The following is a 221,197-nucleotide window of genomic DNA, read 5'->3' on the forward strand; positions in this document are numbered from 1 at the left end:
ACCAAAGAAATAATAGCAATTTTATACAAATTTTTCTAGAAAGAAGAAGGAATACTTTCCAACTCATTTTATGAGGCCACCCAGCATTACCTGATACCAAAGCCAGAGAAGACATTATAAGAAGAGAAAACTACAGGCCAATATCTTTCATGTATATAGACACAAAAACTCTAAACAAAATATTAACGAATGGAACAGTACATAAAAAAGATAATACATCACGATCTTACCAGGTTTATGCCAAGAATGCAAGCTTGGATTAACATTGATGATCAATCAATGTAATTTCCCATATTAAAAGCTGTGTGTGTGTGTGTGTGTGTGTGTACACACACACATGATTATTTCATTAAATGAAAAAATAATTGGAAAAAATAGAATTTTCATTTATGATAAAAAATTTTAAGAATATTGGGAACAGAACTTCCTCAACCCAACAAAGGACATCTAAAAAAAACCCTTTGCCTAACATCATAAACAATGGTGAAAGACTGAAAGTATTACCCCTTAGATGAAGAAAAAGGCAAGGATGTCAGGTCTTACCATTTTATACATTCACTTATGAATATGTATGTAGCTTGATTCTTTGCAACCAAAGATGGAGAAGCTCTATATAGTCAGCAAAAACAAGACCAGGGGCTGACTGTGGCTCAGATCATGAACTCCTTATTGCCAAATTCAGACTTAAATTGAAGAAAGTAGAGAAAACCACATTTAGGTATGATCTAAATCAAATCCCTTATAATTACACAGTGGAAGTGACATATTCAAGGTATTAGATCTGATAGACAGAGTGCCTGAAGAACTATGGATGGAGGTTCGTGACATTGTACAGGAGGCAGTTATCAAGACCATCACCAAGAAAAAGAAATGCAAAAAGGCAAAATGGTTGTCTGAGGAGGCGTTAAAAATAGCTATGAAAAGAAAAGAAGTGAAAGGCAAAGGAGAAAAGGAAAGATATACCCATTTGAATGCAGAGTTCCGAAGAATATCAAGGAGACATAAGAAAGCCTTCGTTAGCGATCAATGCAAAGAAATAGAGGAAAACAACAGAATGGGAAAGACTAGAGATCTCTTCAAGAAAATTAGAGATACCGAGGGAAATTTTCACGCAAAGATGGGCATGAAAGGACAGAAACTGTATGGACCAAATAGAAGCAGACGATATTAAGAAGAGGTGGCAAGAATACACAGAAGAACTCTACAAAAAAGATCTTCATGACCCAGATAATCATGATGGTGTGATCACTCACCTACAGCCAGACATCCTGGAATGTGAAGTCAAGTGGGCCTTAGGAAGCATCACTAAAAGTTAGTGGAGGTGATGGAATTCCAGTTGAGCTATTTCAAATCCTAAAAGATGATGCTGTGAAAGTGCTGCAGTCAATATGTCAGCAAATTTGGAAAACTCAGCAGTGGCCACAGGACTGGAAAAGGTCAGTTTTCATTCCAACCCCAAAGAAAGGCAATGCCAAAGAATGCTCAAACCACTGCACAATTGCACTCATCTCACACACTAGCAAAGTAATGCTCAAAATTCTCCAAGCCAGGATTCAGCAATACATGAACCATGAACTTCCATATGTTCAAGCTGGATTTAGAAAAGGCAGAGGAACCAGAGATCAAATTGCCAACATCCAGTGGATCCTCGAAAAAGCAAGAGAGTTCCAGAAAAACATCTATTTCTGCTTTATCGACTATGCCAAAGCCTTGACTGTGTGGATCACAACAAACTGTGGAACATTCTTAAAGAGATGGGGATACCAGACCACCTGACCTACCTCCTAAGAAATCTGTATACAGGTCAAGAAGCAACAATTAGAACTGAACATGGAGCAACAGACTGGTTCCAAATAGGAAAAGGAGTATGTCAAAGCTGTCTATTGTCACCCTGCTTATTTAACTTATATGCAGAGTACATCATGAGAAACGCTGGGCTGGAAGAAGCACAAAGTGGAATCAAGATTTCCAGGAGAAATATCAATAACTTGAGATATGCAGATGACACCACACTTATGACAGAAAGTGAACAAGAACTAGCCTCTTGATGAAAGTGAAAGAGGAGAGCGAAAAAGTTGGCTTAAAGCTCAACATTCAGAAAACTAAGATCATGGCATCTGGTCCCTTCACTTCATGGCAAATAGATGGGGAAACAGTGATAGACTTTATTTTGGGGGGCTCCAAAATCACTGCAGATGGTGACTGCAGCCATGAAATTAAAAGACGCTTACTCCTTCGAAGGAAAGTTATGACCTAGACAGCATATTAAAAAGCAGAGACATTACTTTGTCGACAAAGGTCAAAGCAATGGCTTTTCCAGTAGTCATGTATGGATGCGAGAGTTGAACTATAAAGAAAGCTGAGTGCTAAACAACTGATGTTTTTGAACTGTGGTGTTGGAGAAAACACTTGAGAGTCCCTTGGACTGCAGGAAGATCCAACTAGTCAATCCTAAAGGAAATCAGTCCTTAACATTCATTGGAAGGACTGATGTTGAAGCTGAAACTCCAATACTTAGGTCACCTGATACGAAGAACTGACTCTTTGGAGAAGACCCTGATGCTGGGACAATTTGAAGATGGGAGGAGAAGGGGATGACAGAGGATGAGATGGTTGGATGGCATCACCGACTTGATGGACATGAGTTTGACTAAACTCCAGGAGTTGGTGATGGACAGGGAGGCCTGGCGTGCTGCAGTCCATGGGGTTGCAAAGAGTCAGACATGGCTGAGAGACTGAACTGAACTGATGTAGCTTGAATACCTCTTCACAGGTTTATTGGTCATTTGTATTTCTTCTTATTGCCCAATTTTCTCTGTTGCTACTCTTACCAAATAACACCTCCTTATTAGGGCTATTAAACCATTCTCATGTATATTACATTATTTTTCTTAATTCATCATAGTATTTTTAGTCATTTGCATTTTAATTTTGTTTTTTTATTTTCTATAGAAATTAGCATTTTTCTGAAGTATAAATATTATCAGTCTGTTTATTGCCTTTTAACTTTTGAAATTAAGCTATGGCCTTCACAGAAGATTTCACTGTAGCTACCAGTCCACAGACACAGGAGCCTGGTAAGCTACAGTCCATGGGATTGCAAAAAGTTGGACATGACTGACTGACTGAATGCATGAACTTATTCACAGCAGTCAATCAGATCTTCATCCCAGGAATCTTTATTTTTTAAATCTTCTCTGTAAAGATGGAGAAAAAAAAGAGCTTACTCCAGTGAAGATACAGATAACCTTGTATAAGAAGGTCAAGATATTGAATTTTCATGACAAATGTCAATTTTGTCATTTTTTTTCGTGAACACTTAATACATATGAATCACTTTCCAATAACAAATCTAGGGCTTACCCATTTTTCCAGATTGAGTATTTCCAAAGTCATTAGAGTCAAATTAACTGCTCTACAACCCCTGCCAAATGCTGCTGTTTGAGAGAAGTGGTATATTTCCACTTCAGGTGGTTCTGAAGATCACCCATGCCTTTTTATCTTTGCATCTGTAGACTTAATATTGTACTTGTTGAATGAATTAACGTTCCAATTAGAATAACTGGAATGAAATGTCTAGAAACTATTATAGGTACAAACATCCCCTGACTTATAAACACTTGACTCAGTAGTACACTGAATGACCACTCCCAGAAGTCCTCTCCTATCACCGATATCCTCTTCTCCAAGAACCTTCCCTTGCTGCTGGTACCTAATTCATGAAGCCCTTTCTATCTGCTGTTATGGAGACCAGTTAGGAGCCCCTGTCTGAGACCTCTCCAGCCAGTGGCACCTCCATCCATTCTTCCCATAGACAAAATCACCAAGGATTCGGTGTCTCAAGACTCTCAGGGCTTAGAATTGAGAGTGTGAGGTGGTGGTCAGGTCTCTCTTTCTGGGAATACTAAGAACTGCACCCAGGAATATTTTATCCCTGTGATGGAGTAAATAAGATTTGGTGAGTTTGGCTAAGAATGTAGCCACCATTTATAATCTTAGGCTTAACAAATACTTTTTGGGTTATATACCTCTCATAAGTTGGGGTTACCTGTAGGATGAACATTAAAAGTTGTAGTAATTGGATTTTTTCTTTTCACTTGATAAAATATTAAATCAAATGCACATTTTGTCTTTAATATTAAAGCCCCATCCAACTGTAAAGATAAAAAAGGAAGTGTTCCTTTCTGGACATGCCTGCAGCTAACTCAAGGGATCTGCCAGCCATAAAGGCAAGCAGAATTTCTTTCCCCTTAAGCACGTGGCTTGGCAATTCCCTTCTACATTTGCTTGTTTGTCAAAACCCTAAATTTCTTAGGGGGCATGATCTGTGCTTGTGAAACAATATATATATTGTTCCCCAAGTCAAAAAATAACTGAATTGCAGAGAAGAAACATCCAGCCTTCTCCACTTCTGAATTTCTTCAAAAATCTCTTCAGGGTTTGCTAAAACAGAATATTTTGGGGAAAAACCTGGGCGCCCAATGTTAGAACTGGGCGCTGTCACTGTCCTAGTCTGGGTTCAGTCTGTGATGGGGGAACTAATATCCCACAAGCTTCATGCCATGGCCACAAAAAAAAGGGAAAAAAATTTGTGCAGTATAAATATCCAAATGTGACAAGGCAGATCATAGTGGAGCTCTAGAGAAGATCTCTGCAGAGTTTTACTACTGAAAAGGCAATTTTGTGTCTTTCTACTTCTAGGACCAAAAGGTTCTTCTCTTAAACAGCAGGCCCAGGATAAGGGTTCTTCACTTTTAGCCTCTATCATACCCTTCCAGCCAGACAGCTCCACCAGTTACGATCTCTGTGTGTCCTGGACTCCTAGACTCTAAGCCATACCCTGCAGAGCTGTAGTCAAGGAGTAGCATATTCCTCCCCAAGTTCCCGCAGATCAGGTGTGACTGGTTAATTCTAAATCTCTTTTCCAGTTCCCCTGACTTCTATACCCAGCCATAGATGAGACCATTTGAGATTAGAGAGGTGAAGTTCTTTTTCTTTGGTTCTTAAATTTCAGTTCAGTTTTAGTGAAAGTCGCTCAGTCGTGTCCAACTCTTTGAGACCCCATGGACTATATAGTCCATGGAATTCTCCCAGCCAGAATGCTGGAGTGGGTTGCCATTCACTTTTCCAGGGGTTCTTCCCAACCCGGGGATTGAACCCAGGTCTCCTGCATTGCAGGCAGATTCTTTACCATCTGAGCCACCAGGGACACCCTGCTTCTTAAATCCACTTCTAAATCCCAAGAGAAAATTACTTCTCTTCCAACCACTAAATTATTGACTTGGCAAGTCTCTCAGAGCTTGTAACAACATGCAATCCTTTGTCTAAAAGTATACCTACTTCCAAAAAAGATTTGAAATAGTTCATTTGTTCCCCTAGTAGATGGACAAAGTTTAAATATAAGCCAGAGCACTGAATAGAAACATAAAGTTAGATGTTTCCAGACACCTGGAGTAATGTAAGTATAATCTTTCACTCAAACATTCATGTATTTTTATTGAATATCAACTATGTGCCAGGCATCAAAGTAGGCGCTGGCATTCAGCAGTGAGCAAAACAGGCATGATTACTTCCTTCTTGGCTCTTAAACTACTTGCACTTGGAAGAGATGGCTGAGCTGGAGCATGATAAGCACAGCAATAGTGTCAAAAGCTCGGAGAGTGGGCGTGAGAGCCTGTGAAAGGAGAGGAGAAATAGGAGAGGCAGCAAAGAGGGAGGGAGAGAGAGACATACAGAGAGACAGGGAGAACCGTGAGAAAGAGAAAGCTAGGACTGCGGTGCGAAGTTACTCTAATGAGAACCACTAAACGAAATGGAAGTACAGTGAGAAAGTACAATTAGAATAACAGAAAGACAAAGGAAAGGGGGGTTCACAGAATCCAACAGAAGAGTGTGTTTGAAGGAAAAAGTAGTCAATGATATCAAATAAAGAGATGAAATAAAATGGAGGGCTTGCGTAAAGAATTTAAAGAAGAGACTTGGCAGGACGGGCAGGGTGGAAACCAGCCCTGAAACCAACCACTTAGCAGAGGCGTCCTTGGGAGAAGCAGAACACGAGGAACCTGGAACCCTCACTCTTCTCTATGGTCACGTGGTTCTCTTCTACTCACGTTCAGGTCAAAGCTTAGATGGCGCTGCTTGCAGGAAGGATCCCAACCCTCAGCCTTGTTAGGTGTCCCTCCTATATGCTTTTTTAAAAAAATATTTTATTATTTATTCATTTGGCTGAGCTAAGTCTCAGCTGTGGTACAATAGGATCTTGGATCTTCATTGCGGCATGCAGGATCTAGTTCCCTGACCAGGAATCAAACCCAGCGCCCCCTCATTGGGACCGTGGAGTCTTAGCCACTGGACCAGCAGGAAAGTCCCCCTTCTATATGCTTCTATAAGCCCTGTCTACTTTCTCTCATGTCAATGACCATATTTCTTCGACTGTCAACAGAAACAGCTCTGATAAGCCAAAAGACAGTTTCTTGAAAGGATATTTAGTAGTTCACAGAATTTTCATGGAAGAGCTGCAGAATGAAGCTTAGGAAAATGGGAAAAAATCTAAAGGACACCCAGCAATGTGGGATGGTGTCAAGGACAAGTCTCCAGGGATGGGGCAGGTTAGCCAGCCACCCCCTACCTGGTTCCATCACCACTATCACCACCTGCTGCTGGGTGCCTCTGCCATCATATCACTGCAGGAATGAATTGCAAACTATCCCCTGTCACCTCACTTTATTAAGTTGTGGGAGAGGGGGAACTTACATATAAAAGAAGGAATATAGCATGTATAGTTCAAAGAATAATAGAGTGAACTACTTGTGTAGCTATTGCTGAGTCATGATTTTGAAGCCTCTTGAGCACTCTTTTGATAATTTAACCATCATTTCCTAGAGTTGGAGAAGTCTTGATTTCTTGGAAGGCATGTCACCTGCTTATTTCTTCCTCCTCAACAGTGGTTTAGCTCCTCTTGACCTTTGCTTTTTCAAATGAATTTTATTTTATTATTTTTTATCTATAATTTTTTATAGTCACCCAGTCGTGTCCAACTCTTTGTAACCCTCACAAATTCCCTTTAGCTTCTTGTTTATAAACTTTTTCTTTTTTAAATTTTCACCCATTTCTCCCACCCCGCCCCCATCCTCTGCCCCTGGCCACCACCATCTGTTCCCTGTATTTATGAGCTTGGTGTTTTTTGCTTTGGGGGGTTTTTTTAGATTGCACATACAAATGAATGAGATCATATTTCATTTGCCTTTTTCTGTATGACTTATTTTACTTACTATAATGCCCTTGAGGTCTGTCCATAATGTCACAGATGGCAATCACACAAGATTTGTTCTTTTTTTAATGACTGAATAAAATTCTATTGTGTATATACACCACATCTTCTTTATCCATTCACCCATTGGTGGATACTTAGGATGTTTCCATATTTTGCCTATTTTAAATAATGGTGCAATAAACATGGGGTTCATATATCTTTTTGAGTTAGTGTTTTCGTTTTCTTCAGATAACTACCAACAAGTGGAATCGCTAGATTGTATGGTAGTTCTATTTTAAAATTTTTGTTGAACTTCTGTGCTGTTCCCCACAGTGGCTGCACCAATTTACATTCCCACCAACAATATCCAAGTATACCCTTTTTTCTACATCCTCATCAGTACTTGTTAGTTCTTATCTTTTTAATAACAGTCATTCTAGCAGGTGTAAGGTTATATCTCTTTGTGGTTTTGATTTGCATTTTCCTGATGATCAGTGATGTTGAGCATCTTTTCATGTATCTATTGGCCATCTGTATGTCTTCTTTGGAAAAATGTTTATTCAGGTCCTCTGCCAGTTTTCTAAATGAATTTTTTTTTTTTTGGCAGTTGAGTAGTATGAACTTTTCTACATTTTCAATATAAACCCCTTAACAGATACATAATTTGCAAATATTTCCTTCCATTCAGTAGGCTGCCCTTTCATTCTGTTGATAGTTTCCTTTTCTGGGAAGAAGCCTTTTAGTTTGGTATAGTCCCAGTTGTTTATTTTTGCTTTTGAAAATGCTTTTGCTTTTGGTGTCAGATTCAAAAAATCAGTGTCAAGATCTACATTAAGGAGTGTATGGCCTATATTTTCTTCTAGGGGCTTTATGGCTTCAGGTCTCATGTTCAAATCTTTCATTCATTTCTAGTTAATTTTTGGGTATGATATAAGATAGTGGTCCAGTTTCATTCTTTTATATGTCATTGTTCAGTTTTTTTCAACAGCATGTACTGAAGAGACAATTCTTTCCCCATTGTGTATTCTTCACCATATTACATTCTATATTCAAAGTTATAGTAATTAAAACAGTATGGTATTGGCATAAAACTAGACACATAGATCAGTGAAATACAGTAAAGAGCCCAGAAATAAGCCCACCCATATGTGTCAATTAACTTGTGACAAAAGGGCCAAATGAATTTTAAATTCATTCTTTTCTGCTCCAAGAAAACACCTGTTGGGAATTTCATTAGAATTGCTTATTATCCAACATTTTATCTTCTTTATAGGAAATGAGGTATGTCTCTTCATTTTCTTGGATCCCCTTAAAATTCTTCAATAAAGACTTTGAGTATTCTGAACAAAGGCTTGCACACATTTTCTTATATTTATTCCTAGCTGCTTTATATTAATTTATGCTACTAATTTTGGTGGTTTTTTTTTTTTTTTTTTGCTGGAAAGTAGAAATCCAAATTGTCTTTTTATATTAATACTACATCTAGAAACCTTGCTAAACCCTTATTAATTCTGAACATTTATCTGTAGGTTCTTCTAAAGTTTCCTCGTATGTAACTGTATCATCTATACATAATGACTATTTCATTTATTCTTTTTCTAATTCTTGCACTTTTTTCATTGTGCTGCCTGAGATCTTTAGTCAGTGTACAGTTGAACAGAAGTTGTAAGTGGAGCATTCTTGTCTCCAGACTATGTCCCTTCCTTCTTCCTGGTGCTTGCTTCAGAATCAGAATCTCAAATGGACACATTGATGAGGAATAATAAATGCTTCATAATATGAGGTAGGTTTCTTTCTCTAACCTTCTGAGGAATTTGCAATACATCATGATGCTGAAGAATAGCAATATAGACTCTCCCCTGCACTGTTGGTGGAAGTAAACATCCATATTCCTTGAACATGTTCTGGCAATAAGTTGGCAGGCCCTTTAACTGTGTATGCTTTTTGACTCAGCACGTCCACCTTTAGGATTTTACTTTAGGAAGGTATGTGCGGAAGTAGGGAGGTAGTGTAGTAACTAAGTGTTCATTGAAGTCTTCTTTATAATAGTAAAAACTGGAACCAACAATATAGATGAGTCAAATAACAGAAATGATAAAAGTGAAAGTGAAGTTGCTCAGTCGTGTCCGATTCTTTCTGACCCCATGGACTGTAGCCTACTAGAGTCCTCTATCCATGGAATTTTCCAGGCAAGAATACTGGAGTGGGTTGCCATTTCCTTCTCCAGGGATCTTCCCAACCCAGGGATCGAACCCAGGTCTCCCACATTGCAGGCAGACACTTTACCATCTGAACCAATAAATGATAGGCAGCCATTAAAAAGGAAGACGTGCCTGTGACAGAACATTGAGTAAAAAGAAACAGAATGTTTAAGAAGGTGTATAATGTTACCTCTTTTGCATAAAGCTACATCAATATTTGGAATTCCCATGGGTCTCAGTGGTAAAGAATCCACCTGCCAATGCAGAAAACACAGGTTTGATCCCTGAGTTGGGAAGATCCCCTGGGGCAGGGCATGGCAACCCACTCCAGTATTCTTGCCTGGAGAATCCCATGGACAGAGGAAACTGGCAGGCTACAGTCCACAGGGTCACAAAAATCAGACACAACTGAAGTGACTTATAACACATGCACACACATCAATATTTGCACCTACATATACACATCACGACCCAGATAATCACAATGGTGTGATCACTCACCTAGAGCCAGACATCCTGGAATGTGAAGTCAAGTGGGCCTTAGACAGCATCACTATGAACAAAGTTAGTGGAGGTGATGGAATTCCCGTTGCACTATTTCAAATCCTGAAAGATGATGCTGTGAAAGTGCACGCCAGCAAATTTGGAAAACTCAGCAGTGGCCACAGGACTGGAAAAGGTCAGTTTTCATTTCAATCCCAAAGAAAGGCAATGCCAAAGAATGCTCAAACTGCTGCACAATTGCACTCATCTCACACACTAGTAAAGTAATGCTCATAATTCACCAAGCCAGGCTTCAGCAATACACGAACCGAGAACTTTCAGATGTTCAGGCTGGTTTTAGAAAAGGCAGAGGAACCAGAGATCAAATTGCCAACATCTGCTGGATCATCGAAAAGGCAAGAGAGTTCCAGAAAAACATCTATTTCTGCTTTATTGACTATGCCAAAGTCTTTGACTGTGTGAATCACAATAAACTGTGGAACATTCTGAAAGAGATGGGAATACCAGACCACTTGACCTGCCTCTTGAGAAACCTATATGCAGGTCGGGAAGCAACAGTTAGAACTGGACATGGAACAGACTGGTTCCAAATAGGAAAAGGAGTACGTCAAGGCTGTATATATTGTCAGCCTGCTTATTTAACTTATATGCAGAGTACATCATGAGAAATGCTGGGCTGGAGGAAGCACAAGCTGGAATCAAGATTGCTGGGAGAAATATCAATAACCTCAGATTGAGGATGACACCATCCTTATGGTAGAAAGTGAAGAGGAACTAAAAAGCCTCTTGATGAAAGTGAAAAAAGAGAGTGAAAAAGTTGCCTTAAAGCTCAACATTCAGAAAACTAAGATCATGGCATCTGGTCCCATCACTTCATGGGAAATAGACGGGGAAACAGTGGAAACAGTGTCAGACTTTATTTTTCTGGGCTCCAAAATCACTGCAGATGGTGATTGCAGCCATGAAATTAAAAGACACTTACTCCTTGGAAGGAAAGTTATGACCAACCTAGATAGCATATTAAAAGCAGAGACATTACTTTGCCAACAAAGGTCCATCTGGTCAAGGCTATGGTTTTTCCAGTGGTCACATATGGATGTGAAAGTTGGACTGAGAAGAAAACTGAGCGCTGAAAAATTGATGCTTTTGAACTATGGTGTTGGAGAAGACTCTTGAGACTCCCTTGGACTGCAAGGAGATCCAACCGGTCCATCCTAGAGGAGAGCAGTCCTGGGTGTTCATTGGAAGGACTGATGCTGAAGCTGAAACTCCAGTACTTTGGCCACCAGAAGAGTTGACTCATTGCAAAGAGTTGACTCATTGGAAAAGACCCTGATGCTGGGAGGGATTTGGGGCAGGAGGAGAACGGGACGACAGAGGATGAGATGGCTGGATGGCATCACCGATTCGATGGACATGAGTTTAAGTGGACTCCGGGAGTTTGTGATGGACAGGGAGGCCTGGCGTGCTGCGATTCATGGGGTCGCAAAGAGTCGGACACAACTGAGCGACTGAACTGACTGACTGATACACATCTAAACACACAGATTTATCACAACTATGAAAATAGTGTTCATTAAAATTTTATTAATGAGCTGGTTTCAAGCTTTTGGGGTTTATTTACTTTATTGTTTATAATTTTATGTGTAATTTTGCATAGTCATTCACTCAGTTGTGTCCAACTCTTTTCAACCCCATGAGCTATAGACTGCCAGGGTCCCCTGTCCATGGAATTTTTCAGGCAAGACTATTAGAACAGGTTGCCATTTCCTCCTCCAAAGGATCTTCCCAACCCAGGAATTGAACCTGCATATCCTGCATTAGCAGGCGGATTCTTTACCATGGCGCCACGTGGGAAGCCCTCTACTCAATAGTGGATTGTGAAATCAATTACCGTTTCATCAGATTATATTCTTTTCAGAAATGAAGTCATGTGTAACTTTCAATATCAGAATGCCATGTGTATATATATTTTAAGTGTTGCTGTCCACATTGCGGCAAATACTGAGCTGAGTGACAGCTGGCGGAGGAGATGTAATGACTATACACGCTGACTCTGAGCCAACCGGCCATGCTCACTTCTGTTCATCGGTATCTGGTTTGATTTTCTGGATTTGACCATAATTCTATCAGGAAGCCAATGTTTTTTAGTTTGATGTGTGTCAGTGTAACTTACAGTTACAGTTAATCATGAAGCTTAGAAGAATTTATCCATTATTGGTCAGGACAACAAGACTTTCCATCAAGTTTAGGTTATGTGTTTTTTGAATTAGGTGTAATTGTTAGGCATTTTTTGGCTTTGCAATAACTGTACATTTTAATCAAACTTGTACATGTATGTGTGTGCTCAGTCGTGTCTGATTCTTTGCAACCACATGGACTGTAGCCCATCAGGCTCCTCTGTCCATGGAATTTTCCAGGCAAGAATACTGGAGTGGGTTGCCATTTCCTTCTCTACAAACTCATATAAGTTATCTTCAAATAGTTTTTTATTAGAAGAAATGAGAATGACAATGTAAAAAGCACAGAAGCATGTTCTGACTGAACTGCCAGATCTAGACCTATAAATAGTGACAACATTGGGAAAAACATTTCTTTTAATCAATAAATTTTAAAATTTGAGCTAGTCTAAAAAAATTCAAGCCTTTTAAATAAAGATTAAGTATAGTTTGTCAAATACTCAAAACCATTGAAAATTTATTATTTGCAATATTTTTGCAAATGAAAGCTAAAAATTGTACACATACACAAACTTATAAACACAAACTTGTTTGTAAGATCCTCAAATATTTTCAAAGAAAGAAAAAAAGACATAAATTCATCAGCTCTAGTTCAGGTCAGTTAATGAAAAAGTGTTAGTATCATATTTAGTTACACATGTGTGGCGGGAGAAAATTATTCGCAAAGTTTCTGAAAAATCTATTCCTGGCATAAATAGGTTACGCCTCTTTAGAGAAATGGATAAATAATTTATGATGTATGTATTCATAAAGCAGCAAAGTATATAGCCTTTAAGAATAATGTGGAAGAAAAAAAAGAATAATTAGAGAGGAATACTGAATGACTTGAAAAGCAGTTTTTACTGTATAGAAATAGAAGGCTGTAAAATGCTATGTACTTCTTTGCACTAAATGAGCCCAGTTTTATTATTTAAATATTTGATATAGATGCATGTATAAGTTTTAAAATACATACATACATATATAAATGGAAAATAAACAAACTACTAAGTCTTTTTCTCTGATGGTGTTATAGGTGAGTTTATTTTTTCCTTGAACATTTTTTTTATGACTACAAATTATTTTTTAAGTGGTGAGAAAATGAAATAAAAGTAGAATAGATTCTTGATGATAAATCAGCTGAGAAATTAAAAATACACTTCTCCGTGATAACACATTCTCTTAAACACACTTGTGGTTCTAGGAGTCACTCAGTCGTGTCCAACTCTTTGTGACCCCAAGGACAGCAGCCCGCCAGGCTCCTCTGCCCATGGGATTCTCCGGGCAAGAATGCTGGAGTGGGTTACCATTTTCTTCTCCATGTGGTTCTATAGAACACACAGAATACTTATTAGGCAGATGTGAGCAGACACAGGTTCTGTGATTCTACTTAATGAGAGCACTAAAATTTCTATTTTAACAATAGCTATTGTTTTAGAAGCAACACATTTGTTTCAGTTTTTTAATCTAGCTATTCACATACCTATATGTCTACTGGGTGGATGCAAAGGACGTTTTCTAGTGTGAGCTGACATTTTTTAAAAAAGGGTCTTTTAACTATTCTACTCTTACTTCCTTCACAGACAACATTTTGAGTGGATTGTTTAGACATATGTTTCTACCTGCTCTTAATCCGCTACAACCAGGCCTCCCCCATGATTCCTCTGGGGCAAGTCTCCTGACTAAACTCCCACATCCATCTAATCCTTGGTTGTGTTTATCTTGTTGCTTGGATTCTTTTATTTCATTTTCCCACCACTTAAAAAATAATTTGTAATCATAAAAATAAAAGTGTTCAAGGAAAAAATACACTCACCTATAACCCCATCAGAGATAAACACTGTTAGTAGTTTATGTTTATTTTCCATTTATATATGTATGTATGTATTTTAAAACTTATACATGCATCAAATATTTCAATAATAAAACTGGGCTCATTTAGTGCAAAGAAGTACATAGCATTTTAGAACCTTCTATTTCTATACAGTAAAAACTGCTTTTCAAGTCATTCAGTATTCCTCTCTCAAATTATTTTTTTTCTTCCATATTATTCTTAAAGGCTATGTACTTTTTGCTGCTTTATGACTGCATACATCATAAATTATTTATCCATTTCTCTATGTTTAGTTTTCAGTTTTTAAAAGTAACTGAATGACACACCAAAATCCTTTTTTAAACAAACAAACAAAAAACCTTTATTCACTTCCCTAATCACTTGCTTAGGATGAATTCCTAAAAGTGGGATTTCTGGGCTGGAGCCATCTCTCTGCTCTATCCAGAACCCCTCCAGGGATGGGTACCAATGCCCCTTCCACCAGCACCCATAACATGAGAGGACCTCATTGGCCAGCTCCTTACTAACACTAGGCAATTGTATGTAAAATCTCTCAGCTAATTTTATTAAAACAAAATTACCTTTTATTTAAAGGTCGGTGCTCGCTTGAATTGTAAGTCATTTGTATTTATTCCTCTGTGAACTGACTTCATATTATCACCTATTGTTTTAAAGTGTGCATCTGTTGTTTTTAATACTTTGTAAAAGCTTTTATTGTTGTTGTTGTTTAGTCACTGTCGAGTCTGACTCTTTTGCAACTCCATGGATTGTAGCCTGCCAGGTTCCTCTGTCCATGGGATTTCCCAGGCAAGAATACTACAGGGGGTTCCATTTCCTTTTGTAGGGGATCTTCCCCACCCACTTCTCATGTGTCTCCTGCACTGGCAGGCAGATTCTTTACCATTGAGATCACCTGGGAAGCCCCAAAAGCTTTTATACAAAGGTATTTTAAATCATTTTATCTCTGAAATATTATTTTCCTAGTGTATAATTGAGTTTGTTTTTAATTATAAAAATAGTGAATAATCTTTAAAAAAGTAAAAAACATAACCACATAAAATTAAAAGATGTTACTCTCTTTTCTCTTCAGTCTGCGCCTCAGAGTGTCATTTGCTTTTTATTCTTTGTGTGGACCTTTTAACATAAAGCTTCTACATATCGAAATAATCAAATCTGTTTACCTTTCCCTTTTGACAGTTTCTTCCTTAGCTGCTCTATTAAAAATAATTTGAATGCATTAAGATAAGTATATTCACTTACATTTTCTTCTAAACCTTTTATGGATCAGTTCTTAAACTTAACTCCTTAACACATTTGTAATCTACTTTTCTATATGGTATAAAACTGTGATATATGCACATATGTGTGTGTATAGTATATATATACTATTTCCAAATAGTTAAAAATATAGTCTTACATAATTATATTGACTACAATGTTTTTTAATTTTTTCTTAGCACTGGAAACCTTTCTTCAAATAATGACATTATGAGGTGAGTGGATGAGTGGAGAGTCCCTAGGGGTCTAGGACTTCGCAAGTTTTGACTCCTCACTACCAAATGGACTTAAGGAGCAGTCTGAACACCTCCCTCCCATCTGTTGGACACCCTCCCATGACACTCCGTTTCCTTGCTGCCCTCCTGAACCACAGGTTTCTAATTATGCCTTTTCAGTCTCCTCTGTGGGCACATGCGCCTCTGTCCATCATCTGAGAGTAAGAGGTCCCCCAGCTCCCTTCTGGCATTGTGCTCTTTCCATTTTACCTACTCCCTCCCAGTAACCTTTGTCAAACCCGAGGCATCAGCAATTCTCCCTACTTGGTGGCTTCAAATCCTCTTTTCTATCACAGAGTCCTATCCTTAGTTCCTACCCATAAGTAAAACTCCCTATGAGTGAATGAAAGTCACTCAGTCATGTCTGACTCTTTGTGATTCCATGGACTATACATGGAATTCTCCAGGCCAGAATACTGGAGTGGGTAGCCTTTCCCTTCTCCAGGGGGAACTTCCCAACTCAGGGATGGAACCCAGGTCTCCCGCATTGCAGGTGGATTCTTTATCAGCTGAGCCACAAGGGAGGCCCCAAACACCCTATGGATATCCTAATTGCCATTTCAAACTGAACTTGTTCATAACTGAACTCATACTGCCTGGATTCCAAACCTTTCTCTTCCTTTCTCCTTTAACTTACAGGATGGGACCATTACCCTCCCATTTTCCCAAGTAAGAAACCTGGAAGTCATCCCTTATATTACCATCCCAGTCAGTCAGTAAATCCTACTGCTTCAATTCAAAGAATCTCTTGCTATATTTTCCTCTATTCCTTTCCATCTACCCTTGGCTTAACTTATTTCTAGATCACTGAAGAATCTTCTGACTTTTTCCCCAGCTGCCAGTCTACTCCTCTGCAATTTAACTTCCTCAGTACCACTACAGCCGAATTTCTAAAGAAAAACAAAAACGCCCAGAATCCTGAGTTCCCAATCACAGCTTTCACAAGGGTGGGAGGCGGGGGAGACTCCAAATAAGACTCCTGCTTTCCCCTCCCTTTTTCCTCCAACATCCATCCTAGGGCCTCCATCAGTAAAGGTCTTGAAGTGACTGAAGCACTCTCCTAAGGTCTGAGACTCTGCCTCAGGCTGCCTTTCCCCATCCGGCAGCCCTTGTCGGCTCCCGAGTTCTGCCCGAAGGTTCTTCACCGCCAAAGCTTTCTCTGCCCACCCTCTCCCACCCCCACACCTAAGTTGGCTAGCTCTCTGCTGCGTGGTCCCCGTGCACCACCACCCCACCCTTTTTATTTTCTTCAAAGGATAACAATTCAGGTCAACAGAGGGTTGGAAAGGGAAGGAAGAGACATTTTTAAAAAGGGTTTTGGATTCAAGAGTCCAAATTCTGTTGGTTTGGGAAGTACCTTAAACCTCTCTGGGCCTGGTTCCCTCCTGTTATAACGGGATGTTAATCCTTCCATCACACACACACACACACAGAGCCCTGGTTCACACCTGGCTTCCTCCTGTGTATAATGGGGATGTTAATCCTATTATCACACACACGCACACGTGAGATGGTGTGGAATACACGGTTGGGCAGAATCACAGTCTGTTCACAGGTAGCGCCCGAGCCTGGCTCCGAGGGCGGCCCGGCACTAGTGAGCCTGGACCGCGGGATGCCGCGGGCGGCGCGACACCACCGGGCGCCGGAGGTGGGGGGGCTCCTGGAGCCGGAGCCGGAGCCGAGCAGCCCCAACTCCGCCCGCCCGGGACGGCGGGGCGGGGGCAACGACGAGGCTCCTCCCCGCCCGCTGCCCGCCGCCGCCAGACGCTCCCTCGGGCCGAGCCCGGCCAACGCCCGGCCGGCGAGCCAGCCCAGGACGTCTGCCACCGGCTTTCCGCGAGCCTCCGTGCCCCGGGGGCCGCCCCGGGTCTCGGCCTACGCCCCGCAGCCCGCCGTCTCCGTCGCGGCGCGCCGGGCGCTCCTGACCCGCGGGCGGGGCGGCGGGCGGGGCTCCGGGCCTGACGCGGCGGCGGCATGGAGCGGGCGTGATTCATCAGCCGCCGCGCCGGGCCGGAGCGGGGCGAGCGCAGCGGCCGCCCAGGCGCCCAGGGCCGGGCTGCGGTGGCGGCGGCGTCCCCGCCGGGCCTCGCGCGCGCGCTCCCCTAGCTGTCGGCGGCTGGCCCGCGGCAGAGGTCAAGATGGAAGAGATCCTAAGGAAGCTGCAGAAGGAGGCGTCCGGGAGCAAGTACAAAGCCATCAAAGAGAGCTGCACCTGGGCCCTGGGTAAGCGCGCCGAGCGGGGCGCCCGGCACCTGCCGGCGGGGCCGGTTCGCCGCCGCCGGAGGGCCGCGCCGGGGAGGGCTGTGATAGCCCCTCTGCGGGGTGGTGAGGGGGGAGCTGAGCAGCTATGACCGATGCTTTTTCGCGCAATTGCGAGAGTTGCCTCGGAGAATTGATGGGTGATGTGCGAATTTGGATTCGGGCGTGTACATCCATCCGCCTACCTTCTGGTCTCTTTATCTTCTCCTAAACCTTAATGGGGAACCGCCGTGTCCCCTCCTGACGGCCCCTTTCTTCAAGTCCCCTGCACGGCGGACGACGGTCACCCATCTCCGAGTTCGGATCACAAGCCGGTCGGAAAACACCGGCCTGATTCCAAAACGCCTGTGGGCTAGAGGGAAGTTGAACCGTCAGCCGCGGTCTCAAGTACCTTGGCCAGTGTAACCAGGAAGGAACAGCTTGTTTGATTTTCCTGATAGAGGCCAGCTTGTTAAGTATTAGCTTTCATGGTTATTGTAAATGAAAAATAACACACAGGTGGGATGGTGTTACCTCTGCAATTCTATTGTTGTCTGCCCTTCAGACAGATTTGATTTTAGATTTGTGAACTCTGCAAGCACTGAAATAAGTTCCAGGTAGCAAATTTGTGTTTCTTCTCAGACTCGGATTGTCGAACTCAACCTTGGAGAAAACGGCAAGACATTCCAATTAGGCAAGAATGTGGGCAATCAGAATTGTCTGGATGGGAATTCAGGGGGTTCAGGAGCATACTTGGGGTAATAGTGATGCTTGAGGAGGGAGAAAAGGAAAGGCCAAGAAGAAACCAGGGCAGCTCTGTGGGCCCCTGGCCTTCCCCAAGCCTGCATGTGATTCCTCAGTTGCCAACCAGTCAGAACAGAAAATTGAATCCCTTTCTCCATAAACCAAAAAGCCATCAGTGTTTGTCATGACACTCTGCTGTGGCACAGCCTGGGAAGGGCCGTTAGCAGGTTTTCTACTAAATGGAGAATTCTGTTGGTGCTCTACGTATCTCGGTTAATAGTTAGAAGATCTGAATTCACATATGTTTGAGTGTGTGTGCACAGACCATCGCTCTTTTTTTTTTTTAACCTGTCTGTCATCACAAAATTTTCTAGAATGTTGTCTAGGAAGTTTATCTTGTAGGCAGAATCAGAACTTGACCATTTGTTTACTGTTAGAGGGGGGAAGAAAATGGACCAGATACATAAGTGAGCAGCAAGGCTCTTAAAGCCACAGTACTGTTTTTGCATTGCCATTGTCATTCAGTCAGGTGATGGGATAGATTCTCAAAGGCTTCAAATGAAGGGTCCCAGATGTCCGGGTAACATAATCCTAGCAGGTCCTGACTGCACTCTAGACAGGTTCTTACCTATACTTGTTATTATTTTGCTGTAAGTTAAGCAGATTTAGATAACATGGGGGAGGAGAGGAATGTAGCATCTTTAATATTTGGATTTTGATACTCTGCATCTTGTTAAGTTAAAGTGCAATGTTACCTAGTTTAGGTCCTTGAAGAAAAAGCCCGGAGCTGAGGCAGCTAGATAATGTGAGCAGAGCCTGGAGTTCAGCCTGATGGGAAGAGTAAATGGGATTCTTTTCCCAGGGGCCATTCTCAGCAAGAGATGGGAGTGCATGAAACAGTTAACTAACAGTGGTTGGAAGGAGTAAACCAGGAAAACCGATGAAAGAAGAGGGAGTGAATGTGGGGTCAGGGGTGGGGGGTAGGGGGACTGGTATGAGTTGGTGGGCTTTTGAAGTCAATTGGACTTGAAGAATGGGTAAGCCGTGGGTTTCTGCTTTTCTTTGCTTGTGTAGCAATGATTTATTAAGACCTCCTCTGTACTGAGCGGTGGGGAGAGAAAAATGAATAAAATGCTTCCTCCCTGTAATTAGCTTGTTAGGAGGGTATGTTGGAGGGAGAATGCTGCAGAAACAGACATGAAGGTATGGCTTCCTGTTCTTCTTTCCCACTCCAGTCCATTTTCCACTGTTCCATCTTTTTGGTTTTTTTTTTGGCTATAAAATACTTTTCACTCCTCAATCCCCATACTGTTTTTTTAAAGTGTGAATTCCTTAGAATGCTCTTTGGAATCCAGCCCCAGCCTTCTTTCCTGGCGCCCTCACAGCAGGGGTTCATCGGTCCCCAGTAAGCCATATACTTTCTTGTACACGCTGTGTGCTGCATGTTCCTCTGCCTGGGCAAATGCTAGTCCTTCTGCCACGGCTTACCTTCCCAGACTCCCAAGGCTCAGCTCACATACAAAGGCTGCCCTGAGCTCTGCAAGTGAATAGGTTGCTCCTCTGGGCTCTTAGCTCTGCGTTTAGGATCCTCTTAGAGCACCTGCTCTTGGGGATTATAGTTGGTTATGCCCGCAGCTACTCTTTTGGGGGCAGGATGATTGAGAAATATATTGGATTCAGGAGACAAAAAGAAAAAATTCAAGCAGACTTAAAGCAAAATAGAATGTTTTCACTCTATGAACTAAACAGCCCTTGGAAGGCTAGCTGTGGGTTGAGTTTGGTTCAGGGTTTAGGTACTGTTAAAAGGATCTTGCTCTGCTCTTTTGGGATGACAAACACACTCAACATGAGTCTCCAAAGCTTTGAGTTCATCAGTCAGCACACTTAGACCATCTCAGGAAAGAGGGCTCGTCCCCCACTTAGACCGCCATGGGAGAAAGGGGTTGTTTACGTACTTAGAGCATCTCAAGAGAAAGTAGTCATCTTACACTTGGGCCATTATAAGCGAGAGGGATCACCATGACATTTAGACCACCCCAGGAGAGAGTCATTCTTATGAAAGCTACCGTGGGAGAGGGGGTCATCTTCACGCTTAGTCCATATCAGAAGAAAGAGGTCATCTCCCGCTTGGACTGCTATAGGAGGACATTTAGATCATACCAGGGGAGAGGAGTCATCTCCCACTAAAACTCTCTAGGAGAGAGAGAGCGCATCTCCACATTTAGGCCATTACAGGAGAAGAGGGTCGCTTCCCACTTGGCCAATCATGGGCTCATCCGAAGGGAGTGGAGCTCTGGCAGTCACTCCTGCCCAGTCCTTGGCGTTGATGGGTTGAGTGTGTATCCCTGAACCAGTCCTCTAGCTAAGGAATGAAACAGGCTAGCTGCCTACAAGGCCCACTGAAATCCCAGAGTCAGCCAAAGATGGCTTCCTCAAAACAAAATTAGAGTTTGCAGCTTGAGAGGCAGGTGAGTGGATGGTGATCGGCCAAAGCAACACATGTCCGCAGTGTAGACGTGAGCTTCCTTAGCATAGGGACTATCACTTAGCCTTGTTTGTGGCTTCTGCACCTACAATATGAGAGACACATGTTCAATACGTAAATAAATCAACATGTAACTGACTTGTTTAGGTTTTAAGTGATCTTAATCTTGTTTTCTAGTTACAAAAGTTATATATGCTCATTTTAGAATACTGAAAAATAGTCAAACACTATAAAGAAAATAATCTCATCACCCATATGATCACTAATCATATTTTGGAGTATTTCCCTCCTGCAAAGAGTTTTTTGTTTTGTTTTTTTTTTTTTTTTACCACATATAGTGGATTGTTAGTTATTTTTTATTTTAACTTTAGTATTTTCTGAAAATTGGTTTCTGAAAATCAGTTTTCTTAATGGCTGCATAATAACTGGCAAGGAATATGTATGTGTTTTTTCTCTATTTTGAGCTATCCAGGTTATATACTTTTCTTGTCAGTGAGGAAGTGGTCTGACGAAGGAATAGAAAAAGAAAAATGGACTGGGCCACTGTGTGGAGGGCCTGAGAGAAGATTCTCCTTCAAGGACTGGCAGTCCTGGAGGTGTGGGAGCTGGGAATGGCAGGATGGAATAGAAGGGCAGATCATTAGAACTGGATCATGCGTCTTTTAGAAACTTTGATTGTTTTACATATACCAGGGGCTCCTGTTGAATTGATTTAGAAAATGGAGAAGAGAAAGAAAATCAGAAGTTGGAACACCAAGTTAAGGAAGAAGGATGGTCTGTGTAACCATCCTCCTTTTGTCTCTTTCCATCCACTTTTCCTTCCAACCTCAGGTTCTGCTACCTTCACAGCCAAATGACTTAAAATGTGGGTGTAGTGCTTGTGTCCACATCCTCACTTCCTGCTCACTCTTCAGCTCACTCCAGTCTTTCTCTTCTGTCCTTCCACCTATTGAAGATTAAGGTACTCAGACCTCAGAGTGTAGCAGACCGTTCTCACATCCCTCTTACAGGTTCTCTTGGCCACTCTGGGCATCTACTTGACCTTGGCCTCATGCCCTCACCCCGCCGGTTTTGATCCTGCCTCTTGAGTTTTTCTGTCTCCTTTGCGGTTTCAGCTCCCATAGTGGGTGCCTGCTTAGTCATGTCCAACTCTTTGCAACCCCATGGACTGTAGCTTGCCAGGCTCCTCTATCCATGGAACTTCCCAGGCAAGAATACTGGAGTGGGTTGCCGTTTCCTTCTCCAGAGGATCTTCCCAACCCAGGGATTGAACCCACGTCTCCTGTGGCTTCTGCATTGGCGGGCAGATTCTTTATCACCAAGCCCCTGGGGAGCTTCAGCTCCTCCCCCACCTAAAAGATTGTGTTTCACAAGAATTAGCCATGAACCCTCTTCTCTTAATTCCCAGCCCGCCTGGAGTTGAACACTTTCAGAGCCGCAGCTTCAGTTCAGTTTCTGAGAATGTGATACCCATATTTAGATCCCTGGGCTTCCCCTTGCTCTGCCACCAGCCCCCTTCTTCCTCCAATGCAACTTCCTACCCGCTTCTCTTCTGCAACGGGGTGGGCTCATTATGGCTGCTCTGTGACTTTCTCTTTTCCCTTTCCTCTGACTCTCTGTTGGCACTTGCAGGGTTGGGCACTGTTGCACAGCTTGAGTTAAATATAAACTCCTCTGTCTGATGAGGAAAACTGCAGTAGTTTGGTCGTTTGCTGTCAGACCCTCTTCTTGGGAAGCAGCATCAAGTTATCCTGGATATTGGCTGTGCCCTGCCGACTGCTGGGCCAGACTCACCTGCCTGGCCTTAGAGCCACCCCCATACCTGCATCTCAGGGCTTTGTTTTATGATCCTGTCTCACCTCAGGAACTGACCTCAGTCCTTCTACTTCCTACCTTGTCTTGTGGCCCCTGCACCACTGACTCGTCCAACCATCTTTCTATTTTACTCGCTTCCTCAAACCTGCTGCTGTGCCCCATGGACCACAACAGTCCAAGATCCTATCATCATGGTTTCTCTTCTTACTCCAGAGTCTCAGGGATACATTTGGTGCCCACTGTTCCCTCTGATCTCTTAGCTGTGTGGAAAGAGATGTTTCTCCTTCCCCAGTAAAAGTAATTTAGACTGACAGGGCTTGTTGACTCTAAGACAGTGAAGAGAGGAGGCAAGAGTTTGAACAGAAAAACTGGAGACAAGTTGGAGCATGTGATGTTGTGATTTATGATAAGAAATATACATTTGGTCTTGGTCCCTGTTTCTGGCTCAGAGCTTCTAAAATCCTTGGAATTTCCCAAAAGGAAGAGAGCTAAAAATGTCATTCTTTATGTTAATGAAGTAATTTTGGACCACATCTAAGGATGGGGGCTGGTTGCCAAAACCATCCTCTTCAGTCCTACTCCCCCTGACCTCCACGGAGGGGAGAGGAGCTGAAGATCAAACATCAGGGGCTGATGAGTTGTACCTGTATAATGAAGCCTCCATAAAACCTAAAGGGATGGAGTTTGGTGAGCTTCCTGGTTCACACCCAGAAAGCATGGAATCTCTTTGCCCTTTCCCATACCTTGCCATGTGTATCTCTTCCACTGGGCTATTCCTGAATTATATCCTTCTGTAACATACCAGTAATCTAGTAAGTAGAAGTTCCTGTGAATTCTGTGAGTCATTCTAGCAAGTTAATTAAACCCAAGGAGGGGGTTTTTGGAAACTTTAATTCATAGCCAGTCGGTCAGAAGCGCAGGTGACAACCAGTACTTGAGGTTGGCATCTGAAGGTGGGGAGGTGGCGGGGTGGGAAGGTTGGGGGGGAGTGGGTGTTACAGGCTTGTAGGACTGAGCCCAGCCTGTGGGGTCTTATGTTCTCTCCAGGTAGATATTGTCAGAATTAAGTTAGATTGTATGACACTCAGCTGGTGTCAGAGAATTGCTTATTGATGGACCCTTCTTCCCTACCACCCTTCAATCCCACAAACACACATTGGAATTGGGTGCAGGATTGTTAAATCTATTGAACTCGAACAGCTTTTATTTTGAAACAGAATAGTGAATGTTTCATTATCACTATAATTGGAGACAGCAAGAGTGTGAATAGCCATAGCAGTGGTTAAGTGTTGACCATTCAGGTGAGGTTAATGAGATGTGAGCCTTCCAATCAGTATTCTTCAGTACTGTGTGATTTTTGAAAAGTTTCACCTGCTGTGTCATAAATGTGAGATGAGCTGTTACATAAAGTGCTTTGTGAACATGAAAGTCTCTCAAGTATAAGTTATTATTTAAAGGTATTAAAACAGTATTTTCAAGGAAATAGCTCTCCTTTCTCTATTGTTATTGCAAGAATATAGCATTTTTAGTCAGTTGTAAGTAGATTACATTGGCATTCTGTTTCAGGTTAGGAATTGACTCTGTCTCTAAGGGAAATGCGTCCTAATTTTTAAGCTCTGAGAGGAAGTCTTGTGAGCTAGAAAAGGCAAAGGATTTTTAAGTGTGGATGATTTGTATGCAGATAGTTGAGAATTGACTAATTTATAATTATAGGAATTTCCCGGGGCGGGGGGGAGGGTGGAGAAACTAATAGTGAGATTTATGTACAGTTTAGATTCCTAGTCCTCACATACTTATTTTTAACTTTGTAATTTTCCTTTTGCAGAAACCCTCGATGGTGTGGATACCATTGTCAAGATCCCTCCACACTTGCTGAGGTAAGGAGACTGGAGTTGTAGAATACCGCAGAAGTAAAAATGGCCCACCATGTTTTCCTGAAGGGTCCAGATAACCTCTTTGGCTAACAGGATTTTAGTTGCTGACTGTTGACCTTTCTGCATCTGTGAACTGAGTATTTCATGAGTGTCTTAGTGTCAGTGAAATCTGTATTCCAAAGGAACCAGCTGTGGAAGTCTTGGATGAAAGGATACAATTGGTCACGGAGAGAAATGACCAAAACCTAAGTGAGGATGTGGACTGTGGATGTGGAGACTGTGGATTAGCCTCCCACCGTGAGTTAGGAAATGGCGCCCACTTTGGGCTTCTCTAGTGGCTCAGCTGGTGAAGAATCCTCCTGCCTTACGGGAGGCCTGGGTTTGATCCCTGGGTTGGGAAGATGCGCAGGAGAAGGGAACGGCTACTAACTCCAGTATTCTGGCCTGGAGAATTTTGTGGACTGTATAGTCCATGGGGTCACAGAGAATCAGACACGACGGAACACCTTTCACTTTGGGGGGAAGCAGTCCTGCCCCGCGTGGGGTGGATTTAAGCTCTCACTGGCCCCTCAGGTGGACACCATCTCACAAACTCTGTGGCCACCTGCAGTAGCCCTGAGACCGTAAGTCTATTTCCCCAGTTCCTCAACTCTTCCCGCGCCCCCATCTCCATCATTGTGAGAGAAATACATGCCTTTTGTGGAAATTTGGAAAGAGCATACGAAAGTTGCCCGTAATTACACCAACCTAGAATAACCACTGAAAGCAGTTTAACAGATTTTCTTAACAGACGTCCCCCCAACACACATACATATTTTTACAAATTAATATGAGGCTTTATTTACAGGTTTGTTTCCTGCTTGGTTTTTTTGGTCAACACTATAGAAGAACGTTTTCTAATGTCCATATATGTTCTTGAAATATTGCATTTTCTTTTACTATATGGCTATTGCAACATAAAATTATTTAGTAATTTTATTTTATTATTATTTAATAATTTTATTATTTATTAAACATTTGGATTGTTTCTAGATTTTTCTTTGCAATTATTAAAAACTAAGTCTTTTGAGTATAGTTTCTATATTGTCAGGACACTTACGATTTATTACGTATTTTCTCTCTTTTCAAGTAGATTGAAAAAAGAATTATGCTTCTGTCTATTTATAAAATGTATTACTTCTACTGTAGTGCCTGCTACAGGTTGATACGTTCGTGTGTTAGTCAATTCATGTATAAGGGAATTCATGCGTTAATCAAACCAAGTATACTTTTCTTCTAAATAGATAGAATGTCTGGCAGCAACATTCTTACCCAGAGGAGGGGTATTCCAGCTGGGGTATGCATGCACACAAAGGAATGTAAAAAATCTCCAGGAGGTACAAAAGCATAGATGGTTGAAGGGAGATGATTTCCTGGTTCCCAGTTTCTATAGTTAACCTGTCTTAAAATTATTTGCTTCAGAATTGATTTTGCTGTGTCTCTTTTTCCATTTCACCTCTTACAGTCACCCTTCTCCCTCTTCACAAAGGACAGCAGAGCTGTCTCCCACCCCATCCTGACTCTGACCCTAGTGTATTGTCCTGGGATGCAAAACCCTCTTCCCACCAACAGAGAACTATGAAAATATTAATGTCTGTGTTGGTAAAGGGGATGAATATAATGACCAAGGCACACATCTTTTTGCAGGTTAGCTTTCATTTCTTGGCTTTCAGTGAAATTGGAAGAGGACCTAATCTGGTTATAACAAAGAAAAAAGATTTTTTTGATGATGAATCTCCTTCATTCCTCTCTTACTTATATAAACAAGGTTTCTTAGTGCTTGCATCTTTAAAAGTGGGAAAGAAAGGTATGGAATTTATATTATATTATTATTATAATAATTCAGTTTCATTGTATTATAACAGTAGATAGTATTCACTCATCAGTATATGAACTAGTTGAGAAGAAAGAGACAAATCCTGTACATTTCTTTAGGGATACATTTCCAATAAATTTTTAATTTCCATGTTAACTATATTAACATTCTTATAAGTAATTATTAATGTTGTTTGGATCAGTTGTGTGCATTAGTAATGATAGCTCAAAGAAGAAAATGGAACACTTTTAAGCCTTACAGCCAGAGGAAATTTTTAAGAATCACTTTATATACATTTTTGTTGCAGGGAAATATAATAGGAAAATTCATAAAATCAAGTGTTAAATAGATTGAGAGAAAATTCTGTGTGGGGAGTAAAATGGAAATACAAGTTCAAGGAGATAACAGTGCAGCCTTTTTGCAAAGAGGAGTTTGTTCATATATTTTTTGATAGGTGAAGATGGTTTGCAAATTGGTATGGTATTTGGATTTTATTGGATACCTTTAAGTGAGTGATATGTTTTAATTAAAATTATACTAATTCCAATATGCCAGAATTACAGCCTTTGCACTGAATTAAAATTATGGTTGAGAAATTTAAATGTCAACTTAAAATGTGTGAAAAATAGTATTTAAAATTTGCAAAAATGTTTGATGGCACTGCTGTAAAGGTTGTTTCTCTATCCAAGGGGCTATTGAAGCTACAGTGCAACTTTCTATGGTTATGGATCTGTGATAAAAGGTTTGCTTGCCTTCAGTGTTAGAAGGAAGAAAGTGACAGTGATACCAGAAGAGGCTCCTGGTACAGTGGGCATCAAAAGACAACTGGCATTTTGTACCTCTTGGTGTGTGTGGAACCAAATGAGCTGGAGAAAATACAGTGTTAATGGGCTGTGTTTGGTCCCCTGCTTAGCCACTGAGCACTACACTTGTCCATGATATTGAGCCCAGGGCCAGCTGGCCATCTTGTATGACCACAGGTTGTTGCTCAGTTGCTAAGTCATTTAAAATCCCCCAGGATTTGCTCAGATTCATGTCCATTGAGTTGGTGATGCCATCCAACCATCTCATCCTCTGTCACCCCCTTCTCCTCCTGCCCTCAATCTTTCCCAGCATCAGGGTCTTTTCCAGTGAGTCAAATCTTCAGATCAAGTAGCCAAAGTATTGGAGCTTCAGTTTCAGCATCAATCCTTCCAAAGAATATTCAGGGTTGACTTCCAGAAAGAAAAAAAAAATCATCAACAGGCACATCCACAACTGAGTGTTGTTTCCAGCTTTGGCCCAGCTTCTTTATTCTTTCTGGAACTGTTTCTCCACTGTTCCCAAGTAGCATATTGAACACTCACTGACCTGGGGGACTCATCTTCCGATGTCATATTTTTTTGCCTTTTCATACTGTTCATGGGGTTCTCGCAGCAAGAGTGGTGCTGGAGTGGTGAGCCATTCCCTTCCCCAGTGGACCACGTTTTGTCAGAACCCTACACTGTGACCTGTCTGCCCTGTGTGGACCTGCACATCATGACTTCGAGCTTCACTGAGTTACACAAGGCTGTGATCCATGTGATCATTTTGGTTAGCTTTCTGTGATTGTTGTTTTCTTTCTGGAATCTGTGGGATTGTAGTTCTTGCTTCTTCTGTCTGCCCTCTGATGAATGAGGATACGACTGTAGGAGGTAGTCACAAAATTGATGGGAAGGATGCCAGATGAGGAACCGTAGATGAATACATATATATGTGTGTGTGTGTTTACCTGTCTTCACCAATATTAGAATATAACTCAGAGTGTTCGTCTGAATGATAGAGAGCTGGTGATATCATACTATATACAGAGGAATGTGTTTGTGCATTCCAGATGTGCAGCAAAGTCTATCAAGCATCCTCGTACAGAGAACTGAGCTGTGTGAATGAGACAGAGCAAGTGCAAGCATTGCTCTCAGAGGTTTTATGTTCTCCAAGAGGAGACTGAAAACAAATGTAGCTGGGGAAAAAACACTTGTGAGGCAGCAAGTATAAATTGATTATGGAATTTTATGCCTATCAGAAGGTTTCAGTTTGACTATCACTCGTAATAGTTGGGAGCCTTTCAAAGCCTGTTTTAGCCTATGTGAATAAGCCATAATCAAACGAAAACAAGCTATTGAATTAATGAATCTGCTTGAGCCTTTGATAATAGGGAAATAAACACCATAATGGACTTTCCCCCTCTGTGGTAAATCAGTTTTCCTTTAATCCTTTGATTCTTCTTCCAGGCATTTTTAAACCCACAGTGCACTTACTCTGTCCAGTACTGTGTTTAACATGGTATCTCTCTATTGCTTGAGCATAATAAATTTAAAAAAATTTTTTTAATTTAGGTGCTGTAATTTCTTGTCTGCTTATAAGTAAGAATTTAGATTTGTTATTTTTTCTTCAGTTATACTTCTATTTTAATGATTTTTTTCTTCAGTTAATTAGTATATGAGAAAGAAACCAGATTCATAAACTATTTCTTGGCATTCTTCTGGTTTTGTATTCAGATTCAGTTTCCATTTCTGTTATGTAATCACCTAGGAATGATTGTTTGCAAAAATGTTTTGTTGTTTCAGGTTTTGGAATGAGCCATCAAGACTAAATTAAGTATCAAATACTTCTGCCATGCTTTTTTTCTTATTTTTTCTTTTGCCATTGATTGTCTTTCAAGTTAAATATGTTAGCATTCTGATAGATAGTTACTAATACTGTTCTGATCAATTGTGTACATTAGTAATGGTAATTCAAACCAGAAGAAAATTGAAACCTTGAAAGAACTAAGGTTGTATTATCTTTTTTTTTTTTAATTTTTTTTTTCTTTTACCATTGATTGCTCTTGAGTACTTCTTGTGCAAATGGAAGTCCACAAGTCACGTGAATGATTTTAGTGACTCTGGTGACTGGATTTGGTCATGCGTAGGGCACGGTATGGGAGAAACCTGTGAAAAAAGACTTTAGATGGAATGGAGTGGCCAGAGGCTTTGCTTCTTTCTGCCCCGGGCTCGTTCACTGAACAAAGGCCCAGTCTTATTGTTGATACAGTGAACAGCCTTAGCAACCAAGATGGGGATTCACGTGGGGAACGCAGTGAGGTTCAGCGTCAGGGATGGGGGAAGGGCCAGGGAACTCGCCCTGTAGAGTAGCTCCTGAATTCGTTAGTCGATAGTCACGCGAACATCTTTCCACCTTCCTGCCCATAGTCTTGCTTTTTGATCTTGGGGGTGAGATTTAAGCATCCTTATCTTCCTCCTCGAGGAGCCTGAACCCTCACTCCTTTTTTTTTTTTTAAAGTTTTTTTTTGTTGTTGTTGCCCAGGCTTTTTGTTGTGGCTTGAGGTTGATTAGTTGTGGTGAGTGAGCTATAGAGAAAGTGGGCTTAGTTGCCACGTGGCAGGTGGGATCTCAGTTTCCCGACCAGGGATTCAACCCACATCCCCTACATTGAAGATTGGATTCTTAACCACCATGGGAGTCCTCTTTTCTCTCTGATTAAACCTGGGCCTTACATGTCTTTGCAGGGTTGAATAAAACCTGTGAATCGGTGGGCAGTGACGGTGTGCCCGTGCTCAAGGAAGAAGCCTTCCTCAGGCTGGGGTTACCTTCTCCTCAGCCTTCTTGTTTTTCTGGCAAAAGGCAGCTCAGGGTGTTCCCTCAGAGTTGACAGACTTGATAAAATATCTCTGCCCAAGTCAAGTGACGTCCAGTAGTTACTGACTCCATCGTTGTTAGTTGCTGGTTTTTCAGCCAAGTAAGAAATGGGACTTGGAAGCTATTGATCAAGAACTATTAGTAGGGAGGTGGGAGGGGGGATCGGGATGGGGAATACATGTAAATCCATGGCTGATTCATGTCAATGTATGGCAAAACCCACTACAATATTGTAATTAGCCTCCAACTAATAAAAATAAATGAAAAAAAAAAGAACTATTAATAGTTAACAATATTAAACGTTTTCTCTTCCCTTTTTTCTACTTTCTCTCACCCCCCGCATCGTTTGCTTTTCCCGCCATGGTTTGGGAATCAAGTAATATAACCAAAGTAACTTGATCAGTTATGGAATTTTCAGGGCTGCTCTGGTTTTTGTTATGAATATTCAGGGCTGGTGTATGTGTTTTGTGAGGCTATCATCAGCCACCTGGAGGGGCCACAACTTCTGTGATGTTTAACTTGTTGCAAGTTGATATATTGGTCTTTCCCTTTCCTGCTCACTGTCTTTGTGATGGCTTGGTTATGATGATACCTAGATCTGTCTGATGTTTTTTTCTTAGAAATATTGAAGAACTTATATTTTTTCTAACCCTATGTGTTAAAAGGAAAAGGGCTTATGCCATTTCTGTGGACCATTCAGTACCATTGTTATTTGCAGTCAGTGGCTCTTCTAGATCCTTCTTGACCTGCTGGCAAGTTCCTGAGGAACATTCCTCCCTTTCCAATGGACTCCTTTAGTGTCCTTCTGCTTCTGAGTCTTGGCTGGAAGTGGTCAGTCCCTCTGCTGGCATCTGACCGTCAGAGAAACAAGCTCTTCCTGTGACCAAGATTAGTCACGTACACATGCAAGATGGTGTAAAACTCGGGTTTTACTGAGGGCATTTCCCAGTCTCTGCCCCACCTCCTCTGGGAGCTATCTCATATACTGAAATAGAGCGTGCTTGTTACGAGTCCTCTTCCTTTTGCATGCCAGGACGAAGACAGCAGGTCTAGAGGTCTATGGTTAGCAATCTAATACTCCCCTTTATATGGGACACTGAAACACTAGAGACGTGTTTTCTGAGCTGCTTTTTTTTTCATCAAAATTGTTCACTGTGTGTCTTATGCAGTATTCCTCACTTCTTCTTACTACTTAGCCTTGAAGACTGAGCTATGGTGAGTGAAAGTGATCCTTCTTTCCTTTGTGCCTTCACTGTTTCTGTCGTGAATTTGTCATGGCATTTATCAGTCAGGTTGGTAATTGTTTAGGGGATCTGTTTGAGACCCTTTTTTCAAGGAGTTCTTATACATAAATTTTTCATCATTTTACCTCCTAGTTCAGTGCCCTTTAAATGTTCAGAGGATGAAAATGCCTCTCCAGACTCTGCATTGTGCATCTCAGTGAACCTATGTCCTCATCTCCTAGGTTCTTGGACAACATGGTATTTGGAAGAATCTGTGCCATCGTATTTGGAAGAATCTGTACTTCGGCAGTAGAATCTCAAATATCTCATTGGCTGAAAGGGTGGGTCCCAAAGAGTAGACCAGAAATCCAACACCCTCTCCATTGACCTCAGCTAGTATAGTCTTAAACCCCTTACTCTCTTCTCAATCAAAGCCCTGGCTAGTCTAATGTTTCTTATTTGATTGAGGTTGAGGGTTTGTGGTAGTTATTAATACATGACCCTGATTAATGGTCTGTATCAAAGGTCACTGAATATTCAAGGGGTTCAGCACTCATTAGGTTCCCATGAAGAGTCCTTGGCCCACCTGGATGAGGCACTCTGCCTGCCTGAACTCAACCACCCCCAGTGTGAATTTGACTTGGAGTCAAATTTCTGTTCTAAAGAAATAAAGAGTCTTCACCTGCATCCCTCTCCAATCCAGAATTTTCCCTTTCTCTGAGCCCAGGTAACTTACAGCAGGACTGGTCCTAAAACTATCAAGGGAATCCTGGAGCAATCTCGTTAAAAGGCAGCCATTGGCAGCAAACCTCCTATTGGCATTTCTCAGTGCCTTTTGGGAACAATCCCAGACATCACTCCAGCCATGACCCAGCTACCATTTTGCTTACCTTTTCCATGATTCTTCAGAGCCAACCTCAGCCTAATTGCTTTTCTCCTGCCAGTTGCAGTTCCCAGAAAGACTCTTTAACAGTCCTACTTCCCATTTGTCCTTATATGTGTCCCCCACTCCCTCCCATCCGCACCCTGCTGAGCCTCTGCCCAGCCCTGGAGAGCAGTGGCCCCCAGCCTTTTCGGCACCAGGAGCCAGTTTCATGAAAGACAGTTTTTCCATGGATGGGGAGGGGGGAAGGTTTCAGGATGATTCAACTGCATTACATTTATTGTGCACTTTATTCCATTATTACTGCATCAGCTGCACCTCAAATCATCAGGCATTAGATCCCAGAGGTGGGGGACCCCTGCTCTAGAGGCTTCATTTGCCTGCCTGGTCCAGGCACTTCTTTCAGCCCAGGTGCTGACAGGTTCCTCCTTGTTTTGATTTAGAGACCTACTGATCTTTCATGGAGGGTGGGAACACGCTCATTAGCATTCTTGTTTGGAAAGAACCGTCTGTAATAGCTTCTTATTCTTTGCAAGGCTTTAATTGCTTTTCTGTTGCTTTTATCTATTTTAGGGCTTTAGATCTGTGCTTTGAACCCTTCAGCAACTTCTACAGGTTGTGCAAGTTTTTTGTTTGTTTTTTAATTGAAGAAATTAATGTCTCCATATCAACTGGGAAGGACTGTGTGTGATTTCAAATGGATCAGTGGGTTTTGGCAGGCAGTTTCAATCTCATCATTGTTTCTGCCTTTCTGAGGACATGGAGAAGTGCTGGGCTCCCCTTGCTACCTCCCACTGTCAAGAGGAGGAATCAGGAGCTGCCAGTGTAGGATTTCCAGGTCCTGTCTTCAGCTCATGCTAATTGAACGGAGGATGTTCGCATAAATGCAGGACATGTGCTTCTGATGAGGCCTCTGCGTTAGTCCAGGTAAATTGTAAGTATCTGTGCTTCTTCTGGATTTGAATTCATCTTGAGGTCTCCTCTTGGTGATTTCTGGTTTTCCTCCATACTATGGCTGACTTCTCTTTGCAGAGGCACACACGTGTAAGTTTTGACTCTCCTGATTTTTTGCTGGTTCGGCACCAGAAAAAAAAAAGAATAGGATGCTTAAGACACTTTAGTTATTCTAAGCCTGGCTCACTTTCAGTCTCAGCGAAGTCTTTATCCCTCCCAGCCATGAAAGGATATATGGAGGGAGCCATCAGTCTTGCCTTGGGTCAGTGGGAATCATTTAAGTGAAAAAGGACTTGCCATGGAGTCAACCTGAACTGTTCCAGCTCCCTGGGATCCAGCTTCCTCTAAACAGGTGAGCAGAATGACATTTCTGTGTTGGCCACAAAAACCAGTTGGCAGAGAGAAAGTAGCATGTGGAATAGCCAATAATTAGCCTGTAAGTCAGTGCTTGTGAGTGCTGGGGATGCTGAAATCCATATTAGAAATCAAGGTGCCCCAAAGATCTAGTCTTTTTTCTCCTTTTATTCCTTTCCCTACTGTTATGGAAACAAAGAGTATTCTCATCACCTTTTAACATAGTCTAAATGACAATACTATATACTGTTCCTAACTTATGAGCACCTCCTTCTGTGTATATGCCAGCCTATAAAGTCAATTGTAATGATTTTCATGTTCTTTGATAAGGAAGACCTACGATTAACTTTTAATTACAAAGCTTCTTCTTGTTAATAGCCCTGGACCTCAAAGCACTTTAAATGATGTGGTCAGTTAGAGAAGTGCATAACCTACCCAAGCTGGGATGGTAGGGGTTGTTGGGCTTGAGTGATATTTTGAGATGTGAGCAAAACCAGCCATGGCCACTCATCCTTCCATTATAACAGGTGGTTGATGCCTTTATTTTATGGCGCTTGGCTCTAAAGGGAAGTGTTAGAAGGAAACAAAGAAAACGTGTGACAGTCCAACCATAAATTTTTCTTTCTTCAGTTTTCATTCCTTTTGAGTGGAATGAAGGTAGGATTTTTGCTGTGTGGGTTGTTCTGTGCTTGCTTTTTCATAATTGTGTCTTACAGGCAATTTCGGTCCAAATTTCCTGCTTTAACTTCAGAGTATGCTGTTGAGAAATTGTTTGTACTGATGAGTTAAAAAAAAAATGGATTCTGAGAGATCAGTAGGGCCTGGAGCTTGTTGATTCAGTGACGTAAATGGCTCGTGAGGTGTTTGTATATCTCACTCTCCAAAACCTTTCTACTGGGAATGGTGCGAAGACTAGAATCCTGTTTAGTTTCTTTGGATATCTTTATTAAATATTTCCTATTTGTATTGTACCACCTATTTGTGTGTAGTTGGACTTAACTCAGTAGGGTCATGTAATTACACAGTGCCCTGATACATGTTTTTCCAGTCTAATAAATTTCACACAGGAGATCTCCCATTACTGATTTTATAACTCAGTACTCTGTTAATATGATGCCTCTTGGCATGCTTAATTGCTTGTGATTCACACGTTCTCAACTAAATTTGGGATGCTAGAACCTATGTTGACATTTTTCAACCTTTATTATGTGCCCAGGTCTCTTAGGTATTAAGCATGCTGGTCTCCATCCTGCCTTTTCTCTTGTGAGATAGGGGAAGTCCTGAGACTTGGAAAGACTCCTTGAGCCAGGCTGGGACAGAGTCAGAGTTGTTAGAGTCAAAGTGCACATTCTTACATTACAGAGTATTACCTCTCCCATCATGGATAACACAGAAGTTCATGTTTTCTGATTTGTAATTTACATGAAATGCTGAGATATATAAAACTAAATTTCATGCAATAAGTTATTTGATGAGGCACCATGATTGAAAAGAACTCTTGGGAAATGGGCTATAGTTAGCTACTGCTCTTCCCATGAATGGGGCTTCCCAGGTGGCGCTAGTGGTAAAGAACTTGCCTGCCAATGCAGGAGACAGGAGAGAAGTGGGTTCAATCCCTGGGTCGGGACAATTCCCTGGAGGCAGGCATGGCAATCCACTCTAGTATTCCTGCCTGGAGAATCCCAGGGACAGAGGAGCCTGGTGGGCTATAGTCCGTGGGGGGGGGGTCACAAAGAGTAGGACACAGCTGAAGCGACTTAGCATGCACACACATCCGTGAATACAACTTACTAATGTAGGGATATCAATGAGGTCACTTTATATTGAAAACAACTTTAAGTGCAATTTCCAAGGAGCTGGAGCTTTTAAAGAGGGAGTATCTTGTATAGAGACTGAGGGGTGAGCCATAAATTATTAGAGCTTTTGAGATAAATGTGTAGATGTGACTTTGCCAGGAAATGATCGAAATTGACTTTTCCTCTCTGTAAGGCAAAAAGAGAGTTAAGATGAAAGAGACACTAGTCTGGGATTGATGTGAATACCCACTGGGAAGCCTGGGTAATTATGTGATTAAAAAATGAACCCTCACATCTCCAAGTTTTGGCTCATGTGACAGAGGGAAGAGTCTAGCAACTAAGATGCCTTCTTTTTTTTTTTAATTTTTTTAAAATTATTTTTTATTTATTTATTTTTTAAGATGCTTTCTGTAGGGATGGTTAAGATGAATAAGATGAGCAAGGGCTTCTCTGGCGGCCGATGCAGGAGATGAGGGTTCCATCCCTGGGTTGGGAAGATCCCCTGGAGGAGGGCATGGCATCCCACTCCAGTATTCTTGCCTGGAGAATCCCATAGACAGAGGAGACTGGTGGGCTATATAGTTCATAGGGTCACAAAGAGTCTGAGAGACATGACTCGCAGAGAGACATTACTGAAGCGACTTAGCACGTGTACACAAGAGGAGCAAACCTGCAGAATTGCCAAGGGAAGAGTTATGGTAGGGCTCAATGTAAGGCCTAAACTAAAGGAATATTTCTAGAACAGGTTGTATTTAGAGTGGGAGCAGACCTCGGCTCATTTTTAAGTTAATGATATCCAGAGAACTGTTGCATCTCAAAGATTTTAAAAATTTGGTCCGTTGCTTCCTTTGCTCTGTAAGCCCCTTGTCCTTTTTCTGTATTTACCAGCTGGGAGGAAAGTCCTTTGAAAACAAAAGGGGTTTTGTGTGCTCATTTCAGAAAGGTTGATAGAGAAGCTGAGAAACTGGCCCAAGGGTCATGGGAGAGCAGGCAGAGGGAGGGGCCTGAGCACAGAGGCCGCCCAGTTGGGCCGTGGAGGGCTGACCCTATTAGACTTTCACTCCATCTCGTCTCTGAAATAAAGCTGGAGGTGGATGATAAGGACAATAACGTGACATTTGCTTAAAAGGGGGAGGAGAGCATTCGTGTGTTTCAGAGGTGGTAAAAATACAGCTGTAATTAAAGTCAATAGGATATCTGATTAAGAAAGAAAGCGATTGTTAGTTTAAGGTGTGTGTGCAGGAGTGTTCGGTACAATGGACGCCTTTATAAATATTTGTTCCCACTGATTGCCTTTCATCTCCGGGTCTTGAATGTCCACGCCTCTATTGGTGGCACCAGGAACCCTGATTGGTAGTAGGAAGAGTTCAAGGGAGATCTTGGCTCTGGGGAGAGGCCGTGGGTTAGGGGAGGATGGGTACCCTGGGTTTGGAGCCAGGGCCAAGCAAGCAACATTCTGTGTGCTGGGAACACAATGGGAAATAAAACAGGAACTCTCCTCTAAGAGCCCGCCGCCTGTTGAGGGGAAGGAAGCATCATGGTACATTAGGTCCTGGGTGCGAGTCCTGGTTCTCCCACGTAGGACCGCTGGGACCCTGAGCTAGTCATTGTGCCTGTGCTTGTAGAGTGGAGGAGGTTATGGAAGGATGGACCTGAGGGGAAGGGCCTGAGCACAGAGGCCGCCCAAGTTGGGCCGTGGAGGGCTGACCCTATTAGACTTTAACTCCATCTCATCTCTGAAATAAAGCTGGAGGTGGATGATAAGGACAATAACATGCCATTTACTTAAAAGGGGGAGGAGAGCATTCGTGTGTTTCAGAGATGGTAAAAATACAGCTGTAATTAAAGTCAATAGGATATCTGATTAAGAGAGAAAGCGATTGTTAGTCTCTGATTGCCCCCGTGATCATGGACTGAGCTGTAGATGTGGAGGACAGAGATCTGGGGAGACCCCATCGCAGGCCACAGGTGTGGGCTGGGTTTCCCCAGCAAGGGCCCAGCACACCTGCCTCCCGCCTCCTTGCAGGGAAGAGCCTCTGTTTTACCGCCTTCATCTTTCATATCTCCTCAGCATCCTAGCAGGAGAGCAGCTGCGCCCATGGGGCTTGTCTCAGAACCCTCTGTATCACACACACACACACATATATCAACTTTATTGAGATAAAATGTTATGTGAATTTAAGGTATACAATGTGTATGATGATTTAAGCACATATTGTGAGATGATTACCACAGTAACGTTGGTTAACATATTCATCAGCTCACATCGTTTGTGTGTGCGTGGTGAGAACTCTCCTAGCAATTTTCAGCTATAGAATACATTATTGTTAAACAGTCACCATTTTGTACATTAGATGACCGGAACTTATTCATCTTCTAACTGGAATTTTGTACCCTTTGACCTCTTTCGTCCATCCCCACACCCTGTATCTGTGGTAACCACCAACCACCACTCCATTTTTATGTGTTCAGTTGTTTTACATTCCATGTGTAGGTAAGTTCATGCATCTTCTCCTGACTTCTTTCACTTAGCATAATGTCCTCAAGGCTCATTCACGCTATTGGAAGTGGCAGGATTTCCTTTTTTTTTTTTTTTTGTAGCTGACTAATTTTTCATTGTGTCTGTATATGCAAATCACTGTGATTTTGTGATTTATATATTATATATATGCACACACACACATAGTTGGCTCTTGAACAATATAAGTTTGAACTGCGAGGCTCCTCTATTTTTTAAAGATTTATTTATTTGTGCATGCACTGGGTCTTCATTGCTGCGCACGGGCTTTCTCTAGTTGCAGCAATCAGGGGCTACTCTTCGTTCTGTTGCACAGGCTTCTCATTGTGGTGGCCTCTCTTAGCGGAGCACAGGCTCAAGGCGTGCTGGCGCAGTAGTTGGTTCATGGGCTTGGTTGCTTCTCAGCATGTGGGTTCTTCCCGGACCAGGGATAGGATCCTTGTTCCCTGCATTGGCAGGCGGACTCTCAACCACTAGACCACCAGGGAAGCTCCGAGGCTCCTCTTACACACAGACTTTTTTCACTTCATGCGTACTACAGGAGCACATGAGGTTGGCTGAATCCACGGATTCAGAACCAGGACTGCAGAAACCGCCTGTAGAGTTATGCTTGGATTTTCTGCTGTACGGGTGGTTGCCACCCCTAGTCCCTAAAGTGTTCAAGGTCAACGGTATTTGTTCTTCATCCCATTCTGGCGCCAGAGTGCCTAAAACTCTTGGAATTTCCTGACAAGAGCCATACAGGTGATTTTGTTCTGTTAATGAGGTTAATGAGTGCCTTTTGTATAAATGCGTTAGTATACTATATTGGTGTTTATCTTTCTGGCTTACTTCACTCTGTATAATGGGCTCCAGTTTCATCCATCTCATTAGAACTGATTCAAATGTATTCTTTTTAATGGCTGAGTAATATTCCATTGTATATATGTACCATAGCTTTCTTATCCATTCGTCTGCTGATGGGCATCTAGGTTGCTTCCATGTCCTGGCTATTATAAACAGTGCTGTGATGAACATTGGGGTACACGTGTCTCTTTCAGTTCTGGTTTCCTCGGTGTGTATGCCCAGGCGTGGGATTGCTGGGTCATATGGCAGTTCTATTTCCAGTTGTTTAAGGAATCTCCACACTGTTCTCCACAGTGACTGTACTAGTTTGCATTCCCACCAACAGTGTAAGAGGGTTCCCTTTTCTCCACACCTTCTCTAGCATTTATTGCTTGTAGACTTTTGGATAGCAGCCATAATGCATATATATGGAATTTAGAAAGATGGTAACGATAACCCTATATGCAAGACAGAAAAAGAGACACAGATGTATAGAACAGACTTTTGGACTCTATGGGAGAAGGCGAGGGTGGGATGATCTGAGAGAATAGCATGAAAACATGTATATTATCAAGTGTGAAACAGATCGCCAGCCCAGGTTGGATGCATGAGACAAGTGCTCAGGGCTGGTGCACTGGGATGACCCAGAGGGATGGGGTGGGGAGGGAGGTGGGAGGGGAGATCAGGATGGGGAACACATGTAAATCTATGGCTGATTCATGTCAATGTATGGCAAAAACCACTACAATATTGTGAAGTAATTAGCCTCCAACTAATAAAAATAAATGAAAACAAAACAAAAAAGCACCTCAGGGGAGGGCTGGGTGCCCGTGGAGTGAGTATTGAGGCTCTCAGCCCCCACTTCCAACCTCTGCGGAGGGGAGAGAGGTTGGAGATTCCATTCAGTAGCCTAGGGCCAGTGATTTAATTGCTCATGCCTGCATCAGGAAGCTTCCAGAATTCAGAGAGCCTCCTCATGGAGGTTTTGCAGACAGTGGAGCACATTGGAGAGAGCAGGGAAGCTCCTTCCCACACACCTTGCCCTCTGCGTTTCTTCCGTCTGGCTGTTCCCGAGTTATCTCCTTATATAATAAACCAGTAATCTAGTGAGTAAGATGTTTCTCTGAGTTCTCAGAGCTGCCCTAGCAAATTAATCCAACCTAAAGCGGGTGTGCTTGAAATGTCCAATTTGTGCCAGGTCCAATAGAAGCACAAGTGACAACCTAGACTGGTGATTGCCATCTGAAGCTGGTGTAGAGGAGTGAGTCCTGTGGGATTGACTGTGGAATTTGATGCTGTCTCTGGGTAGACAGTGTTTGGAGTTGAACTGTAGGACCCCTCGCTGATGTCAGAGAGTTGCTCCACGGTGGTGGGGACTCTCCCATTGGAATTGGGTGCAGACCCCGCTAATCACATTTTCTTTATTCTGCTGAAAACGCTGCCTCTGTGTGCTGGTGCTGACTCAAATCTGGGAGACAGAATTTTGGGTGAAGTGTTGATAGAAAAGCATAGTTTTATGGCTTTGCCAAGCAAAGGGAGAGACAGTGGGCTTGTGCCCTTCAAAAACTACATCCCAACCTGGGAGGATTTGGTGAGGAATTTTATAGCAGTGGTTCGAGGGTGGGGTTGCTGATAATGTCAGTGTATCTGCAGGGTCTGTACTCCTTTAATCACGTCTCAAATGGTCTCCTCCTCATCAGCTTCTCTGGTTCCTCTGATCTGGCCTTGGTGGTCTCTCGGTTACCTTCTCCAGGTTCCTTTACTCTGGCTTCAGGCGGTCTTCTCTGGCAAGAACGCTAACCCCTTTCATTTGCTGACTTTTAGTTCTGTGGAGAGCGCAAACATCATGTTAGGTGTATCCCTTGAGGGGAACCAGGACCCTGCCCCAAGGCTGCATTATTGTATCTTGGCTATAGCTCCCCTGTCTCTGCCTCCCTTCCCTTCCCAGATTAGCAATTGAGTCTGCCCTTTGGAACTCCTGGAAGGCTGCGGAGGCTGGAGTCTGTTCCCTACAAACCAGAAATGAGGGGCAGGGAGGCATCCGTGCTGAGGAGCCCCACAGAGTCCTGCTTGATTTCAGTTGGTGTGTTACTTTAATGCAGCCGTTCTCAGACATTTTGGTCTCAAGACCTTTGACACTTTTTTTTTTGCATAAAACATAGCATGATTATATTTTAATACACAACCAAAATACAAAACACCACAGAAAATTGACAGCAATAAAATATGGTATTTCATTTGCACTACGCTAAGACATTGATATAGCAAGGAAAATGAAAGAAGAAAAAAAAAAACCAGAGCAAAATGAAATAATGCAAGAGATTGGTAAGGACTAAGCAAATATGAGATGACAGAACTTAACAGAAGAAAAGGCCAATTTCTTTCTAACATCATCTTGCCAAAGAATAAAAATGTAACATTTATACAGTTTTAGGAAATATATCCACATAAACACTTGTAGATAAGATTGATGAAATCCTGTCTACGTAATAGAGGAAAATCTATTTTACTTTGGACTCGAAACTATAAATGTTGGGTATCCTTAGTCTTCACAGTTTCACTGGAATTACCTTTGACACTTTTAAAAACTGAGGACCCTAGAGAACTTCTTTGGATTACCACGTGAAATGTGAAGTGTTAGTCACTCAGTCATCTATTTACCATATTAGACATTAAAATAGAAATTTAAAAATATTTACTTCATTAAAAATAAGCCCATTGCATGTCCCCTGTAAAGACTTTTTTCCCCTTAGTGAAAAGTAGTTGTTGTTGCTTAGTTGCTAAGTCATGTCCGACTCTTGTGTGACCCCATGGACTGTAGCCCACCAGGCTCCTCTGTCCATGGGATTTCCCAGGCAAGAATACTGGAGTAGGTTGCCATTTCCTACCCCAGAGGATCTTCCCAACCCAGGCATCAAACCAGAGTCCTTAGTCTCCTGCATTTACCCCTGAGCCACCAGGGAAGGCCTTCATGAAAAATAACTGCTCTCAAAACAAATGTAGGAGAGCTTTGCATTTTTGCCCATCTCTTTACTGTCTGGTTTAATAGAAAACAGCTGGATTCTCAGCTCTGCTTCTCCATTCAATTTGTTACAGTCTGTTGCTTTGGTTGCAGTAGATAAAGCAAATCTAGCCTATAGGGGTAAGTGTTTTAAAACAGGAGGGGGATTTTAATCACTTTTTTGAATAATTGTGCATTATTCTTTTTTGATAAACTCTACTCTATACTCCTAAGAGATTGAGAGTGAAAAGTTTTGACCTTATGGACCTTTGACAAGGTCTCAGGAGTCTAGGCTATATTTTGAGAACCATTTCTCTGCATGTTCGAAGCCAGAATCTTAAATCATTGAGTCTCTGGAATCAACCAATTTTTCCTCTTTTCTGAGAACAGGAGTTGCTCTCAACCCTGCCTTCTCAGGGCCTTGCCTTGGCCCCCGGAGCCAGCACAGCAACATGCGACTAAGCTTTGGCGGGAGGTGGCTCTTTGTTATCCTGCCTCACAGGCCTGTGAAACTATGACTGGGAATTTTTAGAACCACTAGCCATGGAAATTGCCCCATCATAATCCTGTGAACAATGTCCTCCTTACTGGCGTCTTCTAAAGTTTCCATGAGATATCAAATAAGACAGTATTTTGCAGAATGGACAACAAATCATAAGTGAAACTTCCCTTTGGTAAAATAGGCTGATGGTGTTTTGGTAGCATGATTGAGAGTTGTTTTATTTCTGGTGCTGAGTTTCAAAGTGTGATTGTTAGATTGGAGAACCAAGCTCTGGGAACAAAGAAGCAGATAAGAATCTGGACTTAATTAAGTGTTACTTCCAATTTCCAAGAATACAAAGAGGCCTAATTGATCTTTGGGAATTATAAACAAAGCCTGAATTGGCAAGATCTGGAAAATGTCACTGTGGCCCTTACAAATTCTTTAAAGTAAATTCTGGCATTTGGAATAGGGAACCAGAACCATTATTTTTCTGTGGAACAGAAACCTTTGTTTGCCTAACCATCCCCTACCCCGAACAGGTCTAATTGGGGATCAGGAACTGCCTTTTTTAACTTTTTAAGAAAAGATTTCTCTTTGGTTGTGCTGGATCTTTGTTTTGTGCGTGGGCTTTCTCTAGCTGCGGGGAGCCAGGGCTACTTTCTCCTTATGGTGCTCAGGCTTCTCCTTGCCGTGGCTTCTCTAGGCCCTCGGGCTCAGTAGTTTGGGTGCACAGGGTCAGCCACCCACTGCCTGTGGGACCTTCCCGGACCAGGGATCGAACCCGTGTCGCCTGCATCGGGAGGTGGATTCTCATCCATGTTGTGTTCTGCTGTGCTCAGTCACTTCCGTTGTGTCCGACTCTTTGCGACCCCATGGACTGTAGCCCTCCAGGCTCCTCTGTCCATGGAATTGTCCAGGCCAGAATACAGGAGTGGGTTGTCATGCCCTCCTCCAAGGAATCTTCCCAACTCAAGGATGGAACCCGTGTATTCTGCATCTCCTGCATTGCAGGCAAATTCTTTACCATGAAATACCCGGGGAAGCCCCCTCATCCACTATACCACCAGAGAAATCCCCAGAACTTGCCCTTATCATCAAGGGCAGGTTGATAACAAGTAGCCCCAAGCCATGTGCTTCAGAGGAGGCTTCCCCCTTACGGCCTGGACTGGCTTGTCTGGCCATGGGCTTGCCCTGTACCCCATGTGTCAAAATGGAGTATGAGAGATGCTCTTTCAGTCCTGTGAAGGTTGAAGTTGTCTTCCTCTGAAACTTGTCACATTTGTGTGTTGCTTGTAGCAACTACAGCTGCTTTGCCTCTATGAGGGGAGCCAGCCAGGGGATAAGGCTGACACATCGAGGGTGGATTAGCAGGAAGATGGAAAGAACCTGGGCTCTTGGTTGTGCCATAAGAGCTTGGACTTATCTCATCCTGGAGCCAGCCTGCCTTCTTGTTTAAGCTTCTTAGGGAAGTTGGATCTCCTGTCACTTGCACCTGAAAGCACCGTCCCCAGTATACTCTCCTAAAGGAATCCCTCTAACCCTTAGGGACCCCAGGGTAGAAGGATAGCCCAGGTGAACATGACAGTTGTTAACAAACCTAAAGATCTATTAGTGGGATCTTTTCCCTCTTTTCTGGCTGCTGTTTGGCCATTTTCTTGTCCTTTTTATTTCTTCTGCAGGTCAAGTTGAAATCTAAATTGAGTGTTTGGTAACTGGTGGAATAGGAGAGCTGAAACAACTTTGGGGTTTAAAGATGTGGGTACTGGGAGATCTCTCCTACACCGTGGGTACACAGGTAGATATCATAGCCTTGTTCTACCAGCAGAAATAACTGATTTACTTGTGTGTTTCACAAGCTAGACCCTAAATTCCATTGTCTTTATACTCAGGGGTCCTGGTATATATATAATGTGCTTGCCCCTACAATACTGAAGGCTACCAATTTTGGAGCCTTAATCTATGCTGAGAATTGTACTAGTGACTTTATGCATTGTCTTTATTAAATTTTATAATAAATATAATAGGTTCTAATATAACCTATATTTTAATGATAAAACAGATTGGAGTGATAAAAACCATTTGCTTGAAGTTATATAGCTAATATGGGCTTCCCTGGTGGCTCAGTTGGTAGAGAACCCGCCTGAAATGCAGGAGACCTGGGTTCGATCCCTGGGTTGGGAAGATCCCTTGGAGAAGGGAATGGCAACCTGCTTCAGTATTCTTGCCTGGAGAATCCCATGGACAGAGGAGCCTGGTAGGCTACAGTCCATGGGGTCACAAAGAGTTGGACACAACTGTACAACTTTCACACGCACATAGCTATATACAGTAGCAGTTCAAATACAGATCTGACTTGAAAATTGTTCTTTTAACTAGTCTATTCTATATCTTTGCATATTTGCTGAATACCTGTCATTTAGATGTGTTAGGATAGGAATGAATTGTCCCTATCTATCCCTTCATTTCCCCTTTCACCTTTGGTCAATGTGTTAAGGCAGAAGGCACATATGAGATTACTTAAATATTGGCTCTTCTCCAGGGATAAGTTTTATCAGAGTGTATGGTTTATAAGTGCATTCAGTGATAAATAATGGAAAGCCTAACAGTGATTTAAATGAGATAGGGCTCATTTTCCTCATATAATACCCAGTCTAGAGATAGGCCTTTGGCACTGGTATAGCCAAGATTCTGTTAGCCTTTCATTATAGTTAGTTGGCTCTTCACACCACAGAAAGGATGTTGCAGTTCCAGTCATCACATTCTCATCCAAAATAGCAGGCAGGCAAGAAGACTGAAGGCAGAAGGGCACTGCCAGCTAAACAGGTTTAGTCCTTTATATCGGGAAAGCAAAAGGTTTTTCAGAGCCACAGGGGAGGCTGAAAAAGTAGGAAACAGGATTCTTGGGAAAAGTTTAGACTAATCTTAATCTGCCATTTGGGGCTGACCATACTATCAGCCACTATCAGGAGTAGAATAGATGCTTTTGAACTGTGGTGTTGGAGAAGACTCTTGAGAGTCCCTTGGACTGCATGGAGATCAAACCAGTCAATCCTGAAGGGAATCAGTCCTGAATATTCATTGGAAGAACTGATGCTGAAGCTGAAGCTCCAATACTTTGGCCACCTGATGCAAATAACTCATTGGAAAAGACCCTGATGCTGGGAAAGATTGAAGGCAAGAGGAGAAGGGGGCAACAGAGGATGAGATGGTTGGATGGCATCACCGACTCGATAGACGTGAGTTTGAGCAAGCTCTGGGAGTTGATAATGGACAGGGAAGCCTGATGTGCTGCAGCCCATGGGGTCTCAAAGAGTCAGACACAACTGACTGACTGAACTGCCTGACACTATCAGCCAAAGCAAATTTGGAATCTAGTTGCTGAGGAGAAGGCTGCCTACACAGCTAACCACACATTTCAAAGTAGAGGCTGTTAGAATTTGAAGAGGTGATAGAGATATCCCTACCGTGTAGATAAAACAGTTGCGACTTAAAAAGAACTCAGGTGTCTGCATCAGGACTAAAGAAGTTTTCTTCAAGTGTACTGCTCTTTAACACTACACCTCTTTAATACTTCTATAAAGTGTTTGATTTAAAACCCTTTCAGGGACTTCCCTGGTGGTCCAGTGGTTAGGACTCTGTGCTTGCTTCCACTGCAGGGGGCACAGGTTTGATACCTGGTCAGGGAATTAAGATCCCTCATGGTACAGGGAAGCGGGGGCAAAGAAAGGCCTTTTCATATCTTCTCAGTTCATCTGTCTCATCGAGAAGGCTGGGAAGGGCAGAACCTCCCTGGTGTCTTGGGAATCGAAGCCATGTTTCCCAGAGAGCTCAGCAACATGGCCAGGATTATACCCTATGTTTGTTGGCCAAAATGAAATCCTAAACCTCCAGGTTGCGCCAGAGTTCTTTTACCAGACTCCATTATCTGCCACAGTTCTGTGATCTTCGCTATGACCTTCTCTCTTCCACCAGAGCAGGGGGGCTCCCTCCTCGGAATCCTGAACTTTCAGCTGGGCAGGTCTGGCTGCCTGGACACTCCAGCAAAAAATGGTTCTGGGGATGACTGAGTGGAGCTCAGCCCACATAGGGACATCTGGTTCTTCTTTGTCCCCAAGGAGAGAGGACAGCTACCCACTGTGAGTGTGGCAATGAGTAAGGGCCCATAAACTTGAGCCTGAAAATGTATTTCCTGAGTTAACTTGACCCTGTCTTTCAGCACCGGGGTTTCTGGTCATTTTGTTCCTGTCCAGCATGTTCCTACCTCCTCAGGCAGGGACTTAGAGAGCTGTGGTGCCTTCCAGTAGGCTGGGGAAAAAAACATCATGATGTGGGCAGTGGGCCAAAGTCACCCTTAGTAACAGGGCATCTTGTGCAGCCGGAAGAGTGTTTACACGGTCAAGTCAGTTACTATCAGTTTTCTGAGTGGGGTTCCTTTCGTTACCTTGGAAAAGGAGAGATTCTTTTCTTTAGCTAGAAGAGTCTATAGAATGTGATTTTACGGGTAAAAATAGCAATTATAGCAGAATCATAATTGCAGTGTTTAAAATATGTGAATACTTGATAAATTCATTGAAAAATTTCCTTTTCTGCCATATGAACATCTTTGTCAGCCTTGAGGACCTCCGCTTGTCTTCAAGCTGGTTTTGTGGCATGCATATTTTTTGCAAACTCACTAAATCTATAGTTGAATTTAGGGCATTTACAGCCAAGCCTGTTGGGAATGACTGTGTTGCGTTTGTTCTTTGTGACCTCTGTTGGATATGCCTGCCAAGAATAGTAACACCAGGAAGACTTGTGTTAACGCCCACGAGCAGGATCTGGACAGTCCTTCTGGTTTTTTCATGGCTCAGTTCTCTGCAGTCCCATCCCCAGGCCGAGGACCGGGATTGTTGTCAGGCAGCCCTTACTGACTTGGTTTACTGTCTTTTGGTTTTTAAGATACCATGAAGACAGTCTGCGACTGTTTCTTCCCTTCAGTGTGGAAACAAATACTGGGCATTTCTTTTTCTTCCAGTGCATGTTGCATTTAGTAAGGTCATGCAGTCACAGAGTAAATTTGATATTACCTTGAGTAGAATAAAGCAGCCCGTGGCTCGTGTAAATACAGCTGCCTATAGAGTAATCGGGATTAAAGAAGTTTGAAACAGGTTGAAAGGTAACTTCCCAAAATTTGAAAACTGAAACTTTCAAATTGGCACTGTAATGCCCATCACAAGCTCATCCTTTAAAAATAAACTTATTCGCAAGGAACAATCTGGTTTTCACATCAGGTGGGGCAGATTAATGTAGGTCTTATTCAGCCAACTGTACAGGCTTGGAGAGGGGAAGGATAGAGTGCATAATGTGCTTAAAGCAGGCAGCTAGTAAGGAACCAAACTAACCTTTTTGGCTTTCACCCAAGAGCTATTTTTAGAAAGTGCTTGCAGTGCAGAATCTATTGGGATATTCAGTCTTCAAAATACCACAAATATATTACTGCAGGAAGAAGTTGCTGTTTATGGGAAAATAAAATTTAACATCACTGTTCTCTGTCTGACTGAATTGTTTAAAGGGAGTTCTCTCTGTATGTGGAAGACTGAAAGTGACTTTCGGTGCCTGTGGAGAAAACTGCAGAGTTTTTAACAGGGCACAGAGACTGTAACATCAAGCTATAAAAATATGTCATTTCCCTTTCAGCTTTGTCGAGGTGTAATTGACAAGTAAGATTGTATATATTTAAGGTGTATTGATTTGATATATGTATACATTGTGAAATGATTACCATCATCAAGTTAATTAACACATCTAACACCTCACATAGTTTGTGTGCGTATGTGGTGAGAATTAGGATCTTCTTTCTAAGCAAAATTCATGTATACAGATTTCAGATATATAGTACAGTATTACTGACTGTAGTCACCAAGTTGTTCATTGGCTCCCCAGAACTAATCCATCTCATAATTGAAAATTTGTACTCTTTAACCAACGTTTCCTTATTTCCCTACTGTCCAGCCTCTGGCAACTACCTTTTTAACTCTCTCTTTCTATAAGTTTGACTTTTTTAGATTACACATATAAGTGAGGTAATGCAGTATTTGTCTTTTCCCCTCTGGCTTATTTCATTTAGCACAGTGTTCTGTAGGTTCATCCATGTTGTAGCAGATGGCAGGATTTCTCCCTTTTTATGGCTGAATAATATTTCATTGTGTGTGGTTCTATGTGTAGTTAGTTAGATATCACCTTTTTTGTATCTGTTCATTTGTTGATGAATACTTAGGTTGTTTCCATAACTTTGCTATTGTGACTAATGCAGCAATCCACATGTGAATGTGGATATTTCTTTTAGATACTGATTTTATTAGATACTGATTTCATTTGAATATGTACCCAGACATAGAATTTCTGGACCATATGGTAATTCTATATTTAATTTTTTGAGGAAACTCCCTACTGTTTTCCATCATGGCCACACCAATTATTTATTACCACCAACAGTGCAGAGGGTTCCCTTTTCTCCACATCCTTGCCAAAACTCATCTCTGTTCAGACAGAAACAATTCTTAATTGTACTTGTCCTGAGAGAAGTGGTTTTTATTGCCCTGGCTTTCATGTGCCAGGTTGTTTTAGGGGAGAATACAAGAAAGCTAGGTGATTAATATTTTTTATTACTTTGTTAATTTCCAGGAATGTCTGTGTTTGCTTCCATGTTGTAGATGCCTTTCCCCTTTTAGTTCCTGTTCCCTAATGATGGAGAAGCAACATGTTGCTATGGAAGGAGTATAGGTTTTTGTGTCAATAGTCCTTACATTTGAGTCTGGACTTATTCATTTACCAGCTCTGTTCATGGATACTTGACTCTGGGAGCCTCCAAGTCTTGAACTATAAAATGGACTTGATAATGTCCACTGCCCCATTTCTCATGAGGGTTAAACAAGGTAACATAATGAACAAGTTCCTAGTTCACAGCCAATGGATGGGCTCATCACTTCTCTTCCATACCTTCTTCTCCACAGCAGTGAACAAAGTGTTCTAGTTTTTTTCCTAAGTTTTACCAGTAGAGTTAAGCTTCTAACAGCACCTAATATTTGTAATAGTTAGGTGGCATGGGACAGTTTACTTACTGTCTCTGAGCCTGTTAGCTCATTGATGATATGGAAATAATTGTCTATCACAGTACTTACACATTCAGTTATAAGTACTGAATTAAATGAGATCATGCATATATGCCAAGCCATAATACCTGGCACAGAGTGGACACTCAGGGACTGCTGGATGTCAGCGTTGTATGGACATTTCTTGAAGGACAGTCTTCTTCCTGTCATCTTCTTGACCTTGACAGCCTCCTTTGACTTTGCCTTTGCTGGCATCATTTTTTTCTCTCCACAAACTGACTGGAAAGATTTTTCTCAGCTCTGTCCTTCTGTTTTACATCTTTAACTTTTCCTTGGAAGTTTCACCCATTTCCAAGGTTTCAACCCCTTTTAGATGGCTCATGTCTAAATTTTTCCTGAGCTCCAGATGAGTACATCCAGTTTTCTCTTTGTTAGTACGTGAATGCCCAAAGGAATCTTGAACTCAGAACATATATACAAAACTGTGGTTATTATCCTTCCCACTTCCTTCCTCAAATCCCTTCTTCTAGTAGGGCCTCTCTACTCCTCTCCCGTGCCACCTCGAGGTTCTGTTTCTTCCTGTCCATTTTTGAACACAGGCTGAACTGCATTGTATTTTCAGCTCTAGGGCCACAGTAGAGTATAGTTCCTTCTCCCAGGCCTTCCTGCTGCCAGTAAATAATGACAACTAAAGTATGACAATAGTAAAAGCACCATGACAACAACCATTTGATGAGTGTACAACAGGCCAGGCATATCTTACCACCCTAAGCCCTGGGTGAGGTGGGACCCTGCTCTGAGCTCATGTTTTAGAGGCCCCGTTCTCCTCCTCCTCAGGCCTAAGGGAGTCTTCCCACCCAGAGCCCACCCTGCACCCTCAGCTCTTGCTCTGGGTACTGAAGACTTCAGAGTCCCCTACTTTGATTATGCTGAGCTTCCTTCCAAAAACGGCATGTGGGCCCTTTCGCCAGCTCTGTCTTGGACAAGGCACCCACAAGAATGTGCATCTCTGGGCTTGAGGCTGGCCACAGGGTAGCTGTTTGTGGTCTGAGATTTGCCTGCAGCCTGGGATGTCCATACCTGTGCCCATGAGACCTCTCCTGGGGCAGGACAGAGCCCAGGGTGGAAGAGAAGGGGGTTGGGCCAGGGGCCTTGAGAAGTGCTGAGAAGGTTAGGCTGGCCCTGGGCAATCAGGAATGTTTCTAATGTATTAATAGCTTCTTCTCTAATCATCATAATTCTCAATGTACGTTATATTACTTCCGTATTTCTAGATGAATAAAATGAAAATTGAAGAGGTTAAATACTTAGTGCACAGGTTGTAGTTGACAGAGCCTGAATCTGACCCAGATTAGTTTGCCTCCAAAATTTTTATTCTATGATGTTTGTACTTTTTACCCATTTTCTACATTGTAGCCAGTTCCATTTGTATGGAAAATGTCTAATATCACATTATTCTCTTGATTAAAAATCTTTTATTACTCTCATTTTCAGTTGGCCAAGACCAGTCTCTCTGGTGTTGCATGCAAGATCCTTTAACACCTAGCTCAAATCTACTTTGTCAAACTCATTTCTCACCGGTCTTCCCGCCATGACTCCTTGGGTCATAATTGTACTTGGGCTGTTCCATAAATCCACTCTGCCTTTGTACTCACAGTCTCAGCTGGGTATGTCCTTTTCCTCACTTGGCTGACCAAGTCCCATACTGTCCCCTCCATTTCAGGACCAAATGAGTATCACCTTGTCCGTGAAGACACTTGAATTTTTCTGGGTAGGATCTCTCCTGGCCTATTGTACTTCTGTAATTGTGTATACCTTAATACAAGTGCATGTTGCCTTGTACCTGTGTTAGCTCTCCGTGAGAGTTCTTGGTTCAGTAAGAGTTCATTAGCAGGAACTCTCAGTCATCATTACACGCCTAACACTTCATACAGAACCTGGATGCCTATAGGCTACATAAATATTAAAATCTTTTTATTACTAAAAAATCTTACTTCCCAAAAATTATTAGCCAGTGAGGAATACAAATTTTAGTTCTGGCAGTTGTGTTGATTTGCTGATAGACTGGTTTTACAGGCATTTTGACATCATAACTGGAAATTTCTATCTCACAGAAAAATATAACTTTACATTTAATCCCACCATTTTGCTGTCACAACATTTACATGTTGGGAGGTTATTATAATAAATGTATACATGTATTATTTGTGAGCTTTAATAGGCTAGTAAGTTCTGAATAGAAGCTAGAGAGAGCACAGTTCTGTCTCAAAGTGATTAGTTTTGTTTTTTAAGTTACCTTTTTAAAAAAATATATATGTTTCTGAATGATGTTTATGCCACAAGCTTACTGTTTTTCAAGAGGTAATTACACATTTGCATAAATTATCAGCTCATAATGACAATATGGTATGTCTTGTCTAGCTCATTTTCTCTTCTTCCCTAAGATTTGCGTGTTCAGGTTAGAAATCTTGCTTGTTATGGTGGTTTCTCCCTACTTGCCCCTCGATGATGGAGATTCTGGGCAGAGTCTTGCCTATGGATTGCCTGTCAGAGCGTTTTCATCTTGAAAAAAAAGAATCATTAAATAATGAAATACACATGGTTCCATGTAACAGGGCAGCTCAGAGCAATTCCCCTAGGGTATGTTTCATTCTGTTAGCATATTTACACTGTAAGCTTGATTATAAGAAAACATGCCACAGAAAGAAGCAAGATTAATTTAAGCAGACTGAGTTTAGATCCATGTGACTATGGTAACTATGCTTTAGGGTCATAAGCAAGCCTATTTTCAGTCCAAAAGATTTGGGGGGAAAGAAGGAATTCAGTAAGTGTTTGAAAGATGCTAAGGAAATGTCTTCGGGGAAAGGGGAACTATTCCAGGAATATTGTCTGCTTTTGATAAAATGGGAAGAGTAGTGACTTAATAGAAGAGATGCAATTAGCCCAGAGGAAGGTCAGGAAGGATTGGATCAAAACTGTTTCTGGAAACGTGGCCTTCCAGGATTCTAGGGCAAAGCTTTGAAGAGAAGGGAGCGAGCATTTATGCACGGGTAGAAGAGAGCTAGCTTCACTTCCTCTCTATTTCTAAAGGTAGTTTATTTTATTATTGAAAGATTTTTAAAATGTTGAAACATATAAATAATAAAGCCAAAACCATCCATGTTCCCAAAAGACAGAGTCAAATTCTAGAGAAGTTTTGAGCAATTTCTTCCCAGCCTCTCTCCTCCACTCACTTGTATGTGTGTATGTTTTAATTCAAGTGTAGGACCATGGTATGATATATTTTCTCCATTGTATTTTCATTTTTAACTTCTTTGACATTTTCAAAGCATCTTCCTGGGTTAAGAAAAACTTTTCAAGATATTTTAAGTTACTCCATTTCAGAGATATACCAGAATTTATTTAGGCTTATTTACTTTATAAATAAAACTACAGATAAATCTTTGCACCTGAGTTTTTGCTAGATCTCTGATTTCTTTACAAAAGGTTAATAGAAATAGAAAATCCTAGGTCAAAGCATGATAATATATTTTTTAATGTGTTTTTTTAATCGGAGGATAATTGCTTTACAATACAGTGTTAGTTTCTGCTATACAACATCGTAAATCAGCCGTGGGTATACATACATCTCTTCCCTCTTGAGCCTGCTTCCCACCATCCCCTTCTCCAAGCTCTAGAGGCCCTCACAGAGCTCTAAGCTGAGGTCCCTGTGCCATTCAGCGGCTTCCCATTAGCTCTCTATTTTACACATGGTTGGAGAAGGAAATGGCAACCCACTCCAGTATTCTTGCCTGGAGAATTCCACGGACAGAGGAGCCTGGCGGGCTGCAGTCCTCGGGGTTGCAAAGAGTCGGACATGACTGAACGATTTTCACTCACTTCACTTACACATGGTAGGGTATATATGTCAATGTTCCTGTCCCAATTCGTCCCACCCTCTCATCCCCCTAAAGCATACTACTATTTTTAAATTCTTGAGATACTTTTAACAGATTGCTTTAGATGTTAGAATAAAGAGTAAAATCTTTTCCATGGTGCCACAGACAGTGATTATATGAGGAACTGAGAAGTGTATTGATGGAGGTGAGGAAGGATTTATAAGTGGAAAGATGTAAAATTTCACGTGTGAATGATCGATGCGGGAGAGAATGTGAGGAAGTATAAGGATGGATTGACCATGGACAGAAGGAAGGGAGTTTCCTTGAGAAGGATGCTTCACAGTCTTGCCATGTGTGAAATGCGCAAGGTTTGAGAGTTAGATGGTGACCATTCACCTCACATGCTGCCAAAGAGTTTGAGGGCAGGGGTCCGTTGCTGCTGTAGTCCTCGTTCAAGAGTGAGAGTTCCTCTCTCCCCTCCACCTCCCTCATCAGTAAATGTCGATAATGTTCATTTCTCCTCATTGGGTTGGTGAGCGGCTTAAATGAGATTGTGTGCCTGAGTCCTGAGCCTGGCGTTTGGCACAATTCTGACATTCACTGCCACCCTCCCTTATATTAGTTGGGAATCCTATAGTTGAAAGTGACAGAACACTCAATTCAAAGAAAAAAAGCCAGTATGCTGTGTCTAGCACAAAGTCTTGTATCCAGTGGAATGGGAATTCCACTTGATTTTTTTTTTTTTTTTTTTTTTACTGGATGAATGAATAAACAAATAAATAAATGGAAAATGCCTAAGAAGTGTTAACAATAAGTCCATTTAAAGACTGGTTGAGCTTATAAAGATAAACAAGTCCAGTTAGGAAAAAAAAAAAGACCAAATCAAGTGGTATTCCCATTCCATTGGATACAAGACTTTGTGCTGGACATCTCATACACTTCAGTGTTTCCCCTCTTGATTGCACAGAACTTGTATCTTTTGGTAGAAGATTGCAGGTGAAAATACCTATCCACATTTAATTTTTTTCAAAAATAAGCTGTGGGGATATACTGTACAGCATGGTGACTGTAACAATACTGTATAATGTATTTGAAGGTTACTAAGAGAATAGATCTTCAAGGAAGGAAGAATTTTAACTATGTGAGGTGATTCTTGTTAACTAAACTTATTGTGGTAGTTATTTTATGACATATACATGTATCAAATCATTTTGTTGTAGGCATTAAACTGACACAGTGTTATATATAACATATGTCTTTAAGTCATATGGAAATTTTTTTTCAAAATGAAAAATTTACATCTTGACCTATTGTGTTTTATATTTTTAAAATATTGCAAGAATATTAGATGAAGACTTTAAAATGAAAAAGGTAAACCCACTTCCCTATCACAATAGTATTACAAAATGTTTTTGTCTTTATGTTGCTTTCTATTCCTTTTCAGCTTATTTTTTAAATTAGACATCAAATAGCAAGTATAAACATCTAGATGGTATTTAAAATTTTTCAGGTGATTGATAACCTACTTCACCGCCTGCAGTTGTCCTCTCATTACAAAAGCAAACCTATTAGCATAGTAATGCCCATCAGGTAAATGGAGTTTTGCTTCATGAACAAGAGCAGTAGGTGTAATTGCTAAAAAGAACATTTGGACTGTAGATATAAGTGCCAGGAAGGAAATGAGTTCCATATTTAATATTTTCTCTGTGTATGTGCAAATTCACTCACCTTTTTGAGCTGAACAGGAGAAGGAAATACTGTGATATCCATTTGTGTGAGGAGCTTAGTGACTTTGTGGCTTTGTAAATATTTTCTTCAGATTTATTGATGACCGTTCTGACTAGTGTGAGGTAATACCTCATTGTAGTTTTGAATTTCTCCAGTAGTTAATGATGTTGAGTATCTTTTCATGTGCCTCTTAACCATCTGTATGTCTTCTTTAGAGAAATGTCTATTTAGGTCTTCCATCCAATTTTTTATTGGATTGTTTTTTTGATGTTGAGCTGCATGAGACTATTTGTATATTTTGGAGATTAAGCCCTGGTCAGCTGCTTCTTTTGCAAATATTTTCTCTAGTTCTGAGGGTTGTCTTTTCGTCTCGTTTATGATTTCCTTTGCTGTGCAAAAGCTTTTAAGTAAGGGTAGAGTAAATCGGGGGCTTCCCTGAAGGCTCAGATGATAAAGAATCTGCCTGCAATGCAGTAGGCCCAGGTTCGATCCCAGGGTTGGGAAGATCCCTGGAGGAGGGCATGGGAACCCTCTCTAATATTCATGTCTGGAGGATTTTATGGACAGAGGAGCCTGGTGGGCTACAGTCCATGCGGTCACACAGAGTCAGACACGACTGACACTACTCAGCAGCAGCAGCAGGATGAATTGGGAGATTGGGACCGACATATATACAATACTGTGTATAAAATAGATAAATAACGAGAACCTACTGTAGCACAGGGAACGCTGTGCTCTGACGTGACCTAAATGGGAAGGAAATCCAAAAAAGGGGGATGTATGTATGCATGTATCTGATTCACTTTGCTGTATATCAGAATTAACACAGCACTGTAAAGCAATTATACTTCAATAAAATTTTTAAAAACATTTTCTTCGGATTATATCCATCTACTCTACAGTTATTATATTAAAATTAACACAAAGAAAATGAAAGCTCCTCCATGCCACTGTCTGGACATACAGTCCAGCTCTTTCTTAGGTAGCACCCTAATTGATTTTCACAGCTGTGTCTCTCTGGATTGTTTGGATTTTGTAATGTACTTGTAGGCCTATTGTAATGAAATATAATAAAGGTATATTTGGGGAGAAAGTAGGGGCACAACCGTGGGCTTCCCAGGTGGCACAGTGGTAAAGAATCTGCCTGCCAGTGCAGGAGAGGAAGATCCTCTGGAGGGGGAATGACAACCCACTCTAGCATTCATGCCTGGAAAATTCTGTGGATGGAGGAGCCTGGCGGGCTACAGTCCACAGGGTCACGAAGTGTCAGAGACGACTGAGCAACTGAGCACAAAGACATGAACATAACTGTATTATTTAGGATTTTCTAAAAAGTTTTATTGAAATATAGTTAATTTACAATGTTGTATTAGTTTCAAGTGAACAGCAAAATGATTCAGGTATACATATATATATTCTTTTTCAGATGCTTTTCCCTTTTAGGTTATTACAAGATATTGAGTTCCCTGTGCTATACAATAGAACCTTGTTGATGATCTATTTAGGATTCTTTTTAACAGTGTATCATGTAAAATTATGCATAGTCAACCCTTCACAACATACAGAAAATAGCAGTTTCCTATGTTCTACTTAATAATTGCAGTAGGCTTGCCAAGGCATCTCAAAATCCTGCAGAAGTGGAATTTTATGTTGTTCGCAGTTGTATCCCTCAGATCTAGAGCAGTTCCTGAAGGAGGAGTCTAATCTTTGTTGTTCAATATAGAGGTTACTGGTGAAGATAATTTCATTAAACTAAGAGTGAAAATAGAAATAAAAGAGAAACAATTTAACTGCACTGCAGAAAAAAAATCAAGGAATCAGTTCAGTTCCAATTGGCTCCATGAATTGGCTCTGGCAAAAGCTTAGTCAATGAAAATTCATCAATGTTGATGCAAACTGTTGAAAGCACCAGTATTCATAAACACAAATAATAACATCTCGAATGTCACAACAGGGGGCTGAAAACCTTCTGTACTCAAACTAGGAAGAGTGCTGGCTGTCATTGAACCCAGCAGCTAGATCCAAAACCGTTCATCCAAACTGTGTGTACCTTTTCATAACTGCATTCCAACCATCAAATGTAACGCATTGTTCCATGAACGACCTGCACAGTAAGATAATTTATTTATTCAATACCTGTCCCCATTCTGGTGGGCATCTGGATCACTCTTTGTAGAGTCGTGTGGCATACACCACAGGCGATGGGGAGTTGTCTGCTGGCAGAGGCCAAAGAACAGGGGTTTTGAAGACAGATGGTCTAAATTTAAATCACAGCTCTAATAAGTCAGAGAAGAAGAAATAGCGTATGGTATCCCTTATATGTGGAACCTAATAAGGAATGATTCAAATGAACTTATAAAACAAAGAGACTCACAGTCTTAGAGAACAAACTTATGGTTGCTGGTGAGAAGGGATGAGAGGAAGGGATGTTAGGGAGTTGGATGGACATGTACACTCTGTTGTATTTAAAATGGATGACCAAAAAGAACCTACTTATAGCACAGGGAATTCTGTTCAATGTCATGTGCAGCCTGGATGTGAAGGGAGTTTAGGGGAGAATGGATACATGTGTGTGTACGGCTGAGTCCCTTTGCTGTCCCCCTGAAACCATCACAACACTCTTAATTAGTTATACCCCCGATACAAAATAAAAAGTTGAAGAAAAAAACCTGTTTAAAAAATATTTAAATCACAGCCCTGTCATTTACAAACATGTGACCTTGGACAGGTAATCTAACCTCCCTTAGTTTGTTTTGTTGACAATTAAATCTCTTCATAATAAAATAGTCAGTATGATCATATGAACAGGTACTTGGGATTTACAGGTCACTGACGTTCCATCAGGGCTGTGGTTATATGTGAAGGAATCCAGACAGTTATTGAATAAATGGCTTTGATCGTAGAATCCTAGAATTATAGAGCCTCAGCAGACGTCAGAAATCTAAGGTATCTTTTTGCTCCATCGCTGGCAGTGCATCAAAAAAGAGTCAACCTAAAATTCACACATGCATTTGGTGTTACATGAAGTTCATTTTTGTGCTTATATTAAAAGGTAATATTTGATAAATCTAACTTTCCCGCATTCACCTATTTTAATTTCCCTTTGTCCTTTGTTATCTTGGCCCACTAAAGCTGGTCTGTGAACCATGACAACACAGTTAAAGAAATAGGCTTAGTTTCCTGGCCACGACCAGACATTGTCACAGGATGATGTCTTCCTTGTGCGTGTGCAGAGCTGTTAATTATTCTTCTTCAAGAAATAATGACATGCCAGGGCATGAAACCTGGGGCCACTGTCTTTATTCAATTAGGCAAGAGTGAACTTGCACGTGCCCATGCATAAAGAATAATCACTTCGTGTAACTGAATGTTGGTTTTGGTGTGCCTGTTCCCCAATGAGGCAGCATCTAGAAGGATCAAAAGGCGATTTATTCCAAAACAGTCTGTGCAAAGGGGCCCAGGTGTGTGCCACATTGCATCTTCATTTTACATTTCATCCTGAGACTCAATTAACAAGCCTGTTATTCTTTTATTAAAATCACTTTAAAAAATTAAGGCAGAAGGATTTTTATGATACCAGAGAGCAAGCCATGTAATCAACTGTGCCCCACGTGTGTTTGTTCCCTGTTATAGTCCTGATCTGAGGCTCATGATACTAATCTAGGGGATTGCTGGGGCTAAGAGGCCATGAATCCTGAGGAAATTTGTTAACCCCCTCAGCACACACCCATCCACCAACACACACACCAACATACCCACCCACATCCACCCACACCCATACCGACACACACCCCCCCCACACCCCCACCCCCACCCTCTCTGTTTCAGGGCTGAGTGTAACATCACTTCAAAGCTTTTCATCCTGCTGGACCTGAGCCCAGCCAGGGAACCCGGCCTCTCCTCTGACACACAGAAGTTTCTGCCTTGTTGGGAAGGTCCTTTGTCCTGAAAGCTGAAACTCTTAACTTGGGATCAACATGGAGTTAGAGTTTGGGGGGACCTGTATATGTGCCGTCACTTCAGTCATGTCCGACTCTTTGTGACCCTATGTAAGGACTATAGTCCACCAGGCTCCTCTGTCCATGGTATTCCCCAGGCAAGAATACTAGAGTGGGTTGCCATGTCCTTTTCCAGGGGATCTTCCTGACCAGGGATCTAACTCTTACCTCCTGCATTGCAGGTGGATTCTTTACCACTGAGCCACCAGCAAAGCCCAGGGGAGGGGGGAGAACTATGAATCCCCTGAAATGATTCGTATACTTTTCTAGGAAGAGGATCTTTTTGTGTTCATGACTGGGAAAAGATCAAGAAACAGAACTATTCTAGCTTTGCTCTCATCTTTTGACACCCAAGGATGTTGGAAGAAACTTGGTCTTGGGAGTGAGATGGATTTCTATTTGGATTGTTTCCAATAGATTTAGCTGTGTAACCTTGGGCAGGCTATGAAATCTCTCTGAAACTCTGTTTTCTCAAATATAAAGCAAGGATAAGAATGCCCATTTTAAGGTTGAAGTGACTGGTAGATTTAATAACAGTAAGTAATTTTTATTCTTCTTCCTTCTATGAATAAAATGAAAGCAAGTATCTGTTCTATCTTGTTCCTTGTCGTGTCTTTTCATGACAGTGCCTTGCACATAGCAGACTCTCAAGTGTTGGTTGGATGGATAACTGGATGGATGGAGTGCCTTGGTTTGATACCCAGATGAACTTGGTCTACTTCCTTAAAGCACTGATTTTCTTTTTTTTTTTCCCCCCAATTATTTTTATTAGTTGGAGGTTAATTACATGATTTTCTAAGAGAAATCTTGGTGCTGGAATTGGCCTTGCTTAGACCCTTCCAAGACCCATGCTCCATGTCCTATGCAAAAGTCTTGTAGTATCCATATTCTGGATACTACAAGATTGGATCTCATTATCCCATGCTTTAAATCATGGTCTCTGCTGGGCCTTTGTCTATATCAGGGCTGGGCAAACTAGCCAGCAGACCAAATCTGGTCTGTTGCCTGTTTTTGGAATGTAGCCGTGCTCATTTTTCAACATGTTGTCTATGACAGATTTGGGCTATAGCAGAGTTGAGTACCTAGCACAGAGGTCATACGGTCTTCGATGCTTGATGTAATTTTTATCAGCCTCTTTTTCCCTAAAAAGTTCTCCAACCCCTGATAGACATTTCCTGTACTTTTTAACCCTGCAGGGTTGGTCTTAAGATGCTTTTTCTATGGATTGTGAAGCTAAGATTAACAGTTAAGTGTCTTGACTGAGATTGCACAACTTTAGAATTGTTAAGGTTTCAGTCCAGATCTGTGTGATTCCACAGCCCATAGTTTTTCCACTAAATGATGATATGTCGCAATAAGGCCAAATCCTAGCCGAACCAGTTACATCTCCCAGTTCTTCCTGGTGCCCGTGACTGGCTTGGGGAGCACTTCAGTGGTTCCTGGGAATCGTGGTGGGACCTGGCAGTGCTGGCGTTTATCAGTAGTCCAGTTCCAATTTGCAGTATAAATTGTGTGAGTTTACGAGTAGGTAAGGGAGTGTGATGAGATTTCAAGGACTAATACTGTTGATGGCAGAGCAGGATGGGCATGCTGCAGTTTATCTGCAAACACACTACTGCTCCCCAGAGCGCAAGGGTTTCAGCATTCTAGGAAGATCCTTGTTACTGCTGAATGTGGCATCCACTCTTGTTTGATCCCTTGGTGAGAAATATGTAATATTTGTGCATTTTCAGCACACAGCCACTCAACAGAGACTGTCCCTGCTCCAGACTATGAGACTATAGGAGTTTCGGGCCTCCTTGTCTGCCCACAGCTACCATGCCCTCATTGGCAGATCTGACTGCAAAAATTTGAGACAAAATTCTTTCACAGTCAGTTAATCCTGGTGGAAATTTGATTGTTTCAAGGATTTACAGATGAACTTCTATAGTTCTTCTGTTGATACTCAATCAGCCCATTATTCGGGGCTTCCCAGATGGCACAGTGGTGAAGAATCTGCCTGCTAGTGCAGGAAACACGAGAGACATGGGTTCAATCCCTGTGGCGCGAAGATCCCCTGCAGTAGGAAATGGCAACCCACTCCAGTATTCTTGCCTGGGAAATCCCACAGAGAAGCCTGGGATGCTACAATCCATGGGGTTGCAAAGAGTTGGACATGATTGAGCACGAGCACAGTGAGCCCATTATTACTAATTCTCACTTGATTTCCACACTTCCAATTAATTTTTCCAAGCTTATAAACTGGTTATGATTAAACAACAGAAATAAAATTGGGAAAATTAGCTATTCTTGCTTTCGCTTGACTGCATAGCAATGCTTGCCTTATAAGCGAGACAAGCTGAAGATCATGATAACAGTGAGAAAATTATAGCCACCCAACTGGAAGTGACCCCGTTGGGTAATTTATCCACCTGTCAAAGGATGTACTAATGAAAAATGGTTATACTGTGAATCAATTGTCATATGAAATGGGGTACTGTCACTTTGGGTTAGTAAGGGGACAGTGAGAAGGATCAGGAAGGCAAAATGTTCTTTCTGATAGCCTGGTATTGTTCTTTGTGGCCAGCATTAGGGGGAGTGTCTGGGTCTGTCTCCATCTGTCATGGAGCTGCTGATGGAGGATTCCACGGAAAAACTGCAGGGTGGACAGGAAGGAATCGGAGCTATGATTAACTTTCTGTTTCACCGTGTTCTACGTCAGTGACGCTTTTTCCCCTAAAGACAAAATCGTGTAATCTTACCCTGTGGCTTTCACAGTCTCTAAAGTCAATGAATTTTTCAGTTTATGCTGAAAATATAAAAGAGACAAAATGAGGCTGCTCTGATTTAAGTGAAGGTGGAGGAGCCTGGTAAAATTAAGTAACATTTCATTTGTTGTGCCAGCGTAACTCTGTGGGGAAATAATGGGTTGATTAAAATTCGTGGTCTGTTGTTTAATTATTTAGAGTGAATGCTTCTTACAGAAAAATGTTTCTCTTTGTAGTCCTCTTGGTTTATTCCTGATATATTTTAGTGCCCACTTATTTTTTTTCTTAAACTTCAAAATATGCAAGTAGCTCTCAACCTTTTTTTCTTTTTGTCTTTCACTTGATGTCAGGTACTTCTCATGGGTCCAAGCTGTTGATGGTTTGATTGTATTTCTGCCTTGGAAGCATGTTTATTAAGCCCCATCACAAAATTTAGGTCACCCTGATGGAGACTAAAGAACTAATTCAAAAATTATAGGTAGGGCTTCCCTGATGGTTCATTGGTAAAGAATCTGCCTGCCAGTGTCGATGTGGGTTTGATCCCTGGTCCAGGAGGATCCCACATACCGTAGGACAACAAGGCCTATGCTCCACAACTGTTGAGCCGTGCTCTGGAGCCTGGGAGCTGCGACTACGGAGCCCACGTACCGCAACTACTGAAGCCCACTCACCTAGAGCCTGTCCTTTGCAACAGGAGAAGCCACCGCAGTGAGAAGCCTGCACACCACAGCTAGAGGGTAGCCTCCACTTGCTTCAACAAGAGAAAAGCCCGTGCAGCAATGAAGACCCAGCACAGACAGAAATAAATACATAAAAATTTTAAAAAGCTTTAGCTGATTAAAGAACACTGTGAATTGGGGAGAAATTGACAAGTGTATCAAATTTCAATTTATATTGATGAGGCAGACTAGTCCAGGTGATGATGCCCTCACTTGCTAGGTCGGGGAGAGGTCTGAGCAAAGGCATAGAAATCTGTATAAACAGTGCTCTCTAGGGTTACACACCCCAGGTGTACTGAATACAGTTAATTATATTACTTTGGGAAAGAGCAAGGCATGTTCATGGCCTGGTAAGGGACTTATCATATGATGACTAGTTCACCAAAACAATTGTTTGAGAGTCCTTGTGTGTGTTCTCTCTATAGCTATCTGAAGAAGGCGAGCTGCTGGTACGCTATGGTTTCTGCACGGCATTTTTGCTGTTTTTTTCACTCCAGGTGCAGTTTGATTACTGGTCACAGTTCGGTGTATATGTGTGGTGGCGTTTGGGGGTGGGTGTACGTAGGCTTGCATCCTTTGGCTGCCAGCCTTGCTGAGCTCACATATGGTCCGTTTTTATGTGTTGCCAGGGAGAAATGCTTGCTGCCCCTCCAGTTGGCTTTGGAATCCAAGAATGTGAAACTGGCTCAACATGCCTTGGCAGGGATACAGGTACCGTATACAATACATCCTGTTCTTACCCCAACAGGATGAGAGAAATGGACAGACCACCGTGGCATTGAAAGAGGAAATAGTTACCATTCTAAATTGTAGCTGTTTCAAGGCCCTGACAGAAATTGATTGAACTGTGTAATAACCATAGAGGATAACGATTTTCTTTTCTTTACCAGCAATTCTCTGTGCGCAGCGTTATCTTGCTGAGCATATATGGTCAGACTCTTGGAGACTCAGCTAAGCCCACATAGCGATGAAATATTTTTTATGACACCTAACTTTTAGGAGAGTAAGGGACTCCAAGAGAGACACCTCAAGTTCTGTACCAGCTCAAATCTTATATGCATCCAACATCTCTGGTTCTGTGTCATGAGCAGTGATGGTAAGCTGGAAAGATTCTGGTTTGTTTTCTAGTCTATGGTTAAGTTGGCGAATGTTTTGTTTCCAGAATGAGATTGGGAAGAGAAAAGAAATTTGGTCTAATCAGAAAAGTCAAATTGTGCAAATATGCTTCCTTCCCTGGACATTTGTTCATTCTGTTTTGCACTGTATGTAATAGGTCTAATTCCAAAGGTGCAAAGTTGTTGGCTGCATAAATACACGGACTTTTTTAAAAGGATTTTAAAAATTAGAATACATTGCTTTATATGTTGTGTTAGTTTCTGCTTACAACGAAGTAAATCAGTCATAGGTATACATATATCCCCTCCCTCTTGGACCACCCTCCACCCCACCCCCTCATTCCACCCCTCTGGGTCATCACAGAGCACTGAGCTGAGCTTCCTGGGCGTCACAGCAGCTTCCCACTGGCTCTTTTACACATGGATAAGGATGTGGTTCATACACAATAGTATTATTCAGCTACTAAAAGGAACAAAATGGGATCATTCATAGAGATGTGGATGAACCGAGAGTCTGTCATACAGAGTGAAGTCAGTCAGAAAGAGAAAAGCAAACATCATATATCAATGCATATATGTAGAATCTAGAGAAAATGGTACAGATAAACCCTGACTTCTTAAGTGGTTTGGTGGCTGAGTGACAAGCACCGTGGAGTTCAAGCCTGCCGGGGGTTCTTCCAACATGGCCATGGATTGGTAGCATTGTTGGGTGTCTTTTCACATTACTGTTTCATAGTTTGCTCTTTAAGTTTAGAGAGGTCTCTAATACGTTTTCAGTGTCAATAAATATGAAAGAATAAGAAAATTATGACTGTTTTTCCCTTAGTGGATTAGAGAATATATATTTCAATATGCAGTGACATTAGGAGTTTTTAAACATTAAAAAAATTAAACAGTTATTAAAAACTCTTTGCTTTTCTCCAAAGTGACTGTAAAAATGAATAGAAGTTTGTTTCAACCTGCCACTTATGTTCTCTTTTCTCTAGTATTACATAGATTTTCCATTTAGGTTTTTTATTTTTTAACCCTCAAACTCTGTAAGTCACAGTCTCATGTTTTCATGGGAACTTCACTGACATGGGGAGCTGGGCATCTTCCTCTCAGCATCCCTTGTGACCTCCCATTAACAAGTGAAATTCGCTCAGTTGTGTCTGACTCTTTGCCACCCCGTGGACTATACAGTCTATTGAATTCTCCGAGCCAGAATACTGGAGTGGGTAGCCTTTCCCTTCTCCAAGGGATCTTCCCAACCCAGGGATCTAACCCAGGTCTCTCACACTGTAGGCAGATTTTTTACTAGCTGACCCACAAGGGAAGCCCAAGAATACTGGAGTGGGTACCCTATCCCTTCTCCAGTGGATCTTTCTGACCCAGGAATCGAACTGGGGTCTCCTGCATTGCAGGTGGATTTTTTTTACCAACTGAGCTATCAGGGAAGCCCTCCCGTTAACTTCTAAGGCTTTTTTAAAAGAGTTTTCTAGTCTTTATTACTTTAAGTAAAAACAGGGTTTTGTATATGAACTAACTCTGGGCTGCCCTGCATAGTCAAAAAATTCTTTTGAGTGGACACTTCAGAGATATTGTGGGTTCAGTCCCCAATCACCGTAATAAAGCAGATATTACAGTAGACTGAGCCACATGGATTTTGCATTTTCCCAGTGCATATAAAAGTTATGTTTATGCCATACTGTAGTCTCTTAAATGTGCAGTAGCATTATGTCTAAAAAAAGTACATACCTTAACTAAAAAATACTTTCTTGATAAAAGAAAATGCTAACATCATCTGAGCCTTCAGCCAGCTATAGTAGTAACATCAAAGAACACTGATTGCAAATCATTGTAACAAATAGAGTAAAAATAAAAAAGTTTGAAATATTGCAAGAATTACCAAAATGAGACACTATGTGACTAAATACTATTGGGAAAATGGTGCCAATAGACTTAACTGACACACAGTTGCCACAACCCTTCAATTTGTAAAGAAACATGATACTTGTGAAGGGCAATAAAGCTAAGTGCAATAAGATGAGGTATAGCTGTAGAGATGAATTCAAGGAGTCATAAGAAGGTTTGAAATATGTGTTTTCTGGATCTTCAGTGGCATTCAGCTACAAGAGGGAGTCATTACGCTGGATGAATCAGAATTCCAAAAATTCTTCACGGTTGCAACCCCATGCTGCATCCGACAAGGGCAAATTTAACAGGGATAAATATAAAATCCATCCTACTCTGGGGTCTCAAAAATCAATTGCCCCAGGACAGATTGGGGAAGAACAGCTTAATTGCAGCCCTTGAGAATGAGGTTTCTGAGTGAGTCAGCGTAAAATGTGCTGTGACTTACAACTAAGCTAATTTGATCTGAGAGTGTGATTAAGCTTCTGTATTACTGTTTTTTGTTTGTTTGTTTTTTGGTTTGATTTTAAGCAGTAAACACATTTAATTGTCTCATACAACTAGAATTCTAGAGGTAAACAATTCCAGGTTTGAAATAGGAGAGCAATGGCCACCAAAGACTGCATTTCTTTCCCTCTTGCCATCTTTTTTATTGTTATTATTTTTAAAAGGCTATTTTAGAGCAGTGTTAGATTGACAGTAAAATTGAAAGGAGGGTGCAGAGATTTCCCACATACTCCCTCCCCCTACACATGCATAGCCTCACCCATCATCACTCCCGGAACGATACTTAAAAAAAAAAAAACAAAGATAAGGCTACATTGATACGTCCTCATCACCCAGGGTCCATATGTTTACCTTAGCATGCCCTTTTGGGTGCTCCTGCTCATTGCTATCAGACCACCCTTGAAGTGTTGCATTCACTGGAGGCCAGTTGAGGAGGAAAGTGTCTGAAACCATGTTATGTGGAGAATGTTTGATGGCACCCAAGGAGGTTTAGTGTGGAGAAGAAGAGATTTAGGTGGAGTTCATCGCTGATCGGGTATTTTAGAAACTTAATCTGTGTGGCTGCAGGTATAACTAGGGCATACAAATTGTAGGCAAGGAGGGTTTGGTTCAATTCATAAAGGATTTTATGAAAAATGAGTTGTTTTCAAGTAGAGGAGAGCTGTCCTGTGAGATGTAATGCCTTCTGGGAAACCTCATGAAAATGACTGTCTTCTTGTTTCTGTTTTTGTGGGATTGATTTTCTGATGAAAATATATTAAGATTTGTAGATTCGTGAATAATTCCTGGGTAAATGATAGCTCACATTAGGAAGTACAAATGTGACCGATCAACCTGTGTATAAAACCTCCTTTCCTGTGACAAAGCTTCATTCAGAAAGGGTGTGTGCAAACGTGCCTGTTGTGAGAAGCTGGATTCCCCTTGGCGCATTCATCTTCCTTCCCCACCCACCAAACGACTTATTTGGCCACCACATTAGAATTTCACTTCATAAAATTTACAGTAAATTATCTAATAGCAGGATAAAGCCTTTGCCAAAAACCATTTTCCAAAGGCATGATGCATTTTTCTTTTTAATGGCACAGAGCGGAAACTCCTTCCTAATAGCCTCCAGCTACATGCCTCCCAAGTAAGAAACGTTATCCGTAGGACATACTAGGCTACAGCAGAATAAGGCAGCGGGGGAAAGCCTGCCTGTGATCACTGTCTGGTGCCTCTTTACAGAAGCTCCTGGCGGAAGAGAGGTTTGTATCCATGGAAACGGACTCTGATGAGAAGCAGCTGCTCAATCAGATCCTGAATGCTGTGAAAGTGACGCCTTCCCTCCACGAAGATCTGCAGGTGGAAGTGATGAAGGTGGGTTTGACGCACTCTCAGCTTGCGTCACTGTGGTGGAAACGAATTGCTGACCCTCATTGTTATCTTAAAGATGCCTCTATGTGGTGGTCACTTGACCACCACTTGTGGACTATATGATTATTATCCTTGCTTGTGGTCCCCCAGAATAACCTTGATTGTGGAACAGAAATGACAACTAAGTAAAAAGCTTTACTTGGTTTATAGATTTCAATAAATCTGTAAGATTTTTGGCCTGGTCCTGCATATCAAATATTGTTAAATAGATTTATGACCTTTTGAGAAAATGTACAGGAGTAGTTCCAGCTTGGGGTAGACCTGATCATTCTGGGCATTCTCTCTGCCTCTATATGTTAAAGCAAAGACCTAATGACATATATTAATGCTAAGTACAATAGTCAATTTAAGGAAAGGAAGCTCATCCTTTGAAGCCATATAAGAATCACATCTTTATTTGCATCCTCACATTCTGTGAACCTTATCTCCCTCATTCTAATTACCGTCTCCCTTTGGGGGGTGGCATCTCTCTCTCCCCTTTTCCCTTTTTCCCCTCCTTTGAGAGCCACCATAATTGGGAGCCTCTTATATAGACTCAGGGGTGTGTTGTATCCCATAAGTGAACAGTGAGTTGGGCAGAAAAGGATGGAAATCTCTAGCCTAGAATAGCACCTTGGTCAGAGTAGTACGGCTGGAACCCATGAGCTGGACACAACATCTGTCCATTTCCTCCCTAGAGGAGTGTGCCCTATTGGTGGTTAATTTAGTATAGTGATTAAGAGTTCAGACTTTGAAGCCAGCCTGTCTGGGCATTCTAGTTGGACTTCCTTGAACAGATTCCTGAACCACTCTGTGCTTTGGTCTCCTCATATGGAGAATGAGGTAAATAGTTTAACTCAGTCATTCAGTCGTGTCCGACTCTGCAACCCCTAGGACTACAGCACGCCAGGCTTCCCTGTCCATCACCAACTCCTGGAACTTCTCAAACTCATGTCTATTGAGTCGGTGATGCCATCCAATCATCTCATCCTCTGTCGTCCCCTTCTCTTCCCGCCTTCAATTTTTCCCAGCATCAGGGTCTTTTCTAATGAGTCAGTTCTTTGCATCAGGTGGCCAAAGTATTGGAGTTTCAGCTTCAGCACCAGTCTTTCCAATGAATGTTCAGGACTGATTTCCTTGAGGATTGACTGGTTGGATCTCCTTGCAGTCCAAGGGACTCTCAAGAGTCTTCTCCAAAACCACAGTTCAAAAGCATCAATTCTTCTTTATAGTTCAACTCTCAACTGAGCTTTCTTTATAGTTCAACTCTCACATCCATACATGGCTACTGGAACAACTATAGGTTTGACTAGATGGACCTTTGTCAGCAAAATAATGTCTCTGCTTTTTAACATGCTGTCTAGGTTGGTCATAGCTTTTTTTCCAAGGAGCAAGCGTCTTTTAATTTCATGGCTGCAGTCACCATCTGCAGTGATTTTGGAGTCCCCCAAAATAAAGTCTATCACTGTTTCCCCATCTATTTGCCATGAAGTGCTAGGACCAGTTGCCATGATCTTCGTTTTTTGAATGTTGAGTTTTAAGCCATCTTTTTCACTTTCCTCTTTCACTTTCATCAAGAGGCTCTTTAGTTCCTCTTCACTTTCTTCTATAAGGGTGGTGTCATCTCCGTATCTGAGGTTACTGATATTTCTCCCGGCAGTCTTGATTCCAGCTTCTGTTTCATGCAGCCCAGCATTTCGCATGATATACTCTTCATAGAAGTTAAATAAGCAGGGTGACAATATACAGCCTTGACGTACTCCTTTCCCGATTTGGAACCAGTCTGTTTTTCCATGTCCAGTTCTAACCATTGCTTCTTGACCTGCGTACAGATTTCTCAGGAGGCAGGTTAGGTGGTCGGGTATTCCCATCACTTGAAGAATTTTCCACAGTTTGTTGTGATCCACACAGTCAAAGGCTTTGGCATAATCAGTAAAGCAGAAGTAGATGTTTTTCTGGAACTCTCTTGCTTTTTCGATGATTCAGCGGATGTTGGCAATTTGATCTCTGGTTCCTCTGACTTTTCTAAATCCAGCTTGAAGTTCATGGTTCACATACTGTTGAAGCGTGGTTTGGAGAATTTTGAGCATTGCTTCAGTAGCGTGTGAGATGAGTGCAATTGTGTGGTAGTTTGAGCATTCTTTGGCATTGCCTTTCTTCGGGATTGGAATGAAAACTGACCTTTTCCAGTCCTGTGGCCACTGCTGAATTTTCCAAATTTGCTGGCATATTGAGTGCAGCACTTTCACAGCATCATCTTTTAGGATTTGAAATAGCTCAACTGGAATTCCATCACCTTCACCTCCACATCACCTCCATCAGGGGGAAATAGTAGCCCCTACCTAATAGGACCATTGTGAGGATTAAATAAGTGATAGTTGTTAGTGATAAGGAACTTAGCATAGTATCTGGCCCAAAGCAAGTTCTTTAGACGTGCTCTTTGTTACTTCTTCTTTTCCTGCTACTTCTGCCACCACTACCTACTGCTGCCGAGTCATCATCTCAGTGGGTGGGTCTAGGAATATTCTTATATGCAGTAAACCTTGAGAATGTCTGAGCTACCTAATCTTTAAGATCTCTTTGTCTTTAACTCTCTTTGATTCTGGAATGTCTGGTTTTGCCTTATCCTTTGACATACGTCGGGCCGCTGTGCTTTCCTAGGAGCCCAAGAGTAACCATCTCTAGATTTGCTTGACTTCTCTGCTACCTCTGTGCCACCACAAGGTCAGCAGCCACGTCCATCACTTTTACAACTTTCAAGTTAAGTCTCTTTATCCTTCTTCCACTAAAAGATCTCCAAATACTGAAGGTTGAGCGTTGATGTCACACTAAGAGACACACCTCGCAGATTTCTTATTACTCTGGAAATTCTCCCAGGAGTACAGCTTTTCATGGAATATAGGAATTTGCGTTAAAAATCAAAATGAGAAAGTACCTATTCTTCTAGGAACTATGGAGGAGCAGAATGTTTAATGGTTATGTCAACAGAAACACCTGTTTTGAAAACATACTTGCTTTCTAATTCCAGCCCAGTGGTACCTTCTGCCAGCCTTGCTGAAGACAGGAGTTGACACATGTTAGCTCTGCTGGAAACCCTGGAAAGCCAGTCTTTATGGACTTTCTAATGACACCATGCTAGACAGTGGTGCTTGTAGTAATGTCTGGAAATAGATCAGACATTGTCAGAAAAGAGGAAAACAATCATCTGGGTTGCGATTCTTCACAATTAGGTTTCCGAAACTTTTAAAAGAAGAGGGCCTTTGGTACATGCTTTTGTTTTTAGAAACTTTGTGAAAGTTGCTCAGCTGTGTTCAACTCTTTGCGACCCCATGGACTGCAGCCTGCCAGGCTCCTCTGTCCATGGAATTCTCCAGGCCAGAATACTGGCGTGGGTAGCGTTCCCTTCTTCAGGGGATCTTCCCAACCCAGGAACTGAACTCCAGTCTCCCACACTGCAGGCGGATTCTTTACCAGCTGAGCCACCAGAGAAACCCAAAAATACTGGAGTGGGTAGCCTATCCCTTCTCCAGGGGATCTTCCTGACCCAGGGATCGAACTGGGGTCTCCTGAATTGCAGATGTATTCTTTGCCAGCTGAGCTAATGTTTTAAAAACTTAAACATTAGAGTTGGGAAAAATATTTCAAGCTAATTTTTTAGCATCAAATGAAACTTTGGAGAAGGTGGTCTGACTTTGAGAGCCCACAGGTGAGGGTTCCATGACCATTTCTGATTCCTGAGATTTGAATTACTTGTTTGAGTATAAAGACATATACAAACAATAGCATTTGGGGCTTAGAAATAAGTTTTATACCCTTTCTCCATGCATGAGGAATTTCTATACCAACTTCAGTCATCCTTAGATGTGAGCACCCTTCTCTTGTAATTCTGTAATGCTTGTCATGACCAAAGTAAAAACTTTAACACAAGGACTTGTTTTGCTAATATCATTACCACATGAAAATGCTTTTACCACTTTTTCTTCCCAAAGTAGAGACAGAAATAGAGAGAAATATGAATTGGATGAGTCCTCAGAGGGAATGACTGAATTCCATTACATATGGAGGATATATTAACTTATTCTTGGTGTTTCTGCATAACTCATTCTGACAGTCAATGATCTAAACTAGATATTTCTTATAAAAATTCTCTAGTCATATTACAGAAATATATTGTAGGACAATCTTTTAAAATGTGATATGGTAGACCTTTTCAAATAATGGTCTGAGCATACCATTCAGGACAGATAAAGCCGCACCATGCAGTTTTTCTTTCTTTCCAAACATGGCACAGTACATTTTTATGACAAATCGTAAATCCTGTTTTTCAGGAAACTGTATCATACATTTTACTCACATATTGCTATCTGCTAGTGTTTATAAACATGAGAAATTGAATCATGTCACATTCTTAGAAGTGTGCAGCAATTGTATTAAATTCCTGGGGAGAAAATAATATGGTTCCCTCTTTTAGAAACTTCCGTGAGATAAAACAGGAAGCAGCTAATAATGAAACCCAAGATTATGATGGTAATGTTCTCATTAAGAAAGAAGGCTCTAGACTTTCAGTTGGAGGATTCAGAAATATCAATGATGCTTGCTTCTGACAAATTTAATAGGGATGACGTTAGATCACTTGGTTTAGGAACTGTTCTATTGAATACATGGTTATACTATCTAACAGGAGGGGGAGAAAAGACAACGTTTATTTATTGAAATGGCCATGGAATCCAAATAAAAATTTTATCACTGAGCACATAGAGTGTCAGACCTGCAGATAATCAGGAAGAGGGTTTCTCTGAAGATACATTACCTTTGAAGTGGATTAGTAGATGGCAGGGAGCCAGTTAACATTTAGGTTAAATACTTGTTTGCCTTGGTAACATTTTTCCTGTGGTGTGTGCTATTTCCATAAATGCCATGCAGACTTCATAGGAGCCAGGTACATAACTAATGACATCTCTGACTAGAGCAATTAGGACTTCCCCCCTACTTTCTGATGGATAATCTTTAGTGAGGTTATTAACTGACACAGCTGGCTGAGTCTTCAGTGACTGGAGGGAACTGTGACCGGCCTTCTGTGTCTCTCAGCATGTTAGAGATGCGAGCTGCCTATCTGGGGAGGGCAGGCCGGCTTTGTCGGTAAGAAAGGATGTGAGGCTGGATACTGAGCAAGCATTGGATGAACATTCTGTCATTAGATGTCTTACGTGCATCTTTAGATAATATAATTGAATATTGCTGAAATGCTTTACATTTTCAAAGGAGAAATGACAGGGGCCAATTTGTTAACATTTATTATGCATTAAACACTCTGATGAATACATTCACACTAGGATCACACATCTAGTGAAATGGCAGGACCGATATTCAAATTATAATTCAGCGTGGAGCCAAACGTGGGCTCTTGAACAGTGAGTTACCTTGTCTTCTGAGTTTATCCTGAAAGACAGGTGATTCCCAGTACTGTTCCCATTTTATAGATGATTGAACAGAAAAGGTAAATTACAGGCTAGTAAGGGGCAGAGCTCAGAGCGGCTCGAAGTCCCGTGTTTTCTGTATCCTTCCATGATCATGTATTCCCTCACTAGTTCTTTGAGTTAGATTCAAATACAAAGGAAGAATCAAAGTCTCTTTCCCATCAAATTAGCTCATGACTCTGTATGTGTGGTCATAGAGTTGGGGGAATGGAGAGAGAGTATCATTTATCATTGAGATATTATATTTTATAACAAAACCCAACCAGACCTCTACAGAAAATGTAAAGGTGAGTGACTTGTGGAGGAGGCCCTCACTTTCTGTAGGGCTGGTGGACATGCGTCAGGATCTCCATTTAGAACTCTGGTCTTACTGGGTAGCACCATGGCACTGAGCACCTAGGTTTGAGAGTAAGAAAGAGGCCAAATAGAAGGACCATTTCTAAATCTCCTCTCAATAATACTTTAATAACAGAGGCTTGTATTTGGGCTGTTTACCCAAATGGTTAGTTTTGATAGCCCTAATTCTGGGCATTTGGTCTTCTAGAGTGCTTTATGGAAGGAGTGATCATTAGTAAAGTTTGAGAGTGAAATGGTTGAATTGTCCTGACTTCTCATAAGCGAGGAGAAATTCCTTCTTAATCTAAAATTACCAAGACACTTTAGAAGATCTGCATCAGTTTCTAGGATGAATAAAAAAATCTGGTGTTTGGTATGTTTAGAATGTACCATTACTGGAGGTTAGCTATAGACTTACATAGTATTTCTGCACTTAATGCAAGAAAGTGTTTAAAACATGTGATTCTGTGAACTAAATGTTCTCAAGTAGCCCTCTCTCTTCCTGCTGCTAAAATCAAATGTTGGTACTCTCTTGCCTTTGTACGTGTATAGAGAAAACTGTTTTCCTCCCATGCTTCCTTACCCTTTGACATGACTACATTAAACAGGCAATAAAAATATGTGAAAAAGTCAGAAGCAAACATTGAAAATATGTGTGATTTTCCATTAAATACTTTATGCATTATTTGTTTAGATGGAGATATTTTCACTTTATCTATGAATCTCTCTTTTTTTTTTAAAGCAGGCACCACCATTTTCAAGTGCCATGCCCTTCGAGTTTGAGAGTCGCTCTGCTAAGTATTTATAAAGTTTTCCCCGTGATTTTTGGTAAAGCAGGTGTAAATGCAGAGACTTGCAGTCTTTACTGTGGATTTTCTAGAATAGGCAGTGAGGACCTCCCCCACATTTTCAGCCATTTTTTCCACAGATGCCTCCTGTCAGGCATTTGGCTGCCTGATAACTCAGTTGGTAAAGAATTTGCCTGCAATGCAGGAGACCCCGGTTGGTTTCTGGGTCAGGAAGACCCCCTGGAGAAGGGATAGGCTACCCACTCCAGTATTTTTGGGCTTCCCTTGTGGCTCAGCTGGTAAAGAATCCACCTGCAATGTGGGAGACCTGAGTTCGATCCCTGGGTTGGGAAGATCACCTGGAGAAGGGAACAGCTACCCACTCCAGTATTCTGGCCTGGAGAATTCCATGGACTGTATAGTCCATGGGGTCGCAAAGAGTCGGACATGACTGAGCGACTTTCATTTTCACTGTCGGGCGCTTGCCAGGCATGGAAGATCCCATGGTAAAGAAACAAAGAATCTTTATGTGAATGCTGGTGATGGAGATAGAAACCAAAGAAATAGATAAATACACATAAATTGTGATAAATATAAGGAAAGACAAATTTAGAAAAGTGTATTTATTGTAAGGCCTGCTGGAATGCAAGTGAAGAGGACAGAGAAGGTGGTCATTAAGAAATGACATTTAAGGGACTTCCCTGGCAGTCCGCTGGTTAAGAATCTGCCTCGCAATGCAGGCAATGCAGATTCGATCCCTTGTCAGAGAACTAAGATTCTACATGCCTTGGAGCATCTAAGTTCTGGAAGCAAAAGATGACACAGTGAAGATACCACATGCTATAGCTAAGACCTGACAGAACCAAATAAATAAGTAAATAAATAAATACTTTTTTTTAAAAAAAATGACATTTCAAACAAGTAAGATCTAAAGCATAAGATCAGGTAGGTGAGACGGATAGGGTTGGAAAAAGGGAAGGAACAAAGGAAGACTATTTGTTAGGATTCATTTCAGCTGAAACAAGGCAGGGATTTATTTTTCTTTTGCATTAGCTTAGGTCAGTATTGGCTGAACCCCATTTTCAGAGATTCTTGTATCTTGGATTATGTGTCTCCAGCCTGTGGTCCACAAGGGCTCCCCATTTCCGGCCAGAATGTCCACGCTCCAGACAACCGGCAGGAGGAAGGTGATGCCGGTCACCTCTGCTTCTGGCCAGGACTTGGTCATACGGCAGCAGTTGTAAGAAGCCTGGAGAGTGTAGTCTTTATTTTGGGCAGCCATGTGCCCAGAATGCTATTCTTGAAAAACATGGGGATCGTGTTGAGAGAGAACTGGCAGTCCGCTACCATCACTTATCACGTGAGAATCATTCTGGCTTCTCTCCCCCAGTTAGAGGCAGCTGGTGCATCCTCCCGTCCACCACCTCCTGCTTTCTTCATCACACTTTCCTCAGAGGGAGGGAGCGATGATGCATTCAGAGAGGTGTGAGGTTAGCTAAGGCTGAGGACTACCTGTCATGGGGTATTCAGGGAAACTGTGTTGTGATTTCTCCAACTAGTTAGTCCTAAACTCTTGATTCAGGCATAGTGGAAACTCACTAGTTAGTAAGTAAAAACGAATTACATACTGTTAGTATTGTTTTTATCACTTTGGTGCCTCACAGAGCATCTGGCACGCGGCTTACTAATTGCTTGCTGATTTAGTTATTGACTAATGGAGAGAGGGGAACACATGTGGTAGTTTTCAGTGGCCCATCGGGATAAATGACAAAGAAGCTAAAGCTGTGATAAATAATAATCTGAGTTCAAAGGTAAGAACGATCAACATGGATTCACACTTTAGAATCAAAGCTTCTCTTATGGCTCTGCAGGTAAAGAATGCACCTGCAGTGTGGGAGACCTGGGTTCAATCCCTGGGTTGGAAAGATCCTCTGGAGAAGGGAAAGGCTACCCACTCCAGTACTCTGGCCTGGAGAATTCCATGGACTGTATAGTATAGTCCATAGGGTTGCAAAGAGTCAGACATGACTGAGCCACTTTCACTTTCAACCTCATACATCATCAGATCCTTCTTTTTATAGGTAAATTGAAGCTGGAGTGTTCAGTTACTTGTCTGGGCTTAAACAGTTGTTGGTAGCAGGCTTGCTTTTTCAACCATTTGTGTTTTTCTGGAAAGGCTTTGTAACAAGGCTGGGAGTTGATCTGGCTTTTGGATGTCTAGTTTTGAATAGGTGAAGAACAAAACTTTGCAACCTGTGCTTAGTTGCAAGGCCAGTGTGAGTAATATGACTTCTGAAAAAGAGTGAAATATAATGAGATTAGAAATCTCTTAGAGTAACTAGGAATTCACTGAGGAATCTGTAAGTGGTCAGGTGTGTCTGAGAGAGTGACAGAATGGCCTGGTGTAACTGTCCTATGAAACGATCATTGGACGCTATTGTTTTTAAACTTCTTGTTACCTCTTTTCAAAATACCTGGTAGCAGAGTTGTAAGAGCATAGCTTCTTGAGCTTGAATGCCTGGTGACCTTGAGTGGGCAATTTATCTGTGCCTCAATTTTCTGATCTATAAAATGCACATAATAGCAGTGTATTGAACATGATGATGATGATGTTATAGTGAGTCTTAAATGAGTTAATATAAAAGAAGTTCCTGGAATACCCAGTGCATGGCATAGGGTCAGTTACTGGAAAAGAATGTGTGTAGCATGATAAGATGAACACCTCTGAATTCACTCAAATTCTGAACCAAAACTTTAGAAATAGCATTGCTTTATACATTTATTCTTATCTCTGTTCTTCCTCTTAGCCCCCTCCTATATAGCCTATAGTAGAGTAATTTTCTTCTATAGTAAAGGAAAAGAAGAGAATAAAGGAAAGGAACCATATATATTTTTGATTCCTAAAAGAGAACTTTATCATATTTACTATTGTTGAACTGGAACTTCTTACTTAAAATAATTTTGTAAATTACTATACATCAGTTATCTATCTAGATATATTTAGGGTCCTAACCAGTAACCCTGACCCCACAGTCTATAGGAAACACCCCACCATTTATCTGTGACAATGAGTTCTTGCTTTGTGCTCCAAGGCAGAGTTCATATGCTTGTTTCATCTTAGTAGGCAGAGTTTATATGATTTGGATATTCTAGAAGGATTTTATAAATTATTCAACATTTAACATATAGAGAATCAAGTAATCTTTAGCCCTTTATAAACTCTGTCTTGGGGCTTGATTGGTTTTGTCTGTAAGCCTTGAATATAAAATTATCTAACACCTCATGTGTATATGGGCAGATGATCTGAGACGAGGCACCCTTTCTGTGGAGACTCCTAGAGGAAAAGAGAAAAGGAGGTGTAAATGTGTTATCTGAAACACAGTCATGAAGTTCACTTCTTAAAAATCTAGCTTTGGAATTAGGTCAAAATAAATTTGTTACAGTTAAACTAGAAAAAATAGTTCATTGGATTTTTTAATTTATTTCACTGTGAATATATTTTCATTACCAACAGTATATAAAACCTTATAGAATTAAGAGCAAAACCAAGACAAGAATTTATAAATCTAATTTAAAAAAAAGATAAAGATGTACACAGTTGCCATAATTCAAGATAGCTATGTGTGTTATATCGGCTCCCCTTTTGGCTCAGACAGTAAAGAATCTGCCTGCAGTGTGGGAGACCCAGGTTTGATCCCTGGGTCGGGAAGAGCCCCTGGAGTAGGAAATGGCAACCCACTCCACTATTCTTGCCTGGAGAATTCCATGTGTGTGTTACAGCAGAAGAAAAGTTCAACAGGAAAATTCAGAATGAGAACCCATATTCAGCTGAACAGATCAGCATTTCAAGGAAGGGATACTCCTTGATTTGGACTTTGAAAGGTGCTTGGAATTCCTATCAGTTATATTAGGAGAGTAGGCATTCTTGAAAAGAAAGTCATGGAGATGGAAAAACACAGGGTGGAAACGGATTAGTGAGGAATAGCGGTGGATGAGTTTGAAAAGGAGGTGGAAGCAGATTCTAGAAGGTCTGGTTAGAGTAAGCGGCTGATCGTCCATAGAGATGGGAGAGTATTCAGAGTAAGCAGGAGATTGACATGTTCAGAGGTGTTAGATATTGAAGGTGGGGGGAACAGGAAGGGGTTTTGCAGGATGCTCAGAGAAGAGGCAGAGCCAAGTCAGAGGTGACGATCAGTGGTATAGCTGGTGAGTTGGTGAAAAGGGGAAAATTCAATGATTACAACCAGGAGCCAAGTTTCTGGTCAAATGATAGGTTTTAAGGAGTTAACTTAGGAAAGAGATGGTGAGTTCATATTGTCAGATATCAAAGAATTGTAATATTTTAAAAGAATAAATACAAGGAGTTTCACCTTACAGGCTTTCCAAAATAGAAAACATTCAATGTAGATCTCATCACTGTGACTAACTTTCGTATATTCACTTCTAATCATATCTATTTATATGTTTACAGTTATATTCATTGTGTATGTAGGATTTTATTTCTTGCTTTTCACTCTAGATTATAAGCATTTCCCACATGGTTATATTTATCCCCTCACAGATAATTTTAATGGTTGCATAATTAAGAATTTCAAAGCAGGAAGAAGTGTTAGCTGTTTACCATATTAGAGGCTTAGTGTGCTTGATGTGATTTTCATGAAATTGCATATATTCATTGCTGATGTTTACAAGCTGAAGTTAAGGTTTGAAACTTGGGAGAATCTTGGCTCTAAAAATACATTTGTGAGACTTCTGTTATTGTTCAGTTGCTAAGTTGTGTCTGACTCTTTGCAACCCAGGGCACTCCAGGCTTCCCTGTCCTTAACTATCTCCCGGAGTTTGCTCAAATTCATGTCCTTTGAGTCAGTGATACTGTCTACCTATCTCATCCTCTGCTGCCCTCTACTTCTTTTGTCTTCAGTCTTTCCCAGCCTCAGGGTCTTTTCCAGTGAGTCAGCTCTTTGCAACAGGTAGTCAAAGTATTGAAGGTCAGCAGCTATCCTTCCAGTGAATATTCAGAGTTGATCTCCTTTAGCATTGACTGCTTTGATCTCTCCTTGCTGACGAAAGGACTCTCAAGAATCTTCTCCAGCAACAGTTTGAAAGCATAAATTCTTTCATGCTCAGCTTTGTTTATGGTCCAACTCTCACATCCATACATGACTACTGGAAAAACCATAACTTTGACTATTTGGATCTTTGACATCAAAGTGATGTCTCTGCTTTTTAATACACTGTCTAGGTTTGTCATAGCTTTCCTTCCAAGGAGTAAGCTAAGAGTTATGTGTTTGCCAAGGAAGAGAGTTTAGAAGAGAAGATAAGAATAAGAATGGTTTGATTATTTGTTCAAGCAAATTAGCTAAGTTCATCATAATTTAATATTTACATGTGGATATCACTGGTATAGTATGTCCTAGAATTAGGTGCAAAGGGCCCATCTGATGTATATAATGAATAATAAACTTGTGGCAACAAATAAAGACCAAAATGAACTCAAGACTGATCATAAACCAATTAGTAATTTGCAGTGTTTTCCAAACTGGGAAGTCATGAGCTCTAGAAAAATCCGTTGACTAAAAAAAGACAAAAACTCTTAGAATAGCTGTTTGCCAGAATTGGGGTAAATTGAGCCAGAAAGTGATTTCTGTAATTACTTGCCACCTCAGCCTAAAGGGTTGGCCAAAATGTTCATTCAGGATTTTCCATAAGATGGTGCAGAAAAACCCAAATGAACTTTTTGGCCAGCCCAAAAAATCAATTTAAGTTGTAAGTGGTAGAATTTCCATACACTAAAATAATTTGATTCATTGTCTTTGGATCAAAATAAAGATTGGGGTTGCTGTGCCCCTGAAGCATTGTAAGTCAACCACACTTCAATTAAAAAAAAAAAAAAAAAATATATATATATATATATATAAAGATAAAACCCTTAGAAAAGTGGGGAAAAAAAAGACTGGGGTCATGGCTCAGCTCCTCCATTGTTCTCTTCAATCCAGGATCTCTGAAGCCCAGTGAAGGCTTAGTGGCTCACCCTAGGTCCTCTCTGAAAGCTCTGCATTCTAGATCTGAGGCTTTTGGAGCAGAGTGATGTAGGAATTCTCAGTTGCATCCACAAGGCATGGGTATCAGTGACCTAAGAGTGGTTCCCAACAGGGGAACATTTTGTCTCCTAGGGGATATTTGACCATGTCTGGAGACATTTTTGGTGTCACAATTAGGGAAGAGAGAGTCACTGCCATCTGGAGAGTGAGGGCCAGTGATGCTGCTAAACAGCCACAGGACAGTCCCAAAATGTCAATAGTGCTGAGGCTGAGCAACTTTGATCAAGATACGAAAAGAAAATGTGTATCTTTGGCATCCACATTTTAAATTTAGGTGATAAGAAGATGTCCTCTAAAATTATCTGTTGACTTTCGTGGCACCTGACCCCGCTCACTCTAAAGATGTGTATTCTGCCTTCTGCTGTCTGCAGAAGACTGAGCCTGCTTTGTTGTTTGTACGTGGACTGTGAGGGAAAGAATCTGTTTCTATTCATGGCTGGGGTACACTTCTAAGCAGTTCATACTCATCAGGCTATGTTCCTAGGAGGTGGACAAGCCCTGCACCCAAGAGAAAGGCATTTGATGTCAGTATTCCTGTCCTTGTCACTGAATTTTCCACCTTTGTTTTTGCTGAATTTGACAGAGTAAAAAAAAAAAAAAGAACTGGGCTGTTTCTCAAGAAAAGGAATTATGCAAATATGTTTAAGTGTATGAATTTTCAAGCCAATATACATGATAGTCCAGAAGGCAATGTACATTAAGTAACACAGCTAAATTTTTAGCCAGAACCAGAGCTGGGGTTTGAAATGTGCCTGGCATCAAGGGTTTCCAGAGTTCTCTCCAAGCGAGGGAAGGATAAGGCCTCTGTGGGCTGCACTCAAATTCTGAGTTACTTTTTTGAGCTACAGTAGGTTACTTGGTTTGACTTATAAATAACATCTGATATTTGGAAAAGTGAAACTACCATCACCTTAAAGTATATATGTATAAATTAAGCACTTATGTGTATTTTAATGGCTTAAGAAAAAGGGAAAGAAGATCCCTTGTTCACTCAGCATGCCTCCCTGTTCTGGTGTGCCTTAGTAGGTTGACTCTCCCAAACAAACTCACTTCTCAGTGGTCTCCTTGTCTTCCTCCCTGTTTTTCATTCCTTAATTATATGCATTGTTGTTGTTCAATTGCTAAGTCATGTCCGATTCTTTGCAACCTCATGGACTGCGGGATGCCAGGCTTACCTGTCCTTTACTGTCCCCTGGAGTTTGCTCAAACCCATGTCCATTGAGTCGATGATGCTATCCAACCAACCATCTCATCCTCTGTTGCTTTCTTGTCCTTTTGCCCTCAATCTTTCCCAGCATCAGAGTCCTTTCCAATGAGTCAGCTCTTCATATCAGGTGACCAAAGTACTGGAGCTTCAGCATCAGTCCTTCCAATGAATATTCAGGACTGATCTCTTTTAGGATGGACTGGTTGGGTCTCCTTACTGTCCAAGGGACTCTCAAGAGTCTTCTCCAACATCACAGTTCATAAGCATCAGTTCTTCAGTGCTCAGCCTTCTTTATGGTCCAGTTCTCACAACCATACATGACTACTGGAAAAACTATAGTTTTGACTATTCTGACCTTTGACAGCAAAGTGATGTCTCTGCTTTTTAATATATTGTCTAGATTTGTCATAGCTTTTCTTCCAAGGAGCAAGTGTCTTTTAATTCCATGGCTGCAGTCACTGTCAGCAGTGATTTTGGAGCCCAAGAAAATAAAATCTGCCACTATTTCCATTTGCTTCCCATCTGTTTGCCATGAAGTGATGGGACTGGAGGCCATGATCTTAGTTTTTCAGTGTTGAGTTTTAAGCCAGCTTTTTCACTATCCTCTTTCTTCTTCTTCAAGAGGCTCTTTAGTTTCTCTTCGCTTTCTGCCATTAGGGTGGTATCTTCTGCGTATCTGAGGTTGTTGATTACAACATGTTAAATTTAGAGTTCCATTAAAGATGAGTATAGCATTACAAGTGTACTATATTGTTAGACCCTGATAATGCTTTTCACAATACAGTGTATTTTCCCAGTTATAACAACTCCTCACAATTTATTGTAATCCCTTATTTTGTTACTGTCTTCAGAACCAGATGTTAGCTTTATGGAGCTCAGGGATCATGAAGATATCTTTTTTAAATTTACTCCTATGCACCCAACACCTAATGCTGTCTCTAACCATTCATCAACCTCAGTGAGTATTTATGTGATGAAAGAATGGCAGCCCAAGGTAGAGGTGAAGTGGCATGCAGTTGCTATCCAGTAACTTTAAGAATCATTTCTTTACTTCTGCATCCCCTGGAAATGGTCCTGTAGAGTACTCATATACAGCTTTAACAGCAATGAGCTCTTGGACCCAGAAATGGTACATATTACCCATTACTATATTGAATGCAAAAAAAAAAAAAAAATCATTTCTCAGAGCAGAGAGTGACAGGTGTTCTATAAGTCTCATCAGAGATGCCCTCTAGTTTGCAGAGGTGATTTTCTCCCTGTCCTGCCTGGGGTCCTGCCAAATAGCTGGACATCCTGAATGGGGGCTCCCTAAATTCTCATTGCCCTAACCAGGTCATCTGAGACTCTAATATTATTAGCTATGTGGTTGCACAAGCTGTCACAGTCACACCGCCTGGATTTTGCCAGTCATACCACCTGGATCTGACGTTTGGATTCTCAGAACAATTTCCTTCTGTGCCGCCAAGCTGTCTTATCACACTCTCGACACATTTTACAGTAATGGGTAGGCACACAGATGCAAGTCCCGCTGAAACTCCATGAGGCTGGTTACTCCTGTGGACAATGCGCAGGAGGGATTGAGCGTAGACTGGAACTCCCCACACCTCCCAGAGCCCTACATGGTGCTATAAACATGGTGGGCATCAGAAAGTCAGACCTCACTACTAAGGAGCTTGTATTAGTGGGAGATGCAGAAGGCATGCAGATTTTAAGTGGTGTATCTAAACTTCTCCAGATAAATGCTATGGAATAAGCCTTTTGTGCTTTCTACCCATTCTGGGATGATCATACCTGTAATGTTTCATGTGATGGATTCTTGAACAAGGTTTATCTTCTCTAAAGCATGTTACTTCATTAGTATATAAAGCTTTATGAAATATAGGGGAATATGAGAGATTTCAACCAGCTTGACTAGAATCAGAAGAGAGTCAGTGGGCAGAACAGTGGTTGGATGGCACCCAGATTGTCATGTATGAGTGACCATTGCCTTCTTTTTGTGAATTCCCTGCATTCCTTCATCAAATGCACTCCAGTCAATTCATTGCCATTGGAATGACTAGGATCTGTCTTTAATTCATCTGTGTCATATTGTTTGCTTTATCACCCCAATTTCCAGTTTCCCTCAGTACATCTAGTTTTAGTTGTGATTTGTTGTCCTGACCAGCACTAAAATAATATGTGCAAAACACTTAAAAGGGGCATTTAAGTTGATGTGTAGTAAGGTTCCTGCTAACCTTTTAGCATCATCTCCAGCCTCTGTCTTCACATCTCATTCCTTTATTCTCACCATTTCCTTTGCTTGGTACATCTGTCCCTCCCTTTTCTCTCCTGCATCAGTGCTTTGCTCACAGTATCTCATCTGTGATTCTGTTCTCCAAAGCTGAGATGTCTTCTAACCTTCAAAACTATTACATACCTCATGGTTGCAGTAGCACTTAATAAGTCAGCCATTAAGTATAGTTGTACAAGCATTCATTTGCCCAGTAGGTTGTGAGTTTTTTTTTTTATGGTAAAAATGGTGCTTTCTTTGTATTGTGACCCCACAGTAATTAGAACCTTGGCGAATATTCCTTGAATTGATTTGGGACCTGAAAGAAAACACTAAGGAGAGAGGAAGTGGAGCTGGATCACACAATGAGGGCTTTGGACTGTAGGAATGGGGGCAGTGATATATAGTAGGAAAGATTTATGATTTTGAATGTGGATGATCGATTTTTTTTTTTTTTTTTTTTACTTAAAATGTATGTAATTTACATTGAAATGGCTGCCATGAGTTCCATCAGATGGAGACTTGTTTATTAATCTCTATGAGAAAACATCCTGGAGATACATATATTGAATGTACTCTTTAAAAAAAAAAGTCAATTAATTTTTTCTTCTAAATATTCTTATGAGGTAGGATGGAAATTTTAAAGATAAAGAGCTAGAGGACATAGGCAAAGTCACAGCAATTAAATATTAAATCACATGCCACAATCATGTTACTAAGACACTTATGTTTTAACCCTAACATCCCAGCCCCTGCTCTGTTATGATTACAATCACAAGGCAGTATGAGCCTGATGGAAAAACTTTAATCTTGATGATAAGGTGCCCTTGGGAGAGAATTAATCCAGGGTTTTCCTGATCAGAGGCACATACCTGTGATCTTGTTCTACCAGTCCACTTCTCTCTCTGTTCCTCACGTGGCTACATTTCCAGATTCTTATCACTCGTGCCCAGGGCTTGCAGTAAATCAGCTTCTCATTCTCCTTTCCAGTCTAGTCTTTTTTCTCCAGTGTTTCTATGCACGTTTTTATTTGAAGAATTGTTTCTTGTACATAGTAGCCATTCAATTATTGTTTTTTAATTATTGGGATTTTTATTAGCCTTTGTAAGGATCTTTCCCTTTTTATGGAAGGTTTTCCCTCTGCCTGCTTTCCACATCCCCTTGGCTTCTTTATGGAGGCAGTACCAGCAAGCTAGATTGCAAGACACCGCCTATCACTCAAGTTCCTGCTGTTCAGTGATAATGTAGTCAATATGCTTTAATGACCCTGTGAGGGATGTATTTTTAACGGAATTGCCCTCAATATTTAGGTGCTCCTGTTTGCCTTGAGGCCAACGTGCTCAGAATATGAATCTAAACTACTTACCCTTTCATTATGCAGTGGAAGGCAGACAATTTAAATTAATTTGCTGTTGCCCTAAATTTCCTACACCCGGTCTGTGTTTGAATCCAGTGAATTAGTGCTTGCAGGCATTGGGTTTCTCCACGTATCATTTTCAACAAGTCACTTCTGTCTGCTGCCTCATCCTTGCTAGACACTGGAACTCTACATATCTTGTCTCTATGTCATGGGGGTCAGGGGCACCATCAGTCCTGGAGTTAAAACCTGCTCTGCTTCCAGCAAAGCAGGCTGCATGAGCTTAAGGAGCCAGCTTCATTAACGTGCTTCACTTTCATTATTTTTCTTGTTTTTAGTTTTTGCATAGAATTCAGTGAGTCTTTGGTTTTTAGTGGCCAGACATTAGGTGTGAAGAGCCTTTTTCCAAAGATCTTTTGAACAGGATCAGCCTTGACTGGGTGCAGGGGTCCTCAGCTTCCTTCAGACTGTTTCAAAGGGCCTCCCTCTACACTTGCTGGCTTCTCTGTGGCAGAGAGAGTCAAGTCTCCTTGTTCACCTGATCAGCTTGATTAGCAAATATGCCAACTCAGTGAACTTCCTGAAGACCTAACCATAGACTCTGCTCCCCCTTCCTCCAGCCACTGTTGTAAAAAGCAGCTCCTGCTCACAAAAAACTGGCTTGATTTTTGAAGACTTCTTTCCAGATCTACCCTTGTGCACCTTGTCTGAATGCACAGAGCAATGGAAGGCAGGAAGTTGATTGTTGGTCCTGTGAATAACATTATTTTTTGTTTCTTAATTAATTTTTTTATTGGAGTATAGTGATTTACAGTGTTGTACCGCACAGTGAGCCAGTTATACATCCGCATTCACTATTTTTTAGATTCTGTTCCCATATAAGTCATTACAGGATATTGAATAGAGTTCCCTGTGCTATTTGGTTGGTCCTTATTAAATAAATTATCTATTCTATATATAGTAGTGTGTATATATATATGTCAGTCCCGGTCTCCCAATATATCCCTCCCCCCTCTCTCCCCTCAGTAACCACAAATTTATTTTCAACATCTGTGATTCAGCTTCTGTTTTGTAAATAGATTCATTTCTACCATTTCTTTAGATTCTACATATAAGTGATGTCATATAATATTTATCTTTCTCTGACTTACTTCACTCAATATGACGGTCTGTAGGTTCATCCATGTTGCAGATGTCCTTATTTCATTCTTTTTATGTCTAAGTAATATTCCATTGTAAATAGTTAAAAAGCCAAGAGCCCAGATGGGCCAATTTACCTCCCCATACCACCACTTCCACCAGGCACTCTCTCATACCCCCTACTTACCCGCCATGAAACATGGCATAGAAAAAAGAAATATCTCGAGAAAGAGAAGCCATTCAAGGCAGCAAGAAATCATAGTAAGAAAGCCTCATATGAGAAAGCTTTGAGGACCTTTCAGATACCCAGTGGATGTTAGAGTCTGATGGAAAGATTATAACCAGTAATTTATGAAACTCGTGCTTGCTCTGAAGCAAGTGAAACAAGGAGGTGCGTGAGAGGCCATTGCAGAGAGTGTGTTCGGGGGGGGCCACATGCCTGAGGGGGTGACATTTGAGCAGAGACTGCAAAGAAGCCACCAGATGACCCACGTGAGGAACAAGCATGGGAGGAGTGGAGGACAGGAGGGCGTCAGGCAGAGGTACCGTCACGTACAGAGACACTAAAAGACATGGCCTCTCCCCGGGCCAAATTAGGACCTCATGGCATTGCTGTCCTCAGCTTTCATCCCCTCTTGCATACCAGACCCCGACCCCCAAAAGATGGTCATCACACAAAAGAAAGCCTTTTCCCATGAGGCCACGGGGTAGTATTTCCCACAATGCCTCTTTCTCAGCCAGTGTGGCTTTCAGATGCTTTTTATCTGGAGTTGACTCTCAGCTATCAGGTGCCTTAAGGAGCAAAAGATGGAGGAGCAGACCCACAGTGAAGTTATCCAAGCTTGTGACTAAAATTGGCAAGAATTCCCTTTTTCCTTCTTTAATTATATACCTATTTGCTTTCTTTCAAGGTGTGACTGTTCCTGGGGCTGGCCTGGCTAGTAACTAAGACTGAGAGATTAGGAGAGGTTCTTTGTTCCATGGGACAGTTGTGCTTCTTGATGTGCTGACGAGCAGTGTGTCCTGATCTAGGCAAATATGCCAGGCTTCGTTGCTCTTTCATGAGTTAGGGAGAACCAGATGAGAAACCTCCTCTGAGGCTGCCACTGACTAGCCAAGCTGCAGACCACACATGGCTGTAGGGTTTGGGGATAGAGGAGCAGACACCAGCAGTTTCTTGTCTGGGACCACCTGCGAGATAATGTGTACCATCAGAAGCCAAATGGACAGGGGAGGGGCTAGCCTCTTATCTACAAAATTAGAAGCAGTTCTTAAAATGCCCTGAGCTTTTATTGATCTAGTCCCTAATAGCTCTACAAGTAGAAAGTGGAATTTTTAATGGTCCTTAAAGATCTTGTAAATGTCATCAACTCATTGTCTGTGTAACTTGGAGAATAGGGGAACTAATAAATAAGCCCCAGGTAGTGTTCTGAGGGAGGCAAAGCAAGAAAGAAGAAAGTGCCCATAGAAGACTGTCTAATCCCATGTGGATCTGAGAAGGTGATGGGAACAGAAAAATATAGTGACGCTTGAGTCTAGAAAGATATAGAGACAGTATTACATAGTCGGGCAGGGCACGCAGTCAGATTCAGCTCTACAGCTGGTGCCTATGTGACTTTGGGCAGCTTATTTAATGCTTCTGAGCTTCAGTTTCCTTACCAGTAAAATGAGGACAATAGTAATGACACTAGAAAATCAATTTAGGGAATTCATGTTCAGGACCTAGCACTGAGCCTGATTTTCTTTATTACTAGACAGACCTCCTGGAGTTGATGAGGAAAGCCATCTCTGGCCAGTCAGAACAGTTATTTCCTTGGGGAGAAGTTTTCAGCCTTTACTTTATTAGTCTCTATTTTATTGGGCAATGTGTGACCACTAATTAGAGAGCAGTGAGTGGGATAGAAACAAACATATGAAATAAAACAAAGAGCGAAAAAGTCATAAAACAAGACTGCATACGTGGCATGTGAAATGGAAGTTTAGAATTCTAACCCCTTATCTTTTTCTTCCTCCCCTCCTTCGCGGCTGTTAAAGGTTTTACTCTGCATCACCTACACTCCAACCTTTGACCTGAATGGTAGTGCAGTGCTGAAGATCGCGGAGGTAAGAACTCGCTCCCCTTGACCCTCGAGGTGCTTGTTTGTGCTGTCTGCTCCCAGCTGCTTTACCCCCACCCGGGAGAAATGCGGGGGTGGAGCTGAGCTGCAGCAGTGGGGTGAGCCCTTCTCTGATTGATCATTACTGTGGGGAATTTTCACTAAGGAGTTGATCTGTGGGAAGCAGGCTATGTGGGCCACTCCGTCAGTGCTCTGCATGCTCTGGTTTGCTTGACTTGAGGCTTTAACCGTGGAAATAACAGTACTGGTTCTCCTGACGCTGCTATACCTAGGTATTACACTCACTATTTCTCCTAAGATTAATTGAAGAGGATTTGATCTTTTTAAAAAATCGGTTTTAAAAAAACGAGCATGAGATTTAGGGATGGTGTTTATTGATTCAACTGCATCCCTGTCTCCTAAACTCTGATGAACGCATTTTATAACGATCGTTGGGGAACCTTCTCTTTTCTATCTGTATGCAGCCTAGAGTAATGTGTACCTTCAGCACTCCCAAGACCAAGAGTATGTCCAACAGAGAGCTTGGCTTCCTGAATGTCTGGCTCATGACTTTGGCTTTTGGACATGGCATCATACCAAAGGCGTGCTTAAAATAAATTTCCTTCCACCTCTTGAAAAGGATATCTTCAGGATTTATATGTTTTGACAAGAGTACACATGCAGACGTCAATGAGCCAATGATATTCTGAATTCTGAAATTATCCAGAAAAAGAAAACCTAGCTCTCAGTAGTCATGGTTATTTTTTTAAACTGTAATGATTACCATTTACTGAGTGTACCAGGTAGACGCTTAGCACTTTGGACATGTTTTCTTTTTTTCCTCTTTTTCTCATCATTGAGGTATAATCTGCAAAATGTTCAATGTTTCTATATGCATATACATTGTGGAATAATTGCCACAATCATGCTAATTAATATAGCCCTCCTCATACATGGTGAACATTATCATGAGTAGGATTTATGACTGATACATGATCTTTAGTGGTATTGTGTGGCATTGACTGAAATTGAGAAAATTATTTTTGAGCAGGTAGAACATTTTACATGTCAGTCAAAAGAAAAGTAGAGAGCTGACCCCTCACAATAATATAAATCAGTTCTCAAATGTGTATTTAGGTGGGTAGAAAGAATATTTTTCATTAGCATATTTGTATGTTTCACTGTATATAACTAAATAAATAGAATACCTGTCAGTATTTTTAGTTGAATTTTAAGATATACCCAGGGAGTGATCTTATCATTTGTAGGTTTGGGTTTTTTTTTTTAAAAATAGCTGTGGTAAGAACGGTTAACATGAGATCTTAACACACTTTGAGGTGTACAACTCAATAACATTAACCACAGTGCAGTGTTGTATGGCAGAGTCTAGAACTTGCTCATCGTGCATAACTGAGACTTTATACACATTGAGGAGTAACTGTCCATCTCCCCTTCCCCCTGTCCCCCCAGCAATCGCCGTTCTCCTCTCTGTTTCTAGGAGTGTAACTATTTTAGATACCCCACGCTGGTTTGCTTTTAAAATGACAAATGTAGTGTTTGGTCAGAGCAAGAACCAGGATTGGCGTGTGGGATGCTTGTTGGTTCTTTGCTGTATGAAGGACAAGACAGGAAATGCAGTGTGTTACTCACTGCCTAGCCCTTCCGCTGCCGAGGAGGGAGGTGGGGAAGGAAGACAGGCTGTTGCAGGACCCTCAGGATTGGGCAGGCCACCAGGGGTTCCCAGGCTCACTTTGAGAGGGAGGGTGCCTTTATCACCCTCACAGGGTTTTTGAATGAGAATCTGAAGGGATTTGTTATGTTTCTCGTTGTGGTCAAAAAGCTCATTGGGGTTTCCGTAAAAATAAAGGACACAGTTTTTATGTTCAGCAAGAACTTTATTGAACAACGGATTCACTGACCAAATTAACTTTTTGGCCAGCCCAACAATTCCCAAACAGCAGACTCACACTGCTATGGGCCACCCACGTCAAGGGTGTTCTCAGTGGGGATCCAGAAGCCAGAGTAGAGACTCAGCAGGCCTTTCTAGATAGAATGAAACATCAAAACACAGTGGTCTGAAGCACACACATACACACAGGGTGGTCTCTATAAGAACCTGTAAAGAAAAAATAATTTAAAAATCTCAACCCAAGAGCAATATACAGATAAAGGCATTGAGCATGGTGGTGAGCGCGTGGGCTCCAGAGACTGACTATGTTTGGGTATAAATCCTGGCTCTCCTGCCTCCCAGCAGGGTTGCCTTGGATACCTCCCTGAGTTTGTGTGTGTTCTCTGTGTAAAAGCAACGCTAAGGGCACCTGTCTCGCTATCTCAGTGTGTGGTTGTGCCAGTTAGACAAGAAAACTAGAACCCATGTAAAAAGCTTTCAGTGCAGGCGTAGTAAACACTGGGTTAAGGTTAGCTCCTGCTTTTCTGGAACAGCAGATTGATGACATCCAGCCTTCCGCTAAATAATGGTGATCCAGCCACGACCCTAAAGGGATGGGTCATCGACGGGGCTAGCTGCCTGAGACCCCGGTAGCAAGCTGACTTCCTCCACCTTCTTCTCCTACCTGCAGCCTACTGAGATCCCCCAGTTGGAAGAGTTTCCAGCAGAACATCAGCTTGAAGGTTCCAAAGCAGGGGTCAGACCTTCACAGAAAAATGCCTTACTTCCAGTGCTAGCTTTGACTTCTAGTTCAGGATGGGGGCTTGGGACTGTATTTCTCTGAAGGAAGGACTTGGTACGGAATCGTAAAAAGAACCTTTTCATCCGGTATTTGATAGTGGGGGCCCTCCCTTGACAGCATGCAGGATTCCAGAGGATGCTTTTAGGCTGTGCCTCAGCTACAGACCCGCCAGAAGGTCCTACTGCCTCCCTGCCCATGGTGAACCTTAACAGCTGAGACTGCAGGTTCTCCCAGGCCTAGCTTTGACGCCCAACTCCTGTCTGGTGACTGGACACAGGGCAGATGGTCCAGCATCAGCAGGGGGATGGAGAGTGCTTTGTAAGGACCATAGTCATCACCACTTCAAAGTGCTTTTGATAAATGGCAGTGTGCAGAATAGCTCCTCTGCGTTAGCCTGGACCCGGCATGGACACCCAGTTCAGGGGAGTAAGACTCCAGCTCTTGCAGCTGGCCAGCCCCTGGGGGAGGACGTCTGCACGCCGGTCTGCGAGAGAGGCAGTCATCCAGGAGCATCTCGAGCAGGCAGGTGCCAGTGCCAGGGCCTCACTTAATCCGGCAGCCCCGATCAAAAGCCCGTAATGGAAACACCCTGGAAACTGTTCTCCTGCCGAGAACAGTGGATCTTTTATCCACCAGACTTGGCTGCGACTCAGTATACTTCCCTCAGGTATTAGCTAAGAGTTCTGGGTTCACTGCTTGCTGTGGCCATTCCCTCTCAGAACTGATCATTCTGAGGAGGCTTGAAAACATAACATCGCTTGTAGTGACAAGAGATAACTACAGGGGGCTTCCCTGGTGGCTCAGGAGTAAAGAATCCGCCTGCCAGTGCAGGAGACACAGGTTCGATCCCAGGTCCAGGAAGATCCCATACAGAGCAGTTAAGCCCACAACTATTGAGCCTCTGCTCTAGAGCCTGAGAGCCGCAACCATGGAGCCCACATGCCACAGCTACTGAATCCTGAATGCCCTAGAGCATGCTCTGCAACAAGAGAAGAAGCCAGTGCAATGAGAAAGCCCGTGCACTGCAACTACGGGGTAACCCCCGCTTGCCGCAACTAGAGAAAGCCCAGACAGCAGTGAAGACCCAGCATAGCCAAAGATAAAGAGAGACAAGTGCTTATGCTCAAAGTGTCACATGGCTGCCTTTAATACATATTTAGTGCTTACTCTCTGCGAGGCACCATTGTAAGAATTTTCTCTGTATTAAATCATATCAACTGCACAACAGTACTGTGAAGCAGGAGCTATTGATTATCCATGTTTTACAGATAAGGCAGCTGGCACAGAGAGAGATCCACTGACTTTCCAAGCCACACAGCTAGGAAGTGATAGGACCAGGAAGCAAGACTGAGCTTTCAGTCTCTACACTCTACACTCTGTACACACACACACACACACACACCCTTTATACAGTCTGGTCATGGAAGAGCCACTTACAGGGACCCTTAACGCTTGCCTCATGGAAATTGGTGGTAATCCTCCAAGGGGCTGCCTCTCCCTTCATCCAGACCATTCCTGGGGTGAGCACCCTGCAGACACAGCATTGATCTTGCCTTTTATCTTTAAAACAGATCTTTTTATGAAGGGAATACTGTGCCTAAGTTCACTACAAACGATGACTGAACATCAGAACAAGAGACAGGCTTCCACAAGGTTGCATAGGTTCCTAAATAAGACTGGTTATTTTCAGTAGTTACTTGATTAAATTTTGACTTCTCTTTACCCTCCCAAAATGAATTCTCTTATGTATGGGCTACTTACAGTTACATAACATTGGAGGCCCTACTTTTATGTTGGTGGTTTTCCTCAAAGCCTGCATATTTGAATCACCTGGGAAGTATTAGTGAAAATAAGATGCCTAGGGTCACCTTAGGAATTCTGAGTGTTTTGATCTTGAAGGGACCTGGGTGTACAAATTTTGTGAAGCCCCTGGTTGATCCCTGGGAAGGGAATGGCAACCCACTCCACTATTCTTGCCTGGAGAATCCCATGGACAGAGGAGCCTGGCAGGCTCCATGGGGTTGCAAAGAGTCAGAAATGACTGAGTGACTAACATTTGCACTTATCACTTTCACTGGCTGATTCTACTGTAGAAGTCCAGTTGAGAATCACTGCTCTGATAGTTACTGTTCTCTCCAACAAGCCGTGATGTAAAACCATATTGAAAGGAGTTGTGAGGCTCTGCAACCTCAAGTGTGATCAACTTGGCAGATGCCTGGGAGCTTATTAGAAATGCAGATCCTTGAACCCCAACCCAGACCTCTGAATAAGAATCTGCCTTGTAATAAGATATCCCATGTGATTCATAAGCGTATTAAACTTTGAGAATCACTGCCATAAGTGAATATTGGTATAGTCTCATTAAAATGAGATCTAAAGATAGTGTCCTGCTGAGACCTAGGTGAGAGCTGTCATACCTCTCTGCCATGGAGAATCGAGCCACCCCCATGAAGTAGGGACTCCCACCAGCGATAACATCCTCTTAATGGTGGCCACCTTGTAAGTGCAGGATTTTGATTCTTCTAATTTCCCTTGTCTTTCTTCATGTTCTGCTAAACCCTGTCTCCCTCCCATTTGTCATTACTTGATATACTTCAAGCATATTTCTTAAATGCTTTTAATGATTTAATCTGCCACTGTTCCTTCTGAGTGTATGTTTTCACCAATAAGGCCCACTGTTAACTTGTAAAAATATGCCTCCTACCCCAATCCATACTTATATAATCTGGCATAAGACAAATATGGAATAGATCTATTTATATGAAAAGCCTAAGAACAACTTATAAATATAAGCTTGTTGAAAAAAAAATGTGCACAATGTGAGAGTTGGGAGTTAAGTATTATTTGGGGCAAAATGAGGACTGTAGCCTGGGACACAAAATCTCAGATAGCTCTGGGAAATTGCTCTGAGGAGGTGAGGGGAGGGGCTCAGATATATAGGAGTTTGCAACAAAGGGCAGGTAGTCGGGAACATCAAAAGATTGTTGTTAATTTAAAGAAACCAGATATGTCAAGTTAAGGAATTTAGAGCTCTTCTAGGTATGTGAAGATGCTGGAGTCTAGGCTCACTGAATTCATTTGTTTGATAAGTGCCTCACCTATCTGGGGCCAGTATCCTGTGTTTCCACATCCTGAGTTTCCTTAGGGCTCACCGTGGGGAGTGGCTGCAGTTTGACGGCTGTGAAATGGCAGGTGTTCGAGAGAATACCCCAGGGTTCACCAGGGCATCATCCGTGGTGGCTGCAGTTGCCAGTCACTGTGACATCCTTGTTCCCTGATGGCAGGAAATATTCCATTTCTCAAGTTTATGGATCAGTAGTTACAGATTGTAGATTATTAAGTGAATGATGCTTGTGTAATTTAAGAAAGGATAGTAGTAGAGTTATTTGAAATCATTATTTACTTCAGATACACCTGATAGGAATAAGTATTTTTCTTACTTTGCCTTTGTTGTGTATTTCCTCAAATTGGCAAAATAGCTTACAGCCCTTTGTTGTTTCACCATGGAAATGCTTAAGAAATAATTTTTCATCTACAAGAAGAATGAACTACAAAGGAGACTGCCCCAAAAATAATGGTATTCTGTAGACATAGTGAGGCCCAGTGATTTTGTGGGTTCTCACATGCTTTCCACCTGCTAATTTAGCCTTTGAAAAATCTGCATCTCTATTTTTAAAGCAGGACATTTCAGCCTAAAACTGCCACTTAGCTCTTGGAAACTTTCTTGATTGTAGTTGAATTTCTTATAAAAATAAGTTTTTCACTTAAAAAAATCTTTTCTCCTATTGTCACTTTAGATATAGCTAGGGAAACAATTTATAAAAACACCTTAAAATAAATCATTTAAATCACCTCTGGAAATATTGGGGGAAGAATTCACACATTCTTTTTTCTTACTCTGGTCTGCACTGACTATTTACTCAGGAACATTGCTTACCCTGGAACCTGTTGATCAGGAAGTGAAATGTGTACTTAAGTATGAAAAATGATGCTATTTTTCTAAGGTACTGCTGAAACTATAAAAGGATCATTAAGCTCTGAAAATGTAAATAAGAGGGCAGCCTTCATTTGTGTGTCTAACTTTAACTTGCTTAATTAAATGGCAGTGATGACAGTTTTTCAGAATAGGGTGTTCTGTGATGCAGGAGAAATAAGAAATATGAAACGAATTTAGAATTGGACAGCTATGAAACAGCCAACATGTTTTCTGTTTAATTTCATGAATGATCATTACTAAAACTCCATATGGATACAAAATTCTTTTATTGGATGAAAACGAGACCCTTATTATTTCTCTTACTATTATGTTCAAGTTAGCAGACGTGTTGAGTGTTCTGATTAAGTTACCTTAATATAGGAAAAACTGTCAGAGTAAAAATCGCCAGGGCCTTAGGGTTAAGGGAAGAGGTGATGCCATAGCCTGAAGCTCTGTGAAGCTGAATTGAAGATGGTTAATGAGATTATTGTTTCATTGGTAAGATTAGGGCATATTCTCATGCCTGGTAAAGGCTGCTCTGTGGGATTTTTCTACATGAGAAAGCCTCATTTATAAATATTTATTTGCTGGTTTGATCTTAGTCATGGAAAACTCCTAGTCTTTGATCCTATAGCATATTATCAAGCTCAAGCAAAGTCTTTCTCAAAGACCTTTTCTTTTTTTTTTTCTCTCTTTAAGATTTTACTTTCAGGAATCTCCCATTTTCATTCCATCCATCCTCCATCCCTTAATTCCAAAACAGTAGTTAATAATGGTAACTACTGATGGTTGCGTTCCTAGGGCATGTCAATAAGTAGTATTTCCCACACATCCTCTTTTGATCTTTACCATAACCCAACTATATAAAGAATCCCAAAGAAAGGGAGGTCAGTTTGCTTGCCCAGTGACTTTAGGTCAGGAAGACCCTAAGGTGGGTGGGAGGAAGGGGTCTCTGGGCTGAAGTCTGATTGTTGCACCCACTCCACTGTCGACATGCTTTCTTTGTAAGCAGGTCAGCAGCACAGCTCCTTCCACAGCCATCTGGACTTGTTTTATGTTGATTTGTTCATAAATAGAAAACAGTATTGAAAAAAATTTAGATATTCAAATTCAGACTTTTATATTTCAAATATGTGCCATTAATCACTATGCTATATTGCCTCCAAGATACCCTCAGTCTTAGAAATGTTAGTGAAATCTTGCCATATTAGTGTAGGAACCAACTGAAATTCTTGAGATTCTTATCTGCTTTACCAAGGCATTTAGAGAATGACTGTATGGTGGTTTTACATGTGAAGCAGAAGTACTGATGCATTTTACATTTTTTGTGACCATAGATTAAAGTGATCATTAGGCATATGCCACTTGTTTGGGTATCTTTACACATTGATACTCAGTTTATCTTTTCTGAGCATTTGATTACCGTCAGGAAGTTTAACACAGTTTCACTTGTTACCCCCAGGGAACTTAAAAAACACTGAAAATCAAGACCTGCTGCCAAAGGTTCTGATATAATGGTTCTAGGTATCACTAAAGAATTTTTTTAATTGGGCTGACTTCCCATTAAATATTCAGTGATTCTAGTGATTCTTTTCTTTTAACTCTGCCCAGTGATAGCATTATTTCTGAGCCATACCTTGAATAAGATATTTTACAATTTAGGAGCTGAAGGTCTCCAGATATAATCCAGGAAAATGGACCAGGTCACCTGTGTACTTTTTATCTTGGAAGCATCTTATTTGTCATGTTCCCTTTAGGACTGGGAGGGGTAGCCCTACCTCTTGGCAAAATAATCAGCCAAGGGAGCTGGCCCATTGCTTTAAACCAGCTGAGGCTACTGGAGTGAGGAAACCCCATTCTAAGGAGCTTCTCCACTTTTCCTTCCAGAAATTCCTTCCTTCCTCATAGGCCAGTCTCTCTGCTGACTCTGGTTTGACTCCTGTGGGGTGTCTGTTCTTTGGTTACTTACTGCCAGAGATGGGCATTGAGCAAACTAGTCCTTTGCAAGAAATTCAGCACTTTCTTTAACCTCTGACTTGCGTGGCTCTTGAACAACTTATCCAGAGCTAGAAGACACATGGACCAATGCAGGGGTCCCCTCTGCTTCATTTTGGGTTGGTTCACTGGACAGAGGTTCGAGTTTGGTAGACCTTCTGTAGATGAAGCAGAAGGCTCTGCCCAAAAAGGGGCAGGAATTGATGGGTTACGGTGTCCTAAGCTATTTTAATGTGCCAGCTGAAACCAAGAAAAACACGAAGGAGGAAAAACAAAGTCATAGTCAGTTTTTTTAATAACCCTGGGCACTTTAAGAATTTCCTTGTAAGTTGAGATCCAAAAGGAAAACCAGCAACTTTCCCTACCTAAGCATGAGACTAGATTTACTTACATAGCTATTTCTTAATGATAATAAAGCAACTCCAGTTTGCTCTGTCTGTGTGTATGTATGTGCGTATGCCTGTGTGCTTGCATTTGATGAGGTGCCTCCTGTCACATACCCACCTGTTACTGCTATTTACTTGGAAACAGCAGAGCTACTGCTGTTACCATGATGCAATGTAGAGTTTAGACTTATAGTAATAATCAAAATTTCTGTTGATCCTACTGTGATCAGCAAACATTCACGTAAGAGACATTTGTGCTTTTTTGTAGCTTAATTTCTGATCCTATCTCTTATTTACCATAAATTGTCATCTCCATAAAAATTTTCCAATCAGAAACATACCAGCTCTGCTCTTGACTAACAGTCAGTACCATGCACTGTTTTAACAAAGCTATGCTGCTAACCCCATTCAGATAGGAAAGAGAAGGTAAAAGCACAGTTCAATAAAGTGAAGATCATATGCACTTTGTAAAGCTAAGCAAACTTCTACTGTGGCAGCTTCTTTACATGTATCATCCCTTTGGTGAATGTGTAGTGACTATCTGGTACATTCCACCATGCTGCTTCATGTTTAATAATAGTGATTCCACCGTGGCTGTAACCTAGTACTGTTATTTATCAGTCTACTGACTTGATAATCAAAATTTGCATTGCTTATGTATGGCTTGCAGACTTGTGTTTCCTTGTTCTTTTTCCTTCTGCTTTGGGGTCTGTTTTGCATCATTAACGATGTGTGTTTTCCCCCTCAGTTGTGTTTCGCATGCCATAAAGCTGGATGTCCACAAATGCATGAAATGATCAAAATGTCCCTTACGACACTCCTCACTGCCCTGTGTCTTCGCGCCTTCCCTGACAGTCCAGGGCCGGTGGCTTCTCCCAAGGTATTTGACTTGCCCTTTGAGCCTCTGGTCGAGGTGCAGAACTGAGGCTTCTGAAGTGTCAGTTCTGCACCACAAAAGCAAAGGGCTTGGGGAGATAGAACTGATATTGGAGATATGAAAAGAAATTGACGTGTCCCTTCCCAGAAACTCAGCCTGATTTTGGACATGGTGTTCTCTGAGCTTCTCTGATTCAATGTGCTCATCTTAGCCCTGTCCTGAGGTAGGGGAAGAAAGACATTCACAAAATGAAAAATCACTGGCCTTGAATTACAGTGTTCAGGTTTATTATGGAAAACCTAATTCTGCAGACCTTACTGATTTACCAATTTATTATTAATACAACAAGTTTAAGAAACTTTTCTTTAAAGGATGTCAAGATAGCTGATAAAGCATCTCTTTCTGAGTACCTGAAGAAAGTGATATTATCAGTTACATGATCATTTTTAAGTTTAAAAGGATACCCTTTGTCATATTCAGTATTTATATTCACAACGTTAGTAGAATGAGCTCCTTAGATTAATCTTTTTTCAAAGCAGATTAAACATGCCTACCTTTCCCTTTATAAAATGCCTCTTGTAGTAAGTCATGTCCCATTTTGTATGTGTAATAACAACACCTAAACATTAAAAATGGTGGTAACATTAAAAAGTCATAGAAATATATTTATGAAATTCATTGACAGCACTGTTTGTGTTTCTTCAGATCCCATTCTTCATGCATGTGTTCTTTCTTGAGTCTAAACGGACTGATAGTTTTTTAAAGCAGGCTATAAATGGCTCTCCATATTCAGGAAAATCATGTTTATATTAAGTGCGTAGTTCAGCTCTCCAGATAGTTAATCTCATCTTTAATGCTTCTAAGCTTAAAATTCCCCCTTAAATTTATAATGTCAAAGCTTAGAGAGCTTAAAGATCAACAGTTATAAAGACTTCTTGGGAGAGTATAAGATTTAAAGAAAACTGTTAGATCTTAAGGTATAAATAATATGAGTGTGCCTAATTACACTGTGGAGAATTTGGTTTCATCATAGTGAAATATCACACTCAGATGTATTTTCACAATTTTTAAACTATTTCATCACATGCAAAAGTAAAAGTCTTTCAAGATTAAAACACTTTTTTTCTAAGTACATATAAATTCTACTTTCAGGTACATTATAATCCATGATTGTTTGAGAAAAAGACCTTAAAACTAATATACCCTAAAATGGTAACTTGACAAATATATATTTTGGAACTTGCTCTTATTTTTTAACTTAATCTAAGCCAACTTCCAAATACATTTTTGAGTTTTCACGGCTCATTTGGAATATTAAGCATTCAATAGAAGGTAAATTAAACTGCTAGGAAATATGTACTCTTACCTAGTTAATTTTACAAAAAGATTGTTAATAATGAGGCCTAACAGAAAGGTCCAGCTTAAGCAGTAGCAGCAGCAAAGGTTCACATTGAGTTTCTCTCCCATCTCAGCTATCAGTCATCAAATTAAACTTGCCATCCCTGGAGGAGGAAATGGCAACCCACTCTAGTATTCTTGCCTGGAGAATCCCATGGACAGAGGAGCCTGGTAGGCTGTAGTCCATGGGGTCGCCAAGAGTCGGACACAGCTGAGCAAGTTCACTTTTACTTTGGGTGAGAACCCTGTTATTTTCATTGTAGACTTGAAGTTACTCCTAGAAAAATAATCGAGGTATATTAAATCCCTACCCCCTTTTTTTCTTTTTTTTAAACTTTATTTTTGGCTGTGCTGCGGCTCAGGCTTTTCTCTAGTTGTGGTGCACAGGCTTCTCACTGCAGTGGTTTCTGTTGTTATGGAGCCTGGGCTCTAGGGTGCTCTGGCTTCATTAGTTGCAGGTCCCAGGCTCTAGAGCACTGGCTTAATAGTTTTGGTACACAGGCGTAGCTGCTCTGCAGCATGTGGGATCTTCCCAGATGAGGAATTGAACCCATGTCTCCTGCATTGGCAGAAAGATTCTTTATCACTGAGCCACCAGGGAAGCCCCCCCCCCCCCCCCGCCCTTTTCCTTTTTGTGGGACTAAATATGCTTGGGAAATGAAAAGGATGACATACGTTATGGAGAGGAAAAAGTGGGAAAATTTTTAAAGCATGCATTTATTGTCAATGCCCATTCCTATAGCTTCTAAAAGAATTAGAGGCAATAAAATCTGAAAAGCTGTGCCATTTAACATCGTTACCATCAAATGAGGGGTTTTTTCCCCCCCAAATTGGGACTTCTCCATGCTGCAGCCTTCAGGGAGTTGTCTAATGTTCAACTAGACATTCAGACTTGCAAGGCCCTAGTGGATCACAACTGGCTTTATGTTCGCTTAGCAGAATCTAGGACAGGGAACAGAGACAGGGCACCGGCAGGCATTTATCTTTCACAGGAGTCCTTGCTGCGGTCCAGAGGCCAGTCTGTGGCTCTCAAATGTCAGCTTAGGAGCAAAAAGATAAGAGCCGTCTCTGTGGGTGCAGGGTCACCTTGGCTTTGGAGCCCCAGGTTTCAACTGTGTAGGAACCAATATTCTGTAACAGCTCCATGAGCTGAGCTGGCAGAGTTCCCTCAGTGGGTATACAGAATCAGTGACAAGAGCTTCCCAAGGAAACTTCTCACCAGGTTTTTATAGTTTGTTCACAGTTTTCTAAATTCAGATGCAGCTTAGTAATCGGGAAAACATTTTTACCCTAAGTCATACTGCCTAGTAACACAGCTGATGTGTCCCACCTTTATCAGATTTCCAAAAGAGCACAGAAAGTTAATCCAAGGTCAGCCTTGTCCATAGAGGAGAAAGGGATTCATTAACCCTTTTCCCCAACTCAGGAGTTAATGAATTCTGTTCCTATTTTGCCATGGAGAGAACTTTTCCTGACTAATTTCCAGCCACCTGAGTTTGTTTTGGATAGAACTGTTTGGCATATCTAAAAATTACTCATTTGCATTCTTCTGTGATGCTCAGAATGGGAAGCTTCGAAGAGTGATTGTCTTTAGGGAAAGATTACTTTTCCACTATGATTAAAAACAAATTCCCAGGGACTTAAAATATTTAACAGTACTCATTGATAACTAGCCCTATATCAGGCTGACTTTCTACGTAAGAGGGAATTTAACATCCCCTCCGATTACTTCCAGAGCATGTTGGTGAAGAACTGGTATCTACAGAGTGTGTATGTTGCTGTCTTCTTTCCTCACCAGGTGTGCATTGAAACATACATATGTAGCTGTCACCAGCGTAGCATAAACACCGCGGTGCGGGCAACTCTCAGCCAAATGCTGAGTGACCTGACTTTACAGCTACGGCAAAGGCAGGAGAACACGGTGAGCCTCTCGGATCCCACACGTGCACCCGGTCTTGCCAGTGACTCTGTGTCATCGCGTGACGAGTGTCCCACATCCTCTGTGCTTGCCCCTCCCCCACCAGGGCTGCTTCCTACTCAAACATTAGGAAGGGCTGGCTTGGTCCACTTGAACTTTTATTTATATAAATTAAACTCTTTAAATATGTTTTTGCCTGTTTCCCTCCAAAGTTTAAAGAGAGGTTTTTTTTTTTCCTTGTGTTTAGGTCATCGTGTTAAGTCATTATTTTAAACCTCACTTTTCTTTTAAAATCGTGTTCTAAACATCGCAGGTTGAACAATTTTATATAAAAATATTGTGATGTATTAACAAGCACTGAAGTAAATTCAAAATTAAGAAAAATTACTGGCAGTTAATTACGCACCTTGAGACTTGGGGTACATGTTTCTCTTTGTGAAATAAAAGACTGTGGCAGTGAAGAAGCTGAATTTATCTTCTCTCTGTCATCAGAGCCCACTTGAGCTTTTTGCTCTTAACTTGAGCAGATTGTTTAAAATGAGCATTCCTGGGAAAAAATGTAAATGTAATCGGCTTCTTGTATATATTATCTTCTGCGAATGTTAATGAGGAGATGATTCCTCTTCAAAACTGGTGGTTGTTTTTTTTTTTTTTTTAGAAAAAGTCTGTCTCTAATAATTGAGATTAAAATTTTTTAAAATCTGCAAAAAGTATTCTGAATGAACACTTGTTATTATTTTAGAATAGGATATCTCCAGCGGCAATCCAGAATATCTCAGAAATTAATTTTATAGAAATGAAGAGTTCATGTTTAACTTTAACTATTTCTGACTTTTAACTTCAGTTATTTTCTAATTTTTAGAAAATTATGGAGTTGAGTGAAACAGTAGAGATTATCTGGTCAAATTATTTTATTCCTCAGAAAAACAAGTGGGGAAGATGAAGCCCAGAGAGGTGAAATTGAAATCTAGAGTTAATGAGCTTATCAGTGAAAGAGCCAGAACAAATGCCCTGGTCTCCTTCCTGAGTCCAGTCCAAGTTATTAACATGTGATCTGGCAGCCAGTGTTTAAAAAAATAAAACACTAATCTGAAAAAAAAAAACTGATTTTTTTGTTTGCTATATCTAAAGCCTAAATTTCTATTAAAAATTGTTTAAACTTGAGATATTTTTATTACATTAGCTTTTTTTGTTAAAAACTATTGTTTAAACTATTTTGTTTATACTAGGGTTTTGAATATGATGCTGTAGAAATATTAGTTTAAAAGAAATTCAAGTCTGTAAGTAGAAAGTATTAAAAGAAAAAAGTATTTTTAATGGAAACAAACCTAAAATGTTGAGAGTCCTTATATTAGTATCCAATCACGTTCCATCCTTGCTAGATGGCAATGTGATGTGAAATACTATAACAATGTTGTTTTAAGATGAAGCATTAAAATGACACTTTGTCATCTCAAAGTGATTTCAATTATATTAGTTTATTTAATCATACTTTGAAATTTTTAAGTAGAAGAATTTTAGGTTTTAAGTAAAAAGACCGATTTCTAGCTCATCTTGCTCTTCTGTTAGAGTGACAGGTAAGATGACAGGTATAGTTGCAGAGGTCTGATAAAACTGGAAGGCTGTGTGCCTGTATCCTGTGTATGATGTAGCTAATCAGCCTTCTGGGCCTGCTTGTCACTGACCATCTGGACTCACCCTATCCGGGGGCAAGATCCCAAATTAGATAGAAAATTAGTGTTTCCTGTTAATTTCCTTTCTATTACTCAGTAGGTCCCTGGAGATGTTTTTGTGTCCCAGAAAAACATGATTCTCAGGATGCTAACATTTGAAGTACATTTGAAGTCTAGTAGAGGGAGACATAAGTTTTACTACCTAAGAATGGTTATTGAAAAAAGCTATTACAGGGGAATGGTCCGTAGGAATGGTGAGGCTGCGTGTCCTCCCATGGGACACTAGCATTACTTGGAGAAGATGTGTATAGTGCTTAGCATGACCCATCACTGGAAACACATCACAAGCCATCTCAGAATTAGAAAGACTTAAAGACAGTGGAAAGAAAATAAATCTAGAATGCCAAAAGCTTAGCATGAAGTGTGTCATCAACTTAATGTCTAGCCCCTCCCCATCCCTATGCCCAGGGCAGATTACTCAGTTTAATTTTGTTTTGTATCCTTAGAAACCCTGAGTTTACTATCAAGCGTTATTACTGAATTATTTCAATGACAAAAGCCATTGTTAAATTATTGTTAAGCATTTTAAAAAGAAAAAATGCCATATGTAAATATCTGGGGAGTAGGAGATAATAGTTCTCCCCTCCATAAAAGTGATTCAGATTGATTTCCTACAAAAAATGTTGTTCTGGCCTTAATATTTAGCCATGTGATGAGCTATCGGCATTAACATTGCACTTCCCCAAAATTCTGTGGAAGCTGCTGAGCTTCCAAATTTATGAACAGAGACTAGTAGAAATATGTGCCTGTAACAAGCTTTAAAAAGATCAGCACTGTAGCAATAATTTATATCTGGTAGTTAACTAGCATGAAAATGCCTTCTTATTATCTCCCAGTGCTAAGATGTAGGGAGACTGAAGGGCCGCCTTCTTGCTCTCAACTCAATAGTCACTGGATTATCCCTACAATGGGAAGTAAGTCTTACTACTAGTAAATATCTTTTCCTTCCTCTTCTCCCTTCCCTCAAGGTTCTGCCTCTATCCTGATACTCCCAGATCTACCTAGTGGTGACCTGGAGTGGTCTGTCTGGTCAGACAACTGAAAGTTAATACCCTCCCCCCTCAAATAGGAACCTGGTGCTTCTGACCAGCAGCCATCGTGGACCTGTACATCAAAGTCCAGGAACCTGATCCTCCTTATGACTAAGAATCTGTATTCACTAGGTGCCACTCAGAGTGCTTGTTTGTGACTTTGGGACAAATTGTTCTTTGTGCAAAGAGAACTCACGTGTTTAGGCAGGTACTGCCCACAGTCATAGCTCTACAACAGTCTAGAATGATCCAGTGCACCGTAGGGCTTAAACTTCCAGGGAGTTGTGGACTCTTGGCTGAGTTACTTTTGAAGCTGATAATCACTCAGTCCCAGACATCATAGCCTTTTCATAAGTGCCATGAGTAGTGAGATGCTATTGAGAGCTGGATACCAGCTAGCTGGTGCACCTAGGTGAGTTAGCAGAACCCAGAACACTCAGATGACATTTTGTTTCCTAGACCTTTCCATCATGGAACAGTCAGGATTTTTCTTGCCTGAATCTCCTAACTGTCCTGTGTGTGTCTCCCTTACTAGATAATTGAAAACCCGGATGTCCCCCAGGAATTCAGGAGTCAAGGTATGGGATTTGATTTTTGCACATTCAGTTGAAAAAGTGGGTATAAGAACACCTACTGTGTGCTCAGTATGCGGAGGTAACGCTGAGGAAAAGCTCTTGGGTTAGCCTCCCCTTCTCCTTGGCTCTGCTTACCTTTAATCAGCCGTCGTTTCCTTCTGCTCCTACATCCTCTGCCAGCCATACCTGTTCCTGCTCCAACTGTGCCAGGGAAATTAGCTCTTCACACACCTTCCTCTTGGAGGCTGGTTTCTGTAGTTACTTTATTCTTCATGAAGTCAGGTTCATTACCTCTTAAAATGAGAACTGGAATATAAAATGGCAGAAACTTGACTGGCATCAAGTGCTATTACACCTGGAGGATGTTTATGAAGTTTTGTTACGAAAAATAAGTCATCTCACAGGGAAGGACAGCCAGCCAGGTTTAAGTAGCAAATGAAATCAAGGTAAGGAACTTTCATTCTGACTCATAGGAAAGGAAAAAATGTCCACTATAATAGACAAGCACTTTGCTTCCTTGAAAATTTTTGATGGTAATGTTTTCTGTAAAAGAGATGAAGAATTCAAATCATCTGATTGAAAAACCAAAATATCAGTTTCATCTAGGGTTTTATTCAGTAATTTTTAAAATGTTGAGGGTACTTCCAGAGTGGTCCAGTAGCTAAGACCCTACAGTCCCAATACAGGGGGCCTGGGTTCAGTCCCTGTCAGGGAACTAGATCCCACAAGCCACAGAGTTCACATACTGCACTGAAGATCCCAAGGGCCACATCTAAGACCTGGTGCAGTCAAATAAATATTTTTTTAATGCTAAAAAAAAAATTTTACTTTGATGTTTTTGCCAGTTAATAATGGGAAGGAAGGGGTAGGGTAGAGAGAAAAGGAAAGAGAGAGAATGTAAGGAAGAGAAAGAAGTAGCTAAACAGCCACAATTAGAAGAAAAAGAAGAAATGAAAGAAAATGACTGCTTTAGGTCATTTTCTAGAGCATTGCTTGAGTGTGTTTTTGTCACATTTCCTTGTATTCTTGGGCTACAAGTGCTGCAGCATCTTTTCACCTTTTGAAGCTCTCAGTGGTATGAGCCACGATTTTTCATCTCTTGATTATTGCAGTTCCCACAATGTTTTCACTTTAATGTAGGATGATTTTATAAACGAAAAAAGAAATCAAAGTTCTCTTGGTTAAGGATGCATATTTAAATATTGTATCAGTAAAAAATTGATGGACTCATTTGAAATTTACCTAAAATTAAATTTCGAGTTTCTTTATGGGTTTCATTTATTTTAAACTGTCTTTTATCATTGCACTTTATCATCTCTCAATATTTTTTTTTTTTTTGCATTTAAGTTCCTAAATTCTGAGGATCAGCCGTTTCTCATTTCCCTGCCATCTTTCAATTTTATTTTTATTTTTCTTCTTACACTTCTGGCATTTTTTTCTCCCTTTTCTTGGACCTCATGGTCATTCATTCATGCATTTATACATTCCTCAAATACTTGGCCACATTTGTATAGATCTCCACAGGTTTTTATTTTAAAAAAGCAGATGCTTCCACTTGTCCCTTGGCCTAGCAGTTCTGAGACTGTTATTATTTAACCCTGCTTGCCAAATACCAAACTTAAGCTTAATTGAAGCAAAACTGAAGCTTATCCGAGCTCATGCAGTCAACAAGCTGTGGACCAGTACTTGCACAGATTCTGAATTTCAACCTTTTTCTAGTACAGTTCTGTGGGATTTTTGTTGCTAGATTCTGGACATGAATGTGTCTGGAGGGAAAATTATTTTTTCTGACACTGACTGTTGCTCCTTTAACAACAAAGGCCGATTACCCTGAGGATGCTGGACAAATAGCTGAAATAGGTGGAGATGGTGACTAACTTATTTTGCCCCTTTCCCTAGTTTCTGAGTTTGAAAAGCCCATCTTTCCTTCATGCCACTGTAGTTTATCTCTCTGGGATAGAACTCAAGTCTGCTCAGAAGACCCAGAAATTCAAGATACCAGAATAAGGGATACATGTATAGTCTGCTGGCTAAAATATTGAGAAAATTGTTATCAGTTGTGTTGTTTCTTAAATTAACCAAATCTTTTTTCATTAAGTGTGAATGAACCTTACTTATAATTAATAGTCTCGTATTTCCTTCCTGGATTATCTTTTGAGTGTCTTGAGGAATGATGATATTTAATTCTTCTCTCCGATACTTTTGGGGGCCTGAGAAAGGCTCAGCATCTGAAAATCATCTTTTCAGTCCTGAAAGTATCAAAAGCAGAGGATGGGAAGGAGTGTTGAGGAAGCCTGTAGTGCTCTGCCGCTGATGTCTGATGCCTGTCACCTCCTCTGTTTGAAGGGTCAACAGTAGAGTCCCTCTGTGATGACCTCGTCTCCGTGCTCACCGTTCTGTGTGAGAAGCTCCAAGCCGCCATCAAGTAAGTGCCTTCAACACTGGTGCTCTGGTCTGCTCAGGGCCTATTTCTGAAGGACCTTTTGCCCACAGCATCACTTAGAGTTGCAGGGTATAGGGACAGTGGTTCCCCTCTGCCCCACCCCCACCATTGGTAAATTCACTGTAATTCCTGAGAAGTGTATTCAGTGATCATGGGCAAGCCCACCTGGTCAAACATTACTGAAGGATGCAATTTTCTAATGGAGGTTAGTGGAAAGAATGTTGGCTAAGAGCTAGTTGATGTGAGGGCTAGTCCTAACCTGGCTTGTCCCAGGTGTAAGACTTTAAATGAGCTTTCTTATCAAACTACTGTGCCTTTCTCCTCTGCTAAATGGCAGGATTGGCCTGGGTGGTCATTTTCTACTTTTTTCTGACATCTCCTGAGCCTGTGAGCTCACGCACTTATCTTTTAAAAGACTGTGTTATTCTGACTTTTATATACTTGTCACTTATTTGCATGCCAGTTTAATCAGTGGTATTAGGTTATCTGTGATGTTCATTGCCCCAGCTCTCCAGGCAGTAAGTTGATAACTTATGCATCTGTAGTAAAGCCAAGTCATAAAAAGGCCAGATTTGCCAAGGTGAAATGAAGACCTCTACCAGATACACATATAATTAACTGCAACACAGTAGGATTCTGAAGTGCCCTTTGAAATGGAAAAGACACATTATTGTTTAATGAAAACTAGACATTTGATAATTCAGAATGTTTTACTGTAGAATTTTATGTATTGTCATGAACTGGGAGAAACAGTCCCATTATAGAGACTCTTGAGAGTCCCCTGGACTGCAAGGAGATCCAACCAATCAATTCTAAAGGAAATCAACCTGAATATTCATTGGAAGGACTGATGCTGAAGCTCCAACACTTTGGCCACCTGATGCGAGGAACTGACTCATTGGAAAAGACCCTGATGCTGGGAAAGATTGAAGGCAGGAGAAGGGAGTAACAGAGGATGAGATGGTTGGATAGCATCACCTACTCAATGAACAGGAGTTTGAGCAAACTCCAGGAGATAGTGAAGGACAGGGAAACCAGACGTGCTGCAGTCCATGGGGTTGCAAAGAGTCTGACACAACTGAGTGACTAATACTATGATAAATCACAGTTTATTTACTATTGGTTCAATAGTATTACTATTTACTATTGGTTCAACTGCATTATTTTTGTTGGATTGTGTGTTAGTCACTCAGTCGTGTTCGACTCTGTGACTCCATGGACTGCAGCCCACCAGGCTCCTCTGTCCATGGAATTTTCCAGGCAAGAACACTGGAGTGGGTTGCCATTTCCTTCTCCGGTTTTGTTGGATTACTGGAGTTAAAAACCCATGTTTTGCCCCTTACTAGCTCTTGACTTTGATCAAAGATCTCAACCACCCTAAGCTTATATATCCTATAATTAGTTATCATATTATTTTATATTAATAATATGCCTAATAATAATATTGAAGTATACCATAATATTAGTAATATAATTTTAATATTAATATACTTAATGATTATAACATGGTTCAATATATTGTTAATTTGCATTATAATCATAATAGTAATATGTAATATTAGTAATAGAAAATATTCTAGGGTTTTTGTATGGATTAAGCTAGAAAATTAACCTAAAAGATTGTCAGTGCCCACCAAGATCAGAATAAACAGAATTAGGTTTATTAACTTGCTATAGCAAGGGAGCCTGTACACTATGAGGAATGATAGGGCATCCAGTAAAAGGGTGGGTGTTAGGAATTGTTATAGGATTTGTACCTGAGTTGGGTAATATCAGATGGATTAAAGGACTTGGATGTTCTATTCAAGAATTGGGTACTGTCAGAAAGTGAGGGGCAATTCTAGCATTGAACATCCTATTGAGTTGACCAAAAAGCTCCCTTGGGTTTTTCCATAAAATCTTACAGGAAAACCCATATGAACTTTCTGGCCAACCCAGTTGTCGTCATCTACACAAGAGGGCTAGATGGGAGCTAGAGTTGTCACTGGAAAATCAGCAAGGGTCGCTTACAGGGGAGGGTGATATTTGATCATTTTTGTAATTGTACAGATTTTTTTAAAATTTCTGTTCAGATGTGATTATAGATTGCTTTCATCTTGTTCCATCACCATCTTAGAGAGTCCTCATCTGATATTAACATTCTGTGCAAATGTTGATGTTTCCCAGGGGAACACACAGCTGGCTATTGCTAGCTGTCAAGGCTTCTCAGCCCACCCCCGCTCAGGTCTTAGCATTGTCAGAAAATAAACCAAAGACCACCAAAACTTTGAAAATATAAAAGCTATGTTCATTACTGAGCTGCCAAGGGAAAACAAAGAAGTTAAACTTTTTTCCCTGAGTAGTTTGCTAAGGGAAAAATCTAAGAATTTTAAGTGCTACGTTCAAGGTAATTATGCCATTAATAAATTTAAAAATCGTCATCAAGATAAGTGAGAATGAATCTATCAGTCTATAAATGATACCATTGTTTGTTGGTCCGGAATGAGCTTCTAGCAAAGCCCAGTAAGGATCTGCCTGGCATATGGGGTTCAGTTCATGTTCTTTAAAACCTGAATGGCTCTAATGTCACCTACAGGGACCCCTCCCTGTAAGACAACCATATGACCTAGTTTACCTTAAACAGTCCTAAGTAATGCTTATTGTGTAATTATTATTAAAGATATTCAGATCGCTATCTTCTAGGAAGTACTAGTATAAGTGGAATATTTTTTGCTGCACAGCACGTAATAAATATTTGATAAACATTAGCTCTAAAAAGCTTGTTTGCTTTCAGAATTATCAGTGCTAATTCTAGTTTACAGTGGATTTAGGAGTTTCTTACATTAGAAATTTGGACTGTAGATTATTAGAAAAATATATTGCACAAACATCACCAATGTTCACATACGTGTATTAGAAACTAAAGGTCATACATTTCTATCAGTCACTGAAAAATGGAAACATGTCTGAATCAGGTAACTAAATGATAGGCTTTCAATGGAAGAAAATAACTCATGTGACGCACATATGGTTTTCTGGGATTTCTTATTGAATATTGGATCAAAGGTGGCTTTAGGCATATTGTTATAGAGCTTAATGATTTTTTTTTTAATAGGATTCTCATAGTCTTGCTTGGTTCTTCAAAGCAATTTCCTTATTATAATTCTGCCTCTAGAGACTTGTTTGGTTACGGTCTTTCCCATCGTGATTGCACTGCCCTGCGACAGGGGTTCTGTTGCTATAGAAGCTGAGGTGTAGCAGGTTTACTGCGGCTTCACTGGGAGACCTTTAGACCACATGATCAGATGACACCATGCCCTTGGCTGCTGCACTCTGGTGGTTCTATTCATTTTCTTAGTTAGGTTTTCACATCTGTGTAGTTTCTTCTGATTTTATTGCTTTAAGTCCTTTTATTTTCTATTGGCTAATCTTGACACCTCTTCTAACTTCTAAATAGGTTCTTCGTCTGAAATCACGCTGTGGTCATTCAGTTCAGTTCAGTCACTCAGTCGTGTCTGACTCTTTGCAACCCCATGGACTGCAGTACGCCAGGCTTCTGTCCATCACCAACTCCTGGAGCTTACTCAAACTCATGTCCATCGAGTCAGTGATGCCATCCAACCATCTCATCCTCTGTCGTCCCCTTCTCCCCCTGCCTTCAATCCTTCCCAACATCAGGGTCTTTTCCAATGAGTCAGTTCTTCGCATGAGGTGGCCAAAGTACTGGAGTTTCAGCTTCAGCTTCTATGGTCATTCCATTCAGTTCAGTTCAGTTGCTCAGTCGTGTCTGACTCTTTGCGACCCCATGAATCGCAGCACCCCAGGCCTCCCTGTCCATCACAAACTCCTGGAGTCCACTCAGACCCATGTCCATTGAGTCAGGGATGCCATCCAACCATCTCATCCTCTGTCATCCCCTTCTCCTGCTGCCCTCAATCTTTCCCAGCATCAGGGTTTTTTCAAATGAGTCAGCTCTTCGCATCAGGTGGCCAAAGTATTGGAGTTTCAACTTCAACATCAGTCCTTCCAATGAACTCCCAGGATTAATCTCCTTTAGGATGGACTGGTTGGATCTCCTTGCAGTCCAAGGGACTCTCAAGAGTCTTCTCCAACACCACAGTTCAAAAGCATCAGTTCTTCGGCACTCAGCTTTCTTTATAGTCCAACTCTCACATCCATACATGACCACTGGAAAAATCGTAGCCTTGACTAAATGGACCTTTGTTGACAAAGTAATGTCTCTGCTTTTTAATATGCTGTCTAGGTTGGTCATAACTTTCCTTCCAAGGAGTAAGTGTCTTTTAATTTCATGGCTGCAGTCACCTTCTGCAGCGATTTTGGAGCCCAGAAACACAGTCAGCCACTGTTTCCACTGTTTCCCCATCTATTTCCGATGAAGTGATGAGACTGGATGCCATGATCTTAGTTTTCGGAATGTGGAGCTTTAAGCCAACTTTTTCACTCTCCTCTTTCACTTTCATCAAGAGGCTCTTTAGTTCTTCTTCACTTTCTGTGATAAGGGTGGTCATCTGCATATCTGAGGTTATTGATATTTCTCCCGGCAGTCTTGATTCCAGCTTGTGCTTCCTCCGCCCAACATTTCTTATGATGTACTCTGCATATAAGTTAAATAAGCCAGGTGACAATATACAGCCTTGACGTACTCCTTTTCCTATTTGGAACCAGTCTGTTATTCCATGTCCAGTTCTAACTGTTGCTTCCAGACCTGCATACAGGTTTCTCAAGAGGCAGGTCATTACTTCCTCTCTCAATATCCATTTCCAAAATCAGTGCTTGTATACTTCCTGGGGCTTTAGCTCTATAGGGGCATATACTCATGATATGTTCAGTCTCCTGGGAGTATTCAGAAAATGCTTTCAGGCACACAGGTTAACTCACATGCCTTGGAGATGCAGTATTAATAGAGCACTCTTATGCAGGTTGAGTTAGACAGTGCTGTTTAAATCCAAGACTTTGGGGGAGAATCACTGGGCTTAGGAATATATTTCTTCACTCTATGCTTGTTGGTCTCCCACACCTTCTCCCACTTCCCTGTCTTCTCAGAACAGAATGTCAGAGAGGAATCAGTGAGGCAAGGGTGACCTTCATATTGCACATTCTAATTCCATTCCACTCCTGTGCAATTAACTCTCCCCCTTCCTTTTTCTAACTAAATTTGAATCTGTTCCTAAGGGAGGAAAAGTCAAAACAAAACCAATTTTAAGAATTCCAGAGACTGAGGCTGTGGTGCCAGGTGGCCTTCACAGTAACCTTGCCAGGCCCGCCCTGCTGCTTCTTCATGGACCCCTGTCACCTGCAAGAGCTGTTCTCTGTGGATCTTGAGCCTGGAGGAAATCCAGAGACAAGCAAGGAGTGAGACCAGTAGATACTCAACCTGCTCCAACGAAAGGCCAGGCAGGGTGACTCACAGGCCTCCTGAGCGGGCACGTGTTCCCTGTTGTGTGTTGACAGTCTTGGCTGGTTTCCAGGCTTCTTTCTGCCCTGTGAATTCCACAGATTCACCCACTGTCAGACAAATATGAAATGTCCACCCTGTGCACGCACATCTGTGTAGCTAGTGAAGGGCCTGCGTGGAAGATGTGCCTCTAATGACGTGACTCATGCCAGGCCACGAGTACTTCTTGTGCCAGACTGCAGCAGCCACAGAGAAGCTGCCGCCTTCAGTCTCCAAGGAGATTCCGGGCCAGTTTCCTTGGCAATGAGCTCTCTCTCTCGTCGAGTCCGATGCCTTGGGGTTGCTGTTTTGCTGCAGCACGCTTTGCTGATAGGTACTTTTAGGAAACTTGACTGCTTGTAACTTCTCTCTGGCTTTATTTCCAGTGATTTCAGAAGTTGAGACTTTTTATTATCTATAGTTATTTTAGTTTTGTGATGATCAACTGACGGTTTGAAAGATAAGACTTGTTTTAATAGGGCATTTAATTATTTTTCTTAATAATCAGTCAAATGATTGGTCAGAAAGACAACCCACTTGGATTTTAACTTTCTAGTGGATTAGGCAGAAAATTTAGTCCAGATATAAAAGTGTGCATCTTGTAAAGTTATATGCTTTTTAAAAATTTCTGGTTCTAATGAAGAACTCTATAGTAATAACTATGAGAAAAATAATTTGTCCATTGAAAAACACTGGTGCTTTCAAAAAAAAATAAAGAAGAAAAGCCAAATGCAAGTTAGTAAAGTATTAGTCATCTAAAAGATATCATGGTACATAGTGTCTTGAAGAATTTAGACAATTAAATGTATTAAAATTTAGTATTTCTGGAGTAAACAGTAGATGTAAGTCAATATATCAGTATTTGTTCTTTAATGGTAACTGTTAATTTGTTCTTTAATGGTAGGATGTTACTAATAGGATAAACCACATACGAGGTGGGTAAAATATGGTCACGTTCCATACGATGCTACATTTTTATATAAATCAAAACGTCTAAAAAGTCAAGTTTATTACAGAAAAATCATCCTAATTGGTTTGCTGGGGCTGCCAAAACAAAGTATCACGAACTGTGTATTGCGAAAAAGTGGCTTTAATAACAGAAACGCATTGTCTCATGGTTCTGGAGGCTGGAGATCAGAATGTCAGCAAGATTGGTTTCTTCTCAGCACTGGGAAGCTTCATTCCTCATCTACTCCCCTTGTCTCTTCACATTGTCTTCCCTCCATATGTATTTCTGTGTCTGAATTTCCCTATTTTAAGAAGATGGTTGTTTAGTTCCTCAGTCATGTCCAACTCTTCAAGACCCCATGAACTGCAGCACGCCAGGCTTCCCTGTCCCTCACCATCTCCCACAGTTTGTTCAAACTCATGTCCATTGAGTCAGTGATGCCATCCAACCATCTGATCATCTGTCGTCCCCTTCTCCTCCTGCCATCAATCTTTCCCAGCATCAGGGTCTTTCCCAGTGAATTGGCTCTTTGCATCAGGTGGCCAAAGAATTAGAGCTTCAACATCAGTCCTTCCAATGAATAGTCAGGGTTGATTTCCTTTAGGGTTGAGTAGTTTGATCTTGCTGTCCAAGGGATTCTGAAGAGTCTTCTCCAGCACCACAGTTTGAAAGGATCAATTCTTTGGCACTCAGCCTTCTTTCTACTTCCCTGGCGCCTCAGTCGGTAAAGAGTCTGCCTGCAATGCAGGAGACCCAGGTTTGATACCTGGATGGGAAGGATCCCCTGGAGAAGGAAATGGCCACCCACTCCAGTATTCCTGCTTGGAGAATCCCATGGACAGAAGAACTGGTGGGCTACAGTCCATGGGGTCACAGAGAGTCAAACACGGTTGAGTGACTTACACTTTCAGCCTTCTTTATGGTCCAGCTCTCACATCCATACATGACTACTGGAAAAACCATAGGATACCAATCCTATTGAGTTAGGATCTACCCTAATGGCCTTGCTTTAACTTGGTTGCCTGTGTAAAGACCCCACCTCCAAATAAGACCATGTTTGAGGTACCAGGGATTAGGACCTCAAAGTGTGAAATGGAAGTGGGGGGAGCAGAAGGCAACCCATGGCATTACCAACCTCCCCCCCCAAATTAACAGTCTGTGGTGCCTAACATTTTCCCAAGTGTTTCCCACACGTCACCTCTTTAATCTCCCCTCTGCTTCGGATGTGCTTGTGTGTTGGTTCTGCTCCCCCGCAGCGACAGCCAGCAGCTGCAGCTGCTCTACCTGGAGTGCATCCTGTCTGTGCTCAGCAGCTCCTCCTCCTCCATGCAGCTGCACCGCGGCTTCACAGACCTCATCTGGTGAGTACCCGTCTGCATGCCCACCCTGGCTCTGCGCTCGGCCCGGGGGCTCGCTCCGTCCAGCTGGGTCTGTGGGTCTCTTCCCATGGCATCTGTGCCTCTCTTGTTGTTCCATTTCTGTGTAAATGTATTAGAGGGAAAGTATGGAAGCCGCTTTGCTTATATGCACCAGACCAAGCTACAGAGAGTAAGGGATAATTATTTTAACCAACTGTGCCTCCCAAGGCCCACCTTCTATTTTATTTACATCATAGGGTCATGAAAGCCTATGTTCTAAGTCGTATAAAGTCACCAGTGAATTGCATAGGGGAGATAGTTCACCTTCACCATAACTGAACCTTCTTCTCAACCCCACCCTGGTACTCGCTCCATCTCAACCTGCACACTAGGCTCTAAATCACAGTCAGAGAGTCACACAAATGACAGGGCCCTCAGGCAGCCAGCAAGTTGCTCCCGGTTTCTAGGCTAATCTGACAGGGAGAAAGTCGACTGCTGTGTATCAGTGTGATATGTGTCAGAATTTTAAATTAACTTCTCAAATGAGAAATATAAGTAATTTCATTTTTTATAGTAAAATGAAACTTGATCACTAAGCCATTGAGCACTTTGAGTCCATTTTCTTCATAGAAGATGCTTTCTGATACTTCTCATGATAGTTTATATAGTTAACCCCAGCTTGAATTATGAAGAAAAGTATTCTGTTGCTGTCCCCAGGAGTGATGGAGAGACAGGACATGCTGGGCCAGCAGGAGGTAGCCAGAAAGGGGAGCAGTAAAGAGCCCAGCTCTTACTTGTCATTTTTGGGGCACCTGGTACTTACCTTCAGGATCGTGTTCATGTTTTATCATCTGGCTTGAAAGGAAACTAATCTTTCCTCTTGTGTCCTCTCAGGAAGAACCTTTGCCCAGCTCTCATCGTGATCCTGGGGAATCCGATTCACGATAAAACCATCACCTCTGCACACAGCAGCAGCATGAGTACCAGCATCGAGGCAGACTCTGCGTCTCCTGGGGTTTCCGACCACGGCCGGGGCTCGGGCTGCTCCTCCACGGCGCCCGCGCTGAGCGGGCCGGTGGCCCGCACCATCTACTACATCGCGGCTGAGCTGGTGCGGCTGGTGGGGCCGGTGGACTCCATGAAGCCTGTGCTGCAGTCCCTCTACCACCGCGTGCTGCTCTACCCGCCTCCCCAGCACCGCGTGGAGGCCATCAAGATCATGAAGGAGGTAGGGAGGCCGGGAAGGAGGCCCCCAGCCTTGTTGTGGGGGCTGAGCACCATGTCTTGCACAGAGGAAGTACTTAGCAAGTGTTTGCCAATCATCTGCTGGAGCTTAGTTGCTTCTACGCAATATCCAGTAATAGCTGGTTTAGCACTGGGGCTGGGTGGGCGTGTGCCAGGAGTTGGGCTAAGGGGGCGTTGATAAATGCTCACTGCAGCAAAGCCATTGGATAATTGGAGCCACATGCATCTGACTGGAACCCAGGCTGAACTTTGAGTTTGCTCCCTCAGGTACTGTCTGTGCAGATGTATGTGTTTTTTCACTTTTGCCAAAATTAGATTTCAAAATTATTTTATACTCAGGTTGTACATTGTCCAAAAATGAGCTTTACTGATTTCTTATTTCTAAAAGGGACTCTGTTCCCCCCTCCTTCTTATACCCTATTTCTCCCACATGTCATGAGACAAAGGATGTCCAGCTTAGGATATATGTCCCAGTGAGCCACTTCATGATTTTGAGGAGGGATTGGAGTTACTTTGATGATACTTCAAGAATTCCTCTGCTTCTCAACCAAAAAGAAAGTGATCAACTTTTTTGTACCTGTAAACTTGTCCATGAAGGTTTAATCACACTGGGTTTTGGTACCTGACACCAGAAAAATCAGTGTAACGAAATTACCTTGAGCAGTATTGGCTACTCACCAGTTTTTAAAAAGCTTAATTTGAACAGCTTGCTGATGTTGTTTTCATGAGATTTGACTGTAATCAATAATGGAAATTCTGACCCAGTGTTTCCAGAAATGAAGGAGCAATCCACGTTTAATTGCTAATTAAGAAAATTTATGGACCCACAGTAGTAATGACCATTTTTTCTTTATGCCAATATTTAACATATATTATCCTTAATATTCATAATAACTTTGTGAGGTTATATACCAGTGAAGAATGTTTTCCCTGACAGAGCCTCAGGCAAGGGAGATCCAAGGGTCAGCTTTGATATCCAATCACCACTCGGGTGATGAACACAATACAGCTTTGGAGGCCAGTGAGACTGGAAGCATTTGGTAGTTTAGTCACTAAGTCGTGTCCAACTCTTGTGACCCCTTGGGCTATAGCTGTCCATGGGATTCTCCAGGCAAGAATACTAGAGTGGGTAGCCATTTCCTTCTCCAAGCGATCTTCCCAACCCAAGGATTGAACCCAGGTCTCCTGCATTGCAGGCGGATTCTTTACGGACTGAGCTACCAGGGGCCACCACCCAAACAACCGTCCCCTAGGCACCTGCCCCCGGCCCTGTGAAGCTTGTCGTCTGGAGGAACAGGGTGGACTTTCTTTGAATTGGCCGATCTCCAGGAAGAGGAGAGTGGAAGGGGCCACCACGCATGCCCATCTCTTTCTCCTGACTTCACCAGTCAGAGCAACCACTCCCCCTCCACTGGGAAGAATGTCATTCCACTGGGTGTTCCTGCCCATAGAAACATGAAGCCAGGAAAAAGGAATTTTCCCTCCCACAAAGAAACTACTTCAAGGGGTCACATGATTTGCCCAGGGTCAAAAGAAAGAGAAAAGGTGGGCACTTCCCTGGTGGTCCAGACTCTGACTTCCAGTAAGGGGATGGGGGTTCTATCGCTGGTTGGGGAACTAAGATCCCACATCCCAAGGGGCAATGATGAGCCCACATGCTGCAACTAAGACCCTATGCAACCAAATAAACAAATAAAAATAAAATTAACTTTTTTAAAAAAGAGAAAGGGGACAAATCTCCATCTGAACCCAAGCCCCTGGTCTTTCCCTACACACACTTATCACTGGACTGGACTTTCATATTACAATGCAGATGATTCCAGCAGCTCTTTTCCTGGCACTGGTTCAGCTACCCCTTCCATGAACGTGGGTCTGAGTCAAGGTTTGAATCCCTTCTCTGCCACTCATCAGCTAGATACCATAGCTAAATCATTTAACTCTGAACCTAGCAGTTTATTATCTGTACATAGTGACAGTATTCCAAAGGTTGCCAGTTCACAATGCCATGAAGTTTGTATAAGTACTTTGTGAGTATTTAAAGTGATAAACAAATATGTGTGCACTTGTGAGCTTCCCTCATTGCTCAGATGGTAAAGAATCTGCCTGCACTGCAGGAGACCCGGGTTCGATCCCTAGATCAGGAAGATCCCCTGGAGAAAGGCGTGGCAACCAACTCTAGAATTCTTGCCTGGAAAATTCCATGGACAGGGGAGCCTGGAGGGCTTCAGTCCGTGGGGTCGCAACGAATCAGACACAACTTAGCAACTGAACAACGGCATAAGGATGAGAAAAACATACAGAGAGCTAAAAATAGCAGGTCCTCATCACCTCCTGCCTGAAGCAGTGAATCGTTCAAGTTGGTCTCCTTGCCTCCTGCCTGTGTTTTTTCTCCCTTTTATTTTCCTGGATGGGCTTCCCAGGTGACTCAGATGGTAAAGAATCTACCTGCAATGCAGGAGACTCTGGTTTGATCCCTGGGTCAGGAAGATTCCCTGGAGAAGGTAGGGAATCCAGTATTCTTGCCTGGAGAATTCCATGGACAGAGGAGCCCGGCAGAGTACCATCCATGGGGTCGCAAAGAGCTAGACATGACTGAGTGACTAGCACATTTCACTATATTCGTAAATGGCCACTGTTAATTTTTCCACTCTCCGGTGGCGCATGTTGCCTCTCCCATCAAGTCTAAAATACTCTGCCCTTTCGAGACCCTTCCATCATCATTCGTATTTCCCATCACTTGCCAGGATGCACCCTCATTTCCATCCCGCTTTGTTCAGTTCCTACTTCCCTGCTTCTATTCCAGCTCCCCCTGCCCTATGCCCACTGGCCACTTTCACTTAACACAGTAAAGTGGTGGATCCCAATAAGCTAGACAGACACTGCTGGGCACTTCACATTAGCTTATTTACAGACTTCTTTAGGGAGATAATTTTGCACCTGTTTTCCAGATAGGGATACTGAGGCTTCATGAGAAGAGGTTTACTTGCTTAAAGTCCTTGTGAGCAATATAACTAAAACGTAAACCCAGATGTTCTAATTACAATTGCCTCTCTGTCAAAATCCTTCTCCTTCATGGCTCTGCTTCCTCAGACCAGTAATTTCGCTCTTCTCTAAATCCTGTTCCCCCATTTAGCAATTGCTTGTAATGTCTGATCACTCTGACTGCTTCACAATACAATGTGGAACAAGCGTCTTGTCTCCCTAAACATGGTTTTGTATACATTGTTTTTGTGTGTTTCCTCCGGTATCTAACACTACAGTCCTTGAAGAAGAAAAAGTGTTCAATACATTTTGGTATTTAAGTGTTCGATATTCTGACCTGAAGACAGAATATCTGCAGAGGGTGTTTTGAAGCCACAGCATCCTTTCTTTCCCCCTCAGAACTTCCCAGGTGATGTGAGCAATAAACAATCTGCCTGCCAATGCGGGAGATGCAAGAGACGAGGGTTAGATCCCTTAGGTTGGGAAGATCCCCTGGAGAAGAAAATGGCAACCCACACCAGTATTCTCGCCTATAAAATCCTATGGACAGAGGAGCCTGGTGGGCTCCCGTCCATGGGGTGGCAAAGAGTCAGACATGACTCAGTGACCGAGCATGCAAAAAGCAGGTACACAGAGATGACAGTCACTGGAGTTACTGACACTTGACAACTGAATGCTAAGTAAACACTTTGCCTACGAGGTGTGTAGGTCTCAATGCACTTTCTATAACAGCAAAGGAAATTAGTCCTGTGTTCCCCTCTGCATGGATTTGCTAGCTCCCCACGGTCACTTTGCTAAGTGAGGCTGGAATTGACACCAGGGTAGCGTGTCCAGGCCGTGCCGCCCCGCAGAGCACGACACACTCACGTGGGCCAGGTTGTTCTCACGAGCATCGCCTCCACTTACTGTGGCAACACCAGTAATTTGGGAAGGCTGGTAACCTAGATACCAAAATGTGCAGGGCTCGCCCGTACAAAGGAAGCCACTGGGCACCCAGGATGTTTGCTTACTCTTTGGATCGTGAACGCCTGGCATGTTATTTGCCGTTCTCTCTCTAATTTGTCTTCCTGCCGTATGTGCTCTGTGCTTATTAATGAAAGGCATACAGGACATTTTGTTTTTCAAAAGACATTTTCTTTTTTTGCTTCTACTCCCCCCCGCCCAAAACATTTCATAACCGAAAAGAACACCTTGCTTCCTTTTCTCTCTCCCACGTTTCAGCTTTAGAAGGAAGCGCTAGTCTTTATCAGACCTGTGACACCCTAGCCACTGACACCAATTCCTCATTCCCACCAGAGGAAGCTGAAATTAAACAAGTCTCGCTTTTCTTTAAGTATTTGTTGAGAGTTCTCCAAAACTCTATTTCCCTTCCCTGCAGACTCTGAAGCACCTGAGAAATAAACACAAGATTAATGTGAGAATTCAAATATGTCATCTGATTTATTCCTGGTAAAGTTGGATTAGAACTGTAATGGGATCCCAAGAGAGAGTCAGATTTCCCACTCTTGTGCCCCTGAAAGGCACTTATGCTTCTAACAAGAGATAGGACAGCTAGAGGCTCGCTCAGAGGCATAGCCACTTCACTTGGCTGCAGGTCTGGCAGGCAGACAGATGGAGAGAGAGAAAGAGAAACTCCCTTGATCTCTGGTAATATTGCTCCTTTCTTAATGTCAGAAAAAAGTAGAAGCTTCATGTTTGTGCCTCCAAGAGACAAGTTCCCAATTTCTGGCAGAAGAAAGGAATTTTGAAGAAGAAAAACATGTAAATTTTTCTACTTAATATACTTTATCTTGCAAATATAAGTCATTTTGAAAATAATGAAAATAATAGTAGGATGTCTGCTTCAATGTACTTGATTAATCAATCTTTATTAGCCTCAAATTGAAATTTTCTGTACAGATGTCTACCATATAGAAACAAAACTTAGTTTGAACCAAAAAATTATGAAAATCCTATGCATGAGAACTTGTGAGATATAGCCAAAACAGTGCGTGAAAGGATATTTATGGCTTCAATGACTTACCTCAGAAAATAGAAAGTCTAAAATTAATGTTCTAATTCTCCAACTTAGGTAGTTTGGAAAAGAAGAGCTTAAATTTTTTAAAAAGTCAAAAGGAAGACAAGGATTGTTGTTCAGTTGCTAAGTCCTGTCCAACTCTTTGCCATCCCAAGAACTGCAGTACATATATCCTTCACTATCTTACAGTTTGCTCAAATGCATGTCCATTGAGTCGATGATCCTATCCAATCATCTCACCTTTCTGTTGTCCCCTTCTCCTCTTGCCCTAAATCTTTCCCAGCATCAGAGTCTTTTCCAATGAGTTGGCTCTTTGCATCAGATGGACAAAGTATTGGAGCTTCAGCATCAGTCCTTCTAATGAATATTCAGGGTTGATTGCCTTTAGGATTGACTGGTTTGACCTCCTTGCTGTCCACGGGACTCCCAAAAGTCTTCTCCAACACCACAGTTTGAAAGCATCAATTCTTCAGCACTCAGCCTTCTTTATGGTCCAACTCTCACATCTGTATATGACCACTGGGAAAACTATAGCTTTGACTATATGGACCTTTGCCAGCAAAGTGATGTCTCTGCTTTTTAATATGCTGTCTAGGTTTGACATGGCTTTTCTTCCAAGGAGCAAGCATCCTTTAATTTCATGGCTACAGTCACTGTCCACAGTGATTTTGGAGCCCAAGAAAATAAAATCTGTTACTGTTTCCACTTTTTCCCTATTTGCCATGAAGTGATGGGACTACATGCCATGATCTTAGTTTTTTGAGTGTTGAGTTTTAAGCCAGCTTTTTCAGTCTCCTCTTTCACCTTGATCAAGAGGTTCTTTAATTCCTCTTCACTTTCTGCCATTAGAGTGGTTTTATCTGCATATCTGAGGTTGTTGATATTTCTCCTGGCAGTCTTGATTCCAGCTTGTGATTCATCCAGCCCAGGATTTTGCATTGTGTACTCTGCATATAAGTTAAATAAGCAGGATGATAATATACAGTGTTGACATACTCCTTTCCCAATTTTGAACCAGTCTGTTGTTCCATGTCTGGTTCTAACTACTGCTTCTTGACCTGCATACAGGTTTCTCAAGAGACAGGTAAGCTGGTTTGTTATTCCCATCTCTCTAAGAATTTTCCAGTTTGTTGTGATCCACACAGTCAAAGGCTTTAGCATGGTCAATGAAACAACAGTAGATGTTTTTCTGGAATTCCCTTGTTTTTTCTGTGATCCAGTGGATGTTGGCTATTTGATCTTTGGTTCCTCTGCCTTTTCTAAATCCAGCTTGTACATCTGGAATTTCTCAATTCACATACCATTGAAGCCTAGCTTGAAGGATTTTGAGCATGACATTGCTAGCATGTGAAATGAGCACAATTGTATGGTAGTTTGAACATTCTTTCACATTGCCTTTCTTTGGGATTGTAATGAAAACTGACCTTTTTCCAGTCCTGTGGCCACTGCTGAGTTTTCCAAATTTTAGCATACTGAGTGCAGCACTTTCATAGCTCAGGATTTTAGGAACCATAGCTTTTAGGATTTTAAATAGCTCAGCTGGAATTCCATCACCTCCACTAGCTTTGTTCATAGTAATGCTTCATAAGGCCCACTTGACTTCACATTCCAGGATGTCTGGCTCTAGATGAGTGACCACATCATTGTGGTTATTCAGGTCATTAAGACATTTTTGTAGAGTTCTTCTGTGTATTCTTGCCACCTCTTCCTAATCTTTTCTGCTTCTGTTAGGTCTCTGCCATTTCTGTCCTTTATTGTGACCATCTTGCATGAAATGTTCCCTTGGTGTCTCCAGTTTTCTTGAAGAGATCGCTAGTCTTCCCCATTCTATTGTTTTCCTCTATTTCTTTGCATTATTCACTTAAGAAGCCTTTCTTGTCTCTCCTTGCTATTCTCTGGAATTCTGCAGTTGGTTGGGTATATCTTTCCCTTTCTCCTTTACTTTTCATTTTTCTTCTTTTCTCAGCTATTTGTAAGGCCTCCTCAGATAACCACTTTGCCCTTTTGCATTAAGTAATGTGATTAAAAGCAAACACAGTATAGTGAACCAATAAAGGAAAACATGCCAGGACTCTGAAAAGACTAACAAAATCAAATAACTTGCAAAAAGAATTCAAAATTCTAAAATAGGTAAAAACAGAAATAAGAATTTTTAAAAGGGCATATGACCATAGATGTTACAAACGTTAAAGAAATTAACAAAGGTATTAAGGCAACTCTTGGCCATTAAATTTGAAAACTTAGATAAAATAGATAAGTCCGTAGGAAATAATGCAACTTTTAAAAAAAATTGATTGAAAGAGAAATTGAGGACCTAAGTAGTCTTACCATCTTTAAAGAAATTGAATCAGTAGTTAAAATGTTTCCATTCAGAAGAAATTAGTGGCCCCACACAGCTTGAGAAACAAGTTATACCAACATTGAAAGAACAGGTAGTTCTAATAATATATGAACTTTCCCAGGTAATAGAAAGGTATATTTCTTAATTCAGTTTTTGAAGCTAGTCAGTTTAATAGCAAAATAAGGCAGGGAGAGGATAGAAAAGTTAAATTATAGGCCGGTCTTACTAAAGAACACAGGCATAGGTGCTTTCTAGTTCTGTGATAAAAAACTTTGAAGCACTCCCTCAAGGGATATTCTTTGTCTAAGCTGGTCCTGAACTGGGGAGCTGGGGACCCAGTGGGTATTCCAAGTCAAGGAGAACACTAAAGTCAGATTTATTAAGAGTTGAATTTCAAATTGTGTTTTCTCCTTAGACCATATCACTCAAGAGAGAATGTGTATGTTTATTTGATCTCACAGTTCTTGTGCTTTTTTATGATATTCACTTTCCTGTTATTTTTTTCCCCTTATGCTTAAAGCTACTCGGGAGCCCAAAGCGTCTCTGTGATTTGGCAGGACCCAGCTCCACTGAACCCGAATTGAGAAAAAGATCAATTTCAAAAAGAAAGTCTCATCTGGATCTTCTCAAACTGTATGATACATTCTCCTTTTGGATCTTTATTGCTTGGTGAAAACTGCTTCTCTGAATATTCTTAACGTTGTTTCTAAGTTCCTGAAATTATATGAATCTATTATATGAGATATGACTATGTGGTAATGTACCTGCAAGCCAGAGGAGAAGTCTTATCTCAGTTTATTGTACTCATATAACTTTCCATATTTTCATATTGACTTAGAGAAAAGCCAGTGTACAAATTGTACAGAAATTCTTCATTGGGCTTATTTTGGGGAAAAACTTTTTGACAGTGTGTTACAGCTATATGATTCCTTTCCATAGAGTCCCTCTTGGAAATGGAATATTATCTGATTTGTAATAGTTGTAGTCACATGCATCTCTTCAGAAATACATTTCTTGAATAAAGGAAGGTCCATACTATCCTAGAGGCATTATAAATGTTTTCTGTTTGGAAACTAAACATGTTACAAAAGTGAGATTATTCTATGCCTGTCCTTGTGAAGATTATAAATTTGCATCAAAATCTTTATTTGTACCACTCTTTAGGCAGCCTAAAGAGTGTGGTTCAAAGTGGGCCACTTTCCAGCCTGAGCCCATTTGTTTCCTTTATTGTTCATTTTATTCTTTTTGCCCAGATCATTTGATTTCATGTGAATCAAGAGTATCTCTTTTGAATACCTAAGTGTTCACTTGTCTAACAATTCTTGCTCATTTTGTAGCATTTTTCCGTGTTTCCTGTACTGACGCCCTCTGCTCCTTTGAACACTTTCAGCATCATGGACGGCATGACCGAGGCGTGCGTCAAGGGCGGCATCGAGGCCTGCTACGCCGCCGTGTCCTGCGTCTGCACCTTGCTGGGGGCCTTGGAAGAGCTCAGCCAGGGCAGGGGCTTGAGCGAAAGTCAGGTCCAGCTGCTGCTGCTGCGCCTGGAGGAGCTGAAGGACGGGGCCGAGTCCAGCCGCGACTCCATGGAGATCAATGAGGCCGACTTCCGCTGGCAGCGACGCGTCCTGTCCTCGGAACACACACCCTGGGAGTTGGGGAATGAGCGGAGCCCTGACATCAGCATCAGCGTTACCACGGACACGGGCCAGACCACCTTGGAGGCAGAGTTGGGTCAGACCACACCCGAGGACCACTCGGAAAACCCCAAGAATGGCCTCAAGTCGCCAGCCGTCCAGGAGGGCAAGGAGACTCTGAGTAAAGTGTCAGAACCGGAAGCCGTGGACCAGCCAGATGTGGTTCAAAGGAGCCACACGGTTGCCTACCCCGATATAACCAACTTCCTGTCGGTCGACTGCAGAATGAGGTCCTACGGATCCAGATACAGTGAGAGCAACTTCAGCGTGGACGACCAAGACCTCTCTCGGACAGAGTTCGACTCCTGCGACCAGTACTCCATGGCAGCTGAAAAGGACTCCGGGAGGTCGGACGTGTCGGACATTGGATCCGACAACTGTTCTCTAGCTGATGAGGAGCAGACCCCCCGGGACTGCCTGGGCCACAGGTCCCTGCGGACCGCGGCTCTGTCCCTCAAGCTGCTGAAGAACCAGGAGGCGGACCAGCACAGCGCCCGGCTGTTCGTGCAGTCGCTGGAGGGTCTCCTGCCACGCCTCCTGGCCCTGCCCAGCGTGGAAGAGGTGGACTCAGCCCTCCAGAACTTTGTCTCTACCTTCTGCTCAGGTTTGTAATTCATTTTTTGCTATGCAGTCCACTAGAATATTCAGAGTATTTTGTTTAACGGGCAGTTACCAGCATGCATGGAGTTTGAAGTGCTCAGAGCATCTTGATGAATCTTTGGGTTTCTTAGAGAGAGCCAAGGACTGACCGGTGGTGGTTTGTTCCACTTGTGCAGCAGCCGATGGCTGGAATACACTGAGAGGGGCATAAATGTGTGTGTGCAGAGGGTAAGAGGTAGGTGCCTGCTAGAAAGCTGCTGCTGATGGAAACAAATGGCAGTCTGTGATTCTCAGAACACTGAATTTTTCCTGTGCTTCTACACTTTGATATCTTAAAATCATAGAGGGTTGCACTTCTGGTTTGTTGACATGTAAATTATTTCAGATGAGGTCTTGGAGCAGATGCAGGCTGTCCTATGACTACATCCTGAATTCCCCTGAACTCCCCACGGTGTGGGATGCTCCAGTGTTCTGTGGCAGCGTCACATTCTCCAATCTCAGCCCCTTCTGTCTGCTGAATGTCAACTTTGTGACCCAGACTGTGTTCAAACAGGAGTGTCGTGGGCTGTCTTGGCCAGTATACCAGAGAGTTATACTAGTTTTGCTGAAGGGCTGGAAATCATCACCTAGGATTTTGGTGGAGAAAGGAGGTAAAGAATACAGGGAAGCAGCATTTAACACAGGGAATAATCAATTTAGATCATTTTCTTGAAAGGTATTTGTAGAGGGAGCATACAGCTTTTTCCTTCACATGTAGAGAAAAACCCAGTTCTTCCTACAGTGCTTCTGCCCTCTTTTACGAGTCACACAGCACTGTACTTCTGACTGTTGGTCACCAAATGTGTGAAAGTTTTCCTCTCAAACAACAAGCAAACCTCAGACAGCAGCTGGGTTTCTTACAATATAACTCAGTTCTGGTGCTACCTACCCCCCACTACAGATGCCAGCTGCAAGCGCAGGCTGTCACCTGTGCTTCTAACCGACTGGCTGTAAATTAGAGCTTCTCATGACCGCCTCCTTAGGTGCACTTAATTTGTTAGAATAGCTCACAAAACTCAGGGAAACACTCACTTTTGCTTACCAGTTTGCTAAAGTATCTGATAAAGGATATAGATGAATGGCCAGATGAAGAGATGCACAGAGTGAGGTCTGAGAGGGTCCTGAGTTCAGGAGCTTCTGTCCCCGTAGAGTTGGAGTGGAAACCCAAAGACACATCCTGGTGTGGATGTGTCCACCAACCTGGAATCTCCCCAAACCCCTTACTTCTGGGATTTATGGAGGCTTCCTTATGTAGGTGTGATCAATTATTAACTCCATTTCCAGCTCCTCTTCTCTCTCTTGAGGATGGCACGGTGGGAGTGGAGCCAAAAATTCTTTGCTCCTATCAAGGAGTGGTCCAGGAGCCCACCCAGAGTCACCTCTTTGGAACAAGAGATGCTCTTAGTGTTCTTATTACTTGGGAATTTGTGAGAGTTTTAGGAGCCCTGGGTCATGGATGAGATCAAAGACACATATTAGAATAAAAGGTACTCTTAGTGTTCTTATCACTTAGAAAATCATAAGAGTTTTAGAAGCTCTGTGCCAGGAACTGGGAGCAGAGACCAATATATATTTTTTCTATTATCCCATAGTGCTACAGAAAGAAAGCAGTTAATGGGTGCAAAAAAATTTATAGCATGAATAAATGATTGCCTGACCTCAGGGTGGTCAACTGTGCCTTCCCTTGAAATTCAAGGGTCTTTTGACCACAGAATATTGAAGTGAATGGGCCTCCTCAGGCCTGTGCTCAGAACTAGAAAGGACTGACCCTGAGGACCAACACAGAACTGTCAAAAGCCAAGACCATCACTTGCTCTTCCACCACTGAGCCTTGCACATCTGTCTGTCATGACACTTCCTATATTTATCATAGTTATATGTGTTCATGCATCTAGCCTTCCCTTTCTAGACTTTTCAGCTCCTTGGAAGCTACAACCACATCTACCTCATCTTTGGTCTTCTAACAAATAACACATCACACACAAATACAAAAAAATTCTAGCCCAGTTCTTGGAACTTGGTAGAAGTAACTGCTGTATTGTTAAGAGGGAGCTTAAGTATCTTAAGAAGGCGATCCGATTGTCCTTTGTCAAATCGATCCAGGTATATTTAAGGAAGAACATTTTTTAATATGAGAGTGATCCAGAGTTACAGCATAAAGCACCAGCAGAGATACAGCACTTCTAATCCTGGACTACTCAGTAACTCTCTAATGTACCTAGTGGTTAGAAAGAGATGCATATAATTTCTCAGCGTTCGTAACTGCATTGCCATTTTTGTTAAGGCAATAAGATATCAATTTCTAACACTACCCAACATTTTTCTCAATATTTTTCTTTTAAGAGTTAGATATAAAAATAGTTGGGATATTTAATTTGTGTGAAGGAATACACACACACACAAAATCATGTTTCATTTCATTTTAAAAATGTTTCTAGTCATTGAAATACTAGAAAAATGTATAAATACTCTTCTTAAACATTGTATTTCTCCCTAATACCTTATGTGCACCATCATTAAATGTTACATTCTTTTATTGAACATTCCTAGTGTGTGTGTGTTGCGTGTGTCTCTTTCTTCTGTCTCTTTATCTCTGTTTCTCTCATACACACACATGTGCACCCACACACACAAATGCTTCTTCAGTCAACATTTATAGAGAAACTTCACTGTGCTGTGTCCTAAGGATGCAAAGATATGCGTGATTTATCCTCAGTAAATATTTATTGACTGTAAATTGGTGAACTTGCTTTTTGATCCCTAAAGATGTGAATAGTTATCTGCTGGAGGAGTAAAGCCTGAGTTGGAAGGGGTTTGGTAGGCTCTCTGAACCTGTGCCTCTTCCCGTCTGGAAGCATTCTTGCGAAGAGGAGCTTGGCAACGTCTCCAACCAGCGTGGTGTCCCTGGTGACAAAGCAGAGGGTCTGGCACCCATCAGTGATCCCCCAAAACAGCTGCGTATCAGATCACAGTACTGCCCCTGCTTGCACTGATGATGGCCTTGAGTGATCAAGAAATGGTAAAATTATGTTTAGGCCCTTCTATGTAAAATTAAAATTATCCATACAAAATAACAGCTGCAGAAGTTTCAGCATTTAGAATGTGAGATTTAGCTCTCAGATAAATTCGTGTTTACAAACAACATCCCCTAGTAATTAAAAGACGCTTGCTCCTTGGAAGAAAAGCTATGACAGACCTAGACAGCATAATAAAAAGCAGAGACATCACTTTGCCAGCAAAGGTCTATATAGGCAAGGCCGCGGTTTTTCAGTAGTCATGTACCATTGCAAGAATTGGACCATAAAGAAGGCTGAGCGTGGAAGAATTGATGCTTTCAAACTGTGGTGCTGGAGAATACTCTTGAGAGCCCCTTGGACATCAAGGAGATCAAACCAGTCAATTCTAAAGGAAATCAATCCTGAATATTCATTGGAGGGATTGATACTGAAGTTTCAAAACTGTCTACCTGATGCAAAGAGCTGACTCATTGAAAAAGATCCTGATGCTGGGAAAGATTGAGGACAGGAAGAAGAGGAGATGACAAAAGATAAGACGGTTGGATGGCATCACCGATTCAATGGACATGAGTTTGGGCAAACTCTGGGAGATGGTGAAGGACAGGGAAGCCTGGTGTGCAGTAGTCCATGGGGACGCAAAGAGTTGGACACAACTGAGCAACGGAAAAACAACCAAGTAATTCCAGATTAAATGAGTTGTCACAGTGGTAAAGAATGACTTCTAAAAGCCCTACCTCCTTACCTGGGAGAATTGGGAAATATAATCCTAACAAAGTCTTTTACAAAATTTTAAGTAAACCTTCACATTTGTGTTTTTGTGTTTTTCAAATCAGTACTTATTTGTAGCATGTGCAAAACAGCACTTGTGTGAGTTTTATTTGACCAGAATGCAGCTCCATGAATGTTGCAAACTGCTCACATTTTAGGTCTATAAAATGTCCCATCAGATCCAATATGTTGTGACATTAATTTTTACATGTAGAAATCAATACATTGAAATGAGACTTCAAAATCTTTTGGTTGTTTCTAAATATAGCAGGTTTTAAAAAAATTTTTTTTTAATTAGAGGATAATTGCTTTATAATATTATGTTGGCTTCTGCCATACAAACAGTGTGAATCTGCCGTAAGTATACATATGTCCCCTCTCTCTTAAACCTCCCCCTGCTCAACCCATCCCATCCCTCTGGGTTTTCACAGGGTATTGAGTTGAGTTCCTGTGTTATATAGCAACTTCCCACTAGATACCTATTTTACGTAAGGTAATATATATGTTTCAGTGCTACTGTCTCACCTTCTTCTTCCCCTGCTGTGTCCAAGGTCTGTTCTGATGGGTGAACCTAGAACCTGTTATACAGAGTGAAGTAAATCAGAGAAAAACAGACACTGTATATTAAGGCATATATATGAAATCTAGAAAAATGGTAATGATGAAGCCAATGTAGTTTGTAGTGATTGTCTATAACCAAGTTGTTGGTTATTTTTTTTTTTAATCCTGGTGACCTCCACAGCACTTTTAGCAATTAAGAATTGGTCTCTATATCTGAATTACAGACTCATCACTCTGTGGTCCTGCTGCCAGTAAGCTGGTTCTCGTCAGATACTGCATTTAGTGGTTCAGTGGATCCCACTGACGATTGCTGTGGGTCAGCTGAAGCTGCTGGGTACTGGGCTGGGTCCACGTCTGGCCTGAGGCAGAGCTCTCCCTCCAAGATGAGAGACAATTGAAAGAGAAACGTCTGTACCTGTGAGACAGAGGAATGGCAGGTTTCCTTTGTTCACCGAGAGAAAGTTAGGAAAGCAAAAACAGGAGAAGGGGAGAAAGAGTCTCCTGGAGTCATAACCCAGATATTTTACTCATTATTTCCTTCCGTGTCAAAAGCTTCAAACCTTATTTTCCCCAAAACTCCCATCAAACATTTGTCCCTGACTGGTTATCAGGGTCCACCCTCTTGGCTGAGGCAAGCCTCGCTTGGCGTTTCTCAGGGCCCCCTGTTCTCCAGTACTTAAACATACAGTTAAAACGTCTCCTTAATTCCATATGATTCAAGGGCCTTTTTCTTTGAAAGAAATTAAAGTTTTTTTGGGCAGGGTTCGGGGGGTAGTTTGCAAACATCCAGACAAACCTGGGTTTCATTGAGCTACTAATATCTTTAATAGACTACTGGAGTGGGTAGCCTGTCCTTTCTTCATTGGATCTTCCCAACCCAGGAATCAAACTGGGGTCTCCTGCGCTGCAGGCGGATTCTTTACCAGCTGAGCTACCAGAGAAGCCCATCTTTAATAGAAAGCTGGTATTGAATGTGAGCCCTGACAGCTGCCAAAATACCTCTTATCCTCCATAGAAGAAAATGGCATCTGTATACAGCCTCCTCGGGGGTGAAAAAGCAACAGCCGGCCTCCCCCAGCCACTGGCAGAGGGGCATGCTCACAGGCTTTGGGATTGCTGTTCCTCAGACCAGTGGTGTTTGGTTGGAATCTGGAGGCTCACTGTGACCAAGTGTGAGCTTATTGCAAGCAACCTAGTATTTATCAAGTGCCAAATTTCAGAAAAGGTAATATAGATAATGAAAGTAACAGTGTTAGTCACTCAGTCATGTCCAGCTCTTTGTGACCCCATGGACTATATAGCCCACCAGGCTCCTCTGTCCATGGAATTCTCCAGGCAAGAATTCCTGGTAGCCATCCCTTTCTCCAGGGGATCTTCCCGACCCAGGGATCAAACCCAAGTCTCCCACGTTGCAGGCAGATTCTTTACTGGCTGAACCACCAGGGAAGTCCAGTATAACTGGTATGAATTTGAACTGTGCAAGAAATATGTATGTCTTTAAATTAAAACAGATTTGACTCCTGACCTGCAACATGCCTAGCTGGCTAGATGTTTGATCTCTGCTAGCCCTCAGGGCCTCATGCCAGGGTAAGTCTAGAAGCAGGAGCTTGTGTGGGGTCTTGAGAGGGAGGCCCCTCACCTCGCTTGTCACCAGTGAGCCCTCATTGTACCACTCCACAGGCTTTCTGGGGGTCCTGTGATTTTGCTGCCTCCCTGCCAGTGTGGGGCCTGGAATGCTCAGGCAAGGCCTGAGCGTATCCTTTGTCCTCCTCCAGGGTCCTGCCAACCTCCAGGTGCTGCCAGGCAGCAGACCTCCAACCCCTGCCCAGCCTGGGAGTGGCCCTTCTCTTCCTTGCTGCTTTCTCTGTTCATCACCTCTGGGTGCATGTCATTTACATGCACATATTTAGGATAGACTGTTTCACCTACATCCCTAAATCCATCCTCAGTGTTTGCAGGAGCAAATGTAGGATTGGGGCAAACATGGTATCTGATGAAGAGAAGTAGACTTGGGTACATTTTGTCACCCCAAGCTCTTTCTGACACCAGCTCTCTCTGGCTGAATGAGACCATCTTTAGAGCATGAGGTTTCATTGGTTTTTGTTTTTCCAGTTAATTTGTAAAAAAAAAAACAAAACAAAAACAAAATATAGGTACCTTTCAAAATGAAAAGCATACTATGAAATGTAAAAGAATGTTTTGAAAAAATAGTTGGAGGAAATCAATAACTATTTCTTTATACATATATTTGAAACTGTTTCCTCATTTTTTAATAGCTTTTATGTTTTAATTAATTTATTTTAATTGGAGGATAATTACTTTACAATATTGTGATGGTTTTTGCCATGTATCAACGAGTCCGACATAGGCACACATGTGCCTCCCCCATCTCAAACCCCCTCCCACGCCCCTCCCCACCCCATCCTTCTAGGTTGTCCCAGAGCACTGGCTTTGGGTGCCCTCCTTCATGCATCAAACTTGCACTGGTTATCTATTTTACACATGGTGATGTATGTTTCAATGCTGTTCTCTCAAATCATCCCACCCTCTCCTCCCACTGAGTCCAGAAGCCTGTTCTTTACATCTGTTACTCCCTTGTGTTAACAGCTCTTATTGAGATATAATTCACATACTATGCAATGCACCCTTTTCAAGTGCCTAATTCAAAGGGATTTTTCTAATATATCACATTATTATTTGTGTTAGTTGCTGCAGCAAATATTAACATATAGATATGTGTTCAAATTCCTGTTTTCAGTTCTCCTGGTATACCCCTAAGAGTGCTGAATTGCTGGGTCATATGGTAATTATGTGTTTAGCTTTTGAGGAACATTATTACTTTTAGAAAGAAGTGAAGTGAAATGAAAGTCACTCAGTCATGTCCGACTCTTTGAAACCCATGAACTGTAGCCCACCAGCCTCTCCTGTCCATGGAATTCTCCAGGCAAGAACACTGGAGTGGGTAGCCATTCTCTTCTCCAGGGGATCTTTCCAACCCAGGGATTGAATCCAAGTCTCCCACATTGCAGGTGGATTCTTTACCGTCTGAGCCACCAGGGAAGCCCACTTTTAGAAAAGCTTGTGCTTATGAGTTACTGCACTAAGCATCTTAAATGTTTTGCATCTAGTTGCCAAGGTGGACTTGTTTATTCACTTTCATTCATTCGGCAAATAATTTTAAAGAATCTACTATGTATTAAACTCTGTTCTAGGCACTGGTGTTATCTAGTGAAAAGAACTGACAAAATCCCTCCCTCTCATAGGTCTTATGTAATAGTAGTAATAGCAGACAGTAAGCAAAAATCTATTAATAAATGCCATTAAGGCAATGAATAAAAATGCCTGGTGAGGAGGAAAATTGCAGAGGATGAGGGTAGTGGGCCAGATGCTATTTTAGATGGAATTAAAGGAGAATATCTGTGACAAGCTAGCGCTTGAGCAGAGCCCTGAATGAATGAAGGAGGCAGCAAGTCATCCAGAGATCTTGGGAGACTACTGTGGGGTAGGTGTGGAGGGGACAGAAATGTGAATATCCTGAGGCGTGTCCAGGCTTGGTGAGGTCAAGGAATAGCAGACAGTTAGGGATGACTGAGGGGAGTAAGAGGAGGTGGGGGGAATGTTGGGTTTTTTTAATATTGTGATTTGGAGAGTTTGAGCAGTGAAAGTGAAAGTGAAGTCGCTCAGTTGTGTCCGACTCTTTGTGACCCCATGGACTGTAGCCTACCAGGCTCCTCTGTCCATAGGATTTTCCAGGCAATAGTACTGGAGTGGATTGCCATTTCCTTCTCCAGGGGATCTTCCCAACCCAGGGATCGAACCCGGGTTTCCCACATTGTAGACAGTAGCTTTACCATCTGAGCCACCAAGGAAGTCTTGAGCAGTAGATAGAGGTGATCAGTTATTTTGCCCATCTCTAGGTAAAGAAGGGTTTAAGTGATTTTACCAAAGCTCCTGGGGAGTAACCAACAAGGTTTTCCCGAGTAGGGTTACTCTGGAGTGCATGCTCTTCCCCACCAGGCTGGGGCGCACACCTGCCCTGACGCTGTTCCCCGCTGGCTGCTGTCCCATGAGACGTCCCCGTGCCTGGGACTGGTCGGCGGCTCCGCGGGGCGGTCAGCAGTGTCTGCCCAGCGTGCTGTGTGAGGTCTCTGGGTTTCCTCCCGTAGGCATGATGCACTCACCCGGGTTTGACGGGAGCAGCAGCCTGGGCCTGCAGATGCTGATGAACGCGGACAGCCTGTACTCGGCGGCGCACTGCGCTCTGCTGCTCAACCTGAAGCTGTCCCACGGCGACTACTACCGCAAGCGGCCCGCCCTGGCGCCCAGCACCATGGTGAGTGTGCGTCTCCCCCGCCCAGGCCTGCCGAGGGCCAGCGGCAGCCTCTGGGCTGGCACCCACCGCCGCGGGACAGAGAGGGCTGGCTCGGCTGTGCCCGTCGGGCTGTGGAGCGCGGGCACTCACCATCCACAGGAACCTTCGTGCAAGTTGCACACAGCAGTGGACCACAGAACTGCCCGCTTGGTTCCAGGAGCGAAGAACACCGTGTCCCCGGCACTGGCTGCCTGCCAGGGGCCCGTAACTCCATCGGGTGGCATTAAACACACGTGTATAAGACACATTCAAAAACGTGATCGGCTTGTTAAGTAAGCACAGGCGATGTGCAAAGAATGGTCCCCTTTGCAGAAAATGAAGGTGTGCTGTTTACAAAAACCCTTCTCCGGGCTCCGAAATGTACTGAGACGTACTCAGACCCAGAGCCAAGCTGGCTGGTGCTGATAACAAAGCCCCTCTGCAAGGCGATGAGAGTGATGGGAGGGCCTTTCATGGTTGGCTCCCTGGCGTGAGCAGGCCCCCCCATAGTGGACCCTAGTACCAGTTTGAAAGCCTGGAGCCATGAAGCTGCCTGAAGGGATCGTTTGTCTGATAAATGATGGACAGATTGTACACTTCTGAGGGTGAGTGGTGGCTATGTCAGTCAGGTATCTCTTGAGACACATATGTCCTTCAGGGAGGACAGGCCACCTCTGGTGCTGACGGGGCGGTGAGAAGGAGGTGCTTTGAAACATCTCTGTGCAGTTTCTAATCCTCCCACACATCAGAGAGTAAAAATATCAAGTGCAGTATCTCGGCTGCTTCTATTGCTGTTTAGTCGCTGAGTCGTGTCCTACTCTCTGCGATCCCGTGGCCTGTAGCCCACCAGGCTCCTCTGTCCATGGGATTTCCCCAGGCAAGAATACTGGAAGCAGGTTGCCATTTCCTTCTCCAGGGGATCTTCCCCACTCAGGGACTGAACCCACATCTCCTGCCTTGGCAGGAGGAGTCTTCCCCACTGAGCCACCGGGGCAGCCCACTCCTGCTGTAGGTTCCTTAAAAGGATCAGGCAAGTGAAGGACCTTCATGAAGTCTGTGACCTTTCCACCGCAGTTTCCGCTTCCTTCGCCATCTCCTGAGCACAATCAGCAGAGTCGCGTTTTTCCTGTAAGCAGTGACTCAGTGACTCCAGGGACGTGGGAGCCTGTTGTTTGCAGGGGGTCGTAGTTGGTCGTTTTCTGCTGTGATCTTCTCTGCAGAAAGAGTTCATGAAGCAGGTCCAGACCAGTGGGGTGCTGATGGTCTTCTCCCAGGCCTGGATCGAGGAACTTTACCACCAGGTTCTCGACAGAAACATGCTCGGAGAAGCCGGCTACTGGGGCAGCCCTGAGGATAACAGCCTTCCCCTCATCACCATGCTGACGGGTCAGTGGCTGCTTGCAGGACTCCATGGCACTCGGGGGTGGGAGGGCTCAGGCTTTGAAGCAGCACCCACAAAGCCTCCCTGGCCACTGGTGACTGTTCCTGGGAAGTGTTATGAATTCACCTCACAATAGCTTCTGTCCTTCTTCCATGTGGGACTGTGCAGGCTCACTGTGCCCCATTAGATTAGTAATTAAAAGTGAAAGTCCCTTCAGTTATGTCCATAACTGACCCCATAGTCTGTAGCCCGCCAGACTTCTCTGTCTGTGGAATTCTCCAGGCCAGAATACTGGAGCGGGTCGCCATTCCCTTCTCCAGGGTATCTTCCCAACCCAGGGATTGAACCCAGGTCTCCCGCATTGCAGGCGGATTCTTTACCATCTGAACCACCAGGGAAACCTAGATTATGAATTACTTAGCATCCACGTCCATTGGGATCAAACCATAGACCTTTGCTGGGGATATGAAGTACTGTCTGGGCGCAAAGCCCAGAATTATTCCTGGAAACTTTCATAATAGATACCCTGTATCATTCAGTGCTCCTGAGAATTTGCCAGCAATGTAAAATGATTGATTTTAAACTTGGCTTCATTCCCATTTCTTGTCCGTATCAGAGGTCCTCCCTTACCTTCCCAGCTGTACCAGAGTTAAAAATAATGCAGGAAGAGATAAATTGGAAGATTGGATTGATGTGTACACACTACTATATATAAAATAGGTAACTAATAAGGACCTTGTGTATAGCACAGGGAACTCTACTCAATACTCTGTAATGGCATATATGGGAAAAGAATCTAAAAAAGAGTGGCTATATGTATAACGGATTGACTTTGCTCTATAGCAGAAACTAACACAGCATGGTAAATCAACTATATTCCAATCAATTTTTCTTAAAAACCATGAAGGGGCAGTTGATTAAAGTTGAATATGGATTTGAACTACAAAATAACATTTTATCAATTTCTTAACTTAAGTGATACTGTATGGGTAAAAGGACTGGATGTTTCCACTTATTCTAAATTTGTTAAGAATATATATATATGTATATACACAATACAGATACATACACAGAATTGTGGAATAAATGGGGCAAGGTGAATGTAACTGGTGGATCTGTGATATATATGTGTGTGTGATGTCACATATCAATTATACACACATATATTAATAATGTCTCACACTTAATACAGCACTCACTCAAGGAGAGTTCCTTGTACTATTCTTGTAACTTCTGAAATTTGAAATTAAAAGTTACAAAAATATTAGATAAAGAATGCAAGATAGTTGCCCAGAATCTGTGTCTTTAGCATCCAGAGTTTTAATATCTATTAGAAATTTTTGGAAGCAGTATGAGATGTGGTCATAAGGCAACATTTTGGCAAAAGCAGCCGTTCATGGCTTTACATGGTATAACCACAATGTCAGGTCAAGATCAGGGGTTGCTCAAAAGTTTGGACTGGTTATCAGGAACCTTAATAAATTAGATCTCCAGGCTCGTCCTGTATTTGATGTGAGTTCCTAGCCTGGTTCCTGATCTGAGTGATCATCTCATGGCTTCTGCTGACAGGATAAGTAGAGTGCGGCCCTACACAGAGTCTATTTATTTTATTAATTGTGATAATATTTACATCAATTTTAAAAATAGGAATTCATATTTATGAAGACATTTATGAGACATTTAATCAGTCTGCCTATAAGCAATGCTTGTTTTCCATCTGACTGCACAAACTCCCTTCAGACTGAGATTACAGTCCTGCCCAGAGCTTCTAAATGCCTTGGAATTTAGGTGAGGATCCTAAACCTGCCAGTCTTAATTTTCAAATACCATCCTTTCTGCCAAAATTAATCTCTGAATTTCTTCCCTGAACCTTAGTACAAGGAGTCATTTAGTAGATGTAAAAATGAACAAATACCAGGCTATTCACAGGAGCCATTTTTATTGGTCATCACTGTTAATCAGCTGTCTCTTTTATAATGGAACAATAAGTTCAATTGCTTCATCCATAGAAAAGTTATCTAGCTTTAGCTTAGTGATAGAAAATCAGAAGCTTTTCATAAGAATTCTACAGATTTAGTTTCTGTGATTTTTTGTAACAAATTTCAAGTATGAAGAGACAAGTGAATTTGCAGCAGTTAACCTAGAGCTTACAAACGTCCATCTGGTCTTTTCCTTTTGTGCAAGGAAAAGCAATAGCTGCGATCTGGTGATCAGCGCTCTACTACCTGTGGCCATCCCGTATGTCATGTCATGTCAGAGTGTTCTGTACAACTGGGGATTTTAGCACTTGGATAAGCTTTGTGTTACTTGAATTCATCAGTTCATTACCTAGCACGCCGGAGACAAAACTGTGTTACATGGCAGTTTATAGGGTGTCCTTAGACCATTTGCCCATCAGTCAAATTAATTCAGTGAAACTAGTCTGTTCCTACTGTAGTGGTCAGAAATTTCTCACTGCCTTCCCCCCACCCAGTTTTACTGAGATATAACTGACACAAAACACTGTATGAAGAATGTGAATACTAAGTCCGATTTCTTCCTTTGCCAGCCTCATAACCTTGGGCAGTTTACTTACTTTGAAAACTTATTTCCTCCTCTGTGAAATATCAATAGGAAAAATAATACCTACCCTGCCTGCCTACTTGGAGTTGTTGGGAAGATCTAATAAAAAAAAAAAAGTTAAGTGAAAACACTTTGAAAATGGTACAGTGTTATTAGTAAGGTACTGTGCTTTCCAAGGGCTTCCCTGATAGCGCAGTTGGTAAAGAATCCACCCGCAATGCAGGAGGCCCTGGTTCGATTCCTAGGTAGGGAAGATCTGCTGGAGAAGGGATAGGCTATCCACTCCAGTATTCTTGGGCTTCCCTTGTGGTGGGTGCTTTCCAATCAGGTTATATGATAATCTTACCAAGGAGACTTATCCTCCTCTTAATTCTTATGAGAAAGTTCTGAAAGATCCACGTTGGAGTAACCTGGTACAAATAAAATGTGGGAATAATGCCTTGGTTTGGAATAAAAGGGAGTATTTGAAGGTCAGAATATTCTAAATCAGTAGATTTTCTAATCACAGAGATAGCAGAATTTATTTTCTCAAAGAAAAAATATGCATATGCATCAGCCTAACAGAAGAAAGCTCTAGCAATGAAAGAAAACTGTACTGAATGGATAAAACAAAAATTTTTAACATTCTGATAAAAGATGGTTATATACTTGGTACATAATGGATCTCATGGCTATTCATTGGGGGGAAATGAATATTGTGATAGCTATTTGTTTTTGACTAGAGTGTTCTTTAAAAAGGGGGGGAAACACCTTGCCCTTTTTCCTGACAGATATCGATGGCTTAGAGAGCAGTGCAATTGGAGGGCAGCTGATGGCCTCAGCTTCGATGGAGTCTCCTTTCACCCAGGGCAGGAGAATTGATGACTCCACGGTGGCAGGTAGTGACTTGGGTCTTGGGTTTATGAATATGCATCCATTGTGTGTGTTATCATCTATTAAGTTATTATGCGGCAGCTTTTTGTGCTAACATAAATGAATTAAGATTTTGGTCTTGGCAGGAAAATACCTGATAGAAGTTACTGGCATCACCCAGCTGCTGACGCCACATTCATTATTTATAAGCATAAACTGAAACCCAATCTGATATCCATTCCATTGTATTTCCTGTAGTAAAATTGCATACCCCTCAGTAATGCTAATGGGATGGCCAGAGAATCCCATGCCATTCATCACCAGGTCATTTTTGTCTCCGGAAGGTAACTCACGCCCCTTCACATTCTAGGTGTGGCGTTTGCTCGCTATATTCTGATTGGCTGCTGGAAGAACTTGATCGACACTTTATCAACCCCTCTGACGGGCCGAATGGCCGGCAGCTCCAAAGGGCTGGCCTTCATCTTGGGAGCTGAAGGCATCAAAGAACAGAACCAAAAAGAACGCGATGCTATCTGCATGAGCCTTGATGGGCTGCGGAAAGCCGCGCGGCTGAGCTGCGCTCTAGGTACGGCAGGTGGAGTATTCCTGGCCTGTGGCCCGAGGGGTGTCCCTGAGGAATGCGTTATGAGTGGCCCTGGTGGACAAGTCTTTTAGAAGTAGATTGGCCAGATGAACGGCTAGAGGATAAAGTCAGTTAAAGGGTGATTTGTTTGTTTTCTCTAAAGGAGTTGCAGCCAACTGCGCTTCAGCCCTCGCCCAGATGGCAGCTGCCTCCTGTGTCCAGGAGGAGAAAGAGGAGAAGGAAACCCAGGAACCCACTGATGCCATAGCACAAGGTAGGGACAGAAGGGCCAGAGTCCACCTGGGACCTCTGTGAGGTCTGCACACACAAGCAGACACACTCCTCCCTGTTGCACATGTGACACACAGCGCATTGTATACACCACTGATGATGAGGCCCTGCCCAACCACAGACTTGGGTCTGTTTTATGGGCTGATCCTCCAGACGCCCAGTAAATCCCTGTGAAGATGAGAGATATACTGGCCCCTGGTGACTAAGAAAGTGCATGTGGCTGCTAGCCAGAGACCCCCCGACTCAGCTCTAAACACCTCTGGCGTTCTCTGACCACTGACTTTGGAACTTCCTAGGGTGCACATTTGAGGACCCCTCTGGCTACAGGGGGAGGACAGAAGAGCCTGTGTTCTGAAGCGGGGATCACACTGATGGAGGACTCCCGAGAGGAGGCTCAGGAAGACTTTGCTCTTGTTGGAGAAAACCCGAGCTTTGTAAACTCAGGAAAGAGTTGATTTTTAACTTGATAAAATCAGCTCATCAATGAAACAGATGGTTATCTAGATAAGACAATAGCCTTTCTCATAGCAATGGAAGATGAATGGCAGGCAGCAAACAAGGAAAAATTGGGAACTTGGTCTGACTTAAGCTAACGGTGTATCAGGTACAGAAAATAAGTAGTCACAGAAAGAGTTGGCATATTTTTAGCTGAGAAAATACAGGTTAGGTTGGTGTTCCTCGAACTTAAGTAATAGAGACCCATGTGAAAGCAGACCAACTCTCACACATCCCCACTGTTAACAGCAAAAGGGTATCACACTTGCACTTAAAATGTACAACTATAAGTTACATAAAACCACTTAAAGATCTTCAAAAACTATTAAACCAGAGCTAATATTTGAATTATAGACAAAAAATTAAATCAGTATCACATCCAGGAGACAAATGATACTTTACTAAAAATCAGTTTGCCCCTTACAGTAGGAGCATGGTTTGGCTTCCTCTGAAGTGAGCGTGCTGTGTTTCTGGGTTCTGGACTCGGTTATCCCACTAGACCCATCTTCCAGTAACTGGACACCTTGGTTCGCGGAGGATGCTCTCATTTGTCCCTCCCTTGGCATTGTGCATAATTGACCTTTTCAGTCACCTTCTATATCCTTTCTCATGCATTATCTACAATTTTTAAAGTATTATTTGAAGACCACAAGTATAAATGTAAACTCTGGGAGTAAAATGTGTCCATTTTCAGTTATAAAGCAATCATCATGGTACTCAGAGTGTACATGCATGTTGTTTTAGATGATCGTCATTGTGAACACCTAACAATAAATAGACCTCAGAGAGGACTTGCTGACTGCCAGGAGTTCTTTCTTATTTTTGGTATGAGTACACAAGGGCAGAGGATGGGTCTGGGCACAGACGGCTTTAGCTGGGATTGGCACTCAAAGCCCATCCTCGCTGCTGTGACTGACCCAGATCCCAGCTTGAATCCTTGACTCCATCCGCTTCTGAAACCGCAGAGCTGGTATCACCAGTGTCTGTGGGCCTGTGGGATGGGTAGTTTGCATGATGAGCCCCGGGGACATGTCATTGAAGATTTCACTGCCAGTGACATCTCCGATTTCCTGTTGCCCTTGCACAAGCACGAGTTCTTTCCTTTCCCTCCATTCTCCCTCCCCTTCTGTCTGCCTTACTTGGACTGGACTGTAATGAATGTCTTTCTGATGCAGTGAAACTAAAAGTGGAGCAGAAACTGGAGCAGATCGGGAAGCTGCAGGGGGTGTGGCTGCACACAGCCCACGTCCTGTGCATGGAGGCCATCCTCAGTGTCGGCCTGGAGATGGGCAGCCACAACCCCGACTGCTGGCCACATGTGTTCAGGTGCGTGATGGGATCCCCGCCCTGCAGGCCTGGCACCTGCCTGCCATGAGGGTGGGGAAGGGGGTGCTGCGTGGAAGGAGTAGACTCCGTGCCTGCCAGCACTTCCATGGTGCTCAGACACTAAGTCATGTTCGGCTCCTTGCAACCCCATGGACTGTGGCCCACCAGGCTGCTCTGTCCATGGGATTTCCCAGGCAAGGATACTGGAGTGGTTGCCATGCCTTCCTCCAGGGGATCTTCCTGACCCAAGGATCAAACCCATATCCCTTGCATTGGCAGGTGGGTTCTTTACCACTGAGCCACCAGGAAAGCCCCTATAGATTACAGTAAGTCACAGAGTTTGGATAAACCCTAAATGAGAGATTAAAAAGAGAAGAGAGAATAAGGGCCCAACTGAATGTATATATTGAAGAACAGAGTGACAGAACTGAATTTAGAAAACAGTGAATTATCACTTGACATTGTCTGAGAGGCAGATATGTTATCCCAGGGAAGAAAAACTGATTCTTAAATAGAGTCTGGTAAAAGACCACATAAGTTAGGTGAATAAGGCATATCTAAAAGTTGGTCATGTGTCAGTAACATAAAATTCCTGTATGTTTAGTAATGTCTTTATTGAAAGGACTTTTTTTTTTTCATTTATTTTTATTAGTTGGAGGCTAATTACTTTACAATATTGTAGTGGTTTTTGTCATACATTGACATGAATCAGCCATGGATTTACAACTTACATGGATATGTAATAAGTACAACTTTTGATTTAGCTAGACAAAGAAAAACATGGAGTAGCCTTTTGTGCCAAAATTGGCCAAAAATTTGGCTCTTAGCTTTGTAGTATCAAAATAAAAAGAACTTCCCACAACACCTGTAAAATAAAGGAAGAGCGCTATAGTCTTCCCACAACCAAGAAGAAAATCCTTCCTCCCCCAGCACTGGCAATCAGCCAGACCTGAGACAAAGGAAGGATCGCCGTCCCCCAGCAGCAGGCACAGGGCGGCGGCCCGCCTTTTTACCCTTCTCCCCGGCACATCCCTGCCATCTCCAAGCTCAGTTCTGGCCAAGCAGTGGAGGGGTGCCCGGTAGCAGGATGACAGCCCCACAGCTGGGCTCAGGCATCCTGATCTTGCCCAGGGCAGTGGCCTAACCTAGGTTCTATTTATCGTCCTCAAAGTAAATCCAGCCTTGAGTGAATTTGGTTGACTTTTGAAGATCCTTCTAGGGTTGAAAAGCCCACAGGAGGCTTTTGTGGAGAGGAGCGTGTGAAAGGGCCAGGACGAGTCGGTCTGGAGCACAGTGGGTTCTACTGTGGGGGCTGGTGACCTGATGTTCTCCATTGCTCTCACAAGCAAACAGGGAAAAGATTTAAATTGCACCTGAATGATTTATTTGGATCAAAAACATGGCCCGATTATGGAACATCAGAGTAGATTATCCAAAGTAGTCTTTCCTAGTAGCTGGACTTATCCTGGGATGAGGGGTCTCCAGTCCCATGTCCTAGCAGGGAACAGTTTGTTTGGAAGCTGAAGATTGTACCATGTTGTGTCTTTTCTCTGAGTTGACTGTTATCAGGTGACTACTCCACCCCAGTGGGGGTTACGTGGAGCTGTCAGGACCCAGTGGGACAAAGCTGGGTGGAATCCCTGAAATGAGGGTCCACTGTGGCCAGAGAGCCAGTCCACTGTATGCATATTCATTCTGGGGTCTCAGAGAAAGGAGATGTTTCCCAAATCCTGACTAGAGCCCAAGACAGAGAAGGAAGAGGACCCTTTGGGAAAATGCATTCAAATAACCCAAGTCCTGATAAGCCAGTATCTGGACAGGACAGACTGAGATGAACAGAGTTTTGTTCCCATACTTACCTGGAGGAATCCCCCCCCACTCCCACCTCCATCTCCACCTCCAGGCTGTCTGGTCCAACTCAAAATAAATGTATATAGTGAGGAGAGAGGGAGTGGGGAGAGGGGTGGGATGCGGCCTTCACTGGAGGGGGAAGGATTCAGGAGGGCCGTGAGGCTGGCCCAGCTCCTCTGTATCTCCTTGTGGGGCTGACCATGCTGGCCTGGCTGGCTGCAACTCAGCAGCTGCTTGTGTGTGACTCTCTGCAGGGTGTGTGAGTACGTGGGCACCTTGGAACACACCCACTTCAGCGACGGCACCTCTCAGCCCCCGCTGACCATCAGCCAGCCCCAGAAGGCCCCCAGAGGCGGTCTCCTTGGGGACCCGGAGAGTGAGGGCTCGCCCCAGGAGCAGAGCCTGGAGCAGGAGAGCTCCCTGAGCGCGGCCCCCGTCATCCAGCCGCTCTCCATCCAGGAGCTCGTCCGAGAAGGCAGCCGAGGCCGGGCCTCCGACTTCCGTGGGGGCAGCCTCATGACGGGCAGCAGTGCCGCCAAGGTGGTGCTCACACTCTCCACGCAGGCTGACAGGTGCGTGCCATTCCCAACACACCTGGGGCGGTGGGGGAACAGAAGGCCCCTCCCCTCCCTTCCTCTCCCCTCCCCTCCCTTCCCCTCCCTTGCTCCCCTCCTCCTCCCCTTCCCTTCCCCCTTCCCCCCAGAGCACCCTTCCCCTGCTGACCACACCACATCCTTCTCTTCTGCTCACAAAATCATTCCCAGGACAACTTGATTTGTTAGCCAGTCATGGAAGCCTCTTGTCATTTTTTGCAAGCCCGCCTCTGTCTCTCTTGTCTAGTAACAATGGCTGGAAGCTTTCGAGCGGAGGGCAGGCTACCCAGGGCAAAGGCTCTGCACTTGCTCTGTGTCCACAGGCAGCGTCCTCTCCCTGGGCCCTGATTTCTCATAGCAAAAATAGAGTCATAAAGTAACTCATAGGGTAGCCATAAAGTTAAATTAATAAGTTTGAAGCAGTTAGAACAGAGCTTGGCAAATAGTAAACATTCACTATTTTTTGATGGTAATATTTTAAAATCCTACACCCAAGAGTATGATCTATTCTAAATTGATGCCCAGCAACCACGTTCGGGTGAAGAGAGAGAAATCACAGTCATTCCAGCTGTTTAGTGGCCCTTCTTGATGTGGACAGTGCTTTGGCCACCTTCACCTGGAGACCACCCCACTTTACTCCCCATACTTGGTAGTTCTGCCCCAGACCACCCAGTACAGGTGCAGTGCGGTTCCCACGGGAGAACAGAGACATGTAGGAAGAGCATTGCTGGCTGGGCTCAGAAGACCTGAATTCGCTCCTGGCTTTGATAGCATCCAACGGGAAAGTCGTGTCTGTGTAAATAGTTGCACCAAGACTCAGTTTCTTCATCCACTAACTCAGGACAATAATCCCTTTTTCCTGTTTAACCATTAAGGTGGCTTTGACAGTGTTTTGGAATCTGGAAAGTGGTATACAGGTGTCAGGTGGGATCTAATATTCTTCCCACTAGGAAAGAAGAAAAAGAAATAACTAAGATCTAGAAACCAAACGGTATTGAAATTACAGACCACAATAAAGATGTATTTGTTTCAATAATTTACAAATGATTAATCCACTGATTCCCATCTTAAAACCGTGTGCCTCATGTCACCTCTTCAGGGCCTTGTTACCAAGCTTCTGTTGGAGACACTCACCCTTTCACAGCACATGGCACCCCACAGGGCTGCTTGGCCGTCTGGTGTCATCATGGATTTGGAGGTCGTGCATCGGGTTGACCCCAGAGCAGAGGGAGGCTGACTCGCCTCATTCCTTAAGTGCCACATAAACCGGTGTCTGGTCCATCATTCTGAGGTCCAGTGAGCCTCTGATCCTCCTGTGAGCCCTGCTGCTTGCATTCCCTTCCTTCTCCCTAACTCCTTCTCAAAATGTCTGTGCCCAACAGAGTGGAAAACAAGAAACTACAAGGTCCATCACGTTAGGGAATATTCATTATTGCAGTAGATGCTTGAGCGTTACCATGTCCAAGGCTCTGGGTATGAGTAAGAAGGTCATTTCCTGCCCCAGGGGGCGTACAGATCAAGTTGACCCTGCTTCTGAACCCTCCTCCGGGCCAAGTCCAACATTACACTCATCAGTTGAAGCCCAACAAAAGCCTTGATTAATTTACTGGGATTTTCTTTAGTATAGTTTATGAAATCGAAGTTAATTGTTAGGATTCCATTCCCAGTTGTTCGGCCTCTGTGAGTGATGCTTTGCCATCTTTCAATTTCTTGCCAAACATTTAATGAGTGCTTATCTCAGCTGAGTTATGCCATGGGGTGACAAAGATTTTTTTTTAGGATGGTCTGTGCCCCTCAGATTAAAATCTTGTAAGTAGAGCAGACTTGTACTCAGTAATAATAGATATAACAATACCATACATTTCTTTATAGTGTTTACACAACATTTTCATTAATCACATTTAAGAAAATTACCATAATCATTCTGCATAAAGACTTTGCTGAATTGTTTCTAAGTAACAAGTCTTTGTGTGTGTGTTTCATCCAGGCTCTTTGAAGATGCTACTGATAAGCTGAACCTCATGGCTTTGGGAGGTTTTCTTTACCAGCTAAAGAAAGCATCGCAGTCCCAGCTTTTCCATTCTGTTACAGAAACAGTTGATTACTCGCTGGCAATGCCAGGTAATTCTTTCCCTGCAGAAACTGTGCCATGAAGCTAGCGGCAGACAGCCCAGATCTCTGATGCCAGCGGCCTGCCTGAAGACTTGAACCCCCCATTCCTTTCACACACGGTCACCCTGCCCAAGTTCAAGTGCAGATTTGTCACTTAGAGTCGAGACATGATCCGTGTGGGCAGTGCTGGTAGGGGGTTGGTTATTATCCTTTGTGAATGGAAATGCTGCCGTCACAGTTGCAGGTATTGCCACTGGTGCTAAGTTTTGCTCGTGGTGTAGAAATGGTGTGGTCACTCAGGGTGTAGATAGCTTCACATGCAGGTAGAAACTTTTCTCCGTATCACAAAGCCCACACCTGCCTTAGTCCAGCCAACTTGCAGAAGCAGCTTCAAATTTTAGAAAGGCCTGGGAGAGAAAAATGGAACATTCAACAGAAGCCTCAGGCCACTCTTAGAAAAACTGCCCCTGGGGCATGACCCTTTAATGGTGGGTCAGAATCACTGGGCTTCCCGGGTGGCTGGCTCAGTGGTAAAGACTCCATGTACCACGCAGGAGATGCAGTTTCAATCTCTGAGTCAGGAAGACCCCTTGGAGTAGGAAATGGCAACCCACCCCAGTTTTCTTGCCTGGGAAATCCCATGGACAGAGGCGCCTGGTGGGCTACAGTCCATTGGGTCGCAGAGAATTAGGACATGACTTAGCGGCTAAGTAACAACAGAATCACAGTCTTCATGGATGACACCAGGTGAACACCCTCTTGCAGGCCAACATGGGGGAGAGTGGGTAGCGCTGTATCGAATCGCCCATGAGTGGGTCCCAAGTGAGTGGCGGGTTTTGCTCACAAACGCACCTGTCCATCGACAGTTGTGCTGTTAACAGTGAGTACCTTGTTCCCAGAAATTCAGGCAGAGGCAGAGCGGTGGGCCAGGATCACACTGGTGGTGGCAGGTTGAAGGGCACAGCCTCTGAGGTCCCTTCCACCATTAGGAATTTTGACTCTTACTGCAGATTCTAATTTGAGAACCACAGTGCTTTCCTGTGAGTTTTTTAATAGACTTTAAAACCTTAGCTATATAAAGCCAACTTTCCAGACCCAGCCAACTGCCAGAGAATCTCTGAGCCCAGGGGCAACCTTAAAAGTATTTTGCATGGAGAAATCAGCAGACTCTGAGCTTACAAAAAAAAAAAAAAAAAAAGAGCTGTGAGGGGCAAGGAAGCGTTGACTTTCAAATCAATCAGATCCAAGTTAAAACGCTGCCTTAACCACTTACCAGTTGTCAATTTAGGCTGATCCTCAGTTTTCTAATCTCTATGTAGCAATAGTTGCAAATTAAAGTGATCACAGAGAACAGATTTGTGGTTGCCAAGGGGGAAGAGAGGTGCAGGAGAGACAGACTGGGAATTTGGGGTTAGCAGATGCAAACTATTATATATAAGATAAACAACAAAGTCCTATTGTATACCATAGGGAACTATATTCAATATCCTGTGATAAACTGTTTTGGAAAATAATATTTTCAAAGTATACATATGTATGTATATATGTATACCCAAATTACCTTGCTGTACAGTAGAAATTAACGCATTTGTAAAGTAACTATGCTTCAGTAAAATAAAAGTAATTAAAGACACACAGAACCAACACAATGCCTCATGCAGGGTAAACACTCAGTAAATGTCAGTGATTTTTGTTACTGTCATTTTGAAGTTTGCATGATATGGCCAGGCTAATTAGAAAGGCACATTCTGGTTGGTAGAGGCTGATTGTGATCAGCATTTTGTGGGCATTGTGGGAGGAGCAGGAGGACATGAGCAAGAAGAGTGAAGAAGACTAAGGTGGCAGAGTAGTAGCAAGAAATCAGAGCAAGCAAGGATTGTATAGAAGCAAGACAAAGCAGGTTAAATCGCGTGTTACTGGGTGGCAAAGGGGCCTGACCTGCGTGGCAAGGGCTTCAAGTGGTGTTGTTAAGGACAAAAAGTGGACAGTGGCTGTGAATGATGGGGCGATAACTGCAGCCACTGTTGCTAAGAGTGGAGGGCAGGTAGTCTGTGCCAGGCCTGTGCTGAGTACTTTTGAGTATTGATCGTATTTCATCCTTGAAGTAACTTTAAGGAGAAGGCACTGTTATCCCACTTTTACAATGAGAAACGGTGAATTAGAAAGGTAAACTTCCGGTCCATAGTAACTCAGCTGTTAAATGATGGAGCCAGGATTTGGGCCTCGGCAGCCAATGCCCTAACCTTTCTATTGATAATCATTCCTCCTTATCACAAGCATTGTTCACGCTTGTCACAGCAGGCACTAGGGACGCTGTAGTGAGCAGATGGGTGGGCTCTGATCTTGTTGATTGAACTCCTGTTCATTCTTGAATCCAGGCTCCTTTCCTATTGCCACAAATTCGCACCAAACAATCCTACTTATCAAGTGTGACTCTTTGATTTTCATCCTCTAGCCATGCTTGGACAGGTCAAACTATTTCTGAGTTTGGGATTGATGGCTTTTATGGTCTTGCCTTCTTCTTGTAGGAGAAGTGAAGTCCACCCAAGACCGCAAAAGTGCCCTGCACCTGTTCCGCCTCGGGGACGCCATGCTAAGGATCGTGCGGAGCAGAGCGAGGCCCCTGCTCCACGTGATGCGCTGCTGGAGCCTCGTGGCCCCACACCTGGTGGAGGTGAGCGCCCTGAAAAGGGGGGGCCAGGGACTCCAGGCAGGGTGGGGACAAGGGCCCTGTGGCCACATCGCCTGGTCACAAGCATCATCGTTCTCTGATGACACCTTATGGTTCCTATCACCCCAAGGCTGGCACTGCCCTGGTCTCGCTCTGATCCTTCTTTATACTCACGTGACTTAGCTGGGCATCTCACAGTCAGTTTCTGATTCCTCATGGTCTATTACCAGCCTGGGTCTGGCACTTCTTTTTTTTTTTTCATTTATTTTTATTAGTTGGAGGCTAACTACTTTACAATATTGTAGTGGTTTTTGCCATACATTGACATGAATCAGCCATGGATTTACATGTGTTCCCCATCCCGAACCCACCTCCCTTCCCATCCCATCCCTCTGGATCATCCCAGTGCACCAGTCCCGAGCACTTGTCTCATGCATCCAACCTAACCCTATATGCAAGACAGAAAAAAAGACACAGATGTATGGAACAGACTTTTGGACTCTATGGGAGAAGGCAAGGGTGGGATGATCTGAGAGAACAGCATCGAAACGTATATATTATCAAGTGGCACTTCTTTTTTGTACGCAAACATAACAATGTCTTTTGTTCCTGCCGGGCTCCCTTTTCTAATAGCTAAATATATTCCCTCTACATAGGGGAACCATACATCCTGGTTTTCTCAGCTGAATTAACACTCCTAGGACCTCTTTGACTTTCCAAAGGAAAGCAGTTTATATGATAAATTATATGGTAACTCCACCTAAATATCTCAATACATGATGACTGGCTTCCTCTAAGTTGATGGGGAAATTGTTGCCCTGTTTGACAGTGGTAGCTAGTCCGTATAGCCCTTTAGCACTTAATCTGGTAGAGCTATACCATAGCTCATCTGGTCTCTCCTCTAGCCAAGCCCTGGCTTGTTCACAGGGAATTCTTAGGATTCTAGAGGAAAGCAAGAAGGCAAATCCCAAATCAGAATTACTTATTCAGTCCTTAACTTATATAATGGTTGCTATCAAATATTATGTAAGCAGAGTTTATATAATATCAAATATTATATAAACAAAGCAAGTCACACGTCCAAGCCCAGGGTCCGTGTGGGAGAGGACTACTAACGGACACAGATAAAATGATGTGAGTCAATTAATTCATTATTGGTGCAGTCACCCCACATCCCCAAGGGACAGAGGACTCATCTGATCTTCATATGTTTGAAGCACAGCTAGCAAGGATACCATGGGCAGTTTCCAGACAAGGTTCCAGTGTATTTAGTCAGCGTGTTCTACAATACACCAAAAAAATATCACATTACTGGGAAAAACAAAAAGAAGAAATTATTGTACTGTGTGTGTGTTAGTTGCTCAGTCATGGCTGACTCTTTGCAACCCTATGGACTGTAACCCGCCCACTCCTCTCTCCATGGGACTCTCCAGGCAAGAATACTGGGGTGGGGTGCCATGCTCTCCTCCAGGGGATCTTCCCAGGGATTGAACCCCCCAGTCTCCTGCATTGCAGGCAGACTCTTTATGGTCTGAGCCACCAGGGAAGCCTGGTTATTAGAAACTCTTATTTTTCTAGAAACTTCAAAGTGAAACTGAAGATGTGTCTGATCAGTTGGTTAAATTATTTAAAATGCAGTTTAGTGTGCTGTTCACTGATACTTATCCTTGAAATCTTTGACTTTAGCAGAGCTGCTGCTTCCACCTCCTTCCAGGAAGGTGGGTTAGGAAAACCTTCAGGAACCAGGTTCTTAGTTGCCTGAGGTCCTGAGGGTGTTGGACTCTCCCGTGAATTTTGCAGGCTGCCTGCCATAAGGAAAGACATGTGTCTCAGAAGGCGGTCTCCTTCATCCATGATATACTGACGGAGGTGCTCACGGACTGGAACGAGCCACCTCATTTTCACTTTAACGAAGCTCTCTTCCGACCGTTCGAGCGTATCATGCAGCTGGAGTTGTGCGACGAGGATGTCCAAGACCAGGTGAGTGTGTAACCATCATAGCGCCGGCCCTCACTGGGTGCGCCGGCAGGACTGCTGTGTGAACGCTGCGGATTCAATCTTCCCAGTACTGCGAGCCCATGTGAAGTCTGGGGCCAGAAGATGTTAAGCAGCTTAGCTAAGGATATGTGATTAGTGATGGGTGGAGCTTGGATTTGAACCAGGCACCATGGCCATACTAGTCTATACTCTCATACCCACACTGGACTCTTAACCATGTCCTGCCTTCTACGGAAAGACAAATGGTAAAGAAACTAGAGACTTCGTATCTTTCTTATGATGATCTAGGAATACAGATCCTCTGTCCCTGCAGTCTACTAAAAATGTTAAATAAGGGCTAAGCTTTTTATTTTAAAAACACTGACACACAGGCAAGAAAGTAAGGAATGCTAAGATGCCCAAAACTAAGTAACGATGGGAAGCCAGAGAAGCAGGCTCTGAGACTGGATTGGCCATGAGCGAACTGACCATCAGGTAAAGCTAAATGTCTGCCTTCAGTCAAAAATAACTGACTCGTTAGGAAATAATACGTCATGAATACAGAAAGAAAAGCAAACAATCAAAATAGACACATACACCCTCCCCAGCTCCCGACCAGGGATCCAGATATTGTTGTTATCAGAGACTGACTTTAAAATAACTATGTTTATTAAAATTCTAAACAATCATTTAGAACAGGAGAGATTTTGGCTTTGGTGGCATAAAGAAGTTAGCAAATCCTCTCCATAAAAATTTAGTCTACAAAATGAAAAAATTGTCAAAAGCATCCATTGCAGGGCTCTTGAAATTGACCACAGGCAGATGACAAATTGAGTAGCATTTATGCTGAAAAATAGTTCTTGCCAGAACTTTGGTTAAGGACAGTGGGAGCCTGTGACCTTCTTATTGAAGGTGGAAGTCATCACTTACAAGCTATTCATAAGAATAGTAATTTGACCAGTGTAGGCTGACTGGGAAAATTAGCCTTTCTGCTTAAGAGCCAGACTTGGTTTGAACAAGACTACTGGTTTGTCCACTAGAAAATATAGATTTGGTAGGAAATGAGCAATATAATACTCCAGTGTTGCTGGCCTAAGGTTGCAATGGTGAACCAGTAACAAATGTAACATGAGGTTCCGGAAACCAGAGATTTCATAGAAGGACAAGGTAAATTCCTGATGCATCTCTAGCTGACTGAAATATGGACATATATAGGACGGACTGTCTAGATCCCATCAGAAAGCAAAACACCAGAGAGAGTTATGAACTGGCTGATCTTTGAATATTCTCCCCAGCTGGTTGGCAGAAGGCAGTCTCCTTAAAGGCTCAAAGCATTTGAGCGAAATCTCTGCCTACTTCATCAGCTGATGACTCACCTATGCAGACTTGAAGACAGCACTAGGAGGTCAGGCTGAAAAATAAAAATAAAGAAATTTAGTAGAGATACTGGTGCCTTATACCATGGGAAGAGCAGAGATAGGGTCTACAGTATAAGTCCTAGCAATTTAGCATTTTAAAGAAAAACTCAAGAATAAATCAGAACCCAGCATTGCTATATTATCGAAAATGTCCAATGTTCAGCAAAAAAAAATATGAGATACTCAAATAAGAAACAATGATCTATGCTCAGGGATGGGGGGAGGGGCGGACAGTAGAAACTGCCTTGGAGTGAGACCAGATGTTGTATTAAGCTCAAACCAGGATTATTTAGATCCAAAACTCTTATTTGGAGGTGGGCAGGCAGATAGACACAGGATCTAGAAGAGGTGGTGACCCTTACCAGTGATGCCTTCATGGTAGAAATTACGGAATATTTAGCCAAAGAAGTTCAGCGCATGCATGTGGTGGGGAGAGGGCTCTGTTCACTGTGTCCTGGCTCTGGCTTGGGATGTTGAATTAGGGGACAGAGACTTTGAAGCAGCTGCTATAAGTATGTTCAAAGCATTATGTTCAAAGATGACAATGTCTGAAAAATAGAGAATCTACATAGAGAAATGGAAACAGAAAGAATACAAATTCTAGGGTTGACGACAACAAATGAAAAATCCACTAAATAGGCTTACCAGCAAGATTTGAGATGGTAGAAGAAAGAATCAGTGCAAGATTGGTTTAATAGCTCAAAAATCAGTCATGTATCTTTTTAGTAGAATAAAGGATTACAATCCTATGGTCATCTTAATAGACACAGAGAAAACATTTTACAAAATCCATCACTCATTTTAAATAAAAAAACTTTCAAGAAATGAGGAATAGAAAGGAGTTCACTAATTGGATGAAAGGAGTCTTTGAAAATTGAATATCAGACTTCACACAATGCTTAACTGAATACTTTTTCCCAATAATTGGGAAGAAAGCAAACATTTCCACCTTTACCAATTCTGTTCAACATTATAAATTTTACTCACTGTACCAAAAAATTAATACCATCCAGTTTTTGAAAAACAAAATTGTCTTAGTTCATAGACAACATGGTCTTGTATATAGAACATCCTAAGGAATTTTTTTTTTTAATTTTTTTTTAATTTTATTTATCTTTGTCTCAAACTTTATTCTTAGGCTTCTTCAGCTTCATTAGCTGCAAAGAATGAATTGTATATAAGCAAAAACTGAAAAGAGTTGCAGTGTCCAGGGGCTTAGGCTTAAAAATATCAGAGATCTAGATTTTATCAGATCCATAAACAAAATTTTAAAAAGCAGTCAAAATATAAAATAGCAGCTCCCGGTAACTTCAAGATTTATCTTCTTCAGAAGGTAACTCAATTCAGTTTGCTTCATTCTTGGAAGCCTCATCAAAATTTTCCACAAGATCTGGAACTTCATCATCCTCCTCCTCTCCAGTGGCAAGTGGTGCTTGCCAAACAATCCACGGAGTGTTTGGGCAGAGCTTCAGCCAATCTTCTTAAACTGGTCAGACTGTCAGCATCAAGCTGGTTTAAGATGGTGGGGAGCAGTTCTGTCAGTTGCTTTGTCTCAGCGTGGCCTGTAATGGTGAAAGTGTTTGCTGCCAGAGATGCCTGAACTTTAGGGTTGTTAAAGTGGATCACTGTTCCTTGGTTTGTGAACATATTCACCTCTTCAATACCAGAGATATTGTTTACCCCTAATTTCTTCAAAGAGAACTGAAGTTTTTTGTCATCTGTTGTGGCTGCTCTATGAACCACCTTCTTTCTGCGAGCAGTTCCTTTCCCACCAATGTGCCCTTGTGCCTGCAGTTTGGTGAGTTTCTCCTGGTTCATGATAGTTTCTTTCATCTTGTTGGAGCGGAAATGGGGCTGCGTGGGGGAATAGGGTTGGCGCTCAGGTGGTCTCGGGCAGACCAGCTGAGGTTAGGCGCACACACAAGGGGACGCGAGATGGCAGCTAGAGGGATTTATTTTTTAAATTACTAGAATTAATAGTGAGTTTAGCTAGGTTACTGACTATAAAAACAACACATTAAAGTCACTTGCATTCCCATATCCAAGATGTAAGTTATCAAAAATTGAAATTGTGAACAATTCGCAATTTCAAGAGCATCAAAAACAAAATATTTAGGAATTTAGCAAAAGATGTTAAATAACCTGTATGCTGAAAGCTACAAAATATTGCTGAGAAAAAAAAAGAATATTCAAACAAATTATGAGAGATGCTACATTCATGGATTGAAAGACAGTGTTTTTAAATGGCAGATTTCCCCAAGTTGATATATAGATTCAGTGCAATTCCTATCAAAATCTCAGCAGACTTTTTTGAAGAAATTGGGAAGGTGTTTCTCAAGTTTATACACAAGTTCAAAGGCTCTAGAATAGAGAAAACACATTTGAAAAAGAACAGCGAATTTGGAGAATTTACACTACCCAATTTCAAAACTTAAGGAATCTACACCATGGAATGTTGATGTAAGGATAGAATTATTGATCAGGGGAAATGAATAGAAAGTATAGAAATAAATTCTCACATCTATGGTCAATTTTTGACAAAAGATGTCATTGCAATTCAATAGAGGGATAGGATATTCCTTTAGCAAATGGTGCTTGAACATATGCAGTAAAAAATAACTCAAAATGGGTCATAGGCTTAAATAAGTGCAAAGCCTATAAAAGCTTCCACAGAAAGCATAGGAGACCACCTTGGGCTAGGCAGAGATTCCTTAGAAATGACACAACAGGATCTGTAAAAAGAAAAATTGATCATTTGGACTTAATAAAATGTAAAACTTTTGTTCTTCAAAAGACACCATTTAGGGGCTTCCCTGGTAGCTCAGTGGTGAGGAGTCTGCCTGCCAATTTGAGGGGCATGGGTTCGATCTCTGGCCCTGGAGGATCCCATGTGCAATGGCTAGGCCTATTCGCCACAACTATGGAGCCTGTCCTCTAGAGCCCAGAAACCACAACTCCTGAGCCCACATGCCACGCTACTGAAGCCCACGTTCTGCAAAAAGAGAAGCCACTGCAGTGAGAAGCCCCCACACCACAACTAGAGAAAGCCCATGCACAACAGTAAAGACCCAGCACAGCCAAAAAATAAATGAATTTTTTTTAAAAAGAAAGACCATTTAAAAATAAAAAGGCAAGCCCAAAGCTATGAAAAAGAATTTGCAAACCATGTGTCTTGGAATGCATTTAGAATGCATGAAGAACCCAATGATTTAAAGACAGTAATGAAAAGATAAAAACCTAACTTCAAAAACGGCAAAATATTTACAAATAGCATGTGAAAAGTTGCTTAGTGGCACTTAGTAAAATGCAAATTAATGCAGTATGGTTGCTTATTTAGAAGACTTTTGAGTGAGTTTGTCTAGGTTTTGATTTTTTTTTCTTGCACTAAAATTAACCCAGAAATAGGGAGCCGGGAAGCACATCCATCTTCCCAGAAACTCGCCTGCTTCTTGGAAGGAAACGGCGCCAAGGGCCACCCCCTTTGCCTCTGCAGGTTGTCACGTCCATCGGGGAGCTGGTTGAAGTGTGTTCCACCCAAATCCAGTCGGGGTGGAGGCCCTTGTTCAGCGCCCTGGAGACGGTGCACAGTGGGAACAAGTCTGAGGTGAAGGAGTACCTGGTGGGCGACTACTCCATGGGTAAGGCTGCGCGCTGATTTTGCATGCTGAAACTGGTTTGTTAGTTCTACAGTCTAATGACCGTAGTTCTATGTCTTTTGGTGGAATCTTGAAGACTGTATACATAAGATCATATCATCATCAAAAAGAGGCCATGTTACTTTCCGATTTGGATGCATTCTATTTCTCCGCTTGCCTGATTGCTCCGGCTAGGGCTTCCGGTTCTGTGTTGAATGGGAGTGCTGATTTTGGCTGTGGGGCAATAGCTCTTTTTTTTTTTTTTTTTTATTAGTTGGAGGCTAATTACTTCACAACATTTCAGTGGGTTTTCTCATACATTGATATGAATCAGCCATAGAGTTACACGTATTCCCCATCCCGATCCCCCCTCCCACCTCCCTCTCCACCCAATTCCTCTGGGTCTTCCCAGTGCACCAGGCCCGATAGCTCTTTATGTCAAGCTTCATGCTCTCAAAAGAAGTTGGAGAACAGGGAAGACTGGCGTTCCACTGTTTTATCAGCAGGAAATGGTGTAGCAGGAGCACAAGTTCTGAGTTCTGCCAGCAGGTCAAGAACCTTGAGCGTTTCCAGGCCCTGCTCTCAGTGACAGAGGAGGCTGAAGGCTGAGAGACTTAGGTCATTTCACTTACACATGTCTGTGTTGAGTTCATTCATAAAACCAAAAGGAAAAAATGTTATCCACTATCTAGGAAGAAGCAGAAAATATCCAAATAACAGGGAATTCGAATTAGGGAGATGGGGTCTGGCTGGAAATAGATGGGCAGCCAGCCATACAGCAGGCCCGGTGACCAGGGATGTTGGGTCAGGGGCCTCCAAGACTAACCTTGCATTTAGAGATCCAGCAGAAGGACTCATGGGACTCAGCATGTAGTTATGCCAGGATTTATTACATAGCTCAGACTTATTAATGGCTCATGGCCAAGGTTTATTACAGTGACATGGTAAGGACAAGCCAGATCCTAAGGGGGAAACAGACTCCGTGTGCAGGCCTCCCTGAGCTCTCCCCCTCCCTGGAGGATCCCATGGAGCACTTCACCTCCAGTGTGGAAAATGCAGCAGTTTATATGACCAGGGGCAGTGTGTGAGCCTTTCTACCCAGGGAAGCCCATTAGAGACCCAGCTAAGGGCTGGTCACTTTGGTACCCTCTGCCAAAATCCACACTTCCAAAATCCATACTTCTCAGGGAAGGGGGAGGGGAGGTGTTCAGATCAAACTGTGTTCTTTGCGCCAACCATCCAGGCAGAGTAAACCATCCAATTAATGGACTATTCAGTGAGCCAGGTTCCCAGACCAGCCAAGGGCCAACCCTTGAGGCAGGCCTTTCTGAGGATAGCAGTTTCTGAGCCTTCTATGTTAGCTCTTTTCAGCACAGGTATGAGTAAGTTAGTGTGTGCCATCAGAGGGTTATCTAAACCTTCCCATATCTATGATTGTGTGCAGAATTCCAAAGGACCACATGTTTAATGGCCCTGTGTAGACCTACACATTGCTCAGCCCTGCGTTCAGCCAGCTTTGCCCTCATCTGTCTACTAAGCTCTCCTCATAGCCGTCCTACAGCTCCCCCTGCAGGCAAAGCTGAGAAGGACAACACAGGAGGCAAGCCAGTTATCCAGTCAAAAGACCTGGGCTTTGCTCCAATAGATATATATTTTTTTAATGCTCTTTGGAAGGTGCTGGGAGTATGGGCAACCTGAAGGGTAGACACCTAACTTTCTTAAAACTCTGTAACCTTCCTCCTTCAGGAAAAGGCCAGGCGCCAGTGTTTGATGTATTTGAAGCTTTTCTCAATACCGACAACATCCAGGTCTTTGCTAATGCAGCCACTAGTTACATCATGTGCCTTATGAAGTTTGTCAAAGGACTGGGTAAGTGGAGCCCCCCCTTCCTGCCTCCTGACAGCTAGAGACCCTTATCCGTGTGGCTCTGTACGCGTTGGCTTGCAGGCATCCCGGGAGAGAAGCAGACGGCGCTATGCTGCGTGCTCGGGAGCACACGGCACAAAGCCTACTTAAACACAGCTTGGATTCTGTCCAGGGTTGATATTTTTCACTGTGTTCATGGAATAATTTTATAATGAAGTGTGTCTTCATATATTATTTTACTCCAACTTCTTTATTTGAATCTTAAAATGTTCAATATTATGTTTAGTAATTGCTTTTATGCAGGAAACTGCTGTCCTTAATGTCACATAATTAATGAGCCTAATTAGAGTTTGAGTTCCCAGCTCTTAAGCAAAAGTTAAGATTCCTTCCCCCAGACTATATTGATTACAAAATGTAATTTGAAAGTGTAGGAGTCACCCTTCCTTGAGATTTCGTGTGTTTCAGGAAATACCTACCTGATTTTTAGGCTTAATTTGGAAATACTTTAACACAGTAGAGTGCTCACTGGAAAAGACCCCAATGCTGGGAAAGATTGAAGGCAGGAGGAGAAGAGGACGACAGAGGATGAGATGGTTGGATGGCATCACCGACTCCATGGACATGAGTCCGAGCAAGTTCCGGGAGTTGGTGATGGACAGGGAAGCCTGGCGTGCTGCAGTCCATGGGGTCGCAAAGAGTTGTATACCACTGAGTGATGAGCTGATAGAGCATGACCTACTGTTGGTATAGCTCAGTTTTATCTGCGGTGAAAGTGAAAGGGAGTGGCAGTTAGTTAAATACAAAGTTTAGAAGAAACTTCAAGTTTTGAGACTTTCACCCTGGAGAGCTCTTAGATATGGAGCCTTGAGAACCTTTTAAATAAAGAAAATATAAGGTCAATCCTTATAAAAATATAAAGGATATCAACCCTGAATATTCATTGGAAGGACTAATGCTGAAGCTGAAGCTCCAGTACTTTGGCCACCTGATGCAAAGAACTGACTGAGGATGATTGGATGGTATCACCAATTCAATGGACATGAGTTTGAGCAAGCTCAGGAGATAGTGAAGGACAGGGAAGCCTGGCATGCTACAGTTCATGGGGTTGCAAAGAGTTAGACACGACTTAGTGACTGAACAACAACAATAAAAATTATTTTGTATTCTTGCAAAATAACTGACAATTTCTTTGCAAAAGAAAATAGGACATGGAGAAGCTAGGTGATTGCATCCATGTTCCCCTTATTTTGGAGCAGGAATGAAATGCAAGTTTCAAGAAAGAGGCTGGAGGCCATAGGTCTGATCCGTAGACCATCCTTGTTACATTATGTTCTTATATACACACTCTGTTTTTCTCTGGGAAGTAAAGGGCTGAACCGAGGGAACATGAATGCCCCTCACTTATCCACTATACATGCTGGGCTTCAGAGGAGGATTTCTTTGAACAGAGTACGATTTTACTCTTTTTAAACTCTTTTCTTGTTGTTGTTCATTTGTTAAGTTGAGTCCGACTCTTTGCGACCCCATGGACTGTAGCATGCCAGGCCTCCCTGTCCCCACCATCTCCCAGAGTTTGCCCAAGTTCATGTCCGTTGAATGGGTAATGCCATCCAACCATCTCATCCTCCTTTCAAACTCTGTCCTACATTAAATAGAAACCAAATAGTTTAGTATCTTAATCATAAGAATACCTTAAAGCATGAGGTAATCTCTGCATTAGATAGTAAAAAAAAAAAAATCCAGTGCTTATTTAGAAAAAAACACTTCCTCCTATGCTTCTCCTTTACTCTCTCAAGTACTATCTCACTCACCAGAGTTCTGATACCAGATGTGCCTGGGGTTTGTTCCCACAACAAGCAGTCTCTGTGACACCAGCCAGGTTCCCTACTGGTCAATTCAATTCTGACACTAACCAGAGTTAGCACAGGTTAAGGGCTCAGTCCTGTGTGACTGCACCCCGCCCCCTTTAAATTGACAGTTGCAAGTAGTGGGTCCCCAAGTTACTCACAACTCTGTCCATCTTGGCTACAACTCAGAAGTTCCCATGATCCCCCGCCCCTCGAATTTGATGATTTGTTAGAGCAGCTCACAGAAGAAAGGGAAATACATTCACCAGTTTATTATATAATAATGCATATGATAAATGATACAGATGAACAGTCAGGTGAAGAGAGAATACAAGGTGAAGTCAAGAAGAGTCCCAAGCTCAGGAGCTTCTGCCCCCATGGAGTTGGGGTACACCCTCCTCTCAGCATATAGATGTGTTGACCAATGCTGAGGCTCTCTGAACCCCATACTTTGGGGACTTTTTTATGGAGGCATCATCATGTGGGCATGATCAATCATTAACTCAATTTCCAACTCCTCTCTTTCCCCATGGTCTTTCTGGTAACCAGCCCCCATCTAGGAGCTCCCCAAGCTTTGCCTCACAGGAACAAAACTCCTGTCACCCAGGAAATTCTAAGTGGTTTGGGAGTTCAGCATCAGAAGCTGGAGTCAAAGATCAAGTATCAGAACAAAAGATGCTCCTAGGATCTTTATCATTTGGGAAATTAGGGTTTTAGGAGCTCTGTGCCAGGAACTGGGGCAGAGACTAAAATATTTTCTAGTGTTCCACAGTCTTACATTTCATTTAAGAATCATTATCAGTGGTAATGCAGGAGATGTGGGTTCCATCCCTGGGTCAGAAAGATCCCCTGGAAGAGGAAATGGCAACCCACTTCAGTATGCTTGCCTGGGAAATCCCATGAACAGAGGAGCCTGGCAGGCTGCAGTCCCTGGGGTTGCAAAGAGTCAGACACGACTGAGCACACACGTGCACGAACACACGCACGCGTGCAACACTACAAAACAGAGTATTGGCATTCTGTTGTTCAGTGAACAATCCAGGGCCTGCCACACTGGCACAGTGAATAAAACGTGCTTCCTGCCTGTGAGAGGTTTGCTGCCTCTTCTGGGAAACGGACACATAAATCAATAGCCACAGTTCAGTAGTAAGAATACTTTCATAGATGCTAGTTTTTTGTTGTTGTTGTTTTGTTTGTTTGTTTGTTTTTTAAGTAATTTAAGCTGAGATAATCGAGCTGCTGAGACAGGGTGCTGGTCGTAGACCCCATGCAGGCTTCACAGGAGAAGTGACCTTTGAACTTGGTGGAGTGAGCTGTAGGCTTACTTTTCTAAAAGCTGGGTACATTGCAGGTACCCACAGAGGAGGGATCCTGGGTGATGAGTTGGAATGGGCCCTGCATGCCACGTGAGGGGACTGAGAATGTGCGGAGAAGGTTTAGAAACTGAACTCTGGCAGGCACGTGTTCCTGTGGGTGACGGTAAGAGGCTGCAGGCAGAGACCAGTGGGCAGTAGTTTGGGAGCGAGCAGAGAACACGGAACTCAGGACGTTGGAGAGGTGGGATCCACAGGGCCCGGACTGCTGTGATACGGGGCCGGAAAAGAGGAGGAACTCGGGCTGACTCCCCCCTCCTCAAACTCTCTGTCAGAAGTGACGTTACTCAGAATCCGGATATCCCAAAGGAGCGGAGGAGACGGGGAAGTCATGAATACTGTCTTTGGACATTTATACACATTAAGTTTCTATGAAATATTCAAGTGGAGATGTCAGAATTTTGAGATCTTCTCTTGAGGAGGGAGTTGGGGCCTGAAAGTAGAGCTGCAGAATTGTCAGTGTGCAGCTGAGGATATTTAAAACCAAAAGGTTCTAATTTTTCTGTGAATTATGAGGCAGAGTTATTTGTTTGTGGCTTAGGGTCAGCGGGACACCTGTTGTTGTTCAGGCACTCAATGTGTCCGACTCTTTGTGGTCCCCTGGAATGCAGCACTCCAGTCTCCCGTGTCCTTCATCATTTCCCAGAGTGTACTCAAATTCATATCCATCGAGCTGATGATGCCATTCAGCCTTCTGAGGCCCCAGTATAGCCACACTGGCTGTTTCCTGCCCATCTCCAGGGGGCACAGACTTTGATATGTAACACAGAAGCCTGCATAAAAAAAAATCTTTGGAACATTTGCTGTGGTTAACAAGATAGGAAATGGATTTATTCATTTTGGGGTTTTTTTTTGGGGGGGTGTGTTTTTTTACTTTTTATTTCCCATTGGGGTATACCTGCTCGGTCGCTTCAGTCATGTCCAGCTCTGCCCGTGGGATTCTCCAGGCAAGAACACTGGAGCAGGTTGCCATGACCTCTTCCAGGGGATCTTCCTGACCCTGGGATCAAGCCCGCGTCTCCTGCACTGCAGGCAGATTCCTTACCCACTGAGCCACTTGGGAACCCCTTATTGGGGCATAGCCAATTAATAAACAATGTTCTGGTAGTTGGAGGTGAACAGCAAAGGGACTCAGCCATATACATACATGCATCCCTTCTCCCCCAAACTCCCCTTCCATCCAGGCTGCCACATAACATTGAACAGAGGTCCATGTGCTATATAGTAGGTCCTTGTTGGTTTTCCATTTTAAGGGTAGCAGTGTGTACATGTCAAGAAATGAATTTATTTTTAATTCCCACTTGGTTATTTGAACATGCATTTGAACTGCTCTGTGTTTTTATACGTAAGGTATGTTACTCTAGCTAGGAGTTAGCAGACTATGGCCCACGGGCCAATCCCATCCACTCAGAGTTTTTAATCAATAAAACTTTATTGAAACACAGCCATGGTCGTTTGTCCGTGGCTGTTTTGTGCTCCAATGACAGAGTTGAGAAGTTGCAGCAAAGACAGTGTGATCTGCAAAGCCTAAAATATTTATATATAAAAGAAGTTTGCCAATCCCTGATCTAAAACATAAGAAATGGTTTTCTCTTCTTTTTTGAGAAACATGCCTCTTTATCTTTTAAACTTCAGCTAATGCCTAGTAATTATGTCTGTTTACCCACAGGGAGGGTGCTAGTTACTACAATTGTAGACAATTAGAAACAGTTATGGTACTGTGGAGTGATTTTATTAAAAAGTGTAGGAATAGATTCATCATGCAAGAAGAAAAATGGTAATTCTGAACTACTTATTTACCTATAGAGTATCTAGATGTCCTCTACAGATCTGTTCCATTTCTAGATATATACACAAAAAATATGTCATTTCAGTTCAGTTATGTAGTCGCCACCCCCAAGCTGCAGATGTTTCGAATCCTCCCGGTCTTCATTTATGATCACGGTTTAGTGCTGAGTGCTGGCAGCAAACGAGGTCCTTCTCTAGAGGGAGCGGGGCCTAGTGCTTCGTCCCAGCCCAGCACATGGCTGGTCTCCAGGATCATCCTCTGTCATCAAAGCTTCAGAAGTCAGAGCATCAGCAGCAGGCCCAGGAAGGTGAATTACAGTTACAGTGTGCCAAGGCACACACAAACCCTCCAGCCACTGAAAGGACTGTGGCAGGATATGGAATTTGAAAAGACCCCGATGCTGGGAACGATTGAGGGCAGGAGGAGAAGGGGCCAACAGAGGATGAGATGGCTGGATGGCATCGCTGACTCAATGGACATGAGTTTGAGTAAACTCTGGGAGTTGGTAATGGACAGGGAGGCCTGGCGTGCTGCAGTCCATGGGGTCACAAAGAGTCAGACATGACTGAGCAACTGAACTGAACTGACTAGTGAAAAGAGGAGTTACAGAAGAGAATAATTTCAGCAAGGTATGATGTGTACTATTTGACCCCCAGCGGTATTTAACATGTACACGTGTAGGGGGAAATTTGACTGAAAGGGCTTTTCTCAGGGTTGTATAATGTAGAGTACTTTTTCTTTTCTGTTTTAGTAGGCCTTTGGTGAGCAAATGCTGAGTGACTAAGTAGGTCTTCTGTTAGGAGGGGATGAACACTATTTGTTTCTGTCTCTCCCCGCTGCCCCCAGGGGAGGTGGACTGTAAGGAGATCGGAGACTGTGTCCCTGGACCCGGAGCCGCGTCCCCAGACCTGTGCCTCCCCGCCCTGGACTACCTCCGGCGCTGTTCTCAGGTACCCAGACCCCCAAACCTGCCTCTGAAGATGCTCACAAAATATGCACAGGTGTCTTTGTGAAGCCCAGGAACAATACTTTCTGCTGTCTCTGAGGAGAGTGGGGCTTACATTTGGAGTATAAATTTTGATCCCCACAACTTCTACAAAGGAGAGAAAGAAAGTCATGAGAATATACTAGAACACACAACTGGGTTTTGAGGTCTCTGAAATTTCTCATTTATACCCGATGAAAGGACTACCGTCATCTCTCTCTGTCAGGCTAAGACATCTTGGGAAATCTTCCTGATGAGACCGAAACCTGGACAGTAGGCTGCACACAGTGAAGAGAGACATAAAGAACGTAAGAGGCTGGTATGCAGTCAGGATCTAGTAAAGAGACCCAGTCAAACATCACTTGCCAGTGTGAACAGTGACCTCCCTTGTGTCAAGTCCAGTTCTTACCCGTGTCACACGCCAGCGGAACAATCCGATGCTCCTTCCCCAAAGCCCTTCCTCCTCAAGGCTTCAGCGACACCCTCTCTCCATAGCTCGTCTCTTGTCTCCACAGGCATGTCCCCCGGCCTCCTCTTGTCTGTCTGTAACCCCTCCCTTGGCGATGGGGTTGACAACAGTAAGCCCCAGGTCTTTAGAAAGGATGCCCCGCTCTGACTTCCTCCTCCATATGCTTCCATAAGGCCCGTGTGACCTGACCTCGCTCCCCTACGCCCTCAGCTCCTTCCCTCTCTCTCACTGTGCTCCGCCACACTCCCTTTCTCGCCCTCAGACATTCCTGACTTGTTGGTGCTCGGGGCCATTGCTGTTCCCTCTGCCTGGAATTTTCTCTCCTCGGATCTCTGTATGGACGACGCTCCTTATCGTCCAATCTCATCTGAGACATCACCTCCTCAGAGAGACCAGGGCTTAAGTATTTACCTACTTCCTGCCTACATCCCCCACCCATCTGGTCACCCTTTCTCAGAGCCCCCTGTCTAAATTTTTCCTATAACCTTTCTGTCAGAAATATTATTATTTGTGAAAGGAGTATGTCTGTAAGACACACACGGCTGGATCTCTGTCTGTCTCGCTCACAGCTGTTTCCCTAATTTCTAAAATAGTCCAGGCACAATTGTAATTTGTGAAGTACAGGGTTTCTTGTGAGTTTGTCCCGGTGACAGCCGGGGAGTCAGGACGATAGCAGTGAGACAGGAGTGAAGAGCCCAGGGCAGCCATTAGCTCTGCTTCTTATGCCTTCATCTTGCCCACCCTCCCCTCAGATTCCTCCATCCTCAGGGGCCCCGTATTTCTTTGATGTTGTCGGGAGAAGGGGAGTAAGAGTCTGATAGCTCATTTGCCTACAGACTCTCTTCTCAGTGCTCCCCATAGAACAACTCACCCACAGGCAAAAATTCTTAACGTGTTTCATGATTCCCTTCATAGGTTTTTAGGAGTCTATAAGACTCCTATGCCATTGAGATACTGAAAAGGTATCCACAGAATCTTCTTCTAGCTTTTTGTTACCATTGACTCTTATTTTATCTGCTTCACAGGATCAGTGTCTCTTGTGAGCTGCCTTATGCTTTCAAATCACAACCAAGTTTAAAACTTTCCTAGACTGAGAGCTTTTCTGCTTTTCTCTCCACCTTTTCTTACCTGTGTATAGTTTTGTTGTGATTTAATAGAGTGCAGCTTTTTCCAGTATATAATTGCAGCTTGATATTTTTTTTATGTAGTTGTTGGCCAAAATCTACAAGATGCCCTTGAAGCCGATATTCCTTAGTGGGCGACTTGCTAGCTTGCCCCGAAGACTTCAGGAGCAGTCTGCAAGCAGTGAGGATGGAATTGAGTCGGTCTTGTCTGACTTTGATGATGACACTGGTAAGTTAATTGACTGAGCTAAACTAGGTTCTTTGCTATATGTGTGTATTTCCAAAAGCTGAAGTCAAGAATTCAGTAGCTCACAGATCATAAATGACCATCCACTTACATTGTTATTATTTATAATTCTAACAGAACAAGCCTACCTAAAGTTTCCATGGACTGTTCAAAAACATTTCACAATCAAGGTCTCAAACCCATCCTTTTTAGATGGATGTGTGTGTGTGTATATTAGTTGCTCAGTCATGTCTGACTCTTTGTAATCCCATGGACTGTAGCCCACCAGGCTCCTCTGTCCATGGGATTCTCCAGGCAGGAATACTGCAGTGGAATGCCATCCCCTTCTCCAGGGATCGAACCCAGGTCTCCTGCATTGCAGGCAGATTCTTTACTGTCTGAGCCATCAGGGAAGCCCCCCTTTTAGATGAATACCTCCATCTAAAACCAGTGTCGATTTACAGATTCCACTGAATAAAGTTTCTAACTCCAAATTCTCTTGAATTTAGCAAATTGGGTTGTGGTTGCATTTACTGTATCCAGCAAGGATCTCATTCAGATATGAAGGAGAATTCAAAAACTTTACAGATAAGCAAAAACTGAGAGAATTCAGCACCACCAAACCAGCTCTTCAACAAATGCTAAAGGATCTTCTCTAGACAGGAAATGCAGAAAGGTTGTATAAACGTGAACCCAAAACAACAAAGTAAATGGCAACGGGACCACACCTATCAATAATTACCTTAAATGTAAATGGGTTGAATGCCCCAACCAAAAGACAAAGATTGGCTGAATGGATACAAAAACAAGACCCCTATATATGCTGTCTACAAGAGACCCACCTCAAAACAAGAGACACATACAGACTAAAAGTGAAGGGCTGGAAAAAAAATATTTCATGCAAATGGAGACCAAAAGAAAGCAGGAGTCGCAATACTCATATCAGATAAAATAGACTTTCAAATAAAGGCTGTGAAAAGAGACAAAGAACGGCATTTGGTACATTGGTACTTAAAATGCCTGGTAATTGTCTTTAATACCTATAAACACAGTCATTATATAATTACTTCCTGTAGGACTATTTGGTTAGAGACTGAGGAAATGAAGCCATTACGGAAGAGAGAATGTTTGTGACTGGGTGAAGCTGAAGACTCATTAAAAGAATAAGTTTAAAGAATGTTTCAAATTAGTTCCTGTGTAGTTTCTTATGAATTCCAGTTCAAACTAGTAATGATCATTTTCAGATTGGTTCACTCATGTTCACTTTTGCTATCTTCTAATCCAGATTACTCTGTCCTGTTTCTAGACCTAAAAATGGAAATGATATCCTTCTAGGGATCTAATATCTGGGCATATCAAACCCTTGTAAAAGGACTTTTTGGGAAGGATTTTTTAATTTACTTTTTGTTTTTAATTCTTCTGTTTTATTTTTCAGATACAAATTCATTTATGGGGATGTCTAGAAATTTTCCAGTTTTGCATAGGAATCATTAACAGTGAAACCTTACAATTTCAGACTAGTTGTTAGGAAAATTATAGAAACGAATAAATATCTAATGTAGAGAACAAGTAGATATTGGAAATTGGCTAGGTGTTGCCTGATAGAGGTTTCACTTCAATGATTAGGTAAGAATTTTTACTTAGCATCTTAAAGCTCCAACCCAGAAAATTAAAAGCTTATGTTGCTTGTCTATAATACAGTCTTTAAAACAGTTGTAAATCATTTGTACAAGGAACAGTGAGCATTCCCTTCCCATTTTTGCAAATTGCTAATCTTTTTTTTTCCTAGGCAGCCCACCCAAGAAAATAGATCAAGTTCAGTCAAGCACCAATCTAAGGTTTCCTACAGTATAAATTCATTAAGGGCTTTAAAATTATATATGTAACATTATCAGAGAAAAGAATAAAAGCTTTAAGTTGGTGTTAAAAATTACTCCTTATCATTGATATGTTTAGATATTATTTCTCTTGTTTCTGAAGGCAAATAACTGCTTTTCCATTTTCCTATGGAAATTTCAAACACATATAAAACTAGACAGGATGGTATAAGGAACCTTCTTATACCCATCACCCAACCAATTTGCCAGTTTTCTTATATATATCAGTTAACTTTCATAATTCACGTGAGCTCTACATTACATGTTTGCTCCATCTCTTAAATCCCTCTCAATCTATAGATCTTCAAGTTTATTTGTTGAAGGAGTGAGGTTTTTGTCCTGTAGAGTTTTCCTCTTGGATTTTATTGGTTGCACCCCTCATAGTGATGTTTAACATGTTTTTCTGTCCTCTGCATATCCTATTAATTAGTTTGTCCACCCCTGCTTATATTTTGAGGTTCATGAGAATTTTTTATCACCTAGTTTTTTTATACTTATTGTCCATGACTTTGTTTTTGCCTCCTATTAACAGGGATATTCAAAATTAGGGAAGTAGTTTTTTTAGTGGGAATATTTAAAAACTGCGACTTCTCATAGTTTTCTTTTGCTGAACAATTAGAAGTATTAAAACAAAATGTAGAATGAGCTGTTTTGTATAGTCTACTCTAGATACTTTTGTACCTTGACAAACAAAATGTGGTGTATACATTCAGTGGAATACAATTCATCCATTAAAAAGTTATGAGATTATAATGCATGCTACAACATGGGTGTGCCTTGAATACATTATCTTAAGTAAAATAGGTTACCAGGGGCTAGAGTGAGGGGGAAAATGCAGAGTTATTGTTACCAGTTACTGAAGTAATGAAAAAGTTTTGGAAATTAATGGTAATGATGGTTGCAGTAATACCACTGAATTGCACATGTTAAAATGACAACTTTTGGTTTATACATATTATCTATAATAAATTTTTAAAGGATTACGGTGATGGAACTAAACAGATGCATCACTTGTATCATCAACTCCCAACAAATATAATTATTTCATTTAGCAGAATTTACATGCCACATCACCTTCTTCCTGAAGGGGAATAAGGAAGAAATGTGAACAGTATTTCTTTTCCTTTGACTTTGTCAGAGTAGGAAATCAATTTGTCCATATTCATAGGCACTGAAGGCTGCCTTACAAGGTGACGGCTTACATCCCTATAGCTTGGCAGTTTACAGAAGCCTTTTACAAACATTGTTCACTGTGATCTTATGATGATTCTGTATTGTTCGACTGAATTTCACAGAGGTCTGCTTTTGGCTTCCAGGTCTGATAGAAGTCTGGATCATCCTCTTGGAGCAGCTCACAGCAGCTGTATCCAACTGTCCACGTCAGCACCAACCCCCTACTTTGGATTTGCTCTTTGAGCTGTTGAGAGATGTTACCAAAACACCTGGTAAGTATTTCTATGTCTGTCTTTTGGGGGCGTTTTTATATGTATAACTTTTTCCAGGAAGGTATTTCTGTGTCTATTTCACTGCTGTAACGCTAGACAGCATAACAGATGCTCAATACATATATTTTTAATGGCTGCAACACAGTGACTTTTAAGACATGTCCTCGTATTGTTTATGGGTTTGCCACCAGGCCATTTATAAATAATGGGTGGCGGCCAGTTAGTTGAATGTGTTGAACCCCCACAGTATTCAAGCCACAGCTCTGGTATCAGTGTTCCCTTGAACCAGCTAACTTTGCTCTGTTCCGTGGTTCCAGCCTCCCTCTTTGGCCGGGTCACACCTGCTCTTAGCCCCAGGGCGTCAGTAAGGCTCACCAGATACACCACTGATGTGAACCAGCCACTCAGATGTATATATGATATAAAGATAGCAATATCTTAATTGTATAAGGGGAATCGATGATTAGATTTAGGGAAAGACATCTAGTAGATTACCCTGATAGTACAGGGGAAAAGTGGCCCTTGGGAATTTATTTATTGTAATGAGTTAGTTAGGGCTAGCATGCACACTGAATCAGCCAAATTTTCCCAAGATCAAAGAAATCTTTTATAGAGATTTTAGTTTTCACCAGTAGAACCACAAGTGAAACCACCAGTTTAATTCCATAGTAATAAGAGGAGCTTTGTATTCAACATAAATTGATGATGACCTGATAATTGATACTATTTTAAGATCTATAACAAAGTTTATATCAGAATTGTTTTTAGGAAAATCATTATGAATACTCCTATGCATTAAAAAGTTAAAGATTTTCTATCTAAGAATAAGCAGATATTTTATAGAATGAATTATATGCCATTACTTTGAAATATATTTTATTGGCCAGTACCATTTTCTTCTAAGTGTCAGTGAAGTAGCCCAATAATTCTACTTCTAGAAATCTATTACAGGAAATTAATAGTAATAAAGAAAAATCTATACATAATGAAAATTGCTGAAGCATCTTGAATACCAAAATAATTATGAACATAAATGGGTTAATTATGATAAAAGCATGTAATATTCTATAAGCATTAAAGTGAATATTTGTGAATAGTATTTAATGACATGAATAATTATTTAGAAGTCACTATGTTAAAATATATATAGTGTGTAAGCACAATCTCAACTTTATCAGATGCATTCATAAATGCAGATACCCAAACATACATATATATTCAAAAAGTACTAGAAGGAAACACATCAACATATTATTTTCTTCTCCTTTGTATTCTCATGTGTTTTCTGTGTTTATGACAAAAAGCATACCTTGCTTTTGTAATCAGAATTTTAAAAATCTATCAACATTTCCACAAAGACTCTTATTATGGCTTTGTTCATAAAGCAAAATATAGAAACCTCTTAAATGTCCATTAGTAAGGGAATGGATAAGTAAACTAATGCATATACAGTTTGAATAACTTGGAACAGAATGTAGTAACAAAAATGAAGAATATCTAAATTTGCTGACAAAGAATAATCTCTAACATACTGGTAAGGGCAAAATAATCATACAAACCAAGGTTTACAATATCCCATTTATAAAAAGTAATAAACAAGACTATATTTCTCTTTTCATATAAACATATGTACTTACAGTTTAAAGGGTACAAACCATATGCATGTGTGTATTGTATGTTTATGCCTGGGGACTAAGGAATTGATCAAGTGATGCTTTAGCTTCATCATTTGAATTTGTAGAGAGTATATTTGTGTATTCCTTGTGTAATTAAAACCATGCAGAAACAAAAAAGAAAAATGTCACTGAAGACCATATATTCATTCCCCAGTCAGTGGTCAATTCCTTTTCCCTGATCCTTCTCAGACAATGGAGAGCTCCTTCAAAAGAGATAGGCAGGGCCAAGAGATGGCAGAGTTTTTCCCTTTTATTGCAGGAGAGGTGCTGAGCTCACAATTCTGACACTGGCTTTTCTTTTTCAGGACCAGGGTTTGGCATCTATGCAGTTGTTCACCTTCTCCTTCCTGTGATGTCTCTTTGGCTTCGCCGTAGCCATAAAGACCATTCTTACTGGGACGTGGCCTCGGCTAACTTCAAGCATGCCATCGGTCTGTCCTGTGAGCTGGTGGTGGAGCACATTCAGAGCTTTATCCACTCAGGTATCTGTGGTACCAGAGCAGCTCATACTGAGTCGTTGTTTAGTAGACAGCATTGTTATCTAACAGTGTCTAGTAAAGACCAGTGCGTGATTTTTGTCCTGGAAATTATTAAGATAGAATTACATAGTCATTGCCAGCCTTCTAACAGGAGCTTGTCAAAAAGAAAAGTGGTACCCATGTGTCCTCTAGAAAATTATCAAACAATTCTTAAAATACATGTGTGAATAAAAGGTGGCACTAGCAGTGAAGAACCTGCATACCTAACGCAGGAGACATGAGACACAGGCTTGACCCCTGGGTCGGGAAGATCCCCTGGAGGAGGGCATGGCAACCCACTCCAGTATTCTTGCCTGTCCTCCTCGGACAGAGGAGCCGGGCTTGCTACCATCCATGGGGTGACAAAGAGTTGGACACAACTTAGCACGCACGCAAAAGATAAAACACCTAATAAGGTCTAGGGTATCTATGCATTAGGAGAGGGAAGGCAGTTCAAGTACTGATATGTAAGAAATTTAAATATCTGTATAGCTTGGGGGTAAGGGAGGGATATATCCCATTATGTGTTGCATCTGGGGAGGCCGGTTTTAGGAAAGGCTCAAATTATGGGCAGGAAGTTACATAACAGATAAGGAGTGAAGAGAGAGGTCTTAATATCAGTGGCACTTTGGAAAAGATTTGGAAGTGTGGGGTGGATAATATGTTGAAGTCAGCAGGTGGAGAGGGAGTTAGAGGCAGGAGAAATATGTCAGCTGTCATGCCAATGGAATAATATTTGTGAAATACGGACTCTTGTTCATGATTCTTGCCGTGGAAAGATCTGGAAATGTGGGAAAAGGAGAAATCTCACTGCTAGCCCTAGAGGTTATAGGGGAAAGGTGTTGTACAGAAGTATAAAGGAAGAGGTAAGGTTAGAGAAACTCAGCAGAACTTGACCCCAAGGGAGGGTGAGAAAGCAAAGGTAAGAAATGAGGTCCCTGCTAAGCAGGCGACACGGCTGAGGAAGAGAAACACATGCAGCCACTAACCGCATCGCTAGGGGGCAGTGTTTCTGTCCCGGTCAGGGCTTTGCCCAGATCAGGATCCTTGCAGATTCTACCAAGAATTGGTTGTGTTGCATCGCAAAGACTTTGTGGAAAACAGAATGTGATTTTGGAAGGTCTTATTTTCTTTATTCTGGGGACAGTATGCAGACTGAAGCCAAACTGAAAAGGTTCAAGAAGTGGTAGTTAATACAAGATGTTTTGTTTACTAAGAGCATTTAATTAAATATTATTAATAATTCAACTAGCAACAGTAAGGAATGTTCATTTTATCTTTCCCTTTAAGAATTAACATTTTTTACTACTTAGTATTCAGTCTATATAATAGTATCGGAGAAGGCAATGGCAACCCACTCCAGTACTCTTGCCTGGAAAATCCTAGGGACGGGGGAGCCTGGTGGGCTGCCATCTATGGGGTCACACAGAGTTGGACACAACTGAAGCAACTTAGCAGCAGCATATAATAGTATATGTTCTATTCTGCTTAAGTAGATGAATTATATACTTTGAAAAGTCAGCCTCATGCATTTCATCTTGATATACCTAGAAATGGATGGAACAAGCCAAAACTAGATAAAATCCAAGAAAATTTGTGTTGTAATGGATGTTTTATTTTGGTTATGGCCATTTTTCTCATTGTTCTCTTTCCTTGATAATTCTATGTTGTTCATGCTCAGCCTTCCCTCTTTTGCCATTCGGCCCCTTCCTTTGCCCTCCCATTGAGCGCAGTCTCACTTTGATTTCCCTGTAGACATCAGGTATGAGAGCATGATCAACACCATGCTGAAGGACCTCTTCGAGCTGCTGGTAGCATGTGTAGCCAAGCCCACGGAAACCATCTCCCGAGTGGGCTGCTCCTGTATTAGGTGAGAAAAAGGTTTCCTGACTCTCTACAGGTTTTATCATGACGTCCAGGGAAATTAAATTCTTTTGTGGTAGCAATCTACTTTTTATAAATAAAAATGACTATGCTACTAATTCTTCATTTCTTTCAATCGGCAAATATATATTGTGGAAGTCATTAAACAGGGTGCTCTACTGCCCAGAAAGTGATGTGACCAAGGTCCCTACCCTTAGGGAACAGGGCAGGAGCTTTTTGTGGTAATAATACTTGGTCAGAGCTCCCTAGGTGGGTGAGCTTCTGATCGGTGGTGACTTTGTAAGCAGAGGAAAAGAATTACCAGTGACAAGGGGGTTTTATCTTGCTATATGTAGAGGAGTAGTGGAAAAATGGGGCTGGAATGGGAAAATCAGTATGGAATATACATATAGTCTTTGCACACAAACCTAAAGTTTAAACATTGGCCTGTTTGTAATGGGGGGTCCATTTTTATATCCAGTGGGTTAGGAAATAGTGTTAGGACAATGGCATACCAGAGGGGCAGAGAGCCCAAAACACAATGACAAAAGATAGCAAGTCTTATAGGGAAACTGTAGACTACATCTAGGCACTCGCTGGGCAGGGCCTACCTTTCGTGACAGTAAAATGTCTGAATGCAAGACTTGTCCTCCCGGCAGGTACGTCCTGGTGACAGCGGGCCCCGTGTTCACGGAGGAGATGTGGAGACTGGCCTGCTGCGCCCTGCAGGATGCCTTCTCGGCCACGCTCAAGCCGGTGAAGGTAAGCGCTCAGAGGCGAGGGCAGGGCGCCTGCCTCCTAGGAGGCGGTCTCGCCAGGTGAGAACAAGGTAGCCACGTCAGTACCTCATCCCAGACTCTGAGACCGTGTCGGATCCACGGCAGGGCCGGGAGCCGTGCGCACCCAGCAAACGACCGCTGTGTTGCTCCCTAGGACCTGCTGGGCTGCTTCCACAGCGGCACCGAGAGCTTCAGCGGGGAAGGCTGCCAGGTGAGGGTGGCCGCCCCGTCCTCTTCCCCGAGTGCCGAGGCCGAGTACTGGCGCATCCGAGCCATGGCCCAGCAGGTAAGGCCGGGGGGCTTTTGATCTCAGGGGCTCAGGAAGCTTGAGATAGTGTTGGAGGGCCTTCCTGAAGGCTGTGCATCACCACACTGCCTTTCTTTCCCTTGGGGACATAAGCCTCCTGGCTCTGATCTTTACTAGGAACAACTCGAACCCAATCAACAGCATTCAGGTCCCCTCACCATCTCTAGCTTGTTACATCCTCCAGTGTCCTGATCACATGGGGTCCTTTTCCACCTGGACACTGCACTCCATATATAATTTGCTTGCCCTGCTTATAAATATTTACTGCAATAGTGTTGTTGATCCTCGACTGACTGCTTAAGTTAGGATGGCAAACTTGTTTGTTTTTTCCTGTATCTCCCATAAAGAGCATAGAGCTTAACATTCAACTGAAATTTATTAAGCAACTTGTAAATGTGAACAACTCAGTAAAATTAAAATGTACCTGTCCATGCAGGAATCACCATGTACCAGTGACTTTTTCTTCCTGACACATGGCAGAACTCATAAATATTGGTTGTAAGCCAAGCCAGGAGCAGAGAACAGTCTGTATATTTTTCTTGGCAGTCCTAGAGCAGGGCAGATAGAAGGCACTTATTAAATGTTTGTTGGGTCAATGAGTCACAGAAGACCTTACAGCTTTATCATGGGCCACAGATATGCACTCAAAAATTTAAGTGACCTGTCAATCTGCCTCTAAGAAACCCTGCATGGGGCTTTCATCAGTTCTATTCATAATAGCAGAAGAACAAAAATGGACTAAATTCCAAACCACTATTGATTGGCTAAATTCTATCATGAATTAGTAACAGACATATTTGAATTGTGTTTTCCTATGCAGAAGATAATTTGCATATACACGTTTTTAAAATATTAAGCAGTTTTTATAAACGCATATGCACTGGAAAATGAAGTGAGTTGGGGTTTATCTTCAAAAGTTCCCTTTCTCTACAAAATCTATTTAACTTCTTAAGAGAATCTCCCCTCATCACACTGATAACCCAGGATGCCCTGACTATCAATCAGTGTGAAGAACTCAGTCACGTTCACTTTGTCAGAGGAGAAGTCTCTCCTCAGAGCGTGGGACAAGAACCTCCCACCTTCAGCTTCTCTTTCATCTGCTGAGCACATCCCTCCCCTCAGCAGTGAGTCTGACCAGGAACCATAAGGAAAGGCAAGAGGGTGGTGGGCCTCCAGAGGGGTAGCTTCTTCAAGTAGGAAACCATCCCGGCTGGCTAGATGAGGAATTTCCCTATGTGCCTCCAATGGTCTTTTCAACCACATCCTACCACATCGCGAAAAAATGGAATCCTGTTCTGAAATAGACTATAATGGAGAAGAACAGCTAGTGAATCTTTCATTTCCTAATATTTCTTTCTTCTTCAGTCATAAACCTTCCTCCCATATTCACTCTTCAAACCCAATATTCAATTAAACAAAATTTGGGGCTTCCTTCGTAGCTCAGTTGGTAAAGAATCTGCCTGCAATGCAGGATACCCAGGTTCGATTCCTGGGTCCAGAAGATTCCCTGGAGAAGGAAATGGCAACCCACTCTAGTATTCTTGCCTGGAAAATCCCATGGACAGAGGAGCCTGGCTGGCTACAGTCCATGGGGTCGCAAGAGTCAGACACGACTTAGCAACTAAACCACCACCAACAAAATTTGGAAAGAGAAAGTTCTTTAAAAACACTCATTTTCAAAGGTAAGTCATGAAAGTGGATTAAATAACATCAAATGAATTCATTTAGATCAGAATCCAAGCAGTGGTCACTATTTTCTAAGTCACTTCTCCCAGTGTCTAATAGAGTAACATGGCCACATCACTGTCCTGAAAGGAGAGGTCCCAATTAATTTCCCATTCCTGCATAGGATAGGTGTACCAAACAGACATCTAAACCAGAGAAGATCTCTCGCAAACATAGCCCCTCTTTATTTACTCTTAATTAATATTAAATGTCAGTCCTTGCTGTTTGGAATGTAATGACTTGTCATGTGGTAGAAGCAGAATTGTTATTACTATTAGTGCCAGCAGGTAACATTTATTGAATATTTACCCTTCTAGTTCTCTGCATGTGTTAATACACTTATTAATTCAACAAACATACCAAGTAGGAAACCATCACTGACCTCATTTTAGAGGTGAGAAAATGAGTAGAAAGAGGACGCCTCTGGCCGAGGGTCATCCACCCAGCTGATCCCTGGTAGAGGCAGGTCAAGGATGGTGGCCCTCTGAATTGTACCTTTGTCTACCTGTGCAGGTATTTATGCTGGATACCCAGTGCTCACCAAAGACTCCAAACAACTTCGATCATGCTCAGTCCTGTCAGCTCATTATTGAACTGCCTCCTGATGAGAAGCCAAATGGACATGCCAAGAAAAGGTAAGCAGCTAAACTTCCACAGGGAGAGCACGTACAAACAGGAAAGTTCATTTATTCCCAGCTCTTGTTCATTGTAATTCAGTCTTCAGCCGAGAATGCTGAAAACAACTGTGGAATTACTTAGCAAAGGTTTTCATACAAAACTGTTAATTTCCCACATTTCACATGTATTAGCTTGCTAGGACTGCCATAACAAAGTACTGGGTGGCTTAAACAATAGAAATTTAATTTCTCACAGTTGTGGAGGCTGGAAGTTCAAGATCAAGGTGTTGGTGGTGCTGGTCTCTTTGGAGGCCTCCCTCCTTGACTTCTAGATGAATTGCCTGCTCCCTGTGCCTTCCCGTGGTCTCTCCTCTATATCTATGTCCAGATTTCCTCTTGCTATAAGGACGCCAGTCGTTTGGATTAGGGTCCATCCTAATGCGCTCAGTTTAACTTAATTGCTTCTTTAAAGATCCTTTTTCCAAGTACATATTCTGTGATATTAGGACTTCTATGAATTTGGAAAGGATACAACTCAGTGTATCTATAGCATCATACATATTATAATCCTTTTTTTCCCCCTGCTTTTTGTGGCTGTTTTTTTTTTTTTTTTTTAATAATCCTTTTTGAAAAAGTAATTTGAGGCCTGATCCATACTATTTCAGTGAGAAATATTTCTCATGAGCAGTACAGTTGTCAGGATAGAGAAAGATCTGTGTGTGCCACAAGAAACTTGCCTTTTTAAATACTGTCATCCTGCCTAAAAACCATTGTTCCTAGAGTTCAGGATGAAGCCAGTGACAAAGTTTCCATTTTTAAACTTCTGTGCATGAGGAAACATTCAGGAAGACTGCAGAGCAGGAAACCCAAAATCAAAGCCAGGTCTGGCCAAGTGCAGTACCTGTGTCCTTTCCCATTTTACAGAAAGAGTGTGATTGTTTCAGAAGTTACAGCAGTTAATTCAGCAGTTTGATTAAACACCTAATTTGGGTAAAATTTCTAGGTACTGATTTTTTAGTCAAGCATGTATGGTACATACGAAAGACTTTGTGGAAGGTCCGTAAGTTATAGACCATGAATAAAAAGTGAGATGACTAATGAACCTGCCACTGAACTTCAGACGTAGAAGTTTACCAATGTCCCATGTGCTTCGCCCAATTCTATGCCTGCTTCCCTCCACTGCAGGTCACTGTTCAACGTACCGAGGCTGTGTACTCCTTTCCACATCTTTAGGCTCTGATCTACTTTTAAAATTTAGTTCTTTCTTTATATTTCCTAGTCCCTTCAGCCAATTATTCCTGCTAAAATAATTTTTGAAGTAAAAGTAGAGAAAAAGGAGGGAAGGAATAAGCTGAATTCACATTATAAATAAAACATAGAAAAAAACAGGATCACCTAATATTGCTGTGTTATTGGTTTAAAGGCTTTAACAGGTTAAGATTTAATAGACAATCACCCCCTCAATGAAATTTCAGCAAAACAGGAAAAGTGTATTAACTTCTTCAGTAGAGACTACTATGCCTGAAAACATTCTCTAAAATTCTTTGAATATTTTGCATTGTTGGACTGGACTCACAGGGGCAATTCTTAGCATAGAAAGTAGTAAACAATGAGTTAGATGTAAGAAAAGTGTGTGTATCTGATGGTTAGGTGCCTCCTAAGAGTTCCACATCGAAATCACCCATGGGGGCGGGGGGGAAATAGATGAACTAAAACCAGACTGTAACATTTAAGTCATTTTGACATTGACAACCCCATGACATTTAAATAAGCCCCATAATCTTAATTTGAGCTTTATGATGTACTTTTAACTGTGAATCTGTTTATCTCTGCTACTGACATTAGCATGTTTTAAGTCAGCCACTTGTTAAGCAGTTCACTCCAAATTACCCTGTCTGGAGGCTTGCTTGCCTGTACACCTTGCTTCAGAAGCAGGAAGGGAAGGTGTAAGTTTCTCCACTTCAAGGTTCCTGTCATAAAGGGTGTGCTGGAGAAAAATTACCTTTGATTTTTGTTTGCTCCAGATCTGTCTTGTCTCCTGTCAGCATAGATGATGATGAAGACTTGCAGATCTATAAAGAGTTATTTCACTGTTTCAATACTTTTCTGAAAGTTTGATCTCTTCAGTATTACTGCTTCTTCCCCATTGCTTTCTTATTGATGCATTATGTGGCTTAAACCTAAGGGGGATTCTCTGTCCTTTTTAACATGTTCAGTTAGAAATTTATATCGTAAAGCATCAAAGGAAATACCTTGGTTGACAGGATGCTTTGACATGGCTTTGATCAACTCTCTCTTTAGGCATTTGCTGGTAAAGGGCTGTGCATTTCTCAGGTAATAGGCAATATTCTCCTGAGCTAGGCTGCTTATACCTTCAGAAGTCTCACACACACACTCCCTGGGTATGCGTCTTACTTCAGGAGTCCAGGCTGAAGTGTCAGAGCCATTGCTCCTGGAGACTGTTTGCTCCGGGTGCCTACACTCAGGACTAGTCTGGTTTTTCTTTCTTTGAGCGTTTCTCTCACCATATACTTGCCCTGGAGCAAGAAGATGAGTAAGGCACTGCCTCGGCCCTTGAAGATTTATGGGGCAGTGGGGAGGCCGGGTAAGTGACAGGATTTCCCTTCTTAGGGTCCTGGAGTTGCGGGCCTGAAGCACTAGACCAAACTGGTGTCTTTCACAGCTGCTGCTTCAGAAGAGTACATATTCAGGTCTCCTGATAACCTCAGATGACTTACCAAAAGTTACTTCTGTGGTGGGGAAGTTGGGGAATTATTTTTTAATGGGTTCAGAGTTGTTTGGGGTGATGAAAGATGATATAGATAGTGGTGATGATTACACAACATTGTGTGTGTACTTAATGCCCATGAATTGAACTTTTAAAAATAGTTAAAATAGTAACTTTAGGTTATATACATTTTACCACAAAAAAAGTTGCTTAAGTGATTTGTTAGAAGGGGTTATGTGAGTTCTTTGAACTTATTCCATTTTTGCTGAAAGTATAATGTTGTCTCTGAGATACCACTATGCAAAGGGCAAAATCAGCCTTTCAAGAATGTATGGGAGGGTTTTTTTTCTTCTTTGCTAGTTAAAATATTTTTCCTGCTAGTTATAAAAGTAATTTTTAAATTCATGGTCTAAAAAAAATGGCACAGAGGAACTTATTTACAAAACAGGAAGAGTCACAGATGTAGAAAACAAACTTAGGGTTCCCGGTGGGGAGGGATAAATGGGGAGATTGTTATTAACATATATGCACTACAGTATGTGAAATAATCATTGATAAGGAACTGCTGTATAGCACAACTGTACTCAATACTCTAATGACCTATGTGGAAAAAGAATACTTAAATCCACTCTTTTTTAGATATGTGTAATTGATGCACTTGGCTATACACCTGAAACCAACACAACATTGTAAATCAACTGTATTCCAATAAAACTTTAAGAAGAATAAAGCAAAAAATATGAACAGATTTATAGCATGAATGAGTTATAATAATGGTTATAATGAGTTGTAATATTACATAATCCAGTTATGTAATAACTGGATATAATGAGTCTTTATCCAGTTATGAGAATTAGTTTGCAACATGATCTAAGCTAGTTCCATGAAATTCTAAGAGCAATGAAAAGAATGAGAAACCATAAACCCAAAGCCACATTGATAGATTAAAATATTTTCTTAGTACAGGATTCCAACCAAACAAAATGGGCTGAATCACCAAGTATTTGAGTATTCACTTGTAATGTCACCTTATCAGGTCTTTGCCCTGATTAGGAAGTTGTCATGACTGGTGAGTTGCATCTGCTTTTTCAACCAGGAGATCTGGTCAGATGTCTAGAGAGTATTCTCCCTCTCCCACTTCCCCCAAGTGCACATCCAAGGCCCACAAACAAGTCCCACGTCATTGCTGACAGAAACTGATGCAAGGAAGGAATTAGCCTGTTCTGAGCGAATGCTGTCTCCTCTAGGTTTGCTTTAGAATGCTGCAAATTAAATTATCAATTTCTTTCTTTGAAAATGTTAGCCTATAATACCTCTAAAGTTAAACCTTTTCAATGTTTGGATCTCTTCTATCACACACTGGAAGAAATAAAGCTTTTATACATAAGCATCTAAAGTATGAACATTTTTAGTCCTGGAAAACTGGTTTGGTGCCTACAAACCAATTTCAATAAGATTCTAAAACTTTGGGTTTAAAGATGGCAGAGTAGAAGGACATCAGCTCACCTCTTCCTCCAGAAACCCAAATCACAACTAACTGCTGAACAACCATGGACCAAAAAAACACTGGAACCTGCCAAGAAAGATACCCTGTGTGCAAAGACAAATAAGCCACAAGAAGACAGTAGGAGGGGCACAATCATGATAAAGTCAAATCCCATCCACACCAGGTGGGCGACCCGGAAGCCGGAATGGAAACCAGTTATACCATAGAAGTTCTCCCACAGGAGTAAAAGTTCTGAGCCCCAGAACTGAGACTCCCCAGCCTGGGGGTCTGGCAACAGGAAGATGAGCTGATGAGCCCCCAGAAAATCTGGCCTTGAAGACAAGTGGGATTTGATCGCAGGAATTCCACCAGACTGAGGAAAACAGAAACTCCACTCGGAGGGCGCACACGGGGCCTCAAGTGCACAGCAACCAGAGAAAAAAAGCAATGACCTCATATAAGAGAGAGGGCCAGACGTACCTGCTAGTATTGGAGCCTCTCCTGTGGAGGCGGTCGAGGGGGCAAGTGTGGCTCACGGCGGGGATGTGCACACTTCTGTCAGTCATTCTGGGGGAGTACTCACTGGTGTGAGCCCTTGAGGAAGACGCCAGCTTAGCAGCAAATGTTGAAGGAACTTCTGTAGGCAGAAAAGGCCACAACTAGAATTAAGAAAATTACGAATGGAAAAGCTCACTGGTAAAGGCAAACATGCAATTAAGGTAGGAAACCATCCACACACAAATATGATATCGAAGTCAGCAGTCCTGAGAACAGGAGAGCACAAATGCGCGATAACTGGAAATGCATTCAGAATTAAAACACCAGCAGGGACTTCCCTGATGAATCCGCCTGCCAGTGCAGGGGACACAGGTTCAATCCCTGATGTGGGAAGATTCCACATGCCGTGGAGCTACTGGACTCATGTTCCACAACTAAATCTGCCCACCTAGATCCTGTGCTCGGCAACAAGGGAAGCCAGAGATCACTGAAACTCGAGAAAGACCCAACGTAGAAGTAAATAAATTAACATTAAAAAACAACCCAGCAATTTAAAGCAGTCCTATGTATGCATAGACTGTTACAGTATCAAAACCTCATGATAACTACAAACCAAAAATCTACAATAGATACACACACACAAAAGTAAAAGGAATCCAAACACGATACTAAATTTAGTGATCAAATCACCAGGGGAGAAAAGAGGAAAGGAAGAAAAAAGATCTACAAAAAGAAATCCAGAACAATTAACCAAATGGCAATAAGAACATACACATGAAGCTAAGTCACTTCAGTCATGTCCAACTCTGTGTGACCCCATGGACTGTAGCCTGCCAGGCTCCTCTGTCCATAGGATTCTCCAGGTGAGAATACTGGAGTGGGTTGCCATGCCCTCCTCCAGGGGATCTCCCCAACCCAGGGATCAAACCCACGTCTCCTGTATCATAGGAGGATTCTTTACCGCTGAGCCACTGGGAAGCCCAAGAACATACATATAATTACCTTAAATGTAAAAGGATTAAATGTTCCAGCCAAAAGACATAGTCTGGTTGAATGGATACAAAAACAAGGCTTGTATACATGCTGTCTACAGGAGACCCATTTTAGATCTAGGGACACACACAGAAAGTGAAGGGATAGAACAAAGTATTCCATGCAGATGGAAGTCAAAGCTGGGGTAGCAATACTCATATCAAACAAAATAGACTTTAAAATAAAGACTATTACAAGAGACAAGGATACTACATAATGATCAGCAGGTCAGTGAAAAAGATCTAACAATTGTAAATATGTATGCACCCAACATAGGAGCTATACAATACACTATCACATCCTGACTTTGTACTTTCAGAGGCTATCTCTGAACAAAATAAAATTATGCTTTTGGAGAAAAGAATACTGTGGAATCTTGCAATTAGCTACTTTTTGGAATTCCCTAGATACGTAGGATAATAGAGGTTGTTAGCTCTTAAGCCTATCTTAGTGAAATAAAGACTTCATTCATAGATAGGCAGGAATAAGTGAGACTGAGGAAAAGTAATGAACCCAAAGGTCGAAGCATAATGTTAACTATAATTTTTCTATTTATTAAAAATGCCTCAGCCAATACTTTAAAAATAATAAAAGCCTTGGGTTTAAGGAAAAATGCCAAAGGGTAGACTAAAGGCCAATTAAAATTAGTATGTATCTGTGTGCCTAGTTGTTCAGTCATGTCCAACTCTTTGCAACCCCATGTACTGTAGCCCACCTGTCTATGGAATTTTTCGGGCAAGAATACTAGAGTGAGTTGCCATTTCCTCCTTCAGGGAATCTTCTGGACCCAGGGATCAAACCCACATCTCTTACATCTCCTGAATTGGCAGGCAGATTCTTTACCACTGGCGCCACCTGGGAAGCCTAAAATTAATATAACTCAACAGAAATTGTCATTTTCTTGATTTATTTACTACTCACAACTACAAAAGAAAACAGGTTACATGCTGTAATTGTGCCTATGTTAAAAAGTTTTTATAAAATCGCTGTGTTTCCCAAGGCTTGTTGACAATTGTTAACTCAGTATCATAACATTAATTCTATAGCTCTTAGATTTTTTTTTTTTTTTTTTGGTCAGGAATTCCATTATTTATGATTAAAGCTGTCATCCTGTCATGTCGTCCCCAAAAATTGTCCTTTTTGAAGAAAGACATTAAAATACAAGTAGTTTGTAACTTTGTCTAGTCATTCTGGTTTTGCTTTACGGTAACTCATATGAGGCAGCAGGCTGTTAACCAATGCCTTTTTTTTTTTCTTTCTTTCTTTCTTTCATTTGAAGTGTTTCTTTCAGGGAAATTGTGGTGAGTTTACTATCCCATCAAGTGTTACTCCAGAACTTATATGATATCTTATTAGAAGAGTTTGTCAAAGGCCCCTCTCCTGGGGAGGAGAAGATCCAAGGGCCAGAAGCCAAGCTGGCTGGCTTCCTCAGATACATCTCCATGCAGAACCTGGCCGTCATCTTCGACCTCCTGCTGGATTCCTACAGGACGGCCAGAGAGTTTGACACCAGCCCGGGGCTGAAGTGCCTGCTGAAGAAAGTGTCTGGCATCGGGGGCGCTGCCAACCTCTACCGCCAGTCCGCCATGAGTTTCAACATTTATTTCCACGCGCTGGTCTGTGCCGTCCTCAGCAACCAAGAAACCATCACGGCTGAGCAGGTGAAGGCGGTCCTTTTTGAGGACGACGAGAGGAGCACAGACTCGTCCCAGCAGTGTTCATCAGAAGATGAAGACATTTTTGAGGAGACCGCCCAGGTGAGCCCCCCGAGAGGCAAAGAGAAGCGGCAGTGGAGGGCGCGGATGCCCTCGCTCAGCGTGCAGCCCGTCAGCAACGCGGACTGGGTGTGGCTGGTGAAGAGGCTTCACAAGCTGTGCATGGAGCTGTGTAACAACTACATCCAGATGCACCTGGACCTGGAGAACAGTATGGAGGAGGCCCCGCTCTTCAAGAGCGACCCTTTCTTCATCCTTCCCTCCTTCCAGTCCGAGTCCTCCACCCCGTCCACCGGGGGCTTCTCGGGCAAAGACACGCCTTCCGAGGACGACCGCAGTCAGACCCGGGATCACGCGGGCGAGCCGCTGAGCCTGAGGGGGACCAGCGGGGAGCTGCTGCTGCTGCCCCCGAGCCCCAAGGTGGAGAAGAAGGACCCCAGCCGCAAGAAGGAGTGGTGGGAGAACGCGGGCAACAAAATCTACACCATGGCGGCCGACAAGACCATCTCGAAGCTGATGACCGAGTACAAGAAGAGGAAACAGCAGCACAACCTGCCCGTCTTCCCCAAAGAGGTCAAGGTGGAGAAGAAGGGAGAGGCGCTGGGCGCCAGGGGCCAAGGCTCCCCGCTGCTCCAGCGGCCCCAGCACCTGATGGACCAGGGCCAGATGCGGCACTCCTTCAGCGCTGGCCCGGAGCTGCTGCGCCAGGAGAAGAGGCCCCGCTCCGGCTCCACCGGCAGCTCGCGGAGTGTCTCCGCAAGGGACGCGGAAGCCCAGATCCAGGTGGGTCCCCGCTCACCGGAGGATGCAAAGGGCTGCGCCCGGCCATGCAGGAAGGTGGCTAGGTACCAGGGATCCACCTGTCCCCCCTCAGGGAGCACTCAGACACGTCCTGAGCCTCCAGTATATCCTTATGAAACTGAAATCTTATTCTCAGATAATTTCAGAAATTCTTTTTATGAGTTATAACAGATACTATCGAGAATTAGGACACCCGCCCCCGTGTAAATAAGATGACTCCAAAGCTTAGAAAATGAATGGACGTTAACTGGCATCAAGTCCTGAGTTTCTCCTTTGAAGTTATTAGCACTGAAGCAATTCTCTAGTTATGAAAAATTATATAATGGAAAAGGCAAAGTGCATATTATGTGGTTATTCCAATGAATTGTTTTTCTAGCCCATCCTGAGTACAAAATTCTCGTTCTTCGGAGTGTTTCTATTCCTTTATATATTTAAAAATTGTAATTCTATGGTATATCCCAAAAATGAGCTTGAGAAGTAAAGAATAGTGGCACCATTTTGATCAATTTAAGAAAAGAGGAGATGGGAAAAGAGAAATAGAAGGATCTAGACTTATCGAGGGCCCTTTAGAAATAATCTGGATGTTTATCTTAAATTGTAGGTTTATGTTGCAGGCACAGTAAGTTAGGAGCAATTGGGCAGGATTCTGTAAGCCTATACAGGAGTGTTTTCTTATAATGAACATAAATTTGAAATTAGTATGCATCTTGCAAGCTACTTGTTTGCACTCACGTATTTTGGGCATAGAACTAAACTTCATAATTCAGAATCCACGAAAATTATCTTAAACTAGATTTGAAAAAGTATCCAGATTGAGATGTAAGGTTATTCTTTAACAGATGACATTTTTGACAAATAAATCTTAGTTGCTTTTTCATGTCTTGGAGATTTGCTTATAATGTTAGATGCTATGCTATGCCTGCACGCTTAGTCGTGTCTGACTCTGTGACATTTTGGACTGTAGCCCGCCAGGCTTCTCTGTCCATGGGCAAGAATGCTGGAGTGGGTTGCCATTTCTTTCTCCAGGGGACCTTCCTGACCCAGGGACTGAACCCGCATTTCCTGTGTCTCCTGTGTAGGGGGATTCTTTATCTGCTGAGCCATTGTGGAAGCCCCATAATTTTAGAAGTTATCCTAAATTAAGGCAAAAAGTGAAAGTGTTAATCACTTAGTCCTGTCTGATTCTTTGCAACCCCACGGACTGTAGCCCACCAGTCTCCTCTGTCCATGGAATTCTCCTGGCCAGAATACTGGAGTGGGTTGCCATTCCCTTCTCCAAGAAATATTCCCAATTCAGGGGTCAAACCTGGGTCTCCTGCACTGCAGGCAAATTCTTTACCATCTGAGCTACCAGGGAAGACCTCTTCCAAGTTTTCTAGGTATTACAGAAGCTATCGATTAAGTGTCTTGTGGCCAATGAAACTCATTATGAGAAGGCAAGAGATTTTTTAAACATCTGAAGAATAAGAATTTTGTACTTTGTAAAAACTGAAAATAAGATATCCCTAATGTTAAATGAGTCTCTGCTACCCTTTATCTATATTAACTTAAGCTGACATTTTATCATAAGCACATTAAAGTGAAGACTAACTTACTGAAGCTGGAAGCCTGAGAAAACTCATTCACAGATTAGCCACACGCAAGTGTACAAATGAAACCACTGGAGAAGACTGCTCACTTTCTTTAATTCATTTCTCTTAGGCATGGACCAACATGGTGCTAACAGTCCTCAATCAGATTCAGATCCTCCCAGACCAGACCTTCACAGCCCTCCAGCCAGCAGTGTTTCCCTGCATCAGCCAGCTCACCTGCCACGTGACTGACATCAGAGTTCGCCAGGCTGTGAGAGAGTGGCTCGGTAGAGTGGGCCGTGTCTATGACATCATTATGTAGAAGACCCACCTTCCAGGCTCACGGACAAACACTAGGAGGGTTTAGAGTATGTCTGCCAACCCAACTGATAGCATTTTCCCCACCACCAACCCCAGTGTCTCAGAGAACACCCAGTCCGTCCCTAACTAATCAGCACTGGGGCTAATCCGGATATTAAGGTTATACATGGATGACACGAGTGATACTCTAATTTTGCAGAGCATTTCTGAAGAGTCTACATTCCTTGACACATTTCTAAATCTTATTTCCCAATGCATTTGCCTGTACTGTTATCCCCAGATGGGTCACTTTCAAGGACCACTCCTACGAAAACACTACATTGATCCATTGATTATTTTTAAAAATGCAATAGCTAAAGAAATATCTGGTGGTAAGGCAAGCTGATGTACATGCAGACATCTCGTATCAGACATGATTAATTGGAGGAAGAACTGTATTATGATTATGAGTTCGGCAGGGAAGAAACAGTTGGAAAAAATGTATTCTTGGGTGTCTGAATCAAGAAAGGGAAGATTCACTTTCTCTGTAAAGTATTCCAGAATATTTCAAAATTGTTCCTAAGTTGTCAAGGTTTTCTGGTTGGTATTTGCCAACTTCATGTAAGGTACTGTTGTGCCTTCATGTCCCTGCTTCTAAAGGAAGAAAGTTCTTTCCTGGCAGGGTTTTAAGTCTGTGGCATGAAAACCTTCGATGCATAGTACCCAGTGGTATTGGCTGATACAGTGCCAAATGACTTGACCGGCCACCCTAACGGTCCCACTAGTCTTTGCTTTTGCTCCCAAGGCAAGAAATGAAAAGGGAAAGCAAAAATGGTGCCTTAGTTCCTTGTTGCACAGACATTTCTATGCTCCACAATAATCTGAATATAAGGTCTAACATTTGGTTTTTAAGAAAACAAAACAACTCATTTTATATCAACATGTTTGGAAGAAAGGAACTCAAGAATTCTCCATCCAGTAAGCAGACTTCTCAGGGAAGGGGGCAGGAAGTATGGGGTAGGGGGACAGTTGGAAGGGGTGGGGAAAAAGATGATGAAACCATTTAAAGTCTGAAAATATTTGACAACAATCATATAAAATTATAGTGGCATTCATATATGCTATAGTCTCAAAATAAAAAAATTACAGGAGAAAAGGTCATAGAATGAAGTTTAGAAAATAAAGTTTTTCAATTTAAAATATTTCTCCTCTCTGGCAAATAGATTGGCCATCTGTTTGAGACCTTTTTACTCAGGCCATTATTTTAAGTGGATATTTATTTTCCTAATTATCACTAAATTAAAAGTTTGGAATCTTTGTCTTATTATTTATAGTATATTTAATATTAAATTATACAAGTGATTTCAATTCCTCAATCAAGCCCACTCATACACATTCTAAAGAGTTAGTTGCTAAGATATATGTCATAATTTTCCCAGCTCCTAATAATTATTGAAAATTGAACATCTCATCCCTAAAGCATCAACTCTCCAGTATGGAAGTAAGGATTTAAAACCGACAGCTTTATTCAGTGCTAGTATTTTAAACTTTGTCTTCCATGGGAATATATAACTCTATACAGGTTAAGGGGAAGACAGGGCTCCCTGATTTATTTAGGCATTCTAAAGTAGAAAACCTTATCATTTGCTATGCCATCTAGAGATCACCACAGAATTCAGAAGACATGTTTCCAGTTCCACAAAACACTCCTTGCCTTCAGTTTTTGCTCATCAGACAATAATGCAGGTTTAGTGACAGATGAACAATTTGATCTTAACAGGCAATGACTTGTTGGGATAGCAGTGAGTTGTGTTCTGTACTTTTGACTTTGTGTATTTTTTAAGTGGAATTCAAAGTTGGGTACTTTTTTTTTTTTTTTTAAACAAAAGCCATACACCATGGTTGTTTTGTTTCTTTTTATAGCTTAGCTAAGGTTCATTTCCCGGTGAACCTGTGAGTATTCCACAAGCTATGGGAGTGAGAGAGGAGCTTCAGCAAAGCAGAGTATTAGCAAATTAATTACAAAACATTTATACCTAGCACTTTTTATAAAGTATAAAAGTTCTAAGGAAGCCAGTCTCAATTTATGAATGTCATGTCCTAGAAGTTGTTAACTGCTTAGAAATCAGAATTTATTCTCTATCACGGGATCCATGGCACAGTTATGAAAACAAGTTTACCCCACACTATATTCAAACTCTGCTCTAGTACTAGCTTAATTACAGGTCCCAAGAATAAAAGATGCGGGAATGTACATCCATTCTCTACCTACAATTTTGTCAGAGGGTCTCAGTCCCTTCGCATCATCTTTTCTCTAGACCACCCCTAGGCCTACAGTGGTCTTCAGCCCATCTCCATTCCCAACATGCACTGGGCACCACATCCATGTCAGATTTCAGCTGGGAAGTTAGCTAAGCCACAGTAATACTTTTCAGAGCTATCAGCAGTTTTCAAAAAGGACATTGCTTGATGCAAATAATCTCCAAAGAATAGTACTTCAGGTCACGGTGAGTCAGTCAAATCTTCACAGGCGTGGAGAAGAAAAAGAGATAATTAAAAACCTGTAGTTGAGTGGTCTCTCCCCAGAGTGCCCCCTCAGTCCATCCCTCTTCCTGGTGTTTCTGCCTTTCCCCATCTCTTTCATCCCCTCCCATGGTCTCCGAAAGACCAAGGTCAAGAAAAGCCTTTGTAGTTTCAATAGCTATTACCATATATTTTCAGATGTAAGCAGAATAAGATTTTGCACCTTGCTTTTAATTGCCTGTATTTACTGCCAAAAGTGTGTTACCCTATGGTTAAGATTTATTCTTTTTATAATATTTCGGTAAAGTGTTCATCTTTTCCAAAATGAAGGGACTTCCCTGGTGGCTCAGACGGTAAAGCGTCTGCCTACAATGCAGGAGACCCGGGTTCTATCTCTGGGTCGGGAAGATCTCCTGGAGAAGGAAATGGTAACCCACTCCAGTATTCCTGCCTGGAAAATCCCATGGATGGAGAAGCCTGGTAGGCTACAGTCCATGGGGTCGCAAAGAGTCAGACACAATTGAGCGACTTCACTCAGTGAAGAAAAGTGTTCATCTTTTCCAAAATGAAGAAGCACTTGTAAAACTCAAGTGCAAAAGAATTCCTGACTGAACAGCCCAGCCAGTTACACCACACTCTACAACAGATTTCTCCTTGCCATGGGAGATTTGAGGGAGGGCCAATAAATTGCTCACGGCATCTCTCCTACTTTGTACATCTCCTGATCAGCTTTTACAGATGCTTAGGCTACCTCTTTGCACCCTCCTGTCATTTCTCCCCTTATGATTATTTTTCTGCCTTCTCCATCAATACAAAACTAGGACACCTTTTTACCACTTTGAGGCTATTTGACTGACCAACGCAGATACTAACATATATCAGCTCAGACTAAATCCAACATGACAAAATGTTAACATAATTCCATAGTACCTTTACATTGAAACTTCTTGGTACAGTGATCACTAGGCTTTGCTATCGTTCTTATTGTTCTAAGGAGAGGGCTTGTACAAAGTCAGCTGAGAAAATCACATAGCCTTAACTATAAGAAGGTAATGCAATTATGTTAATAGACACTTTTGACTTCCCCCAAATACATCACAGTATTGCTCATGTAGGAAAGTTTTCTCAGAAAGAAAAATGCATTCATGTCATCAGTCCCATCAGACTAAGCACATGAAGACCTTTGTTTGGAATTGATGATAGTAGCAAGAGGCTACCAACAGCAGGGGTTGGGGAGACATCACTGAGTACTTCTGAGACTGTGGACCGTAACCTAGATTACCATATTTAACTCCCACAATAACACTGTGAAATCAGTATTGTTGTCCTCCTTTTTTCAGGTGAGGATGCAGACCCAGAGAGGTTCAGAAAACTTGTCCAAGATAACTCATAAAGGGTAAAGTTGGTTGCAAAAGAGATGTTTTTGAATTCAAAGGCCAAGGTCTCTCTACAACACCATGTCTAAGTGCCACAAACACTTCAGTGTTTCAGGAAATTAACCAGTTAAAATAAGGTGAAGATAGTTCACTGATGTCCCTATCTACAATGTTATAGAGATTTTTCAAATAGAATTTAAAAAAGAATAAAATAGTGTTTAGGCATAGTAAGGTCATATATAATATAAAGAAACCAAATCTAAACTTTTAAAACAGATCCTCAGTGGAAAGTTTAAAAACTCACCAAATTAGGTGGAAATGATGGAATAATATTGTCCATGGCCAGATGTTATACAGAAAAGCATGACAGTCTGTGTCTGGAATGAAAGGATCTGTTGACCTTTTTCAGTTACCATTCAGTCACTCAGAGTAAAGTGCCCTGTAGCCAACAGTGCCTCTCTACTTCCCCAGGATGTATGTGGGACTAAATGGTAGGTCATCGTCAAACTTTGGGAATATGCACAAAAAATGACCATTTTTCAAAATGCGCGTTCTCTGAGCAGGAAACAACTAGTCAGACACCATAGCTTAAAGATTCAGGTACTGTGGGCATCAGGTCACTATCCATAGTAACATACACTGTAACACCTAAATATTCTACTTGCTTCGTAGATAAGGAAACAGGCAAAAGGAAAACCCAACATGTTGCATTGAGTGGATGACAGAATTTACATCTGCTTGGGTACCATTTAGGGAAATTTAGTGTGGCCTTAAAAAGCAAACGACTATTTTTAAGCACTTTTTAATTGGATATATGAGCTTATTATATGGTAAGATGTATGAAACTGGGTAAAGAACTCATTTATAATTATGCCTCATCCAAAAAAAAAATGTGTTCTCCTTGTTCACGAGTAGAGCAATCTAGAAAACTTTGTCTCTGTCTTTCTGTGAGATCCCTTTCCTCTGGCTATATTGTAATATATGTGTTTGATGTGGAAGTAACTAATAACTTAATCAAGATTTTTGATTAAAACACCATCTAGATTTCCAAAATACAATGATTACTTCAGGGAAGATAGACAAAAAAAAAAATTCATCCCCTGGGATAATGTAAGAGAAACTTACTTGAGAACAATGCCTAATTTCCTTGTAAAGAGGGGCACTACTTATTAACTGAAGAAAAACACACCACTCGCACCATACAAAACCTTTCCCCTCACTCTTTGTATAATAATGCAAAGTGGGGGTTGGGTGGGGCCGGGGTCCAGAAAGGAGAGACTAGCTGGCCATATCTTACTGATAAAACTGCAGTCAGCTTCTGCTGAATTCCATCCAACTCTGGTCATTCCAGCCGTTTTAACTACCAGGAGTTACTTGTATTATTAATTCCTGTCCTAAAGGTTCAAGCAGTGGTTGTCTAGTATCTTATGACTTTACAACAGTAGTTGTCAAACTTTAGCACACATCAGAATCACCTGGAGGGTTAAGACACAGATTCCTGGGCCCATGCCCAGAGTAGCCAATTCAGTAGGCCTACAGATTTGCATTTTGCATTGATTTTCTAACAGTTTCCAGTTGAGGCCAGTGCTGCTGACCTGGGGACCACACTTTGAGAACCAATGCCTGGAAAAAGTTTGTAACTACTCCCTTTAAGATCAGCCTGACTTATCAAGCACTAGAGAAAAACTGAACTTCCCCTTGGGCAGACAACTTGGATTCTCTACAGCATTCCTGTTCAATCTTCCCAGTTTCCAGGTTTATCATGCCAACAATGGATTTTTACAAGCTAGAAGACAATGAATGTATACGTTCTATGGAACAGTGAGATCAGTGTGAGCTTCTCGTCTTTGTATTTAGAAACATTAACTCTATGGACAACCTTTTGTATCATGTTGACTTTTTGACTTGTACTGAAGGTGATTTTAAAGTATGTAGTGTTTTAATTTCTTCTGTCCACACAGTTTTGATGAGATGTTTCCATGCTGATTCCATCATAACCTTGGCTCCTGGCTCTAGAAATGTTTGAGTAGTTGCTCCCTTGCCAGTAGTTTTATATCCCTCATCAGTCACCAGAACATCAGCACATCAAGATGGTATCATACTACTTGGTGTGCCTTCATCTTTCACTTAACTGTCTGGTGTAAATTAATATTTTAATTTCCTATGTATCTGTAAAGAGTCTACCAAATGGCTTCATGAGAATTTGCAAACTGAACCAACTCCCTTCTGAGTAGCATATGTACCTGTTTTAAGGACTTTATGGTAAATATGTTATGTTCGTGCACATATCTACCCAATCGAGACCATATCTATTATCTCATCTTCCAAATGATGAGAAAAATGTCCAAGTGCATCAGTATGTTTTGGGAGTACAGTGAAATCTTAATCATGTTACATATAAATGGGGCCTTAGTTTATCTCCTAACTCTTTATTCACTTAATTCACTTTGGAAATTCTTTTTCTATTAAAAAAAATAAGAAAAAAAATTAAGTACTTTAAAATAATCTCCCTTTTATAACCATATTAATTACACATAATTTTTATTGGTTCAGTAAGTTTCTTTAAAGACTTCTTTTTAAGTATCCTGACATTATTTAAACTGTTATATAAGAGGAAAATAATGACTATATTTACTAGAATTAGATGAGAAAGCATATCAATGTCAATGATGTCGAGGCTTGAAGTTTTTGCCTCGGTAGATGGAAATAATTTGAAGCTTTCCTATTGCAGTTGCATTTCCCATGATAATTTTTGGAAATTATATGTGCATTTAGTTCTTTTAATAATAACTGATATTGAATTAAATTTTAAAAGTTAATCTCTAGAAATAATTTTTGTCTTACCAACTGGTGCCAAAAAGGGGAGGGAGGAATCTAAAGGCCAGTCTTTTGAACTAACATGTGAAGCATATTTTCTCTTCACATCAGAAGTGCATGGCCCTGACTCCACCAGCCGCCAGTGGCCGCCATGGCTGCCTCGTGATCAAGTGCAGGCAACTCTGTCCCTCCCTCTGACGTCTTTCATCTGATTTTTGTTGGAAGTAGTTCACTCTAATAAAAATTGGTTTCCCACAAAATAGGTAAAATTGGACAAAGGTTAACACTTTTGGAATTCTGGGTTTCACTTTGAAACCACGTGGTAGAATTCCCAGGTATGGCATGATCGGGGCAGGAGCAAGTGCCCAGAGGGGAAGGCTGGTTTTGTCTGGTTTTGTTTCTTGACTTGTTTTTAGTGGGAGGGGAGAGCCAATAATAAGTTTCTTGCCCTAATCGTGCCGAGAGATGATTTTCCTGCTGTTCTAAGAGGAATAGACTTAGATAAATTATGTTATAATCGGTTCCCCTACTACCATTTCCCACTCTTAAATGTAAAGCCAATGGGTGGTAAGGGTCCTTTTATTCTTTCTTGTATTATGCCAAAGACTAGACTTGTTTTCTTTGAAAATTATAAATTACTGAAGCTTGGTATAGCCATAATGATTTGAGTCAGTATACCATTTTATCCATAGAATGCAAAACTCATCTTTGCAATCCCCTGCACCAGGAGCCTTGAAGCATTTTGTTTACCCCAAAGGACTTGTCAAGGAAGTACAGCTTTTGTTTTGCCTTCTTATTCAGTCAGTTGGTCACATTTATTTTTAAAAAAATGAAAACTACTGTCCTTTATACGTTGGTATAACTATTTGATTTGATATAATCTGTCTGTTGTTTAACAGGTTCCTGTAAGCAAGCTTGCAAGTGTATTTTGTGTACATTTTATCTGAGGTGAAAATGAAAATTCTAAAGAGAAAATATTTTAAAAGATACTGTATTTATGTTGCTTGTGTTGTAGAATAAAGACTCAGATGCATTAAAAAATCTGGTATGTGAAACCATGTTTTTCACCGAATAAATATATCAAAACAATCTATGTAAAAATCCTGTTTACAGAATTCTGCTAAATGAACTAGGTTCCTTTCTTTGGTGTTTCATTACTCTGAAGAAACTCTCCCCTCCAACTATAATTTGGAGATAGTCACTGTTGATAATTTGGTGAACACCTAGAAAATACATCTGAAGAAAAAAATGTATATAACATAGTATTATATATAATATACAATACTATATTATATATAATAGAGTATGTAGCTATATTATATATAATACTGTCTATATGTACTTCATATACACCATTGGTTCCTTTTTAACAATGAGGGCTTATTTTGCAATGTTATTTTGATGCTTATTTTCCTGAGAATGGATATCAAATTCATTTGAGTAGATGTAGTTTATTTTAAAAAACTAAATGAATGTTACCTTGTTTGTTCATAAACAACCAAATCCCTAAATTAATAGGATATCATCATTAAAATGTAATATTAAAAAGAAAATGGCCTTTTTAACTTTTAATAGCCACTTTTAACTTCATTATCTTATTGGATTGCAGTTTTTAAAACGACTCTTTCAAAAGCCTATTAAGAGCATAAGTCTAGGAATCATCATACCCAAATTGTAGAAAACAGCAATTTGGCCACTAGAGGGATCAAAGCCGTACAAAATGGATGGAATCTGTGTATATGACCTTATTAAGTCATGACTCTATCATTCTGTCACACACTCTGGTAAACTCAGTTGTACTCAGTCCCTTCCATTGTATGAACAAAATAAAACTAAAATAGACAGTAACATACTTTACATAAGGACAACACCAACAAGGGACCAGCCATGTTCATAGAGAGCTGCGGCAGCGTAGAGCAGCTCTTGGGACTCAGCCAGAAAAGCTGAGGTCACATGCTAAGCTTTGCCCCTTCCTGAGAGTAGGAAGACCAGACAACACTTTTATACAGAGCTCAAGGTTCCTACTCCATAAAAGGAATATAAATCTCAACAGGCTATTTCAAGATAAAAACTCCAGTGTTGCAGTGCTTTATAAATGCTAATGCCTAATAAATGCTAACTAACTATTATGTGTTAGAGAATAACCCGTTTCATAACTAACCCCACTATTTTGCAAGATGATTTTATACTTGAGATCTAGTGTGTACATATTCTTGACATTCACATCCATGAGTGTACTACAACACAGAAGGCTTAATGTCTTGTGCCAGTCTTATACGAGGTCAGCAGCTCATACACAGATCCCTTTAACTGAACATTTTAGAAATAAATTCGAGGTCAAACCAATTTTTCCGTTATTAATATCCAGCAATAAATACAATATGTGCATAAATCTATATGTATTTCTTTAGAGACTGGATATGCTTCAACTATGTGGCTTATGACCAAAACTTCTGTTATGATTTAACTTTGAGAAATATTTCATTTCACTCATCAGAAAATTCACTTTCCCATCCAGCCTAAAGATAGATTCAGTACAGAAGTGAAAATAAAATTGAAGTCTAATGCAATATTGTGCCTTTTAAATATTGACCAACATTCCTATTCTCTCAAGCCTTTGCAAGAGCACTCTAAGCATGCCTTTTATCTCTACTTTGTTTTTACCGTATTTCAAGATTCCTAGTTACAACATCCAATCATTTGTGCCCTGAGTCTGCCCTGCTAACTTAATCTGGTTGCACAAAATGTTTGGTTGTCAGAGAAACAAACTATCCAATTTAATGATCTCATCCAAACTCAAGAGATGGTACTGGCATAAGTAAATTCCAGAGAAATTTATAGCATTTTCTAAATCACAAAAAAGTACTATTTCAACATGAAGGGATCAGATTTATAACAGTTTAGAGCAGAGAATTCAAATATTAAACTTTAATTGATTTTAATATGGTTTTACCAATACATTATTTGCTGTATTGAGCTATTCTTGTAACTAGTGCAAATGATATAACGAAGTAAAACAACATCTTTTTGCCGTTCTCTCCAGCAGAGAATAGTCTTAACAAAAATAAATTAGATGTTAAATATTGTAATACAGAAGCCTCCAGTATAACTCAACTTGAAAAAGTAGGTATTGAAGTTAATTTACCAATTATAAAGGAACAGATACTATTGGATATACTGGAGTTAACAGTTTAATAGTCTAAGGTTTGTTTTAATCAGCTCCTGAGATGGCTATCGAATCAGTAAATACTAATGGATTTTCTAATGTAACAATGAATTATAAAAATAGCATTCTTCTCAAACCCTACATAGATTTATTTTTGAAGTAGAAGAAATATATCATTACAAACCTCTCATATCAAAGTTATTTAGAAATAGATTTCTTGGGAAACTGGGCATAGTTGACATCTGTTCAGAATCTATTCAAGTAGATAGTTGGTTCAGGGGTCAGTGTTTCAGGGGAGGGCGAGGCAATGATGGGGCTGAATGACCAAACTGCCTCTGAGATTCTCTGAGGAAGGGAGGGAGGAGGAGGAGGGGAGAGATGACATTTCATCTGGGTTGTGAGGGAAGGGTGTCATGGAAAGGAAGAGGGTGGACAAATTCTCTAAGGGAAAACCATGAGGGAAAAGAATTCCTTCCTCTTTGACTAGAGCTGAATTCCCTGGGCTAGAAGAAAGAGGAAGAAGGGGTTTAGCAGCAGACAGTTCGGGGAGGGCCTCTGCATTGGCCAGGCTATAAGAAAAGGCAGGCCTGCATGGCATTCCTTGGCTGCAGTCAGGCCAGATAGCATGGAGAAAAAGTCCCAAACCCCATGTGTGGCCCAGAGCAGCAGAAAGATGGTATAGAAGTAGCAGAGTGATCAGCCATCCTGGCAGAATGAGGCTCAGTACATTTTTTTAAGTTACAAGAAAAATAAAAAACTAAAATTGAAATTTGATACATGAACTTGTGGACCGAGATTTACATCAGCTTTTGTAGTGAATTACCTAAAATCATGATCTGGTTGGGTTTACAAGGCAATTGGAATCAGCAGTGGGTGGGGGTAGGCAGAGACAGCCACTCCTACTAATGCAAATTCATTTCCAAGGAAATGCCCAGAGAGTTGGTGCTTGAAAAGCTCTCCCAAGTCCTATGTCGTTAGCCCTTGGCAGTATCAGAAAGGTTGCTGCCCACTTAGGAAGCAAGGGCTGGCTCATCAGGTCCTCTTCCTCTAAGGCCCCAAATTCTCTCCCCTGGGATGTATGAGCTGTTTATGACAGAGCAGAGCTCAGTTCCTCCCATCTGAGGGCCTCAGATGCTGCATGTAAACCAAATGTGTCCTCCACCTGATTCCATAGCCTCCCTTCTACTTGCTTATGGGTATACTTGGGCATCTCACCTCCCTTCTGCCAATGGCTGCTTTAGTCCTACTTTATATTTTAGCCAACCAGGAAGACATCCCCCACTTTATGTGAATTTTTTTTTATAACTCATAGTTACTCAGTCATGTCCAACTCTACAAAGTCCACGGGGTTTCTCTGTCCATAGAATTCTTGAAGCAAGAATACTGGAGTGAGCGGCCATTCCCTTTTCCAGGGCATCTTCCTGATCCAGGGATCTAACCTGGCTTTCCTGCATTGCAGGCAGATTCTTTATCACTGAGCCACCAGGGAAGCCCATGAGGACTATCAGTTCAGTTCAGTTGCTCAGTCGTGTTCAACTCTTTGCGACCCCTGGCTGTGGACTGCAGCATGCCAGGCTTCCTTGTCCTTCACCAACTCCCAGAGCTTGCTCAGATTCATTTCCATCGAGTCAGTGATACCATCCAACCATCTCATCCTCTGTCATCCCCGTCTCCTCCTGTCTTCAATCTTTCCCAGCATCGGGGTCTTTTCCAATGAGTCAGTTCGTCACATCAGGGGGCCTAAATATTGGAGTTTCAGCTTCAGCATAAGTCCTTCCAATGAATATTCAGGACTGATTTCCTTTAGGATGGACTGGTTGGATCTCCTTGCAGTCCAAGGGACTCTCAAGAGTCTTCTCCAACACCACAGTTCAAAAGCATCAGTTCTTTGGTGCTCAGCTTTCTTTATAGTCCAACTCTCACATCCATACATGACCACTGGAAAAACCATGGCTTTGACCAGATGGACCTTTGCTGGCAAAGTAATGTCTCTGGCTTTTTAATATGCTGTCTAGGTTGGTCATAGCTTTTCTTCCAAGGAGCAAGCATCTTTTAATTTCATGGATGCAGTCACCATCTGCAGTGATTTTGGAGTCCCCAAAAAATAAAATCTCTCACTGTTTCCATTGTTTCCCCATCTATTTGCCATGAAGTGATGGGACTGGATGCCATGTCTGAATGTTGAGTTTTAAGCCAACTTTTTCACTCTCCTCTTTCACTTTCATCAAGAGGCTCTTTAGTTCTTTGCTTTCTGCCATAAGTGTGGTATCATCTGCGTATATGAGGTTATTGATATTTCCCCCAGCAATCTTGATTCCAACTTGTGCTTCATCCAGCCCAGCATTTCTCGTGAAGTACTCTGCATGTAAGTTATATAAGTAAGTTAAATAAGCAGGGTGACAATATATAGCCTTGATGTACTCCTTTCCTGATTTGGAACCAGTCTGTTGTTCCATGTCCAGTTCTGTTGCTTCTTGACCTGCATACAGATTTCTCAGGAGGCAGGTGAGGTGGTCTGGTATTCCATCTCTTTAAGAATTTTCCACAGTTTGTTGTGATCCACACAGTCAAAGGCTTTGGCGTAGTCAATAAAGCTGAAGTAGATGTTTTTCTGGAATTCTCTCGCTTTTTTGATGATCCAGCAGATGTTGGCAATTCGATCTCTGGTTCCTCTGCCTCTTCTAAATCCAGCTTGAACATCTGGAAGTTCATGGTTCATGTACTGCTGAAGCCTGCCTTGGAGAATTTTGAACATCACTTTGCTAGTGTGTGTTCCCTCAAGATGGCAGAGTAGAAGGACGTACACTCATCTTCTCCTATGAGAACTCCAAAATTACAACTCACTGCTAAACAACCATCGACAGGAGAATGTTGAATCCCACCAAAAAAAGATACCCCACGTCCAAAGGCAAAGGAGAAGCCCCATCAAGACAGTAGGAGGGGCAAAATCACATTTAGAATCAAACCGCATACCCACCAGAGATGTTCGGAGTGCTCAAACAAAACCACGTAGAGCACATAAATTCAATTTTAGAACTGTAAATTATTCCTTTATATAATCTTCATAAAGTGAAGTTGCTCAGTCATTTCTGACTCTTTGCGACCCCATAGACTGTAGCCTACCACACTCCTCCATCCATGGGATTTTCCAGGCAAGAGTACTGGAGTGGGTTGCCACTTCCTTCTCCAGAGGATCTTCTCCACCCAGGGATCGAACCCAGGTCTCCCTCATTGTAGGCAGACGCTTTACCATCTGAGCCACGAGGGAAGCCTTCATAAAGAACGTAACTGGACAAAAGCTTACTGAGCAGCTCAGTCTCCATCAAAAGCATGCCTCCCCTCACTTACGACCCCACCTACTTCCACCCTGAACTAGCTCAGCTACCATGGATAGTCTCCAGTTGTAATGTACATAAGAATCATTTGATTGACTGTTGAACTTGCAGGTGTCTAGGTTTCCCTCAGGAATTCTCACAGTAAGAATGGCACGGGGCTCAGGGATCTGCATATTGACAAGCTTTCAAAAAGATTGATAGCCTATGGGATCACTCTTAAAAAATTAACCTATGTTTGGTCTTATTCTAAGAATCTAGTTGTATATCTGATGTATAGTATGTCCTAAAATTAAAAGGCTGTAAGCTTGGTCCCTCAAAGAAATTGTGTAGATAGAGGCCCAGAAATGGGTTGCAGTTGTTCAAGAATTTAAACCCCCAGGTAGCTCTACTTTACAGCAGAGATCCGTTACTTGGGTATGCATATAATTAAGCGATTCACAAACAAGAAAGAGAAAAATATAGCCTTATTTTTACTGACTTCTGAAATTTAACATGTCATTATTTTGAAATGTAGGCAGCAAACCTGTGATGATGGCAGGCCAAGTGACTTGTTACCACAAAATCCCAGATCTTTTCCTATTGCAAATCCCTCAAAATTTTCATATTTGGGAAGCACTTGAGTCACTATCAGAACCACTGCTAAATCCTGTCATTTAATGTGTTAATGGGAAAGAATTCGTTCACAGTACTGTTTCAAAAGTTGAGTATTTTGATAGCTACATTGGTTTCATTTGTAATAAAATATTCTACTCTATGTGTTTAAAGATATTTAAAACACTAAAAATTACTCTGAAAAGAGATTTACAGACCTCCTCAAACAGCAAAGGAATCTGTGGCACAGTGTCAGTAACAGAAATTCTGTTCTAAGGTGATTGTAAGGAAAGATGGCTATAAATCTAGGGTAAACTCATCAAGCTATGTTTGGGGCATGTGCATTTCCTCTCAGGTCACCTCATATTCTGTTGTGATCACCAGGGAATCAGAAGTCCTAACTCCCAATGCCAGACCAACACAGGGTGTTTGTAAGCTAATTACCTTGGAGTTTCATTCTCTCATCTCCATGTGACACAGCTCCTGAAGTGATTGCCAACATCCATTAAAATGAACAACTCAGTTTCCTAACCAAAATTCTGATGGCAAGGCAGCTCCTGTAAAGTCTCACAAAGGTTCCTGCTTTGGAGAGATTCAAATGAGGAACAGTACTCAGATTTTGTTCCTACTCCAAAGTATCTCCCTGCTCAAAAGTTTACTAAAAATATAATTCTGTACACAGCCATGAATTTCATACATTTTTTTAAAAATTTCACTTGGTTTGGGTTTTAAAGTTCTGTAAGAAAAAAGAATTTAACAGTAGAAAAATCCAATGTTTTAATGTCAGGATTGACCCTTTAAACTAAAAAAATAAAAAGTAAATAAATAAACTAAAAAAATACCAGCCTGATGTAAATTTTTAAAACTGCTTTGAATTAGGAATATTTCAAAAATAAAAATATAGGTAACAATGTTTAAAGATGACATGGGTAAAGTGTTAATCAAAAGATTGAATTTTAAATTCTTATCCAGATTCAGCTCCCTATAAGTGAATATACCAAACATTACAGGTTTGGAAACAATTTGACCACTAATTACTAGGCTAATAGTCATTGAAAGATATTCAGTACCTAATTCTGGCAATAACTTTACTACGAAAACCTGAAAGATAAATGATCAAACTCATTTATCATCACAATCTCATGCTATTAGTCAATGGACTATGAAATAAATCTAGGAGAACTTTACCTATGACATCAATACTGAAGCAACCAGTGTTGACTAATTGTTTCTTCATTACATTTTTTCCTTATTTTCATTTTAAAAATGAATTTATACACCACTGAAGTAAGCTGCTTAAGAAAGGTGAGACCAAGAGGACAGAACTTTCCAGAGGAATGGGAATCTGCTATTCCATGTTTAAATTTCTGATAGACTATTTCCTGCTTAAATGGAGCATGAGATGGTAGGGAATCTAATCAAGCTCCCAAAACCATATCCTCACTGTCTCAATACTCAGACTGTACTAGACAATGTACTTGCAATATTTCCTCTTATTCTCACCAAAACACTGCAAGGTAAGTGTCTCAGATCACATTTTACAGGTGGAAAGTTAAGGCTCCAGAAAGTGGAAGGGAGCTTAAGTTGCTGAAGGTCACATGACTAGCAACTGACAGAGCCAGAATCAAACCCAAATCAGTCTGACCACAAAGCCATGCTCTCTCCATCACAACATGATGCCCTGGGGTGAAAATGAAATTAACAACCTGGATAAACCCCTGTCCAGGGCAGCATCTCCAATCTCAATCTGTTGAAATCACCCACAAACTTAAATGTCAGACCTTTTAAAAAAAATCTGTATTCTCAAAATAATTGTGTTACAGTAGTCCTCAGGATGAGAGACAGCCTGGTGTCACAATCATGAAAAGTGAAAGTGTTAGTGGCTCCGTCATGTCTGACCCTTTGTGACCCATAGACTGTAGCCCACCAGGCGCCTCTGTCCATGCAATTCTCTAGGTAAGAACACTGGAATGGGTTGCCATTTCCTACTCCAGGGGCTCTTCCCCAGGGATTGAACCTGAGTCTTTTGCATTGCAGGCAGATTCTTTACCATCTGAACTACCAAGGAAGCCCCTATGACCATGAAAAATACCAAATAAATCCATCTGCTACAAAAATAAGCAGCACAAAATTCAACTGATGGTTGTATTCAACCCAACAATCTAGCACTTGCAAAACGATGACTTGAGACAGGTAATATTCCAGACAAACATAAAGGTCATTTTAAATATCCACAACTTATAGAATTTCTAATTTTATTCCTGCATTAGGCTATGCTGCTGAGAAGCAATATATTTAGACCAAATTATCTCAGCTTCCTCTAGAAATGCCTCCACTGAATTAAGATTTAATGTTATACCCACAGCTTTTAAAGAGGGTCGATATGAGAAATCGCCAAGCTTGTCTTTCATAAATCTATATTAATAGCAGGTGCCCATTACATTACTCATTTGTTTTCTTATATAAGGAACCACGAGGCCTATTTTTCCAGAACTGAAAACCAGTCTTTGCTAATAATTATTTGATCTTATACTAACTATTGACTTTTCAAAAAGTAGGCAATTGCTTGCTCTAGTTTTTACTTTAACTTTCAGGAAACTCAGAGCTAAATGCAGGCTTATATGGAGAACAGTGTTGAGGAGCAAAGGAATAACAACCTAACTGGCCCCATGTTACTTACTGCATATCTTAGCTCAATTTATTTACTCTTTACAATAACTCAACAAAGTACATTCAATTCATGTCATGTTACGGCAAGAAAAATGTACTGAGGTAACTTTCCTAAGGCTGCCAAGCTAAGAAAATGGAATCCAAGCCCAGGTCTGATTCAAAGTTCAACTCTTTCAGCCATGTGGAAAGAATCGTTTCACTCTTATCCTCTGGTAGCACTCATCATCCTGCTCTCTAGTTTTGTATTGTTTTTATTTATGAGCAACCTTGAAAACCTTCTTGTAAGCAAGTGATATATAAATCACATGTAAATAAAATATTGGGCTGGCCAAAAAGTTCATTCAGGTTTAACCCAAATAAACTTTTTGGCCAACCCAATATTTTCCCAAGAAATATGTGATCTAGCTAACTCTGTAATAACTGAAACCATGTCCCACAGGGCTAAAAAGCCCGCTATGAAACTGTGTCCCATAGGCTTAACGGAAAGTGGTAAGTAACTGAAACACTTGAGCTTGTCTCAGAACAGTCAGTAATGGAGCAGTTTGTTAAAAACTCCTCCAACTGCAGGTCAGAAGGGAGTGACATAATATATCTAAGGTGATTAAAGGGAAGAACTTACAACCAAAATTACTCTATCCAGCAAGGCTCTCATTCAGATTCAGGAGAGATATCAACAGCTTTACAGACAAGCAAAGCTATGAGAATTCAGCAGCATCAAACCAGCTTTACAACAAATGCTAAAGGAACTTCTCTAGGTGGAAAAGAAAAGGCCACAACGAGAAACAAGAAAATTACAAAATGGGAAAGCTCACTGGTAAAGGTAGACATACAGTAAATGTTGGAAATCATCAACACACAAATTTGATATCTAAATGAGTAATCATGAGAGGAGGAGAGTACAAATGAAGGACATTTGAAATGCATTTAAAAACAAGAGAACAGCAACTTAAAATAATTGTGTATACATAGAGACTGCTATATCAAAACCACATAGTAGCTGCAAACCAAAAATCTATAATAGAAAAAAAGAAAAAGGAATCCAGACACAACACTAAATATTAGTCATCAACTGACAAGAGAACACAAGAGGAAAGGAAGATAAAAGATCCACGAAAACAAATGCAAAACAATTAACAAAATGACAATAAGAGCATACATATTATAATTACCTCAAATGTGAACAAATGCTCCAACTAAAAGACAAACTGGCTGAATGGATACAAAAACAGAACCCATATAGATGCTGTCTACAAGAGACCCACTTCAAATCTAGAGACACATACAGACTGAAAGTGAAGGAATAGAAAAAGGTATTCCATGCAGATGAAAATCAAAAGCTGCAGCAGCAATAAGACATATAAGACAAAGTAGACTTTAAAGACTGTTACAAGAGACAAAGGACACTACATAATAATCAAAGGATAATTCAATAAGAAGATATAACAATGTAAATATATAGATACCCAACATAGGAGCACCTCAATATATAAGGCAAATACTAACAGCTATAAAAGGAGAAATCAACAGTAATGCAATATAGTGGGAGACTTTTAACACCCTACTTACATCAGTGGACAGATCATCCAGACAGGAAAATCAGTAAGGAAACACAGGCCTTAAATGAAACATTGGACCAGAAAAACCAGATCATTCCATCCCAAAACAGCAGAATACATATTCTTCTCAATAAGGAACATTCTCCAGGAAACATCACATGCTGGAGCAAGCCTCAGTAAATTTAAGAAAATCGAAATTGCATCAGGCATTTTTTCTAGTCACAATGCTGTAAGATTAGAAATCAACCACAAGGGAAAAACTGCAAAAAACACAAACATATGGAGGCTAAACAATACACTACTAAACAACCAACAGATCACTGAAGAAATCAAAGAGGAAATCAGAATATTCCTAGAGACAAGTGAAAACCAGAACACAGTGATCCAAAGCCTATGGGATACAGAAAACAGTTCTAAAAGGGAAATTGATAGCAATACAACCTTACCTCAGGAAAGAAGAAAACTCTCAAATAACCTCACCTTAGGCCTAAAGTAACAAGAGAAAAAAGAAAAAACAAAACATAAAGTTAGTAGGAGGAAATAAATAATAAAAATCAGTAAAAATAAGTGAAACAGAAACTAAAAAAGCAATAGAAAATATTAATGACACTAAAAGCTGGTTTCTTTGAAAAAATAAACAAAATTGATAAAGCTTTAGCCAGAGTCATCAAGAAAAAAAGGGAGAGGGCCCAAATCAATAAAATTTGAAGTAAAAAAGTTACAACTGACACCACAAAAATACAAAGGACTATTATAGATTACTATGAGCAATTATATGCCAGTGAAATAGACAACCTAGAAGAAATGAACAAAACTTAGAAAGATACAATCTCCCAAAACTGAACCGGGAAGAAACAGAAAATATGAATAGACCAATCACAAGTACTGAAATTGAAAATGTGATTTAAAAACTCCCAACAAAGTCCAGAATGATGACTTCAGAGGCAAATTCTGTCAAATATTTAGAGAAGAGTTAACACCTATCCTTCTGAAACTGTTCCAAAAAATTGCAGAGGGAGGAACACTCTTAAACTTATCCTATGAGGCCACCATCATCCTGATACCATAACCAAAGAGACCACAAAAAGAAAAGTATGGACCACTATCACTGATGAACATGGACACAAAAGTCCTCAACAAAATACTAGCAAACTAAATCCAACAAGACATTAAAAAAATTATACACCATGATCAAGTGGAATTTATTCCAGGGATCCAAAGATTTTTCAGTATCCACAAATCAATCAATGTGATACATCACATCAAGCAATTGAAGAATAAAAACCATATGATCATCTCAACAGTTGCAGAAAAACTTTTGATAAAATTCAATATCTATTTATGATTTTTAAAAACTCTCTAGAAAATGGGTATAGAGCAGTGGTCCCCAACCTTTTTAGCACCAGGTACTCATTTTGTGGGAAACAATTTTTCCATGGATCAGGGAGGGAGGATGGTTTCAGGATGATTTAAGTGCATTGCATTTATTGTGGACTTTATTTCTAAACTAATGCAGCCACTGATCTGACAAAAGGTACCAGTCTGTGGCCTGGAGGTTGGGGATTCTGGGCATAGAGGGACGCTACCGCAACATTATAAAGGCCATAGCTAACATCATTCTCAGCAGTGAAAAGCTAAAAGTATTACCTCTAAGATCAGGAATTAGACAAGGATGTCTATTCTCACCATTTTTATTCAACATAGTTTTGGAATTCCTAGCCATAGCAATTAGAGAAGAAAAAGAAATAAAATGAATCCAAATTGGAATAGAAGTAAAACTATCACTGTTTGCAGATGACATGGTACTACACAAATAAACTTTTAAAGACACTACTAACTAATCAAATGAATTTGATAAAGTTGCAGGAACAAATTAACATATTTTATACATTAATGCATTGTTGCATTTCTATACACTAACAAAAGGCCAGAAAGAAAAATTAAAGAAACAACCCCATTTATCATTGCATCAAAAAGAATAAAATAACCAGGAATAAACCTACTTAAGGAGGCAAAAAGCCTGTACTCCTAAAACTATATAATGCTGATGAAACAAATTGAAGATGACATAAACAAATGGAAACATATATTGTGTTCCTGGATTGGAAGAATCAATAGTGTCAAACTGACTATGCTACCCAAGGCAATCTACAGATTCAACGCAATTTCTATCAAATTACCAAAGACATTTTTCACAGAACTAGAACAAAAACATTTAAAATTTGTATGGAAACACAAAAGATCCTGAATAGCCAAACTAATCTTGAGAAAGAAAACTGGAGTTGGGGGAATCAGGCTCCCTGACTTCAGGCTATACTACAAAGCTACAGTCACCAAAACATTTTGGCACTGGTGCAAAAACAGAACAGTGGAAGAGGACAGAAAGCCCAGAAATAAACCCATACATCAGTGGCCAATTAGTCCACAAAAAAGATGGTAAGAAGAAAAAAAAGTCTCTTTAATAAGTGGTGCTGGGCAAACTGGACGACATATAAAAGAATAAAATCATAATATTTTCTAGCATGATACATAAAAATAAACTCAAAATGGATTAAAAACCTAAATATAAGACTGCTTAGTCACTTCAGTCATGTCCTATTCTGTGTGATCCTATGGACTGCAGCTGCCAGGCTCCTCTGTCCATGGGATTTTCCAGGCAAGAATACTGGAGTGGGTTGCCATTTCCTCTCCAAAATATAAGACTGTGTCCTGTAAACTCCTAGAGGAAAACACAGGCAGAACACTCTCTGACATAAACTGCAGAAATATCTTTTTGGATCCATCTCCTAGAGTAATGAAAATAAAATGTAAATTAAAAAATGGGACTGAATTACACTTAAAAGCTTTTGCACAGCAAAGAAAACCTTAAACAAAATGCAAAGACAACTCACAGAATGGGAAAAAATGTTTGCAAACAATGCAATTAACAAGGAATTAATCTTCTAAATATACAAGCAACTCGTATGGCTCAATTTTTTAAAAAAATCAAAAAAATGGGAAGATCTAAAAAGACATTTCTCCAAAAAAGATATAAAGATAGCCTAAAGGCCCACGAAAAGGTGCCCAACATTGCTAATTATTTGAGAAATGCAAATCAAAACTACAAGGTATCATCTCACAGTGGTCAGAATGACTAACATCAAGAAGTCTACAAATAATAACTGCTGCAGAGGGTGTGAAGAAAAGGGAACCCTCCTACACTGTTGGTGGGAATGTAAATCGGTACAACCACTATGGAGAAGAGTATGCAGTTTCCTTAAAAAACTAAACATACAGTTATCATATGACCCTGCAGTCCCACTCATGGGCATATATCCAGAGAAAACTCTAATTTGAAATGATACATACACCCCAGTGTTTGTAGTGACACTATGTACTGTAAACAACATTTGAAAAAAACATAAGTGTTCACTGACAGATGAATGGATAAAGAAGATGTGGAATGGAATATAGAATGGAATATTACTGAGCCATAGAAAGAAACAATGCTGTTTGCAGCAACATGGATGGGCCTAGAGATTATCACACTAAGTGAAGTAAATCAGACAAAGATAAATATCAAGTGATGTTGCTTATATTCAGAGCCTTTAAAAAATGTTGAAAATGAACTTATTTAGAAAATACAAACAGACTCATAGACTTTGAAAGTAAATTCTGGTTACCAAAGTGGAAAGGTGGTGTGTGGGGGGCAGGAGTGGTAGTGGTGGTAAATTAAATTTTGGAATTAACATATACACACTACTATATATAAAATAGAAAATCAACATCAAACTATTGTAGAGCACAGAGAAATCTACTCAATATTCTATAATAACCTATTTGGGAAAAGAATATGAAAACGAATAGGTATTATGTGTAAGTGAATCATTTTGCTATACACCTGAAACTAACACAACATTGTAAATCAACTGTACCCCAATATAAAATTAAAAATATTTTTTAAAAGGACTTACTGTATTGTAAATAAATAAAACTTTTATCACACACACACAAGCAGAGATCTACAGAAAGGGTCATTTACTATGGGCAGAGCTCATCACGAGAGTGAAGAGGAACTGAAGAGCCTCTTGATAAAAGTGAAAGGAGAGTGAAAAAGTTGGCTTAAAGCTTAACATTCAGAAAACTAAGATCATAGCATCTGGTCCCATCATCTCATGGGAAATAGATGGGGAGACACTAGAAACAGTGTCAGACTTTATTTTTTGGGGCTCCAAAATCACTGCGGATGGTGACTGCAGCCATGAAATTAAAAGACGCTTACTCCTTGGAAGGAAAGTTATGACCAATCTAGATAGCATATTAAAAAGCAGAGACATTACTTTGCCAACAAAGGTCCATCTGGTCAAGGCTATGGTTTTTCCAGTGGTCATGTATGGATGTGAGAGTTGGACTGTGAAGAAAGCTGAGTGCCGAAAAATTGATGCTTTTGAACTGTGGTGTTGGAGAAGACTCTTGAGAGTCCCTTGGACTGCAAGGAGATCGAACCAGTCCATCCTAAAGGAGACCAGTCCTGGGTGTTCATTGGAAGGACTGATGCTGAAGCTGAAACTCCAATACTTTGGCCACCTCATGTGAAGAGTTGACTCATTGGAAAAGACCCTGGGAGGGATTGGGGGGCAGGAGGAGAAGGGGACGACAGAGGGTGAGATGGCTGGATGGCATCACCAACTCGATGGGCATGAGTTTGAGTAAACTCTGGGGGTTTGTGATGGACAGGGAGGCCTGGCGTGCTGCGATTCATGGGGTCGCAAAGAGTCGGACACAACTGAGCGACTGAACTGAACTGAACTGAACTGAGCTCATCATGTAATGGCCCAAATTCCAGTGTAGGTTATCCTTCTGGTCTTGTCTTTCAAATCTGTTATGTGGAGCTGTGAGCAATAAAAATATGGTATAATTTAGAGAAATTAATTGTTTGGTATTTACAACTGCAGAGAGAAACATTTTTCTTCCATATTACTTTCTATCCCACAGATATGGCCCTCACTAGACATTTTTTTATAGAAAAGTATGTTAAACTCCATGCCATGTGGATGGACTGGTTGGATCTCCTTGCTGTCCAAGGGACTTCTCCAACACCACAGTTCAAAAGCATCAATTTTTCGGCACTCAGCTTTCTTCACAGACCAACTCTCACATCCATACATGACCACTGGAAAAACCATAGCCTTGACCAGATGGACCTTTGTTGGCAAAGTAATGTCTCTGCTTTTTAATATGCTATCTAGATTGGTCATAACTTTCCTTCCAAGGAGTAAGCGTCTTTTAATTTCATGGCTGCAGTCACCATCCGCAGTGATTTTGGAGCCCCAAAAAATAAAGTCTGACACTGTTTCTAGTGTCTCCCCATCTATTTCCCATGAGGTGATGGGATCAGATGCCATGATCTTAGTTTTCTGAATGTTAAGCTTTATCAGAAATAGGTTTTGTAAATCACTGTCTTGTCTTTTCATTTTCTTAACAGTTAATTTTGAAAAGCATAAGTTTTAATTTTGATAAAAGTTTTAATTTTAAGTTTTGGTAGGTCATGATTTTTATATCTTAAAGAAATCTTTGCCTAACTTAAGTCTATAAAGAAATTTGTCCAAGGGGTAGTGGGTAGGAGTGAGGCTGAAGAGAGAAGGGATATTTATCATTGATTTCATGCTGTTGTATGGCAGAAACCAACACAACATTGTAAAGCAATTATCCTCCAATTAAAAACAAATTTAAAAATTTGTCCTGTGTTTTCATCTAGTAGGTTTTTCTGTTGTTGTCACTCTTATTTAGTTTAAGTCAGTGATCCATTTTCAGTTATCAAGTTCTTCTTTATAGTATAAAGTAAGCATTGACTTTCAGAGAAGGCAATGGCACCCCACTCCAGTACTCTTGCCTGGAAAATCCCATGGATGGAGGAGCCTGGTGGGCTGCAGTCCACGGGTTCGCTAAGAGTCAGACACAACTGAGCGACTTCACTTTCACTTTTCACTTTCATGCATTGGAGAAGGAAATGGCAACCAACTCCAGTGTTCTTGCCTGGAGAATCCTAGGGACAGGGAAGCTTGGTGGGCTGCTGTCTATGGGGTCGCACAGAGTCGGACATGACTGAAGCGACTTAGCAGCAGCAGCAGCAAGCATTGACTTTATTTTATTGCATATGGCTATCAAAATATTCCAGCACTATTTGTTGAAAAGATTATCATTTTTCTATGAATTCATCTTGGCGCCATTTCAATTTAAAAAATCACTAAATCATATATTGTGGGCTTGTTTCAAGTTTTTTTCAAGTGATCTATACACTTGCAAGACTTGTGAGTAAATTATCCAAAATTTATCCCCTCAGAATTGCTTTGGCTATTGGAAGACTTCAATTTCCATACAAATTTTAGAAAATCCTATCAATTTCCTCAAAAAATCTGCTGGAATATGAATTGAGATTACATTGAATTTGTAGATTAATTGGGGGATAAATGATATCTTATGAATACTTACTGTTCTTTTACACAAATATAGCATCACTCTGAATTATCTTTAATTTTCCACATTTTGCAGTTTGTATACAATTCTTGCACATATTTTGGTAAATGCATCCACAAGTATTTTATTTTTATGATGTTATCATCTGTATTGTTTTTCAATCTTCAACAGCTTTTGCTAATAATACAACTGATTTTTTTATATTGGCTTTATATACTGTGACCTTGCTTAAGTCACAATTTCTACTAGTAAGAATAGTATGATATTCTGTATGGACAATCTTGTCATCTGAGAATTAAAATAATTTTATTCCTCTCTGCCAGTCTACACAATTTTTATACCTTTACTGGCCTTACTGTACTGGATTTAGCTTCCAGTAAGACATTAAGTTAAATTAAATAACGCACAATTGCACTCATCTCACACACTAGTAAAGTAATGCTCAAAATTCTCCAAGCCAGGCTTCAGCAATATGTTAACTGTGAACTTCCAGATGTTTAAGCTGGTTTTAGAAAAGGGAGAGGAACCAGAGAGTCTTATCTCCAACTTTAGTTACATTGGGGGGTTAGGGCTTCAACCTATGAATTTGGGGTGGGGGGAAATTCAGTCCATATAAGTCATAATGTACTATTATCATGTCAGTTCAGTTCAGCTCAGTTCACTCAGTCGTGTCCGACTCTTTGTGACCCCATGGACTGCAGCACACCAGGCCTCCCTGTCCATCACCAACTCTCAGATCTTACCCAAACTCATGTCCATTGAGTTGGTGATGCCATCCATCCATCTCATCCCCTGTCATATACCACTGTCTAATTTGCTAATTTTTAAAGGATCATTACATCTATATTCATAAGCAATGTTAGTATGCAGTTTTTTTTAATGCCTTTGATTTTGCTATCAGGGTGATAGCACAAAGAATGAATTATGAAGTGTTTCTTCCACTTCCACTTTCTGTAAGGGTTTTTGTAGATTTGGCATTGGTGTTTTGGTTTCCTTAGATGCTTAGTAGAATTCACTAATGAATACATCTGGAACTGGGGTTTTCTTTTGGGTTAATTTTTAAACTATGAATTTAGTTTAAGCAATATTGGTTATTCAGGTTATCTTTTTCTTCTTTTATATAATAGTTTTATTGAAATTCACATACCCTAACATTCACCCATCTAAAGTATACGATTCAGTGGACTTTTTAGATTCAGAGAGTGGTATAACTATCACTACAGTAACTTTCAAAGCATTTCATCACTTCAAAAAGACACTGTATAACCTTTAGCTGTCACTGCCCTCCACTTACCCTAAGCAGCCTATTTTCTTTCTAGAATTGCCTGTTTTGAACATTTCAAATAATGGAATACATCCTACATGTGATCTTTTATAACAGGTTTCTTTCATGTATCATTATGTTTTCAAGATTGATCTGTATTACAGCATATATCAGTACTTTATTTTTTATAACTGAATAACAATACATTGTATGGTTTTATCAAATTTTGTTTATCATTCATCAGTTGATGGACATTGATGGACATTTGGGTTGTTTCTACCTCTTGATTATCATGAATAATGCTGCTGCTATAAACATTTGTATATAAATTTTCTTTTCTCTTGCATAGATACCTAGGAATGTAATAGCTAGATTGCATGGTATGTATTTCTTCTTGATTGAGCTTTGGTAGGAATTTATTAATTTCATTTAAGGTTGTCAAATTTACTGGCCTGAAAGTGTTCCTTATTTAATACCTATTGTAACACTCCAATCACTCCTGAAATTAATAATTTTTGCCTTTTGTTTGTTTCTTGATCAGTCTGGTTAAAAGTAAATTGGTTTTATTACTTTCAACTAATTACCTTTTAAATCAATTTTCCCTAATTTTGTCCATTTTTAAAATTTCCACTATTTATTATTTTTCTTCCTATTGCTTACTTTGTGTTTAATTTACTACTTCTTTTGAAGTTTCTTAAGGTGGTATTCAGTTCAAAATATTTAATTTGCCTTGTGATTTTTTTATTTAGTCTTATTTTACTGAAAAGTGAGCTGTTTAACTTCTAAATATTTGGTTATTTTTCCATTGATTTACAATTTAAATCCCACAGAATATGATTTCAACTCTTTTAAATTTATTGAGAACTTTATGGCCAAAAATATGGTTTGTCTTATTGACCATAACATGGTCATGTGCTCTATATATACCTAAAGAATGCATATTCTACTGTTGTTGGGTGGAATGTTCTCTAAATATTAACTAAGTCAATTGTACTGAAAAGGAATGTCAAAATTTCCCATTGTCCATTTGTCTATTTCTTTTAATTTCTTCTGTTTTGCTTCATATAGCAAACCTCTGTTATTAGGTACATACATTTCAGATTGTTATATCATCTTAACAAATTGACTCCTGTTAATATTCCTTGTGTTGATATCAATTTATCTGATCAATATGTTGATATTTATCATTTGGTTAATGATAACATGATATAGTCTTTTCTATTCTTTTCCACCCAATCTACTTGGACCTTTATATTTAAGGTTTATTTTTTGGAGAAGGCTTACCATTGGGGTCAATCAGTTGGGCAAAAACAAGCCTGTAGAAGAGGGGGCTCACAGAGAAGACTGTGAACCACCAGTTTGACTAGTGGAGAATAGAATGTTACAAAGTCAAGTGGGTGAGCGCTTCAAGAACAGAGTTTTCAGCAAGGACATCCAGTGAGACGAAGGCTGGAAGTAGTCCATAGCTGATTTGAAGGTTGTGATAACTTTCATTAGACCAACCTCAGGGCAAAGGTGAGGGCAGAAGCCACACTGTAGAGAGAAGAGCATGTGGAGAAAGGAAGACAGAACAATGACCATTTTACATTGTGGAGATAAGGAGCGCAAGAAAGGACAACGATCAAGGAAAACAAAGTTTTTGTTTTATTTCAAGATGGAAGATAATGTAATGCTCATGGACTGAGAGGAAACTGTTTGAAAGAGAGGTTCGTCACTGTGTGCTAGGGATGAGGGGTGGGGTGGATGTGGTATCCTGTGGTATGAGAGAAGGGGGCAGGAGAGAGAGAGAGAGATGGAGAAAGAACAGGATCCCAGGAGGGAAGACGCTGGATTGGATGATAGATTGGAGGTGGAACTGGGCAGACAGAACCTGCTTCGGACAAAAAGAACAGCTCTTCCACAGCAAACCCCCACCACGATGGATGAGAAAAGAGGAGAAAAACTGAAAAAAGTGAGATGGATAGAGTCTGGCTTAGTAGTTATTTCAGAGGGAAGAAAGAGAGCCCAGGAGAAAAGAGGAGGAATTGGCATAGGGTTTAAAGAGAGTAGTGAATGTTTAGAAGGAATGATAAAAGAGCTGATTGCATATATAATCCAGAAGACGGGTCCTCACATTTCTATTGGTCTAGATGTCCTCTTCCAGGATTCCAGTTGCATCATTGGATACAGAGATGCCCAACTGCTTCACAATGACCTCTAACTCATCATTTTCTTGTCTCACACACAGTCACAAGTTTCTCTGGACAGAGACTGTTTTATATGTACACATCATAAAGCCTAGAATTTAATAGATAAATACCCAGTTGCTTGCTCAATAAATACTGACAAAAATATTGCCAAGTCATAAAAGATCTATACCGTGTGCTTGGTGGTTACTTCAGAATCTGAGGCAGTGAACTAAGGACCCTTAAATCCAGTATCCTGTAATTCAGTGAGTGAGGGAGAAAGAGCTTCAAATTTCAATTCAATACTAACTGCTTATTAAAAATGGTAAAAAAAAAAAAATTACCTACATGCAGGAAGAATTACTAGCTGGGGCACTAAATATATGTACAAAGTATAAGCAAAATATATAAAAGTAAGAAACAGAAATAGATTCAGCAAACTTTTTAGTTACAATTACTATTTTTAAGGCATGAGGCTTAAAATGAGAATACAGATTAAAGTTGGCATTTCAAACCTGATGTCCCCAAATTAAATTACCAGTATCCCAATTGTATGTCAAAAAATGGCTCTGTTAAATAATGCACATTTCAATTCAAAGGCTTTCATCTGGATAAATGGGTCATGAACTTACTTATTAATGCCTTGCCCCTCTGTATTTCAACAGCAATACCCTAGAGTATATGAATACCTTTCTAAATCACCTAGCCTAATTATTGGGAAACTACACAGCATATATTCCAATCAAGCACAATACCTATTATAACATCAACCCCCTCCAAAAAAAATTCTCTCTCCAAAAAATATATATAAGTAAAATCTTAGATATTTTTCATAAATATCTGCCCCAAGTCATTCTTAGAAATATGTCTCATGGTGAAACATGTCACATACAGTCTACTTATGGAACTTTCCAGGCTTAGAAACCACACTGGATTTATGGTATAAAGGATTTTCCCCTCATTCTAATGCTAATTCTTGGTGAAATACTGGACAAGTCACATAGCTTCAGATTCCTCACCTATGCAATGACGTTGTTGAACTAGAACAGCATTTCTCAAGGAAAGTTCATTGGAAAACTAGATCTGAATAAGCCCTTCCACCCCTGATAAAAGCCCCATGATCAAATAAGATTAAGAAATGCTCTATCCTCAACAACAGAAAAACAAACAACCCAATTGAAAAATGGGTGAAGACCTAAAGAGATGTTTCTCCAAAGAAAACACACAGATGACCAAAAAGCACATGAAAAGATGCTAAGCATCACTAATTATTACGGGCTTCCCTGATAGCTCAGCTGGTAAAGAATCCACCTGCAGTGCAGGAAACCCCGGTTCGATTCCTGGGTCAGGAAGATCCGCTGGAGGAGGGATAGGCTACCCTCTCCAGTATTCTTGGGCTTAAATACATCTCACTATTATAAGAGAAATGCAAACTCATAAACTACAGTGAAGTACCATCTCACACCAGTCAGAATGGCCATCATTTAATAAGTCTACAAATAGCAAATGCTGGAGAGGATGTGGAGAAAAGGGAAGTTTCTTACACTGTTGGTGAGAATATAAGTTGGTGCAGCTGCTATAAAAAACAGTATGGAGGTTCCTCAGAAAACTAAAAATAGAATTACCATATGATCCAGCAATTCCACTCCTGTGCATATATCCAGAAAAAAAAACTGTAATTCAAAAAGATAAATGCACGCCTATGTTCATAGCAGCACTGTTCACAATCGCTAAGACATGGAACCCACCTAAGTGTCCATCAACAGATGAATGGATGAAGTAGATGTGGTACATACATACAATGGAATACTACTCAACTAGAAAAAATCAAAACAATGCCATTTGTAGCAACATGAATGGATCTGGAGATTACCATACTAAGTGAAGTGAGTCCAGAAAAATAAACAGAAATACTGTACCACTTACACATGGAATCTAAAATATGGCACAAATGATCCTATCAATGAAACAAAAACAGACTCACAGATAAAGAGAACAGACTTGTGGTTGCCAAGGGGATGTGGGGTGGAAGAGGGATGAATTTGGAGTGTGGGGTTAGCAGATGCCAACTATTACACATAAAGTGGAAAAGCAACAGGTCCTACTGTAGAGCACGGGGAAGTACATTCAATATCCTGTGATAAACCATAATGGAAAAAATGTGTTAGAAAGAATGCGTGTATGTGTAAAATGAGTCACTCTGTTGTACAGCAGAAATTAACACAACATTGTAAATCAACTATACTTCAATCTAAAAGTTTAGAAAAGAATTAAAAAAAAAAAAAAAAACAAATGCTCTATCCTGTAGCAATGTGCAACAGGATACTCAAGAATCTGGCAGGCAGGGTAACGTGAAAATAAAACTAAAGAAAAGAACAGCAAGGTAGATTTGCCTCTATCACTATGGAATTAAAAGCCTAGGGGTGTGTGTGTGTGTGTGTGTGTGTGTACACGTGCATGCACACGTGCTCAGTCGTGTCCAACTCTGTGACCTATGGACTGTAGCCCACCAGGCTCCTCCGTCCATGGGGTTCTCCAGGCAAGAATATTGGAGTGGGTTGCCATGCCCTCCTCCAGGGGATCTTGCCAACCCAGGGATCGGACCCGCGTCTCCCTCCTTGGCAGGCAGATTCTTTACCACTGAGCCACCTGGGAAGCCCCATAAGATGAAAAAAACAGCACTTTATTCTACTCAAAGCATTCAAGTGCCTACAAGATGTCAGTACTCAACTGAGCTTTAGGAGAATGTAACTTAAAAGATAATTCTTTGTCTTCTATTAGTGAAGTAAAGAAAGACCTTCATACAGTTTCAACACAAAATATAGCATGTGAGCTAATGAAAGCATATATTGGGTTAGCCAAAATGTTCTTTTGGATTTTTACACAAAATGTTACAGGAAAGCCCAAACAAAAGTTTTGGCCAACCCAACAGGTGGTACAGAAGCAGTTCAGAGGAGGTGGTAGTTGACTGCATCCAGTGATGGAGGCAAATCAAGGGAGATATCAAAAAAGAAGTGATGCTAAAAAAAGAATGCGAGTTCTAATTTTTCCTATGAGGCTTTGTATTTATGGTCATAACACATCTGCCATCTCTAGGACTGTGCACCAAGTATAAGACTGCTACACCTGTTAAAAGAGGGACGGTCTTCTGTCATCTAAACTTCCTTTGCTTCACAAAAAGTGAGGCGTTTGGTACATTCAGACCTGGCTCCAGGAACTGTATCCTCTTGGAAAACCTTGGGCAACCTTTCCCCAAGATTGTTTAATTCAAGCCTTAACTTCCTAATCTACAAATTAGTAACAATTCTTATAAGAGTTACTGTAAGAAAAATAGATGATAATAATGACAGTTTAAGCATCGAATAAGTCATGAGGTTCTTCCATCCCATCTAACCCACTCTCTCTGTCATATATGTGAATAAAGAGCTATGCATAAGCAACATGGATGGAGCTAGAGACTGTCACGGGAGAAGGCAATGGCACCCCACTCCAGTACTCTTGCCTGGAAAATTCCATGGGAGGAGCCTGGTAGGCTGCAGTCCATAGGGTCACTAAGAGTTGGACTCGACTGAGCAGCTTCACTTTCACTTTTCACTTTAATGCATTGGAGAAGGAAATGGCAACCCACTCCAGTGTTCTTGCCTGGAGAATTCCTGAGACGGGGGAGCCTGGTGGGCCGCCGTCTATAGGGTCACACGGAGTCAGACACGACTGAAGCAAATTAGCAGCAGCAGAGATTGTCACACCAAGTAAAGTAAGTTGGACAGAGAAGGAGAAATATGACATACTTTATGTGCGGGATCTAAAAAGAAATGATACAAATGAACTTATTTACAAAACAGAATCAGACTCACAGACTTGGAGAATGAACTTACAGATAGCCGGGTGAAGGGCGGGGGAAGGGATAGTTAGGGAGTTAGGGATCAGCACACACACGCTGCTATAATTAAAATGGATAACCAACAAGGACCCACTGTATAGCACAGGGAATTCTGTTCAATGTTATGTGGCCGCCTGGATGGAAGAGGGCTTGGGGGAGAATGGATACATGGACATGTGTATCCTACTGCTGCTCACCTGAAACTATTATCAGCATGTGAAATGCCAGGCTGGATGAGCACAAGCTCGAATCAAGATTGCCGGGAGAAATACCAATAACCTCAGATATGCAGGTGACACCACCCTTATGGCAGAACATGAAAAGAAACTAAAGAGCCTCTTAATGAAAGTGAAAGAGGAGAGTGAAAAGGCTGGCTTAAAATTCAACATTCAAAAAACAAAGATCATGGCAACTGATCCCATCACTTCATGACAAATAGATGGGGAAACAGTGGAAACAATTGACAGCCTTTATTTTCCTGGGCTCCAAAATCACTGCAGATAGTAACTGCAGCCATGAAATATTAAAAGACGCTTGCTCCTTAGAAGAAAAGCTATGATCAACCTAGATAGCATATTAAAAAGCAGAGACATTACTTTGCCACCAAAGGTCCATCTGGTCAAAGCTATGGTTTCTCTAGTAGTCATGTATGGATGTAAGAGTTGGACTATAAAGAAAGCTGAGCGCCGAAGAATTGATGCTTTTGAACTGTGGTGTTGGAGAAGACTCTTGAGAGTCCCTTGGACTGCAAGGAGATCCAACCAGTCCATCCTAAAGGAAATCAGTCCTGAATGTTCATTGGAAGGACTGATACTGAAGCTGAAGCTCCAATACTTTGGCCACCTGATGTGAAGAACTGATTCATTGGAAAAGACCCTGATGCAGGGAAAGATTGAAGGCAGGAGAAGGGGATGAAAGAGGATGAGGTGGTTGGATGGCATCACTGACACGATGGATATGAGTCTGAGAAAGCTCTAGGAGTTGGTGATGGACAGGGAGGCCTGGCATGCTGCATGGGGTCACAAACAGTTAGACATGACTGAGCGACTGAACTGAATTGAAACTATTATAACATTGTTCATCAGCTATATTACAATATAAAATTAAAAAATTTTTAAAAATGAACTATGCATAGACAAATTACATAAGAAATTTTAATCTAAAATCCACCCACTAGTTCCTGTTTTAAATTCATCAATTTGATTTCTACACATTTGTGATCATTATTCTATTTTAAACATGCCGAGGTTTTCCTTGATTCCTGGTTCAGAAAACCAAAGGCCAAATGATTGAAAATACTCAAATTCATAACCAGAAAACACAGTAAGCTAATAAATTTCATATATCCTGCTCCCTGATTTTCATGGAGAATTGAAATGTTAAAAAATACTTTGTAGATAGAAAACTTTAAATAATTGACAGAAGGAGGGAAATTTCTAGGATGATGGAAATGTTTTATATCTTGTTTCACATGGTGATTATAGGAGTGAATAAAACTGTCAAAATTCAAACTGAACACATAAGATCGTTGTTCTGTTTGATATTATTCCCTCATAAAGTTTTTTAAAAACCTTTTTGCTCAAACCTCCCTTCCCATAAGCACTCATATTCTTCCAAAGTAAACTTGTATCAATAATTTCTTTTTTATTGTCATACCTGGTTGGTTTTGAAACATCATTCTCAGATAGTTTTTGGGTTTTTTTCAATCCATATTGCTAAGGACTTAGTCAAACTGTTTATGTCTTTCCTTCCAGATTATCAGGGCCAAAGTTGAACAGAAACCAAGGCCAAATCTGCTGACCCTTAGCTGAACCCCAGGGCCTCCATGGACTCTGCTGCCTGCCATCTGCTGATTAGTTTTTCAGTCATCCTAATCTAATATAAGTTTATTTAATTCCTATAATTGTACCTTGAGAAAGTGCACTGACAAGTTTGCTAAAATTCAAATGTATTTACTAGCTTAGAAATTAAATGTAAAAAAAAAAATCCTACCATTTTACAGGCATATCTCATTTATTTCAATCTTCTCTCACACTGAGTTTTCAAGGGCTTTTTCTACATCACTGGCCCAGAAGATGAAATATGTAACACAAACTCCCATAAGTTCCACAAACCAGAAGGAAACCAAAAAATCTTGGTAGTTGTTGAAAATAAAAATAGGAAATTACAATGCTGAATTTAAGGAAATTAAGAAAAACAGATCAAATGAAATGGGTGAAAACAAGTCAATGTTAAAAAAGAGGGAGAGAAGTAAAAGAATTAAGTACAACATGGAAAAACTCTTCTCCCCTTAGTTCTAAAATACTTAGAGAAGTTTCAGAGGTAGCTAATCAAACTTGCAGAATTATTATAATCAGTGTTTATAATTAACATCAAGCTATACAAGTCCTAAGCAGAAAAGTCTTGGTGAAAAGCCCACTGAAACAGGAAGTGTCCTGTCTTATAGTGTAGAGAAAAAGAAAAAGATCATATACTCTGGAGGCCTAAAAAATAAAAAAGACTTTAATTGCTAAAATCCACACAGGTATAACTTTCTAGAGTGAAAC

General features: G+C 41.4%; 1 protein-coding gene, 1 long non-coding RNA gene and 1 pseudogene across 2 annotated transcripts; 1 reads left to right on the forward strand and 2 right to left on the reverse strand.

Annotated features, from left to right (window-relative positions):
- The first annotated feature begins 17,679 nt into the window (after window positions 1-17,679).
- On the forward strand, window positions 17,680-194,812 carry ARFGEF3 (ARFGEF family member 3). Its single transcript, XM_061130506.1, has 34 exons — window positions 17,680-17,786; window positions 24,671-24,722; window positions 63,059-63,140; window positions 67,169-67,300; window positions 88,046-88,114; window positions 101,228-101,350; window positions 104,647-104,689; window positions 107,033-107,111; window positions 114,769-114,873; window positions 115,765-116,098; window positions 123,976-124,088; window positions 124,846-125,756; window positions 134,304-134,470; window positions 135,709-135,874; window positions 139,202-139,309; window positions 139,654-139,869; window positions 140,030-140,140; window positions 141,828-141,978; window positions 144,084-144,401; window positions 146,410-146,543; window positions 149,063-149,208; window positions 151,006-151,185; window positions 156,094-156,238; window positions 157,982-158,104; window positions 163,957-164,060; window positions 165,773-165,917; window positions 169,108-169,236; window positions 171,218-171,394; window positions 173,186-173,300; window positions 173,953-174,055; window positions 174,227-174,358; window positions 176,618-176,739; window positions 183,745-184,963; window positions 186,683-194,812. Exons 1-34 carry the CDS (start codon window positions 17,702-17,704, stop codon window positions 186,872-186,874), a joined length of 6,531 nt encoding a protein of 2,176 aa, XP_060986489.1. The 5' UTR covers window positions 17,680-17,701; the 3' UTR covers window positions 186,875-194,812.
- LOC133047159 (transcription factor BTF3-like) lies at window positions 153,701-154,274 on the reverse strand (annotated as a pseudogene).
- LOC133047315 (uncharacterized) lies at window positions 171,363-181,587 on the reverse strand. Its single transcript, XR_009690715.1, has 3 exons — window positions 181,416-181,587; window positions 174,804-174,927; window positions 171,363-171,492 (listed from the first exon to the last, which is right to left on the reverse strand). It is a non-coding gene; the product is annotated as an uncharacterized LOC133047315 (long non-coding RNA).
- Window positions 194,813-221,197: the final 26,385 nt, after the last annotated feature.

This window comes from Dama dama, chromosome 26 (genome assembly GCF_033118175.1).
Source record: "Dama dama isolate Ldn47 chromosome 26, ASM3311817v1, whole genome shotgun sequence".
Lineage (NCBI taxonomy): Eukaryota > Metazoa > Chordata > Mammalia > Artiodactyla > Cervidae > Dama > Dama dama.

Excerpts from the sequence above, each read along its gene's own strand:
- ARFGEF3 (XM_061130506.1), top strand. The coding sequence starts at position 17,702 with ATGGAAGAGATCCTAAGGAAGCTGCAGAAGGAGGCGTCCGGGAGCAAG. Across the intron at positions 63,141-67,168 it reads ATGCCTTGGCAGGGATACAG|AAGCTCCTGGCGGAAGAGAG; the intron begins GTACCGTATACA and ends GCCTCTTTACAG. Across the intron at positions 107,112-114,768 it reads AAGCTCCAAGCCGCCATCAA|CGACAGCCAGCAGCTGCAGC; the intron begins GTAAGTGCCTTC and ends GCTCCCCCGCAG.